General features: G+C 47.5%; 1 protein-coding gene across 1 annotated transcript; it reads left to right on the top strand.

Moving 5' to 3' along the window:
- Positions 1 to 81459: 81459 nt before the first annotated feature.
- On the top strand, positions 81460 to 179901 carry Ir67c (Ionotropic receptor 67c). Its single transcript, XM_077691448.1, has 5 exons — positions 81460 to 81571; positions 101295 to 101524; positions 138333 to 138469; positions 167180 to 167323; positions 178954 to 179901. The coding sequence occupies exons 1-5, from the start codon at positions 81460 to 81462 to the stop codon at positions 179324 to 179326; spliced, it is 996 nt and encodes a 331-aa protein (XP_077547574.1). The 3' UTR covers positions 179327 to 179901.
- The last annotated feature ends 108457 nt before the right edge of the window (positions 179902 to 288358 follow it).

Genomic DNA, 288358 nt, shown 5'->3' with positions numbered 1-288358 from the left:
AGGCTGAGACGTCGTGACAAGGTCCATAAGAAGATGCATAACTGAAGAATCCGCACCCGTTGGCTCGTACGATGACAAGCTTAAGACCATAGCCTTGGCGTCCGTCTTCTTCTTTGTCCCTAAATATTCAAGTTTCTTACTGAGAGAAATTTTGCACGGCTGTTTCCTGTTGCTTGCGATGAAATTGGCTTGAAGCGGAATATCCGGGAAGTCATCTGGAACCAGGTGTTCGAGTTGGCACAGAGCAATAAATGCTTCGGTTTTGAGGCTTTTTATGTTCTTTCCACTTTCCTGAAAACGGGCTGTAAGCAGCTACTTCTCCGCCTGTCGAACGATCTGATGACGCCATGGCGTTTTTACCAGCGCCTTTATTCGAACCAATTAAGGTATCAGGTTCTCATTTTTGCAAGCAATGTTCACGCTTGACGCATCTTAGCGTTACCGCACACTGTCAACTGGGCTGACGGCCCCTTGCCTGCAGTCTACTCCTGGTCATTGCGCCGCATCTTGCATGCAAATCATTGTGAAAAAGAAACCCGTATGAACTCTCAAACGTCGACCATTTCTTTTTTACTTGAACATTTCTTTTTGCTGGGATTTTTACTCCCAATTATGAACCCTGAGGAGACAAAGTTTCCTCAAACTTGACTGTTTTCTTCATATTACCATGAAATTACTGCTTTTGAAAAACCCGTGTTAGGACAAAACTTGATAGGCTTCCGCTATCGGGGACCCTCATTTTGCACCAAATTCTTCCTCACTTCAGTCTGCTCAGCCTCTCCTTTCGTCACTCGCAATGGCTGCAACAGCCAGCGTATCATCGGTGATGCAAAGAACTAGCAGGAAAATGGCAGGTTAAGCTTTTTTAACAAAAGAAACTGCACTAATTCCGGCAATATATCTCACGTTTTTGACACCCGTTTACCATTCCCCTTGCTTAGACCAGAAATTAAAAGTTACATTCCCCAATAGGCCGTGCAATGTATCTTTCGATTCATTTCTGCCGAAGACAGCCTCAGGCTCGAACATCCTCCCCGCTTTCATTCCCACCACTTCTGATATTATTTCAATTGAAACGACCATAGCTTGCATGGCTAGACGTCCGATAAAAACCCCTCAGCCTTGTTACAGACCCATTGTAACCTACCCGTATCGGCACTAGTGTAAGTGGAGGCCCGACGCCTGACCTATGCTTCACTAAAAACATGCTGACCGAGGCCACGTGACTTAACACGCAAGAAAAGAAAATCTTGGTAGCGATCATTACATCGTATCCATCGCACGCGTTTCCTGCGGCGTGACGTGTACATACGGAAAAACGCTTCCACTGGTCTACTGCGACGCGTTCGAAAAAATTCACGCAGCAGAACGCGCTTTTCACTCTGACTCAGAAATCGACGCGGGAGCGCAGAGATAGTGGATATTGAGGCATGGGCGGACCAAATGTGTCGAGATGCCGACACAGCTACCAAATTTATACCCGCGGAAGCAGAGCTGTTTCAAGTACACGCACGGCTTCTTCACATGTGGCAGGCCAAGAACAGCCTAAGACAGCGACTCCGCAAATATAAACAAAATCGAAAGTTGTGTCGTCGGTTGATTGATTGATTGTGGGGTTTAACGCGCCGACGCAACGCAGGCGATGAGGCGCGCCGTAGTGGAGGGCTCCGGATTAATTTTGACCACCTGGGGATCTTTATCGTGCGCCGAAATCTCGTACACACGGGCGTTTTTGCTTTTCGCCTCCATCAGAAAAGCGGCCGCCGCGGCCGGGAATCGAACCCGCGACCTCGTGCTCAGCAGCGCAACGCCTTAGCCACTGAGCCACCGCGGCGGGTAGTTGTGTCGTCGGCTTGCTTGGCTTGACAAGGAAATCGAACACTGTACTCATCAAGTCGCTACAAAATTGGCACGCGGCTTGTGATCGCATGGAGAGAGGGATCGGGATTGCTAAGACATGGCGGATCAGGCGTTGTCAAATGGACTCGGACAAAAGTAAGACCACGCAACGACACCATCTAAACCTTGTCCTCCACATATTTAACTGAACCAACAAACAACTTCTCCAGGCCCTTCAGGATCGCCATATTGCCCCTTCGCGTTCCGAAACTCTCCCCCGTTACTGGGGCAGTGACAACACCTCCTCGAAGGCCCCATCACCTTAAGCGAAGTACGGCACGCCATTGTGGCCCTCCGGATCGGCTCAGCACGGGGCCGGACGGCATAACAATCAAGATACTCTGCAAGCTACATGATGACCCCATCAAGACTCTCACGCGCTCGTTTGGCGAGTGTTAGGACTCGGGCCACATCCCCGCTTAATGAAAAACGGCCAACATCACCATTATCCCTGAACCCGGCAAAAAGCTCCAAATTACCTTTGGTCCCATTTCCCTCACCTCCTGTGTAGGAAAACTGGAACATGGCATCCTAAACAGGATCCACGCCTACATGGAAACAATTTTTTTATAAACGCACACTATAATTGGCTCGCGCCCCAAACCCTCCAAACAGGATGTCATGCTTCGACTGAAACAAGACGTTATTGACGAAGCGCGCTCCTCGTCAACAGATACCCATACCGTCCTCGTGCTCGACCTCGTTAAAGGCTTCGATAACGTTAAAAAGTCGGCACTCCTAGGGAGTCTCAACAGCCTGGGGGTCCAGAATTGGGTGTACAACTACAATTGAGACTTTCTCACTCATCGAACTACAACTAAGACGATTGGAGGGCTTAAATAACACAAAATTCACCTAGGCAGTAGGGTAACCCAACAGGGCTCGGTTCTTCCCCCCTTCCTTTCAAACGTGGCAATGATCACTCTGCCCAATCTGCTCAATACCATAAAAGAGCTCCAGACACATTTCGTACACACGGGCGTTTTTGCTTTTCGCCTCCATCAGAAAAGCGGCCGCCGCGGCCGGGACACAGAGCCAGCTTTATTCCTTCTGTGATTGTTTGCTTGTTAATAGGCTACTGTTTTTGTTACTTCAGGAGATGTGGAGTTAAACCCTGTACCCCACTCAGACTCGGATTCTGATTCCGAAGCCACGTTAAACAGTTAACTTATTAAGAAAACACTACAGAAACAAATGAACACCAATAAAACGCTCAAAGCTCTTTCCGCAAACTTTACACAAGCAGAAACAACGTAGGCAACGTATAGAAAAGATTGACTGCCATAAAAAAAGAGTTAGCTCGCCTACAACAAGGGAAGATAAACTGGTCCAGCATGAGTTATGGCCACAGAAACAAATAAACTGGTGTGAGAGCTATCAGTTAAGTTGAAGATTTGGAAAACAGGAGCCGCTGGAATAACATCATAATTTATGGCTTGGAAGAGGACGATAACGAACAAAATGCAGATTTCAATTGCGGATAGTAAGGGAATTTTTAAGACATCTCAAGGTCACTGTTACATCTGTAGAACGTGTGCGCCAAATTGGCAGGAAAAGAAAAATCGAGAGCAGCCACTGATTCTTAAGCTGAACAAATTCTCTGAAAAAATGTTTGTTCTTCGCAATTGCGGAAAACTGAAGGGAACAGCAAAACGATATCTCAGGACTTTTCCGCACGAGTTCAGGACACGTGCAGAAAACTATCGCAATCATCAAAGAAAGATCGGGACAATTTTGGCAAGATTACTCTCGGGTTCGATAAACTGAAGATATATCGAAAAACAAACTGCGCTCCAATTAACAGGGAAAAGAACACATGAAGACGGCACAATCGCAGACACGCAACTAGTTTATTATTGCGCAATTCAAAGCTTTAAATGCCCAAAGCGCCCAATCGCCACGCCCCCAATGCGTCACAGTTATCGGCGCACTTAGCCGAAAATACAAAAAAAAACGTACAACAAAACCACAAAACGAACTTTGAGGCGCACGAATGGCAAAAGATCAGCAAAGATAACCGCATCATACATAAATTAAGACCCCCCTTCCACCCCCAACACACCAACTTGCCCAACTCTCAACCCTTTTATGTAAGATATATGCCGATTTTTACGTATGGAATGAGGCAAAAAATCCAAGTGTTCTCCTAAAAGAGCACGTCACAATGATAATCCCGGGAAAAACAGCACATGACACGAGCAAGCCAATACACCTTTTTTTTCCTTGGTATGTTTCAATTCTCGTAGCATTGATAATAAAATTGACAAGCTAGAATAATTGTCATTGTCGTACACTCCTGTAACTGAAACATGGCTACACCCAGCCACACTTGATTCTGAAATTGTTCCTACGTCATATTGCCTACTACGGTACGATTGTGACGGTCGCGGGGCGAGGTCGCCATTGCATCTTGCGGGTTGAAACGCGGCTTGCAATATCGCCCAGCAAAGGGTATCGCGAATCATGAAAGCGTTTGGTGCACAATATTTGATTGTAATGCTCCACTACTGATCGGTGGTATCTACAGAAAGGGAAATGTGTCTGATTACCTTTTACATGCATATGACTATCTGGTTGATAAGGTTACCGCCCGTACCAAATTATTACTTACTGAAGATTTTAATCTCGCTATTGAGTGGACAAACTTTACCAGTACTATACATACCGCCAACAGAGAGACCGCATAATAAAATGTTCCATTTTTTATTGTTCCAGCTGTTCCAAGAAACAACCCGCATTCAAGTAAATACTCGCTCCATACAACACCTAGCTTCTGTTCCTTATAACGTATTAGGTAGAGTCACTGTGGAAGGTTGAATATCTGACCACGAAATGTTAATCTTCACTTTTAACCTTTATTGCTTAAATCCTAAACCCGTTGGCACAAATTCACCGATAGCCGCAAAAAACTATACCATAGCTAATGATGTTCGTGTTATTGATTACCTCGAGACAACACTAGACTTTGTCTGCAAAGGAATAGGAGGGTGTAATGGTATGTGGAGGAAACTCAAAAAATAATTACGTAGTGTGAGCAAAATTTTATACCAACGAAACTAACACGTAAAAGAAGAAAAACGCCATGGAGCAATTACCGTATTATTCACCTTAAAAGAAGGGTATAGATAATGCGAAAGGACAAGAGGAACCAGTAATTTTAAAGAAATTTGCATCGCAGCTAAAGGCAGAAATTATAATCTTTGTTTTACATACATTATGTCATTTAATTATGCACCACCCAGAAAAGTTTTGGCGTTACTTCGCACGGCCTGAAAACCCAGCAACTCCAGTAGAAATTCAGGGAACTATTGTACATGATGCCCAGACTGTTCCCAATGGTTTCAATTGATCTTCTTAGTCGGTATTTACGCGCGCATGCGCGTTAAACCGCACCGTTTCGCTTGTGTATCCTTTTTCCAATGCCCGATGTAGTTGTCACTACGGAAGATATTCTGAACCTGATTGATTGATTGTAGGGTTTAACGCGCCGACGCAACGCAGGCGATGAGGCGCGCCGTAGTGGAAGGCTCCGGATTAATTTTGACCACCTGGCGATCTACAACGTGCGCCGAAATCTCGTACACACGGCCGTTTTTGCTTTTCGCCTCGATCAGAAAAGCGGCCCCCGCGACCGGGAAGCGAACCCGCCATCTCGTGCTCAGCAGCGCAACGCCTTAGCCACTGAGCCACCGCGGCGGGTGGTATTCTGAACCTGGTGTTGCAGATCGATGGGAAGAAATCAACGGGTCCTGATAATATTTCAAATGTTTTCTTTCGGCGCTAAGCAGAGCGGTTATGTCCCTTCTTGAAGCAATTTTTAAAGCATCCGTTCTAACAGCTTCTTTAACTGTTGACTGGTTGTGTGCAAAATAATTCCCGTTCGTAAAGGCGGGAGAAAGCTGTCCATTGAAACCTTCAGGCACGTCTCACTAATTAGTTTCTGCTGCAAATTACTGCAACATGTAATGAACAAGAAAATAATCACCTATTTAGAAGATAACGACCTATTGCACCCAAGCCTACAGGGATTCCGTAAAAACTTGTACACTGTTACTAAACTCTTGGAAATCACGCATGATCGCCACTACTATTAACTCACAACTGCAAACCGACACCATATTTATAGACTTCGCCAAAGCTTTTGATAACATGCCTCACAGTAAATTGACAAAGTTGTATCTATTAGTATTAGCACTAACATAATAGCATGGATAAAAACGTATGTTTCAAATCGTATCCAGTATGTACCCGTAAACAACACCGGCTCTGATTCGTTGGAAGTTTTTTTTACAGAGTCCAGCAAGATTCCGTTTTAGGACCCATCTTGTTCATAATATATATCAATGATATGTATACTACATTGAGCCTAACGTTAAAGTGAGGCCATTCGCTGATGACTGCGTGATCTATACTACTATCCGCACTACTGCTGACCAGCTTGGACCTACTGGAAATTAACGTGCCCAAAACAGCTTTACTTAGCATAACTCGCCTAAAGAGCAACTATTTTAAGTACAATTTGTTTAATACAAGCATATTAAGGAACGACGCTGTTAAAACATGGGTGTCACTTTTACAAGCAAAGTGAAGTGGGATGTGGGAAGCACATACACAAAAGCATATCGCCAGCTAGGGTTCCTGCGTCGAAACCTTGCATTGGCGCCTTCGAATGTAAAACTGACAGCTTATAAATCTCTCACAAGGCCGATCCTCGTGTACGCCAACATTCTTTGGAAAACCCATCAGTCATACCTTTGCAAGAAACTCGAAAACGTGCAACACAAGGCCCTTCGCCATATCTATTCAAATAATTCGAGGCATGACAGGGTCACCGAGCTGCGCAGGCGGGCGTTCATACTGACTCTTTCAGTTCATCGCCGCGTCTGTTCCTTGACGTTTTTTCTTTCGTATCATAATTGTTAAAACATCGATAACGGCAACTATATAAAGTGGCCAAATCACCACTTCGTTCGTATCAACCACAGTAAGTACATCACAGCATTCATTTCATTTCTTAAAATATTTTTTGATGGACGAGAAAAGCAAAAACGCCCGTGTGTACGAGATTTCGGCGCGCGTTAAAGATCCCCAGGTAGTCAAACTAATCCGGAGCCCTCCACTACGGCACGCCTCATGGCCTGCGTTTTCTCGGCGCGTTCAAAAACCCTACAGTCAATCAATGATTTTTAAATATTCATTCTTTCCATCAGCAGTGGAAGGGTGGAATAAAGTGCCACGTTAATGCGTCAATCTCTCCTCTGCAGATTCATTTATTCGATATGTAGAAAGACTGTTTTATTAAGAGTAAAAGTTTCGGTTTTTCTCTGTTTGTGAGCGCTTCCGAAAACACTGATCACTGTACCATCTGCGGATGCTATGATGATGTTTTGCGACCTCGCGATGATTATGTGGAATAGCTTTGATGTTCAGTTTCATTTTCATCAGCATCTTGTGATTCTGTGTCTTTCGGTATGCGCGATATTGCCTGATTTGTATGCGTGTTTATATATTTGCACCCCCACCCTGCCTGAGGTTGAGAAAGGCTTACAGTAATAAATAAAAAAATAAAACTAAAAATCCCGCCATCTCCACGAAGTGAATGATGATGAGAGGGGCGAAGCTAAAATGTTTCTCGGTAAAACCGTGTAACGTTCGCCCACACATCATATAAGGACTCGACACGTTGTTATAGGTCTTCTTGACGGCGCGCACCATCAGGATGAGTGAAGGACATAAGGCGCGTCGGTAGTCGTGCTGACGTCTGGGTTTGTAGCGCACTGGGAAGAGCGCCACGTACCTCCCGTCGCGGGCAGATATTCGTGGGATCGAAACCGGGCGTCGTCGCGTCAATGGCACTCGACACGTTGTTATAGGTCTTCTTGACGCCGCGAATCATCTTAATGCGTGAAGGACATAAGGCGCGTTCGTAGCCATGGTCGCGTCTCGATTTGTAGCGCAGTGGCAAGAGCGCCACGTACTTCCCGTCGCGGCCAGAGAGTAGTGTGATGGAAACCGGGCGCCACCACGTGACGACCCCCACTCCTCGCTTGCAAAGCTTGAGACTTCCCACCGCTCCGTTGACAAGCCCGTCGACGCTGTCGATGTCTGTGGTGATTATGTAGGGCTTGTTTGGGACGATGAGAATCTCCATGGGTAAGTTGCCAAATACTGTGTGTGACATCTTACCTACCTTGGCCGTCGCCTTCTGCAGAGCGTCTTGTGTCGCGTACTTCCGGTACTTGAGCTCGCAGACGACGAACGGCAACCTCCTCTTCTTCCTCTCCTCCTTTTTGGGTAGCAACGAACGCGTTGAACGTTTGACCTCTTCGTCCAAACTTTGGTTGGCCAATCTCTAGGGGCATCCTGCCAGAATCATCATCAGCGGTATGTACGCGGCAGCAACGAGCGACAGGACAGGACCCGAGCAAGAGGAGCTTCGCCCTTAATAAATCAAGGGAGGTGTCCGCAATCCTACCTTGTGGTGTCCACCTCGAAACCGGACCGGAAAGGGCAACTTAATTTGGACCCCCGCGCACTCCCGCCTTGCAGTGAACGAGTCGGCGCACGAAGTCACTCGAGGCTTTACCGACCTAGCGGACGGCACCTCCGATGCGGAACTCGTCCCCATGTCAGGCAGGGACATCAACGGTCATTATTGTTTAGGCGGGGCCCGCTTTCCACCCGCGCATCCATCCCTCAGTAATGGGCATTCCGTGGTCTGAGGACTACAACAGACCCACTATTACCAAACCCACGTGTGCAAAGCTATTGCTACTCAGGGCGCTACTCTCAGAAGCGTCATGATGTCGGCAACGAGCGGACCTAGCACACATGTTATGGCAACGTACGCAGGCGATTACAAATTCCCGCACGGTCACCAACAGTGAGCAGTGGGAGACCGTGCTGCTCAGCTCCTGCGCGGAATGTCAACTCTGGGCCGTCCGGCTGGCTGAGGACGCTGCCAGAGCCCAAGTGCTCACGGCCGACGACCAAGCAACACAGTTGGCAAATTCAATAAAGTTTATGCTCTCTCTCTCTATTTTCCTGAAGCCACTGCCCGTTTCGAGGACGCACTTCGGCAGCCGCGAGGCACGCGCTCACGAGAGATCGGCATTTTGCTAGTATTTTTCCTGCAACGGCGAGCTGACGGCTTGTACAACAGCTCCGCTGTCATAAAAATAAATAAATTATACTGGGAAGAGTACTTACCGACCGCAGACACACAGTAGACACGCCATGTATTTGGTGCGTGTCACTCCCCCCAGTGACACCGACAGGGTATGTGCGCAGAAAGGACGATTATGCGCCGCATGATGATAGCAGACGCAACGGTCTAGGCGTGACATGAAGCACGAGTAGAATTACGTGGTTTTGGACAACGGTTCGCTTTAGAGAACGCCGTGTAACATCAGTCTCTGGAGCCTTGCTCGCCTCTGGACTCCGTCTCTTCTAAACCGCCCTTCCGGCCTCCAGTTATAGGCCTCCTTATATTGGAGGGGAGGACATGGTATAGGAAAAGGAAGAAGTCAAGAGTAGGTCAGATCGCGGACTATGACGAGCACAAGTAGCACTGCTTCGCCGCTCGCGCATCAGGTTGTCGCCTCATCTACCATGGTCCATTCCACTTTCGTAGGGCTGCCGTGTGACATATGGTACTGCTATTTCCAGCACATTATAAAAAAACCTTAAGGTTGAAGTTACTTGCTTCGAACTCTGCTCTTGTTACGTTTTATCTAAGGCTGCAAAAAGAATAAATGTTACACCAAGCACGAAGCCACTGCGGAACATAAAACAAAAAATTCAGCGTACCAGGCTGTCTGACTTAGAGACAACAGGAGGCTTGGGCAATTGGAAGTTACGCGTGAAGTTAGGCAACGCTCAGTAGCAACACTCTGTCGCAGATTCTTTGCTGCGGCTCCTTCATCTGGCCGGTTGCCCGGTGAACGTTGGCGTCCCCTCGACGGCCAGTGAAGCCGATCCGGTCGTGAAGCGGATGCCGACATGGATGCACGACGATCAACTGCAGTACAAGATCCTGCTGCTGAATGCTTCCCACGAAGTCATTACAGGCCTGCTGGAGCCGCCGGTGAGCTCTTTTAGCTTCCCATACACTGGAAGGATGGCGGAGAAATTGTACTTGAAAAACTGGCGAACCTGTATACGCAATGCCTAATGACCGCAATGGTACCGGAATCTTGGAAGAACGCTAACATCATCCTAATCCATAAGAAAGGCGACATGAAGGACTTGAAAAATTACAGGCCGATCAGCTTACTGTCAGTCGTCTACAAGGTATTTACCAAGGTAATCGCTAACCGAATCTCTGCAACCTTAGATTTCAGTCAACCTAAAGAACAAGCAGGGTTCCGTAAAGTTTATTCAACAATGGACCATATTCACACGATCAATCAGGTGATAGAGAAGTGCGCTGAGTATACTGAACCCCTATATATAGCCTTCATAGATTCTGAGAAAGCATTTGACTCGGTCGAAACCCTAGCAGTAATTCAGGCATTACGGAACCAGGGGGTAGATGAGCATTATGTAAGAATACTAGAGGATATCTATAATGGGTCTACAGCTACCATCATCCTCCATAGGGAGAGCAGTAAAATATCTATAAGGAACGGTGTCAGACAAGGAGACACAATCTCTCCAATGTTATTCACAGCATGCTTACAAGAAGTATTCAGAACGTTGGATTGGGAACAGGTGGGAGTAAGGGTTAATGGAGAATACCTCAGTAACCTCAGATTTGCTGATGATGTTGCCTTGCTAAGTAACTCGGGGGACGAATTGCAACGCATGTTTTCCGCACTGGGCGAACAGAGTAGAACCGTGGGTCTGAAAATTAATGTGCAGAAAACCAAACTCATGATCAATAACCTCGGGACAGCATGGCGGTTTGAGATAGGTGGCGAGGCAGTAGAAGTGGTAAGTGAATATGTCTACTTAGGCCAAGTTGTGACCCCAGATCCCAACCATGAGGAGGAGATAATTAGAAGTATCAGAATGGGGTGGGGTGCGTATGGCAGACATTCTCAGATAATGAATAGCAGCCTACCATTGTCGCTGAAAAAGAAAGTGTATGACAGCTGCATCTTACCGGTACTCACCTACGGGGCAGAAACTTGGAGGCTCACTAAGAGGGTTCAACTTAAATTGAGAACGACTCAGCGGGCAATGGAGCGGAAAATGATAGGTGTAACATTAAGGGACAAGAAGAGAGCGGAGTGTGTCAGGGAGCAAACTGGTGTTAAAGACATATTAGTAGAAATTAAGAAGAAGAAATGGACATGGGCAGGGCATGTAATGCGAAGGCAAGATAACCGCTGGTCATTAAGGGTAACAGAGTGGATCCCTGGAGAAGGCAAGCGTTGCAGGGGGCGGCAGAAAGTTAGATGGGCAGATGAGATCAAGAAGTTTGCGGGAATAAATTGGTCACAGTTGGCACAGGACCGAGGTAATTGGAGAATAATGGGAGAGGCCATTGCCCTCCAGTGGGCGTAGATAGGCTGGTGATGATGATGATGATGATGATGATGATGATAACACGGGAAAATAACCAGCCCATGTATCCACGATACGAGCGAGAGTTAGGTTCGGGCCCTGCATTACCCTTCACAAGTTTCATTGGCCACGGGAAACCTTCGTTTAAGCCGAAGAAGATTGCCTGCCCGGTTCCGTCACCGCCCCGCCCCCCCCCCACACGCATTACTTAATGTACACATAATTTCTTTCTTCAACGTCATGAACGATAAAGAAAACGTCAGCCCAATCTGATGTGCTGGTGCCTACAGTAACGAAACGCTTACAGCTAACACGCGGTGGCCAACGTAGTTGTTCTGTGCCTGAAAAGTTGACATTATTTGTGATACCTCCAGTGCTCTAATTTAAATGCTTGACCCTCTATATATTCTATTTCTTTATGGGTGCCTAATTTCCTGCTGTGAATTATTACGGGGCTTTGTAAGGAGAAAACGAGAATCGACTGAGCGCTGAAACTGAAGTTAGATGTTACGCAGGTGCACGGAGGTGCGCTTTTCCGCAGTGGTAAATTCCAGGTCGCACCACCTGCAAAAACATTAACACATTCTTAAGCGCCGTCCTCACCGGCACTCTTGTTTTCCACCACTACAGGTAAAGGCCTCTAGATGGTACCTCCGGAAAAATCGTTCCGTTGCGGCAGGTGGGTTCCGGCAGCCGTGCCCGCACTGCAGCTTCCAGAAGAGGGTATATGCGATCTTTCCGGCACCCCGCGTACACCGGCGCTTGTTGAAATGATAATGGTTGCAACAAGCGCCGGTCCAATGATGTGCGTGCAAAGCGCTGCCACACTATGCTTTTTTTTAAACATCAAAGCTGTTTAGCCATTGGTTCATTTCAAAACACTCCGTATCATCATCATTATCATCAGCCCGCCTACGCCCACTGCAGGGCAAAGGCCTCTCCCATAGATCTCCAACTATCCCGGTCCTCTGCTAACTATGACAAATTTATTCCCGCAAACGTCTTGGTCTCATCTACCCACGTAACATTCCCCCGCCCCCTGTCGCGCTTGCCTTCTCTAGGGATACCATCTATTACCCTTTATGAGCACCAGTTATCGTGCCTTCCCAATGCACACCTTGCCCATGCCCATTTCTTCTTCTTAATTTGTACTAATTGGTCTTTACCACGCGTTTGCTCCCTCACCTATTCCGCTCTCTTTTTGTGTTTTAATCTTACTCCCATCTTCTTCCATTTTTTGCTCGCTGACTCGCCTTCAATTTAACTTGAAACCTTTTAGTGAGCCTCCAAGTAATATCCCGTAGGGACAGAAAATTGGAGGGCTCAAACGATACTGACCGTCTAGTGGCAGTTAAACGACTTTTTATTCTCATAAAACCGCGGCGGCTTATAGCCACACTCACTCCACTATTAGAATAAGTTATCTGGGTTAAAAATAAGACCCTAGCTAGATTCCACTTTAGCAGAAAATAGGTACTAGAAAAAATCCCCCACCTCCCCGAAGGGGATCGTTGCGGAAATGCGAATGCATTGAGTGCACCGAATTCTTCTTTGCGGTATGGTTGCCGCGAGGGATTCGACTTCACCGACTCCATCGCTATCAAGGCACCAGTCGGCAAGCAGTCACGGAGAGAGGCGCGCGCTCCCTGCATTTATATGCGCAGCGAGCGGAGAGGGGTACGCGGAGATGAGAGAGAGACCCGCGCCAGCCCGCGCGCGAGCTCTCTCACCGCCATGAGCTCCGCGATGCGAGCGCCCTCACACGCCGAGCGCGCTCCTCCTCTCCCCTTGCCCTCCGCTCCTCCGCAGCTGCTCCGGTTGCTAGGCGCACGCCTCTCAACGACGCAAGACAACCCGCGGCTAAGAAATGCATTCGCATTTTAAAAAATATTTCGGACAATACCAGGATGGGTACACAGGAAGGCGCGTCAGTTATTAAGCGCTAGCCAAACAGTGTTCGCTCGCTGATTTATTTATTACCTTTGCATTACTTTATGCTTGATTAGATTTTACTTATTCAAATCGAAATGATTTTGTAAGTAGCTTATTCATAAAATTTAGTAGCTTATTCATAATGGTGAGGCATTCGGTCTATATGATGTTCTTTGCCACTTGGTGTCACCTCAGCGCAAACAAACACGTGTATCGAGAGAAGAAGATTGAGTACCGCGGGGGGAAAAATGAATGGACATGTAGTCAGCACATTTACTGCTGTCTCCAGCATGCTCACAAGTTGAAATCATTTAACGCTATCCACTCATGACACAGGTCTGGCCACAGATTGATGCTTATAAAATTAATTAAACTCGAGGAAGCAGCCTGGGCCATGCTTTGAAATGTTTTTTGAATAATGCGACCCACCGATGTGGCTCAGTGGCTAAGGCGTTATTTTTCTCAGCCCAAGAACGTGGGTTCGATTCCCGGTTGCGGCGGCCGCTTTTGTGATGGATACCAAGAGGGAACAACACTCATGTGTTCGAGATTTCTACGGACGTTAAAGATCCTTAGGTGGACAAAATTCATTCGGGCAATCCCACTATGGCACGTCTCATAACCTGTGTGGTTTCCGCGCGTTAAATCCTATAATCATAATCACCATCAATTTTATGCGTCATTGCTGTTCTTTACCAATCCTTGTTTCTTACGGATATTACCCCTGGTTAACACGCTAATGCAAACGCGTATTGCCCGAAATATTCACATTACCAGGGTTTCATAGCCGCGTTCTTTAAGCGAGCCTTTATTTTCTTTAGCGCTTCAATTTTGCATAAAATTTACGCGTATCATCTCTTTGAGATGGATTTGGGAAGATTGCAATAATATTCCCGCGGTACTTTTTTCCTCCACTTGTGTACAGATAATTCTGGATGTAAGGAACCTCTATATAACGAATTCCTGGATTTAGCGAAGTTTTTCAATTCTCCATTGCCAACCCCATTGAAGTCCATGTGTTCGCGACCACTATGTCACGAAAAATGGCTTCTCTTACCTTGATGCAACGAAGTCGTCAAGCGCATCAATCATTGTTATTGACGCTGGAAGAACTGAAGTAGCCGCCCGTCCCCACCGCCATCTGTGGTGTTGGTTCGTTGGCGATGCGTTCTCATGCCAGAAAACAAAAAGTTGTGCCTTTTCAAGTCAGGCGCGCAAGTTTAAATGCTGTCTCAGCTGGCGAGAAAGCAGCATATTGCCGCCTCGTGCACTATCCCAGGTAGCATCCTCTCAACAATGTTAAGGGTGGCAAGAAACACCTAGTTCACAAAAAGGCCCTCTTTCAGAATGCGTGTGGTTGTTGAAACGGGTTAAGGAGCGAAAAAGTGTCCAAATGCATAAGTGATACTTGAGTAACGCTTGTTATGGCAAGGTAAGTTATCTTGCTTCTTTGGAGCCACTAGTAGTGCCTATACTAGTTGGAGGGCAGCAGCCGGAACTCATGCAGGTTTTAGCTGTGAAATAGGTCCATAAAGGGTAAGTTGACATCCCTGATGTCTTGCATTTTGGCTTCGTTTATGCTACATTCGCGCGAATGTTTACTTGAAACCTGCTGCTAACAAAAACCTGAATGGAACAAAAAATTGCGAAATTTTGTCAACTTCGTTGCAGCTAGGTTCAAATGTATTTTGAGGCTTCTGTTTCTGCGCTGTTTCTTTTTTAAATTCATCGCAGAATGTCCAGAAATTTTGTACCGGTATCGAAAGCCTACGTTGTGCCACTTCTCGCATTTCTTGGCGTCGCCTTAAGTAATGCAAGGAAACACCACGACCCACACTGCAAGCGCGGGGCATGGTTTACATTCTTGGCAAGCGCATAAGTGGGCAGGTTCGGGCAGAAACGCGCAGAAAGCAGTGCATTTTATTGCGCAGTGAAAGCACGGTAGCAATGTGAAGGGATGTTTACATCTGTTAGAGCTTTGTTTGGCTCTTATTTGCGCACTGCGCATGTGTCGTCGGTAACACATAACACTGTAGGCGGGGGTATAAGTGTAAGCGCATCTAGAGGGGTTGCTGCCACACCTATTGCACAATAAACTCAGTAGTCATAGTGTGTCCCAACACTCTTTTAGTGCTCCCTCAAACAATGATGTGCGGCAACCGTTATTTACATTTGCAGAGTGGGCGGCCCGTGCGTGTGCACGTGTACCGAAGTTGCTGGAGGTACTGAGAGTTCACAGGGGTGCACGAGTAGGTTTTAAGCAATTTTTTTAGTGCATTAACAAGGCGAGGTTACATGAGGACAGACAACTCTAGGCAACAAAGGGACATGAAGAAAAAAAACGTTTACGCGGACATCGGCTTTTTGCGCGCGGGCACTTAGCGGGAGATGCTGTACAATGATCGCACGTGCGCTCTGGACGGCTAACGCACAGCGTTAACTAGACCAGCAACAAACACAAAAACACGAAATACACAATGAGGGGAATACAGAGACATGCTCTTTCGAGCCGAGTCGGCATCGCCGGGCAGCCGCTTACGCTTTTTGCATTCAGTCTCGATTGGACTTTCCAACTCGGTGGATCTTTCTTCTCGTTGGACATTCGGACTCGATTGAACCTTCCGTCCCGGCGGATGTTTCTTCTCACCGATTACGTGACGAATCGGACTTCCCAAATTGGTGGATCTTTCGTCTAGTTGGACATTCAGGCCACGAGAGCCAAAAGCGTGAGCGGCTTTACCCTAGACCCCGCAAACATACGGTGAGCAGGTACTACGTTTCTTCTGGCAGTATTATTGAATGGAATTGTGTGGTAGCGCTGAAGACCAGTCTGCTATTTCACCCTCCGAAATGGGTTAACAGTTTACGACAAAAAATTCGGTTGGTTGGAATTTCTTATTACGTATATTACTTCGCTTTTAATTTGCTTTAGATTTTTTACAGGCGTACTCGTCGCACAGGCATACGCAACTTGCAACTCCGCGTCACTCTTAACTAGAATCATGCTTTTTAGTGCACCCGCCAACTCAATAGGATAGATCATGCGTTTATTGGCAAAAGCAAGAATTTTGTTTTTCTAGCCTACAAATAATTATCAAAATGTGATTTGTTGACGACAATCTTCACGTGTATTTGGTGATGCGACCATGGGAGGTTTTCGTTTCAACCCATTCCCATTTCATCCTTCCCGCTTGTTCTCTCCCGTTTCAACCCGGCACCAGAATATCTCCCCCTTTCCCCCTTTCTCATTTCGCCTGTTACAATTTGAACGTGTTCATATTTGAACCTTGAAGGATCCCCCTTCGAGCATAAAGGGTTCGCGAGCCCCAACCCGCCCGACGAAGTAAGGCCGATCCGCATGAGAACAAGTCACCGGTTTATTCCGGGAAAACCAAGGTAGGAAAAAACAAACAAAGCAAGTTGAGAGCAATATAAAAAGAGTACAGCAAGCAATCACGGAAACCGCGTAAAGAAACACTGCGGCGGTTGACGCCCTGCTTGTCCAGAAAGTTACAGCGTGGTGCCGTACACTCACGACGACGTCTCCAGTCACTTGGGCCGACGACGGGTAAAGAGCGTCCGCCGCGGACGCTGGTTGCTCCTCGTATTCCGGGCGTCATTGCTGTGGCTGGCCGCCCGTTGGTCCCGTCCGCAGCCCGCGGTAGCAGCCGCTCTCGCGTGTGCCCCGGTGCGCACTCCCCCCCGGATCTCCTGTGAGCGCCGCTTTTACGCCACTCCGTTGGTTGTGCGCATGTTCCGGGTTGTATGCGCACTACACGTATTTGTCCCGTCTCACTGTTCATCACACACGCGCGCATGGGCTCATGACGCACTGACGCCACTATCGCTGTTCGACGCGCGCACTTCACCGTAATCACCGTGCGCGGGCGCTCATAGGGGCTGCGTCCCTACAACTTTCTCGTTTGTTTCGCGCAGCTTCAACCCGGTACCAAACGCTCTTCCCGTTTCGTATTTTCCCATTTACCGCCTTTTACTCCGTGGCAGCGGTCATAGTTCCAGCCCCTACTGTTGCATATACAAAGGCACATGTACTTATACGCAACACACAAACAAAAAGAAAGGATGAGATTTAACAAAATAGAACCTTTCCGCGGTCGCAGTACCAGTTTGTAGCGTCCGGACCTCTTGCCGAAAATGAAGTTCAGTGTTTTAACAAATGCAACTATTAATTTATTAGGGGAAGTACAGGGCTACTGTTTTATTTATACGGAAGAAAAAGATCTCGCAAAATTTAATTACCAAATTTAGCAAACTACAGAAAAAACGTATTTTATGAACTTGGTAACTATTATAGAACAAGCCAGTGGTACAGTCTATTTTAATGTGTGGCCAAGGGTCACTTTATATGATGGAGGAAAGAATACTCGTAAAAGAATGACCACTGAAGTCTAAAGCTGGAACTTTTGCGTGGAGGAAATGGTTCACACAAATTTTACATCCAGGCATTAAGAACACCTGAAGCTGAATTCTTTCGCGTGTACCTTTTACGGATAATACATAGGTGGGCACGCAGTGCATGGAAAAGAAAAAGCAAACATTTAGGTAGTTATCCGTTCATAATGCAGAGCTTTAGCATATCCTTACCGTGTTTGCGTCACCATTTACCGAGGTACCGGTTAGCACACCATTTGCGGTTTGCGTATTCCGGCCGCCGGGGCGCAAGTAGCGACATCTAAGGAATTATTTTCTCTGCAAATCACGCATAATTTTGTTGCTCCATTATCGCCTGTAGAGCTATAAAAAGAAATTGCTTCAGTGACGCCATCTACAGAGTAGAGCTAGAGTCAAGGTGAAATAGAATTGGCCCGCGCGCTAAATTAGGCACGAAATGAGTAAAATATGTTGTAGTGCTTAATCAATAGCCTACACTACCTTGCCCAGCGCAATGTCGGAGGCTAAAAGCACACTGCGAGCTTAGAAAGTTATCTGAACTATTTGAGGCGGGCGTTTTGGGAGCGGGTTGAAACAGAAAGGGTGTTTTGGGAACTGGTTCAAATAGCAAGCTGTGAAACGGGAAGGGCGTTTTGAGAACGGGCGCACACGAGACGGGCCAAACAGGACGGGCGTTTCGGGAATGGGTTCAAGTGGGACGGGTTCAAATGGGAATGGGTTGTTTCGGGCTACACCGGCGACCATACTGTGTGTGAGGAACCCAACATATTAGACCATTGATGAATTGCAATACTCAAGAGGAAACTTTATTGTTTATTTTATCGACAGACCATATGGCTGAAATTGAACAGAACACCGCGGGACAATAAGCTCACGTTTGTGCTGCTGGCTTCCTGGCCCAGGCGGGCTCTTTTTATAAAAAGATGGAGGCGAAAAGCGAGAGCACTGTGTGTCCGAGCTTTCGGTGCAAGTTAAAGATCCTGAGGTGGTCAAAATTATTCCGCAGCCATCCACTACGGCGCGCCTCATCGCAGGTGTAGCGTCGGTGCATCAAACCCCACAATCAATCAATCAATCAAACATCCACTGATGAAACATCCACTGAGTCAGAAGGTCAAATCAATCCCAAATGTCCCAACAAAACATAAGATCCACATCGACGGAAGGTTCAACAGTTAGAGAAGTTTATTGCGCTCATTCTGATAAAGCGGATAGCGATAGGTTTGAAGAAGTTGTCTAAAAGTTTACACCATCTAACTTATGTGACCGTTTTGGCGATTTTCTTAGTTGTACAGTTTGGCGTCTCTGTACCCCCTGTACGTGAGTGCATTGACTGATTGATTGATTGATTGATTGATTGACACAACAACCCGAGGGTTCATTCCCAAAACATCCCGAGAGTGGAATCACCTTCCTGCCGATATTGTTTCCATACGCGATAATCACTTGTTTCATTAAGCACTAGCTAACATTGTATAATCAGGATAATCTATGTTTTTGTATTTGAACACATGCACTGTTTTTTGTGTTTGTACATCTTGTTATACCCACTCCCCTCTTCAATGTCCATGGCCTTGAGGGTATAATAAATAAATTAATAATAAAGAAATAAATAAATAAATAAACGTGAATATTGTCGTCAGGACATCGCATTTTGATAATTACTCCTAAGCTAAGAAAACCGTCTTGCAGTTGCCAATGAACGCATGATCTATCCTATTGAGTTGGCCGGCGCACTGAAAAACTTGACTCGGGAATCACATTTTGCGCAGGGTGAGCTTTTACCGAGGTTGGCAGCACGATCGTAAATTGGCGATCTCTTTTTTTCTCTGCTGAAGAACGGAGTCTCTGGTGGGACATATTCCTGGGGATTTGACAGACGCAAAAAAATTTCCTGTTACTTCAGTGCCCTATGATATATGTTATGTGATGGGGTTTTATAGCTTGTAGAATGGCCGAATGATTTACCGTCATGTGAAACCACCCTGCCCAACGAAGTCCGTTTTGTGGGAGCTGGCTGCGTTGCTGCAGATCACCTATGCTGCGGACAGTTGCACCAGAGTGGCTGCACCTGTTGGATGCATGTGTCAGCTTGCTGAAGTGTTTACGGCTGCCTTACAGTAGCTGCTGTGGTGTTATCCTTCTAGGATGACAGCTAAATTTTGCATTGAATAATAACCGCAGGTTTTTTATGCAGGAAAGAAAGTATGGCATGGACGGCTGCTCGGAAGCACTAGATGCAGTGCATCGTAGCAGGCGCTCCGAATCTCCGGTAGAAATATTTTACAGTTGCTTTTTTTCTGTATAGGTAATGTTTTTTCTACTGCTTTCACCAGTTTGCGCTGCAATGATCATTGCATTATGATCGAATTTAGAGACTGCGTGCAGACAGAAACTGACGCGCTGGCGAGTTTTCCTTGGCGTGGTCTTGACCGATCACCGGCGGCTTGCAGGCACAGTGTCGAATCCGCCGTGTGCCGGCCTCGTGCGAACGAGCCTCTTACGACGACACAGAGACGAGAAAGGCAAGCTGCGAAGTTGAGGGAGCAGCGTCTCGCAGTTGAGCGTCTCTTATAGTGCGGAGGGTGTGCCACCACTGCGAACGCCTCAGCTAGTGAACGTTACGATTTCAAGCGCGGATGGCAGCCTTATCTGACCTATCATGCAGCTTACAACGACATCCAAGCAGCGATAACGTTGGACGCCTAGCATGTTGCTGCAGGGAACCAAAACCTAAACTGGTTTGGACAACTCTCCAAACATAAACGGCAAAAACTACATTGCGATACAAGTGCTTGTTGCCAATAGTACCAAAGTTTCTTCTAAAACAATAACATTGATAAATAATCAACTGCGTGTACATAAAGTATAAAGGGACAGACAACCGATTTTTCTCTCTCTATCCCAGATGAAAGGGCATCACTTAAAGCACCTTGAGGAGAAACGGCTTTGCCGATAACGCTCTAAAACTTTTTAAATCGAATTTTTTTATCTACGAGCCGTATGTGTCCCTCCTAAAACTAATGCTGGCAACCATGACATAGCGTATCTCGGCAACATACTTCTGTCTGTATGCGAAATAAAAAACGATATTTAAAAACTTGTTCTCAGCTAAAAAAGTTTGAATCGCAGGCTTTCCTGTTCCGTTACGTGTTTTTATGCAGGAAAGAAAGTATGGCATGGACGGCTGCTCGGAAGCACTAGATGCAGTGCATCGTAGCAGGCGCTCCGAATCTCCGGTAGAAATATTTTACAGTTGCTTTCTTTCTGTATAGGTAATGTTTTTTCTACTGCTTTCACCAGTTTGCGCTGCAATGATCATTGCATTATGATCGAATTTAGAGACTGTGTGCAGACAGAAACTGACGCGCTGGCGAGTTTTCCTTGGCGTGGTCTTGACCGATCACCGGCGGCTTGCAGGCACAGTGTCGAATGCGCCGTGTGCCGGCCTCGTGCGAACGAGCCTCTTACGACGACACAGAGACGAGAAAGGCAAGCTGCGAAGTTGAGGGAGCAGCGTCTCGCAGTTGAGCGTCTCTTATAGTGCGGAGGGTGTGCCACCACTGCGAACGCCTCAGCTAGTGAACGTTACGATTTCAAGCGCGGATGGCAGCCTTATCTGACCTATCATGCAGCTTACAACGACATCCAAGCAGCGATAACGTTGGACGCCTAGCATGTTGCTGCAGGGAACCAAAACCTAAACTGGTTTGGACAACTCTCCAAACATAAACGGCAAAAACTACATTGCGATACAAGTGCTTGTTGCCAATAGTACCAAAGTTTCTTCTAAAACAATAACATTGATAAATAATCAACTGCGTGTACATAAAGTATAAAGGGACAGACAACCGATTTTTCTCTCTCTATCCCAGATGAAAGGGCATCACTTAAAGCACCTTGACGAGAAACGGCTTTGCCGATAACGCTCTAAAACTTTTTAAATCGAATTTTTTGATCTACGAGCCGTATGTGTCCCTCCTAAAACTAATGCTGGCAACCATGACATAGCGTATCTCGGCAACATACTGCTGTCTGTATGCGAAATAAAAAACGATATTTAAAAACTTGTTCTCAGCTAAAAAAGTTTGAATCGCAGGCTTTCCTGTTCCGTTACGTGTTTTTTTAATGAAAGGGTCTATTTTGCCCGATTGCGCCATCTGTTGGTATAGACGATAGGTAGAATCTGGCTTCACGTTGTGCAGGCGGGAAGTACGATTCTCCCCGGGCGCGACGTTTTTATTTTTTTAAGCTGCCGTTGGCGTATTTGGAGATTGAAATAAAATATTTTGGCAGAACAAACGCCCCTGACTCAGACAGAATCGTCAAAGCTCCTCCGCTGGGTCTGTTTGCTGAACGCTGCCGTTGAGTCTGGGCATGGTGACTCAGTTAGCCACACTGAGAGCAACCCAGCGGCGGCCGGCGGCTTGTCTTTAGAATTTTCAAAGTAATGTTTAGAAATACATATACTATTTAAGCTTGTACAAATACTTGTGTTAAAAGGTTTTCAATACGTAAATAAACGTTTCAGCAGTTACAGTAACTGGTAGGTTTGCAGGTCACGTGACAGAGACACATATTGTAGTGTCAAGTTTCGACACTACGAACCGCCACCCTTCCAATTTCAGGAAGTCTGCTGCCAAATTAAAATTATTCCCGCCAGTTTGTTTACAAATTGCTTGTGGTTATCGGGCTATATAAAACGCTGGCTTTCAGATGAGCTAGAGAACATATACGCCAAAAGAGTCGGTTGTCTGTCCCTTTAAACTCTTCGGCATTGCCCAAGCACGTCACATGGCGTTTCCTATGAGGATGCCTTTTCTTGAAATACGATTGGACGTAGGGAGGGCGAAGGCCTCTCACATTGACCTCCAGCCGCTCCTGTGCTGCGCTGCTCGAGTGCAAAGTTCAAAACGAATTTTTTTATTTCATCCGGTTTATCCTGTCCGTCTCTGAAGTGAAAAACGTATGACCAGGGGGTCATGGTCACTCCTCAAGTATGGCTATACGTGATCACATATATTGTTTGAAACTATTGGCGTGTTGAACGGCGAAACCAAAACCTAAACTAGTTTGCACTCTACGAAAATAAACCACAATAACTTTATTCCGACACATACTTGTTGTGAATTGCACTAAGGTATATTCTAAAAAAACCTTTACCCAAACTCAGGTGCGCATGCATGAACTCTAAAATCGTGGTCGCCATTCATTACATCGCAAGATGAGTTTGCGTCATTTCGTGTTTCTGCTCCAGTTGTTGCGGACTACGCAGATCTGGCGCGGCATTTTTCATTCTTTCGGGCTTTAAAACTTAAGTAGGGTATTAGCGACTGCATAAGCGAAGAAAACCGTGTTCATTTGCGCCCGTCTGTTCCATGCAACCACAAACAAAAGTAAACAAACAAAAAAGTTAAAAAGTACACAAAACTGGTTGGTTGTGACTTAGAAACCGCCAGACTGTGACTTAGAACACGCCAGACTGGGGCGTGTAATATTCTTAAAATTCCGAGTCGTTTTTTTTTTTCTTGGCGTGTGCAATTTTCAAAGTACTCTTCATGGGATCCACTTTCACCAAGCAGCTCAATGATTAGCGGAAAATGGAGAAAGTCACACATTGGTGAGACGATTGGGCGCGGAGCTCCGAAAAGTCTAACGGTATTGCTGCATTTGCAAACATTTATAGTAGAAATGCATTTATATAGTAATCTCATTTTAAACCATTTTATCCCGAGAATATGGTAGCTCAGTGGATGAATAAGGTACTCCGCTAGTGAACACGAAGTTTCGGCTTCTTTCCTAGCAACGATAGTCGCTTTTTCCATCAAGTAGCAACAACGCAGCGGAACTATAAAGTAGCATAAGCAAAACCGTATCTGTACCTCGGGTGTTGTTGCGCACGTTTAAAAATTAGGGAACAGAAATTGCTCCCACAGCTGTTCGCAAAGCCTCACAGTATCTTGTGCTCAGACATTTCCAATTTCAACTGAATTTAAACACCTCGAAAATGTTTGTTATATTTGGATCATTCGATTACTTTTCGCTTTCCTCCCATGTATTTCATTACAACTGCAGAATAATGAAGGCCTTTAGTTCAAGCAACATAGCGAAAGAATGTCGGCTGGTTGCCGATGCTGAACAGATTTAATTATGCATTCCGCTGTCCCTCGAGATGTTTATGTCTTATTCCCGCCGAGCCTAACTTGAATCAAGTTTTTTAGTGCGCTGGCCAACTCAATAGAATGCATCATGCGTTGATTTCAAGGAAAGTGGCAAGTGCAAGAAGTTTGTTTTTCTAGCCTGCGGGTAATCATCGAAATTTGATTTTCCGTCGACAATCTTCACCTGTATCTAGTGACGCTACAACACTGTGTGCGAGGGACCCAACGGGTTGTATCCTGACTAATTCCAGTGTGCAAAACGAAAACTTATTGTTTGTTTTATTGACAAACGATATTGCTTAAATTGACGAGAATATCGCGGGACAATACGCTCACGTTTGTGCTGCTGAGCACGAGGTCGCGAGTTGGACTCCCGGCTGCGGTGGCCGCTTTTCAGGTGAAGGCGAAATGCGGAAACACCCGTGGGTTCGAGATTTTGGCACGCCTAAAGATCCCCAGCTGGTCAAAATAAATCCGGAGCACTCCACTACGGCGCGCCTCATCGCCTGTGTAGCGTCGGCGCATTGAACTCCACATTCACAAATAAATAAATAAATAAATAAATAAATAAATAAATAAATAAATAAATAAATAAATAAATAAATAAATAAATAAATAAATAAATAAATTGTGGGCGTGGGTGAGTGCATTCAACGTTAATGAGCACTTGCTTCGCTGTAGGACCCTTGTATATGCTGTGGCCAATCGCCGTGAGTTGGTAGGGCCAATCTCTCATCTGTGCATACCCATTATAATCATCATCTGTAGATAATCATCGTCACGAGTGGCCTGTGACTCGACAGAACAGGCCACTCGTGACGATGATTATCTACAGATGATGATTATAATGGGTATGCACAGATGAGAGATTGGCCCTACCAACTCACGGCGATTGGCCACAGCATATACAAGGGTCCTACAGCGAAGCAAGTGCTCATTAACGTTGAATGCACTCACCCACGCCCACAAAATAAATAAATAATAAACACAGAATAAAAATAAAATTGAAAAATAAATAAACATAAACAAAGATAAATCAGTAATAAAAATAAAAAATGAAAACAATAAATAAACATAAATAAATAAGTGAATAAATTCACTCACGTGCAAGAGGTTACATGGACGAAATAGTGAGTCCTACATACCTTAGGCTAACAAAATTGTCAAAACCGTCATTGAAGTTTGGTGGGGTAATCATTTACACAACTGATTCAAACCCATCCGAAAGAGCGCAGAAAGCTTATCTTATTGCTACACCTTTCGTCTCGTTGGACATTCAGGCTCGATTAGTCCTCCCACCTCGGTGTATCTTTCGTCTCGCCGATCAAGTGACGGATTGGACCTTCCTACTCGGCGGATCTTTCGTCTCGTTGGACATTCAGTTCACAAGCGGACGAAGTGGGCAGGAGGGGGGAAAGAAAAAGCCCTATAAATTACAGTTCAGAAGAAAGAGGAAAAATGCGAATAAAAAAACCGGGCAGCACAGGACTGTTCGGCCTAAAACAGGCCGGTGTACTTTGGCCGGTGATTTTCTGTCCGGCCGTTTTCCGGCAGCCATGTTCGGCCCATGTCCAAATGTGGGCCTTTTGGCCGTATACGGCCGTACTCCCATGGCTGTCCAACGGCCAGTGTCCGTCGGCCAGTCGACCGGCTTACGTTCATACGGCCAGATTCCAGCCGTAGGGCTCCGGCCATTCCAAAGCCACCCGTGTAGGGCCGAAGTACGTCCGCCGGAGGACAGCCGAGATGCGGTCGTCGGACTCCAGCCGGACTACAGCTACCGGAAATACGGCCGTGCTACGGGCATTGGAGTTCAGCCACAGTACGTTAGCTGTACTGAGGCCGGTCACTGCATGTCGCGCAAGCAGATGACTCATTCGTGCAGTACAGAAGCAGCACAAACCCAGCATTTTGGGTCCAATGCAGCCACATCAAAGTGAGCTCGCGCGCAACCACCAGCCGTCAAGCTTTCAGCGCAGCCTTGCTTAATTACCAGCCTCAGTAGACAGCAAAATTCATTTATTAAACAGTGCTCACAAATTGTCGTTCCTTTAATTGCTGTGCCTCTTTTACTGCCGAACACAGAAAATATTCAGTTCTTTGTAGAGCTTGAATAGATGTATTGTCCAGGTCCTGATATCCTCTGTGGGGCGGCTTACCTGTAATAAACGGGGAAAGAGGTGGGGGGGGGGGCGGAAGGCGCATACTTTAGTGGGTTGAATTTCAGAGAGATAAATTGCGCCGCTTTTAGCCAATTCCTTTTAGGGCAATATTCCGGAACACTTTCATGATATGACTACATAAACTATTTTTATAACAGTTGCTTGACCAATTTTGATGTATATAAAACCGGCGGGAATGCCTTTACGAAGCGTTTTGGTTCTCAACAAAACACTCAGGAGCATTTAATATAACTCCTTCACAAAAAAGTATGTCCAGTTTTTGCCCATTTTTCTTGCAAAGACATTTTCTACTCGATCAACTTTTCTGATGATCTTGCGCAGGGCTGATCCTAAGAAGGAGCGAACAGGTACTTTCATTTTCAATCTATTTTAATGTTGTTTTCATGAGTATACGTCCACACCACTTAATAGTCCAAAAGAGCTTAATTTTCTTCTAATGTCATACTACGTTCAAAAAATTCTAGACGCGTCGCGAATGACGCCCTGCTTCAGGTGGCTGCAGTTGTATCCCTTTGTGTTCACGCAAGGAAAGGCGTAAAATTAGAGTTACATAATTTGTTTCAAACCAATAACATAGCAATGGTAGCATGTATACAGGAAACCTTGCATACTGCAACGAATAGGGCAATAAATATTTTATTGGTCAAGGTTGAATGCGTAGGGTTCTCAACCCGTCGGAGGCAAACTTGCCCCTCTGGAATGTTATGTATTTATTTATTTATTTATTTATTTATTTTTATTGGTTTATTTATTGATTGTTTTATTTATTTATTTATTTGTTTGTTTGTTTTTTATTTATTTTTATTAATTTATTTATTCATTGTTTTATTTATTTATTTATTTATTTATTTATTTATTTGATGCCTGCTTGCCTTTGCATGTATTACAGAAGGGAGATACATAACACTAAGCATTAAATATGAGACAAAATAACAAAATAATTCTACACAGCGCGCTGAAAATCGTCAATATAAACAGTTAATGCAATCATACGTCGAAGATAATTACCCTGAAGTATTATTGTAAAATAAAATGAATCGCGCAAGACGTCACATTTAAAGGAAAGTTAATAATTTGCTTTAAGCTAGCGGTCCCACTTTGCGATATGTAGAATGGCGCTTGGACATACTTCTCCCCTTCTACAACAGTTTTCGAATGATAGATATTACGAAAAAAGTTAAACCTGTGGTTTCGTCTGTGATCTTTCACGTCCTGCCATTTCAGTTTATTTTTACTTTCTCTCATGCTAAGGTGAGCGTGCCAATTACCTAATACGAATCGCACTGACATATTCGGTATGTTTTCGAGCGTATCAACGAGCTCTTTGGTGTAGGGATCCACGAAAACACATGCGTACTCCAAGATTGAGCGCACATGAGTTAAATACGGTTGTTCTTTTTAGTTAGATAGAGGTTCACTGAAATTTCGTCTCAGAAAGCCAAAAACATATGCAGCTGTAACTTTTACGGTGTGCACCTGCCTATTTAACCTCTAAACACTCCCTAAATAAACTCCTAGGCATTTATATTCCTCGGCCGTTGTCACAGCAGCATAATTTACGGTATACGTATCCAATGGGAATGAAGGTTTTCTTGTAAAGGTGCCGTTAACAGACTGTTTAACATCCAAAAACTTTTCTGAATCAGCACACCAGGATGTTATTAAATGCGAATAAAGCTGCAGGTATACGGAATCACGTTCATTCGCTATAGCCCGGTTAACTACAGAGTAATTTTGAACAAAGCTATAGGACCAATAGTAATAACAATGCAAAAATTGATTCATTCAGTTCATAGGATGAAATGTACTACGCAGAGGGTGATATGCAACACCATCATTTGCTTTTCTGCAGTCCAAGAATATACAGTCAACCACTTTAAGCTTATCTATTTCAAGAGCCAAATTGTCCGTGAACTCAACAATCTGCGTTGAGCAAGAAAATCCTGACAAAATCCGTGTTTGCTAGGATGCTGGCGAATATGTTTTCCAAATGAGTCATATCCCAAGAGTAGCTAAGCTCACCTTCAAACATCGGAACTAAATTAACAGCTAGGCTTCGTCAGTGACAACGCTCTGTTGTTATCGCAAATTTAAAATCATTTTTTTTTTCTAAATAGGCAGTCATAAAATCCCCTGAAGTAACATAGTGCAGGGCATGAAGTTCATCCTACCAAAGCACAAGCGAGTCTCTAATACGTTTATCACCAACAACATAGTGCAATATTGCTTGTCGCAGTTTAATTGTAAGCAGAATAACTTGCGCTTTTGCTCCCACTTGCCTTTCTTTGGTGGGGAGTCCTTGACATGGTGGCGGTTTAGCTCCTGCGTGGTTGCCGCTTGCTCGACGCCCTTGAAGGCCAGTTATTTTGGTGAACCATCTCCATCTCGGATCGGACATCTCTGGCGGATCGATGTCTCCAATGCTCTCCATTTCTTGAGCGGGCGAATAGCCTCGAGATGATGCGTCGACGAAGCCGGCGGCAGAAGCGTGGTAGCGGCGATGACTGGCGAGGCTTAGCTCACCCGTCGGTGTGGCACAGTCTTCTTGTGGCAATAAATGACATTTCGATGGCCTAAAAGGTTCCCTGCTAATGTCCAGTGAGTCCAGGCACCTTGCCCGTTCACCGAGAACACTCATTACTGTTTGACAAACGATGTTCGTTCATTTAAAACGTAGAAACACGGAGCGGAAGAAAAACGCGTCCCCGTCGTTCGGCTCCGTAACGGCTTTTTGTCCCCCCAGGAAAAAACCGGTCGGTCTCCTTCCAAACACGTCTGTGCATGAATTCTCGGCGCCCAGGCGCGAGCCGTTGTTCGGCTGTATGCCGTTTGCCGAAAAAAGGACGTATAACCAGATACCTTACGTAGGCCGGTCTCCTCTTGAACACCGGTTGCCAAATATTCTGTTGCCATTCGCTTGCCGTAATTCGGCCGAGGACAGCTAACCGAATGCAAAACGTATATTCTGGGGCCGTACGTCCGCCAGACGCGCGGTTCACCGTTGAAACAACGAATGCACGGCAGCCGCGCTCCGGCCGGTCTCCTTTCGAACACCAACTGCCGCAAGAATACGCATATTCTGTGGCCGGTCGCCTGCCGTGCTTCGGCCGATTACCGCCTCCCGAAGAAAAAACGGATGCCCTAAGGCCGTACTTCGGCCGTTCTCTTTCTCAACATCGGCAGCCGTAAGAGAACTGAATATCTGGCAGCCGGTTAGCTGCCGTTGTGCGTCCGGACACGGGCGGACGGAAAAATGGCGAAGCGCTGGTTGCCGAATGTTGGCCGTTCAATGCATGATCAGTGGCTGCCAGAACCTGGATGCTGGCCGGACATGCCAGAAAGCGGCCATAGACGGGCCGGTCTTGGGGCACACTTTCTGTGCCGCCTGGGAATGGCGCTCAGTTTCTGATTAGTGGGATAAAAAAGTACCTTCAAGGTCATTGGTCCTGAGCTTAGGCGCACTAGTTTCTGCACCAGACTGCCCCTTGCGTGTATATACGAGGAGAATTTCGCAGCAAATGCTCCACGGTTTCCAGCTACACGCAGTTGTCGCAGTAAGGGTTTGTGGTGACACCAAGTCGAAAAAGGTATGAATGCGTAAGCGCTGCGTTGAGACGAAGTCGGTAATATACCGTCTCTAATTGGCGCGGAAGTACCTCTGGCAGCCTCATCCTGAGCTCAGGGTCTATTTAGCGTAAGAAGTCATGGTGGTGCTCTGGAAGGGACCAGAGACGGTTTCGTTCTGTTAAAATGGGCACCTTCATCATAGTTGTGGCATCACACTTAGTGAAGAAAACCTTGTTTATATCGCAAATTTTCAGGCCCCTGCGATCAGCCTTCGCATTTCCTAGAACACCACAGTGACCGGAAAGCCACTGAAACGTTATACTGTGTCCAGTGTAGTTGGCAAGGTGGTGCAGGTATGTGATGCCACGAGAGACATGTTCATGAATGGTGAAGCGGTCGCTGTGTTGCAGACTTTGGAGAGTCGCCTTTGAGTCCGGGTAAATAGTCTATTGCTTCGCCCACTAGCGTAAAATGTAGCGTGTATCTTATTTGATGACGTGAAGCTCGGTGGTCGTACATGATGTCGCACGATCGAGCCGATAGAACGTCTGGCCAGTAGAGGGAATAAATATTCCGGAGGAGCTGCGTTTAGGCGTCGAGGAGCCGTCTGAGAAGATGTGGCTTGCATCAGAGTACAGCCGGCTGATATGGGAAAGTGTTAATTGCAGGAGTCCACTTTGAGGCGTGCTCTTTTTGGAGTCCATTTTGGGGATGCTGTATCTGAGAAACAGCTAAAATTACTGCAATTCAATAAGTAAACAGCAATGTCCGATGCAACGCTGGAAGCGCCTGTATTGTCCCCTTTTTGTGTTCATGTATTTTTTACCGCTAAAACCATGTCGCATATGTACGATATGACGGGGTGGGCCTCAACATATGTACGTGTTATTTGTAAGCCTAGTTGCATGTTACCGAAGCCAAATTTGATGGAGCACGTAGCGTTATCATCCACTGTGTGGGTTCAGATCTAGATGTAGAAGTCTTTTTTTATTGGCCGAATGTGTTTACTTGGCCGATTCGGCGACGACGCGGCGGATACTACAGACAAACAAAATGTAGGTGAGATCCGTAGGTTCAGGAGAGACGTTCAGCGGCTCACCATCGCCGGTGGGGTTTAGCAGCAGACTTGAGCGGCCACCTCGGCTCGGCCTTCTTTACTGCATGAAACGATACTTGTTAGCTTGAGCAGCGCAAGGAGGTTTATGCGGCCCATTTCTACAGTCCGCAAGTGAATAGCGGATCCTGACGATTTCTGAAGTATGACCAATGCGCGATTACAGATAACGCCAGAAACCACGGACGTATTGCACGGTGCCACCGAAACCGAAACTGCCTGGAACTCCCCAAAAATATACCACAAAACTACATTCTCAGAATTTGCCTCCATGCCAATATCACTAAAGCTTATTCCCAAAGAAAGAAATAGCAATGACAAAAGCGCAATGGCGTATGCATAAAATTTCAAACGCTAAATAGCGTCCAATCGTAATTCTAAACAAGTTAGCATTGTAGAAAATGTCCCGCGATGTGCTTGGAGTGAGCGAAGTAATTACCGCGACCCGCAGGCGCCCAGCATAGGGTCAGCGAGCCCCAGTAGGCGCATTCAAGCTGATCCTACAAGAGTAAGCGTCATACGTAAAGCCATAGAAAATTGCCAAGGAGGATGCAACAATAGACCTTGTGAGAAAACCGCGCTTCGGCTTTTAGTGGCGCCGAAGAAAAGAGACGCAAAACCCGGCATCCATCGCAGCAAGCGTCGTCTTGTTCTTTTTTCGAAGACAAAGCAAAAAACAGCTACCGCTGCGTGCTGCACGTACGGCCTCTTCATCGTCGTGTTCCTTGCGTGGCTCATTCCAACGACGTGACGGTTCAGTGCGATATTCAAATACAATTTACAACATCCTCCGCGCCCGACAAAGTTCACTCCCCCAACTCCAGCGGGCACAATAGCTGTACTGGTCTAGTCACTTCTCTACCTCCTGGTAAAGCAACCCTACATGCCCTAACATGATTGTCCCTCGATGCGTACACTGTGGTTATCCTACCGAGTTTCCAGAATGTTATGGGCACCTTGTCTTCCTTGATGACAACTACCTCGCCAACCTTAAACTGGTTATCAGGCTGCACTCCCCTGATATGCGCGCTTCTAAGGGACACAAGGTATTCTTTATACCAACGCTTCCAAAAGTCGTTTACTTTTTTCTGCCTGCACTTCCACAGCTTGAGGGTATCAGCGCGATTCGAAGATGGTTCGCCACTATTGGAGCTAGGCAATGCGATGGCGTATATACCACTGCCCCAGTAGCGTCAGAGGAGATGTAGGTTAGTGGCCTAGAATTTATCACATTCTCAACTTCTGCGATTAGGGTACCGAGCTGCTCAAAATTGAAGCAGTCCTTCCCTAGTGTTTTCCGGAGGCAGCCTTTGACTGATAGAATCATCCTTTCCCAAAAGCCTCCCCAGCACGGACCGCGTTCGGCAATGAATTTCCAGCTAATATGGTTAGTAGAACAGTAGTCCTGGACCTGGCAATGGCGCAGAAGTCGGTACGCCGCTTTCAACTCACGACTGGCTGCCTGAAATGCCAGGGCATTGTCGGAGTAAACAACAGTGGGCAAACCGCGCCGCGAAACAAACCGACGAAAAGCCATCAGAAATTATCCTGCAGTCATATCGGAGCATAGCTCTAAGCGGATAGCCCTAACTACGGCACATGTAAGAGCACTATGTACGCCTTAGCAGCACTGTTTCCCTAAACAAAAACAGGTCCGGCGAAGTCAACACCCACAACTTGGAACGGATGAGACCTGTCTACCCTGTCGGTCGGGAGGGGTGCGATCGGTGCTGATGCAGGTTGTAGCTTGAAACGGGCACACACTTTACACCTTGATATGACTTTTTTCACGCACTGTCTGCCCCTGATAATCCAGAACTGCTCGCGAAGCTCCGCAAGGGTGTCATTGACCCCGCTATGCAGCAGTCGCCGATGCACGCTGTCGGTGATGAGGTACGTGAGGCGGTGGTCGGCAGGTAGCAAGATGGGGCACAACACGTCTGAAGCCTTTACATTTTCAAGAAGTGTCTTGATCCTGAGGATTGCATGGTGGTCCAAGAATGGGTGTAAGTCACGAATGCGGGACGCCGTGTGCAGTGGTTTGTTCTCTGATAGCGTGGTCATCTCAGGACCAAACGCGTCCGCTTGAGCGCTCCTGATCCATATAAATTCGGCCTCTTTTATCACTGGAGCTGTTAGTGGGCCTATCACTCGCTGACTTGAGTGGCCTCGACAATTGTGTACCATTCTTGTAATCCAAGCTGTGATTCTTGTCATTCGGATCCATCTGCTGTGTTTGTGAATGTCAAAAAGAGGCTCTTTGGGCGAGCAGTGGCAAGCCAATACTGTTGCCTTCTCATGGCTCCTTGCCTGAAATAACACATCTGGTGACTCGTCGGAAATCACGTCACTTTGCGGCCAGGCTTCTTGGGGACCAGCTAGCCATTCAGGTCCATGCCACCATAAGTTGTTTGTGCAGAGGTTTTGTGCAGATATGCCTCTGGTGACTAGGTCGGCCGGATTTGCCTTCCCAGAGCAATGTTTCCAACAGCTCGGTTCTGTGAGGCCTTGAATTTCAATGACTCGGGTGCATACGAAAGGCTTCCATTTGGTCGGTGTGAACTGTAACCAACTCAAGCAAATTCGAGAGTCTGTCCAGCAGAAGTATTCTAGGTTTTCGTAGGGCACTATGTCTCGGAGCAGCTTGAGTAACCTAGCTCCGAGGAGTGTACCCACAAGTTCCAGACGTGGCAACGTCAGTCTCTTAATCGGAGCAACCCGCGCTCCTGAGAGGAGTTGTTGAATTACAATCTTCCCCGAATTGTCAATGACTCTGAGGTAAGCTACTGCTCCGTAAGCGCAGGGGCTGGCATCCGTGAAGACGTGAAGTTGCGGAACATGTGGGCCGATGGTTGCTAGCTGATTCCTTGATATGCGGAAGTCCTTGATGTCTTGAAGTTCGGCAATCCACTTATCCCACTCGATCTTTAAGGTTTCGGGAAGGACACTCTCGCAGTCGAGTTCGTGCATCCAAATCTTCTGGATAGTACCTTGACTCTGATGGTAAACGGTGCCAGCCATCCTAAGGGGTCGAAAATTCGTGATGAAGCCTGGCGCACGGTTCTTTTAGTGCTGTCTCCTTCGTTTTCGAATTCCCTTACGGAATCAAATTTTACTGAAGCTGTGTCTTCATTGTAGTTCCAAAATATTCCAAGAACCTTCGTTGTAGACGTCTCAGTTGAAACTGTGTCACCCGCATGTTGGAATTTATATCTCAACAGGTCGCAGTTAGTAGCCCACTTCTGCATCTTCATTCCGGCCAGCTGCATAATGACTTTTGTCTCTTCGTAAAGTCGCTGAGCTTCCTTTGCAGTTGAAGCACCGAATACCAAATCATCGACGTAGAAGCTTGCTTTAGCTTCGTCGCGGTATCTCGATAGTTTGGTTCGACGTGATCAAAGTGGGGCTTCAACGTAGCCGATAAAAGGAACGGGCTTGCAGAAGTGCCGAACAGAACACGTGTCATTCTCATTTCTTGTATTTTTGGCAATGGTTTTCCCGCTGATGGTAATTCGTCAAACCACAAGAAACGAAGAGCATCTCGGTCTTCTTCGCGAATGCCAATTTGCAAAAAAGCTTTCTGCACGTCTGCCGTAATTCCGATAACAAAAAGGCGAAACTTGATAAGCATCTTAAGGAGGTCAGCATTTAGAATCGGTCCTTTTTCTAGCTGCTCGTTCAGAGAGCAGGCTCCTGCTGCATGTGATGACGCGTCCAAAACCACGCGAAGTCTTGTCGTCGTCGACGTTTCTCGAATTACTTCGCGGTGCGGCATGTAGTAGAGATGCTCTGGATGAGGAACAACATCTGCAACTCTTTCAGCGTGCCCATCCACCTCATACTGCCTGATAGCTTTATCGTAGGCTCTCATTGATTCGTCACTAGATGAGAGACGTCTGACGAGTCCGCGAAGCCTTGCCAGGGCTACTTTCCGATTGTCAGCCATGTCGACTAGAGGCAGCTTCCAAGGCAACGCTACCTCATAGCGCCCGTCTCTGATAGTGGCTGGGCTGTTAAATATGGCCAAGACATCTGCCTCATGTTGGGAAGAGGGCGTATCCAAAATTCCGATGGAATCGAGTTCCCAAAATCTTTGCAAAGGGAAAGTGGTCTCGTCGAATTCATGGGAAGTTGTTCGAAGAACGCATACTTGGCTGCTTGCTTTGCTGCATGCGGCGCTCCCACCGGTAGGTAAAGGACCCTGCAGCGTCCAGCCCATTTTTGTGCTGAAGGCGGCTAAGGCAGGATTTTCTGTGTCCCACTTCACTTCGCTTGTAGTCGGCGTCAACTTCCACAGCTGGTCAGAGCCAATGGAAACACTTACGCCTGGCTCACAATCCAGCCTGGGATAAACAATGGCATCTGCTAATTGTATCCCTTCTGCAAGTATGGCTTGAAGAAAGCGGCTCTCACTGGGAACTTCAGCCATCTCTTCACATATGAAGGACACGACGCTAGCTTCAATGTCGACAGTCAGGCTGGCGTGCTGACTGCGGAGCACAAGCTTTACTATTTTGTACCGACGGTTCGGGCCGCTGGTTCTACCAAAGGCACTGATGGCAAGTTCGGTTTCGGCGACAGCAGGAAGCTTCAGCTTAGAAACAACACTCTCTCTCACTAACGTTCTTTGGCTCGCATTATCGAGTACTCCACGTATGTAACAACAACGTTCCGGCGTCGTCATCCATGCTCGAAACGTCTGGAGTAGCACGTCATTTATTAGACGAGGAGCTGAAGAGCCTTGGGTGGCGACCCGCATCGTAGCATTGGACCTTTGAGCATTGTTGGATGACGGTGTCTTCGCATAACGAGTGTTGCACATAGTTGAGGCGTGTCGCCGTTTGCATGTCTGACATTGCACTCTTCGTCGGCAATCACGGACTAGATGACCTCTAGCCGTGCACCGGAAGCAACGACCGTCGGACGCCAGTTGGTTGCGCTTCTCTGCCAGGGTCATGTCGCTCGTGCAGTCCTCAGTCTTGTGCTGCATGGCGGAGCAGAAAAAGCAAGACGAAGGAAGAGAGTTCGTCTTGTTCTGACGAGAAGCCGCGGGAGGAGTCGGAAACTGCTTCTTTTGGGACCGGTTAAAGACTGGAGCATCGCGTTCAGATGACTTCGGCCAATTGTTGAGGAGGGACGTCTTTTCTCGGCACTCGACCTCGATTTGGAGAAACTTGAGTAACTTGTAGAGTTCATCAGACGAAGCCTGGCTAGTTCCTGTGGCATTCTCCGTGCTTTCTTTTTTGTAGTAGTCTACCACAATGTCGCTTGGGATTACTTTGAGCAGCACCTCGTTCAGCATAGCTGCGTACGATGCCTGTGTGATTCCCAGGCTATGCGACCCCTCCGGTTCAGTTCCACCGTGTCCAAAAGCTTCCGCAAAGCAGGCACGTTGCTGGCTGAGCTAACAGGTTTGAGCATTCGCAAATTCTTCAGGTATTTGTGCTCGATTATTTTGACGTTCCCAAACCGGCGCTTGAGAATTTCGAGCGCATCATTATAGCAGGAGTCGGTCACCTGAATGCCAGCAACGGCTTGCGCAGCACATCCATCCAGTAGGGAGATCAAGTAATGGAAGCGATCAGCGTTGGACAGCTTCGTGTTCTCGTGTACTGAATGCCGAAACATGTCCCAAAAGGGCTGGCATTTGGTCACCGCGCCGTCAAATCGAAGAAGCTCCAACTTCGGAAGCCTCGCTCCGAATTCACGCGTTGGGAGTTGGTGTCCCCTAAGTGCTGTCTCTGAAGACGCAGTGGCCCCCGCTGAAGGTGGAAGCGAAGGCGGAGGCGTTGTAGCGGTCTGCAGTACTTCAATGTGCTGCTCGAGCAACGCCAACGTGCTGTTCGTGGCGTCGTCCTACTGCATGACCACGTCGTAGTCGTCCGCCGCTGGGTCGTCGGTCAGGTTTTTTTCAACTTCGTTGTTAAGGTCTCGAAGATATAAGTTGCTGGCACGCAGGCGTCCGTGCAGGATTCGAAGTCCCAAAAGGTCGAACTGATTCGACTGCAGGACCTGGTTGACTTCATTGATGACACTTGAGTTCACGGCTCGTCGTGAGGCCCGCTTGTGCTTCGCTCGTTCCATGCCGGCCCAGCTCGAAGTGCAGCTCACCCAAGTCGGGAATAAAAGGCTCGTGCCGCTGGCTTGATTCCCGGGTCGTAGGCACCAAAAATCTATGTGGGAAAACCGCGCTTCGGCTTTTAGTGGCGCCGAAGAAAAGATACGCAAAAACGGCATCCATCGCGGCAAGCGTCGTCGTGTTCTTTTTTCGAAGACAAAGCAAAAAACCAGCTCGCGCTGCTTGCTGCACGTACAGCCTCTTCATCGTCGTCTTCCTCGCGTGGCTCATTCGAACGACGTGACGGTTCCGCGCGATATTCAAATACAATTTGCAACAGACCTTATGCGAAATTGCTTGGTGATCTAGCAACACTGATGTAAACAAAACCGTCGGCCATATTGGTACGGGCGCCGATCGGGAAGTCTCGTATAGTTTACCGTGGACGACTAGGTGACGGTAACGCGGTATGGCTCAAACTGGATGGCGTTTTCCGGCTCCCGACCGCGGATTGTAGACGAAGGACTTGTCTGCGCTGCCGACTGTGCCTGAAGACTCATACCACTCGGGGTGCCGCGCCAAAGACCCATACGAGCGGCAGCGGAGCACGGCATGGCGCCTAGCCACCGAGGCGCATTGCTCGCCTTCATAAGTGCGGACAAACACGTGCGACTCGCAGTAAGTAAATCCTTCTTTGTTTTAAATGCAGAGCATTTGTATAACTCACGATGTCACCCGTGCGTCGGCGTCCGCAGCAGCCAGCCTCCCCCTACACTATAAAAAGAAAACTAAATAACAGTTACAGGCGCCTGGTTTCGATCCCACGACCCTGCGGGCGGAACTCAAGGTACATGGTGCTCTACCCACTGCGCCACAAAACGACACAGAATCAAAGGCAACGAACGTGCCTTATATCCTTGACTCATTCAAACTACGTCGCCAGCGGCGTGCGTTGGCGACTCAGCGGCGTGCTAGCGGCGTGATAGCTGCGTGGTGTACACGTGATAGCACCAACCCCCCAAACACTAAACGTTACCGCAATACAACCACCCCCTATAAAGCGGGTTGGCGCGGGTTCCACTCCAGTCAACTCCTGCGCTGTCTTTTGCGTTCGTCGGCGGTCGCAGTTGATAAGCGACGGAAGCAAGACCTTGAACTAGTACCGCGACGCAATCGAAAATCAGCGTCGCGGAACCAGTACAAGGCATCGTACCATCGTCTTCGTCGACGTCGGCAGAAGACAAGCCGGCGAGGCGTGCGCTACCGGCGCCAAACGCAAGCGTCGTAAGCGTGCCACCGACGCCGACGGTCGTGAACGAGAAGCCGTGGCCAAGCGTCAACGTCGAGCAGCGGATCCAGGCCTTCGTCAGTTCGTCAGGGAGAAGCAGCGTCTGCTCGTCAGCGTCGCCCCACGGACCCTTCGATTCGTGCGCGACACGCGGCTGCGACACGTCAGCGTCTGGCCGCAGATCCCGCTGTACGCGCACGAGAAGCGGCCGCCGAGCGTCGTCGTCGAGACGCCGCCCCTCGAGACGCCGTTGCAGAGTTCCTGGCCCGGGCCATGAGCGACCACCACAAACAACAACAACAACTGCAACCGCAACCACAACAGCGACGACCCATAGTCCTCGTCAGGGGGCGCCACCAGGTGGCCTACAGCGAACGGACGTGTTCTGCATGGGCTCCAGAGTTTTACTCAGAAGGGCTGTAATTCCGTTCCTTGGGCCAAAGCGGATATCACATTCATCGACAGCTAGGCTTCGTGCACCGGAGGACACTATTTCACTTCCCCGTGAATGCGAATTCAGCCAACGTACGGTATCTTTGAACCACGGCAAGCTAGGCCTCGTCCCAGCGGGACTAGGCTTAACAACGGGTACGACCAATGCCGGGTACGACCGCCAATGCAGGGGACCGCCCCGCCGTGCTCCCGAGCACAGACGCAAGTGAGACAGAGGACAACTTAATGCATCAAGATCCAACTGAAGGCGAATGTGATGAAACTGCGACAGATTCAAGCTCAAACACCGATTGGATCGAAGTCGTCACCCGAGCCCAGCGGCGACGCGAGCGGAAGCCCAACCCAGCGGTAGGCCTAACGGCCGAGCCAACAACAACGACACCCTTGCTTACACGCAAATTTGCTCCAAGGCCAGCTCCCCTTCCCAGGGACGATTACAAGCTCGTGTTGCGACCACAGGGTGGCCTCAAGATGGCGGAATTAGAACTAGCCGAGGTCTCGCTCGCCTTGCTGAGCGCAATTCACTCAACCTGGCGCCAAACCAACCTGCGAGTCCGCTATGACATGGTGCAGAACACCGCTACAATCAGCACCCCGTCGGCAGAAGCAGCAAAAGCCTTGAGTCAGGTGAAGCAGATCCGAATCAGTAACATGACCTACCCAGTGCAGCTCTACGGACTCGCCCCAGATCACTCCGTCAAGGGCATCATAAGAAGGGCACCCCTCCGTTTCTCGGAGCGGGAATTGTTAGACAATATGTACGCAACCAACCACGAGATCTATGCATACAGAAGACTAGGAAATTCAAATATCGTCGTAGTCACGTTTGCTGGTAACAAGGTCCCCTATTACGTTACCCTCTTCAGCTCGGAGTACCCGTGCTCCTTGTACAAGAAGACTGTGCCTGTGTGCGATGCATGCCATGAACTCGGACATAGAGTGACGGCATGTCCTCAAAACACGTTTGTACCACCAGTGTGGGGTCAAAGACCCAAAACCCGGACATGGCTGCAAGGCCCTCTGCTCGCTATGCGGGTGGGCCCACCTTACGGCTACCAAGGGCTGCCCGAAACGCTTCCGGCAGCCTTTCGTCCTTCGTCAACGGCAGTTTGAGCGGAAGAGGACGGAGGAGCGCGCCTCTCGGGTTGACCAACTAGCCCTCCATGTGGACCAGCAAGCATCACAGCCGGGCCATCCAGCCTCACAACCAGACCAGCGGGGGCAGCCCCATGACCGATCCAGAACCCCATCCGCGAGAAGGAGAGGAAATTCAAGCACCAGGTCAAAATCCGGGTCCCGCAACCTTGCACCGAAGACCGGGAACGACGAGAAACAGGTGAGCTGGGCATGCGTTGTGTCTCGCAATGCTCGACGCAACCCCACACCAACAAAAAACACAGATTCCCACCCATGTCCAGAATGTTCAACCTTTAAGGCACAGTTGGCGCAACAACAGATCATAATTGCGTTATTAGAAAAAAGGCTAGCAGAAGTAGAAAGCTCCCATGACGATTCGCACCCAGACAAACGCAAACGCCCTTCACGCATCGCCGGAACAAATTCGAATGCCATGGACACAGCTCCCTCTGTCCCACCCGCTCAGGGGCAGTGCGCAAGTTTCTCTCCACAAGCTGAAGTCGAAGCGATAGGTCAAAACAAGACTCCGTCGGAGCACACCACAGACCCCTTATCGCAACAAACCCAGTCTCAAGGATGCACAACCTCCCTCGAAGACCTTCTCAAGGCGCTCCAGACCCAGATACAGACCCAAACTGACCAAATTAACCGACAAATACAGGCGCTATCCGCTCAGGTAGCCCAGAACGGCGTCCAAATCAATCAAGTCGCAGGTCGGGTCGACCAACTCGGAACTCGCATCGACCGGATAGAAGGCAGAATGGAGACGGTTGAAAGCAACAGTCTCCGCAGAAGGTAAGCTCCGTATTCCCGCCCTCCAGTATCCGGAAGCAAGGATTTGGTTTCATTCCCCGATGAGTATGCTACCAAATAGGCAGGACTCCACCACATTGCTCCAATGGAATTTCCGCGGAATCAAAGACAAGTCAGCAGCTCTACAACAGTATCTCGGCACACTCTCTCCACCACCTGATATCATTGCAGTCCAAGAGACGAATGGTCCAACCAAGCTCCCAGGATACGTTACTTACACGGATCCTTCTGGGCGATCTACGGCAACCTTGATCAAGAGCAACATAGCAGCAATGCAGCACCTTACCCCCCAAAGGGAATGTGAGCACACTCTAGTGGAACGCATTCCTCGGAGAGCAAAATGCAAAGAGAGCATCTTTATCCTCAACGTCTACAGCCGACCCTCGAAAAAACGACCAGGTATAGAAGATACTGTGTGCGACGCCCTCCAACTCGCTGGTAGCTCTCCTCTCCTCATTTTGGGGGACCTTAATGCAGCGCATAACCTTTGGGGATACACATACTACAGTAAGAGGGGGAAAGATCTGCTCAGTGTTATAGAATCGCACAACCTCACGCTCCTAAACGATCCGCACACCGCAACTCGCACAGCGAACAGCGTTTCTCGAGACACAAGCCCTGACTTATCCCTACTCCGAGGCTCACTCGACATCACGTGGACCAACACCATGGAGAATTTGGGATCCGATCATGATATCATACAAGTCCTCATCAAAGGCTTGAGCTACAGGTCATACATTGGTACAGCCAAATTAACTGATTGGGACAAATTCAGAAAAGAAAGGCAAGATCGTGATCATTCGAAGGGACAATCTTACGACCAGTGGGCGGAGAGTGTTATACGAGATGTAAAGGCCAACACAAAAACAATAGCCACAACATACCAAACACCGCATGTCGATTCCAAACTCCTGCACATCTGGGAAGCCAGACACAGCCTGACCAGACGCTGGAAGAAGCAGAGGCACAACCGCCGACTTAAGAAACGTATAGCACAACTAAGTATCCAGGCGGCGGAGTACGCGGCCCACCTGTGCAAGGAGAAATGGCTTACGTTATGCGATGGCCTCCAGGGAACACTATCTACTCGCAAAACGTGGCACCTGCTTCGATACCTTATGGACCCCCTCAAGAACAAGAGAGAGACCAGTAGAAGCCTAGCCCGCACTATGCACTTGTACCAGGGAACCACGGATGACCTCATTCAAGACTTGAAGAACAAATACCTACGTCCGGGAAAAAGAGGTGCTCCTCCCCTTTATGAAGGTCCACCCAATCTCGGGCTAGACAGAGACATTGAAGTCTACGAGATCCGAGCCGCCATTGCAGCCTGCAAGCGCTCCAGCTCACCTGGGCAAGACCAAATCACCAACAAAGCCTTGGCTAACTTGGATGACAGGGCTGGAGAAGACCTCACAGAGCATTTCAACGTCTTCTGGCGCACAGGCAAGCTTCCCATCTCCTGGAAGACAGCCGAGGTGCGACTGATCCCGAAACCAGGCAAATCACCATATATAGATAATCTTCGTCCGATTTCGTTAACATCCTGCGTGGGGAAAATCATGGAGAGGGTACTTTTTCTACGACTTCAGCAATACCTCGATGAATCCTAGCAAATTCCCAACTCGATGTTTGGATTCAGAAAGCACCTGAGCACCCAAGACATCCTGATTCAAATCAAGGAGGACATACTCGTTCCGGCCACGAGACACTGCCCCCGGGCCATACTGACCCTTGACCTAAAGGCAGCGTTTGATAACGTGGCGCACAATGCAATCCTCAATAACCTGGCAAGAACAGGCTGCGGAGAGAGGACGTACAACTACATTGCCGATTTCCACTCCAACCGCCAAGCTGTCATAAAGATAGGGGATGTCTCCTCTGATCCAATTACTCTTGCGGACACAGGAACTCTTCAGGGGTCTGTTCTATCCCCCATGCTTTTCAATATAGCACTGATAGAGCTGCCGAAACGACTAGAGAAGATCCCCAACATAAAGGATGGCCTTTACGCCGACGATATTACTATCTGGACGGGCACAGATTCGATAGGCGGCCTCCAAGACACACTCCAACAGGCAACTGATACCGTAAATCAGTATGCCAAAAAGTGCGGACTAATATGCGCTCCGCCAAAATCTGAACTTCTGGTCGTACGCAGACGACGCACAAAAAAAGACCAAGAAGATATCCAAGTGACACTGGAAGGCCATCCCATCAGGCCTACAAAGTCGTTACGAATACTTTGACTTGATATCCAGGCGGACACAAGGAACAACGGACTGATTCAGAAACTAAAGACTACCGCCGAACAGGTCACCCAGATGTTATGCAGGGTGCAGAACAGACAAAGAGGGATGAAAGAGGAGGACACTGCCAGATTGGTCAAGGCCTTCATTCTATCGCGCATTATCTACGTGGCCCCGTATGTAACTCTGACCAAAACTGAGGAGGAGCAGCTCAGCGTCATTATACGGAAAGCCTACAAACAAGCACTGGGTATCCCCACGAGCGCTTCGACTGCTCGACTACTCACATTAGGAGTTCCCAACACCGCATCAGAATTAATCGAAGGACACCTCTCCAGCCAAAAATTAAGACTCGAACTCACACTTACAGCCAGAAAGCTCTGGACGAAACTTCAATGGACGCCTCAAGGGCAGCTACAACCCCGAACTCTTGAGCCAGGTGTGAGGAAGCACATACACATTAAACCAATTCCCCGCAATATTCACCCGGAACATCATGCAGGCAGGAGACAGGCCAGGGCCGAAGCTCTAGAGAAAATTTACGGTAAAGACGTAGGGACGGTTTACACCGACGCAGCAAGCAGTAACCATAAGGGAGCAATGGTGGCAGTAGTAACACCGAGAGACAAATGCCTCACCAGCGATACCATCCCCAAAACTACCCCTCAAGAAGCAGAAGTGGCCATAGCGCTTGCCATAACCCAGACCAAGGCAACGAAGATAATTTCTGACTCGCAGCAGGCCTGCAAAAGATTTACTTTTCGATCGGTGAGCCCCGCAGCATACCGCATCCTGAGCACAAACCCGCCGAAACGGCACGTCATGATAGTCTGGGCGACGGCACACTCCTCCCTCGCGGGCAACGAATTCGCCCACGCGACGGCCTGCGCATTCGCCCACCAGGCCCTGAAAGGAGAACCTGACCCCACCCCTGTTGTGACTTACCGTAACATTACCCAGCATTACCGGCTAGAACGTAGAGTCTATCCACCACCTCACCCACAATTAAGTAAAAAACAAGGCTCGACACTTCGCTTACTTCAAACAAACACGTACCCTCACCCAGTCCGGCTCCATATGCAATTCCCCAATCAGCATCCACCTCAATGGAAGTTCTGTTGAAAATCAGGCTCCCTATATCACGTAGTCTGCGAATGTAGCCAAAACCCGGACTTGCCACCCCCTTTGGAGCACCGTTCACGCACCGCTCACTAAATTTCTCTAAAGGCGTGGTCTCCGAGTCCGAGCTGTTTCACTGCTCCGACGCGGAGATAGAAAACTAACTTGCAGAACAAGGGGTGGTTGCAGCACGCAGAATACTGATCACGAAAAATGGAGAAGAAATTAAGACCAAACATGTTGTCTTAACCTTCAACTGTACTACGCCACTAGACTCGGTAAATGCAGCGTATCTGCGTTGCAAAGTGCGGCCCTACATTCCAAACCCAAGGCGCTGCTTTCAGTGCCAACGGTTTGGGCACGGGTCTGGATCCTGTCGCGGCAACCCCACATGCGCTAGGTGTGGAGGAAAAGCGCACGAGAACGAAAGATGCGAAAAAGAACCCCACTGTGTTAACTGTTCTGGCAACCATGGTGCATACTCCAGATCCTGTCTGGTCTGGAAGAATGAGAAAGAAGTAATGACCATCAAGACAACACAGAATCTATCTTACCTTGAGGCTAAGAGAAGGCTAAGTTTCCAGCAAAAAGGAACTTTTGCGGAGGTGGTGTGGCGGGGACCGGCGCCATCTCTGGTGTCTGTAGGCACGCAGGTCGAGCTGAGGGACCTGGTGTCAGCGGTACGGCCTCCTCCTGTCCCAGAGGCTTGGCTGCCCCAACGCCCGGCACTGACTCAGTCCACGCAGGTGGACCGAGTGGACCGCTCAGCAAACTGCTCAGTCCCGCAGCCCTCTACACATGTCGGGCCAGCAGCCGGTGTACCGGCTACCGATGGGGTGGAGCAGGCTTCGGGGCTAACACGCAGCTCAGCGGGTTCTGCCCCGGCTGCACGGTCGGCTCCCCTTTCGCGGGGGACGGTCGACACGCCCCAGAAGAAGGCGCCGCCGGGAAGTGGCACTGATGCAGGTGCGGCTCCTGCAGGGCAACGGCCTGGGGAACCCCCCGACCCTCGAAGGGTACCGAAGGGCCGCGGGAAGCCTGGGCGTCCTGCAGGCGACAGTAGGAAAGACGGAGAGGAGGAGATGGACGTGACCTCGCCCACACCTCCTTGAATACGAAAGAGCAAACCCAAAAAGACTGGTATGGTGCGAATAATACAGTGGAACTGTCGTGAGCTATTGCGTAATATAGATGACATTCACGAATTGTTGGCGAAGTCCCAACCATCTATTATCTGTCTTCAGGAAACTCATTTATCCTCTGAGCACAATAATCCATTCAGAAAATACAATCTTCACCGCAAAGACAGGACAAATTCACTTGTATCTTCCTGAGGAGTGGCAATCGTCACTCCCCAGTCGATCCCAATCAACGAACTGAAGCTTCATACCACTTTGGAGGCAGTAGCCAGAAGAACGCACATTAAAAAGCCCTCACGATTTGCTGCCTGTGACCCAGAAGTGCTCCAGAACCGCTCCAGTGACCCAGAACGATCTGTCCAGACTCATAGATGAGTTGCCTGAGCCTCTCCTGTTGCTGGGGGTCTCAATGCACACAATGTACTGTGGGGAAGTGCAAGAAGTGACACACGAGGCCGACTTATCGAGGCTGTAGTGTCCGCAACTCCTTTGCAATTATTCAATAATGGGAGTCCCACTTACATATGCTCATCAACCCGCACCGAATCATGTATTGACATCTCTCTTGCAACGCCATCCCTAAGTGCCTTTTTCACTTGGTCAACAATTCAAAATCCTCTCGGCAGTGACCACTACCCAGTTTTTCTGGACTCCACACCGGCAGTACCCATGCTACCAGAGCGCACCAAAAGGTTGGAGGAAGCCAACTGGTCTCTGTATGAACAAGCATGTAAAATCGAATTGCACGAAATACAGGACATTAGTGCAGATGAAGCTTGCAGCCTAATAACTTCACGGCTCTTGGTAGCTGCAAAAGTGTCTATTCCCGAGTCCTCCTGGACACTCCCCAGGAGGTCAAAGCCGTGGTGGAACTCTGATTGCAGGGACGCCCTGAGGAAGCAAAACTGTGCATGGTCCCGTTTCAGACGCTACCCTACTGCCGAATGTCTAATCAACTTCAAACGACTCAGAGCAGAGGCGCGCAAGATAAGACGTCAGTCGAAAAAGGCTTCATGGCAGGACTTTGTAAGTTCCATAAGTAGTAACGTAAGCACAAAAATAGTCTGGGATGGGGTCAGGAAATTGAATGGAACATACAGTGCATTTACCATGCCACTTTTTGATGGTAACAAAGGCCTTGCTGAGCAGGCCAACATTCTAGCTGAATATTTTGCCAAAGTGTCCAGTTCAGCCCAGTACTCTGAATCATTCCTCAGGTATAAAGAACGGGCTGAAAAAAGTATAATTAAGATAAACTTGAGTAATGAAGAAGCATATAATGCACCTTTCTACATGGCTGAACTACTTCTGGTGATTGCTCAGGGAAGCAGTCGGGCAGCAGGACCAGACAGAATACATTATGAAATGTTAAGACATCTAACCCCAAGAACCTTAAAAGTCATACTGCATTTCTTCAATAAAATATGGTTTGAAGCCTACTTTCCAGTAGCGTGGCAGGAAACCATTATGCTCCCACTACTGAAGCCAGGTAAAGACCGTAGTGAACCAGCAAGCGACAGGCCAATTGCCCTGACATGCTGCCTTGGGAAATGTTTTGAACGGATGATCAACAAGCGGCTCACTCACTTTCTTGAAGAAAATCACGTTATTGATGCCCTTCAGTTTGGTTTCCGTGCAAGGAACTCAACAACTGACCACCTTCTCCGTCTAGAAACGAAAATTAGGGAGTCCTTTGTTCAACGACAACACTGTGTCTCCGTATTTTTCGACTTGTCGAAGGCTTATGACACCACATGGAAACATGGTATAATGCTAGATCTGCAGGGTTATGGTGTAAAAGGCAGAATGCTTGGAATGCTGAAAAGTTACCCTTCCAATCGCTCCTTTCGAGTGAAATTTGGAACAGTATTATCGGATGTGTACACTCAAGAAAATGGCGTACCTCAGGGAGGTGTTCTTAGTGTTACCTTGTTCCTAATCAAGCTAAGCTCAGTCGCACGTGTAATACCGAAATCTTTGATGTATTCGCTTTATGCGGACGATATTCAGATCAGCTTTTCCTCGTGCAACTTAGCATCCTGCGAAAGGCAACTGCAAATTGGCATCAACCGTCTAGTGCAGTGGGCCGAGGAAAATGGATACAACTTTTGTGCAGAAAAAACAGTCTGTGTGCCTTTCAGTCTGTACCGAGGAATTGGGTTAGATCCTCAGCTGCACATAAAATCGGCCCAAATTTCTGTTCGAACTGAGCACAAACTTTTTGGTTTAATATTTGACGAAAAGTTAACATTTAAAAGCCATGTTAATTATCTAAAACACAAATGTCTGAAATCAATGAATGTTTTAAAACATTTATCCTACAGAACGTGGGGCTCAGATCGCACCTGCCTTTTGCGGCTGTACAACAGTGTAATTCGGTCCAAGTTGGATTATGGCTGCTTTATCTATGGATCTTGTAGCGAATCCGTACTCAAAGCGCTCGACACCGTTCACCACTGTGGTTTGAGAATAAGCACCGGAGCCTTCCGGACATCTCCGGTGCAAAGCCTGTAAGCAGAAACCAATCAATGGTCACCTAACAAACGGAGAGTACTCCTCGGAAACATGTGCATAATGAGAATTCTTTCCTGCACAACTCACCCTTGTCGACAGCTGTTTCTGAAACCTCACTTTGAAACTCTCTTTACCAACAGGCCTCGGACTATTCCAATCATGTTTTTCAGGTACCGCATTCTTAATGAAGCCCTTGACTTTTATGTAGATGATAGCATGCTGGTCACCCACAGTACCGGTTATGCTCCAAGGGAATACAGCAAGCCACAATGTGACTTTTCCCTGCTGAAGTACAATAAGCACAACACTCCCAAGGAACTACTGCAGCAAGAGTTCTTAGATATCCAGTTCAGATATGCCGGATGTGCTACTTACTTCACGGATGGTTCCAAAGGAGAAAGACATGTGGGAGCAGCAGCAATCGGACATTATTATGAAGAATGCCAACGGCTCAGACCTGACGCTAGTATCTTCACTGCCGAACTGCACGCCATACAGCTCGCTTTAAACAAAGTATGCACTGAAAGGACACCGCAGTCAACCATCTTCTCTGACTCTCTCAGCGCGCTAGCAGCCCTGTGTTCAGGAAACAAAACCAAAAATCCGCTTGTCCAACAAGTGCTTAACCATATAATGAACTGTAGCAAAAATGACTTACGTGAGTTTCTGTTGGGTACCGAGTCATGTAGGAATTGTGGGCAATGAAATGGCAGATGCCCTCGCAGCCCAGACAAAAGAGCTCGAGGTGGCGGAAACTCGTTTACCCTACCAGGATTACAGACGGAGACTAAAATTATCAATAACGAAGAAGTGGCAGTCTGAATGGACAGAACTCAATGAAAACAAGCTCCACCTTGTGAAGCCGCACCTGAGAGAGTGGCAGAGCTGCAGACACAAAGAAAGATTTGTAGAGGTGGTGTTATGTCGCCTAAAAATTGGGCACACGCGCTTGACCCACAACTTCCTATTGCTGGGAGAAGACCCTCCAGAATGTGAGCAATGTGGGAAGCGCCTTACAGTAATACACATACTTATCGAGTGTCCTAGTTATGAAAACAAGCGTCGTGAATTTTTTTCTCACCTTTATAAATTGCATATTCTATTGCACCCTGTTTTACTGCTAGCCGATGAACCCCTGCTTTCCTTGGAAAAGGTGTTTAAATTTTTGAGTGCCATCAAGCTTTTAGAGAAACTTTGATTTTACCATGTTGCGTCATTTTTACATAAGTGGTTTTGAAATTTTTGAGTGCATTCAAGCCTTAACAGAAACTTTGAGTTTACCACTTTACATGATTTTTACATGAGACTTTTGCCGTAGTGTGTTCAAAATATATTACCTTGAGTCTGGCGCATTATAGCCAAATTTGGCTGCTGCGCCAATAAAATTCAAATTCATTCATTTCCGTTGACGTTCAGCTTAGCGAGCCTTCGTTGTATCAGTAGCTTCTTGACGTAGTTTGAATGAGTCAAGGACATAAGGTGCGTTCGTAGCACTTGCTCCTGTCCCGGATTTGTAGCGTGGTGGGAAGAGCACCGCGTACCTCCCGTTGCGGCCAGAGAGTCGTGTGATCGAAACCGGGCGCCGCTAACTATTTCTTTTTTTGATAGTGTAGTATCGCGGAGCTGTGGGTGTAAGGAGGAGAGTTGCGCATGCGCACTGAGCATGTGGATGGCGCCGCCATCAACGACGGAGGGCCAGGCGAGCTAAGAAAGGCTCCGCTTTTACAAAATGGCCTTCACCTGGCCAGGAAGCCGCGATATCGGTCGCCTAAATGAAGAAATTGAGAGCCTGGCCGGACGTATTGAAATCTAAGCTTCGACGAAATCTTGTGTCGTCGGACGTTTGTGACATAATGGATAGTGTGGGAACTACACACACGTCATTGGCGCACTACATGGCAGTGAGAGATAATTGCTTTATTGAGGTAAGGAGGCCAGATGCCCTGGGGGAGAGAGAGGTAAAAAGGTAGGGGAAAGAGCAGTTCAGTGGTGCTCCCTGTTAACACAGTTCTCTTTCTCTGCATATCAATACAAATTATCGCTGTTCAGATGCGGTTCACAGTTCACTAGCTTGGTTTCTTCTCACGTTTCGCACATAAACCGGGCAGATGGAGCGTGCTTCGTGCACTCTAGGGGAGTCGGACCAGCTTCTACACCATTTCAAAGAGACCATTCTCAAGAGCGCATTCAGTAATCATTTCAAGGGTTGGTGGATCTTCTCGCACCTGGCGTATGTGTTCGGATGAGAATGTAGGCACCATGCCAATGGGTAAAAGCTGCGAAAGTCATTTCGAAGACGGGAGAGAGCCAGATTAGATGAAATAAATTTGGGGTGCCATCACAACCACAGTGTGGGAAGTGGTGGAGCTCGGACCCTGCAAGGGCTGTCCATTTGTAAATTACGTGAGGGGTGTAGGCCGCATTGGCGGCGTAGTCTTTGTTTGCGAATATTTACCCCGAGGGTGAAAGAGGCTTGAGAAGGTCGAGGACTCCGCCCGGTGTCGCATCTTCAAGCGTTGTCTGCTTAGTTTCTTTAGATACCGAAGCCGACGTTACCAATCCGACTGGGAACCACGGGAGGTGCTTGAAATCGCTCCCTTGCAGCAGCGTGTGCCAAAAAGGTTGCCATGAGCACTAATGGTGTGTCCCGGCGTCAAGCCGATGCGAATCGTGAAACCATCTTCTTGTAGGTCGCGTACCGAAGTCAGAATTCGGGTCGCCCTGCTATCAGGCGCGAACGCATGGTTCAGTTCCCGAAGTGCAACATGGGAGTCCGTGATTATTCTGATGTTCTTAATGGAGACGGCGGAGGAATGTTCGCCACTGGGCCGGATTGTTCCGAAAATTCCCAGGAGTTCCACTTCTTCCGCAAGGCCGCATGTATTGGAGACGTGATGGGATCCATTTATTTGGGGGATATCTGTAGAGGTACAGGCTATGGCCGCCGTTCTTCCGTCAACCGCAGCGGCGGTGTAAATGTCTGCCTCATCTTCGGCCATGTCGTTGGCGATTGTTCGAACATACTGCTCTCGGGCAGTTTGGTGAGTTCTCGTAATTGGTCTGCGACACGGGATTGCGATCGAAGGTCGCTCCGACGAAGGAATGTGCGGGGGAAAGTTCGTTTGGTAAAAATCACTTTTAGTTGATCCCATTCGGTAAGCGCTCGTCCCCGACGAGAATGTTCCAGATGATGCTGGAATCGCAGCTTTGTTTCCTCAATAAGGGTATGAAGGGCCGGAAGGGGGACCACTTGATGCAGAATACCGACTCGCGTGAAGTTAGGAAGGCCACTTACCGCACGGAGAAGATGGCGATTTAGCTTGTGAAAGTCAATAACATGAGACGGCCGTAGATCATACACTGTGAAGACGTAGAATAATCGTTCATGTGCAACTGCGCGAGCGAGCATGGTACAAGCGTGTTGGTGTGGCCCACCATAATTACTGGACAACCGGGTGACCCTGTGTAAAGTAGGGCGCAAGGTCTTCCTAAGTTTTGCTGCCCATTGTTTTGGGCTGTTGCAACTGCTAACGCAAAAACTATTTTTAGGGGCATAGCCCCTTAGGGGCTGCTGCTGTTGGTGTCTGCTGTCGTTGTCATCGTCCTAATCATCGTCTTGTGTAGTGCGGTACTAAAACACTGAGAAACTCGTTTACCCCTCGCACTGAAGTGCTTCGGAACGCCTACTACCAAAACCACCGGGACAGTCCTTTCCGACGCCTCGCACTAGAGAGATTCGTGTTTCAAGGGCAATAGACTTTGACTGCAAAGCTGTGTACCTCTACCCCACAACGGTTCATCTCCGTTGGCAATAACGCCAAGGCGCCAAGAATGCACTTATAGACTGCATCGTTCACCCCTCTCCAGTTTTCACGTTAGTTGACATGGCCCGGGATCTGTTTTTCCGCAGCGTGTTCCTCCAACAAGTAGATCGGATGCTCAAGGGCAGCGCAGGCTCCGATTGCAGGCGTTTTAGCTCTGAGGCATGCTCCCTAATTACAAGACCACAAATAAGTTGCTAATGCCACTGCCGTTATAATGGTTTTAATTTTTTTCCGGCACAAAGACCTCATTACCTACCGACAACCGAAAAGGGCCGATGCCCGGGGTTTCTGTTTTTATTATCGTCAGGTCTTGGAGGTGGCGGTTTTTAACACCGCTAAAATCCAATTCCTTGGCCCTCAGTATGAATACCTCTGTGCATTGTAATAAATACAGTACGCTTGGGCGTGTCTAACTTTGAAAAAGATATAGAAGCACTCAACTGACAGTTTACTAAACGTACTAAAGGGTAGTGCCGTCTATTTGGATCCACATGCTTCATATTCGGAATTCGCGACATGAGAAACACAGGATAAAAAAGAAGCATGAAACAGAAACAACACACTTGAAGGGTTGACGTCACTTGTTCATAGGGTAAAAAACGGGGTATTCTCAAAAATAAATATCCGCGATCAGGGAACCCCCGTCATCGTTGCAGTTTCACTGTGGCTCCTATATACTGTTAGGGACCTTATACGTTACGGCATGATTCTTCTATGAAAAATACAGGCACGGTACTGCCGAGATGTTCTCTATTCCCGGCCGTATAGCTATTTGAAGATTGTTGATTGGATTAACTGACCTTGACCTTTAACGCCTTGGGCACAGTTCACTGAAAATAGTTTGCCTTACCAGCATGACGGCGTGGGTAATTCAGCATTCTGAAAAGTAACCCTGTTCTAATTAATAACACCTTAAAATATAGCAGCAGGTTTATTTGGAATAACCTCTAAAGATTGGTTTACATGCTGTGCTTGTATTAAGCGACAAAAGAGTGTGCATATCTAGTGTGCAAGTGTGCACCTAGGTGGACAATACTCCTCCAACAAGAAACAAAAAAGAATGAAGGCTGAACTCTTTTAAATATCAGAATAAAATAGAATGTCCAATTTTTGTGTGGTTTTACAACGGAGAACGAATCAAAGTGCTCGCGGCTGAAATCACTAGTTGAGATTGGTGCTCGGGCGAAGTGGGGTTTAAAAAAACAAACTACGTGAGGCACTTCTTCCGACAAATGAAGGACTCATAGGTTTGGTATTTGTCGCACGCCAGAGCTACAAGGCGAATAATTCCTTTCTGATCGGACTATCAAGTGTTTTGCTCGCTGCAGAAATTAAAACGTATGTACGAGTACTGGTCTCCTCGTCCCTCTGAATATTTTTCTCTTGTCGTTAACCCTGCTCCTCGGATTTTCCTAGAGCCCACTCAAAGCTCAAGTGGCGGCCGTCTGTCACCTTGCCCTTTCTGAGCCGTGGACGCTGAAAATGCACGAGCGAATGACGACCTCCAGATCTCTGCAGTGTTGCAACGCGCTCAACATAGCCTTCGGCCCACCGGATGTTCCCAGGGAGCTCATAGTAAGCATTCACTTGGTTGTAATTAGCCAAATACTCGCAATAGCAGCACCCTGACATACCGTTGTTTCCTGTTCTCCCTTTCAAGTTTCTACTAGTGCTTCTCTAACTTGCTGAATTACGTCGCAAACATTCCAAAATTGCCTTACTACATTAAAGACAGGAATGCGTCTTCAACCGATTTGCACGTACCGCGAAAGCACATCTCGTAGCGATGTTTTTTGGGCAAAGCATCGCTTCCGATTTGCGGCTACGATTACCCGCTGCGAATTTCGCGGAGCAGAATGTCAGATTGTTATCGCGCTTAAAACGTGCAGCGTGTGTTTGACGAAACAAAAGTGCCGGTGCTGAGACTGGGCACGGAAAACACTGCGAACACTCTAGCGACGCCTTGGCGATGTCTCAGTGGCACCCGTGAACGACACGTCGTGTGTCTCCTCTTCGGTCATCCACTGTTGGCAAGCTGATCTTGCAGCCGCCCGCTAGAAAGCTGAATGATGCACTATTTTGGCTTAACTGCTCAGTGCAGCTACAATTACCACTTTGACAAATTCCCTGTACTGTCTTCTTTTAGCCTTTCCTGAAGAAATTCACAGGAGGCCTGAAAACCAGCGATCATAGAATACAAGATCAGCCTCGAAAATTCGTATTTTTGGTCATAAGACATCTCCCTTCAAGAAGCGAATTCCCACTCTATCTATATCAATGTATGCCTAATTGCAATAGCATTCAGGGGCCAAATCCTAGCGGTACAAGCAAGCAAAAATTTACAGGTTACAGCACCACCTGTGTGTTCTGAGAGAAAAGTAGATTTTAAGAGTTTGCAGTTACGATGAGGGCACCTAAACCTTATCTAGTACTGTGCGAGCATACGCGCATTTTTTGTCGCTTAATCGTAGAAGCATATCTGTCAGTTCCTAGGTCGGAGCAACACGCCACGAGGATGGGTGTGTTACCCGTGAGTCACTGACGCTTGTCCTCACCGAAACTGACCACAACAAAGAGAGCGGCTATCTGAAAATTGTGGGTTGTTACGGTGGCTTCGCAGGCAAGTGCAAAGTTGATTTCCCACCAGGTTCTCACAGAACATCTCATCCGCATTTGCTAATTCCATGAAATTCGTATATTAGAATTGTGGTCTCTGTCGAATTGACCAATCAAATATGACTTTTGGCTTGCAGTTATCATGGTCTTTGTGAAACTTCCCTTGGGCTGTACTACCGTGCTGAGTAGGACCTGCAACGCTCATTAGTATTCAGTTGATTATATGGTCAAAAACAACGACTGTTGGCATAGAAGTTAGTATAAGGCTTTGCACATTAGAACGTCGGGCTCTTAATGCGAAGCGGACCTTCATCTCCGCATACCGAAGGCCTGTCTTATAAAGCGGTGAATATAATGAGCCTTTCAGGTCATAATGAGCGCGGTATGACGCGAACTGTTACGCCTGTATTCAGCGCTAATTTCAGGTGACCAAAATGTTGAACCTTCAAAGTCCTACACTTTATCGCAAGCTGCGTGTGCCTGTTTGCGGCGTTTGGCACCAAAGCGTTATTTTAAGGCCAACGTGACAACGTCGCACATCAAAGAGGGCCGTCAGGCCATAGCTTAGTTCCGGTCGCACCAACATGACGCGTTGCAGCCGTTCTGTAAGAACACACTGAAGCAAACGCCAGACTCTGAGATGTGAGGCAGGCGGCAGGCCCTGATCCAGGCCAATGGTAGGTGGCCGCATACTCGGGTTCGCAGCCGGCAGCAGTTTTTACGAGAAATTTCTTTTACTCGCAACGAATGGGCATTGTAAGACACGTTCTTGCCACGGGAATATAGGGACGAGCCATTTTGTTGCTACTGGACCGTGTAATTCCCAATTATTGCCCAGGTTTTTACCACCACAAAAGCGTTCAAACTGTCCCATGTGTATTTTGCTATGTTGTCCTTTTCGTCCCAAAGATATATATTTCGCCATTCTCCATTGAATGATGTCGCTTATTCGGCGCCTAAAAAGAAGTTCGCTGCCAGGTCAGGGCTGACGCATACCGCGCCGGGGTTACTTGCGAGCACTCATGCACAGGCGACGCCTGCGAGTGTTTTTATGAGTGGCCGCGTACCTGTACTACAATGCCAATTATATTTCTACACTTGCATACCTAGGCTTATATACTGCCACCTATTTAGTTTGGCAACACACAACCACAAGACAAGTGAAAAAAGTATTGGGCAGCTACTCAAGTGGCTCCTTACATAAAGCACAACCTAAGAAATAAAACGCAATGCGAAAGTTTGTACGTCCCATCCGATATGATTTCGAGAAGAGACAAACTTTAATGTGTATTGTGCTCTGCGTGCAGTAGTTAATTCTGACAGCACTATAAACCGAATCACAGCCTTTTCACGAACAAAGCATTCCCTCTGTGTTGGCGCTTCCCTGATTCAGGCATTGGAAGAGCCCCTGAACGGGAGCGCAGCTTGGATTCTGTACGCGGCAGGCGATGTTCTGAAGGCCTGCACCCAATGTGGATTTTTGGAACAAGGCGAACACCAGTACAAATATCACCCCGCCGTCAGCGGCTTCCACCTCTTTATCAGCTCGACAAACGTGAGTGTCTCGCTCGCGATCATCTCACAGCAAAGATGCAGGTTCAGTGGTTCTGAGATAGTGTAGCACCTTCTGCCTTGTTCAACGCGGAACTCAACGTAACGTCTTAAAGGTCAATGAAACTAACCCTTTGAGTGCTTAACTTAGTAGGACGTTATAAATACTATTGTTTATTTCTCTAAGAATTTATTACTCTAACGAGACCCCCAGGAATGAATAAATACCCCCGCCATTATATACAGGGTGCCCAGCTACTTTGCACCAACATTTAAAAAAGCGTAATGACGTAACTCGAAGAAAACCTAGTGCATAAAGTTTGCAGTACTGTGGAGAAGTGGGCAGTATGTTTTCGTTAATGACACGTAACTAATTATTTCCAAATACTATATAACCCGAGTGTCCTAATCACTAAAGTGTCAATGAGGCACTTGTAGGTGCCCACGAGGGGCATGTAACTGTGGAATGTTCAGTGATAACTATTTGCATACACATTTACTCTGACTAATAAACAATGAAATAACCACAAGAAAGGAAGAAGAAATCGTGAACGAGTTTTTGCCTTATCTGCACACACCCCGCGAATATTGCTGCTTATGCTGCTTCCATGCGTGTCATTATCAAGGTGATGCGCTCTCTCTTAAGGCGGGTAACGGGCGAAGCAGTTGCTTTCAATCAGATTTTTTGGGGACGCTGCTTTACAATTCGCACGGAAGCACCGTCACGTGGGACTTTTCATATTTCGTGGGTTTCTTTATCAGTCAGAATAAATGAGTATAAAATTAGTTCGTCGCTGAAAATACCGCAGTTAGATGCCCTTCGTGGGTACCTACAAGTGCCTCATTGAGCCACGTTTGGCACAGGAATTGGCAGAGGAATTGGCACAGGAATTACTGAGTTAGATAAAAAATTACAAATAATTAGTTAAGTCACATTAACAAGAAATGCTCTCGCATTTCTTGTCACGCGAATCATCCCCGTCGAGGGAGATACAGTTATCGCTTAGCTAAAAGCCTTTCGGCTTCTGACGCTCCGGTTTTGTGCTAAGCGCGCCGTCGGGAGCATAGCGGAGCGTCAAAAACGATTAGCTAAAACTCTCTATTACGTCAGTTAGCGGCAGTGTAACCGAAGTTAAAGCAGCCATGTCAACCACAAATGCGGAACTGAGCGACGTAGTAGACGATCTTGCCAATGGCATCAGGCGGGTCAACCTGATTGTAAAAGGATTGGGGGAGGCTGAAAGGGACGATGGCGCCTCAACCATGAACGTTGTACGAACCATCAATTCAGGTCATTTGGGGCTAACACTCGAGGAGGATGACATCCCACAAGCTTATCGCACCAGTCGACCCCGACCCAATATTGCGCGGCCAATAATGATTACGTTTTAAAAGTTTAGGCTAAGTCACAAAGTCCTGCGAAGTAGGTCCAAGCTAAAAAACGATGAACCCAAAATATGGTTGAAAGAACAGTTCCCGCCAAAAACTCATGTTGTAACATTACCAGACAGACAAAATGAAAAGAAAAGAACAAGAAGAAAAGACAAAAGAGAGAAGAATGGAACGAAGAAACATGAAAAAACAAAGAAAAAAAGAAAAGAAGATAGAAAGGAAAATAAGAAAAAGTGGACACACTACACTGTATTGTATGACAAATCACAATTTTAAGCAAAACAACAATTCAGATTGTGCAGAAAAAACATAAAGACGAAGCAGTGAATTTAAGCGAAATCTCTAAAGAATTTATGCCAAGAGCGGAAAAAACCAAAGCAGTTCAAGGGGCGAGTGCGGACGTTGAAAAAAAAAGTGCAAAATAAAATTAGCAAAGTGAATTGTAATGTAGATGACACTGAATAACAAAAATTGTATCCCACTACCAGTACAAAACCACAAACACACACATTCAATAAAACCTAGAACCAACAACCATGCAACACCACCACCATCAAAAACAAACAAACGCTAAAATACACATTCATACAACTTCTGTGAATGAATCAAAGCTGCAAAAGAAACTCTTTAAGATGCTTTTTAAATGGTGATAAAGAAGAAAGTGACTTAATTGCAACCGGCAGACAATTTCAGCTTGAAATAGCGAAAAAATGCCAAGTCATTTTGCCATAAATTGTTCAAACTGAATGAAACAGGTAATTTTAGTTTGCAGCGAATCTGGTTGGGTTGGTATTCGTGAGAGAACTCAATAAAGTGGAAAAGAAGTTGATTAGTCAGCAGTTTGAACAATAAATTAATAACGTTATATTGGAATAGTTTGCGAAGTGACAAAACGTTATTTTGAACAAGAAGTGTGCTAGCGCTGGAACACAAGGAGGAGCTACTCGTGATTATGCGGATGGCTTGGTTCTGGACGTGTTGGACGTATGAAATGTGAGAATTATATGTATTACCTCATGCAACAATTCCATATATCAAATGAGTGTGAATAAAGGTAAATACAAAGAAGCGTGTGACGAGGAAAAAACTGACGAGCCTTAATGAGGGCTCTAATGCCATATGCAGTTTTTCGTCTTAAGTAATTGAAGTGATTGCGAAATTTGAGATGAGAATCAAGGTGAACGCAAGAAAAATGACATGGTCAGGGATATGAATAGTGTCGGTACCCACAATTATCGCTGGTTTAAAGGCGACGCACTTCTTTTCCGATCTAAATAACATAAATTTAGTTTTTGAGGGATTTATAATTAGGTGATTCTTGTGGCACCAATCTATGGCTTTTGTTAAAACACCATTTAGCAATAAAACAAGCGGCGGTAGCGATTTGTGGGCAAGAGATAATGTGGTGTCGTCGGCGTGAAGAACACAATGATCTGATTGAAGATGATCCGCGATATCATTAATATAAATTATAAATAATAAGGGGCCAATTATTGACGTTTGAGGAACCCCCTGATTTTTAATTTTGGTATTAGAAGAATGTTCGCCATTGTAAACCTTGCCTTCCCTATTAAATAAATAGCTCCTCAAAAAAGAAAATGCAGGGCCCCTCCCTTATGCCGTACATATCAAGTTTATGGAATAAAATATTATTATTAATTGTGTCGAAAGCCTTTGTGAAATCTATAAACACTGTGCCCACAAGCACGCCGGAGTTTATTGATTTTTAATATAATCTGTTAGGGATAGGAGTGCGACATTAGTCGAGCTACCAGCGCGAAAACCAAATTGATTGGGCTTAAGGAGGTCAAATTTTGCGAGGAAATCATTCAAACACTGTACAAATAACCGCTCAATATTCTTACTGATACTTGATAGAATAGAAATCAGCCTGTAGTTGGAAATTAGTAACCTATCTCCCTTTTTGAACACAGGAATAATTTTTGCACTTTTTAAAATTTGCGGCAAAATTCCACCTTCAAAAATGCGATTGCTTATTATACATAGCGTACTAGAAATAAGATGAGAAACAACTTTTAAATGACTTGCACGGATATTGTGCTGTCCTGCACGCAGTATCTTTCAATCCCAAAATTGTAAAATATACCTCTTCAGATGACACAGGAAAAAGTAAAATGTATGACTAGAACGGAATCTATCAAAAAATTACGAAGAAAGTCGTGGTTTCGGAAGCGAGAAAAAGCATTCACCACATGCATTAGCAACGTCGCTAGATTTGTGAATGACGCCGCTGTAGTTTACTTCTGATACAGGCACATTGCATGCGGACCTGTTTAGAAAATTATTGAATAACGTCCACTGTTTCTTAGGATTATTTTTCTTTTTATCAAATTCACCTACGTAGTAACGTTCTTTAGCTGCCCTCAACAAATTATTCAAAACTTTGGAATAATTCTGGGAGCGCCTAGCAAGTAATAAATTAAAAGGTTTCTTTTTAGTTTTGCGGTATAACTTTTCTTTCTTGCGCATGCTTCGTAGTAGCCCCTGTGTAACCCAAGGGTTGCCAGGGTACTTGTACCTTCTTTTCACTGTAGAGGTGCTAGCGGATATAGCATTATGGATAATGTTAAAAAATTCTTTTATAGCTTTATCTTCGTCCTTTAGGTTGTCGACACGGGACCAGTCAGTGGAGGTAACGATTTCTACAAATTTATCTCTGTTGAACACAGAAGTTGAAAAACACGGGATGCTTTTATCCGCTGCAGCGCTAAACGTAAGAAATATAGAATAATGGTTGGTAATGTCTACACTTACCACTCCAGATGGCGGTGCAGGTGCTATATTTGATATGGCATGATCCAGTAGAGTTTCAGGGCCAAGGAACGTACATCTAGTCGAATGTTGAATTAACGATTGATAGCCGAACCCACTGATACAGGAAATATAGTGCGCGGGTGTTTTAGAATAAATATCCAACAGGTTGATGTTATTATCTCCTACAAGAACAATGTTCTTGTTTTCCGACGACAGTTTTTCAAATACTGCGTCAAGGCTAGCCAAAAATTCCGAAACGGATGACGACAGCGAACGATAGATGCATCCCAGAATAAAGTTTCGTAGCATACTGCCGATAGTTGACACCGTCAAGGCCCTGACTGACACGTGCTCAGCTCACGTCATTTTAGGCTCGGAAACCTGGCTGCATGACGACGTCCCGAACTATGAATTGTCGCTTCCAGGCAACGTATTCGGTTTTCCATAAAGATAGGACAAAATACAGAGGGGGGGGATGGGGGCTCTTAAAAGTGATAAACAACCCGTGATTCTTCGTACCGCAACGTCGTTAGAGCTTCTTTGGGTTATGGCTCGTTTAAAAGGCGTTACTCATGTCATAGCCGCCTGCTATCACCCTCCTAGCAATCAGCCTTAGTTTATTGACAACCTTAATGACTCATTAGAATATATTATTAGCCCGTATCCATGGTGTATAAATATCCTGGTTGAAGATTTTTATTTTCCCGTCATTGACTGAACAAAAAGTCAGCGGTTCATCAAACCGGCACGAGTGGTCACGTTCCCTTCATACTCTGAACATTTTTCATTTAACCGAACTTGTTCCATAGCCAACCCGAGGTGAACACATTCTGGATTAAGTGCTTACGAACCATACTAATGGTTGTAAAGATACGTCCTAGATAAAATAAGTGATCACAGGCTTGTTCATTGTTTATTCTCCGTGTCTGTGCAAAGTAGAACCACGAACATGAAACATATTCCTAATTATTCCAACGCAGACCAAGCAAAAATGAACAGTATGCTCGAAACCTTTTCGGTCGCATTTCAAAGTAGTTTCCATTCCCGGTTCCCAATAGAAAATTGGAAGCTTTTTGTGACAAACTGAAGGTCGTTGAGCTGGTCTGTATTCCAAAAATATCAATTACAGCCACAGTACATGCACCTTGGTTCACAAAAAAAGCAAGGATACGTTTAAATAAGAAGAAACGGGCATACCGAAAGGGTAATCAAAGAAACACGCCGGAAAATTTGCAAATTTTTACAGAGATGGCCGCGAAAGCTGAAATTTCAATAGGAAAAACTAATCACTTCAATCACACATTACTTACTCTATTATAAACTAATCCTAAAAAAATTGGGAGATCGTTAGTCCTAAAAATCACCGAGACGTTTCCCCATAACAGATAACAGCGGGCGCATCGCCTCACCCGTTAAAACAGCCGATATAGTTATTGATCACTTCAGAAATGTCTATAGTCAAAAAGAGCGTATAAACAATTTTCCTGAGATTAATGGTCTAAACAATATTTTCCCATCCGACAATATTTTTATAATCATACAAGGCGTGGTTAAAGCTATTGAGAGGCTTCCAATAAATTCTAGTCCAGAGCCTGATTGTATTGACACAAAATTGGGGCAAAGGACTTCACAAATATTGGCACTTCTATTGTCATTTATATTTAAACAATCGCTTAACACTGGATGCGTCCTTGATGACTGGAAGATCGCAAACGTAGTGACTATATTTAAATTAGGTGAACCCAGAAACACCAGTAATTATCGTCCCATTTCTTTAATGCTTGTATGCTGGAAATTATTGGAACACATATTCTTCAGTAAAATAATGTCCCAAATAAATATAAATGAGTTATTCTTCGAAAATCAACACGGATTGAGAAATAATGTCCTGTCAAACGCAGCTTTTTTAATATCTGACATCCATTCTTCCATTCATGCCCTTCAATACACCGATGCCATTGTTAAAGATTTTGCCAAGGCCTTTGACAGGGCCCCACATAAACGTTTACTTTCAAAAATTTGCAAACTGCAGTCAGACAATAGAATTACGTAATGGATTCAGAATTTCTTATCAAATCGGTGCCAACGTGTTCTCATGAATGAATTTAGCTGAAGTACCACGCGAGTCCATTCTGGCGTACCGCAGGGATCTGTATTTGGGCCTCTTCTTATTTTAGTTTATATAAATGATATCGCGGAACAAATTGGCTTAACAATTAGCTTAACATAACAAAGTTATGCATTAGAGTATGCATTACCGGAATACAGACCATTGCGTCATTTACAGGCAAACAACTTCCCATGACGATTTAAATGCTCTTCAAGCCGACTTAATCAAGCGGACCCAGTGGTGCCATCGATGCCAGGTGGAAATTATGTACAAAAAAATAAGCATATGTCCTTTTCTACGCTCGCCAACACGCCCCGGAATTCTTATACGATTGACAACCTTCATATCGAACAAGTTGACTCTTTACAATATCTTGGTGTATTTCACCTTTGACTCGCCTTGGAATAGGCACGTAGATTATATCACAAAAAAGCCTTCAAAAATTTAGGCCTTCTTAAACACCGACTATCACTCGCAAACGCTTAAACGAAAATGCATGCTTATACTTCCCTGATTAGGACATCATTAGAGTATGCATAATGATATCGCATTCAAATAGCTTTACTCTGACCAAACGCCTGGAATCAGTTCAGAATAAAGCTGCCAGGTTTATTTTATCGTCTTACTCATCATTCAACAGTGTTTTCCTTTAAAATTCACACTCAATCTTTTACACCTTGACCATAGACGCAAGTTTTCACGTTTGTCCTTTTTCACTCTATATTTTGGTGATTCTTTATTCATGGCTACACACGATCTTCCTGCTCATTACACTTCCATGCGTGTTGACCACCTTCACAAGCTATCGCCCATCTTGCAAGAACAGTGAAATATCAAACTTCCTCCCTTTTATTGTCGATCAAAGAATGGAATGCCTTACCGGAAGGCAGTGTGGCAATAAGGGAATCTGCCTCATTTCAGAAAGCTCTTCTGGCCTATCTCGAGCCTAGAACTGTACATTGATTGTAATCGATTGATCATGGTTGAAAGTGACTGTACAATATACGCAACTTTGACCCGATTTTAAACCCGCCATGTGATGGTTCAAGTTCACCCCGATGTGCCTCGCGCTGCGCGTGCCTTTTATCCCTTCTGTTGAATGTGTTTTAAATACTGATTGTTTAAATAACCCTCTATGTAATGCCTGTCGGGGCCGTAAGATTATGTAAAAAGATAAATAAAAAATAAATAATAAATAAATAAATAAATAAATAAATGAACAAATAAATAAATAAATAAATAAATAAATAGAACAGAACGTTTATTAATCAACATTTAGGACAGGAAAGGGGGGCAGAGGATGAGAGAACAAACTCAGGAAGTAATTGGAAATGATAAGGACACGCCTGCGCCCTTCAGTTGACGTAACTTTGATTATGATGGTGCGGACGCTGGTGATAATGATGATTATAATGAAGGTAAACATTATAGCAGTTGCGCTCTACACTCGCTAATAGTAATAGACACCTTTCTTGCAGAACACGCCGTATGTTGTGGTGGCCAAGCAGGGACGTGACGGTCAGTACCAAATGCAGCAAGGCGTCGAAATTGACATTCTCAAGGCCATCAGCCACAGTATCAACATCACGTGAGTTCTCGTGTCTTTTAACAGCGAAGCTTCTAGCAAATCGTAGTTGTTCTTGTCATCAGTTGAAAATACCAACAAAGTGCCGAGCCCGCTCTCGGGAGCTCGGGTCTCGGGGCGATCGCTCGGCAGTTAACAAAACCAAAAAAATGTGGATTGCTCGTGTGTGCGCTCAAAAATATATACACGAACTAATGTAAAAAATTCATAGTCCTTGTCAGCAACATAATCAATTCATGTTAAAACCAAACGTAGTAGCGCAAGGCAACAAGAGGCTTCTATAGAACCAATAAGGTGAACCATAATATTGCGGAAAAAATAAAAAAAAAACAAAATATTGTTTATTGCTTAAGTGAGTTTAACAGACATGGCACAATAATTGTTTTCCGTAACTGGTGCGTGGATAGGGCGCAGACCATGCTTCTGGATGGCGTGTGTTATAAATGTTACGACGGGGATTCACGCTCGAAACTTTTCAAATAAAATTACAATTTGTTTTTGTTTCAGTGTTGGTGCTCATTTTTTTATCATGCGCTGCTTGAACGGAACGAACGCCGAGGCTTTCAAAAATTTGTTGTGTGTGATTATCATACGGCGAATTATCATACGGCGAAATGATATTGGTTGCTGTCACACGTCCGCAAAGAAGAGGCAGTAATTAAGGTGTGAAAACAAAAGAGAATAAAAAATTACCAATTTTATGCCGTAGAACGGACCGTAAACTTGTGAGGACGCCAACAACGCGTGCAACGTTGCTTGAGATATTATCGGCGTGTTTTTTGTTCCATGTTAAGTGCTTCTCGGGAAAATCGGCAATGATTTGCACATGAGGGAGAATTTCGAGGCTGAAATCACCAATGCATAGGCTCTTGCTAATACCTGCTTTTGAGTTGATTGGTTTGAAGAGCACTGCTTTCGCGTTATATGTGGCTATATTTAACGAAGGAATCTTGCTCAAGTTATTCAGTTTGTTTAACACAATGTCAACAGGATGCAAATATTTCGTAGTATCTTTACCAGAAAGAAGTATGGTGATGTCATCTGCAGAGAAAACAAATCTGTAAAAGTTGTCGACATTAGCTACGTCGTTTATAAAAATTAATAATATAAATATAAATGTACGTTGTTATTTTAATGCCTTAGAATCAGATATTTAATTGTCTTCAATCAGAATTTAAGGTATCTTTCAATCAAAGTAAGATGTTCTCCACTAAAACCGTAACGCTCGAGCCTTTCTAGCAAGATAGCATGTTTCTTTCGATGGAACTCCTCCGAAAAATCTACAAAGACTCCTAATGTTACCAGTTTACTTTCAATGGCCCGCAGTAGTAGTACTAGTATAAACGTTTATTTGCCATAAATGGTAAAGGAGCAGAGGATGATCTCCTGCTTTGGTCTTGAGGTGATCGCCCCCTTTGGTTGGCGTCCCTAGTTCGGGATGCCATGGCCTGCCGCAGCACGAAGAGCCCGGTTCACCAGACCACGCTGGTTCTCCAGGACCGCGCTGGTCAGCACGGCCTCCCACTGCTCCAGTGATGGCACGAGGACCTCCGGTAGTTCCTTGACGCCCTTACACTCCCACACCATGTGGTATAGGGTGTTGGGCGTTCCGCTGCAGAACTGGCATTCGAAGCTGTATAATGTGGGGTACATCATATGCAATTGAGTGGCATGTGGGAAGGAATTTGTCTGAAGTCTTCGTAGTTGTGTTGATTCTTCTCTGGTGAGCTTTGGATGTGGAGGTGGGTATTTCCTTCTTGTAAGCCTGAGGTGTTCCAAGATGTCTTTGCTTCGTTTGGCGATGGGATGGCGGTGTGGCATCCCGGGCAAAAAGTGTGTTCCTGTCAAGGCAACTGCCCGGAGTGAGAGGTCTCGGGCTACGGCGTCGGCCGCTGCGTTACCTTCTAGGAACTCGTGCCCCGGTGTCCACACGATGTATATGTCTATTGGGTTTCGGCGTGCTTGAAAAGTCTTGGATAATATTCCAAGCGCCGTTTTAGAAATTCGTCCTTTTTGGTAATTCCTGCAGGCTGCTTGCGAGTCCGTGAGCACTGTGATTCGCTCTTTGGTTTCCGGCGCTGTGGTGACGCCAAGCGCAACCGCTGCCTCCTCCACCGAGTCCGTGTCTCCCGTCTTGACTGTTGCCGATGATAACCAGATAAATCAACAAACACCAGATATATCACCACCAGATAAACACCAGATAAATCACCAGATAAATCAACATAATGGCAACACAATGAAACTACACAGAACCCCCATGATTCTTCGCATCCTCATCAGGGTTCCCCACGGGCAGATGGTGTGAGTTTTTTCCAGGATGTGTTCGGGCGTCATCAGAACCCACATTGTGACCGAGAAATTTCAGTTCTCGCAACTCGATGTGACATTACTCTGTCCTGATAGTCAACTGTACCGTATGAATGGCGTCTCTAACGCTGTTTAAACGTGACAAATGATGTTCAAATGAACGGAAAACCAACCCGGTCATATAAATGTACCAAGCATGCATGTCTGTCATTTAAAACCAGCAAGCGCACTGCCCGCCACTCGATTTATCGTTGCCGGCGACGATCATAGGGGAAACGGAGGAGTTTAACTTGTTAAACTCACGAATACGGTTTTCTTACGATGTAGTTCGTCAACCTCAATTTCCAAAACACCAGACATGAGGTTTTAGTCTCACGCAAATGCTAAAATGTGTGATCGATTCTTTGGAACGCGTAAACATCTTGCTGTGTCACGCTGTTCAATTTGAGGTAATTCACACAGAAGCCAAGGGTGTTGTCTTTTTGTCTCACGAGTACCTGGGTGAGGCCCACGCACCTGTCGATGGCTGGGTAACGTCGTCGTATAGCCTTCAGCATTTCCATCACTTGCTTCTTGTGGACACTCTTTTGTTGATCCGTTTTTTTGTGTACACCCTGTTCGGGTGCTGAAGGACAGGCCTAGCGCATTGCTGCGTTATGATCCTGTGCTTCGCTTCAGGCGCACCGCGCACTTCAGATGTCGTGACGAAATAGTCCGAGAATTCTCGCGCAAGGCTTGTCAAGGCATTCTGCGGAGTGTTGGAGAGATTCAGTATGATTTACACAGGTGTGCTGTAGAAAACTCATTTGCTGTAAGTCTGCTGTCAGCGGGTCATCAAGCGTCGCCCCCAATAAGCCTGTGTGCATGACCTCGACAATCTCGTCAATAAATGCTACTGTGGTGCTTTTCGTGAGGTGGTGGCGCTCTTTGGTGGGGCTGGTAAGGAACACGGGTGCACGCCCTTTCTGTAGTTGCAGGACTTTTAGTGCCCCACAACCACCCTCGTCTAGCAGAAAGTGGATATAGCCTTCGGCTATGTCTCTGTAATCTACGAAGGCGTCACTCGCGACGCATGTGCGAGCGCGAAGTTTGACGCTCTCGTCAATAATGCGAATGGCCGTGTGATGTACGTGTTTAACGCTTCCTGCTTTAGGTTTTTTGTAGAAATTGAGATGGTACACTTCGATAAGACGATCCGGGCACAGCTCGTGTTTATAAACTCCGTGCCATGTAGTAAGTGTCAACTGAGTGTCATGAGGACTCGGTAAGTAACATGACGGTACCTAGGTATGTAAACCCTCGGATCTTGACCCGTGGAATGCACATACCAACATGTGAGGTCACATGACCCGAAGCGGTGCAAACTTTACGGCTGGTCCAGGGAATGATCACTTCTTTCAGTGCAGTATCTAGAGGAATATTCTTCACTGAGTGATGGGCACCTGTGTCAGCCAAAGCAGTTGTCAAATAGTAATTGAATCAGAGAAGTAGCTCGCGAGAAACGGGTTGGATGGAGCAACTTTCGCTGTCCGCCTCGTCGATGGTATCAGGTCGCTGCCGCCGTTTTCGCATTGAAGGATTGTCTGAGGATTGGTTCTCACCAGCCTCACCTCCAGGGTCAAAGTCTTCAGTTTCCTCGTACTTCAGGGCTGGGCCAAGCGTGGTTGTGGAGCTTAGCGCAAAGCAAGGACTCGAATTTTGGCGTCGGTTGGGAGACGGTGAAGGAGAGCTTGATATGGGAAGGTGGGAACACGTCGTGGGGGTCAGCGAAGAAACTATCAATCTCATGCGGTGCTTACTTCCGTGTCGTGAACGTTGTGCTTTCCGCGCAAATCCGTGCAAACCGGCAAGGCGGTATTCGCACGCGTGATAGATATGCCTTGCCTCCCTGTAGTGAAAACAGCGGGGTCTGTGGTCAGTGTTGTACCAGTGGTACATCTATGTGAGGTTGGTTTCAACTGATCACGGCACTGTACGGGACGTCAGGGTTACAATCGTCGGGTGCGGTGCAACCGCAGCGATAGCCAACAAATAACTGTGGTGGGACTACCACAATACCTCTTTGTACGAGGATCTTGACTCTTCCGGCCGTGCGCACGGATCGTCTGGCTGTGAAATCCTCACAACCCACTTGATTTTTTCCCTGAATATCTAGGCGACGGTGACAGTGGGTGGTTACTTCTCACTTCGACGCCTTGCTTGCATCTCTTCCTGAACAATCTTCCAAACGGGTTTGCGGAGGCCGCTGACGTTGCTTCCCAGCGCCGTCAGACTGTGCGCTTCGGGAACGCCGGCTTCCGGACGACAGTATTGTCATTTTTTGTGCTGGAGCGTTCTCTCTAATATAGCGGGGCTGTGCCTGGAAGGTTTCTTACCAGTCCGGCAAAGATGTCTTGCTGACACCTCGTATTGGATGCCGTAATTTCTTGTCAGTCGGCCAGATCGGCACACTACAATAAGCAGGTCGTGTTATTCATGTACAAGGCTAAACACTCGTTTGGACGTTGGTTCCTTGCCTGCAGCGCAAGCTCAGCCCTTTCCTTACGGCCGATGCTCACATGGGTTACGAGTAGCTGGTAGCAAAATCTCCCCAGGAATACATTGTAGCTCCGTTGTTTTCCAACAACGTACGTGCGGAGTACTCGAGTTGTAAAGCTTAATCTGCTCATTCCAACCGTTCACTTTGGCGACGCGCTCAAAATGATCCAGCTAGTCGTCTTCCTTCTGAAAGAATAGCCCTGGAAGCACTTTAGTACTCGCGGGAGCTTAATGACGTGCTCAAAGGGCGGTGTGGGAGCTGCAGGCTGGACCAGTGTGCTGTTCCCTCATTCAGTCATTTTGGTTCTCCCACAGGGCAATGGTCCGTTTTTCCGTAACGTAAGAGGCGGCTGGTGTGCTACGGCGGGCGTGGCCTGAGTGCGCTGAATTGGTGCGAAGCAGTTTTCGAAGGAGCGGATATCATATACCCCGCTCGTCCACCCCTTTGTACACAAAGAAAGGATAGTGCTTGTGTATAAATTCATTTAAAAGGACTAAATTGTTCAAAGCAGGCCACACGCCAGTAGCCGTGGCCTGCTTTGAACGATCTCTCCGCTTTAATTCTCCTCCGCGTTTTTCCTACGCTCCTTCATAATCTTCAGTAAGTTATTAGGCGGGCCAATGACTCTGCGCTGAGCGCCCTAGACCCATGGAGCTCTCATGAGCCATCTTGTGCGCCGTATAAAAGAGAAACCCGTATCGAACACAAGCCGAAATCCACAGGCGCAATTCTTGCTTGCGAGGTTTTGGAATTCATTGTGCGCCTTTTCGTTTCCTGGCAAGGATGAGTGGGTTCCGTCGAGCGCATGTAAGACGTACATGTCAGAGTTGAGCGCCAATATGCGGGCAGTATCTATTTGGCTTGCTTGAGAGGAGATACCACCCTACTTGGTTGAGGAGAGTGCGAGTGCAATAGCTACTTCCTAACCGGATTCCTTGGGGACCGAACCAAGGAAATTCTATGGGTGTCTATACACGTTTTCCGGGGCACGCAGAGAGTATCCGTCGTATCCTCATAGGCTACGTGGTGTTACTTGACTAGGCATCGGCGTTTTGGTGCGGTTAGCATCGGAGTCTATACCCGCACCCTTCGGTGTTCGCATGCCTCGGCCACTGCAGTTTAGCTGCATTGGCCGCGGCATGCTTTGGCTGCATGCCGCGGCCACTGCAGCCAAAGCATGCTGGGGTCCCTGGACATTACAAGATCACGCATTGGCTTCGCAACAACAGAAAAAGTGACTCTCGTGGGTGTGCCGTCCTCCCTAGACGGAAGGCCCGCCTCCCAAGGAGTGTCCATTACTGCTTCAAGAAGACCACTTGCTTTTACTGAGAAGAGAACTGTTTGTTATTCACGTACTTATCGCCTAAAAAAAGCCCCTCTTTACTGAGCTGTAAATTCGGCGATCAGTTGCAGAAAACAAGGCTTGCTATTCTACTATTTCACAGGTATACGCTGCTAATCGACCCTGAAGTTACATACGGAACCCTGGAAAATGAAACTTGGACTGGCCTTGTCGGGGATGTCTTGTACAGGGTGAGTGTGAAGCAAAATGGTCGATCCGGTGGATGTGAAAGAAGTTCGCTACGTAACAGCCCCGATAAAATATCAGAAACGCGTCTGTTTATTTTGAAATATTTGCAGCTGGCGTTGGAAACATCTTGGCTCGCAATATACGTGGCCGCGAAAAACGAAGCCAGCGTCGTTTATGCCCATTATTTGAACGCCCCTTTCGCTCGTTCTACGCTGATAAAAGGAAACCAGTGACTATGCTACCACCAATGAAGGTATCTGCATCCGCCGGTGTCCTTTGCCATTAGCTGCTGAAACAAATTAACCATTCACGGGCCCCTTTGTAGAAATATTCCAATTTCACAAGAGAAAATGAGGCTGCATTAAAAAATTCGGTCATTTGCTAAATTTGTTCAAATAATAAGAGGTTCGAAATTGTCCTTGGCGACGGGAGGGGGGGGGGGGTCAGAAAAGGAACACGGAAAGATGAGAAAAAACATGTGCTCATTCCGCAAGTAAATTAGATGTCAGATGGTATAAAAATGTTTCCAGTCGGCATGACGTTGGCGGGACATCCATGGGCCCAAAAAACGTGAAAACGTTATGAAGCAAAATAGACAGAATGTTATCTGGTAGGCGAAACATCTAATAAAACACGGGTGCCAAAGAAAAAGTACCTGGCCCTTAGTTTGCTGTGCAACTTGTGATGTTTATTTGATTCTGTTGTCGTGTGGCAACACATAGGCCAAACGGGGTGATGCCTAAGGATACATTTGCAGGACCATGAAAACTGAAGAATCAAAGAAGAGCTCAGAGTTACAGGAACGTTGTACCGCACATGGTTGTTCACCCAACATTTTTTTAGCATAACCGTTCTCTGAATACATCTTGGCAAAACTACTAGAGCGTTTGACATTGAAGCGTTTGACATAAAAAGAAGCGGCGCTTGATGCATTAGGAGCCCTTCCATTTTATGACTGACAAAGAATATTCTTATCCGTACCACTCGTTGCGGGTTTAGCAAATTCTGACATATTTTGGTTTTTCAACGCACTCACCCTTTGCCTGCCTACTGTGCTTGTGCTTGCATATATGCCATTTAGACTTTGCTTTAATGGTTTTTATTATGACCGAGATGAGCGTATCACGGGAGATAGTACATATGCACGTGTCTTTTTTTATTAAATGAGTAGTAGCGATTTAGTGCCGTGCCGTCTCTTTTTTCCTTCTTCCGTCTGTTGGGAGCGCTTTGAACACCACCATCAACAGCTACCCCTAGCCCAATTTTCGGTTCTACGAGAGCTCATCTCTTGACAGAACTTGCAGAATGCGCGGTGTGCTCACTGAAGTGCTTTTCGAGTGCAAGCTACGGTCAATGGCAACTTTTCCGATTTCTTTTTTCGGGCAGAGAAGCCATATGGCGATGGGTGAGTTGAGCTACGCCATGAATCGCACGGCTGTCCTCGCCTACTCGTACCCGGTCTTGTACGACGTGCTGACATATGTCACCAAAGCGCCCAAAGTGATTACATTTGCCTTGGCAATTGTGAAGCCCTTCGACGATGACGTGAGTATGTCAATAGTTCCTATTAACCCTACACTATGACTGAGTAAAGCCTGGTTATGAAGGTGCGGCAGCGATGGGCCCACATTTATCGATTTCCGGGTCGCACATGGCCGCTTTGATAAGTGGAGAGGGCCTTTTGCACAGAAATGAGGCGCCACTGACGAAGGTGACACAAAATTGTAGGCATTACGATGGTGCCTGTTCAGAGACCCCCTGTGCCCCGAGAGGGAAAAAAGTCCAAGGGGCCGTTCATCTTGCTAACACATCTCAACAGCGCTCGTGTGATGTGCTGGGCTCGCTTTGTAGCGCTGGTACCTCCTCACTTCGCCTTTCGCTGCCCTGTGCGCTGCTAGGCGGAAAGGGCTCCCGTGACTCGCTTTAACGACGCGTGTATATATGTGCATTTGCGAAGCGAAGCTCCAGTGCAAATGAAACAAAATAACGTGTAGAGCCCAGTGAAGCTACATAATAGCCTCAATGCTTCTCCCATAGGCACCACCAGTCGACATACCAATCGGTACTCTATCACTACCGACTCTCTCGAGCTCGCTTGTCTCTTACCTCTCCGCTGGCAATAAGGGTGACGTGTCCGGTGGGAAAAGCGGCCAAGACAGTAGACTGACGAAGACACCCCTGTGCACGCACGTGGCGCACATCTGGCATCACACAGCTTAGAAACAGGTTCATGGTGACGTTATATACACATAAGATGGTACAGTACTTCGGTTGTGCCGGTGCCAGGAAAGGGAGTGAACCTAAAGGAGCCACACAGGGAGTTTCGAGAGTACTAAATGGTCGTACCTTCATACACAAACGATACAAGAAAAAAATTATTTTGTACTCTTTGTATGTGCAGGCACGCTATGCATATAAATGTATGCAATGCTACCCTTTATGTACGAATGTATATATCATCATCATCGTCGACAGCGCACTAAGGTGCACTGCAGGGTGAAGGCCCCTCCCATTGACTTCCAACCACTGCTGTTCTCCGCCGGTCGCGTCCACTGTGCGCCACTCAATTCATCTATTTCACCCTCAAACACTTCATACCCTCCTTAATCTGCTCCTCCATTTCCATTTACCCTCCTCTATGACAATGGTTTACAACAGCTCTTCTGGACGTCCACTTACGAAGGGGGGATGGCGACTAACTCTTACAGAATAAGCACAAGCGCGCACTTCTGCATAGTGACGTCAGATATGTTAGACGTGAGTTATTTAGGAATTCTGCATGTGGTAGCTGTTAGCTGATAGGTAGAAAAAAACGCATGGAGCAAGAAATAGATTTTTGTGCCGTGAAAATGCGCGTTGTTATTTTGAATCATTCCGTGCTGATGACTAAGAATTTCCGTACATGAATGTCATATCGGCGCTGCAAAGCCAAGTTATGAATATGCAAATGGTTTGAAAAGCAACAGTTTCATCGAAGACGGTGCGGGATGAAAATTCTTCTGATTTTCCTGAACCTGCGATTGGTTTTGTTGGTGATGTTTCTTTGCGAAGATTCCAAGATAGGGCAGTAGTGATGTGACTTTGAAGCAAAAGATTTAGGAATGTTTCATTCAAGAAAATACGAGTGCACGGTAGCAGTGACACAAGAAATTCGCATTGATTCGCATTTTGTAGTATTTAGAACCATCTTCCATGCACTCTGCCATTTCGGATATGGCGCAGATGTCGCATTTGAATGCGTGTATGTCAGTATTGGTATTTATTTCACTAAAAATGACACAATCGTGTGCGGGTCAAATAATTGATGATGAGACACATTCAGGCAAATCATTGATGAAGGCAAGAAAAAGTAGCGACCCAAGGATAGTTGCCTGGGGTTCACCCGAAATAACCCGCGGTAGATGAGGATTGTTGCCATTAGCTGTGAAAAAAATTCGGGTGATTCATAATAAAACATGTAATCGGGTCTAGAATGGAGGTGTCGAGACAAATATTTTTTCTTCAGTAAGATATAACGCTTGCGGAACTTTGTCGAATACTTTAGCAAAAAAGAAAAAAAATACTTCGGAAAACCATGCTGTGCAGGGTCAAAATGAACCAGGTTCGAGAAAGCTGAAATCATTGGAGCAAATGATATATTCAAAAATTTTACATGAAATGCAAGAGATAGAATTTGCCTTGTATTTGATGTGGGGCCATTTATCTCATGATTTAAAGACGGGTACCACTTTTTATATTGCCCTTCCACCAGGAACGTCACTCTGTTGTAGTGATTGCTGAAAACGTTTAGCTGGGATAATAGAGGAGTTGTGTTTAGTACTTTCAAGGAATTTGGAATTGATATCATCTATGACAGGTGGGGGGAAATGTTTGAGTGAGTCGATTATCTCAATTCTTCGCTAAGGAAGAATCTGACGGGGGTTCATCTGTAAATAGTGCTATTCTTCAGAAGTGGGTATACAAATACTGGGATTTTTACAGCAATCACGAGTAAACACTTTGTTTTGCACCTTAGCTCAACTATCATCAGGTATGTATTTCCGGTTTTCGTCAGCTAGCGTAATGCGAGATCTGTCAGCGGAATTGACGATGCGGCAAAATTTTTTTGAATATTTTCCAGAAAACCAGGCATCATGTTTTTAAAAGTTTATCTTTGCAGTTTTGACAGCAGTAACATAATTATTGACTGCCCAGCTGCTAAGGATCACCTATAAATACTATGAGATGTTTTGGCGAGAAGGTAGAGTCGTACTTTTTTTCTGCTAGGTAGGCGCCTAAGTTATGGTCATACCAGGTAGCGTGTGGATTGCAGGATATTTGCCGAATTGGTAAGAAGCGCTCTTTTAAGCCTTGTTCTCAAGTAGCGTCCTGTTTTATTCCAGGAATCGTTCATCAAATCTTAGATCGTTGATCTAAGTAATCAATTCGAAATTAATGCAGCTCACTTATAATTTTTGCGAAGCTAGATTTTAGAATATTTCGAATGATTTTTTGTTTTTTTTTTACATTTTTGTTCTGGTATTGTTTCTGTTAGGACTAAAACGGTGCGGTTACTGAGTTTGGACATGTATGTTATTTGCGAGCCTAGCCCTGGCCGCTTTGTGAGAACTAAATGATATAGTTAGAGGTAGCTTGCATAACCCTTGTAGGTTCTCAAACTACTTGGGTTATGTTGAAGACTGTGCACAAGTCTATAAAGTGTTAGGTCCTACAAGAAAACAGTTTTATAAATGGTACTGCGGTCGACAATTTATTGTATAGGTAATAAAAATCACCAAATAAGAAAATAAGTCATGTCGGGTACCAAGATACCACTATGCTCATTGCATTGTGAAGGTCGCTAATGAAAGTGAATGAAGAAATTGGTACGAAGCGGCAAAAATTCAGTCACCGCGCACCCTAATTTCAATTCAATTGAATTACCTTCTTTTTTTCCAGGTCTGGGCCTGCGTGTTGTGCACTTTAGTAGTATCCACGCTGTTGTTGTTCTGCCTTCGATGGAGTCCACTGCACAAGGAGGGCGACACCATTCCAGACTTCTGGTTTCTCCTGTCGACACTGAGCCGCCAGAGTAGGTCACCAACCGTGTCATTATTATTACTCGGGGACGGCCCAGTGGGTCGAAAACGTTTACACCCGTTTTCTAATGGCCATCATTACTTAGTGGAGAACTTGTGCGTCGTTCGGCTCTAACGCCACGCTCCAAGCTGCGGCATTGTGCGTGATTAGCTGGCACATGCAGGTTTCCTTTATATTATGCGTTATTTCGTTCACGGATAATACTACGAGAATCCTTTCAGTTTTTAGCCTTTTCCTATATATGGGGTCAGCTTTTCCTCTATTTCAGTAAGCGCCATCTCATTGATGACAGCACACGCTGGAGGCCAGTGGTAACCAGCGCAATAAAAGTATTATCCACGAAATTAACCGAGGACTTCGGCAACATCTTTTTAAAACACGAAATGCTAATGCCTTTCTTTACTAGGTGGGGAGAGTGTAGGGGTAAGGAAGAAACAGTTTTGTGGTTCTAAGCTCATCCAACAGAAAACATGTCCGCAATAAAATTCAGGTTGATAAGACTTTCGAGCGAGTTAATAAGCGCAACTTCATGTTTCTATATTTTTACCCTTTTTGTGTGTGTCTGGGGTGCGCTACTTTAAAGATGTCAATGATCCAGTACCAACTAGTCTAGTAGAGCTTCTTATACAGTGCATTTTACGATTAATTCCAGCGGAATCGGGCAGTCAGTACGAATGGCCAGAGCGCAAAAAGCGTATGCTGCAAAGTTGATAGCTTGACAATTTAAAACTATGAAGTAGGCATCTTCATACAAAGAACGCATTTCACATTAAACCCCGCCAAGTGCCAACTTAAAATACGATCATGAAATGCCAAAGGGCAATATACATAAACTGATACCAATGCTTTGTCTTCGATTGAACGTACGTTTTGCAGGTGGTGAAATTCGCCTTGAGATAAAAATTTAAACGCTCTCAAAAAACTGCCAGCCCGTTTATCGGGAGAGTTCTGCAAGTACACCGGGCCGGAGTTGTCAAAGGCGCAAATCTGGCATGCTGCTGTCGCGTAAAATTAAGGGTGAAGTACAACTACATGTGTTGGAGGCCAATAACCTCGCTGTAACCTTCGAATCGAAGTTTAGCTTCTCCTACCATTTCATGTAAATTACTCCTGGGGTTCTTCAATCCCTTGGTGTTGTGTGCCGGCGCAATTAGGAGGAGTCGAAGGAGCCGCGCTCTTTCCTCAAGTCAAGTTGTATACACATGTTTTCGCCCGAAGTTCGAGTGTGCTAATATTTTGTGTACCCTGCCAAACTTCATGCTTATTGAAGGTGTCCTAACAAATTACCTTTGTTTAACCATCACGTCGCTAGAAACCAGGGTAATACTTCTCAATCATCGTCTCTTGTGAAGCTTCCACGCTTAAACTTCAGGTGTAGGTAAGGCAGATAATTTTTTCTCTTTTCAAAATCATTTACGACAAATCTTCATGTGGCGAGCTGATGCAAGTTCCACTACAGGCGCCTCAACATTAAGCCAGAAAAAGTGATACTTGTCTGTCCTCAATCTCGGCGTGATTTGCGGCCTTTGCTTCGATTGCAGTGCATGCAATCAGTATACAGAATATCCAGACATATTGCTTAATTCTCCGACTTTTTTTCGCATACCCGTCTGAAGTTCGTCTTGCTGTGTTTTACTTTATGTCCTTGCATTCATATTCTCTAACTAGGTACCCTTCCTTTGTCATTTGAGCATGAAATTCTTGCAAAGCTATACATCCTTTTTGTTTCAAGCTAAGTTTGTATTGACTAACTCCTGTTGCCATTGGTGTTGCTCTGGGCGTCAGACGCCAAAACTTCTTCGGCATCCCCGTCAGTTACCGCCTCCAGCTGACGGCAAAGGCGCCGCTCTCACAAGTGGCGCGCGCCGCACCACGCCATACTCCCAGCCAATCACAGGCGCTCCCGGAATCCTTAAAAGGGAAAGCAAAGTTAGCTCGTTCGAAGAGCACCGTTTAAGAGCACGCAGAAAATGCTGCATAACCGCGATTTGCGGTTTCCTGTTTTTTGTAGTTGTGTAAACGACAGGTCACACGACACAGGGCGAAATTGCCAGGCGGCTATAAAGCCAATGGTAGATGTTGTGAACCTGTCCAAAAAGGGGATCGACAGTTCAGAAGCTTTCCCTCTCACCCTGAGTGAGAAAGTCACATTAGGAGATGGGTGATTTAAAAACAGCTGTGATGTGGATGTATCCATACAAACAGCGCTAAAAGGATGGTTGTCGATTGATGATTATTTACAAGCGTATAAAAACCGACATAAGTTCGCTGGTTCTCCAAGTACCATCTGTCGCCTTCCACATACATACTCTGGACAGGGCTTGTACTGAAAGCACCACATGAGAGGCGACGCCACAAGTGCAGCATTGGGTAGACATTTTTAGCGCTGTTTTTGTGGCCGACCTGTAGACAACACTTCCTTAATTCAAGCGAGACCCTGCCAAAGCAATGTAAAGGCGCAGCTGGAATTGTTTATCTGCACCGTATGACCGGTGAGATAGGACTTTCAGAATATTCATGGTTTTTAGATATTTTGTTTAAGTTCTTTGATGGGTGCGATGAATGGGCGTTTTTCGTCCATCCCTACACCCAAAAAAGTATGTTCCTTTTTAAGGGAAATTGGGTCACCATTGAGACCAATGTCAGCCTCTGGCCTTACTCCGCGTCTCCTTGAGAATAAGACTTGAACTTTTCGCTGGATTAGGTTTTAAACCATTTTCGTACTCAAAGCGAGAAAGTTTCTTTACCCCAAGATGGACTTAATCTTCATATATGGATATGTTAAAAGATTTAAAAGATATTTTTACATGATTCACATTCACTAAAAAAGAGATCGATGGAGGCAATGCTTTCTGAAGCGAATTCGTGTCGATGATAAACAGCGTGCAGGTCACAACTTGCCTTAAGGCACACCAATTTCTGAAATGTGAACTTTTGACAGTGCCAACATGGCTGTTACACAAAATTTTTGTTTGGATAAGTAACTATCAAGAGTGTTCAACCTGTTTCCTGTTCTACCATAGGATTTTAAGTCTGCAAGATTGCCGTAACGCCATGCCGTATCATATGCTCTTTCGATATCAAAAAATACGGTCATGCAGTAGTGTTTGTGTATAAAGGCAAGTATAATGTATGATTTTAATGCAACAAGCTGATCATTTGTGGGTCGCCCTGCCGGGAAATCTGCCTGGCAGCTCTCGAGAAGACAATTGTACTCAAGAAAGTAAATCAGCCTCCGGTTACTCATCTTCTCAAAAAGCTTGCACATGCAGCTTGTTAGAGCAGTGGGTCTCTAGCTTGCGGGAGAAGAAAGGTCGTTCTCTTTCTTCAAAAAAGCCAAAAATACGGCCTCCCTCTAATACGCTTGAATGTGCCCCGAAAGCCATATTTGGTTGTATAGTTGTAAGAGTGTTTCAAGAGGGTCTGTGTATAGGTTTTGAATCCTAGTGTATGTAATGTTGTCTGCACCTGGAGCTGAAGGGTTACTAGTGGCAAGAGCAGTCTTCGGCTCATGAAGTGTAAATTCAGAGTTGTATGCAGGCTTGGACTTTTTCTTGTCACGTACGCGCTTTCTCTGTGCAGATATATTATGTTGCATGAAACTGTTTGTGTAGTGGGCAGAACTAGACACGTGTTGGAAAGGTTGTGCGGGTGTGTTAGCCTGGAATTCCAGTGGGTCCCCTGTAGTGGTAACCAGCGGCAGCCTATGTGTGGGCTGTCTCTTTAGTTTAAGTATTCGTTTTCATACGTCATGGGTGTCCGTGTATGAATTTATGGATGTGAGAAATGCGCCCCATCTTAGCAATTTAGCCTCACGGTGCACACGCTTACCTAATCCCTTTGCCCTTTTGAAAGAAATGAGGTTAAATTTGTGGGTAAGCTACGGAGGATACCCGCCGCCTGGTTCCGGGCCTCACGCACACGGTTGCAGACGTCATTCAACCAGGGCCTCCTTGGGTTACGAGGGGTATAGGAGGCCTAGGGAATTTACTTTTCGGCGGCAGCGAGAATGAGCGCCGTGACAAGCGGGGTCGCCTTCTCTACAGGTAAGTGTGCTATGTATGCATAGTGTAGTTGAGATGTCTGTGTGAGTGTGTTCCAGTTTGCACTATGGCCACTCTATGGCCACTCTTTGGAAAGGCAACTCAATAGTGGGCATATTTCCTAGTGGAGCCTTGCCAACACGTCCTTTAGGCATTGTTCTCTGGCATACATCGCAGGATTTAACATAGCGCCGAACTTCACTGTGTATGCAGGGCCAAAAGAACTCTTCCGTGATTGTGGACAAGGTACTCTTAACTCCTTGGTGCCCAGCCGTGATGGCATCATGGCCCAAGCTCAACACCACACTTCGGAGATCCATCGAAACCACTAACTGTAGGGTATCTCGACCAGAGCTGAACACACATCTTCTATAAAGGATACCTCCAAGCACCTCGAATACGAACGATGTCCGGCCTTGCGTATGTTTTGAGGCTTCTCCCAACTTCTCGTATAACTTCTTTAGGCACGGGTCTTTCCTCTGACTATCCGCGACCTCAGCAGGCTCTATGTCTAGCTTCTGCACTGCCGGAACTTTGAGTGAAGTCACGTGCTTCTTCGCTGCTGTCTGTGTTCTCGTAATTACAGCTGATGAAATTCTCTTAACCTGAACAACTCCATCTTAAACCTGGGACGCATGTAGACTTCGCATCTTTTCGGGAAACGCTGTCTGTGAGGTGTTCTGGCACATCTGGTGATGTTAATGAGCCCTGCCAGGTGAGGTCTGGGTGGTCGAGCTTCCGCAGTCCCGAGACGTTTCCTAGAATCAGGTCATACAAAGGCTCATCCAGGCATAATGCTAGGATCATCCCGGAGAAATATGGAGTGGAGACTTTGACTCTTGCTTCTGGTAGCTCTCGCACAGTGCTGTCAACCAGGACAACCGAAGAAGACATGCCCGTGAGGTATTCGGGCTTCACTAAACTACTCTTGATGATAGCAGTGTTCGTGCCGCTATCTCGTAAAACGCTAATGAGCTGGCCGTCAATTTCTCCGTAGACGACTGGCATACTAGGTTCTCCACCCAGCTGCGTTTTTATTCGCTGCGTACCGGGGATCACTTGTGTCTCAGAGAAGGCTGGTCTTGGCTTGACCACACATGTCGCCTTGCCTCGAGGCTGGAAGCCGCACTCGTCCGCCCGATGTCCCCGCCTATGACATATCTGACACACCATAGGCGTCGACTGGTTACGGTTCTGACCAGTTCGGCAATCCGCAGCACGATGTCCTACTCGACCACATCTCAGTTCTAGGCCCTGCGGCTTGATTTTTACGTTGTGAGTCGGTCTCTTGTCCTGACCCGTTTTCCTTGTCTTTGCTTAGGTTCCTGAGACCCTGCGCTTCTAACAATTGGTCAGCATGATCCGCAAGCTCGTCCAGAGAATTCAGTTTCCTCTGCTTCAAGAAGATTGCTAGCTCGGTATTGCAGCAGGACAAAAACTGTTCGGCGACAATTCGTTGTCTGACCCCTTCATAGCTCTTATTTCTATCCACCGCTCAAAGTAATTGGTCTGTCTCGTAATAAATTGTTTTCCTGTTTCTGAGTCTTCTGGTCTGCAGGCTCTAAACCTTTTTCTAAACCCTTCAGCCGTCAGTCTAAATCTCTGCAGGAGCGTCTTCTTCACCTTCTCATAGTCCATTGAGTCGGAAGCTCGCATCCGTCCGAAAACACGCATCCGTCCGAAAGACCCACTCACTCCTGTCCCAACCTTGATCCGTCGCTATCGGTTCAAAGCGCTGTAAGTATGCGTCTAAATCATCCCTTTTTTCATCAAATGGCGCCATTAGTTTGCGAGGACAGATTTTTGGTGACCGTGACGGTTCCTGTCCGCTAGACCGACCAATCGTGTTCTACCACACTGTTTCGCTCAGTCTCTGCTAGGCGTATCTTAAGTTCCAAAATCTCCTTATCCCGCGCGGCTTTCCTCTCATGTTCTTGTGCTATCTCTCGTAACCTCGTATTTTCCCGCTCGTACAAGCTGAGTGCCTCCTCCTTGATCATACCTAATGTACCTGCCAAGCTCCAAATCTTCTCGAGATCCATCTCTCCACCGGGTGAGACATGTGGTTGGGCCAACGGTAGATCCTGGCAGGCTCGCCAAACGTTTTCACGCGTCTCACGGGGCAGAGAAATGAGGCTCGGCTTAATTCATTCGATACCAACACAATATAGTTATAAAACAAAACCACAAACAAGCGGCATCATAGAAAATTAACAAGCATGTATCAGTACACCCAAAAAAACAAGCACAACTCACACTATCAAAAACCTACCCAACAAGTAACTATAATACATGGACTGTCTATGGCAAAATAAAGCAAGTCCCACCCTGTAGCACGTCCAAGCCGCTGCTATTCCGATGACGTGTCCCGGTGGGTAGGCTTCCGCGTTGCCGGGCGTCGCAGCACGTCGCGATGGCCCGTGCTGGTCGTCAATGGTCCGGATGACCGTGGTGCGATGCCACGGCTTCGCTGAGCAGCACGGCTCAGCAGGAGGCCAGCAGAGCGAAGCTGCTGGTAAAAGGTGGTCCCCAGCTGCCCGCTGCCAGACGGTGCGATGCCGCTGGTGCGTCTTGGGGCATGGCCCATGGGTCGCCGGCGGCACGATGCCTTCGGTCTGCACGAGGACAGCAGAGCGAAGCCGCTGGTGGTTCCGAGCGATGCCGCTGGTACGTCTTGGGGCATGGCCCATGGGTCGCCGGCGGCACGATGCCTTCGGTCTGCACGAGGACAGCAGAGCGAAGCCGCTGGTGGTTTCGAGCTGCCCGCTGCCAAACGGTGCGATGCCGCTGGTGCGTCGTGGGGCACTGCCCGAACTTGCCACCGTTCCTCCCAAGACCTCATTCACTCTGCCCACTCCAAATCCGTCGTCCTTCTCTTCACCTCGCATTCTGTCGTGTGATGCTCCCATTTGCTGATCCAGCCAACCTCCTCCTCCTCTTAATTACTGTGTGTTAGTTCTTATTTGGACACTTCCAAATCCTTCACGCCATCTTGTACTCTGATTCTTCTTTCTCTTCGTCTTTTCTCCCATAATCTTCTCGGGACAATCCCCCTTCGGGTATGAGCTCTTCTTACCACATGACAGTTAACCTGATACCAAGAGATGTCCCGGAGCTCCCTGCCCGGTGAACCGACCGGGAGCCCATCCGCCGGAGCTTTTCCTGGGCGCCGACGGCCACCCTTTGAGGTTTCTACCCTTCGCCTTAAAACTTATCACCACGGTAGATTACAACTTATGTTGTGGGCTCGGGGTCCACGGTGTCTCCAGTACCGTCACCAAGATTTCGCAACCGTTATACAGAGGTTACCAATTAAATACATACATACCCCACACATAAAAAATACAACCTATCAGGTTTAGCGTGCTATTACCCCACGTGTCATCCCAGAAACGCAAATTCTCCGTCTTGTGGCTAAGCAAAGGATGACTCACGCAAATCGACCCTCCTGGCTTATTTTCCAAGCTTCCATAATCTCTCTTTGCGTCCTGGCCCTGTGCCCAAACAACACGGTCCTTTTTTTTGAAAATGGGTTTACCCCCGTGTGCCTGCACTCTTGACAGCGCGAAGCCAGGGGCGTGTGGGCCGGGGAAGAGCGAAGAAAAAGGCTCTCACGTGAAACAGGGAAACCAATTCATTGCTTCCACCCAGCCACTGGTGTACCGCCTGCCAATAGCTTGTGGCAAGGTCTAAATCGGGCAAGGAGCAAGATGCAGGAAGATACGTTATTGCATGAAGATGCATGAACACCACAGTTCGGTGCTGGGTAGGCCCACACGCACCTGGCTTCGGACTGGAAAGAGGGCCAGGTACAAGGGCACAAACTGATTTTTTGAAAAAATTATGTTATTTATGCACAGGGGTACTCGCCGCGGTGTTTCAGTGGCTAAGGCGTTGCGCTGCTGAACACGAGGTAGCGGGTTCGATTCCCGGCCGAGGCGGCCACTTTTCTGATGGAGGCGAAAAGCAAAAACGCCCGTGTGTACGAGATTTTGGCGCACGATAAAGATCCCCAGGTGGTCAAAATTAATCCGGAGCCCTCCACTACGGCGCGCCTCATCGCCTGCGTTGCGTCGGCGCGTTAAACCCTACAATCAATCATGCACAGGGGTAGGACGCAAAAGGAGATTATGGAAGCTTGGGAAATCAGCCGGGAGGGGTCGATGTCTGTGAGTCATCCTTTGCTTAGTCTACAAGGCGCCGAGTTGGAATTTCTGGGACGACACATGCGATGATCGCACACTAAACCTGTTACATTGTATGTTTCATGTCTGGGGTATATTTTTTATTGATAATCTCTGTATAAGTGTTAATCTCTGTATAAGTGTTAATCAGTTGTGTTATGTCGCTTGGTTGCGCTATATTTTTGCGTCTCTCAATAAATGTCGCCAGTTGCTTGTAGCGCGTCGTCCTGTGTTTTTCTTCTCTTCGTCAACGTCTTTTCTGCGCCTCTTTTCAAGATGAATGAACACAAACTAGCCCTACATTCCATCCTGTAACATTGCCCTGTGTGGCGGTAGCAGCAAGGTCAAACGCTTCACATTCTGTCGACACGGGGCCATTCTCCGTCAAAATGGGTCGCGAGATGAGGTCAAGTAATTAGGCAAAAACTGGCCATAATAATACTGGTTACCTGTTTGAATAACATTTTTCAATTTTAGGGAAAGGGCAGCGCTATCTTCTCAAAGCGTTGCGTTGTTTTCTAACGCTTTATTTGCCTCGTTAACCTCAGTTTTGCTCGAAAAATCCAGGAATTTGTTGTTTGGAATTTATACTTACGAGAGGCCTTAATTATTCTATTCTTTCCTTCAAAATTTCCTGAAACTATCACAGTCTTTTCGCTTTACATGAAAGCTGAGGGCAGCAACAAAAAAGCAATTTTGCCACTGTTTGAATAGCGTCGAAACCCTACATGCTGGAAACGGTGACGCAACCTAATTGGCCTAAATACAACCTAATGTAATTGATTGGAAGTGATGGCACAAACGATTTTTACAGTACACAAACCGTTATAGAAATCACGGCATAAACGTGCGTAAGACCGCAGTTTTAAGAAAAAAATGCCGTCTAGAATTTAAAATTTAAGCAAAGGATAGAGGAATAGCGGAAAAAGTCACGATATTGATGTTATTGAAGGACATTGTATTAAAAACTTGGTAATGATGTACCTAAGCATAGAAAAGCCACAATTTGTCCGGCATAGGTTAACAAAAAAGTATTGGCTCGCCGCATAAGGTACGAGTTTTATTGCTTGTAAGAATTACAAAACTTCAGGAAAATGGGACCTTTGTGCCGATCAGTTGTTTTATAAAAACATGCAACTCTGCAGAAAAAATTTTGGCCGAAATTACACCTAACTCAGCACAAATAGTTCTTCGGCATTCGTAGGGTGGCTTTATAAATAAATGAACCTTTTCCTTTTACAAAGCTCTTAACTTTTGAATATTTGATACTGCGCTATTTCCACAGACAAGGGCCCCCAAACGGGGCACCTTGTCTATTTATGGTGGCGGTATTCGGGATACTGCGAACCCCGAGTCCCCCAACATAAGCTGTGACCAATCATGGCGAAGTGTTAATAGGGCAAGGGCAAGAAACCACGCGCGGTGGTTGTCAGAGCCCTGGGCAAACTCCAGCCGTTAGGCTCCCTTGCCTACCAGGCAGAGAGCTGCAGGACCCCTCTAGTGATCAAGATAAGGGTAGAGAAGAACCCCAGTTCCCTTCTTTATACAACAGAATATGGTAGTTCCAAAACCCTTCTCCGAACATGATCGGACTTTGAAAAAGGTGCACACCGGAGGCTCGTTTCCTCCCCTCGCGGTAGTTTTTTTGGTTCGGGGTTTTTGGTAACTTAATCATTTGATTAGGCAAATTCTATTGCTACTTAGTCTGTTTTGCAATATCAAAATGTCTCGAACGCATTATAGGATAATCCTGTAAGTCGACCAAACAAAACTGGAGAACCGCTTCTGGAAGTAAACAAATAGCAGCAAGCCACGATACTCGTATCTATAAACCGTATTTCAAATTAGGAGAACGCCCCACCAAAGCCAAAACAGCTCGCAGGATGTTATTGCTGACCGCTACCTAATCAAAGAAACAAAAGCCTATCTGCTTGAATGTCTAAAAAGGTCAGGGAGGGACAGCAGTGAGGCGTATCACAATGCGGTCCCAAAAGATCTCCTCAAGGTTATATTCTAGCGTCTAACCCACCCCCACTACCACAATATATCAATGCAGGCTGGATCCGATGCGCTATCCGGCCACCCATACCGAACCCATGCCTCTGCTTCAAGTGTCCGTGGTTCGGGCGCGGAACGAACAAGTGTCGCGGAAGAATATCCTGCCCAAAACGCGCCGAACATCATTATTGCTTTGAGAACTGTCAGTCGCAGACTTTCACTTGTATAAACTGTCGAGCACGTCAACCCTACGTACACTATAATCCAGGTAACCCATAATGTAACTTTTAAACGGAAGTAACTATAGCATAAAGGTTACAATGGAGCTAAGTTCATATTTTCTTTATCCCAGTTCATTTTAAGGGTTACAGGTGTGAAGTAAAAGTGGTGTAAGGGTTACGTCAGCGATTTATAGGTTACTTCAACAAAATCTGAGATGTAACCGTTACATCGTAACCTATAAAACGCGCTATAACCTATAAGAGATGATCGTCGCGCCTTCTCTCCAGGTGGCCGTTGATTTCTCTGTTGCATGACGGCATATAGAGAAATGGCGGCGCCCTCATGCCCGGTGGCCGCATTTTCGCGCCACTCGAGCCTTTTTACCGCTGCGATACCCCTACGATGAAGCGAGAATCGCTTTTACAAGGCTTTTTTGTCGGGTTGAGTCGCGGAGGCTGCGGCGAGCTCATTTTTGACTGGCACTGCTGCACCGGCCGTTCTTCTACGACCAGCGAAAAGTTCGCATGTTGGACCATTGCCCCGGCGCCAGTGAAAGCGAACTCGGTGAGCATATTCCCGTAACGGTATTTGTGTTTTGAGTGGATATATCTTTTTGCTGGGTGCTTTTCAATTTGAAATTGCAGCACTCGAGGGGGATTTTTGTTACCTGACTGGTTTCTTCGCTGGACGTTTTCTGTTGTCCGCGACGGCAATTGAATGAACTCAGGGGCTTGCGTTTGTTGCGTCAAATTAGAGTGGACGATTGGGAAAGCCCGTACATTGTAGCAGATAACCGCGCTCGTGACCTGCTTTCTGCTCTGTTTGCGCGCCTTCGTCATCTGTTGAGCGTTTTCATTACGCTGTTGGCTGCGCAGGGCGCACTTGCAGAGTTATTGGCCTATGTTATTGTCAGGTAGCTGTGTTCGAATAATTGATTTTTTTTCCGTTAAACTCTTATATTATCGTGCTATTCTCTAGGTATTATCATTTTGTTTCAACCATCGGGAAATGTTCATTTTTCTCGCTGCATATATTCGTAATTGTGTCTAGTTTATTGGTCTTTTATGAATATATCCGGTTAAACACAACGTGTGTGCTGCAGAAAAGTAGTCCACTAAATGCTGTCCGAAACTTCTAAACTCACTTTTGTCCCGCACAAGCCTCTTTTTTTGTGAAATATTGTCCTACCGCAGAATAAAAAGTGTTCATATGTACTACACTCTTCATTTTTGTTATTCTTTTTCTTGAGTGGGTAAATTTGGTGTTAGTCATTTTGAGACAGCGGGCCATTTTCACCATGTTAAGTGGGTTCATTATTCTCATTTGCACAAATCAGTCGTTTTTATATTCGCTTGACTTTGCAGGGCAAATGGTTGTTTCGCGTGATACTAGTGTAGTGCAGTAAAGCGACTTTAAAGAACGGTGGTATGTATGAGCCAGCATACAGGCTGCTTGATTGTTGCGGTCTTTTGATGATACAGAAATTGTGATAAATTTGTTTGCAGGATGGGCTGGCCAAGTTACACAGAGACAGGTGCAGGTGTAAAACTAGGTGTTGCACCCTCATCGGTTTCTGGCTGTTCGAAATGTGTGGTTGCATCTGGCTACCGATGCTATGACGTATCAGCACTACTGCTTTTCTTGGAGGCAGCGTTCGTTGATCTGACAACCAGGACTCCCCTGCGTATGATATAAGTTGAAATGAAGTCTGATTTCAGTGGAAACAACGGTATGAAAATGCAATAACTAAAACAGATTCACTCAAATATTCTTTGCAAAGATTGCAACCAGGCTTGCACAGAGAAAAGTGTGATTCACTTGTAAAAATGCGAGGCCTTCCTTCAAGTGGTATGACATAATATTTCGTATTTCTTTTGCCTATTTTTGAGTGAGTCTTTCTATCTGTTCGTTACTACACGTACGTTATGAATTTACATAACGATGTCCTTAGCATGGAGCTTTGTAGTTTTTCAGCAACTCTAGCTATTCTATAAGATGAGTAGTTTTGTAGAGCCAACAAAAAAAAGAGCACTTTTTCAAAAAGAGCTCTTATAACAAAAAAGAGCTCTTTAAGAAAGCTCGAGTTGTTAGTCAGTGATTGTGTTGGGTTCTTTTTTTCGTATTGTGAAGTTCGCGGTGTTCTTTCATTATCAATGTATACCAACTGCCGAGTTGTAAAGCCTATTGCATTTTACCCTAAATTCCCCTTCGAGTCATTACAGGTACAGACCTTCAGGAAATTCCACTTGAAGATCGGTTCATGCTCTAGATGGATCCACTCCGACAACACAGCTGGACGAAGAAAAAATGTAAATTGGCGGTTTATTTTTACCTATAGCGAGGAAGAAACCACCGATAACATTTTCCTGAAATAAAAACATTTCGACTTCCACACGGGGTCCTTCTTCAAAATGAAACTACGAGGACGAGGGGATAGGTAGATGTTTAGGTACAGCCAAAAAATGTGACGCAGACGGCGTCAGCATCGCGAAAGGACGTTTCCTAGGTTTAGTGCGAGGTTAGCTGTGTTGCGTGTTTTAGTGATTCCACATGAAGGCGCAGAAATGTCTGTGTTTTCTCTTTTGCAAATGTATGTGCGGCACCCCAGTTTATCTGGCAGCCCAAAGTTTCTGCTTGTCCTGGGTGAGCATGCAGAAACATTGCGCGAGATAAACTGGAAACGGCGCGATTAAAATTCGGGAGCGTTGGCCGGTATGACTACAGTAGCTTCGCCTGTACTGCGGCCAAATTACTCTGTGTAACGAAACTGGAATGATGTGAAATTTTTGAAAAGCCGTACATAACTCCATCTCTGGTGTGGCCTTTCATTTTATTCTCTGGGCTCCGTCTTCATTTACGTGCAATATATTTTTTGTACTTCACATGCACTTATGTACAAACATGTTTTGTACATGTTATGTACATGTTATGTATGTTATGTTTTTATGTTATGTATGTTATGTTATGTATGCATGTTACATATTATGTATGTATGTTATGTACAAACATGTTTTGTACAAACATGTGGTTTGGTGCGAGGGACTTGTGGTTGCACGAGATTTTGTTCTTTTTCTAAAATTTTTCGTAGATGGCATTTTTTGTAGATGGCTCTTCAAGGAAGGTAAATCCCAGTGACGGCCCCTCCCATGTATACCTCCATCTACGGCAGCAGGGAACAAGTTATTCAGATGACCTCGGAAATCTTCAGTGTGCCGTGATTTTGCGCCTTGTGTATACAAATTGCGAGGCTGATCTCTGAATTTTTCGAAGTGCCTTTTTTCATGCAGTAAACTATAGATACCATTGAAAGTTTGTCCAAAAGAGAGATTGCAATCGGCCTAGAAACTTGTTAGTGCTGCATAAAAAAAGATAACTTGGCTTGGAAATCACAACTCAGGTGTAACTGTAAAGAGGAACCTGTAACCCTGTAATTGAAGTGTAAAGATAGATTCGTAAAGACGAGTGAATTCCAAATGTAATATTAGACTCTGAGTGACCCGGAGGAATGTAGCGAACATAGCCATAAACACTGCTTTGTATAAAACAGTGAAATTGTAATAAAGTTTCTTTATACTTTCCCACATTCTGCGTTTTTTTCTGTGCAGAACCATGACAATAACGCTGGACTGGGAAACTGCACCCCTGAGAACGATCTCATGAATTTAGCCAAAATTGGAATTCGTCTGAAATTGTTCAATGGCAGTATCCAAACACTTCGAAATACTTTATATACATCCGTGCGAACATTGAGGTAAATAATCTGTGTATTTGGCCAATGTTTGTGAAGCTGTTCACGCAAGGTTTAATAAATATGTTTGGTGAGAATATATGAATAAATCGAATTTTACCTGGACGTGTAAAGCAATATAAGAAACACCAATTCGCCTAGAAATCCGCACTCGTCTAATACTCATTAAAGAACGATAACAACTTTGGGGTATAAATAGCCCACAGGTGTTTCTAATAATAATTGTGAATGTTCAAATCTACTGATGCCAAACTTCTGGAAATGTGCTCCGGTTAAATGTGCACACAGGTGTGCATGTACTGGAGTTCTATTTTGATAATCATGGCCTTAGTTGCCAGACAAAAATTTTGGGCTTCAGACTATGTTATCACAACATTGGAGTCCTTTTGAAGTATGTAATAAGTGCATGTTTCCACAAAAGCTTGGTTTCACTAAACTTAATGTTGTTTAACTAACGCTCAAATTCGTGCCCACAATTTACCAGAAGAGCTATCATGCACGTTTGATGCTTGTTTCTTAAACGGCACAAAGCTGGTGCAAACATCAAATTTAGTTATGCTTGTTCATAAGACTTAAGCGTTGCCAATAGTCGCGAAGATATTTTTGTGTGACAATCTGGGTAACGATTATCAAACAGGTAATGCAATGCATATAATAAGAGAACATTTTCAAGCTTTCTGGCACCGCAATTTTAGGAATTATAAAGTAACTTCTTTTTTAGCCATAGCCGTGTGTCCGGCCGTTTAAGGTACAAACAAAAGACACCCCAGGCTTTCCGAGTTTAGATAACCCAATGGACAGCATTGTCGCACCTATCGTCTTCCACTAACGCGATGTTTGTTTACCTCGTGGGAAAGGCGCCTTCGGGGTCTCGCTATAGCGGCGCCGGCGAAAGCGCGCGTGGCACGGAACATGTACTTTCCAAGTGTGTGGCCTTGGACGGCAATATACGTCATTATAAAGAAGTATACATGCTGAAAGCTCCACAGTAACCTATAACTAAGTAATCCTTACGTGTATACGTATATAAAGGTTACTAAGATATAGGTTACTTTTGTACTTTATAAATTATAGGTTACAAAAATTCGAAAATGTGCACCTCTATTAAGGGTTACCCAGCTTAGAGTGTATTCACGAACCCGTGAGAAGTTGAGACTGGAAAGAAGATCATAAACATTAAGGTCATGAAAACATAGCCTTTCCAGGGGTATAAAATAGATTCGCCTCTTTCTTTCAGGAGAGGTGCGCCGACGCAGTTTGCGGAGGGGCGTAGTGGTGTCTGGTTTCGGCGGCGATCTAGGTCACCAAGACCGATCTGTTCCCAGACCCGCCTCCCACTGAGTTGCCTCTGACGGCCCATCCCGTCACCACACCGCTTGCTGAGCCAGCGGCGGTTGCGGTGGGTCCAAGGAGTTCCTTCAGTGGGGTTGTTCTAGGACATCCAACGATGACATGAATACCCCACTTTCGCTTTTGGAGAGCAGCGCAAGAAACGAGTTTCGACGCTCGAGCCTACACATATTTACAAAAAAGAAAATCACTAACCCTAAAGACCTCATATAAACACACATACCAATCTTTCGTGACTATGTATAATGTTAAAACAAACACATATACAGCGAAACTGCGAAGGCCTAATTCTAAGTCTTGATTATGTATACGAGGCAGTGCATGCAACCAAACAAGTGTCATCTGCTTATACGAAACACATTTAAACCGAAAACACACCAGCTTTCTCAACAATTATCCGGTTTTCAAAAAAGAACAAAGATAGCTGTACGACTTCTGGTTGTGAAGCAATAGTCGTCCAACAATCCTTAGCATGCCGTCCCATCACTCTAAGCCCTGTCTTTGAGGCTATGTCTATTGGAACATTAATATATATTAGGCAAATAACCATATGCTCCATGTACATTCTTGCTGATTATCGGCTAACAACGTCTGATTTTAAACACTGATGGATCAATTACTTCAGCCGTATATAATATTAGGCGACCTCAATGCTCCCAACACACTCCAAGGCTCTTCTTGCACGGATTCTCGGGGTCGCCTCATAGAACGGTACTTGCCATCATCAGGCAATGCCTATTTAACTATAAACAGCCTGCCTACCATACCATAGCGCACAACACTTCATCACACTTCAACTTATCAATTGGCTCAGCAGTTCTCTTCCCATCTTTATAATGGGAGGTGAACACGAACACGTAAGGTAGCGACTACTTCCTCCCAAACTAAAATAACAAAAGGCCCCAGTAGTTCACCTTCCCACAAAACGCTCAAGGAAGCGAGAGCGAATTGGGATAAATGCAGAGTGGCAAATAAATTACACCACCCATTGATAATATACCTACACGTAAAGCAGCCAAACTTATTTTGTCACGGCGCACATGCTTGACGGCGCCTAAAAGTGCCTTGCCCTGGTCTTTGGTGCCCCGTGCAATCCAAGGTGGAACGAGGACTGTAGTTGGGCGCAAGAGGCCAAAACCAGGCTTGGGGTACCCTCCGTCGATTCCCCGTTTCATTTAGCATCATACATTTTAAACGAGCAAAGTCTCTTGGGAAGCGCTTGCGCCGTGAGGTAAAGAGGGATGGATGACGCGCCGTTTGGTCACGAATGCGGCTTCTTAAATAACAACAGACGCACAGCCTTCCCTTGGTCATTACGAAATGAGACACACTCTAAGACCAGGCTAATACACGGCACAACACTTCCATCACGTGAGCAGTTCCACATGCTGCACATACACTTTCCTAAAACATATAATGACCATAGTAAAGAAGACCCTGCGTGATAAAAACCGGTCAGCCCCTTCTACTAACTCGGAGTTCCCGCTTCATGAGATAAGGGCCGCACTGAGCGCCTGTAAGCCTTCAACTTCCGTCCGAGATATCACATACGCCTTGATACAACACCTACACTCATATGCTATCCGAGTTCTGACTGAATTCGGATTTCGATGCACGCAATTCGAGCTTGTCGGTTAGTTCTGGTGTTTGTTATTATAGTTTCCACCGTCACTAATGTAGGTATTACCGTTCCTCCAAATTCAAAGGCATCAAACATCTCCGATTCGAGTTTTTTTAAGGCCCAGGATATTTTCTATTTCTCGGTTAATCTTGTTCAGACAATCGTTTTAGTCAGTCAAAATTCTTAACAGATGAGTTGACTAACGTCCACGTGGTAGCCAAATGCTTAAAAATTCTTCAACCTTGCCGAACGCATCTGTAAGTCGCTCCCGCGCAATCCGCCATCTTTCAATGAGGGCCTCTACGGTCCAGTCTAGCGTCCAAAACGTCGTTGATCATGGGACCGGACTGACAGGGCAAAGGTCGGCGTGCTGATTGCAGGAGGTACGCAGCCGCAAAGGCGCATCTCATATGCGTCGGCAAAGGTCAGCATGGACGAGCCCGGCTCGCTTCATCTTTAGCTAACGCTCAGCTTTATCAACGGGTTCATGGAAACGGCGGCTTTATTTTTCCCCAGGGGTGAGAAGGCGGTCGAAGACAATATAACAATTTCGCTCGTAGTGGATCACCTCCGCAGGTTCCGGGTTTCGGCACCAAAAATGTGGAGAAAAGTCGAGCCGTCGATACCCGTTCACACCAGTGGTTTAATGGAACATGGGCATGATGATGCTGCTGGGCACGAGGGAGGCAAGGCGTCATCTTTTTGAACATCATCAATCGCCGCTATTACGAAACGTGCTGAAGTCCGCTTTTGCGCATCAAGTTCAAAAAGCGGAGCGTGGTGTGCGTGCGCAGCATGCCTCTTGCTTTCAACATGGTCGAGTGCCGTGATAGAAAGCCACCCATTATGCTTTCCGTACAGGCTGCTACGAGCGCTTTTTTAGCATGCTTTCGTAATCCAAAACAACTTGATGCATGTGGTGAGTGTACCATCACTTGCGCAGCTGATGGTGAGGTCATTTTCTGTACACAACATGATAATTCCTACTTGCCTCTTCTTTCCTTCGTTTTAACGCGGTAGCGTTATAGGCTCATTTTACTGCAAAGCAATATATCTCTCCCCTTCCCAGTTTTTATTCCGTTGAAGCAGATTTACTTAGCGCCGCTGCGGTGCTTCTCCTCGCCACCGGCGACCCCTTTTTCACAACTGTTATTCTCCTCACCACCATCAATGCCTCTTTCACAAGTGGCCAAGTAGGCTGACAGCGGTGGTACTGCCGCCACTGGTCGGCGACTCTGGCTAGTTTCGGTTTCAAAATTGGGGCGATCCTAGCGGCAGGGTGCTGCGGCGTGGCCCTTCCCTTTCCCTCATCGTTTCTTTCTTTCCACACCACGCATGCTTCCGCGCCTCCTCACGCATGCGCAACAGCTCACCGGCACCAATATTTTTTTTTTTGTTTCTCTGGGCGCGCACGGCGGGCCAGTTCGGTGCGTGCGTAAGCAAGCCGGCGTGCGAAGAGCTGCGCGGGTTGCCTAAACGCCTGCACGGGCTGAAAGTTTCGATGCATTATCAAATATATACGAATGTATTCTAAATATGGGGCCGCGGGGGAAGGAGCGTCACCAGTCCTGCGCAGCTCTGTGGTGCAGCAACACAGGGCGAAACAGTTCGGCCAAGTTTCTCGTCTTCTCCAAAAATGACAGGTAAGCAAATTAGCTTTGTACAAGTTATAGTGATTAGAAGCCGACCGATTGCAGTCTTCTATTTTCACTTCGCACATGTAACGTGAAGTTAATGAGACATGTCAGTCGTCTCGGAGTGGAAACTAATGTGCAAATATATCCAAGCCTTGCAGGTACAGTCGGGGACTTAATTTTGCAGACCACGCGAGCGCGTGGCAAAAGCCACCGATGCGCGCTCTGGAGGCCCGGCGCCTGTTGTCGAGACCGGCGCGGCGCGCATGCGCGTCCTGTTTTACTCACAGGCAGGCCGATTTTCTCGCTTCCTGCTGCGGTGCTGCAATAGTCACTCAGGCACCACAGAGCGACGCCTTTGTAGCATTCCTTTCTTCCCGGTGGCACATTTGGGGCCTAACGTGGCGATTGCGAGGGCTTTGGCGCAAGTGCTCCTCGCGTCCTGATAAACACTTGCGCGTAATGTTTTATTTGTTTGTTTTGTGCCTTATCGTTTATAGACGATGAGACCAGTGGCTTGCGAACGGCGTCCCCGAATGAAGCGCGTACGAAGCACAGTCTCGCGGTACGCGCTACCGACGACGAAATGTCAGCTATATGAATAGCGAACCTTTATTCACCTTGTTTATTGCGTAATTTGGCCACTGAACATATATTCCAACTTGCTCTCCGCTGCCCATAAAGTAGGCAATTTGCAAGTTATATAAAAGAAATTATTTCGGCGTTTTTGCTGCCTACTTCATTAGTTAAAAATGATAGAAATACGTACTCACATAAATTGTCTGTTCGCTCTGCCCGTCGCATTCGTAAAAATGGCACCTCGGTCTCCCATTGAATGCCGTAAAATTATTCGCTACTTTTCTGAAGCTGTTTTTCAAAGGGACATTTGCCGGCTTACTAATAGCCCAAGAGACGCTGTTAGCTGAGGAATTCATGCCTACGGGAATGAATTGCTCCAAGGCCGGAGCAATTCTTCAAGGTCGGCTTGCATTGATTGATTATGAGGTTTTAACGCGCCGATGCTACACAGCCGATAAGGCGCACCGTAGTTGAAAGCTCCGGATTAATTTTGATTACCTGGGAATGTGTAACATGCACCAAAATTCCGAACACACTTGAGCATTTTCGCTTTTCGCCTTCATCAGAAAAGGGCCACCTTGCAGATGCCCAGCGGAGCGGAAGGACAAGGTCAACAACGAAACAAGAGGACAAGCTTATTGTTTTTCAGTGGTTAAAAAAGGAGCCATGAAGACAAAATACAAGTTGGGTTTATTAGAAAGACTGCTTAGTCCCGATAACAATGATACCAATATCATCGCAATCTTCGAACAAATAACGGAGATATTAAAGAAAACGTGTGAAGCAGTCGCGACCCCCTAGCCAATTTCCCGCAACTTTTCTATGACGCGACGGAACCTTGTTTGTGTGATTGGCGGCCGCCTGACTGACCTGTCGCGACGACACATGACTGGACGTCTGTAATGGGGCCTCTAGTTCCATTTGACCGCATCACTTGAATGCTAACGTGCAGTTAACGCACTGAAAATTATATTTTATTGTTGGCCCGTATGACGTCATTCTTGCTCATAACACGTCACTGTGGCGCAAAATTTGAACGTTTTTAAATACTTCTTGCTTTTTTTCGTTAAAAAACGTCTTTTGTGGCTTTAATGGAGCTGAGTGAGATACTGAATCCTAGTTCTTTCAAATTAAACGAAGTTGTATTTTCTCTTCATGGCTTCTTTAAACACCCGTTCAATAGTGACAAAAACATTCGGAGGGCCCTAAGTAGCGATTAATATTACGGAGAAAAGTAGCAAATAATTTTACGGCATTCAATGGGAGACCGAGGTGCCATTTTTACGAATGCGACGGGCAGAGCGAACAGACAATTTATGTGAGTACGTATTTCTATCATTTTTAAGCAATGAAGTAGGCAGCAAAAACGCCGAAATAATTTCTTTTATATAACTTGCAAATTGCCTACTTTATGGGCAGCGGACAGCGAGTTGGAATATATGTTCAGTGGCCAAATTACACAATAAACAAGGGGAATAAAGGTTCGCTACTCATATAGCTGGCATTTCGTCGTCGGTAGCGCGTACCGCGAGACTGTGCTTCGTACGCGCTTCATTCGGGGACGCCGTTCGCAAGCCGCTGGTCTCATCGTCTGTAAACGATAAGGCACAAAACAAACAAATAAAACATTACGCGCAGGTGTTTATCAGGACGCAAGGAGCACTTGCGCCAAAGCCCTCGCAATCGTCACGTTAGGCCCCAAATGTGCCACCGGGAAGAAAGGAATGCTACAAAGGCGTCGCTCTGTGGTTCCTGAGTGACTATTGCAGCACCGCAGCAGGAAGCGAGAAAATCGGCCTGCCTGCGAGTAAAACAGAACGCGCATGCGCGCCGCGCCGGTCTCGACAGCAGGCGCCGGGCCTCCAGAGCGCGCATCGGTGGCTTTTGCCACGCGCTCGCGTGGTCTGCAAAATTAAGTCCCCGACTGTACACAAAGTTTTAATAGAAGTAAACGCGCATTCGGCGCGCAAAGTCTTGCTCGTAAGGTGAATTTGAGGTGGCATTGCCGTTTTGCGATTGCCTTAGTAGCTGCTTGAACGTCAATTCAGGATTTTTATCGATGTATTTTTTGTTGTTGTTTCGTGCAGTGGGTTTGAGTCTTGAGTGGGGCCCCAAGTCGAGGATGGTTCGAGACTTCATTGGACGTTTCCTGTGGTGAATCACCTCAACCCCTCAAATGTTATCACGACGTACCTGCTCACAAAGAAGGCAAGCTCAACTGTACGCGCTTCTTGTCATTGACTGCGTACCTATTACCACGGCGATTGTTGGCGCGGGGTGGCGTGCCCTAACCAATTTTTCCGGTGCCATCTTGCTCCAAAACGGATATTTGCGGCAAAACTGCTGCCAAACGTTGCTTCAGTGCTCCGAAAAATCTGACGTAAAACCGCGGTGTTCAATGCCAGTCAATTTGCACAGGGAGCAGTGGAATGCCAAGCCGAAATACATGCGTTGTCTGCAGGTGCCATTACAAGCGTTTCGCTCACAAAAAAAAAAGGGTAGCATTGCCGGCTTTGCTGTTCAATCTAACCTGCGCGCACGCGCCATGTCATCTTATCGCGAGTGGCTTTGCTGTTCATAGTTCTAAAGTTAGAATCGATATCGGACAGGATGAGATAAGAGGCGCTGCCCAGGCACGAGCAAGGGAGTAGCGTGTGACAACCTAGCCGATATCTGCAAGTAATGAGCTCGGTACATGCGGCTTACAATACAGGAAAACTTTTTTTCTGCGCGTCCCCCCCCCCTCACAATCAGACTGTTCACACGCGCCATTAAAAGAAAAGACGGGTGCGCTCGATTTGTGTTGCGATTGCGTTCTGTATTATACGACGTGGTTGCGCATTATTTTTGTACGCAGATATAATCTAGCAATGAGTGGTCAATAGTGCGGTTATTGTGTTGCAACATTTTTTTCTCGCTGCATTTTGTTGGTGTGAACAAGATTTCTGGGAAGTGTATGGTCGGGTCAGCGCTTCCTTTCAGAGTTTGCGTTAACTGGCCCAAAAGGCAGGCGTTGAAGCATACCTGTGCGTGCTTTCTTTTAAATTATAGGTTCCCGTTTACTGTGTCTCTGAACTGAAACGAATTTTTTGAATGTCTAAACATTCCCGTCTCGAGGAGAGCCCAAGAAATAAGTATAAATTGAATGGAACTTTCAAGTTCTTTCCTTCCCCCTTCGAGGTGTGCGCGAAAAAAATATGTATAGTGAATATAACTGTCGAAGTTATTCTTGCGTAATCAATTATTGTGTATTTAAATGTGCATCTTGCACGTTTTTTTCCTATTCTGCAATGTTGCATATATAAATTTGCATGTCATATTTTTGCTTAAAGTCCAACAGAGTGTACATAAAATGTATGTGCATTATATTTTGTGTAGTGCATGTGTTTTCATGACTTCGAATCAAAGATGTCTTCATATGAATTTTGAATAAAAGAAAAGCGAAAAGAATGTTTGTGTAACGCTCCAATTATTATCGCCACAAAGACAACAATTCGACACCAGAAAACATACTATTAGCAACATGTTTTCTTTGTTCAATTATTAAAATACGTTACAGCACACACATACCAAACGACGGGCGGCGGCCATTCCGAGGCATCGCCGCCGCTCGTCCAACTTTCGCGCCTGGTGCCATTGCCGAGCGGCCCATGAGTAGCGACCGGCGGTAGGCGAGGAAGTTCGGCGAGCGTCGGCACGGCCGGACTTGAGGAGCGGCGAACGCGCACTTTCATGAAAGTGCGCGCCCGCCGCTCCTCCAGCCCGGCCGTGGCGTCGGTTGCTGCGGCCGGCGCGCGGCGGCCCGGACCGGCTGCCGCGGAAAAAATGACGTCATCAGCGTCCGCGACGTCACCAACCTCCTTTCCCCCTCGCCACTCGTTGCCATGACGATAAATGCAACGTTTTTCAGACGCCACGTACCACTAGGGGAGGATTTGGCGCTGTTGGCGTGAATTACGCGGGACCACGGTGGATGCGAGAGAGGCCGCCCCGTGCTGCCGCTATCAGATGATTGCCGAGAATCAATAGCAGCGCGAATGCGGGTAAAAACACGCGAAAGCCTCAGCCACCGCCGACGCCGAGAATGTGGCCGCGGCTGTGGCCGCCTAAATTCCACTTCACCCACTAGCTGCGGGACTCTGCCGATTCAAACCAACTTCCCGCATTGGAACGCTGGCATGAGCGCGTATTTCTTGATTAGTTTGAAAGCCATTCCGAGCGGTGTTATAGCATGGCGGCCCTCGTTGACTTGATGGTTATAGTGTTTCTGGAGGAAGAGTAATAATAAGTCGTAGTCTGGCGGCATATAATCTTTCTTCCTTTGCGGTGTACTCCCCGCCTAATTATGCGCCCATTCCCGGTTGAGGAGTTAGGCGTACACGAGTTATGTTAGAGGGCGGGGGCATGCACACACATAAAGGCTTAATGCTACTACCGATGATGTGCCGTTGGTGTGGTGGGAGAGTCAAATAATTAGTCTCATGTCTCGATGCGCCCTATCAGCTGTTATCCGTAATAAACCAGTTTTGGTGTGGGTTGGTGTGTTGCCCATACAATAAGATGCCCACTACTCGACAGTGAAAAGGACACCCACGTGTGTCTCCACTCGAATAAATGTCGACTCCTTCGCTGTGTTTAACTCGCTTGTGGACGGACACATGGCATTTTCTTGGAGAAAGATGAGCGGAAACTGAAGAAGTTCAGCCCGAACAGAAGGTTAAATTCAGCCGAAAACAACGGAAGGCCACTGCAACCGCCGTTGCACCATCAAGTTTCAGCTGGTAGAGTAGCTGCGAATCCCTTCGGGATAAACAACAACTGGCCCGCTGGGACGCCGGCGTGGACCAGTATCACTTGTTCAGAGTAAATGGAGTGATAGCGACATGTTCGACAGTGTCTTTCACTTCGAAGCACCCATGAGCGGTGACCAGTTTATGCGTCAAGTGGTTGGTAGGGCAGGAAAGGGGGGGGGGGTGCATGCGCTGCTAAAGATTTCATGCGATTACTGGTGACTTGTCCATTGTGTTGGCGTGACGTGTAAACGTTGCTGTCAAACAGCCCAATACGACCGGTCCGATGTCCTCAGTGGTTGCGGGGCTTGGCGTGTTACACAAACAGTAAGATGCTTCCGACGCTGGAGGGAAAGTGACAGCTCTGCTTTTGTCCACTATCACTAAGCTGGGGTCTTTCCAAATTTCCTTAAGGTGATCGATTGTCTACAAAGAATCCTCAGTCGTAAATTCCAACAAAACCTGTTTTGTTTCGTGCACTCCTTAAGGGGCGTGCAGCTTTGCAGGTGATCCGTTTTCACAGAGTGGAAGGACACTAATTCTTTCGATTTCTCCGAGGCAGCTAGCTGTGTGCAATCACCCGCGCCATGTAGCATTCGCGGAAATACGTCATCGCTTGCACCCGGAAGCTACGACGGAGGCGGCAAGATTCGAGGGCCTCGCCGCGGCAACTGAAGTGCGGAACGTAGGGCAATGAGGCTACGGCGCAGACGAAAGAAAGAACGCGCATTTTCAGCAGAGGACGTGCCTGCGCAGCGCACTTCGCTCAACACCTAGTCGGTGGCAGAATATTAGACAGACACGGTCGGAAGACCCGCAAATGACGTAGTGACACCAGAGCGCCTTCCCGCCGGCAGATCAAAAATATCAATTTTTGCTAATTAACGTGCCGAAGTTGCAGCTAGGGTATAGGCGCACCATTATTTCATGAAAGGCCCCAGAATTTTTTCGACCACGTTGGGATCTCTAACGTCCGCCAAAATCTCTGCATACGGGAATTTTAGTTTTCTTCTTCTATGAGCCGGCAATCGAACCAGCTCCGCATCACCTTAGCTGCGTACCACCTTACCAACTGAGCCACTGTATTTAGGACTGTCGCAGGTGTGCGCCACAAGCAAGAGGCAGGGCCAGAAGCTCAGCGACCCCAGAACTGTTCTAGAAATCTCCTAACGCTTGCCTTTCACGCGGCTTCTCAGCAATGTTGCTGCGGATGCCACGCGACCTTGGAGGTTGCACATACAACATCTCCATTCGAAATAAACGAGCGAGGGAGGTTCAGGCAAAATAACTCCTTCGGTCGAATTACACCGCGTCCACAGCGGCTATGGCTAAGTGATGAATCTTGGCATATCGTTACCACTACCTCCCCAATGGTTCCATCTTGCAGTGAAGCTGCTTGTGGTTCATGGGTGGACCCAAGCTCAGCTTGAGGGAGAGCAACAAGGTGTGTTCGATTTAAGCACAGCTCCATCTTTTGTGTCGATGACGTATGATCGGGGCTCGCTTGTAGCCTGCATCACACTTGCCGCTTTCTAAAAATCTACGATCCAGACGTCTTATCCGTCTAAACTGCCGGGCAGGTTTTGCGTGCGGTGGCGTCTGCGTTTTGCTTGTGGCGCCCACATGCGACCGTCTTTAAAACATGGTGTCAGAAGTGGGACTGTTTCCGCGAGTGGCGATATTGAGTCGCTTAACTAAACCAGGAGCACAGGATTAACGGCATTCTTTTACAAATAAGGGAAAGCATTGAGTATAAGAAGAAATTAACTAAAATAACACTTGTATATAGTGTCTAATCACATTATATTTCATATTACTTTTCAGAATACTCGTTCTTGTCTCCTCAGCTACCTCCGCTTGGGAAGTGATGGAGGGCGTCCCCTCTGCCAAATTAAAAAACACCCTCAACTAGGTGCGGTTCCAAAGCCAGAAAACCGTAAAATTTGCCCTCTTTAGCTCCCCATCGGAACTGGTGGCATGAAGACTTTTAGCATCATTTTGAAAAAAATGCAGTACGCGTGCGCCTCCTTTTAGCTTGCCCCTTCGGTACAAACGCTCAGCTTAACATTGAAAAACTACACACGGGGTTACTCACTTTATGCCCTCGCACCCTACGACAGATGTGGGCACCCTAACGACACCTCGGAGAACGGGCGTAGTATTTGCGCACACTTTACCTTCATTAAGGCCACGACAACTTGTGGCTGCAGATGCGCAGAAGTGAGTAAGGGTTCACCATGACGCAACTTTCTTCCTCTGTGCAGACCCGTGGGAGAAGGAGCCCGACAGCGGCGCGTACCGCACCTTCGTCGGTCCGTGGTGGCTTTTCGTGTTCGTCCTTACTACCGTGTACAGCGCCCGCCTCGTGTCCATGACCAGCGTGGCGGTGTACGGGCCCTGGCTGGCCGACCCGGAGAGCCTCGAACGGGCGCTCGCCAGCCGGGAAGCACTGGTCTGCGTTGAGCGGGCCACCATTTTCATCGAGTACATCAAGGTGCGTTTGGTTAATGTTCACGGTCGCACGACCACTAATGCTGGTTCTCTCTCTTGCCACTGCTTCGTTAAAGAACAAGCACAAGCGGTACCAACATGACATTCTAGGTAACGTGGCTTGTCGGGCGAGTTAGTACGCGTTCATGGTTTAGGTTCAGCGCCAAGTGCACTCTCAACTGAAAATTTCTTCGACAATTTGTTCTATTTTTCGTATCGGCAAGCATGACTCTCCGCAGGTGCAGGGCAAAGCCAGAAATACATCAAGAAAGAGAAAAATATATATATAAATAAAAATACTAAAAAAAGGCATCACCTAAAGGGCACGACAATTTTTACCATCGTAATAACTTTTCCAATAAAGCAATTGCTGCTTGTCGCAGGGCAATAAAGGGATTACTGATACAGGCATCCTTCTTTCGGTGAATGTTTTAAAATTTTTTAATTAAGGTACCTCAAAAGGGCCATTCGAGAGTTATATAGGGGTGGGGGGGTGTTGTAGAAAAGATACTTCAAGCTTTTCAGCACAATTACACAGCAAACGCAATGTTGGACGTGGTAGAGATTTTACCAAAAAAGGAATACAGGAATTAAAAATACGCGCAGCTTGCACTCGTTAGGGAAGGCAGGAGAAAAAGCACAGCTGGCGGCCCTTCCTCCTTCGTCGGAGATACGGTTGTTGCACATCACGTGGATTTGCAGATATACACCTAATTTTTCTGCCCCTGACATTTTATTTAGGCGGTGTGACCCAATTCCCCGCGAAATCATTGAAGCGTTACACACAACACATTCAAGAGGCAGGTGTGCCAGCCTGCAAGAGTGTCAGCCAGGATAAATAAAATCTCTTCATTGCAAAGGTATTGTATATATGGGTGGGCCTGACTGTAGCTGGCGTCTATCTAGTTGCCTTATCACCGTCGCTTTTAAACTTGTTTTGCTTATGCGCACTGTTTTTTATTGTTTTGTGTTATGTGTTTATATCCGCCCTGCTTTGCATTAAACTTTCTTTTTTTACACTAGTGGCTGTCGCTGTGTTCCACTTCCTCGATCTTTGTTTAAATTCGCGCTGGTTTCATCCAGTAATAAGCGTATCTCTTCTCTGCCGCCCTCTCCTTTCATAGGGCCGCTGCGCCGTGCCGGGTGCTTGCGGTAGGCGGTGTGGCTTGACCTCAGCTCTCAGATCAAAACTGGTCACCCCGGGATGACTGCCCGAGGTAGGGCAGTGTAGCTTTCGCTACAAAACAGCGGGCAAGAGACGGGACCAAAGGAAGGTGCACAAGACAAGCGCTGTTGTATTGTGCACCTTTCTTTCGTACATTCCGTTTGCGCGCTGTTTTTTTCGTGAAACATGCCAAGAGAGTAGTTATACAACAGTGATTAGAATGTAAATACTACAACGCTGAGCACGAGCAGAAGAAAAATCAGAGACAATCAGGATCGCTGGTATAGAAGGCCAGGTTGGGATTATAGATGGTATGAAATGAGGTGGAGAAATTTAACTAGTCAGAAATACTTAAAACTCGTTCGACAGAAAATAAGGGTTCGTGGGACGAAAAGTGCCATGGGTGGAGACGGAAATGTCTGTTGAGCTGGCAGAAGTTTCCATGCTGTGTTATGCCTAGGGGTTACAGTGAATTTGGATGTGGATCATGGATAGGTGTGTTCCACGCCTGCTGCACTATGGTCTTAGGGCCAGTGAGCAGGAGGGAGCGTGTTGCATAAGTGTGGCAAAAAGTAACCTAGCGTCAGTAACTTTAGTGAGTCTGTTGTGTGCGTCGGTAGTCTGTCGTCCCTGTTTGTTGTCTCTTTGTTAACTCCAACTGTTTGCCCTGTTTTGCAATGTCGTTTTCTGACTTTTGGTTTAAATTCAGTGCAGGGTACCGTTGTTGTGTCTGCTGTATTCCTTACCCCAGCAGCAGCCATTTCATCTGCCCCCTTATTTCCGGAAATCCCACTGTGACCTGCAACCCACCACAGAGTCACCGTCACATTTGAGGAATATGCTGACATAAAAAACTCCCACCTCCCCTCGCGGGAACCCCTGTATAGATGCGACGCATAGGCGGAGCGGCGAAGGGACCGCGTTTTATAGCACGTATAACGTTGAGGGGACTGCGTAAGCCGGTCCCAGTCGATGACGACGTTGGCGTACTTGTATAGCGGCGTGGACTCTAGGTGTTAGAGCCAAGCGTGGATGTTGCTTCGCCGGAGAACGGCACACCGGTTATATGCGCAGCGCGCCCGAAGGAGACGAAACCGCGGAAGAGAGAGTACTGCACATGCGCCGGCCCCAGCGCGTCTGCCGCGGCTATGACGCAACGTGCCGCGGCTATGACGCAACACAATCCACTTTAATCCAATCCAATCCAAATCCAAGCCAAGCCAAGCCAAGCCAAGCCAAGCCAACTAATCCAATCCAATCCAATCCAATTCAATCCAATCCAAGCCAATCCAATCGAATCCAATCCAATGCACCTCGCGAGAGAATGTTCGCTATCGGAGAGGAGATGGGGTGAGCGGCGGAGAGCGCAGCTGGCGCGGCGAGGAGAATGGGGGAGGGGTGGACAACACCGACGACGACAACGACGACGACACCGGAGGGACAAGGCGAGTGAATCAGATGCTCTGCGTCTAAAAACCAAAAAAAAAACAAATTTACGACATAATTCTTTGAATACATTTGGGATGATAACGCGAGCACGACATTCACTGAATCTGGGAAAATTATGGACTTGCGAGTATAATGTTCGACAATACGATTTAAAACAGGAAAAGTGCCACATGCTTCCGCCTGGAAAATGATAGTATTTAACATGGTTTTACATGCAATAAAGCTTGGTCCGCGTCCACCGCAGCGCAGCGTGGTAAAGTTTGAACGCACCCCTTAAAAATTCTGCAGTCTGGTATTTCTCGTTCAGACAACTGAATGCTGCGATATAACAGTTTTTGTTGCCCTGATTTTCTGAAATATGAGACAAACATTTTGGAAGCTTCCTCTCTCACCTTGATTGAGGTGGCCACATAATTGGATGGACGATTTATACATTTAAAATAATGGTGAGGTACTGATGCAATTATCAAAATTGTATTGTAAGACGCGTACTTCCGCTGGTACTCTTGGTACCACGGGTTACGGTTGAGCTAGAAGCTTTGCACAAATCCAGGCGCAAACAAGCACACTCAAGCCGAAGCCCCCAGGCTGCACTCACTCGAGCATTTTTATTGATGTTTTCATTCTTGGTCCTTTAGAATACTCCCTTAGTGTAACCGCGAGCCTACAAAGCAGGTAAAAACCCGCAGCAAAAGTTGTTTGTCAGCATCATCGGAGTGACATTACAGGGCTTTGGGAATGTTGACAGTTTGCACGTTTTTATTTACGTGGTTTATTTAAGGACTATGCCGAAGAAATTGTGTCGGTATTTTGACCGGAATAGAGACGCCATTCGAAATTGTGTCTGAATTTGGCCGAATTCCACGTCCTTTGGAGAATACAACACAAGTGGTTTTAACCAGGTTCATATTAAAATTGTTTTCATCCGCAAGGTCAGCAAGTTTGTTGACACCAACTTCGAATCTGGATTCGCCTATTGACCGATTACATGGTTTTAAAAACATTTGCATGTCGTCTACGTACATTGTTGTGTGGTTGGTAGCATAAGGTTGGTAGCATACACTGGTTGGTAGCAATGCCGTTTCGAGCCAGTCTATCTTGACTATACCTAATGTGCAGCTTTAAACTACACCCTGTGGGACGCCACTTGCAGGTGAACCTTTGGAAGTGCTTACGTAATTCGGAAAGGAAATGTTGGGACATACAACTAGAACCCAAAAGAGAGGAAATTCCGAAAGAATATGTGTGACTCGCACATGCATCGTTGGAGCGTACGAGCATACGACTCTTCTTGTAGAACTATGGTTGCAGTTGTGCAGAAGCTAGCAGATCACTATTTTATTGTGAGTCAGCTGATTAAGGCCAACTCTTTATCATCGGCTTGTGTTCATACTAGCAATGTGTTACACAAATAATGTTTTATAAACAAATTCCTCGCTTTTGCTGTAATTCGTTCACCCAAGACAGCAACGCCACTGCCCATAACAATTTCGTTCGCATTTTAGGCCAGATGAAGAAAGCGTGCTTAAAAATGGTCGTAATAAAAAGCGTACGACTGAGCATAATAGCTTACCTATTATAATTTGTCACTTATGGAAAAAATATGCTTTGGGCGAGGTTTCGGCGAGCCCGTGATAACACAGCGCTACGCTCCAAGCTCCGCATCACAAGAAATAGAACCACCGCTCTGATTCCATTGTCAATAAAGACAATTATACGCCTAATCATTCAAAGCGGCTAGTTGCAATATGACAAACACTTTGAAATGTTTAAAATGTTTAAAATGTTACCCGGCAGATCGAAAGGGTGCGGGTTAATGAGGTTGCCGCTATGCCCAGCGCTGTCCTTTCAGGAACACAGGTTAGGGTTCTTAAAGCTTTTCAGCGTCTCTTCAGATCCCTTTCACGAGGCACAAATTCTTCGAACCGCTCGAGCGTGCTTTGCACGAGCGTCATCCGTACCCATCCGAAGCCAGGCAATGTGATCCGGACCCACGCCGTGTCCTAGAGCTACTTTTAGTAAAAAAAAAATTTCGCCTTGGAGGATTTTGATTCCTTTAACAAGGCTTTCCACCCATTGTGTTCGACATCGTGCACTGCTTTGCAGATCAATATACGGAGCCTTCGGAAACAGTGAGATGAGTTGCTTCATTGCGAACACTCGGTTTTGCACTTTCTGCGATTCATTTCGCTGATGACCTGCCCAGCCCATTTCGTGTTCGTGAGTACACCCAACACTTCTTCAAAAATAGCAGGGGCGGTGATATTGTGGTGTTCTTTATAGGCAAAGTTTGTTTGTTTCAAACAATCACGTATATCCATCGGTAGAAGCTCTGGCTTTAGGGCTAAGCAAAAAGGATCTCCTAAATTGTTCGTTAGCTGTTTATCGTCGCCCTTCCGAGAACGGGTTTTGTGTTATTGAAGAACTGCGTGAGGAGTGCAAAAGAACTTCAACTCAGGAAAATTGTGCATATTTGGGGGCTTCGTCATCGACTTCCTACGAAGCGAGCGGTTGGCTGTTGAATATTCGTTCAGTGCATTTTCCGAATTTGGTGTTGAGCCTCTGATCTCAGTACCCAAAAGAGAGGAAATTCCGAAAGAATATGTGTGACTCGCACATGCATCGTTTCAGCGTACGAGCATACGACTCTTCTTGTAGAACTATGGTTGCAGTTGTGCAGAAGCTAGCAGATCACTATTTTATTGTGAGTCAGCTGATTAAGGCCAACTCTTTATCATCGGCTTGTGTTCATACTAGCAATGTGTTACACAAATAATGTTTTATAAACAAATTCCTCGCTTTGGCTGTAATTCGTTCACCCAAGACAGCAACGCCACTGCCCATAACAATTTCGTTCGCATTTTAGGCCAGATGAAGAAAGCGTGCTTAAAAATGGTCGTAATAAAAAGCGTACGACTGAGCATAATAGCTTACCTATTATAATTTGTCACTTATGGAAAAAATATGCTTTGGGCGAGGTTTCGGCGAGCCCGTGATAACACAGCGCTACGCTCCAAGCTCCGCATCACAAGAAATAGAACCACCGCTCTGATTCCATTGTCAATAAAGACAATTATACGCCTAATCATTCAAAGCGGCTAGTTGCAATATGACAAACACTTTGAAATGTTTAAAATGTTTAAAATGTTACCCGGCAGATCGAAAGGGTGCGGGTTAATGAGGTTGCCGCTATGCCCAGCGCTGTCCTTTCAGGAACACAGGTTAGGGTTCTTAAAGCTTTTCAGCGTCTCTTCAGATCCCTTTCACGAGGCACAAATTCTTCGAACCGCTCGAGCGTGCTTTGCACGAGCGTCATCCGTACCCATCCGAAGCCAGGCAATGTGATCCGGACCCACGCCGTGTCCTAGAGCTACTTTTAGTAAAAAAAAAATTTCGCCTTGGAGGATTTTGATTCCTTTAACAAGGCTTTCCACCCATTGTGTTCGACATCGTGCACTGCTTTGCAGATCAATATACGGAGCCTTCGGAAACAGTGAGATGAGTTGCTTCATTGCGAACACTCGGTTTTGCACTTTCTGCGATTCATTTCGCTGATGACCTGCCCAGCCCATTTCGTGTTCGTGAGTACACCCAACACTTCTTCAAAAATAGCAGGGGCGGTGATATTGTGGTGTTCTTTATAGGCAAAGTTTGTTTGTTTCAAACAATCACGTATATCCATCGGTAGAAGCTCTGGCTTTAGGGCTAAGCAAAAAGGATCTCCTAAATTGTTCGTTAGCTGTTTATCGTCGCCCTTCCGAGAACGGGTTTTGTGTTATTGAAGAACTGCGTGAGGAGTGCAAAAGAACTTCAACTCAGGAAAATTGTGCATATTTGGGGGCTTCGTCATCGACTTCCTACGAAGCGAGCGGTTGGCTGTTGAATATTCGTTCAGTGCATTTTCCGAATTTGGTGTTGAGCCTCTGATCTCAGTACCCAAAAGAGAGGAAATTCCGAAAGAATATGTGTGACTCGCACATGCATCGTTTCAGCGTACGAGCATACGACTCTTCTTGTAGAACTATGGTTGCAGTTGTGCAGAAGCTAGCAGATCACTATTTTATTGTGAGTCAGCTGATTAAGGCCAACTCTTTATCATCGGCTTGTGTTCATACTAGCAATGTGTTACACAAATAATGTTTTATAAACAAATTCCTCGCTTTGGCTGTAATTCGTTCACCCAAGACAGCAACGCCACTGCCCATAACAATTTCGTTCGCATTTTAGGCCAGATGAAGAAAGCGTGCTTAAAAATGGTCGTAATAAAAAGCGTACGACTGAGCATAATAGCTTACCTATTATAATTTGTCACTTATGGAAAAAATATGCTTTGGGCGAGGTTTCGGCGAGCCCGTGATAACACAGCGCTACGCTCCAAGCTCCGCATCACAAGAAATAGAACCACCGCTCTGATTCCATTGTCAATAAAGACAATTGTACGCCTAATCATTCAAAGCGGCTAGTTGCAATATGACAAACACTTTGTACTTAATGAATCAGATACCACGTAACAAACAGGTTTATCAAAAACATGATAGAACGAAACTTTGGTTCACTTTTTTCGACCTAGACAACAACTTTAATAAAAGTTGAAGAGACATCTACGTTTCTATCATAAGAGGTAAGGTGGGACAGCAATACTTCGACTTCCATGGGGCGTGTTCGTACGCAGCTGCTGCATTTCCGATCTGTGCTTCACAAGCACAAAAAAATATCGAAAGGAGAAAGACTAGAAACCAAGTTTTTTAATCGTAGTGTCCCAGGAGGGACAAAGGCTCTATGCGATTCTTTGGCTTAGAATGTGAGCGTGGAAGGTTGCAAATGCGAAGCGTTGGTCAGTTTGAGGTAAGATAGATTAGTCTGAGTGAATCAAAATGTTTATCCTGTGATGTCTAGGCCGGGCTAAAATTTTGCGTTTTTCAAAGGGAGATGAAGAAACAGTTGTGGCTTAGGAAAATGGGGTAAGAAGATGGCAGGGCGCTCAAAGGTGGAACCTGAGCCAACGGCACCGGATACAGCAGCTCCTTCCCTTGCCCCCTTTATCACCTCGAGCTCATCCTGAGGTAACGAGTTGGTGAAATCTGACTCCCTTGCCTCGAAGAACTTGAGTATGTTATGTTTGGGTTACTCTCCCGTGTCCACCATCTTGGACATAACTTGGTTGCGCGAAAGAGGGTGGATGTTCCCCTATTCCCACAGCCTATTCTCCTATTTTGATGTCCCCACCGAACATCTTAACGCACATAAATTTCCAGATAACTGTCTTGGTTTTTCGTCCACACAGTTTCTGATTCTTCAGAATTGAGATCTCTTTGTAGCAAGGGGAAAGTTTGTGTTCCGAGGCATAGGATGTGGATTCGTTACTAACGTTTTTCGAAGAGCACAGTGTGGTAGTAGTGGTCACAAGGATCGCTGTAGGTCAGTTCATGTGCCTCTCGCATAGTGCGTTGTTCGCTTCCAGACCACAAGATCCGGATGTCCAGGTGTCGTTAACTTTCTGCAATATGGCTGGGAATATCTTACCGAAGCGCTTGGTATTCTGGCTCTATAAAATTGTGTAATGTCCTTTGCGAGTCTTTAATGGTGTTACGAATTTATTTGATGCTTCCGCAATTCGGATGGTGACGAGGATGGCTTCATCTTCGTCTTCTTTGTTCCTGTATGTTTGAGGGTCATGCCGTCAAAATGATTGCTTGAGTAGAAAACTAGGACAATTTGGGCCTCGAGCTTTCGTACATCCCCGAGTCAGTATATAGTGTAGTGTCATGATATTGAAGCTTTTCCCAAACGAACTTTAGTCTGCCATGCCGCCCTTTCTTGTGTAGAATTGTAACCATATTTTTAGTAGAGGGCAGTTTTAATGCGGGGTCGCTTGATCGGTGCCATGTCTATCGCGGCGTACCAAACAGGCACCCTCGCTTTGAGTGTTTGGGGGTGCCCGTTTCTTTTCTATATGATGGCCCCTCCCGATTTTGTTTTTACGTCCGCTCTGTTGAAGCTAGGACAGTGGTTTCTCTGATTTCTCAAACTGCGTTAGGAAGACAGGTTGAGGACGTATACATCGTCATTATCATCAACATCCTATTTTGAACGGCTGCAGCGTGAAGACCTCTACTAGTGACCTTCACCGGCAGTTGTCCTGCGCTTCCAGAGTTCATTCTTTGCTCCGAGTATTGGTTGACGTTCCGTTATTCTGGACCCATCTATGCTTGTTCATTCGGTTGCCCTAATGGTCCGTTCTTTTTTAGTTAGTCTCACGTTCAAGATTGCGAGGTTGAGAACTGCCTCATATGCTGCCGTACTGATGGTGTTTCTGTTTTTGTGGTACGGCAGGCGCTGACATTTTGTGGTCATGATCGGTGTTTGCATGAGTCTTATCATTCTTTTCTTTTTTTTGCTCTCGTACTGGTTCGACGTTTTGCTTGTGGGCAATAACTGTGTAAAGATGTTCTGCTTTTGGTGATTGTGAGTTGGGAACTTCCCGCTCGTCTAGGGCCCCGCTGAGAATTCTTACGTAGCTGTTTCCTGGACGATATTCGCAGCGATTCTTATGGTGATTTTTTTAACTTGGCCGCATGGCGCCACGTGTCGTTTACCAAACCTAGCTTGCGGGGGAGACATAACCTTGGGAACATAAAAAACTACAGGATTTCCCGCTCAATATAATCCGAACGCCAGACAATATAATTCCAGTGCCAGTGAATATATTGCAGGTGCCAACCAATATAATCCAGGCGCCAACCAATATAATCCAGGACCCACGCAGTGCCCAACACATGACAGCGCTTTGTAATTTAGTTGGCAACTACTACAAAACCGGGCGCAGTGCATTCTCATCCAAGTTACATGAACTAGGTTACGTGACCAGTTTAACCACGCGCCCTAAGAACTGCGAAATAAATCAGTCACGTGACTATCCAGCACTCTTGCCTAATTACTTTACTGAATGCGAGGATGGTTTCATGAGTATGAATTATCGCATTTAAATTGCTCGCTTAATAGAAATTTTAGGGAAACTATCGAAACCCAATACGGGCACGAACGTGGGACAGACAGGTGGCGCTGCTGGCGCCGTTCAACAGCGCCACCCGCGGAACAAAATCGCAAAAATGGTCGGGACTTGCCCTGGCGTGTGGGTGTGGAGAACGCGCGGTTCCATGTTGTTTAAAGGGTCAACCTCTCGTTACCCTGATGAGGTTAGTCATACAAAACTCACATTTTTTCTCAGAAATTAGGCACGAGCGACACGCGTTCTGTGTATTTAATTACCTCATATAGGTACTTAATTGATTATTTGTTAGCCCTTGATTTGGACAAAAGTCAAATTCATGTAACGAGGACTTATGAGGTACCAAATTAAACGTCTCGATAAGGGGAACCACTTAGGGAGAAATTAAAAATTGCTTCCTGCTTGTAGTCATGAGACCGTTACGTAAGTCATAGATTGGGTGAAATGCCAGAAGGGCTTGTAAGGTATCAAATTAAAGGTCTCCAAAAGTGGTATCACGTGGGACAAATAAAAAATAGCTTCCCGGTTGCAGTCATGAGAGAGTCACGTGAGCCCTAGATTGGGTTAAAAGTCAAAGTGATGGGACTAGGGCTTCTGAGGTATCAAATTAAACGTCGATGAGAGGAATCCCGTGCAAACATTAAGAATTGCTTCCTGATTAAAGTGATGAGACAGTCACGTGAGTCATATATTGGGATAAAAGTAATGTGACGTCACTAGGGCTTGTGAGGTACCAAATTAAATATCTCGATGAGGGGAATCACGTGGGACAATTTCAAAATTTCTTTTTACTTACAGTAATGAATAATATTCCAGTGATTCACAAAATGGGTTAAACGTCAAATTTGCGCCACGAGGGCTTGTGTGGTATCAAATTAAAGGTCTCGATGAGGGGAATCGCGTGGGACAAATGAAAAATCGTGTCCTGGTAATAGTCATGAGATAGTCACGTTAGTCATAGATTATATTCACAGTCAATTTGATTCCACTGGGGCTTGTGTGGTATTAAAATACAGGTCTCGATGAGGGGAACCACGTGGGACAAATTCAAAATTGCTTCCTGGTTATAGTCACGAGATAGTCACGTGAGTCATAGAATGAGTTAAAAGTCAACTTGATGCCACTAAGGCTTGTGAGGTATCAAATTAAAGGTCTCGGTGAGGAGAATCGCGTGGGACCTTTTAAAAATTGCTTCCTGGTTATAGTCAAGAGATAGTCACGTGAGTCATACATTACATTAAAGGCAATGGGAGGCCACAAGGGCTTGTGGGGTACCAAATTAAAGATATCGATGAGGGGAGTCGCGTGGGACAAATAAGAAATCGCGTCGTGGTTATAGTCATGAGATAGTCACGTGAGTCATAGATTAACTTAAATGTCAATTTGATTCCACTGGGGCTTGTGGGGTATCAAAATTAAGGTCTCGATGTGGGGGTGTGACGTGGGACAAATTAAAAATTGCTTCCTGGTTATAGTCACGTGATAGTCACGTGAGTCATAGATTTGGTTAAAAGTCAACTTGATGCCGCTAAGGCTTATGAGGTATCAAATTAAAGGTCTCGATGAGGAAAATCGCGTGGGAATATTTAAAAATTGATTCCTTGTTATAGTCATGAGAGGGTCACGTGAGTCATAGATTACTTTAAAAGTCAATGTGAAGCCACAAGGGCTTGTGGGGTATCAAAATAAAGGTCTCGATGAGGGGAGTCGCGTGGGACAAATTCAAAATTGCTTCCTGGTTATAGTTATGAGATCGTCGCGTGAGTCATCGATTACGTTAAAAGTCAGTATCATGCCACTAAGGCTTGTGAGGTATCGAAATAAATCTCGATTAGGGGAGTCGCGTGGGACAAAATAAAATCTGCTTCCACCCAACAGTTCACAGCGATTTTTTTCAGCCTCCATCAGCGATTCTTCCACGCAGGGATCATCCCAACAAAGTTAAGCGCCCACTGCGTCACTCGTCCTTGTATGCACACTCATTCCTGCCCCGCACCATATCTGACTGGAACAATTTACCCTCACATATAGCAACTCAAACTGACATTACTAAATTTCAAGAACGGCTTCGCCAACCGTGATGATTTGAATTGTACTATTTTTTGATATGCAATATTGTGCACCCACCGCTGTTCTCTTTTTTGCCCTTCATCGTTTTTCTGTATTCAACTGTACTTAACTAATTCCGTAGAGAAATTTCCTTGTCACCGTCTTGCGCAAGCGCAATCCGTTTATTCGTTCAAATTATTTTTAACACATTGCATTCCTGCCATATTTTGTAGAATTAAATTTGCTTTTTCTTTTCTTTTTTTCTTTTTTTTTTCTTCTAGTTCATTTCTATCTCATTTTTTGAACCCAGGCTTTCTTGTTCTTTTCTACTTTTTTCTATTTTGTCTAATACTGCTTGAACATGTGGTTTCAGTGCGTGTATGCCCCCCCCCCCCCCCATGTAATACCCTCATTGAGGGCCTTTAGGGGTAATATGAAATAAAAAATTAATAAAAATTGAATATTGCTTCCTGTGTAGAGGCATGAGATACTGTCGTGAGTCATAGATTGGGTTAAAAGTCAAAGTGATGCCTTAGAGCTTGGTAATAGCCCGAGCGAATGTAAAAAGAAAGGTACATTGCGAGAAAGAGGCTTATGGTGTGTTGAAAAATTGTTAATTGGACTTCTTATGATGTCGCGTGACTCCTACGGATGAGTACTCAGTCACGTGACTTACCATACGTTTATTTTCACAAGTAAACGCATCATAAATATCAAATGATTGCCATTCATTTGCTTGTTCGCGGTATGTGCGGAAAAATTTGTCTTCGCAAATATTATTCCCAAAGATGTTGCATAATTTCCATGCGTCATGATTTAGTCACGTGACTCACCATGAGGGTAATTGAATCACGAGCATTGGCATCAAGGGTATTTTTTTATTGCGATAGTATGCCCGTTGGCATAAATACTATGCTACAAGTATAGGTTAACTCCCGTTTCGCGAAGAAACGCAAGGACGGAGCTGTGGTGGGGTCCCCATATCCACCGATGGAGGTCAGGTGGTCTGCCAGGGTGGAGGCCTGTGCCTCGAAGGTGTCGTGTTCTGGCCGCTTGCAATGAAGGGCACGTCCACAGCAAATGTTCTGTTTCGGCATCTTCGGCAGGAGCTGTGCAAAAGGGGCAGTTCTGGTCGAACGGGGCATGGTAGCGTGGTGGCCACTCCCGGGTAACAGCGGGAGAGAGGGCTACACCAACACGAAGACTTCGCAGCAAGACCTCGCTCCCCAGCATCAAGGGTATGAAAAGAACACTGTTAAATTGCTTTTTACGTGATGCCCAAAAACGTCTTGTCATAGTCCCCTTTTGATAGTGCATGACTCCTACGGATCATAGATTGGTCACGTGACTTACTATGCGGTTTTTACAGACGAGTTTGTAATTACAGACGAGTTTTTTACAGGCGAGTTTTTAATTACTTGCATTCGAGATGTGTACGACCACTAAGGCGGTAAGTTGGGGGAGTTGGTTACTAAGTAAGGAAATCATCCTGCTAGCGAACACTAAACAGAGACAAAGGTAAACGAGGCGACGAAACACACGCTAGATGTGTACGAGAAACTTGTCATAGTGAATAAGATTCATTATGATGACGCATGACTCCATTGAATCATGCATTAGTCACTTGAGTTACCATGAGGTGTATTACATCACGAGTACTGGCATAATGGGTGTCAAATGAACGCTGTTGATTTGCTTGTTGTCGTGATGTGCGGAAAAAGTTTGTTTTGTGAACATGTTACCCTAGGACTCGCATCAAATCTATGGATCAGCAGCATCGACCGACTTCTCGATGCACATAACTACACCATCAAAATGGTGACGCCGCAACCTATGGACCGCAACCGCACAGACGTCAAGGAGAACCGGAAAAAAATATGCCCAGTGGCTGCGAACCGATGGGCAGCAAGTAAGACGGTATTACCTGGACGAGACGAACTACAACATATGGCGCTGTCGCAACTTTGGACGCGCGAGAAAGGGAGCCCCAGCAGTTCACACTACGACTGCAAATAAAGGGGCAAATCTGAACATTATGGCATGCATGTCGGATCGGGGTGTCCTCCACTGGAACACGGCGGACAAAGTGCACTGGATTGTGTTCAACGACTTCCTCTCCGAAGTCTCGACCCGTGTTTAGGATACGGAGCCAGACCGCGAGGCTGTCTTCGTGTTTGACAACGCCCCAGCCCACAGCCAAGCTGAGCAGGCGACACTCGCTAGCTCCAGGCATTCTCTGAAGCGCCCGCCCCCTTACAGTCCCTTTTTAAATCTAATCGAGGAACTATTTTCGAAGTTCAAACTGGGCGTCAAATCACTTCTCAGCGAGCAGTGGGACGCCATGTTGTCAACGCCCCATGGACAAACCAAACAACAGCACAGGCGCTCACTTCTGCTCTGCGCCGCAGAGCGTTCAGTGGCGCGGATCCAGCCGGCCGATGGCGAAGCTCACAATCAGCACAGCTTTACCTTCATCCGGGAAGCCCTGTGCAAGGAGAACATGTGAGTGGCGAGTTTGTCACCGCTGGATTGTGTGTGTCCAAGGCGCCAGATTAACATGAGGGGCGCAGAAAGGAAAAAGTAATTTCAAGAAGGAATTTTGTGTTTTTGCCAACCATTAAGTTTCCTACCACGCAAGAATGACCCGCGAAGCTGGACGCACTCCAAGGAGTGCACGAAAGAAACCACGCTTGTTTGTCATTTCTGAAGAAGCACACTGCCTAGCCAATTAGCTGAAGAAACCTTCGAAGGACCCAAGTTTTCTTCTCGTGGACTAACATGCATCTGTCTGTGTCGTTCCCGCGTCGTAAACATGTTACTGTTAGCGCAACACACCATCCCAATACTCTCAGCCACCAAGGTCACTAGAAAAGTCTCGTTGGGCCATTTCACGTCCGCGTTTATACCTCCTGGCTGCACAACGGACAGATCATCCATTACTACGGGCGTGAAACCAATAGCTGCGCATGCACGCCCCCTCCCCCGCCCCTATTTTTCACTAAAAACCGCGTATACCGCGTATGCACGCCTATACCGGCAACCGGCCTTGTGCGCGTGCTTAGAAGTGACAAAAGCGGTGGAAAATACCCTTCTGAAGGCCCTTAATTTGAACATGTGATATTGGATTACACCGTTGTTTTTTGAACTGACAAGTTGGTGTTCATCCGGAACGGATTCTCCGCTACTTGGCGAGCTGGCACTTAAAGCGGTAATGGCGGTGGCAGCAGCTTTCCGTTGTTCTTGCGCCCATTCGCGCTTCCCTTCGGGCCGACCCTTCTTGAATTGCCGGTGTACTTCCTCCAAGCGAACGAAATGCGTCCGTTCCATAACAATTTCAACACTGGAAACCTTTGAGCTATTTTCTCGCGTACAGCCATGCGGCTGTTCGTTTCCCTGCCATTCGCAGGCATCCTAACTGCATGTGTAACACATAAACCCAGACCCGTTCCACTCGATTAACAAGGACAGCGGACACGTCCCATTCAACCGTGAGACGTACACATTTACATCACCCACGACCCCAACCGGCATTCCATCGGTAGCGGCTTGATAGCTGTGCGTGCGCGCTCCCTTCTATCACTCCCGAACCGTGAAACCGTAAACTGTATCCAGTGGTGTTGCATACTCAGGCGAAAAAGACACCGTCGGAAATGTCGATCCGAAGGCCTTCACAACTAAAGAGGAGTTATGGGCTCACGCCGGTATTCCAACTGGGGAAGTCGCTCTTCGATCGTAAAAGTTTTGCAGCTGCTGGACGAGGTAGAATTTGAGCTGAAACTGCTGTGGCTACAGGTTCAGGGACGGCTGCGGGTGTAAGACCTTCTCAGGAATATCCGCGCATCTGTTTATTCTTAATAATCAAATGATATTGTCACCACCGCCGTTATCAAACGACTATGCAACGTGTCAAAAAGGCATCCGTGGAAACGACGGGACAATAGTTGTTAAAGAGCGGTCACGCTGGCGAGGAGGAGCCCTAGACGGCAGTGAGTAAATCAGCTTTACCGGAATGAAAACTAGGGGGACGTGGGGTTAGATATATACTGCTTTGTAGTAAACATAATGGTAATTACACCTCAGTACCGTCCACCGTTGTCAATATTTCTTAGAAATGTCCGTGCTGTCAACAACAGAAATGTGCCCTGAACAGCAAACCGTTTGACTAAAGAATATTTTTGTCCAAGCACCTTACATGTCTCCTTGTTTTGAGCCACGCCATTTTATATAGTGTCAGAGAAGAATGCCACTTTCCACTACTTAACCAAAGTCAGCTTCTTGGATACGTTACACAAACTCAGGAGAACTCGGCATTGCTGTAAACCAAGATATCCATTCTTTATCATTGTACATAGAGGTAGCCAGACATAAACAGATGTACATAGCGGTGTTGCAGTTAAAAGCACACCACGTTTGGCAAGAAAACTACAGAAATCCTACTCATCCCCACCAACCATCGGGAGGGTCGGGCCACGATCCCTTCCAGGGAAGCAGAGCCACCGCGGCGAAGCTCGTTCCTGCCGTCCTCCCCCTAACTCCAAACTGCCATATCTCGATTCTGTTACCTAAAAAATTGAAGCAGCATCGGAGTTGCCTCTACTTTTTTACTTGAAATTTTATTGTAACCAAAAGCTTATCGAAGTAATCTTAGTGCGAATGTCAACGGCTTTTATTCACGTATTCCATTTACATGTGACCCCAGCAAACCGGAGCAGTATTTTCGACATTAGTGCTTGCGTAAACCGTAATTCTCAACTCAATCCGTATTTTCTCAACATTTGACTGAGACCGCTCTGCACTCACAAAATACATATAAAGACACATACAGGAATAACCATTTCTTAATTATAGAGAAGAAGGCAGGCCTTTTTTTTAAATTTTGCGAATAGCCTACGCGCGGCGAATAAATCTATTGGTGTATGTTCTCCTTCATTTTAGATTTTTTGCGGGTTTTGTTCAGCCAGAAGAACAGCAGCAGTCTTCGGTGAAACCCTTGGCGTGGTTTTATCTCAGGCTTTTCAAATGCTAGTGTTCTGCGTAGCGTCGCTTGCATCGAGATGGCATCAATAAAAATATCCCGCTGTAAACAAAATCTCTTGCAACAAATGGTCAACCATGGCAAAGGGGAAATGTGGTACGTGATTTATTAGCTTCACAAAGATGCAATTTTCGTGCTCAAAGAAAGTAGAAAAATACATGCCAGCCGGGCGGTACGCGAATACAGGGCCTACACAATATGCGTCTTGTGCGATGAACGGTACGCTACCGTCGGGGCGGTTCTCCCCTCCACTTTCTCGGGTATTTTTGCTAATGGATTAGTTTCCTGTGGTTGGAGGTGGTAGCCAGCGCCATACAGACTACTCGGGGTGAAAGGCCCCATCCTTGTAATTCTCCGGGCCGAGGCTCGAGCGTCTACGACAGGTCATCTACGCGTTGAAGACCAGCGTTGAACCCTGTTAAGCTACCATTGTGTGCGTATATATATATTTATATATATATATATATATATATATATATATATATATATATATATATATATATACATAGATATATATATATATATATATATATATATATATATATATATATATATATATATATATATATATATATATATATATATATATATATATATGCCTAATGACCGCAATGGTACCGGAATCTTGGAAGAACGCGAACATCATCCTAATCCATAAGAAAGGCGACATGAAGGACTTGAAAAATTACAGGCCGATCAGCTTACTGTCAGTCGTCTACAAGGTATTTACCAAGGTAATCGCTAACCGAATCTCTGCAACCTTAGATTTCAGTCAACCTAAAGAACAAGCAGGGTTCCGTAAAGGTTATTCAACAATGGACCATATTCACACGATCAATCAGGTGATAGAAAAGTGCGCTGAGTATAATGAACCCCTATATATAGCCTTCATAGATTATGAGAAAGCATTTGACTCGGTCGAAACCCTAGCAGTCATTCAGGCATTACGGAACCAGGGGGTAGATGAGCATTATGTAAGAATACTAGAGGATATCTACAATGGGTCTACAGCTACCATCATACTCCATAGGCAGAGCAGTAAAATACCTATAAGGAAGGGTGTCAGACAAGGAGACACAATCTCTCCAATGTTATTCACAGCATGCTTACAAGAAGTATTCAGAACGTTCGATTGGGATCAGGTGGGAGTAAGGGTTAATGGAGAATACCTCAGTAACCTCAGATTTGCTGATGACGTTGCCTTGCTAAGTAACTCGGGGGACGAATTGCAAAGCATGCTTTCCGAACTGAGCGAACAGAGTAGAACCATGGGCCTGAAAATTAATATGCAGAAAACTAAGGTAATGATCAATAACCTCGGGACAGCACAGCAGTTTGAGATAGGTGGCGAGTCAGTGGAAGTGGTAAGCGAATATATCTACTTAGGCCAAGTTGTGACCCCAGATCCCAACCATGAGGCAGAGATAATTAGAAGGATCAGAATGGGGTGGGGTGCATATGGCAGACATTCTCAGATAATGAATAGCAGCCTACCATTGTCGCTGAAGAAGAAAGTGTATGACAGCTGCATCTTACCGGTACTCACCTACGGGGCAGAAACTTGGAGGCTCACTAAGAGGGTTCAACTTAAATTGAGAACGACTCAGCGGGCAATGGAGCGGAAAATGATAGGTGTAACATTAAGGGACAAGAAGAGAGCGGAGTGGGTCAGGGAGCAAACTGGTGTTAAAGACATATTAGTAGAAATTAAGGAGAAGAAATGGACGTGGTCAGGGCATGTAATGCGAAGGCACGATAACCGCTGGTCATTAAGGGTAACAGATTGGATCCCTAGAGAAGGCAAGCGTTGCAGGGGGCGGCAGAAAGTTAGATGGGCAGATGAGATCAAGAAGTTTGCGGGGATAAATTGGTCACAGTTGGCACAGGACCGAGATAATTGGAGAATAATGGGAGAGGCCTTTGCCCTGCAGTGGGCGTAGATAGGCTGGTGATGATGATGATGATATATATATATATATACAGAAAGATAGGGTCGCAGTCTACAACGCCAAAGGAGGCATAGGGGTGTGGTTAGGCTCTTTTCTTTTTCACTACGGTTAATGAAGTAAACATTTTTTTTAATATACAGAAGAAAGAAAGAAAAACACGCGCCCAGAGTGGGGACCGAACCCACGCCTTTCGATGACATGTCGAATGCTTTACCAATTCGGCTATGTGGGCGACTGTGTTCTCCTTCGCTTTCAGGGCTATTTATATTTACTAGAAGTGTATCTGACGCTTGAGGGTGGTAGCCAGCGCCACTCTGACTACACGGGGAGAAGGGGACCTTCTTTTCAACCCCCGGGTCATGACTCGAGCGTCTACAGCCTGTCATGAGCGGGTAACTGGCGGGAGGCCCTCTTATGCTACCTAGGCATCAAGGCTGCCAGAACCGAGACCCTCGCTAGGCTTTCGCAGAATAATATAGTAAGGAAATGAGGGGCTCGTTGAGGAAATACAGAAAGATAGGGCAGCAGTTTACAATGCCAAAGGAGGCATAGGGGTGTGGTTAGGCTCTTTTCTTTTTCACTACGGTTAATGAAGTAAACATTTTTTTTAATATACAGAAGAAAGAAAGAAAGAAAAACACGCGCCCAGAGTGGAGACCGAACCCACGCCTTTCGATTACATGTCGAATGCCTTACCAATTCGGCTACCTGGGCGACTGTGTTCTCCTTCACTTTCTGGGCTATTTATATTTACTAGAAGTGTATCTGACGCTTGAGGGTGGTAGCCAGCGCCACTCTGACTACACGAGGAGAAGGGGACCTTCTTTTCAACCCCCGGGGCGTGACTCGAGCGTCTACAGCCTGTCATGAGCGGGTAACTGGCGGGAAGCCCTCTTATGCTACCTAGGCATCAAGGCTGCCAGAACCGAGACCCTCGCTAGGCTTTCGCAGAATGATATAGTAAGGAAATGAGGGGCTCGTTGAGGAAATACTTGAAAAGAAGGTCCCCTTCTCCCCGTGTAGTCAGAGTGGCGCTGGCTACCACCCCTCAAGCGTCAGATACACTTCTAGTAAATATAAATAGCCCAGAAAGTGAAGGAGAACACAGTCGCCCAGATAGCCGAATTGGTAAGGCATTCGACATGTAATCGAAAGGCGTGGGTTCGGTCCCCACTCTGGGCGCGTGTTTTTCTTTCTTTCTTTCTTTCTTCTGTATATTTAAAAAAATGTTTACTTCATTAACCGTAGTGAAAAAGAAAAGAGCCTAACCCCACCCCTATGCCTCCTTTGGCATTGCAGACTGCTGCCCTATGTTTCTGTATTTCCTCAACGAGCCCCTCATCTCCTTACTATAAATATATATAGCCTAGTAGTCATGACGGAACTGTGATGAAGAGTACTACATTTATGTGTTTTCATCGTTTGCAAAACCAGGCCCTTTTTGCGCTTTCAAACAGATGTGCCTGAAATCACGCACTACAGCAAAAAAGCTTGTATTCACAAATCACGTGAAGAAACGATTCAATAGCGTTAAATTGGATATATAGGGTGTATAGGGTGACAGTACGCGTGCCGTCATAAGACTTATGGCATGTCACATTACATGTTTATGATAATTAGGAACCATGCCATATCATCCGTAATCACGTACACAACAAGAAAAAAAATTGACATCACGTAAGCAGCAATTGAACAGCATCTATTTCATACCTTCTGTGATTACTCGTGGCATAATGAACCTTAACTCCCATAAATAATTAATGATCCATAGATTTGATGCGAGTCCTAGGGTAACATGTTCACATTAACAAACTTTTTCCGCACATCACGAAAACAAGCAATTCAACAGCGTTTATTTGACACCCATTATGCCAGTACTCGTGATGTATTACACCTCATAGCAAGTCACGTGACTAATTCATGATCCACTGGAGTCATGCGTTATCATAATGAATGATATCTACTATGACAAGATTGTCGTACATATCTCGAATGCAAGTAATTAAACAGCGTTTAATTGACACCCAACTCATGATCCATAGGATTCATGCACCATCAAAAGGGGACATGTTCACTATGACAAGAAGTTTTTGGGCATCACGTGAACAAGCCATTCAATAGTGTTATTTTCATACCCTTGATGCCAATGCTCGTGATGCAAATGACCTCATGGTGAGTCACGTGACTAAATCACGACGCATGGAAATCATGCGACATCACTGGGAATAATGTTTGCAAAGACAAATTTTTCTGCTCATACCGCAAACACGCAAACGAATGGCAATCATTTGATATCTATGATGCTTTTACTCGTGAAAATAAACGTCATGGTAAGTCACGTGACTGATTAATCATCCGTATCAGTCGCGCGACATCATAAGAAGTCGAATTAACAATTTTTCAACACACCATAAGCCTTTTTCTCGCATATCTAACTTTATATTTACATTCGCGGGGGCATCACTTTGACTTTCAACATAATCTATGACTCACGACACTATATCCTGCCAATAAACAGGAAGCAATATTCCATTTGTCACACGTGATGCTCTCATCGAGACCTCCAATTTCATACCTCACAATGCTTAGCGGCATCAACTTGACTTTTAACCCAAGTTAAGACTCCCGTGACCATCTCATGACTATAACCAGGAAGCAATTTTTAATTTGTCCAACGCGACTCCCCTAATCGAGACATTTATTTTTATACCCCACAACTCCCAGTGGAATCAAATTGACTTTTAACGTGACCTATGACTCACGCTACTATCTCATGAATATAACCAGGAAGCAATTTTGAATTTGCCCCACGCGACTCCCCTCATCGAGATCTTTATTTTGATACCACCCAAGCCCTTGTCACCTCTCACCTCACATTGACTTTTAACGTAATCTATGACTCACGAGACGATCTCATGACTATAACAAGGAATCAATTTTTAAATTGTCCCGCGCGATTCTCCTCATCGAGACCTTTAATTTGATACCTCACAAGCTATATCGGCGTCAAGTTGATTTTTAACCCAATCTATGACTCATGTGACTATCTCGTGACTATAACCAGGAAGCAATTCTTGATTTGTCCCACATCACCCCCCTCATCGAAACGTTTATTTTGATACCCACAAGCCCCAGTGGAATTAAATTGACTTTTCACGTAATCTATGACTCACGCGACTATCTCATGAATATAACCAGGAAGCAATTTCGAATTTGTCCCACGCGACTCCCCTTATCGAGATCATTAATTTGATACCTCACAAGCCCTTGTGGCCTCACATTGACTATTAACGTATTCTATGACTCACGTAACCATCTCATGACTATAACAAGGAAGCAATTTTTAAATTGCCCCACGGTATTCTACTCATCGAGACTTTTAATTTGATACCTCACAAGCCTTAGCGGCAACAAGTTGACTTTTAACCCAATCTATGACTTACGTGACTCTCTCACGGCTATAACCAGGAAGCAATTTTTAAATTTTGCCACGCTATTCCCCTCATTAAGACCTTTATTTTGATACCTCACAAGCCCTAGTGGCATCATACCGACTGTTAACGTTATCTATGACTCACGCGACTATCTCATGACTATAACTAGGAAGCAATTTTGAATTTGTCCGACGCGACTCCCCTAATCGAGACCTTTATTTTGATACTCCACAAGCCCTTGTGGCCTCACATTGACATTTAACGTAATCTATGACTCACTGACCATCTCATGACTATAACCAGGAAGCCAATTTTTAAATTGTCCCACGCGATTATCCTCATCGAGACCATTAATATGATACCTCACAAGCTTTAGCGGCATCAAGTTGACTTTTAACACAATCTGTGACTCACGTGACTGTCTCGTGATTATAACCAAGAAGCAATTTTATATTTGTCCGGCGTGGTTTCCCTTATCGAGACCTTTAATTTGATACCCCACAAGCCCCAGTGGAATCAAATTGACTTTTCATGTAATCTATGACTAACATGACTATCTCGTGACTATGACCAGTACGCTATTTTTCCTTTGTCCCACGCGATTCCTCTCATCGAGACCTTTCATTTGATACCACACAAGCCCTAGTGGCGCAACTTTGACTTTTAACCCATTTTCTGAATCACGGGACTATTATCATGACTAAGTAAAAACAAATTTTTAAATTGTCCCACGTGATTCCCCTCATAGAGACATTTAATTTGGTACCTCACAAGCCCTAGTGACGTCACATTGACTTTTAACCCAATTTGTGTCACGTGACTATCTCATGACTAAAACCCGGAAGCAATTTTTAATTTGTGCTACATGATTCCGATCATAGAGCACTTTAATTTGGTACCTTACAAGCCATAGTGACATATCTCTGACTTTTAATCCAATATATGACTCGCGTGACTGTCACATGACTTTAATCAGGAAGCAATTTTTAATTTTTGCACGGGATTCCTCTCATCGAGACCTTTAATTTGATACCTCACAAGCCCTAGTCCCATCACTTTGACTTTTAACCCAATCTAGGGCTCACGTGACTCTCTTATGACTGCAACCGGGAAGCTATTTTTTTTTTGTCCCACGTGGTACCACTTTTGGAGACCTTTAATTTGATACCTCACAAGCCCTTGTGGCATTTCACCCAATCTGACTGACGTGACGGTCTCATGACTACAAGCAGGAAGCAATTTTTAATTTCTCCCTACGTGATTCCCCTTATCGAGACGTTTCATTTGGTACCTCACAAGTCCTCGTTACATCAATTTGACTTTTGTCCAAATCAATGGCTAACAAATAATGAATTAAGTACCTATATGAGGTAATTTATTGCACAGAACGGGTGTCGCTCGTGCCTTATTTCTGAGAAAAAATGTGAGTTTTGTATGACTAACATCATCAGGGTAACGAGAGGTTGACCCTTTAAACAACATGGAACCACGCGTTGTCCACACCCACACGCCAGGGCAAGTCCCGACCATTTTTGCGATTTTCTTCCGCGGGTGGCGCTGTTGAACGGCGGCAGCAGCGCCACCTGTCTGTCCCACGTTCGTGCCCGTATTGGGTTTCGATAGTTTCCCTAAAATTTCTATTAAGCGAGCAATTTAAAGGAGCCATGGAGAGAAAATGCAAGTTGGTTTCATTCGAAAGATTTCGTGTTTTATATTGCCCCCAGCGCTTGTCCGTATACAAACGGTGCTTTATTCACTAAGAAATTAAACAATTTAGGTGAAAATTTTGATTTTTCCGCTCAATCGTGCGTTTTCGTGGTCCCAAATGACATCACAGGAACCGACCGCTCTGCAGCCAAGATTACCTTCATTCACGCATCCGCTGTACAGGGTAGAGACACGTATACGCTGGCGCCGCCATTTTCGGTTGCTCGCTCGCCGCCGAAGCAAGTCGTTGTGTCAAAACCGCGCTAAAATTATCGCCGCAACGCGGTTTACTGAAGAAGTTTGAATCATATTTTCTGTTTCGCGTTACTACGTCTCGTGGGAAACGAAAAGAAGAACGCGTTGAGCACGTTGGCCCAATTGCGGCGGCACGAGACCGTTCAAAGATTGTCTCCACCCTGTACAGCGGTGTTGGTTTGTTCCCGCGTTTCTTTACGTTCCGTAACCTAGATGGCGCCACCATACCGTGGCAAGCATTTGGTTTTTTTGCTCGCATTTAAACCTGGCTTGTTTTTGTTCTGGGAGAAAAAATTCGTTCCCTGAAACAGTGCTCGCTCGACAAATGGGGTCACGTAAAACACCGTTGCTTGCGTCAATCGGCCAGTGTCGTCTGAGACAACCCCAAGCACCGTAGTGCTGTGCAGCTAAACCAAGCATGCTGTGCGCAGTACGAACAGCAGAACGCATCAGTACTTCTATGTTTACATGTGCTTTCGTAACTTCCACTGTTTGTCCCATCATTTTCATTGCTTTGTAAAGAATGTGCCCTAAATTTAAGCGCAAATCGCTCATTCGTCTAGTTTGTAAGCTCTACCTAATTTGCGTCTGCTTCTGCCAGCCTCCGCCAATCGCAGAGCTTAGCTCATGTGACATCATAGGTTCTGTTGCGGGAAATGAGCTGGTGGGTCGCATGACCATTCCCGTTTTTCCTAATTATGTAGCTTATTTGAGCGAAATTTATGTTAAAAGTGCTGTCAGTATGATTCTAACGAGACAATCTTTTGAATGAACCAAACTTGTGTTTTCTCTTCATGGCTCCTTTAATTGCGATAATTCATACCCATGACACAATCCTCGTATTCAGTATAGTAATTAGGCGAGAGTGGTGGATAGTCACGTGACTGATTTATTTCGCAGTTCTTAGGTCGTCTGGTTAAACTGGTTGCGTAACCTAGCTCATGTAACTTGGATGAGAATGCACTGCGCCCGGGTTTGTAGTAGTTGCCAACTAAATTACAAAGCGCTGTCATGTGTTGTGCACTGCGTGAGTTCTGGATTATATTGGTGGGCTCCTGGATTTTATTGGTTGGCGCCTGGATTATATTCACTGGTGCTGGGATTACATTCACTCGCGTTTGGATTATATTGAATGGGAAAGCCTGTAGTTTGAAAACGTGTGTGATTACACACTGTATAGTTGGCTTTATTTTGGATGTTTTCGGCTTATAACCTATGCTTTTCAGGTGTTCTGAGATACCGGCGTTAATCCTTTCTCCCCTGTTTTAGTTAGGTGACCCACTTTTGGTGCCCGCATAAGTCCCGAAGGAAAAATGGCGTGGTGGCAGTGTGTATGTCATTGCGCTGCTGAGCCCAAGGACGCTGGTTCAATGCCCCGCCGCCCTGGCCGTTTTTATGATGGAAGCAGAAAACAAAAACGCCAGTGTATCGAGATTTAGCGCACGTTAAAGATCCTAAAGTGGTCGAAATGCTTCCCGAAACTTACACAACGACAAGCTTTGCAGCCCTCGCGTAGCTCGAGGTATGAATTATTGTATATTTGTGTTTTTGATCTTCTGGTGGAAACAATCTTTCGCTTGCTAGCGCAAGTTGCGGCCACGGCTGGAGATCATGTCTGCGGAGCATGCCACCACCGACTGGGCAGAGAACAAACTTCACCGCGCAGGCACGGCGCCAGGTGAAACGCGTGGCCTTTCTTTTGCATCCGACGCTGTAGTATTGTGCTCCATTCTAAACTATATTTGCCGCGGCGCTGCATTACAGGTTCTGCTGAGCCTTCGAATCTCGCTACCTCAGTCGAAGCTTTTGGGTGACAGTGGTGACGTATTTCCATGGAGGCCTGATGAGCACGGCTGATAGTAGACTGCAAGGAGCCACGGGGTAATCGAGAAATGAGCCTCATAACACTATCACGTTAAAAACGTTCTAATTAGAACCAAACTATCCATTTCAGTCGGCCAGTCATGCTACACAGTCGTGTTCCATCCTCCGCATGATTTCGTTTTGATGCGGACGAATCAGCTTTGTATATTTAGTAGTCTAACCCGCAAGAAATCATCATTGCTTGATAACACACCGATAGGTGATATCTGCAGAAACATTACGTATTTAAAAGGCATCATCTTGCTTATATTGAACAAAAACTGAAGGAAGTTCGCACTAACGCGTAAGACGTTGAGGTAGCGAAACTACGCGCCCTTCTTGGCCATCACGATGGTTTAAGTACATGATTTCAGACGATTTCCTCCTTCGCGGCCGCAACGCTGCTGCATTCCTGTTTGTATGAGTGTGAGCTTCATTCTCTTTTTTTGAAGTGAAAATCATTGGACATCACCTTAGATGAACATACATTGTGACGTGTGTTTCTTGTAAACTTCCTTTGGAGCGCCGCCACGAATTCGCTTTCAATATCAGTCATTTCTCAGCCAAGATGCTCCTCGCAAAAGTCAGAGGCGTCAGGGTTTTCCTCTTCTTCGTCACGAAGCGCCTTAAATATTAAGTTTTTGCATCGCATGCGATTGTGTATGTCGTCTAACACATCCAGTAGGCCGGCTTGGCTTTCCCGCCAACATAAAAGGGCTGAAATATCAGTATTTATTTTATTATCCGTGCCTGGGACGGTCGTTATGGTGTCGCCAATTTTACTCAGTGTGTTCAAACTGCCTTCAACTTTTGAAAGGCGCTTTTTAGATATAAGATTTCTGTATAAATGTCTCTTGTATTATAATTATATTCCCCTTGAAAGGCATCACGCTACGTTGCCGCGTCCTTAAGGCCAATAATGATCATGTCCAGTTTGTCAGGGCCTGGGTTAGTTTCTACATCAGAGAAAAAAACCGACAGCTGTCTAAGACAAAAGAACACGACTACTAATCTCCCTCGAAAGCACACCCTAGACAGGAGACAAGCGACGTCAACGGGCGGCCTCCCTTCACGGTTAAACAATGTCCCACGGCCGAGGCACCCGACACATGCCTGGTAGGCTTCATTATCAACCCCCCTAGGGGGTAAGCAAAAAACAGTTCGTCATACAGTGTAATGGTGGGATTTGCAGCAGAAGACGAATATTTTATCGGTCTTATGGCGCAACTTCCACGTGTACTAACAAGTACTTACGGCTCAGACTCATTTACAAAACGCAAATGCAGTGTACAGTGCAGTGTTCTGCGGCCGGAAATCCTTGCGAAGCATTCGGTGGCGGGCAGGACACATGGATTTGACTATTGCCTCCGCTTTTGTGTGTTGTTAACCGATGGCAACCACACCCGGGCAAGCGCAGCGCTAGTCCCTATAGCAGCGTTGCCTTAGCTTTTGTCTTCTGCACAGAGGGACTTGTCACTCGATGGAAGCGTCCACTAGAAAAGGCAAAGGCAGTGGTTAATGCAACGATATGCGGCTTCATGTTTTGTACTTCATGAATGTCTCTGTAATGTGCAGAACTGGACATGTGTTGACAGAGTAGTGCAAGTGCACCGGGTCTCCGAGTGTGTCTCCTATTGTGTTAACCAGCGGCGAGATACGTGTCTGATGTCCTTTTAAGCTACGTAGGCATGTCCAGACTGCGTACGTGCATGCGTCTGCGTGTTTGCGAGTGTGTGTGTGTTTGTGTGTTTGTATGTGCGTGTGTGCGTGTGTGTGCGTGTATGCACGCGTGGGCGTGTAGGCGTACGTGTGCGTGTGCTCGTGTGAGAGAGGAAAGTGCGACAACTCTCCGTATTTGCTTCACGCTGCACACCTCTTCCAAGTGCCTTCGTCCATTTAAAGGAGATGACATCATCAGGTGTAGGGCACCACCAGGAATAAATCCCACGCCTTATTCTGGGCCTCTCGCACCCGCCTCCACTGCTCGTTCCACCACAGCCTGCTTTGGCTGCGGATGGTACCAGCTGTCTGGGAACAGATTTTGTGCGCTGTCATGGATGTCCGCCGTGATGGGTTTGGGATGCTCACGTCCACGGGTAGGCGTGTTATGAGTGTGCTGTGTAGTTGAGCTGTTCTGTCAGAGTCTTTCAGTCAGCTCATGCTTCATGAAACTTTCTATGGGAAGGTGAACTGTTCGGTCTTTGTCTACGGATGCTGTTGTGGTTTAAGAGTGGTCACTGCCTTATGTGTTTCTGCCCACGTCCCAATCGAGATGAAAACAGAACTGCAGAAGCACAAGCCACGGCAAGGCGTGAACAAGTGTTCTGTCCTATAACATGCTATGGAACGCTCTAAATTATGTTCGAAAATTTTCAATCAGACAACATCGCACATCCGTGCTGGAAGAGCCTCAAAACAATTGTGAGAATTTGGTCGCCTATATGTATTCAGAGCCGTGACAGCTGATTTACTAGCGCCTTCGAATAATAAACTCGAAGTTTGAAATCAGGAGGTATGTAAGGGAAGGGTACCATTAATAGCCTATGAAATATTTTTAATGAACTAAATGCAACAGCCATGAGGGCAGTCTTCAGATTTATTGGGTGGCACACTAAAGATTTTACGATCAAGGCTCGAATGGTGTGCGCATGCATGCCTGTCCTTTCTGAAAACCACGCAAGTGCTCAAGAAATTGGCGTGTTTGCTATTTCAATGTGTTTCATCGAGACACATCACGCTTGGGTGAAGTGAATAAAACATCTCATATGAGTTTCTAACATCGCTAGCACCTCTTTTACAACTATTTTCAACATCGCCTCCACCCATGTCCCTTCGGCAACTTGCGCAGTCGGCAACTAACGGCGGTTGTGCAGTTATCAGATGATTGCGAAAACTAAACAGATGCACTTATAGGCGTAAAAAACGCACTGACAATTACCACACTCCCTAATTTGAAATTTCTGCGCAGCGGGAACTGTAGTCTGCTCGGTCACGGAGCATTTCTTTTTGCACCTCAGAAAGTGTTCATGTGATCAGGGAACCTACGGCGGCATGCGCTACTCTGCTGCTACCTCGCAATGCACCGCCGCAGCCGGCCAGCATGTTGCAAATCATGTTTAAACACCCCGCGCAAATGCCGCATGGTTCGGATTAGCTGAGCACAAGAGAGCAGCGCACATGTGGTTGCATATCGTGTTTTACCCTCCGGCGCGAAGGTGATGTGGTTTGGATAAGCGAAGAATGGATCAGCATGTGTTGAAAATGTCAGGTGGAGAGCGCTCGTTGGTGGCAATGCATAAGACGTCTGAGGGAAAGGCAGTGAGAGAGATGACGCTGTAGCCGCTCGTGTCGCACTCCACTACACCCCTCACTAGATTATCCTCTTCATTTTCTTTCTTTCGTCGCTGCTGCGATAACTTTCTGGGTTACGTGGCCATAAACAGACGCCGCTCCCGCGAAGCCAAAGTAACGGCTGCCAAACGGCTGCCCTCTAAAACGACTGAAACCTGCCGTCACCGTTTTCACTCAAATTTACTTCGCCAAGTAGCTGCGAATCCCTCCCGGTAGAAGAAAAACTTCCCCAGTTGGAACGCCAGCTTAAGCCCATATTTTTTTCCCAGCTTGGAAGGCCTACCAAACGACATTTTCGCCGGTGTCTTTCACGCGTGAGTATGCGCCTTCACCCGTTGCCAGTTTGTGCGTGCATGGTTTTCGGGTAGAAAAGGGGGCCGTGCACGTACAGCTAGGGTTCATGCCGGTACGCATAAACAGCCGGTTGTGCAGGTGGGAGATTTAGATGACGAAATTACATGGCTCAATGCAGTTAGTCTGCTGTCCTCCTTAATTGAGTGGTTCGGGTGTGGGTCGAAGTGTTGCACGGACATCTTACACACAAAGTAAGATGCATACGAAGGGAAAAGAACACGCACAGCTACATGTTTGTACTTGAGAATAAAAATCCACGGCTTCCATGTCTTAAGTCGTTATGGGACGGATACATGCCGTTCGTTTGGAGGAAGTAGAGCAAGAATTGAACCGAAAGCTGCTGGCGCCTCCGCTACCACCGGAAGTTCTGCTCGTCGAGTAGCGGCAACTCGTTCCCGGATGAACAGCAACTTCCCCGCTAGGAATGCCATCGTGAGCCAATATGACTTCTTCAGAGGGCTTTCACTTCTTCAGAGAACTTCCGGTGGTAGCGGAGGCGCCAGCAGCTTTCGGTTCAATTTTCGATGGCGTCTGTCACTTCAAAGCAGATCATGGTTAGATGTTTATGGCGCAAGGCCAACTGGGGCAAAGAGCGCCAAAACAATAGTCATATATGAGCAGTGAAGCCTTGAGCACTAAGAAAAGTAAGCAAAATCAAAAGTAAACTCAGAAAACGACAACGAGCATGGATGGTGTATATGGCCAGGGAGTGCTCACGCGTGGTATGAAATGAGGTCTAAAAATTGAACTTCTAAATATTTAAAAACGCACTTGATAGAAAACATGGGATCGTCAGGGAGGAAAAACGCTGGGTGTAGTGGGACGTGTAGTCTGTATAGCTGTGGGAAGTGTTTGCGTCGTGTTGTGTGGAGTGCTTTGCATTGAATGAGTATGTGAACTACGGATAGGGCCTCTCCACACCTTCCACACTGGGGTCTTGAAGACCCCGTGAGGAGATACGAGTGTGTGACGTGTGTGTGTCCTATCCGTAGCCTAGCAAGGGCAACTTCTGTGTATCTGTTGCGTGTGTCAGTGGTGTGTAGTCCCAAGCGTGGTTTTATAACGTGTAACTTGATATCTGTTTGTTCACTCCAGTATGTTTGCCATCTGTTGCGAAGTTGGTGTCTGATGTGTGGCTTCATGTCTGTGTATGCCACTGTTGCTATGTCCATTGTATTCAAGAGTGTAGCTGCAGTCGCCATTCGATCTGCAGTTTCGTTCCCGGCAATTCCAGAGTGCCCTGGAACCCAACAGAAAGTTATTTGAAGGTTTGATGCATATGCAGACATGATAGCCTTCAAAACATGATTGATGACAAAGTTTTTAGAATGCTTTCCGGATGCAAGTGCTTGTACAACGCTAAGAGAGTCCGTGTACACGATGGATTTTAGGATTTAATGTTGGACTATGTGATTTATTACCATTGAAATACCGTATGCTTCCGCTGTGAATATACTGCTACAAAGGTTTTACTGATGTGAAAGTTTGGGCCATGCGCAGCACAAGCTACAGCAGTTGCGGTCTTGGACGCATCACTGTAAAACTCTTCACAGCGGTACTTTTGCTGCACAAACAAGAAATGCTGCAGAATCGCAATCCTTGGTGACCTGTTCTTGCTAAACTGCCTAAAAGACAGGTAACGTGACACAGAGCGGAGATGCCATGGTGGAATTGAATCAATGATGGGCGTCTTGTGAATGCCTGAAAATAGACTTGTAGCTCAGAGGCTTCTCGCACTCTTAGAGGAAACGGCATGGAGATTGATGGAATATTTAAAAAGAGCTGCTGTGAGGATGCATCATTAATGGTCGGAGCAGAAGGATGATTTCTCGTAGACATATTTTTTTAGGTATATAAAACGTCCATGTACACCCTCTGGTGATCTAGGGACCATTTATTGCATTCTACATACATACTTTGGACAGGGCTAGTGCGAAAAGCACCACATGCGAGGCGTAGCCCTAAATGCCGCACCGGGTCCAGCATTTTTAGTGCCGTTTTTCTTGCGCACCCATATACAACACTGCCGTAGTCCAAGCGGGATCCCACTAGGGCGTTGTAAACCCGCAGAAGGAGTTGCCTGTCTGCACCATATGACTGGTGGGAGAGAACTTTGAGAATATTCATAGGTTTTAGGCATTTTTGCTTAAGATATTTCAAGTGTGGAACAAATGTTAGCTTGTTATCGAATATTATGCTTAAAAACTTGTGCTCCTTTTTAACGGTAATTGAAACGCCATTCGGAGTAATATCTGGGTCCGTGTGGATCCCGCGCTTTTTGGAGAACACAACACAAGAACTTTTTCCTTGATTGAGTTTAAGACCATTCTTGTCTGCCCAGCTGGCAAATGTTTTAACACCAAGCTGGACCTGACGTTCACAGATTGACATATTACAAGATTTAAAAGATATATGTACGTCGTCTACATACATAGAGTAAAAAATGGTAGGTGGCAATGCCTTACCAAGAGAGTTCATTTTAATTATAAAGAGAGTACAGCTTAGAACACCACCTTGCGGCACGCCGTTTTCTTGCACATGAATCCTTGACAGTGCGTTACCAACTCTCACGCGAAACGTTCTTTGGGACAAATAAGCAGCCAGAGTGTTTAGCATATGGCCCGAAACACCGAAAGACTTCAGGTCACTGAGGATCCCGTAGCGCCAAGCGGTGTCGTAGGCCTTCTCGAGGTCGAAAAACACGGTTACGCAATACTGTTTATGCAGGGAGGCGCCCTTAATATACGATTCAAGAGCTACGAGTTGATCATTCGTGTATCGCTCCGCCCTGAAGCCTGCCTGGCAGCTCTCGAGAAGACCGTTGTACTCAAGGAAGTACACGAGACTGCGATTTATCATCTTCTCGAAGAGCTTGCACAGGCAGCTCCTCAGGGCAATAGGACGGTAACTTGAGGGAGACGACGGGTCCTTTCCCTCCTTCAGGGAAGCTACAACTATAGCCTCCTTCCAAGAGTTTGGAATGTGCCCCGAAAGCCATATCTTGTTATATAGGTGTAAGGGTGTTAGAAGAGTGTCTGCGTGAACGTGTTGTATCATTGTGTATGTGATGTTGTCTGGGCCTGGAGCTGAGGGTTTACAAGTGCTCAAAGCAGCCCTCAGCTCATGCAGTGAAAACTCTGAGTTATAAGAAGCTGTTGACCTATTTATATCTAGTATAGGCTTCTCTTCGGCCATTTGTGTTTCATGAAAGTGTTTGTGTAGTGTGCTGAACTAGAAACGTGCTGGAAGTGTTGTGCGAGTGTGTCAACCTGGTTTTCGAGTGTGTCCCCTGTATTGCTGACCAGGGGCAGGCTGTGTGTTTGTTGTCCCTTGAGTTTGCGTATTCGTGTCCATACTTTCCGTATGTCTGTGTAGGAGTTTATTGATGTTATGAATGTACGCCAACTTTCTCGTTTTGCCTCCCGGCGCACACGTTTTCCTAACGCCTTGGCCCGTTTGAACAAGAGGAGGTTTCCCGACGCGGGGTACCGACGAAGGATACCCCACGCCTTGTTCTGGGCCTCTCGAGCCTGCCTACAGTCCTTATTCCACCACGGCCTCCGCTGGTTGCGCGGGGCACCAGAGGCGTGGGGAATGGACTTTTCGGCGGCGTCGAGGATGTGCGCCGTGAGGAGTTGGGTAGCTTCTTCAACGTGTAGGTGTCCTATGGATGTGTGGTGTAGTTTGGATGTCTCTGTAAATGTATTCCAGTTAGCTCGTGCTTCATTGAACCTATTATGGGAAGATGGACTGCATGGGCCTTTACCTATGTATGTTAGTGAGGTGGGGAAGTGGTCATTACCGTACAGGTCAGTGCCCACACCCCACTCGAAAAGAGGAAAGAGAACTGCTGCGCCAATCGCCAAGTCAAGATATGAGTATATGTTGTGTCCTATGTTATGGTATGTAGGCTGTTTATTGTTGAAAAGGCATGCTCCTGAAGATGTAAGAAATTTGTCTATCAGGCGACCTCGGGCATCCGTGCGAGAAGAGCCCCAAAGAGAGTTCTGAGCATTAAGGTCGCCTGTCAGGATGTATGGTTCGGGCAGCTGGTCAACCAGCGCCTCGAAGTCAGAGCTCGAAAGTGAAACATCAGGAGGAATGTATATGGAGCATACCGTTATCAACCTATTAAATATTATTGTTGGAATTGCCACAGCCTCAAGGACAGTGTTCATAGTGACAGGGTGGCGTGCTAAGGATATCCGGGCTATTATGGCCACACCCCCAGATGAGTGCGTGCAGCCATCCCTGTCCTTTCTGTATACCAGGTAACTTTTCAAGAAATTTGTTTGTTTAGAATTCAAATGTGTTTCCCTAACACAAATTGCACTTGGCTGATAAGCATGCAGTATTTCGTATACATCGTCAGGATTATTCAGAAGGCCTCTGCAGTTTCATTGTATTATGTTTTCTCTTCCCAGTATGATGTGTTCGGAGCTACTGGAGTGTGACTATTTATGTAGGGTCTTTCGGGGCTTGGACTCTTGGAAGGGGTTTTGTGGCCTTCTCTACTGACCTGGACGTCGCAGCCCGTTCCTACCTTTGCGATGAAAGCCGGAAGGGCTCGACGTCCATGTCGTCATCTGATGGCAAGGGGGTGCCCAGCTAACTCGGCCCCCTTGACGTGGTACCCTTTCGGGCGTTCTTTGCCTGCGCTGCCAGTGCCGAAGGCATGGGGAACACGGCAGATGGCACATGCAGCGAGGCGCAGGAGGGGGTCGCTGCGACTGCCTCCGTCTCCATCTCCGTCATCTCCGTGCCCTCGCGTGTGGTTTGAGACGGTGGAGCGGAAGTGGAGGATGCAGCATCACTCCCACCGGACGTGGATGCCACCACAGCCGCTGCTGGCCCAGCGAGCGGTGCGGAGGCGGGTTGGGCTGCAAGAGGCAACCCAGGGGGGGGGGGGGGGGGCTGGACCAAGTCCGACTTTCGGTACTGGGTCCCCGCCGAAACAAGACGCTGCTCCGCCCCCCGGCGAGCTGCGTCGGCGTACCTGCCCAGAGGGAAAAAGGCGAACGTCTTCCGCGCCTCTGAGAAGGTGATGTTTTCGGTTACCATGATGTTTATGATTTTCTTTTCAAGTTGAAATTTTTCACATTTCCTGGAGTAGGCCGCGTGTTGACCCTGGCAGTCCATGCAAAGATACTGTTGCACGTTACAATTTTTGGACGCGTGGTCGTGCTGGGCGTATTTCGCGCAGGTAAGTCGGCCGCGACAGGAGTTCGTGCCGTGCCCGAACCGGCACTTGAAACAGCGCCGTGGGTTCGGGATTTAAGGCCGGACTGGACATCGCACGAAACCTGCATTGATGGATTCCGGAAAGCTCGACCTGTCAAAGGTTAGGATGAGGTGCTTTGTTGGTATGTGTTTATCATCTCTTCGTATAGTTATTCGCCTGACCGCTGTTACGCTCTGGCCACGAAGTCCCTCCAGCAAGTCGGCTTCAGTTTTATTCAGTAGGTCATAGTCGGAAATCACGCCCTGGGAGCCGTTTAGGCTGCGGCGGGGCGTGACTCGGGTTGGCAGATCGGCGATGCTGGTTTTAGCAAGAAGTTTTTTGGCCTGATCCTGGCTACTGACCTCGACAAGAATTTCACCGGTTCGATGTTTTTTGGCCTTATACGACCCTCCAACAATACCGTCAAGAAACTTTGAAATGAGAAATACCGACTGTGAAGCAAGAGGTTCTGCTTGGTCCACACATTTCATCACGATGAAGCGAGGATAGTTGTTCGGTTTCGGAGGACTCAAGTCAGGAAGTGGTGGAAAGGAAACTTCGGTGCGGCCCCTTTTCCGGGGTCGATCACGTTTAGGGGGGGGGTGGAAAATGCCATATGATACATTGGAAAGCAGGGAGACGGGGTTACTTTCTTCTTTGACCTTACCCTGGTAGTCAAAGAGGTCCCGGAGCTCCCGGTCCCAAAGCCTGGTAGACAGGCAGGGAGCCCGTCGGCCGTAGCTTGACCAAGGCTCCGACGGCCACCGTTCACGGCTTCTAACCCTTCACCTTTCAACTTCTAGCCACGGTAGGTGACAGCTTAAGTATGGGGGGCTCGTGGTACGCGGTGTCGCCACTCACCGTCACCAAGATTACTCAAGGTGCCCCTTGCGGGGGCACTTCTAAGCACATGAACATGACCGGTTGCCGGTTTATGCCTGCTCAGGTTTGTACAGGAGAATTGTGTGAGGCAGGTGGGAGGGGTGCACGCGCAGCTATAGGTTTCATCCCCGCACTGATGGATGGCATGTCCGTTGCGTTTATCTTAGCTTGAAACGCGGTGGTTAAACGGCCCAATGGTACCTTTTTAGGAGGCCTTGGTGGTAGAGCAGATGGGAATTGTTTGTTAGGCCATCTTCAGACCTCCGACGGAAAAGCCGTATCGTGATCTATGGATGTTTTTGACCAATTAAAGGGCACTGTTAGTACCAAACGCACGTGGCATATATTGCGCCACCTCATCGCTAACGCCAAATTCCGATTCATCACGAACACCTTGATCCATAAGCTAATCAGAAAGAGGGATGTTATAACCTGTGACCCCCTTCCAAGCTATCAAAATCCACCTCTTCCGTGACCCTACGGCTCATCCGGCCCCTATCTCAACTGATTAGACGGGGCAGCTTAATAGCGAACAGGATGCTTTTTTCAGGAATAAGAATTCCAGAAACCACTAAAAAGTCTCACCAGAAATACAACGCCGGGTAGAGACGGGATCACCAACCGACTGCTCAGAAACTCGGACCAAGACGCTCAAGATTCGCTTATAGAACTGTTTAAACATTGTTGGGGCCACGGCACCAAGCCAGCCGAGTGGAAAAGTTCTGACAACCCTACTCCTAATCCCAACAAGCCCATTTCCCCAACGTCGCTTCTACCCATCTCACGGACATGGTGCAATAAAAAGTTTTCGAGCACCTAGTGCACCAACGCTTGACAGCCTATCTAGAAGAACGTGAACTTTTTCCCCTCACCATGCTTGGCTTTCGTCAAAACCTGTCAACGCAGGACGTTCTCATACGGCAGCCCCCTTGCTTCTCCAGGGCAGGGAATTCCAGCACACCACAGGCAGATAGAAGGGACGCGAGCTCCTTGCGGTTTTAGCGCATTTTTTGTCTTTGTGGGACGCCATATATCGGGAAGCGCACGCGAAGCCAACCACGCATCTCCTCCCCCAAAAACTTCCGGCAGGCATCGAATGTGGGTGCCCTGAACCAAGTGCGGCTGCAGCAGCTCGAGGGAGGCCGAGAAAACACGGCCCTCGTCTCCGACCGCAGGACTGGACTGGAGAGGACGCTGCACGACAGATACGTCTACATGGACTCGAGGTAAGCCTGGCCCTTGAGACAAAAACAGCGGAGTTATATGCGTGCGGATGACAGGCGAGCATGCTGTGTCTATAAAATCGGGATATGTAAAGCGTGGACGAACGCGTATACGCTGCTCTCTTGCACTCTGCAGCTGATTAACTTGAATTTGTCGACATTTTGTGGCGCGATTTCCACTTACCAAACATTAATTGGTGGATTAAATATTCTGACTCGTATCAGCATTTATTCCAGTGTATCAAAATTTCACAGACGCCATTTAAAAAGCTCCAAACAGGGGCATTAGGAGCCGCCCTCTGCCTACTAACGAACTTCCGCAAGTGCGGTACACTTGATTTTAACGTGATTTTAGGCGTTCAACTGGTAGCGCTTTTTCCGGCTTTATTTGAGTTCACATGTAATGCACGGGGTAGTACGGACTATGTAGGTACTAGGCGGGATTACAACTGCGTCTCCAGTGAACTGTGCGATAAAGTGCATAGACTGACGGCACACCGTGTGATCAGGTAGCATAACTGAGCAAGGAAAACGTTTGCAAGACAATGACCAGAAATGCACAAGGACATGGATTCAACCCCGGTCTCGCCGGCTGTATTCCCGATGGAAGCGGAACAGCTGCGTCTTTTACTTCTGCCGACATCCGCAGGTAGGGTCCGGTAGCCCTCTAATAAAGCGCGCTTCATTCTTTTTGCCAAACCAAAATAATTATTTAAGACCTCTGTGGCTTCTTTGATCGCCATTAAGAAATCCCTGTCTAAATACCATTAAGAGACGCCTATTGAAAAAGCGTTCAGCCTGCAGCCGCCAGTCCTGGTAGTCGTGTGGGGTATTGGCGTCCGCGCCTATTTGAGTTTCGTTCCAATATAGCCCAGGTTCTTCTGTGGGCGAAAACGACTGTGATGGATAGTACTCCCCGTGTACCTGGACGTCAGAAAACACGCCCATGCAAGATCGCAGAATGCGTTTTTAGGCAGCCTTGCATCCGTACTTTCTTTTTCGGTGGTCCGTATCATGCTCGGCAAAGAACTTAAAGAGGCAGGTGCCACGTCAGAGCAGAATCTAGTAAACCTGAAGCGGTATTCTAGGGAAAAAATGTACAATTCGAATGCATACCCGCTTCTGAAGATGAGGATCTTCCTGGTATCGTCAAGAAGCTTGGCGACAGGATTAGTGAGCTCATTACTGAAAGTGATGTCGCCACTGGAAACCGCGTGCCTAAAAAAGACGGCCGATGCCCGAACACGGCGATTCAATTTCACTCGTGAGGCAAACGCGCTGCGGTTGTTGAGAAGGCGCGCAGTAAGCCTGTACGAACGGCTGAACTTGATGCTTCCGGGCCTGTCTCTTGCCTATGTCAATGATCACCCCTGCCCACACCTAAAGATTTGGCTCGGACAGGCTATTGCCAGGAAAAACAAAAAACACTGGGAACACGTTTGGACCAAGAAAGGAAAAATTAGCAGTGGCTTAGCTCGGCTATGCGAGGATATACGTAGCGTGAGCGAAGGTTCAGCTGGTTATTCTTAGGTTTTCTGGTTGTCTTTTAATAGCTGATTACCATGCTTACTGCTGCTAAACGATTTCTGATCCTATCCAATCCAACTCAATCCAATCCAGTCCAGACCAGTCCAGTCCAGTCCACTCCAATGTAGTCCAGTCCAGTCCAGTCACCGCTCCTAACGCATGCGGAGCACGGCTCTTCAGGAGCCACGAGAAACTGCTATCAGGCGGCCCCGGCGCACTGTCAGACTTGGCAACTGTGGAACGGAGACGCACAGCTAGTCACGCGCCTTCGGCTGTGCGTCCGACACGGCTATGACGTCCTCCTGTGGAGTGCGCAGACCGGAGAATGTGCAGTCCCAATTCTCTACACACCCGCACTTCAATTGCATTGGATTTCAATCCAAAACAATTTCTTTTAATCCAATCCAATCCAAGCCAAACCAAGCCAATCTAATCTAATCCAGCCCACTCCAATCCCATCCCATCCGATCCGATCCCATTTGATTCAAACCAATCCAATGCTCCTCGCGCTTCCGCAGAAGGGCCGTTCAACGTCCACGTGAAACTGCTCAGTCTCGGCCAGTGTAGCTTGCGCTTCAAAAATACCTGCAGGGAAAACGGACACTTCTCGAGTGCTCCGCATCACTAGCGTAAGGACTTCGAAAAGATGCAAAAGTCGCATTCGCCTTCTCAGTCTCGCATAATTGTTTTCGCACCTTGACAAACATGCTGCTAAATATACTGAGCCCTAATTATGCAGGTGCGCTATACCGATCTAGGAAAAAAAGCCCGTGTCCTGCATTTGTGTCAACGCTCGCTCATCCTGTAGCAAAAACCATGATCCCCTTGTCTTCATGTTTTACATTTTCTTTTTACCTCATATTCCTATGCGAGACTTGGTACCGACGAGATGATGAAGTGCTGAGAACAGCAGATTACCAAACACTATAACCTGAAATGCCTACAAAGGAGAGGGAATGATGTGCTACTGATGACAACGAACACCTTCCAATCTGAGATATTCCAAGAGTTCACAAAAATAACTCAAGATTACAAAGTTCTGACCACAGTTTCAAAACAAAAACGTCTATGCTGCAGTGTACCGCTCCCATTGTGGTTCTACAAATATATTCCTTAAATTTTTATATATGTTTCTCAGGTAAGCACACACCAGCAATTTCAACTTGGTCCTCCCCTCCGAGGGGAAATGCGTGTGAACATGTTACACACCGCGAGTGATATTTGCCGTCTTGTAACTATGCTAGAGTCCAATGCCTGAATCAGCACCATAAAAGCCCCTACTCGCATTCGAGCTATTTCTGCTACTTTAATCGGTGTCTTTATCACTAATATGAACCCCACCACTTAAGTTTCCGAAGTATTTGGCTGCCGCATTACCCATCACTGGCCAGCCTTTTTAGTGTTTGCCGAACCCACTGCATTGAAACCGAAAGGTGAAGTGCGAGTATCGGCTTTTCAAGGTATAAATGCCGTCACGCTTACGAATTTCGGCAGCGCTTTATCACAAGTCCCATGGCACGATGTTTATAGTCCAACTGACCCTAACAAGGCTTACTAAATCTTTAACAATATTTTTAAATCGGTTAATGCTGAACATTTTATTGGCAAAAGAGAACGTCTTTTTGGACGGGCTTTTTTACGAATAATCATTGCTTATCTAAGGCCCGAAAGCCTTCGATAAGTAATGTAATACTAAAACAAGAAGTTCTTTATAGGTGCTTTTTGTGTTTAGGAATTTAAACGATTGTGCGCAGAAGAGAGCTCTAGGTCAAGGGATTCAAGCTCAGGTAGAAACCGAAGCTGGACCCGGACAATCTCTGTGCATCAATCGTACGGCATGCCCAGCGCGATCACTTCTGGCTGCCAGGATTCTTCGGATTATGTTACGCCATCAAAGACGACGAAGACGGCAGCGGCGTGTAGCGTCGCGCACGAGCATCTGCGACGACGACGAAGCAGAGTGGGCACGACGCCTGAGTTGGCCTTACCCATGGCTGCGTTGTACAATTCCTCGGTAAATTGAACACAAACACGAAAATAGGAATCAGAACAAGCAAATAGCGCGATTTCTTTCCATACAAGTCAGTATGACGCGTGGCTTGGTTACAAAAACGAACTCGGGAAATGTGGCCTTTCGAATATGCCAATAGTGCGCCTTTATTTGACCCCAACGAACAGTATTTTTGAATTTTGCGTGTACCGATTCATATTTTCGTGTTCGTGTTTCATTTGCCGCTGATTGTACATAGCTCGTGTGTTAATAGATGATTCATCATCCTTAGTCTTGGCTTGCGTCGTCAATTTTACTACTACGTAATACGATATACATACTTTCAAGGCCTTCCGTAATAGCTTCCGTAAAAGCTTGAAACAAGCGAAAGAGAATTACTGTCATAACTTTTAACCTGAAACAATAAAACGGGGCAATAAAGTGTGGCATAATTCAAATTTTGTGTTCGGACGTACGCGTAAGCAAAGCGAACCGGACGTGATAGCAATGCTTGACGAGGCCACTTTGACCGCAGTAGAACTAGCTTTCAATTGCTTTTCAATTGCTTCTTCAATTGCTTTTTCGTATCTCTAACAAAGAGCACGTACTGTTCCCGCAGCTTAGATTGCATGCATCCATGGAACAGCAGAAGGGCACTTTTAAGGGCAACAGACGCTAAGGAAATTCACTCAGTTTTCGTTTCTCTGAGCAAACGCAAATGTGCCGACGCTGATAACTTGCAAATTTTACCGGTAAAACATGTTGTCGATATCGTCTCTCCCGTTCCGGCACAAGTGTACAGCTAAATTTCACACAGGCCGTATTGCCATGGCGCATGCAAGATAAGGACTGTGCCGTTTCCGAATGCGCAGATTGAAATAACTTTTTAAACTCCGCACCCATCAATTATTCCAGTCTTCCCAAAATTAAAAGAGAAGTGTATGACCAAAGGATGACAAGTTTCTGTGACAAGCATGAAGTAATAACAAAAAGCCAGTTTGGTTTCAGACAAGGTCTGTCGGCGGAATTGGCATCGTTAACCCAGAAATAATACTTCCCGGAGGAATTACAAAGCAAATTACTTGCACTTGGCATCTTTAGAGATTTTTACAAGGCTTTTGATCGCAATAATCATAACACCCTAATAATAACACCTTACTAACGCCTTCATCATGACACCGTAAGCTTGAAATTTATGGTTTCTGGGAAATATTTTTAGACTAATCACAAGCTACTTACCGCCCCGAAAACAGCATGTCACTTATAATAATAACACATCGTGCACACAACATAGAAAATGTGGTGTACCTCAATGTAGTATTTTTGGACCCCTGCTCTTTAACCTCCACATAAATGACGTAGTGAATATTAACGATTCAGCCCAATTTATAATTTGCGCAGGAATTTATAATTTGCGCAGGTGATACCAGTTTATTTTTAAGCAAGGAAATGTTTCAATTTATTATCAAAGCCAATGATGCTCTTAATTGACACTTAATTGCCGCATCGCTAGTTTTTTAAAGCTGTCCTTTTAAGAGTGAGGAACAAGGTAATTGTTATCTATAACAGATGAATAATTGCAAGCTCTTCCATTGATATAGTCCTTCTGGCAAAAAACTGTGGGTTCCTTTTGAAGGAACTTAACTATGGGATAACCATGTTAACTCAATTGCACCCACATTTCTTGCGCTGATGGCACTCTTACAAAACTACGTGTCGTTTTGCCTATGAGCATCAAGTTGCTGATCTATAACTGCACGTTTTTGTCGAATTTACTGTAGTGCCACCTAGGTTGGGGACGTCCACTGCATCAAACTTGAGCAAGTTATTCTTTCAGAAAAAGGCCGTACACGATTACGAATTCTATATATGACGCTCACAGGAATTCTCTTTTTAAGCAGCTAAAAATTGCAGAAATGCAATGTATCTACAACATATCATTATTACGATACTGGACAACAAAGAGACATCATAGAAATGAGTACCAAAGGCTCTCCGACTTTTCTTCAAAAACGCCTTGCAAACAAAACCGGTTTGTTTTATTCTAAAGGTTTCGTGTTCTGTAGTGCCCCAGCGCTCCTCCAAAAGCAAACGATGCTTTAGTCACCTAGACATTATTCAAGTTTAGTTAAAATATTGATTCTCTTGCCGAATTGTGTGTTTTCACGACGTCTGCACTTACATCACAATAACCGGTCTTCAAGCTAAACTTGCTGTGCTTCGGAGCCTGGTTTACCGTTAGTCAGCCTACACGGCGCCACCATACCGCGGCTGGCAGTTTTCGACGTTTGCTTTGTTTTTTGACCGTATTTGTACCTATTTTCTAGCAGCAAAAAATCGTTTCATGAAACATGGTGTTCGCTCGACAACTATAGCCTCGTAAGACACCGTCACTTACGCCAGTCGGCCGGTGTCGTCTGCGACATCCCCAAAGCGCCGAAGTGCTGTGCAGCTACAGCAAGCATAGTGCGCGCAGTACCAACAGTAGTACGCATTGGTACTGCTACGCTTACGTGTAGTTTCGCAACTTCCACTGTTTATCCCAGCATTCATATTACTATGAAAATAATTTCCCCTAAATTTAGGCGCAAATAGCCTGTTCAGCAAGCTTATCAGCTCTACGTAATGGCGTTTGCTTTTGCGGCCTCAGCCAATCGCAGAGCTGCCACGTATGACATCTTCGGTTCTGTTGGCGGGTATAAGCTAATGGGTCGCATTGCGATTCCCTTGTTTCCTAATTACATAGCTTATTTGAGCGATGTTATGTTAATAGGGGTGTCAGTATCATTCTAACGAGCCAACCATTCGAATAAACCAAACTTGTGTTTTGTCTTCAAATACGAACTACAACACCCGACGTGCTACACAATAGAAAACTCCACCCGAACCCACTAACTATGGTTTTCAAATATTGCGGTATACGCTACCAACTCTCTCAAGTACAGTTGCATTAAAAAATCGTACAAATGGGAAATTGCGCCATCCCGTTTCTGATTCCTTTTTTTTCTTGCTGTTACCCGGTTTCTTTGTTGCATTTTTTTCTGTACTTTGTACGTAATGTAATGCAACGTGTATATTGACTTCCGAATGCGACTGTTTCGCACAATTCCTTGCTCTATCTTTGTGGCACGCACACCACGCATTCTTAACATAATTACATAATTTCAGATATAATTTGCGAAGAAATATTTGCGTTGTTTGCTCAAATCCCTTGGGATGTGTACCTTGCTCTCATATATTCTTTTCTTTATATTGCCGCGAACCATACATTGGGTTTGTTTATTTGTGTTTTGCTTTTACCGCCCGGCTGCGCCGGTCTGCGTTATCTCTGCGCCAAGGGAAGCGCGTGTTCCATTCTTTCTTTCTGTGCCGCATGTGTTATCTGTTGTGATAGGAAGAGCATTCCGATCTAACGTGAACAGCCCAGAATAATCTTTTTGGATCTACTATGTTCTCGATGCGAATCGACGTTTCGAGAACCACGCGCGCCGAAAGATAAAAAGCCTGCAGTGCGGACGCCGGGGCATTCGATTCGACGACACTCGCCTGTGCAAGTCACTTTGTTGACCGCTGCTTCGCCGCCTCTGTATTCTTTTGAGTTGTTAGGGGAGCACAAGTTCGCTCCAATAAACGTATTTCTCATTCAAGACAACTGCTTCGTCCTTGTCTTCGTGACATCTGGTGGAGGTGCTGGGTACGCACCCTTCATGCCCGCTACAACCTCCGGAAGCCGCCAAGCCAGTCCAACAAGAGCCAGCCTCCGCGTGCAAGATTTACCACCCGAGTTCGGTCTACTACAGGAGAAGACGAAGAAGAAAGACGTCGCAACCAGCACCATGCTCAACCAAGCCAATCCTCCTGTCGTTCTGCAGCAGCCACGGGAACCGCCATCATTCCGAGGAGCCCCCGCAGAAGACCCAGAAGAATGGTTGGAAAAACTGGAGCGCGTCCGGAAATTCAACAGGTGGGACGACGCAGAAACGTTCCGGCACGTTTTCTTTTACTTGGAAGATTCGGCTCGCACTTGGTTCGAGAACCACGAGAGCTCCTTGACAAACTGGGCTCAGTTCAAAAGCGAGTTCACTAAGACCTTCACTACCGTGGTCAGAAAAGAACGCGCAGCGCTTTTACTCGAAACTCGAACGCAGCACCCCAACGAAGGGGTAGTGATCTTTGTTGAGGAGATGAAGAGGTTGTTTCGACGTGCGGATCCGGAGATGACAGGAGAAAAGAAACTAAGGTTTCTCATGCGAGGGGTAAAGCAGGAGCTTTTTGCTTGCCTTGTCCGCAATCCTCCCAAGACGGTGGCAGAATTCGCGTCTGAGGCGGCCGCGATGGAGAAGACGCTGGAAGCTTGAACGAGGCAGTACGATCGCCCGGTCAACGTGATGGTTTCCGAGACGATCGGTGCCGGGGCTACAAGCTCCGACACACTGCGTGAGACCATCCGAGCAGTGGTCAGGGAGGAGCTTCGGAAGCTTTTTCCGACGACGCCGCAACCTCAAGTGGCTTCCCTGACTGACGTCATCCGCGAAGAGGTTCAACACGCTTTGGGCACTTCTATGCCATCCGAGGCACCCCGCGAGCCACAGGCGATGACCTATTCTGCGGCTGTTCGTCGACCCCGCCCTGCTCCAACCCGTCTACAAGAAGCTCCACCGTACCGCCGTCCACTCTCGCCGCCGTCCCCACTCTCGCCGCCGTCGACCGTACCGCCGTACACAGCCCAAACCCAGACGCCGAGGAAGACTGACGTTTGGCGAACGCCAGATCATCGTCCGCTGTGCTACCATTGCGGGGAGGCCGATCACATCTATCGTCGCTGCCCGTACAGGAGACTCGGACTGCGTGGTTTCTCCGTCGACGCCCCACGCCCCCGACCCGGCCAGCGCCCTACTGAGATCGACGAATACCTGTCCAACACCAACCGAGGACCAGCCCGCTCACACCGATCGCCATCGCCCTACCCATACCAGTCGCCTAACCGCCATAGCAATGCTGATTTCGCACGTGGAAGGTCTCCCAGCCCACGCGGGGGAAACTAAAAGCAGCAACTTCTGGAGGTGAAGTTGCTCTACGGCGAAATACTGGAAACCCTCCAACGACGCAAGGACGCACCGAAGACAGTGATTCACGACATGCCCTCATCCCGACGACCCGACCCAGCCCTGACGAGACTCCTGAACACGACGACAGCTACACGGCGCGACGCGTACCCGACCTGACCGAGACGTCCGTTGAGAAGACGACGACAGCGACGATGCACAGTGCCCGACCGTCAACACGTACAAGCAGAGATACGACGCCCCGGCGAACCCGGAACTCGAGGAAGACTGCTTCTGACGTCAAGGTGTCCATCGACGGCTTTGACGTAGTCGCCTTCGTAGACACGGGAGCTGACTATTCGGTAATGAGCGGACCATTTGCGTCTAAACTGAAGAAAGTTATGACCAGATGGGACGGTCCGCACATCCGCACAGCAGGAGGCCACCTCGTGACGCCAAGTGGAACGTGCACATCGCGCGTCACCATAGACGGCACAACGTACCCTGCGGCGTTTGTCGTTCTGCCTAGCTGCTCCCGCGACGTGATTCTCGGAATGGACTTTTTGACGGACAACGGCGCAATAATTGATCTGCAGACCAAGTCGATAACATTTTCCTCCGATCACTCCACGACGCCGCAGCCGAACCCCGATCACCGTGCTGCTGTCAGGATCGCCGACGATCACATCACCCTGCCACCCCGCGCAAGCTTGATGATCGCCGTTTACTGTGAGGATGCTGCTTCTGACATCGACGCTATCGTAGAGAGTGATCGAAGGTTGCTTCTCAACCGCGGTGTCTCCGTCGCAAGAGGCATTGCGCACTTTAAGCAACGCCAATCTCACGTTTTGGTCACTAATTTCACCGAAGAGTACCAGCATTTAAACAAGGGAGCTGCAATTGCGTTCCTCGAAGAAACGCAAGAAGCAAGTGATGTGATCGCGGTCGCCGACTTTGAACACACCCCCGTAGAAACCTTCAAGCTCCCGCAGCCCTTCGACGTGAATCCGGCGCTACCGCAAGAACAACGGAACAAATTATTGGCTTTGCTGCGTCGCTATAGCGAATGTTTTTCGTCGAGCGCAAAACTACGTCAGACCCCTCTAGCGAAGCACCGAATAATAACCGAAGATGGAGCCCGACCTACCCAACAGTCACCGTACCGCGTCTCTTCACACGAACGGGAAGCCATCCGGACTCAAGTCGACGACATGCTCAGCGACGACATTATACAGCCATCGAAAAGCCCCTGGGCTGCGCCCGTGGTACTCGTAAAGAAAAAGGACGGCACATTAAGGTTTTGTGTTGACTACCGGTGACTGAACAAAATCACGAAAAAGGACGTGTACCCCCTCCCCCGAATCGACGACGCCCTCGACCACCTCTGCCACGCCAAGTACTTCTCATCGATGGACCTGAAGACCGGCTACTGGCAAATTGAAGTGGACGAGAGAGACCGAGAGAAGACTGCATTTATAACCCCAGACGGCCTATACGAGTTCAAGGTGATGCCGTTTGGGCTGTGCACAGCACCAGCGACATTTCAAAGAGTCATGGACACTGTGCTAGCTGGCCTTAAGTGGCACACCTGCCTCGTATACCTCGACGACGTAGTGGTATTCGCCCGGACTTTCTACGAACACCTTGCAAGGTTGTAGTCTGTACTCGAGGCCATTCGTACGTCGGGGTTGACGCTGAAGCCTGAAAAGTGCCGTTTCGCATACGAGGAACTCAAGTTCTTGGGCCACGTCGTCAACGCCGCGGGAGTCCTACCTGACCCGGCAAAAACTTCAGCTAACGCGAACTTCCCTAGGCCGAAAGACAAGAAGGGCGTGCGAAGGTTTCTCGGGCTGTGCGCATACTACCGGCGCTTCGTCGCAAACTTCGCACGCATTGCAGAGCCACTCACGCGGTTGACGAAAGACAGCACCCCTTTCAGCTGGGAAAACGACCAAGAAAAAGCATTCTGCGAGCTGCAAAAACGCCTGCAAATCCCGCCCGTGATCGCTCATTTCGACGAAAATGCCGAAACGGAAATGCACACGGACGCCAGTGATATAGGCTTGGGTGCCGTCCTTGTCCAAAAGCAAAGCGGCTGCGAAAGGGTAATCGCCTATGCCAGCCGTGGTCTGTCGAAGGAGGAGAAAAACTATTCTGCCTCTGAGAAAGAGTGCCTGGCTATTATATGGGCGATTTCAAAATTTCGCCCATACGTGTATGGAAGGCCATTCAAGGTTGTAACAGACCACCATGCGCTGTGTTGGCTCGCCAATTTGAAGGACCCCTCTGGCCGTCTTGGGCGGTGGAGCTTGCGCCTGCAGGAGTTCGACGTTACAGTCGTTTATAAATCAGGCAGCAAACACTCCGACGCCGACTGCCTGTCCCGCGCCCCCGTCGAGCCACCACCACAAGACTCTGATGAAGACAGCGCGTCCTTCGGGATCGTGACGGAGAGCGACCTAGCCGCCCAGCAGCGTGCCGACCCCGACTTACGCGTCATAATCGAGTATCTCGAGGGATGCAACGTTGCCGTTCCTAGGACCTTCAAACGCAGCTTACCAGCATTCAGCCTGAGAAACTCCGTCCTCGTGAAGAAGAATTTCAGCCCCGGAACAAGAGCGAATTACCTCCTCGTCATCCCCGCGGACCTTCGTGACGAAATTTTGGAAGCGTGCCACGACGACCCGTCTTCCGGACATCTCGGCACAGCCCGCACTATTGGAAAAATCAAGGCGAGGTACTACTGGCCCGGCCTTACCTCTGACGTCGCCCACTACGTCCGGAGCTGCCGTGACTGCCAGCGACGAATAACGCCGCCGACAAGACCCGCCGGACTTCTACAACCGATCGCCGTCCCATCGAGACCATTTCAACAGCTTGGAATGGACCTTTTAGGCCCGTTCCCTACGTCACGATCACAGAACAAGTGAATTGTCGTAGCGACAGTCTACATGACGCGCTATGCAGAGACCGCCGCTCTTCCGAGGGGGACTGCACAAGAAGTGGCAAAGTTCTTTATAAGCCAAGTTGTGCTGCGACATGGAGCCCCGGAAGTCCTAATCACAGACCGCGGAACGGCATTTACTGCGGAGCTGATGCAAGGAGTATTACGCTACAGCAACACGGATCACCGAAGAACGACGGCGTACCACCCCCAAACGAACGGACTAACAGAACGTCTGAACAAGACAATCGCAGATATGCTGTCAATGTACGTTGACGTTGAACATAAGACTTGGGACGAAGTGCTCCCGTATGTCACGTTTGCGTACAACACGGCTATCCAGGAGACGACGCAGCTGACGCCGTTCGAGCTTGTCTACAGTAGAAGGCCGACTACGATGCTCGACGCCATGCTTCCGCATGTAGAAGACGACGACCTCAACGCCGACGTCCAAGGATACCTTCAACGTGCGGAGGAGGCCCGCCAGCTCGCTCGAGTTCGTATAACGGACCAACAGCTGGTGGACGCCGGCCGCTACAACCTCCGACGCCGAGACGCCGAGTACCAACCAGGGGATCGTGTGTGGGTTTGGACTCCCATCCGACGACGCGGACTCAGTGAGAAGCTCCTGCGACGCTATTTCGGACCCTACCAGATTCTACGACGTGTTGGCCAACTTACCTACGAAGTGATCCCTGATGGTGACTCCGGCACATCACGAAAACGCAGGCGGCCTGAAGTCGTCCACGTGGTTCGCCTAAAACCTTTCTACGGACGATGATGACGAACTTTTATTTTCATTTGTTCGGACTATCTCTTATGTTAGCATCGGGTCGATGCACTCTTAGAGGGGGGGTAATGCCGCGAACCATACATTGGGTTTGTTTATTTGTGTTTTCCTTTTACCGCCCGGCTGCGCCGGTCTGCGTTATCTCTGCGCCAAGGGAAGCGCGTGTTCCATTCTTTCTATCTGTGCCGCATGTGTTATCTGTTGTGATAGGGAGAGCATTCCGATCTAACGTGAACAGCCCAGAATAATCTTTTTGTATCTACTATGTTCTCGATGCGAATCGACGTTTCGAGAACCACGCGCGCCGAAAGATAAAAAGCCTGCAGTGCGGACGCCGGGGCATTCGATTCGACGACACTCGCCTGTGCAAGTCACTTTGTTGACCGCTGCTTCGCCGCCTGTGTATTCTTTTGAGTTGTTAGGGGAGCACAAGTTCGCTCCAATAAATGTATTTCTCATTCAAGACAACTGCTTCGTCCTTGTCTTCGTGACAATATTAAGTGCGAATGCACTTTATAAGCGACCCCAAACCTTCCACCGCCGGTGGCGCCGTCCGTCCGCAGTCCTCCTCTCCCTAGCAACGGCGCGGAGCGGAGGGAAAGCGTCCGTAGCAACGGCGCGGTGACGTCACTTCACCACGTGACCGCGCTCGCTCCGCCTCCTCGCCGTGGCTGCGCGGGTGCGCGCCGTTCCCCGCACCGCTCCTCGCGCCGTGACGTCATGGTATGACGTCACAGCGCGCCTCCTCTCCCCAGCAGCTGCCGCGCGCCTCTCTCTCCACCGTGACGTCACACTCTCTCCTCTCCCCCTCGCTCGGCTGCAGCTGCCGTGCACCGCTGTCCCTCTCCCCTTGCGCTCGCCTCCTCTCTCAGCCACCTGGCTCGGCGCGCTGGGCGCGGCGTACCCCCCTATATATGCAGCGATAAACTGCCAGACCTCTGTGGGTCGGCTCGCGCGCGCTCACGGGCGAATGCCAACGGATTTTAACTTTACTCCCCCTCATAGCATCACCCCGTGCATTCGCACTTAACCATGTTCACCCTCGGGGAAATGCTTGGGAGTTTTTTAGTTATTGCCTCCGTGCTACCCTTTATGCTAATTAACCATTTGTTCGACTGTAAACAAAGACCCAAAGTAGAGGCACAGGCCCTCGTCAAACCAAATACTTTGAGACTTTTTGTGTGTGCCGCAGACATCTGTAACACGCCTGATGTCGAATTAGGATTATGTTTATTTAGTTTTTTATGTATCTATTTTTGCTCATTTATTTATTTCCCAAGCCGGCCTGACGGCGCAGCTACACCACACGCCAGGATGCTCGCTTTACTGCCGGACTTGGGCCCTAGCGCACCACATGCACCGAAAACATCTCTTTCTGACTCGTGGTACCTAAATATCATCTTCGTGGGGTGTGCACGCACGGTTTGCGGCAAAGCTAACTTTGTCACGAATTGTCAGCAGAAACTGGTTGTAGCTCATCGTCTATGAAAGCTTTCCCCAAACGTTAACATCAAAACTGGAGACTGTATCGTAAGAGCGATTTTTTTTTTCACAGGTAGTGCTCAGTGATCTCGCACATGCTGTAAAACATGCACGAGATTCTGCGGGAAGGGAACGGACATCCGCATGTCTGCTAGAATGAAACTGTCTCCCTTGCCAATGATGATGAAGTATTCACACTGGCCCAACGGTGCAAAATAAATGCGTGTACATTCTTCACTCATGACAAGGATGTGCCGTTTATACGCCTTCACAGAATTTAATATTATATTCGATTTCTAGATTAGCAGGTAGGTGTCGTCGTCTTACCCTGTGTGAAACAACATAGACCCAAAAATGCAACTACCATGTAACGCTTTAGCATCAACGGAAAAGAGAAAAAAAGTATTACGCACACACTTCTGTAGCAAGAATGGTCGGGTAGATGCGAGCTTTGCTGTACGTTTTTATTTATATTGTCACGGTGCAACAATTGATGAGGGCCAGCAGGAGAGAGAAAAGAGGGTGTATTTTGGGAAACTTGTGCCTGATGCCTGGTAGCAATCGCACCAAAAACACGCGCTCACGAAGGGGCACGTTCTCGTCGTCTTCGCGGCTTAGGCGGTGATGATCATGCTTGTGATTTCCATGATGAGGATGAGCATGATGGAGACACGCCAGAACGGCGCACACCGGCCAGTACAGCGAGTGATGGTCGCTTACAACTTTGAACGCACGGCCATACAGGTACGGTCGAAATTTTAACCCTTTCGGCCCTGGCGTCGTCATTTGACGACACAACACATAATATCCTCTAGCGCCTTAACAACAAAACCAAAACTGCTAGTTTTCAGGCTGAGGGTTGTTCAAGGATGCCTCTTGCGATAGACACCAGCATTGTTGAGATTTCGCGAGGCTGGACGATATGAAAAAGACGAAGCTTCAGTGGACATAGGATATGACGACCGCGCGGGTAAGGAAACGTAAATTCCGGTTCGTCAATATGTCTATAAATCTGTAAATACTTGGATTACCAGCTTTATATTTTTTCTGTAAGATCAGGGTATCATAGGCTTTCCGAAAAAATTAAAAAAAAACTTTTTTACAAAAAAGAAAAATTTTCATTGCCTAATGACCTAATTAATTAACGTGCCTGTAAATTAATAAATACTTGCACTATTAGCGTATTTTTTCATTTCTGTGCTTCTGATGTCCAAAGCTGCACGAAAAAATGCATAAAAACAATTAGCGCTTGAAATAAAAAATCCAGGGCTGAAAGGGTTAAGACGGCCCACACAACCGCTAAGCACTACTTTTCGGTGGCCGAGTAATTTCTTTCGGCCCGTGACAGCGTTCGGCTTGCGTAGGCAATGGCTCGTCCGGCACCATCTTGCCATTGGACGAGGACAGCGCCTAGCCCCACATTGCTGGCATCAGTGTGTACCATAGTGGCGGCCTCCTCGTCGAAGTGGCCTAAAACAGGTGGGGTCTGCAGGCAACGCCGTAGCTGCTCGAAAGCTTCTTGCTGTTCAGCGGACGAGACAAAAGTGACGTCATTGCGAGTAAGGCGCGTGACAGGGGCTGCAATGTGGGCGAAATTGGCAATGAATCGCCGATAGTATGAGCAGAGGCCCAGGAAACGCCGGACGGACTTTTTGTCAGTAGGTGTTTCGAAACGAGAAAAGCTGAAAGCTTGTCAGGTTCGGCGCCAAGTACAGCGCTGCTAACGACGTGGCCGAGAAAGAGCAGCTTCTCATAGCCGAAATGACACTTTTCCGGGTTCCGGCTTGAGTGTGAGCGAAGCGGATCGTATGGCCTGGAGGACGGATGACAGTCGCTCTAGGTGTTCCTCGAATCTATTTGAGAATACCACGACATCATCTAAGTAAACGAGGCACGTTTGCCACTTCAGGCCAGATAGAACAGTGTCCATCATACGCTGAAAAGTTGCGGGTGCGGAGCACAAGCCAAAAGGAAGAACCTTAAACTCGTACAGCCCAACGGGAGTTACGAAGGCGGTCTTCTCACGATCACGCTCGTCGACCTCTATCTGCCAATAACCGCTCTTCAAATCCATGGACGAAAAGTAATGAGCGTGCCGCAGGCGGTCAAGGGAGTCATCTATCCGAGGCAACGGATATACGTCCTTTTTGGTCACCTGATTGAGTTTGCGATAGTCGACGCAGAGTCGCATGGTGCCATCCTTTTTTTTTCACCAGAACGACTGGCGACGCCGAGGGGTTTTTCGAAGGCTGAATGACGTCATCAGCGAGCATCTCTTGTACCTCCGCCGTATCGCGTCGCGCTCCTTTGATGACACGCGATAGGGATGTTGGTAAACGGGGCGCTCAGATTCGTCCATGATGATGCGGTGTTTTGTGAGCGGAGTTTGTCGGACGCGTGACGTTGACGAGAAACAGTCGGTGAAGCTGTGCAACAGTTTCAAGAGCTTTTCTCGCTTTGTTTGCGGTAAGCGCGGGTTAACGTCAAGTGAAAGCTTGCTCGTCGCCTTGGGAGTCGGGTCGGTCTGAAGCACCAAGCAATCTGTCGTGTCGGGGACGTCCTCAAATACTGCCACGGTAGTTCCTTCGGCGATTTCCCGACGCTCGTTTGAGAAATTCGTGAGCAGAACCTCTGTAACACCGCGGGTAATGGTGACCAATCCCCGAGCGATAGCGATTCGATGCTGAAGTAGAAGCGGGCCGATAGCTTCCGCGATTCCATCGCCACTGGAGAGGTCGTCGCGCTTAACGCGAACAAGCACGCATGACCGTGGGGGCACGCTAGTGTCGCCGATGGTGCGCAGAGGTATGCGTTGTTCATGACCTTCCGGGGTGGTCTCCTTCCTTGAAAAGCTGACGAACTGTTCGCGGATGTTTATCACAGAATCGTGCTCCTGAAGGACGTCCATCCCCAGGATCACGTCCTTACAGCACTGAGGAAGGATTACGAAGGTCGCGACGCAACCACTGTCCCCTATTCTAACTATGACGGTGCATGTACCCACGGGTGTCATCAAGTGGCCGCCGGCAGTTCGAATTTGGGGTCCGTCCCATGGTGTCTTCACTTTTCTTAGTCGGTCCACGAGCTGCCGGCTCACTATTGAATAACTTGCTCCAGTGGCCACAAGTGCCGTTACCTCGCGTCCGTCGATGGCGACTAAAAGATCGGCACTCGTGGTAGCGTCGACGTCCTTGTTTGCCGCCGTAACATCGTCAGCCGTCGATGGTACTGGGAGGTCTTCAGTGCTTCCGCCGCTAGCAACCTTGCCTCCCATGGTTGCTCCCTTTAGTTTCCCCGCCGCGGACTTGGAGACCGCCTTGTCGGGGAGCCTCTGTAATCGCGACGGGTGGGCGAAGCATAGCGGGCTGGCGACGGCGAACGTGACGGACTACTCTCATCGGAAGACTGACGCGTGGCGAGGTACTCAGAAATGGCTACGGGCCGTTCGCCAAAACGAGGACGGTGGGCGGTCGGCGGGAATCTTGGTAGCCCGATCTCGCGGTAGGGGCAGCGTCGATAAACATGCCCTGGCTCGCCAAAGTGATAGCACAATGGCTGGTGGTCCTCGGTGCGCCACACGTCGGTCTTGCGGATTTGCGGACGAGGCGGGAATTCCCTTTGTACCCAAGAGCCAGGAGGTTGCGGTCAGGAGTACGTCGGGGGTGGCATAGTCCCCGCGGTCGGCGCCGTTGCCATGTGACAGCGGAGAGCAGTCGCGTAATCCATTTGGGGCATAAGCTGGGTTCGGGGCGGCTCAGGAGCGGAAATTGCTTGACGAAGGGGCTCAGGAGTTGACATTGCTTGGCGAATTTCTTGGCGCACAAGATCCGCAACCGAGATGACAGCTGGCTGCGACGACGCTATTCCTATTCCGCACTTTGCCAACTCCTCACAAACAACCGAGCGGACAAGTTCGCGCAGGTTGTTGTCGCCCATAGTGGTGGACAGTGATGCCGCGGACGGGCTCGGAGTTTTGATCGACGTTCAGGCATACTGGCGGCACCGCTCCTGCACAGCTCGCTCAATGGCAGTTGCCTCCTTAATAAATACTTGAACAGTACGCGGTGGGTTGCGCACAAGGCCTGCGAAGAGCTGTTCTTTGACGCCGTGCATCCGACACCAAAGCTTTTTGGGTTCGGACATATCGAGATCCGCGCACCTGAACAGACGGGCCATGTCCTCGACAAACATCTCGACGCTTTCATTTGGCTTTTGTATCCGTACTTCCAGAAGGCTTTGCGCACGGACTCGACGGTCGCTGCTGGCGAAGCTGTCGCGCACTTCCCGGCGGAAGTCGTCCCATGTCTCTAACCTTCGTTCGCGATTTTCAAACCATATCCGCGCCTCGTCTTCTAGCGATTAGTAGATATTCTCAAGCTTTTGTGCTGGTGTCCACTTGTTGAAACTGGCGACGTGATCAAGCCAGTCATCCACGTCCTCGGAATCTGTTGCGTAAAAGCTGCTGGGAGTACGAGGCTCTGAAGCATCAGCTGAGGCGGCAGCGATGCTTGAGCCATTACCTCTGGTTCAAAACCGGGCGCCTTGGTGCAGTGTCAAGCAGGAGGCCGTGTTCTGGAGGTAGGCCTAGCTTGCCGCGGCTGCAGCGATGTACGGGTGTGCAAACGCTGGGAGGTCGCTCAGGGCTTTCAGGGGGTGACCTGGGCATCAGCTTCTCCGGTACCCAGCACCTCTACCCGTGTCACGGTGCAACAATTGATGAGGGCCAGCAGGAGAGAGAAAAGAGGGTGTATTTTGTGAAACTTGTGCCTGATGCCTGGTAGCAGTCGCACCAAGAACACGCGCTCACGAAGGGGCACGTTCGCGTCTTCTTCGCGGCTTAAGCGGTGATGATCATGCTTGTGATTTCCATGATGAGGATGAGGATGATGGAGACACGCCAGAACGGCGCACACCGGCTCTGGACGATTGGCGTCTGCGCTCTGTAGCTGGTTACACACGTAACAATATTTTTCAGAATTCTGCGGCTCGGAATGGCCGTTGCAGAAGCGGCAAAGTACAACACTCATTTGAACACTGGTCGGCATCTCGAACAAAAAAAAAATATTGACAACAGAAATACCCAGCAAGACAGCTCGTGAAGAATGCAAATGGAGAAGTCGAACAGAATGTAAACACCAATCGCACCAACAGTGGCCTAGCTGTCTTCGGGTGAGCTGGCTAAGCATTTTCAGTGCTTTCTAGCACGCAATTGGCCACTCGCCCGAACTTCCATAGTCAGAACCTCAGGAGTCTCGAAGATGAGATCCAGTGGATCGGTATGGCTAGATCGCGCAATACACACTACCGGGCGGTGAAAGCAGGCCTCATGAGGGCTCCTTTCCTCCTCCACACACACACACACACGCATCGTGCATAATCAAGTCTTGGAGCGCATTTAGGCTACGCGCCATCCTCAACCAGCAAGTATTATATCGGCTGGACGAAACGGTTAACGTGTGTTATTCTAGGAAAGTGAAGAGTTCCAGGCTGCCTGTCATGCAACATCCGTATCGGCTTAAGCTCGCACCGAATCAGAACCTGGCTGTGAAATTCCGCCTCAGCTCTCGCGACATGCCATGCATGAAGTGGAGGGCGTGTCAGGATGTTGTGAAAAGGAGGTCAATATTCTGTATAGGACGCCTTTGGGTGGTGTTATGCACCTTTGGGATGGCGTGCGCGTGCTGTGTGTGCCTAGAGTTAATAGAGAGTCTTAGAATAGGGGAAGCCGGCGTTGGGGGCCCCGAAGAAGTTAGGGGAACCCTAACGCAAGGCGCTCGCGCGCGGAGAGTTTTAGAAGAGGGCGCCCTCAGCAGCCCGCGACCAGCTTACGTTGCTCGGGTCGGCTCCGGTGATGGGAACTTTAGGCTTAGCATCGTGGCGAATATTTGATCGCCGCTATATGTGCAACTGCGAATGACAATCCGTAACACAACTTTTCGCCACACTATCATCCCCTTTCTCGCATGTGGAAGTTTAGCGATCGGTGACCAATACATCTCCATTGCCTGTTTCGATGCTTCCGCGCAGGTAGCGCCATCTCTCGGCCACTCGGAGCACTGCGCGCCGCGGCGATCGGTCGGATCGCCGACCGCCCGCGGCCGGACAGCGTAGGCTTAGCATCGCGGCAGATATCTGATGGCCACTTTTAAAATTAGCCCTGATAACAATCCCTAGCGCAATTTTTCATCACACTAACACCTACCTTCTCGCATGTGGAACTTTATTTTAGCGATCACATTGATTCGGAAGACCAGCGACAAGTGGTTGCTACCGTGGTCTGCGCCGGTTCGAGCCGCTGAGTGTGCCGAGCTGGCATGCGCGGCCGGCGTGTGCGCGGACTGTTTCCGAAGGAAGAAAACGCTTCACGATTGCCTGCTTTATCCATTTCTTGCGAACTACGCGCGGAATCTACTAATTCAGCTCAGCGATCGTCAGAGTTGATCGGGTGAGTCGACGAACAAGCCGCAGGTTTCGCTTCGGCCATTGGCGCGCGCAGTCTCGCTGGCTGCGAGAGCGACGCTAGAACGCAAACTCCAGCTTTGGGGCGATTGCTATTGCGGCAAAATAGCGTGCGCGCTAGACGCAAACCCAAAATCCCAAAGACGGCTTGGGTTATGCGCATGCGCAGTACGACGCCCTAAGACGCTTGGGGGCCCCAGAGCGTTGGGGCCCCCTACTCTAAAACTCCCTAATGCCTCGTGAACTAGCGCCTACCTACTTATAAGTGAACGCAGCAAACACCTCATACATGCGATTGAAGCTCTTAAGCCCGGGACACATGACCATAAACCACACGAGATTGGCATGCCACTTGTCGTGACGATGGTCGCACAGGGCCGGATTTCGCTTCGTGAGCCAGTGGTACGAGCATCACGACGTAGGTGCCGTTCCAGTGTTGTTCCTTTAGACGTCTAGTTAAACTGATTCGTAGGCTGTCTACCAAGCTGTCCGCGAATTGGAACGCAGCCATAGCGGTCGCAAACGCAACACCAGCCCAGACAACAGCCTCGTTAGGGTGGCTAGAATGGGCCTCGTAGCAGACATGTTGATATTCGCAAGCCGCAAGTTTCGTAACTCATATTACCATTTCTATTACAAACGTTACGTAAATTAAAAATTCAACAAATTCATCTTTTTCACTAGTAAACTATGTTAAATATTTCAATAAAATAACAAATGCTTTTCCTTTAACGTTATTTCGCCAAAAGGTGGCGCTGGCGTCACTTATTAGTTCACACGGGAAGGTAGCCTGCATCGTTGCTGACTTCGATGCTGTCTTGTCGAAGCAGTCTTCGTTGACTGCTTCGTTCGAATTGGAACGGGGCTTAAAGGGGCACTGACACAAAATTTTGAAGGCGAGATAACTTCGGAGATAGATTGGTGGGAACACATATACATCATCTGCAAAATATCAGCGGCGAATACAGCCTAGAACATATTTAAAATCAATTTTAAAGTGTGCGAAACGCAACCGAGCAGCCAGCAGAGGACCACGCGCAATCGACATCCCTAGAATATTGTGTAAATAAACAACATCCAAACACGTCACGAATTTTTGTTTGCCGCTTCCGCAATGCTGGCGTTTTTCGCCGGCTCGCCCGGCTCGCCGCTCCAATCGGAGGGCGGGAGGACGGAGCTTCTGCTCTCGAGAACGAACGACCCGATCGTTGGCGGCGGAGGCGCCGTGATTTCGTCAGCTCATGGGGCAGCTGGTCTACAGCGATTCCAGGCACTCTGTTTCTATTACTGTTTATTACCATGGGATGCGAAAACGCGCCGGAGGCACCAAAAGCCCACTGAGCTAGCCGCACGGTCGCTGTGCAGGCGGCGGCCACGGCCGCGAAGTGGCCCAGGCCGGCGCAGGTAGCTCGAGTGATAGCTTGTTACCGCTGCACGAAATTGTCCCCAAGTCCCGACCATGGTGGCTTGCATGAGAAAGGAGTTAATGATGCGTTGGCGGGTTGCATTAAAAATTGTCATCTGCACCGCTTGCGAGAGCAGCACTCGAATATCCGCCGCAGTGCTAAGCCGAACACATCGGTAGGTGGACCTGTAGGCAGACCGGCCGGCTGCTCCCAGCGCGCGTCTTTCCACCCACTGTCTCGAGCGTCGCGCGTCGTTCTTTAGCCGCGGTAGCATTTGCACTCGCAGCGCCTGCGTCACATCAACGGTCGCTTGATAATTAAGCTCCTCACGTGATCAGTACGTGGGGGGCATTCGCAGAAACTGCCATCGATGCGGATTCGACAGTGCTACGGCGGCTCTGCTCTCTGATATCCTTCCGACGGTAACGTGGTCAGCTTTGTTCACACAAAATCCACAAAGTCCATCGTTTCGCGGCACTTGCTGAAACCGAAACTGCGACTGGCCGCATTTAAAATGCCTCTAATTAAACAACCGTCGCACGCTGAAGCAAATGAGGTTTCTACAGGTTATAAGTAGGTCACTAGCTACTTATCGCAACAAAAAAAAAACAAGATGCAAAATGTTTGTGTCAGTGCCCCTTTAAAATGGCGGATAGTCCGCGAAGAGGGCAACGGAGCTGTCTAAACGGTAAATTGAAATGCACCCTTAGAATGTAAGTTCGTTATGTTCGGTCCCTTCAGAAGACCGTCGTGTGTCCGCAGCCCATAAGAGCACTGTCGGAGGCCCCGCGTCACAACAACGTCACGGCGTAAGCTTCGTACATGGCCCAGAGGAGGCCCTGGTGGTAGAAGTTGCAGTTCTGTCTATTTCCAGGGGCGCAGCGTGGGGCGCGCTCTCCACCACCAACCCGTTCCTGCGAAGGAAAAAGGGGCTCCCACCCGAAGCCCCTGTAACACATTGTTTTCCGCCTGCCCTATTTTTAAGTGAAGCTTTACTTGTATCGTCGAGTGGTTTCGCCGTAGCGGTAAATTTTTCACTAATGCCTACTTACATCGCATAGGCCAAAGTACAAGCCCACATTGCGACAACTGTGGCGCCCCCGAAACCGTCGAGCATGTCCTGCTAGAGTGCTCCGCCTACATTGACGCAAGGAGTCGGTTAGAGCAAATGATCACATGTCTTCACCCTGGACCAATTACGCTGAGCCTGCTACTTGGACCATGGCATTCTCCGTCATCTCAACGGAAAGTCCTGGATGCTTTATTTGGGTATCTTGAAGATATTGACGCCACCGAGACTTTATAGCCCCCCTTAAGCGGTCAGTCTATGCTACGCCGCATGTCCCTTTATATGACCCTCTCTTTTTTTTCCCTCTTTCACCTACTACTCTTCTTTTTACTACTCATCTGTCCGTTCCCCGTTCCCCTTCCTGCAGAGTAGCATGTCGACGTACCCATGTTGGCAAACCTCTCTGCCTTTCCTCCTTTAATAAGGAGCTTCTCTCTCTCTCTCTCTAAATTTGTCTTTCATTTAACCGCAGCTCCACCGTAACCTTTACACTGCATCACGTGTCTCGCCGGGCCGATCACCGCCGCTGCCGCCGGCTTGGCGGAAAAGCTTTTAACTGGGTCGCCGCCTTACTGCAAAAGGGAAGGCCGCATTGACCAATAATGAGAGCGAGCCCAGGCAATCCTGTGAGCGTCGCAATTTGAACCGTTCTCGGCAACAGGGGTCTGGCAACACCACGGATATCGCCCGACGATCTGCTTTACTTGAGGGGGACCGAAATGCCGAGCGGGCGAAGAGTGGGGAATAACGAGCCGGTCGGGGCCGAAAACGGCGCAAGTGGGACCAGAACGGTAGACAAAGGCAGGCTTTCGAAGAATAGCAAATAATAGCAGTAAATCAAGGGTTATGCAAGTACTTCCGCAGCGGAACAGGGAGTGATAACTCCTAAACGCCTGCAATTTAGCGGCGTCCCCTTCACAGCTATCCGCTTGAAATACCACGATTTTGCGTTACCTCATAATATTAAACCTCCCTACAAATCGCAAAGCACTGTTTTACACTTTAATGCACGTTCTGCAGAAAGCAAATACGATGACATCAGCTATTTTCTGAAGCAATTTTCATTCCATTTTAATGTAATAATGATTACTGAAACTTGGTACAGTAAAGCCAGTAATATTATGCGTCTTGATGGCTACAGACATTTCTTTCTTCATAGGCCATATCGGCGTGGTGGTGGTGTGTCTGTGCTTGTAGAACAAAGTAGTAATTATGAATTAGTATCAGAGTTTTCCATAATCGAAGATGATTATGAAATATTAACAATACGCCACAATGCAGACGTTCTTTCGGTCGTATAGCGGCCTCCAAATGGAAATATTTTGTGGTTTCTCGATTTCTTCGAAGGTTTTCTGGAATACGTCTCCTCAAATAAATATCGGTTAGTTTGCGGAGGTAATTTTAATATAAATATTCTTGACAGTAACCCTAATGTACGTGACTTCACAAACAGGTTATGATCTGCCGGTTTTGTTAACGTAATTAATACGCCTACCCGCGTAACACAAACCACCTGCAGTTGTCTTGATCTTTTAATCGCAAATATCGATACTCTCGTTCTTGAAGCCGGTACAATTTCATCAGACGTCAGTGACCATTGTCCTATTTTTATGTCTTACACTGAAGGCAAAACTAGGCATCATCGAGATGAGCCGTTGACCATACAACACTGAACGGATTGCTCACTGGAATCCTTCAAACAAGACATAAGTGCATACGACTGGTCTTACTTGTTTGAAATAACAGATGCAACTACGGCCTACTCGAAGTTTATCACTGCGTTCGTAGAAATATACACAGCAAATTTTCCCTTAAGATAGATAAAGCAGTCAAAAAGAATAAAAAAACCATGGGTTACGCTTTCAATGCTAGCATTGATACGGAACAAAAACAAGCTTTTTCATACCTTCTTGCGCACTCGATTGGCGGAAGATCTTTCAAAGTTTAAAAAAACTAGAAACAAATTAAATGCTGAACTTAAAGCCGCAAAGACTGCCTACTACCAACAACTTTTTTTTGATATCAAGCAAAAACACGCTGACGCTGTTTGGAAGCTGATAAATGACGTCTTAGGACGCCAACGGAAAAGCCTTTCCCCCACAAAGATAATTCACAATAACTGCGAGTTTTCGGGCGTAGCACTTGCCGAGCATTTTATTAGTCATTTCACGAATGTTGGTGTGCCCGTCTCTGCCGGGCCACCTCTAGAAACACTGCCAAATACCCCTGCTGATAGCATTTTTCTGGATCCAACGAATGAAATAGAAATATACAGAACATTTATGGCTTTGAACAATAGTAAAGCGTTAGACGCAGACGGGATACAAATAAAACCAGTAAAATACGTTTTGCCACTTATTAGTGCTGTTTTGACTCATATTTTAAATCGATTATTCAGTCAGGTGTATTTCCAGATGATATGACAAAATCGAGGGTGACTATACTTTTCAAGAGCGGTGATCTAAATAACCCCTCCAATTATCGACCAATATCAGTCCTCCCTGTATTTTCTAAGGGTCTAGAAAAAATACTGTTTACTCGCACATCAAAATTCTTTGAGGTTAAAAATATGTTATCAGATGCACAATTTGGTTTCACAAAAGGAAAATCAACGGAAACAGCTTTACTTACACCTAAAGAACACGTATTAGAAAACATTGAAAACAATCTTTTTACTCTTGGTGTCTTTATAGACTTCAGTAAAGCATTTGACCATCTGAGCCATTGCATTTTATTGGATAAGCTATTATTAAGTGGAATTCGTGGTATACCTCTCGCGTTGATGAAATCCTATCTAAACAACAGAAAACAATTTGTTCAGTTGAACAGTTACAAATCTTCTTATTTACCGGTCATCCATGGCGTACCCAAAGGAAGCGTATTGGGCCCGCTTCTATTTAATGTGTACAATAATGACATCGTGAATATTGATGCGACCGTAAAATTTGTAATTTATGCAGACGATAGTATATAATTCTCTGGGCCTGATGTTAATACCTTAGCAACGAAGGTAATGAAATATTACGCAAGCTTTCTATTTGGTCAGAAATAAATCGCATAAAAATTAATTCCAATAAAACAAAAGTTATGATATTTCGGGCAAAGAATAAACCAGTACAACTTAATCATGTCCTTGAATACGATGGAAATGAAATTTGCATTACCCATGAACACAAAATTCTAGGAATTAATTTTACTTCTCATCTGAACTGGGATTCACATGTAGTAACTATCTGTAAAAAGCTCGCTCAAGTTATCGGAGTGTTATCTCGCTGTAGACGGCTTTTGCCTGTGAAGGCGAAGATTCAAATTTACCATGCTGTGTTTATGTCGCATATTAACTATTGCAGTGTGGTATGGGCAACGACAAGCAAAACGAATATTAACAAAATTTTTATGTTTCAAAAGAAAATTGTCCGCCACATTGCTAACCTGCAATATCTCGCTTCAACCGACACAGCCTTCAAAGACCTTACTTTAGTCAAAGTAGAACACATGTACCGGTTTCGAATTTTACGCGCATTTTATTTTAGTTCCGATTCTCTTAAACATTTTTTGACGACCATAGCCCCCTTTAAGCATAGAACACGCACGTTGTGTACGACGCGGTATAGTGATATCTGGTCTATACCTAAATTTCGTAAAAACTATAAATTGCAGTCGCTGCAGCACAACTTGCCACACATTCTTAATGAATATAAACATATAACAAAATACAACCTTAAAGAATTGAGGAATTATTTTTGTAACCTATAACCATTTTTTCTAGAGTATTTGGCTAACGATACTCTAATATATTGCACATTGCGTTCTCCGTGATGTTAAAGCGTTAATTTTGTTTGTCGCCAGTCTTTAGAGTTTGTGTAATTTCTATTTGAGGAAATTGATGTGAAATTCCTTTTGTACTTTTATATCCTGGTATCCTTGTTTACGTAGAACCATGTATTACTGTATATTTAGTTGCTAGTTGTCTATTTAGAAATTTTTGGTTTCATTTCTTGTGTGTTCATTGCTCGTTGCCAATGTGCCTATTGCCAAACTCAGGGGCAAGGACCTTTGTCAAGCTGCTGTATGGCGGCTCTTTGTTCTTGCCCTAGCATTCTTGTTGTTCTCTGTTGAGAATGCTGAATAAATTGAATTGAATTGAAAGCAAGACTTGACAAAGCTAAGCCAAGCTTTAGCTTTACACATCCATAGTTAGCTGAGCTATACCGGAACTTTATTTTTAGAAGTGTTTTTTTTGGTGGGTTACATGGCTCATGTCTGCGCGAAGTTGGCGGCGACAAAAAGCTTCAGCGAATACCTCAAAGTAACCAAGAAGGTAGAGGTTACACGGCCCCTGCCATGCATGAGCAACGACAAAACAGATACCCGGTAGACACATGTTACCACAGGAAACAACAGCATGGACGAGCGGAATCGTCCGTCCTGAACGGCACAGGCAACGCTTTCTCACCATATAAAATGCAGCGTATAGCATAACAACCTTATTCGTATATAATTCCAGTGGATGAAAATTTTCTTTTTCTCCTTTGATTTCTCTTGCATATATTTAAATCGGCGGGAGGGCACCGACATAGGCAGGCCAGAGGAAACAACAGCATGTTACCTGGCATGATCAGGCAATCATGGAGCGAAAATGGTGGGCGGAGCGATGTTGACAACGCATCGCACGCCTGCATGGGAGCATGTGCCTCAAATTAAGCCGTGCGGCTAGTCGTTGCAACCATATTTCTAACCAATTGTGCACGTGTCTTGCGTTCTAGTGGCAACGAGCTAAGGAAACACGAACGACCCAATGTGCTGAGGTCGGTCTCTAGCGTCGAAATTTCCCGCTTTGTGCGAAGCCGCGATCGCTAAGAGATCTTTAGAACACTGGCCTCACACGGCCGTGAAACACCCGCAGAGCTGTTGGATAAGTAAATAAATACCTAGAGCTGGAGATTTGCCTGTACCACCATGCAGTGATATTGGATGTACGACGTACGAGGTCCATGCATTTTCGAGGGGTGCACTGCCGCAAATTTGTTGCTTCGAAAAACATGATCAATATTTGTCTGTCGGGGATGGGATAATGATCTCGCACAGAGACCAGAAAAACGCCACCACGTGAGAGAACACTGCTCTGAGCAGGGGCGTGAATACCTATAAAAAGGAGGCAACAAAACACGGAATGGCATGATGGGAATGTGGTGAGGGCCGCAACGAGAAAAGTGCGTGGTCCGAACCAGCATGTTTCAACACAATGCAAAGCAAGCAGACTGACATTCGTGTACTAAGTTGGCAATCCTTTGGTACTTTATTACTATTAGGGGGACTCAAAAACCCAGGAGAGAGACTACAGGGATGCATGCGTGCACTGCCGAGTTCAAACTATCCCAATGAGTCTCCTGGGAACCTGGGGTGCCGAAGAGTGCATGAAAGGAACTGTGGCTGATTCCTCTGTCATAGGAATTTGTAAAACACGAAAGTGAAATGTGCAGGTAAATCTGAAGCTGAACATGATTCGCAGGTTGGCGGCTGTCTTGTGGGTGTGCTTGGCGAGCGACGTCCTGCTAGGGCAAACAATAAGCTGGCGTCATTTCCTTGAGAGATATCATATCGGGGCAATCGTAATATAACCCGGAATAAAACAATTTCGGTTTAAAATATAAAAACCCGAAACCGAACAACCAATAATGTTTAATAATAAAGGTTTCGTCCTCGCAAAAAGACGCTTTGTGCAGGGGTGCATTCTTTACAAGCTGCTTGCTTCGTCGTGCCTGCGTAACTTCAATGACGAAGATGACGTTGGTGAAATTTTCGTGGCTCCCATAATAAAGCACTTTCGAGTTAAAAAGGCGATATAATATAATTAATTTGGTGATAAATACAGGCTTTGACTGCAAATGCGTGAGAGCAAACGAAAAGCTCGTGTTAGGCTCGCCCTTCTGCTTTCCGGATTGTTTGCCGGGAACGTTGTCTCGAAAACTGTCGTGGGTTTTCTTTTTCACGTGTGCAGAGTGTCGCTGCTGAGCAGCCTGCAGCGGCTACTGTCAGAGGAAGAGCGGCGTGCACTGCGCGTCGTGGCTGAGCACCTGGGCATCGAGTACTGCGGCTTCGCCTTCCAGAAGGCCTGCCCGCTCAGGGACCTGTTCGACCGAAGGTATGCGCTTCGCCCTGCTGAAGCCCAGCCGAGTTGTCGTGCCTTGTGTCTCTTCGCTTCAGTTAAAAGGAAATCCAGTTAATATAGCATGCGTGGCTAGAGGTCCCTGACATTCATCGGGTGCGGCCTTTGTCCTACCAGAAAAGCAAATGTGCTGTTGGTTGCGTATTTACGCCACGTGGTGTCTCCGAGCCAATTTTATTCTGCCCGACATACAGGGACGGTAAGGCACCTCCTCTAAGGCAAAAAAATACCTTCAGATGACACCACTCTTGTGCGCTACTTCTTTGGAATCCCGTGTATGCTATTATTTCGTGCGTGGGTGTGAGTCACGTAGCAGGCTTCGTGAGGAGGGTAATCGAATCTTGGCGTATGCCCGACTGCAGATACAAATTATCCGCACGCGTGGTTACCACGATAAATCTCAAAAGGCATCATTGAGCTTAGCATAGTGAACCCTTGCACAGCCCGAAGAGGTGGAGGACACATTACGCTCACTCAAATTATACGGGGAAGCCATAGCATGAAAGACGGGGATGAAGTGAAAGAAAAACATCCCATGAGTTTTGACAAAACCTGTTGCTCAGAGAGTTGATTCGATCTGTCGTATCTCGTCTTCTTCGTTCGCGCCTTTTTAACGCCGGACTTTTTATGAAGTGAAGACGGCACCATCTTCACGTCAAAAACAAAGACGCATTTTGTAGCGAAAGCTCCACTACGGTTAATCGGGCGCTCTTCGCGGGGTGGCCAGTTTTGACTTTGAAAGCTAGAGGTCAAACCACGCAAACCTTTCGCAAGCGCCGGGCGCAAGCAGCGGCTCGATGGCCGGTAGAGAGAGGCGGCGAGGGCGAGATATGCTTATTGTCTGCTAAAACCAGTGCAAACAACAAAATACAGGAAGAGGAGCACAAGGACAGCCGCTGGTCTAAAATAAGAAGATTAGAAAAACATCAGCACTAAACAATAAAAGATACACCGCATAAGCCAAACAAAGTTTACAAAAACCACAGTGATAAGACAAGCGATACGCAAGGGCTTCTGTGAAGGCCCACGCGGTTATGCAATCTCTTCGAGATGAAGACACATGCTCGCTTGGCTGACACACTTGTCTCCTCTTTCTGCAATGTGGAACGCTTTCATGATTTCTCGGGGCGTCGGCTCAGTGCGCATACAAAAAGTCAATGGCAGGAAACATCCGCTGCACTTAGCCCAATGTGAACACGGATGGCATGAGGGGGTGCGCTTTAATGACAATTGTTGGTCTCTCCAACGCAGGTTGACACAACTTGTGTTCCACTTTGTCTTTGTTTAGGTTCGCGCTGGTTTGAACCAAGAAAATGTCTTTCCAAATAGCTCAGCTTGCAACCCTTCTGCCGAGTGACAGAGAAAGAGAGAACGGAGACGTGCGTGGGACCCGTGTCATCATGTGTCGGGGAACGCGGCACGGAGCTGAGGCCCCATGGCGGGGAAAGATAGGCGGTAGGGTAGAGATGGGCGAGGTGGGAACGGAGGCGTGCGCGGAACCTGCATCTCCACCTGTTGGAGGGAGGTGAGGAGGCCGCCGAATCAAGCGCCCGCCACCAAGGAAGGCCAGAAGGCCCCGTGCGGTGCAGAGCCGTGTGCGATGGAGGAATTCGAAGACCAAGCTGTGGGCGCGCGTACAGTGGCAAGGCTTAAACAACGCCGTAAGGCGAAAAATGGTCATGAAGAAGAAGTGTAGTTATTGCAAACGTGTACGTACATCACTGCGAAACCACGCCTCGAAAATAGGCCCAGCCATGGCACTGAAGCTTCTAGGGGTAATCAAAGCTAAATTTGGGTTAGCGAACTTCGCGAATCGGTTAGGGTTACCCAAAGCTAAACCACAGCAAGTTTTTATCTTTTCGGTGCCTGTTGCAAGCTTAAACGCAATTGTCATATTATGCTATATTAACTAGCCGGAAGAGAAGGCTCCACTGAAAATTCCCTCCTCGTATTTTTTGAGTTGTTGATGTAATGTCAACGCTTACCAACTCCCCAACTCGCCATCTTGATGACACTGGAAGCAGTGGTGCTCATTCTGGTCCTCGCTAAATGCGAGGGTGTAAACACAACCTCTCTTCACAAGTGACGATTTATCAGGTAGAATAGGATTGTGACTACGCTGCCAAAGCGTTGCAAGGCCGTGTTCCTTTGCGCTGTGACTCTGGGGAGAGGGACAACGTCACGCGCCTCTGTCAAACGCCTAGACAGAATGAAGAAGCGCCTGTTTCTGAGTGTTTGCGAATGCAGTGTAGCACGCATTTTGCCTCCCCACCACCCAGTTCATTTGGAACAAGCACGCACACCGAGACCTCATCTTTGCTGCCCAAGTCAATGGCTTTCTCTAAACCACATGCCTATGCGGTCCGCTAGAAAAACCTTGAGCCATTGTCGATGTCGATTATTTAGAGGTGACGCTTCAGTGCTGACATGGTACTCGGTCTATTTAGTGATTTAACCAAACCATTCGACCATATAAACTACAATTTGCTAGTACAGAAGCTAGAGCAGTACGGTATACGAGGTGTGGGAGCTTCCTTCATTAAAACTTACCTCAAAGACTGCAATTAAATCGTAGCCTTGAATGGCTTTTCGTCAGAGCCTTGTCGGTAAAAAGTTGGGTAGCACAGGGCAGCATTCTGGGACCCTTTCTTTTTAATATCTACGTAAACGATAATATTGGCGGATCATCATGCGCTAAGTATATCATCTTTGCCGATTACACGAGTATATTCTTCCATGGTAAATCGGCGCACGAATTAATTGTAAATGCAAATTCAACTTTGCCGAATCTAGAATTACAGACTGAGCGAAATGGTTTACAGATTACCGGTCCAAGGACGAAAGCAGTATTGTTCCGCGCCAGAAATAAGCCGGTAATAATTGACAATGTTATTTTCTCAACTCTGCCAAAGTGGAGATCGTACAATCAGTAAACACACTCGGACTCATATTTCATGAACGTTTATCCTGGGATGAGCAGGTAACATTACTGGCAAAAACATCGTTTCAAGTAGTTGGCCGTCTATAAACATACTCTACCGCTTAAATTTATATTTGTCATGTGTAACAGATTGTTTTCTTCCAGGTTAAACTATTGCCATTTACTCTGAGGAACAACTACTCAGGAAAACATGCCAAAAATTCGCCGGCTACAGAAAAAGGTCGTTAGAATGCTCGAAAAAATGTCTTTCCAACACCGCATACAACCTTTATTCGACCAATACAATATATTTCCGGTAACCATAATATTCGACTATCGTCTGTGTAAGGTTTAAAAACAAGAAGAAAATGGGCAGATCTTTCCTTAAAGAGCTGGTAAAATGAAAACCAAACGATTTTGTGTACAACACGCGACACATAGAACATTGGAGCGTTTTGACACACAGGACATCTTACGGGCAACAAATGCTCGAAAACCGACTACCAAGAATGCTCAACACATTTATTTATAAAAACATAGCCTTAGAAGGTGTGACCTTTAGGAATCTGTGCAATTTCTTCACCTCCTCCTGAAATTGTTGTTTTTTAGGTGTGGTTTTGATGTGTGCTTGATTGTTTTTTTTTGTAGTGCTTCCCTGCACTTTTACGTGCATAGGCTTGAACTGACGAGAGCGGAAAATGTGTCTTGCCGTTGTGTTTAATGCTCTTTTATACCAATCATCAAGCCCAAACCTTCTACTGTTGTTTTCCCTGTGTCACTGTTTTTTAGTAATTTTCTACGCTATTTAAATGACATTTATGCTGTATTTTATGATGTTCCTGTGTCACTCTATTTTAATGATTTCTTATGTTTTAATAATTTCCCACAAACTCGATTGCTGGAACAAACCGTGTTGTTAGATCTTCGGTCGACGTTTGTAAATGCTGTTCAAGCGGCCCGTGGGGGAAAGGGGCGGTTCTCCGGCTCCGTCAAGCTGACATCTTGTAAGCTTTTTCTGCGGCCCTCCAGCGTCCTGTATTTTTACTTGATGCGAAATAAGTGAAACGGAATGGAAAAAAGTGCGAAATCAACCGCGGTCTCCTTTTGTAACTGGCAGCAACAAAAACTCCAAGGAACGTGTAATAGGCTGTAGCTTATGCTCCTGATCGATTTCGAAGCAAGCACACGACAGCTTCTATGCTGCCCTGTTTGCAACATTGCAAACATTGCAAACATTGCAACATTGCAAATTTGCAACATTGCTCGCTGCTGTAAGAATTTGCTGAACGCAGAGCATTGTGGGCCTATTAATAAATTTGACAATGTACTGCGCTGTCATGCTTGCCAGAGTGCCCTTGCCTAATCGCATGCGCAGTAAACCTTCATTAAACGAACATCTTGGTGCTTTGAAATGACTTCTTTATATTCGGCACCTCGCCCTGTCTCTGGGGAGCGAGAAACTTCATATTTGAAGTTTTTCACTGCCGCCAAAAAAGAAATTCATGGAGAATTTGCGCAAAACTATGTCGGTATAAGGGGGTTTTTCTGCAGGTTCACTGTCATATTCAGAAGTGCGGATTGTGCATTTCGAAGGGAAGTTTAAAGTTTCTAACGTTACTAAATTTAGGCTAGAATAGTAGGTCTGCATTGCTGTGAAGAATATCTGTTTTTGTGACATGTAAAATCTTGCCAAGAAACCTCAGAAGTAACCTTTCAAAATTGATTCCGTCAAGAAAATGTCCTCTGACACCCATAAACGCTGATGTTAACCATATAAATAATCAAACAGTTACTGGGCCTACCCACGTACTTTTTGCGAACGCATTACCATCGCGAAGTTTGGTAAACCAGCCGTCCGCTTCACCTCCCTTGTCCTCAATGGGTATGAAAGCAGTGAGCATGCGTGTGCACACAACTGGTATTACATGATTCGGCCGTGAACATCTGACAGCAGAAGCCCTCTGTGTTTGCAAATTCCCGACTCTGTTTGGGCATGGTACCACTGCAGAGACCATTCGTAAGACCGATAGAGGAACCTCTGTACGTTAGCTACATGACACGCACGATGTAGCAGTAAATTGCTGCTAGGGACAGCCGTAATACCATCTCATTCAAAGCACATAAGGAGGTGTCAGTGCACCGCGAAGGCATTCGTTCGTGCTGTCTGGGCCAGTGGTCTTTCAGCGCACATGTAGCTGGGTTTTTTAACGGTTAGCGCCACGAATTTCTTTCTTTTTTTAGTTGAAGGCCCATGAACTTCCTGGGCCACCGACCGGTGACAACGTCTGGTTTTTCGTCTCAATGTGCCGATAATGATTTCGCATCAATAAAGCAAAGAGCAATAGCGGACATGACGAGGGTGTGTGCAACGTAAGAACGACAGCCGCCGCTTAGTGCCTGGATGCATGTGTTTTTCGTTCAAGCTGAAGTTTGAAAACGACATGAACCAACTGGCCCAATCCCAAGCAATTCTAGTGCATGGAAGATTCGTGGCTGCGCTTTGTTTTCTTTTTCTTTTTTGCTCGCTGCCCCCGAAGCCTAGCTTTACAGAACATCTTCGTCTGCTCTTGCTGGCCGGGCAGTCTGCTATTTTGAACCAGGGAGATTAAACGCATGTCCGCCCCGTGCTCGGCGCGTCGGCTTTCAACAGGTGCAACCGCTTAAGCCGAACTGGATTTCCTGGCCACCTCCAAGCCGCAGGCGGAAAATCCTGCTTGTTCTGTTTCTCACTGGCATTTCCTCAATTATGGGACTGACATTCAGCATAATGACAGCTATATTGTCGTCCTGCACGATAGCAACGCAAACCAACTCAGAGCCTGGACGGAAATGCTGGTAAATCGTCACTTGCGGAGCGAAGAAGCAAGTACCCTCCTCTCCATCGTTTCCATTATGGCGGACGAATTCAACTGGATACTTGACGCGTCGTGGGATATCGTGGGCCGTGATGCTCTGCATAAGTTCATCCGTTGTTGATGTCCGTCATCCGAGACGTTTCCAGACGAAGAAATGTAAGGGAGTGAATGCTTCTCAGGCATTCATTGAGAAAACGCGGGCAGCCTGGTACCGGGATATCTGAGGCATGTCTCCTAGCTGCCTGCCCCCCAAGGAAAAACGCGCGAACACAGAGAAGAATGGGGACTGGACAGACACTAGATATCCAATAAAAGTTCAAAAACATAAAAGACTCTCCAAAACCATGTCGCATAGTAATAATCCACGCGGGTTAGGGGACGGCAGTTGACGCTCCCTTCAACCTTGAGCAACAGGGTCATGTTAGGCAGCTGCGCCGCAACAGCGTCTGAGTGCGCCCATAATCGTCCGGATGACTCGATCCCAAAACCCTCCCCACCAGGGAGCGTGTTTCCCGATGAGTTTCCAATATATGCACTGGGAGCTTGCGTAATTGAGGACGTCCTCAGAGGAGAGAAGACGCCTAACCCACCTCTGGACGCCCGGTGCGTTGTCTGAATACGCTGTCGCGGGAATCGCGTGCCGAGCACTGTAGAGCCGGAAGGCAAGAAGGAACTTTTCAGCGGTAAGATATAACGTTAACGCTACGTGAACCGTCCGGGTGACTGCGCACATAACAATTGACTGTGTACACCCTAGAGTCATTATGCAGCCTTGTCCTGCAATCAAGAGGTCCACAGATGACCCCCCCTTCAACCTCAAGCGGAGTTGTCTGCTTTGCGCAGTCGTCTGGCAAAGGGAGAGCAGGAGCTGACTCCGCGCGTAGACGCCTCAGCCGGCCCGGCAAACAGCTGTACAGCCCACGCCTCACAGTGGGTCACTCCTGAAAATAAAAAACCTTGAACGAACATTGACAAGGCTAGACTGAACATCCCCATGCAACAGTAGTAGATGTGTTGCCTCTACCAACAAGTCGGTAAACTTGTGGTCACTGGTATCCAACTCACGTGCCTAATTTATTTGGACACTTCAAGGTGATGCATCCAGCCGCCGAAGCGAAGCACTCCTTGGTCGTCAAGGTCTAGATATAACGTCCGGATGGTGTAAAGTGAGGGAAGGGCTTTCGGTCACGGGAGACAGCAATTTCAGAGAGACAAGCGCTGCGCTGTACAAGCAGCTGAGAGTACAGCTCGGATTTTTGTATTTTAGATGTCCTCAAGTGCCAGAAGGTTTCTTCAGTGAAGCAATTCTGCGAAACCTCGGTATTCCCACAGTGACAGCGGAGACCATTTGAAGACAACTGTACTTCTAAGCGTCAAGTAGTGGGGAGATAACAATTTCGGTGCGACTATAGCCGTGCACTCTGACTCTAGATCACTGCTTACAGTGTGCTGAGTCACAACAGATACTTTTAGGCCACCTTTCTTGTGCTTTGGATAGCCAGGGTTTTCCGTTTTTCCACGCGGTCTGCTGCATCGACATAGTCGCAGACACTCTACGCGTGGGCTGGTCGAACGTCGCACCGAATGTCTCCCCTAGCCCTGTGCCGCCGACACGAGAATCCTGCTCTTGACTGGTATATCTCAAAGGAACAATTTCTTACAAAGCTCTCTCAGCCGAAAGCATCACTTGAAACCCACTGCAGTTCTATCGCACCACACTGCACTTCAGCTCATAACGACGCTTTCTATAGTTCGAAAACTCTCGCATTTGGCGCATGGATATCCCAAATCTAGCCGCTAAACGGCAGACTACAAGCTCCTCTCGTGGGAACGAGTGATTCGGGAGTTTCTCATCAGAAGGTGTACGGAAGAGTTGCCTTTATCGGTTGGACTGCGCCAAGGTAGGGCTGTTTCGAAAGCCAAGAAACTGGCGTCGGCGAAGCAGTGAACTTCTATCCTAGCGTTTTTATTTGGAACGCGAGACAGGAATACTCGTTGTTTACGCACACACTACAGACTAGGAAGTTCAGAAACCCCGTCCTTCTACTCTTTCCCGACGTCCATTCGCAGCGGCGCATCCCAATCATCTCCAGAGCGTGGAATGGGGCAGCTTGGTTTTTTATTCGAAAATTCTGGCACTAAGATGTACGAGGAACCAAGGTTTACACAAACGAGTGAAGCGCACTCCCTTGCTTCTCATTAAGCCGCTATAGCTGTTCAAATATCACCCGAGCTGGGATGTGGAAAGGCGGTAGCGAGCACAGCGCGTCGAAAAGACGCGCAAAAGCGTGCAGCACCATTCCCTTTGTGAAGGGCTGTGTCGAGATGAAGGTTGAGGCTCTTTGTGGGGACACGATAATGTCTTCTGTTGAGCATTTCCTCAACAAGCCGAGTACTTTCGAAGTGCCTTTTACCAGCGACGTTTTCCACTGTCAGACCGTCAATAGCAAACTATCGCCAACAAAATTTAGAGTTTGAGCTCCAATTTCTTGATTCCATTCCTTCGCCACTTAACCTCATGGTGAGGAATATCGAAGAAATTATTGATTTCTTGAAGCTGAATAGTGACAAGAGTTTTCTGGCCTGCTCCATAGACATCGAAGATATATATCATTCGCTGCCACATAATGAGCTACTAACACGCGTAAGAAACCATTGATCGGTTTGGCTCGGTACGTTTCCAAAATGCGTCTTTGGTCACAGTTGACGAGTTCCTTGAGTTTCAAAATTTTTATTTGAAGTCAACTGCTCCTGAATGGGATGGGAAAACCTACATTCGAAAGCAGGGAGTGTGCATTAGTTCTTGTTTAGCTCCTTTTTAAGCAACCTGTTTTAGCCCACTTGGAAAGGTGTCTTGCAGACCACTTAAATGATGTTCATGTTGTAAAAATTTGTAGATACGGCAATGACTTGTTAGTACTCTTTGACCACTGGGTTGCTAATTTTCAGATGGCTCTTTTTAAGCTTTTAGCCCTATTTAAAGAGAGCTTTAGTCCTTTGGTGTTAACTAATGAGCTTCCGGACAACAAGGTGCTACAGGTCCTTGATATTAAACTCGCGCTCTCTGAGCAACATCTATGTTGGGCATATCCCCCGGGAGCAGACCAGGGCCTGTTACCTTATCATTCGGCTCACTCCAAGCTCACAAAAAAGGCATAGTTAACCTGTTTTTTAAGAATTCCCTTGAAACATCATGCCGCTATTCCGTGGAGAGTAGCTTCAAAGAGCAAACGGAGCGCTCACTCGCTGCTGGGAATCCGGCGGCAACTCTAGTATTGGTAGCGGAGAGTAACCTCAAGAATTTAGAACAGGGGAAGCGTCGGGAACATGATCGTGAAAGGGAAAAATAGCAATAATTTCTTTATTTGCACAATACGTCTCACCGTCTAAAAAATATGGCCAATCGGATGAACTTAAAGGTTGTCTACTCGGCACCTAGGAAATTGAACAGAAATTGCACGTCGACCAACCCCTTCCGTAAAGCACCGGTTGGGTGTCTAAAAAGACATAGGAAGCCATGGGGAGAATGCGCTGTCGGTGTGGTGTACTATGTTCCCCTTTCGTGCGGGAAGCGGTATATAGGCTAAACCGGCCGATGTCTTAACGACCGGTTAGGTGAGCCCAGACGGAATGTCAGCAACTACAGGGATGGCCATTTGTCTGCTCAATGCCATGACTGCGGCTGCGTGCCATGGTTTAAACAATGTGTGATACGTTCGAAACTTAAGGAACAAAATGTAAGAGACATAGTAGAGGCAGATTTTATTAGTAAAGCGGGGTTGTCTTGTGTGAGCATGCCGTCACTAAGTTTGTCAGATAAGGAGGCAACTTTTCTGCGCATGGCTGCAACACGTCAGCATTGGCGGTGAGAGTGGGAAGTGGATGAGAGTAGGCTGTGGACGCTTATATGTGCGTGTATGTGAAATAAAACTAGTTGGAAGTTAGCGATGGGTTTTGTGTCCTCTTTCTTGTCCTCGTCCTTTGCGTTATGAATTCGTCAAAATGCTACTTGCAAGTCAGAAGTGGTCGGTTCGATGGCCTTCAAAAGCTCGTTGGCAGAGGCCAAAAGACCAATCGTGGCACCGCGAAGAACACCTAGATGTCCGCGCAGCTTCCTAAGGTCTGTGTGGGCAAATGTCGCCCTGTTTCCGGTTTCTTGGCACCATAAAATCCTATAGAACGCGCGATAAAATCTGCGAGAGTTTTCATTATTGTTTTTCCGCGCGTGCTCGCTGCACCCGCATTGTAGCGCCAAACAACCTCTTCTTCCTCTTTTCCTCTGCCCGGGCGGTCTGCTATGGCGATTGATTGTGGCGTTTAACGCACCGACGCTACTGAGGCGATAAGGTGCTCCGTAGTGGAGGACTCTCGATTGATTTCTATGGGGATATTTGGCGTGCGCCTTACGGTCCGCTATATTGGGCCAGCGAGATTGAACAGTTGTGCAAGGGTAAGACAGCACAACATCCCGTTTCTGGACCCCTTCCGTCTTCGCTCTGCTCCATAGTATCCGCAGTGAAAGCCCACACCTTTCGAAGCGACAAAGCGACGCCCAACAGTCCAAAAACTGCTGGAGGTTCGGCTTCCCGTACAGAAGCCTTGTGCGCTGCCAATTCACCGACAGACATGCGTAGTGTAAGTGGGCATGACTAATCGCTGCAACTAATTTGCGTGGATCGGGTTTATATTCTGTTCGTTAGTATTAACCGGGTTAGATGTGGTCTGTATGATTACGAGTCCACGTGTAGCTCCGACCCTGTAGAGTTTTCTGTTGCCGGGATTCTTCCATTGCCCTATCAACCTTTATTGTCATTATGACGGCGTGTTCTGCTGAAGCATTGTTTCGAACGTAATTATTTTCACATCACGAGTACCCTTAGACTCCCAAGCTTTCCACATCTGTGATAGTGGCATTACGCATCCGAAATGGTCGATGGTCGCAAAGCCTTACTCATGTTTTGGGTATGACCGTTTTAAATGCGATGTTATGATGCTCTAAGCAGGAAATAACCAGAGCGTAGTGAGGACGCCTTAATCAACCAGATCCAGGGAAAATCCCAAAGCTGGAGATATTAAGTTTCTGATAGAAAAAGAGAGAGAGCAGAGAGAGAATGAAACTTTATTTAGATGCCAACTGGGGTTCCTTGGCGTCGGCCACGAGCCCCTGGGCTCTGGCAGCGTTTTCGGCCAGTTGGACAACCCAGAGTTGGTCTTTCGGGTTGAAGCTACACAGTACTGCTTACAGCGGAATACAGATCACGCAAGCCCTGACAACCGCCAATGACCCTTGCTGCTGCCAGCCAGTGTGAGTATGGCTTACGCCACGTGGCCTCTAGCGAGGCGTTTGCTGTGGGTTTCGCCGCCGCGTCTTCCAAGTGGGCCACTATTGCGGCCGAGCCACTGTGTCACTCCATCGTTGTCGTTTCGGTGCCTACGCGCAGTCATTGCAGAATTGTTTTCATGGCAGAAGAGAAAGATGAAGCCCTTTTTGTTGGACGAAGCTCGACTAATGAAATCGAACCTCTCCACGTTTATTTATGCATACCAACAAGAAGCTTCCACTTCACTTCACTTAGGAATGGTCGCGCATACAAAGTATCACGTGCCATTGTTGCGTTCGGCTATCGCGTCTCTACGTCCGTACTTGTTCCAACGTCCAGTAGAAGTGCAGCGCGGAGCAATGAAAACTTATTTTTCTGGGTGTGGTGTTTTGGGACATAACCAAATTGGTGGACGACGGAAGGTACGCCGGTGGAACCACAGTAGCCCTGCTTCCGATGCCAGCAAAATTAGAGGCGTGCTGCATGCACTGAGAATACGCACCTCCGCAGGATCCGCTCTCTGTTCGAGACGGGCCATACCCTGCGCTGGATGGAGCAGGCGATGCGCCTCGGCGCGGACCCCCGCCTGGACCCCCAGGAGCTCGTGTACAGCGCGGCCAACCAGAAGAAGACGCGGGCAGCCACCAATTTCGACATGCAGGACTTCGTGGGGCCAGCCTGGCTGCTGGGCATAGGCTACGCACTGGCATTCGCCGCCTTGGCGCTGGAACGTGTGGCTGCTGCCAGTCGGTCGAAACGCGCCACCGGCTTGCGCCGACGGACGCTCCCGCTTCCGGCAGATTCCCGCAAGGGGCGCCGAGTTCCTCTGCTTCGCGTTTTCACGCCCAGCTTGCAGGCTCCTTCCCAATCGTGGCTGCATTGAAGACAGCACTCTGCACGACAATTTCCTGCTCAAGGGATGGGCACCGGAAAAGGGTTTTTCTGCTTGCCTTCCCTATTCGGTGAAAGCTGCAGCCGATAGGCTCGGGAGGGCGCACCCAGTTTATGCGTTCCCAAACAGAGTAACCATTTTCGCAAAATAGTCTGTAACAAGAAAGCCACTTTTCAAAAGGCACCACTGTTATTTCCAAACAACACCGCGGCAAAGTTGGAAGTACTCCACTCATGTCGCAAAAAAATTATTTTTTACAAGGCTCCCACTCGCAGTAGTAGTTACCATTCGCCTCAACTCTCACGGTCGCTCCAACTCATATTCCCTACCCTTATTATTCACACTAACCACCTGCATCCTCTCATCCCTTGCACATGCCGCTCAGCCTCAGTGGTCGTCCTCGTCCTCTCTCTATCGCGTTCCGCTCACTTCTCACCCTAGCATGCGCACTGGGCGCCGGTACCGCCCTCGGTGAGCGGGGCCCGCACTCCCTCGTTTCCCATACGGTAGCGCGAAGGCATGAGCAGCAACGTAAAATCACACACACACGCACGCACGCACGCACGCACGCACACGCACGCGCGCACACACACACACACACACACACACACACACACGCACACGCACACGTACAAGCACACACAGAGAGAGAGAGAGAGAGATTAAGAGAGTGAAATAACTCATGCGAAAATATGGTAATGGGTATTGCGACGTTGTTGGTGCCGCTAGTCCGGTGCTCCAGCCTCCAGGGAGCCGATGCCTGCTTTGGCCAGTGTTTGGCCCTGCCCGTCATAGTCGGCGCTAGACAGTGCCTCCCTCCGATGCAGCTCTGTTAGGGGGTGTTTGTGAATTTTATGGAACACTGCTGCCGTATGATAGTTGGTTGCACTTGGGGCACAGCTTTAAGTACTGGGTTGGATAAAGGTGTGTAGTGGGGATAGGAGGGAGAAGGTGTTCGTTTGGATTGAGAGGAGTGTTGTTTGATCAAGTCTTTGCAACTTGCCATTTGATACAAAACTTTAGTTACACTTCGTAACAGCGGCCACATTCTGTACCAGTCCAGAACCACACTAACATCCACCGCCCGCTGTTCAAACTAGGGGGATTTGGCCCTGATACGTTTATTTATGTATTTATGAAATAAAGAAGTTTTCAGATGAAGGACGCCGTGGTGTTGTCTCTTAGTTACACGCCTTCCTCACTTTACGTTGCTTCAGCGAACATTGAGGCAGCCACTAAGGGCGGCGGGGGACGTGAAATTAACACTGAAGAAGCTCAGCAGCCTCTTCAAAAAGCGGAGGCGGAAGGATTCTCCTTGGCCGCATTCATTTTCGCCGTCCTCAAAATGGAGCGACATGATGGCGATCGTGTACCTGGTCGATGTGAAGTTGGCCTTGGTTTTGCAAAGCTGCAAAAAATGAAATCGCTGTAAGCTTCGCGTGAACGGCGACGTTTCCAATGACACCAAGAAATTCTTCTCAAACTGTCTTAAGAACAACGCCAACGTTACCCTCATGGATCCTCCAAAGCATCCATGCTCGTCTGATCACAAGTTCGTTTTAAAACGAGTAATGCAAATACTTGCAGCCCCTAAGTTTCTGCACCCAATTGAAGTGACAAGCGACTGCGTCTAAATGTTTCGCCCTCGTGGGGACAGAAAAAAATCCCACATTTCCACGCCGTGAACGATGGCAAGCGTGCGAAGCACTGGGACGAAGTTGTGTATCGCCTGTGTGATGAGCGTCATTGTCCGTGCGTGCTGTTGCACTCTGAGTTTTAAATGATTTTTAAGTGCAGTAAATGCACTGTAAATGCGAAGCGCCACACGAAAGACAATTCGCGTCCAAGTACTTCGCACCCTCGGCATCTCTCACGGTGTCTTTTTCCGAGAATCATCTGCAGATAGTTTAGGGTTTTTGCTTTATTTTTGCGTTTTGTACCCTTTGAAATTTGCGCCCTTTGCTACTGCAGTTACCGTCGTTCTCCCCAGATGGCACTCGGATGGTACTACAGTGTGCGCCGCTCTCGATAGATGGCGAAATATGCTGTGCGCACTTAAAGCCCCTTGCCCACGGACAACTCCAGACATCGGCATGGACATTGCGCGGTCCTAAAGGGCTTTGCTCTTAATAGCAAGGCAATCGGAGCATTGAGAGCATTGTGGTCGAAGAAGAATCATCTTTAATATAAGTTGAGAGTACCCTTTGCACTCACGAGTTCCTCATCGGTGACATAAGAACCAAGTAACTCAAGATATCAGACGTGCAGCCTTCATTGATTGCATTTTATTCACTGATTTCAGTGATGAATAAGCCCATCCAGCTTTCTGCTGTGCACTAGTTGTGTCACTCTGCGCGTCTTTGTATACAAAAAATATCTACGATTCTGCTGCTGAGGCTGAACTGGTCGCGAACGCCAGCGGGTGAAAACTGTTGCCGAGATTGAGCGAAAACTCCACAGTGTCACTGTTTTGATGTGCATATTTTTAGATCGATCTAACAGTGCACCCACCAGGCCGCATTAGGTGGTCGCCGGCTTGAAACAATAATCTCCACATTCGAGTCGCCACGCGTTTTGTCTGACCTCCAATAAGGTCACCCGTATTTTGTCTCTCTCAAATGTAGGCACTTAAGTTGTCTTCGTTACCTGGCCGTAACTTTTGGTAACTTTATGTTGTTAGGTGAAGAAATGCTGGAGCCACTGCCAGTTCGAGAGGGCGGGACGCTTGGGCGATGTGGTTTTTGTTAGGGACACGGAGGGCAAACTTGCCTGAACAGGGGCAGAACAATGAAGTTTCATACTAATACACACTAGAGGGAAATCTGGTGCCACTGTCTAGGGCAGCCGCACTTCAGCGAGCATTCCGTCATGTACTGGGCACGCACGTTCCACTTGCCCTCGGCATGGCTAACGAATAGGCTGGAAAGTTGCCTCGGGCTGAAAAAAAGCAACAATATGAATGCAGAAGATTAACCAAATTTGTTTTGTTAGTAGAAAATTAAAGCTCCAGAAAGATTAATTTTTCAGGGATTATTTAAAAGCTTCATGCGAGATGAACATAAAAACAATGTTACCCATTTTTGTTGGTTTTGTCTTCGAGACAAAAGAGAAGCCATGCGCCTAATCAAGCCAAGTAGGCGAGGAACGTCGATAGCTGCAATGGTGCCGCCCATGGCGGACCGCGAATGCAGAGCCAGATTTCCCTCTAGTATATAATAGTTTGAAGCTGTATGGGTAGAACAAGCTTTACTGCGCAGGCGTGGAACTTGCTGAAATGATGCATTATTTGCACTCCTCCGGCCTGCTATCATCGAAATTGAGCACACAGGCACGCTTCCTGTTTTCGACACTGCTGTTCTGCTGCCTCCGATTAACGCTTGCATCGTGTGCTCGCTCGTAGCTGCCCCGTCATATTTTCCGATTCTGAGAAACGTTGGCTACCTGCGAATGGTAGCTGTTTATGGTTGATAACCGTGCATCGGGTTAATTAACCGGGAAGGTAGGGTACACGGAAAAATACCCCATTCACACTGGCGATATTTGACTACGTGACACCATACTTAGATTAACTCTACACGGTGATAAAGCGGCCGAAGTGTTTGAATTCGCTAATACAGTTCTGGGGTTCAATTGTGTGACCCCGTTTGCAGTCATAGTGCGCGTTCAGGTTGGGCCAGTTGGGAATCAGATGTCAGTCATGGGCACAGCTTGCTTGGTGGTGTCGACCTCAGCCCTGAGACTCATAAGTTGAAAGTGCAGTGCCCCGGGTGCAGTCTGCAACCACAGTCAGCCCGTGGCCCTAACGGCCCAGCGCAGCAGCTTGTTCGGTAATTTTCGCGTCCTTTCGAGCGCTGTCTGGGACCGACGTCGATGCGTGGCGGCTGTCAGCGGCGTAAGGGTGCGGTCTACCACTCGATCTTCAGCCTCAGGCCTGCAATGAGCCCACATCCCTGCGAGTGAGCTGGACCGCCTTCAATGAGCGTGGCCGGGTCCTTCATCTACTCCTCGAAATCAGCCTTCGCTATACGGTTGTCCATCGTTGCTGCCGTTCTTTTTCTGATTTCAAATTCGAGCGTTTTGGGCTTAGAAAACACCTGAGGAAGGCACAAGCGAATAGCTCAATGAACCCTGTATTACGGTCGCTTGAAGAACAGTTTTTGCTAAATCTTCCTAGGCACCGGTAAAGCCGGGTTCAGACTGTTGCCCCAAATGTCGTAATATCTCTAAAGAATGACGTCATTTCACGTCTCAGTAAACCGAACTGCTTGACATGCCGTTTTTTTACATGCATAGATCATGACATGGCTTTCGCATCAACTGTCTGAACATTTATTATCTGAGCTGGACGCAGTACACGAAATGCACAAAAACAAACACGTTTGTTTGTACTTTGCAATCGAGGAATTAGCACTTAGCCCAGTCAAACTTTGAAGGACCCGAGATTTAATCTGGGGGACATAAGTGGAGCTCTGTCTTTGCTTCCCGCGTCGTACGTACTGACTGCAACACACCAACGAAATCCCTTGGACCACTAAGAACACCCAACCGTTTGCATTAGGGCGCTGGAAGTAAACGTTTAATCCTCCCGCCACAGAACGTACACAGCATCACTGAGGGCACGGAATGTATCTGCGCAATCACGCCCTCAACTCATCCCGCCACTCCTAACACGCGCCTGATAAATCGTGAACCAGTTATGTGCGCGTGCTTAGTGGTGAAAGGCACCGCCAAAATTGTCGCTCTGAGAGCCCTTCAAGTTGAACAAGAAATATTGGCTTACGTCGGCGTTGCTGTTCATGTGGGTGAGATTCCCAACAACTCGGGAGCTGGAACGTGCGGTAAAAACGTCGGCGGCAGGGGGTTTCTGTTGTTTTCGCACCCATTAGCGCTTCTGTTCCGGCAGATGCTCCATCTATTCCCACTGTTCTTCTTCTGAGCGAACGACACGCGTCTGCTCATAGGGAGTAAAACCTGAAACCACTCCAGCTTTATTCTAGTTCAGAAACGTGTGGCTGTCCGTTTCCGTCCCGCGTCGTCGGCATCTCACTGTTTCTAACCCACCAACCCAAACGCAAACCGTTCGGCCATTAAATATATCTGAAAAGTCGCATTGAGCCGCAAGATTTGCACGCCAAAATTGCCCGCCAGCACAACGATCAGGCCATCGGTAGCGTCATGCAGTCTAGCTTTGCATGCACGCCCCTCTGCTTCACCTTCAAAAGAGTGCCCACCTAAATCGCAAACCACGGATGGACGCGTGCTTAAGCGTGAAATACACGAGCGAAATGTGTCCTTCGGAAAGCCTTTCAACCTCAATAAAAATTATGGAGTAACACTGGCGCTCACAGCTGGCAAGTTGTTCTTGAAAGCCTCATAAGGGCGCCACGGCTGCTTTCAGCCGATTTCGCAGTTTGTGAAAGAGCCATCGTTGGTGGTGACGGAAATAACCGCTGCGAAAGCGCTGTTGGCGGTGGCGAAGAGAAGGGCTGCTGCAGCACCGAGTAAATCTGCTTCACCGGAATGAAAAAGGCGGGTGGGGGTTAGACATATGCTGCTTCAGAGTAAAATATGGAACTGTCTTTGTTAGGTTATTTGTTGGGTTGAGTTGGGTTGGGTTATACGCAAGGAAGTGGGAACGTATCGGCAGAACATTTGGAACCCATTGAAACAATATGGTGTCTGGGTTATCGAAGTTCCATCTGCGCTGTCGCTGCTGCTGACGCGCCCTTAAGAGCCGAGCTCTTACCATTCACTTACAAGTACGCCCCTCCGCTTCTTCAGACTGGTTGCCGCCCTTGTAGCGACGACATCGGGGCGCTCATTGACGCCCCACACCCCGGAGTGGCCGGGGACGTAGAAGAGGGAGACGGGAACGAAAGAAGCCAGTGATTGATACCTGACTTGAATTTCATGAACAGTTCATGATGTTATGTTATGTCGTGATACCCCACATAGAATTTCTACTCGAACAAACATCAGCCTAACCCTATGAATGTCGTATTTCGTGCGCCACTTGCCTGCACATGCTTGGGAGAGAGAGAGAGAGAATAAACTTAATGTTAACAATAGGGTTGCAATGGAGGTATTTTAGATCAGTCGGAGTGGTTGCTTATTCACAGGTTCCCATATGCTTTCCGAGCCTCCTGGCCCCTGTGGATCAGCCGAAGTTGGTCTTTCAAGGCAGGGCTAGTCAGCAAGGTATCCCATCGCTCATCCTCGGTGCTGACGGAGTCAACAAGAATTGGGGGGACTTGAGTTTTGTGCATTCTCCGAAGGTGTGTTTTAGGGTGCCTGGTTTTCAGCATAGGGGGCATTCTTATGCATATCTATTTCGGCACATGCGGTTGAGGAGTAAAGGGTGTGGGAAAGAGGCTGACTATCTGTCGATATGTTGATTGTTCTTCCCTCGATAGTTGAGGATGAGGGCGCGAACGGCTTCTCCTGTTCTCCCTGTAATGTGTGAGGATTTCTGAGTACTTCGTTATTGGGTGCATCCCTTCTTCCGTTTCCTCTGTGGCCCGGAGGTTTAAGTCTCGGGCCTGTCGATCGGCGAATTCATTGCCCTCGATCGAGGAATGCGGAGGGACCCAAATAAGTTCAATTTTTGTTTTCGGGGGATTCCCACTTGTGAGCTTTTTGGCGGCACTTTCTGACATCCAGCCTGTTCTGTATCTGTTGTAGGCTTTCTTCGAGTCCGTGAGAATTGTCGCTGTACCAGGTTGCGTTAGCGCCAGGGCTATGAACGGCCTCTTCCGCTTCCTCTGGCTCCGTGGTGTACAATGATGCACAGTTCGCTATTTCTTTCCTTGTGGTCACTACTATTTAGCCGGGAAGGATTGTGTTTTGGTCAGTGAACCACGCTCAGCTGCCAGTCCTGGGTAACTAAAAAATCTTGTGTGATGCCTAATAAGTGCCAGAGCAACAGCTGCTGTAGTTTTCAATAACAAGCTCAGCTTGGTAATTTCGCAGTGATATGTGTTAGGTGGTATTCTGTGGCGTGGCGTGCCTGCCGGGCACAATTGTTCGGGGGCCGCAATGCCTGTGGCTGCGCGTCCCGGTTGTGAATGCAACGTCGTATCCAAGGCCTACTCGCAGCAGAAGCGGCTGCGACATCCGGTTACGCGGAGAGAGTGACTGTTCCATTCATCGGTGCGACAGCATTGCGCTGCAATTCAACCCCAACTTCTTTACGAGCGAGCAGAAGTTGGTCGTGGCCAGAAGGCTGCAATGTGAGAAGCAGCAGTATTGTGGTACATGTACGAAGCGCAAAAAAGCGTTTATTTCGACGTCAAGTGCTCCGTGGCTCAGCTTGCTACAGCCTACCCGTCGCAATGCACTTGTGAATCTGCCAGCACAGACCATCTGATCGCTAGATGGCGTGTTTCGGTATCGGACAGATTTCTCAGCTGCCACTTGCCGACTGATGTCGCTTGTCTCCCAGCTTATACGGAACTCACTGCTAACTTACGCTTTTATCGCAATCAGTGTTGGCGTTGACAATCCCACTTTCTACAGAAGTATTACTATTCGGATTTTATACTCAACGAATCTGCCCCGGGCAAGGTACGGCCGCACTTTGTCGTTATCACTGTTCGCCGGTGACTGCTCTGCAGCGTATACGGATTTCGTGCGCCCTGCGCGCTTTTGTCCGCGACCGCGGCATCAATCTGCGGTGGGGATGCGGACTTCCCAAGGCGAGTAGAACACCACCACGCAATGTCACTGGGAATATTCACATCTGGGCCCGCTTGCTTGAAGCGAAATAAAACAGTGATATTCGCAGTCTAATCTTATTGGCAGTCTTGTTCGGGGTCTTATGTTCCCTAAGCTATAGGGCGCTTTCTTGAAACCTATAAGACAGTGAATAAGACTTTAAATACCAACGCAATAAGACTGTGAATAAGCCTGCTCAGAGCAGTCTTATTCACAGTCTTATGCTGACGTGGTCGGTCATTTCATTATAAAGATCGACCTCCATACCGTGAAAAACGAGTGCAGTAGCCGTAAAAGTGGCGAACGATACCGAGCGGCAGCCGTGCGACCGTCTGCTTGGAACAAATAAATGCCTGTTGAGTGGAGATCAACTCCGTTGTAAACGTCGTCGGGAGAGAGGGTGGAAAGGGACAGACAAAGCCGGCGCCGGAACCCACAAGGCGTACCTACTTTGATGTGGCACCGATGTCTGCTGCCAACCACCGTTTTCAACTTTCGCTGTGCGCTATGGGCGTGTGCTTGTTTGTACCGGGTAGCCCGGCTTTTTTTTTCTCCCTCACCTCATACAAACGTGGAAAGGAATGATATCCTGCGGTCGGACATTTGTCCCGAGCAGACATCGGGCGGCCGGCCACGCGGTGTGAATTTGTGATCGTCTGCTATGTCGGCTGTGCCACCACGGTAGCTACGAAAAGGCGGAACGGAAAGGGTGGAACAAATGTATTGTTTTAAAAAGTCATGCCGATTAGCTCAGGGCCAACAAATAGGCATTCACAATAGAACTGCAATGTGACAACAAAATTACACGCAACAGCGAAACGCTAACAGCCTTAACTACTTCTTAAGCGCCAAAAACTACAGGGACATAGAATGAGACAGGGACACGAGCACTTGACGTCGAAATAAACGCTTTTTTGCGCTTCGTACATGTACCACAATACTGCTGCTTCTCACATTGCAGCCTTCTGGCCACGACCAACTTCTGCTCGCTCGTAAGGAAGTTGGGGTTGAATTGCAGCGCAATGCTGTCGCACCGATGAATGGAACAGTCACTCTCTCCGCGTAACCGGATGTCGCGGCCGCTTCTGCTGCGAGTAGGCCTTGGATACGACGTCGCATTCACAACCGGGACGCGCAGCCACAGGCATTGCGGCCCCCGAACACAGGGAAGCGCGTGTCCCTGTCTCATTCTATGTCCCTGTAGTTTTTGGCGCTTAAGAAGTAGTTATGGAACACCAACTAGCCCGAACGCAAGCCCTTCTTCAGCTAACAGCCTGTAGTACCTCTTCCCGTGAGCGTGAAATAAAATTGAGTTTTCAACGAGAAGCTGCGCAGACTTCGCGTCTTTCCATCCGTCTCTTCCAAAGTGGCGGTTACGAAGCTTGATTGTTTGGGTTTGTACTTTGATTACGCATTCTGCTTGAGCAATCGGGATCCGGAGGAGGCACGTAAAAGCAGCAGGCATAATATCAACATTCGGCTATATTCTACAGCGCGATTGTTTACAGCTGCAGCCCTCGCTAAGCGTGCTGCCGGCTAGGCAGCGGGTTGCGATCGTGTCGCTGCTCCAGGCGGCGTGAGGCGCTGGAGTCCTCGTTCTCGTTGCATTCGAGTCTACGACGATGAACCCGAAGCCAATTCGCAACTTTCTAATTCCCGACGTGATGAAAAGCACGACTCGTGTTGCGACAACGCGACACAACGTCGCTGCTTTTTGCGTCAGCCCAGTGGGTTTCTCGGGTCCACGCTTCGAGTAGACGATCTTTGTGTATGAATTCGTTCATGCGGACGAGGCCCGGCCGCGTGAGTGGCCTAACAAGGATGGCGGATCATTGTAACGTATTTGAGAGAAGGCCGAAATACGCCGTCTGATGGTAAGTATTTTTTCAATTTATCCAATCATGGTTCAAAATAAACTCTTGCCCAATAGCGGTGACGGCAACAAGCAGTTTTACGGTGTATTCCCCGCTTTTCCCTAGGGGCCTCTCTCGTGCTCATCTAGGTACCCGCTGTACCTATAGTCTTCAATAAGACCGCTCTGTAGCCTGGCCCAAGTGCTTTCGAGCAAGCGTACTAGTCTGAATCTTATTGCCGCTCTTATTGAAGTCCGTGAATAAGACTAGACTGTGAATAAGACTGCCAATAAGAACGTATCATCGTGCAAACGGGCCCTGTTCAAGCCACGGCGGAGAATCTTGTGGTAACAGCGCAGACGACGGACGCCGTTGACTGTTTTTTTCCTTGGAGATGCGGACGCGTGCGCAGACACGGCGGACAGTGTCATGGAGGTTTTTAGTGTTGCTCAAAAATTAAACCGTACCTGAAAGTTCTGTGTAAATTCCATCAAATGTCGCATATAGAAATTCCGCATTTAGTATCGCTTAAGAACACAAAAACGGAAAAAACACATGACCACCCATCGGAATAAAGAATTTCAACTCTATGTATAAACACCCAGGCAATCGTGTTAGAAATATTAAAAAAAGGCGTCAGGTAGGACATATGAGTGAACAATGGCACCAACAAGATATTTTTACTAGAGATTTTAAACACTGTTATGCCGATCGCATCCGAACACATACCGGTGGCTTGGAATAAAGAACAGGAATGGAGTAAAATATTTCCAAGTGTGATGATTTTTGTAAAGCTTACCAAATTTCTTCTTGTTTTCTTTTGCGAGGATCAAAAGTAACAATGTCGGCTTACCTTATTTCGCAGGGCCTCAATGCTGTCGTACGTCCAAAATTTCTGTGCTTTTTTATCATACGAAAAGTCAGCGTCCAGACTCGAATCGTACATTGTTGTTTTTAGAGCAGCGTCTTTGCAACCCTATTGAACAGATAGAATAGTTTGACAGGTTTATTACAATGGGAAACCTGGTGTATTTCTAACTGGGTAATTACGGGGAGAAAATGTTTACCGAACAAAAAATAGAACAAAAGACAAAAAGTGGTGACGTGGGCAAGCTCTACTTTCCCACGACGCGGTGGCTTAGTGGCTAAGGCGTTGCGCTGCTGAGCATGAAGTCGCACGTTCGATTCCCGGCAGCGGCGGCCGCTTTTCTGGTGGAGGCGAAAAGCAAAAACGCCCGTGTGTACGAGATCTCGCCGCACGTTCGAGGTGCCCAGTTGCTCAAAGTTAATCCGGAACCCTCCACTCATTGCCTGCGTTGCGTCGGGAAATTAAACCACGCAATAAAAAGCTCAACTTTCGACTAAAATTTATCTATATTCCTATCTGCGCGAACAAGCATGGAAAAGCGGAGGCACTGCTGCTGTGGCAAAAACGGGAACACACATCTGAGGATACGCGACCCGCATTTACAGAACATTTCTGGCCGTCGTAGGCTCCTTCACCAGTTACAGGTGCCCCCTTCTACTCTGCACGTGAATCCATATCACCCGTTCCTGCTTATAAAGTTTCCTACTATAGACACTAGAGAGGAATCTGGCGCTAGCGTATATGCGGCTTACATAAAGGCGTTCTGTGACATGGGGCGCCAGTATACCGTGCGCTTCAGCCTTAGTTTCATCATTTGGTTGGATTGAAACGTTTTAGTGGGCGAAGATGCCATTACAATGCCACAAAAACACAAAGAAGAGAGTTTTCTACAATTGTAAGATAAAACGCCCTGTTTAAAAGATGACAAAAAAACGAATAAGGCATGTTCTTCTCACTCGCACTCTGCCAGAACTGTTATGCCTAATATTTTGCAGACTAAGCTGGTAGTTAGCAATATTGTAAATAAAATTCGGGCAGAAACTCAATGAAGACACGTAAGATGAAAAACTTAAAAAAGATTATTTTAAACACTCAGAATGGTTTTACACGCGTACCTTCGAAAACGAGTACAGTATAGCCCACTTATAGCGAACCCGGCTTTAACAATATAGCGGCTATAACGAACAAATCTTGGTTTCCCGTTACCATTGGTATACATAGATTTTCTGTCCAGATATAGCGAAAAGCGGATATAACGAAGTGATTTCGGTTTCCCGTTGTGTTCGTTATAAGCGGGCTCACCTGTACCTTGCACAGAGGTCGGCGGAATCACTCATGGGTCCACTCACTCAGACTCGTTTGGACACAAACTTCCACATGAGTTTGAGTGAACGCGAGGCTAGTCTGGCATGATGAGTTTGAGCTTGAGTGAGTTTAAGCCCGACTGTGTTGTAGTACGCCTAAGAAGGAGTAAGTTCTGAGGCCATTTTGAGTTTTAAGTACGTTTTGAGTTTGAGTACTTTTGAGTTTTGAGTACTTTTGAGTTTGAGCACGTTTTGAGTTTTGAGTAAATTTTGAGATTTGAGTACATTTTGAGATTGAGTACATTTTGAGTACTGAGTACATTTATTTTCAGTTTGAGTACATTTTCAGTTAGAGTACATTTTCAGTTTTGTGTACATTTTGACTTTTGAGTACAATTCGAGTTCTGAGTACATTTTGAGTACTGAATACATTTTGAGTTCGAGTACATTTTGAGTTATGAGTAAATTTCATTGAGTTTTGAGTAAAACTTGAGTTTGAATATATACATTTTGAGTTTTGAGTACATGTGAGTTTTGAGTCTATTTTGGGTTTTGAGTACATTTGAGTAGCCTAGGAGGCAGCTAAGGTTCGTGGTTAACTTTCACGTGTCCTTTGGGCTCTCAATTCAAGTTAGCTGCGGGTACGGCAGCATTCGCGACCAGCGTGATTGATCGGTGGTGAGGTGGGGTGGTGGTAGGGGGTCTGCCTGATTTAGCGACTGGGCCTTTGAAGAATAATCGACTGGTGAGGTCATAAAAAAGGGTTATCGCACCTTTTCCTCTTGAAGGATCCTCTAGGAAGGTGGAGGAGGGTGGTGGGAAAGCACACGGCGGCGACTTTTTTCTGGTTGTTCACCTGTTTCTGTTACCGGTTTGATTTGCTAGAGTCACAAAGGAAATGGTTAACGACGGGGAAAGCGGCGGCGGCTGTAACCTCCGCTGTTTCAATAGAGTTGTCAACTGAACTGACTGGGCGACGCCCGTTTAGATAGAATAATGACCGCATTATGAGATAGATTGTGTAACAATTCAATCAGGTTTCGCAAAGGCATGTAAGGTATTGAATTAAAGGTTCCGAATAACGAAATCAAACGATGTAAATTAAAAAAGTTCTTCCTGTGTATAGTCATCAGACATTCGCAATAAGTCATAGATTGGGAAAAAATTCAATATGATTCCACGAGGGCGTGTGGGAAATGATATTGAAGGTCTAGATGAGGGGAATCACGAGGGACAAAATGCGTTATGGTTGTATTATGACCTAGTCATGGCTAGGCATAAATTTGGTTGAAATTCATATTGATACCGCTAGGGCGTATGGCGTATGAAATTAAAGGTCTCAATGCGGGCAATCACGTGGGAAAACGCAGAAATGCTTTCCGAATATTATAATACGACATAGTCATTGTGGGTCATAACTTGGGGTAAAATTCTAAATAATGCCACCAGAGTGTGCTGGGCACCAAATTGAAGGTTGCGATGAGGGAAATCACATGGGACAAAAATGTGTTATGGCCATATTATGAGATAGTGATGGTTAGTCATTGTTTGGGTTAACATTCAAATTGATGCCACTAGGATGTGTTGGGTATAAAATTATTGGTCTCCATGAGGGAAATCACACAGGACAAATACAAAAATACTTCCTGGTTATAGTCATGAGATAGTCATGGCGAGTCTTAAATTGGGTTAACATTCCAAGTGACCCCGTCGGGCGTGATGGGTATTAAATTTGCGATCTCGACGAGGGGAATCACGTGGTACAAATAAAATAACACTTATTGGTTCTTATCATAAATGGTCATGTTGAGTCATGTTTTGGGTTATAATTCAAGGGGAGGCCGCTAAAGAAAATGGGGTATCAAATTCAAAGTTTCAATTAGGGGAATCACGTGGGGCATATAGATAATGCGTCCTGCATAGTTATGAGAGTCATGGTTAGTCATATTTGAATAAAATTGCAAATGATCCTGCTGGTATATGTGTGTAATCAAATTAAATGCCTAGTTGAGGAGAATCAGGTGGGAGAAATATAAAAATTCTTCCTGGTCATAGTTATATCTGGATGCACAGCGTCTTAGCGTGAGTAATGTTAGAGTTTCCAAGCGAAGCGAGTTTCGGTCATTTCCGCCGGAGCGGCTACCTCGTAGGCAAACCAAACCCATGAAGGGTCTTAAGAATCTGATAGACACGCCAGACCAGCAGCTGTGGTCTTCCCATAAAGCCATAACCCCCCACGCCGACTTTAATTCTCAGGCCCAGTTTCCTCTCTAGAACACTTACTAAGAAACTCTATGCTTGTGCTGGGAGCCACCAGGCACGAACGGATTAAACGAGACGCGGCGTCCCAGCTCCGTCGCTTGACAGTTGCGGCAGTCATAGAGCCACACTTCTGAAGCTGCTTGCCCTGCACTTCCAGGACGCAGGCAACGCCCAAGTCCTCCAAAGTCCACCCCAACTCTCTGAAGGGAACGAAAGGGTCGCGGTCTATGCCATGCGCTCGGCTCGTTGCGGAGCATGTTATGCGCAAACAGCACACTGATTTACGAACTGAGCCAGTTCGGTGGTAATGCAGGCCACAAAACCGAACCTTTAGCTACACTGCAACATCGACCAATGCCCCTATGCCCATCATGCAGTTTGCACTGCACTTCTGCTCTTAAAGGTTGCGGGACTACAAGCCTCGTTCCTTTCAACAACAGACCATCAATGATATTGACACACGCTCGATCTTGCCAGTATGGCATCACGAATAAAGGAACATTGGGTTTTCTTGGCCAACCGGCTTCGCACAGCCAGTCCAACAATTTAGAAATGTCGTAATTCATTCACACGCTTTCACTCTGGCCAAAAAATGGTACCCCGTTACCAAACCCAGCAAGACCGCCTTAGAACACGTGTGACATCTGATACACTCGACGTTTTGTCGCCATCGCTCAGGGCCACCGGGGACCGTGACAGTGTATCGGCTGGTATAAGCGATTTACCCGGAACGTACTGAACACTGAACAGATATTGCATAAGGCGCAGCCATAACCGTTGAATTCACGGTTTCGGCCGTCGTCAATGTTGTCAATGTCGTTAGTATGTCGTTAAGTGCCATCTGGCCCAATAAAGACACCAAAGACTTGTGATCTCTTTCAAACACGACATTGGGGCCACGTATGTACACGCCGAATCTTTCGGCAGCCCATGTCAGTGCCAGCGCTTGTTTTTCTATCTGTGAGTATCGTCGCTCGGTGTTTGTAAGGAACCGAGACGCGAAGGCTATTGGCCTACTGCGACCTGTTTTTTTGGTCTGAAAAAGAACCCCACGCAATCCCAAACAGAATGCGTCCGCCTACAGAACTGTTGGAAGCGTTGCATCGCACATTGCCATACACTTCCCACAACAACTTAGCTCTTTTAGGTCATTTAGGGCTTTTTTTGGTGACATCCTCATACCCATTCACTTTCTTTGCGTAACAGAGCACGCATCGGGGCTGTAGTTTGTGTCAAATGAGACAGAAAGCGTCCAGAGTGGTTGGCTATGCTGAGTGAGCTTCTTACTTCGGCGGCACTTTTCAGTGCGCTGAGATTCTTGATAGCACTGACCTTAGCCGGATCAGGCTCAATTTTATTACCCTTCAAAATACGTCCAAGAAATCGCACTCAAACACGCAATTTTATTTATTCAGGGTCACGTTGGAACTAGCTAAGCGCGACAGAACCAAAGGCTAAACATTCATCCTGCTCGGATTTCATTTCGCCAAACACTAAAACATCATCCATGATGTTGACAACACTTGGCAGGCCACACAGAATTTTGGAAATTCATTCAGAAAATACTTCTGAGCCCACGTTATTCCGATAGGAAGTCTGGAAGAACAGTGCCTCCCGAAAGGAGTCAAGGACGTAGTTAACTATTCGGAGTCCTTACTTAGACGAACTTGGTAAAACCCCGAGAAGGCATCAAGCATTGAGAACCATTCAGTGCCTGCCACAGACCCTATAAGCGTAGCCTACCGTAAGCAACGTTAAGTGCTCACGAACAACTCCCTTATTTAGCTTCGTGAGGTCTACCCACATCTTCAGTTCTCCCGTCTGCTTCGTAACCAGCACGATTATTGCGCACCAATCAGTGAGGCCGTCTACTTTTCTAATTATCCCCATGCGCACTAGTCTCTCGATCTCTTGTTTCAGCTTGCCCGTGAGGGGAATCGACACTCTACGCGGGACGGTTATTGCATGTGGGATTGCATAAGGTTGTAGCCGGATAGTGCACAGTCCTGGAATTGTCCATAGGCTACAATCCGCCGGCAGAAAAAGTACCTCATATCGCTCCTTGTGAGTAGTCAGCGAGTCGCCAAATTTCACGCCTATGGCCTCTAAGGCTTGCAGCCCCAAAAAACGCCACGTATAGGGCTTACAAAATGCCAGGTTTGACGGACAGTTTCCTCTTTCTATAAAATTTCAGCCTCAAACTTTGCTAGTACATTCAACCCATGGCCGCCCACACCCAGCAACACTTTATCCGCCTTATCAAGGTGAGTGGGAAAACCTGGCTAAGTAGATGGTAAAACAGACACTTCTGCACCTGAATCCACTTTAGCAATAATTGGCACGGCGGTTAGCGTAACTTGCACATAGTGCGCGTCCCGTCCGCGTCAGTCGCCCCAACAAATGTTTCCCCGGTGTTGGGTTGGACAGCGCAGACGTGTCCCTTTCTTTGCGAGGACAGCCTCGTCTTGAGGCAGGCCTTGGCAAAGTGGCTTTTGTTGCCGCAGTTGTGGCACTTGGAAGACTTTGACGGGCACGCCGTCTAGGGTGAGCGTTGCCGTCGCAGTAGAAGCACTGCCCCTGGTTTTGTTGCGGTCGTTTCTTGTTCGTCACGGCGTCCACACTGGTGCCCTGATCCTGAAGTTCTGACTGCCTACCGGAGTGAACACCTTCCGGCAGGAGACACTGCTGCTGCGGTCGCATGTCCCATACAAAAATATTGTATGGTCTGCTATAAAAAAATCTTTATATTATTGTCTTCAGCCATTCGGCCGAATATTCTTTAGACGTTTTTATGGCTGTCTTTGGCGGTTCGTATCACCATTCCATGGGTGTTTTTCGCTGCTTCTATAATCGGTTCTACGGCTGTCTTTAGCTATTCGTATCGACATTGCTATGGGTGTGTTTAGTTTGTTTTATTGCCGGTTATATGGCTGTATTTAGCTATTTGTATAGGCATTCCTATGGGTGTCTTTAGCTTCTTCTATAGCAGGTTTATGGCTGTCTTTAGCTATTCGTATCAACATTCCTAAGGGTGTTTTTAGAGTCTTCTATAACTAGTTATGTGGTTGTCTTTAGAGATTCGTATCGAAATTCCTATGGGTGTCTTTAGCTTCTTTTATAGCCAGTTCTATGGTTGCGTTTAGCTTTTCGTATCGACATTCCGATTGGTGTCCTTACCTCCTTCTATGGCCGGTTTTATGGCTGTCTTTAGCTATTCGTATCGACATTCCCATCGGTGTTATTAGCGTCTTCTATAGCTAATTATGTGGTTGAGTGAGTGAGTGAAATACTTTATTAAGGGCGAGAGGCCATGAGGTCCTGTGGCGAAGTGAGGATGACGGAGGGGGAGCAGAAAGGGAGAGGTCACAATTCAACACAATTCACACAGTGTACGCACTTCTAGTTTTAAGGTCCTTTTCACAAGATGCACATTTACTCTGTCAGTGGCACCAAAATGCACAGTTTGCCCTGTTGACATTGGTCGTGGATGGGAATGGCCAGTCCGGGAAAGTCTGTCAGACCGCTCTACCAGCTTGTACAGACTGTTTTCAAGCGCGTACTGGGTAATTATTTCTAGAGTAGCGGGGTCTTCACGGACATGACTAACGTGCTCCAGTTCAGTCGTGGGTGCAGTCTTTAGAGATTTGTATCGACATTCCTATGGGTACTTTAAGCTTCTTTTATAGCCGGTTCTACGCTTGTGTTAGCTATTCGTATCGACATTCCTAAGGGTGTCTTTAGCTTCTTCTATAGCAGGTTCTATGGCTGTCTTTACCTCTTCGTTCGATATCGCTATGACTATAGAAAAAGGTAGACGCCCATAGGAATGTCGATAGGAATTGCTAAAGACAGCCATAGAAACGCATAAAGATAATTGAGCCAAATAGCTAAAAACAACCATAAGAAGGGTTTTCACTAGCTCACCATTCAATTTTCTCACAAGGGCTGCAGCCAGAAGAGAATCACGACTACTTGAAACCCAGCGACAGCAGCAGCCGGTGAGAAATTATGAGCACGCTGCCATGCCGGCATATAGCTTTGCGGATATCTAGAATGTCTCCTGTGGCACTTAGGTTCTGTGCCTAGTTGCATTCTGTAATGTATCCTCCGTGAACAGTTCAGCGATATAGGGGGAGTGTAAGGTTCCGAATACAAACACTTCGCCAGTTTTTATGGCTTTCTCTCTTTAACTTCAGGACGAATTGTTTTCAATAGCTGCCAACAGAAAGCTGAAGGGCTTTGAGTGTGTAGAGATCGAGCTAAACAACGGTCCATAGCCAGTCAAAACAGCTTTTATGGGTGTCGCTCTTTACCTTTAGAACAACTTTCTTCCCATAGCTGGCAAAAGACAGTTGAATGGTTTTAAGTCTGTAGACTTAGAGCGAAACAAGGGCCTATAGCCAGCCAATTGGGCTTTTATGGTTTTCTCTCTTTAGCATTAGGACGAACTCTTTTCAATAGCAGGCAAAAGACAGCTGAATGATTTTGTGTCTGTAGAGTTTTGTAAACAACAGCCCATAGTAATGCAAAACAGCTTTTTGGCTGTCTGTCTTTAGCTTTAGGACAAGTTTTTTACAATAGCTGGCAAAAGACAGCTCAATTGTTTCATCTCTGCAGACCTAAAGCTAAACAATGGCCTATAGCCAGCCAGAAGAGCTTTGTCGCGGCTGGTCTATAGAACTGAAGCAATACATATTTCTTTAGCTAGCTACAGTAACCTGAATAGCTGAGACTTTATAGACTAAACACGCTAGGATGTTTTATATTCGTCTACAAAGAACTGTATAGTTTACATTCTTTAGTGCAGGATGCATATAACCTTTATTACCTGGCTCTAGCCTAATTTATGCCCTTTTATGGGTGACCACAGGTACCCATAGACAGCCATAGCTCAGCATAGATTTTTACATAGACGCACATAAGGCATTTTTGTATGGGAGTTTCCTTCAGATGAGCCTTCACCAGTGCCGATGCCAATGTCAGCTGCGCGTCCATCTACAGGGCCTCGAACCGTTGCGTGCCATAAAAACCGATGATGAACTTGTCCCGGATGAGTCTTTTCTTCACATCTCCGAAATCGCAATGGTCTGCAAGAACGTGAAGTGCAGTTGCGAACTGGTCCACCGATATTCGGGCTGTTGCTGACGTCTGTCAAAACAGACACTTTCGTAAACAATGTTGCGCTCGGTGACGAAGTGACTGTCGAACTTCTTCTGCTTGACTGCATCGTAATTTCATGCTTCTTCTTCAATCAGCCCAAGCGTAGAAAAGACTTTGCGGGATTGGCGGCCCATTGTATGGAGTACCGTGCGCACCTGGGCGTCTCCGGAGCGTTTGTTGAAGGCTGGGCGAAGCGTCAGTCATTGACATTGTCTTTCGATTCACACCGGCCACTCACACTGTTTGCCAAAGTCCAGCAGTGGCGGCTGCTGGAGAGCCGGGATCACCGTAGCGGGCTTGTTTTCGTTGGTTCGTTGTGTTTACCGTAGCCACGCCCATTTCTTCCTAATTTCTGCCAATATGTCTTTAACACATGCTCGTTCCTCACCCACTCCGCTCTTTTCTTGTCCTTTAAACTTACACCCGTCATCTTCCGTTTCATTTCTTCTCACACGAAGAAATTCGTCACAAACCATTGACAAAGCACACGGAAATTCATCGCAAAGAATCCACGAAGCTCAACAAAATTCTTCACACAGTAAGTCTTAAGAGGAGGAGTAAAGTAAATATTTCAATTTTTTGAATCTTAGGTCATTTCCTTGGGTTGTTTTCCAACTTATGCATTTTTGAAGCTGTTAAGAGCCACAAATTATTCCCGCGTACACCAGCTTTCGTGAAACTCACTTTTATAACTAAACTGCTTAATATTAGAGGGAGCACCTTTAAGTATATGTCGTAAAATACACAGCTTTTGAAATCCAGCTGAACGTGCGTTTTCAATATAATGATTCGATCCTAAAGTATTTATATATTTTAAATCTAAATATTTTACAGAAGCGACATCTTTTTAGGTAATGATCTAAAACTGAAGCTATATTGTAACGCGCTTTCTTGCATGTGATACGTATCAGGACACTTTTATCTGTGTTTTATCCGTGTTTACAAGCATGCCCCAGCGTGAACACCAATCAGTTATGCTCTTTAAGCTTCTAGAGAGGTTTTTCTAGCCATTTGGACTGGTGATGTTTGCATAAGAGGACACAATCGTCATGAAATACCTCATTTCAACACCGGGCAAAGCTTAATACGACATATATTTAACAAAAATAAACAAACACAAACTTCCCAAAAACACTTCCTTGGGGAACCCCAGATCGAACTCGAAGCCTGATTTCCCGTCGCTGGGCGAGACGAATTGCTTACCATTAGTTTTATATTCAGCAATCATCGGATTATCAACCTTAAAAAGCCCAATCCGTTTTTTATAATTGTAGGAATAAACTGTGATGGTGGGCCATGTCAAACATTTGGCATCTAAACATTTGGCATCTGGACTATACTTTCTTAAGTCTATGCTGGTGCCTTTTTAGTACGGTGTTACATTGGAGAAAATGGCTTCTCCGTTTAGCGATAAAGTTCTCGACTGTCTTTATTCTGATATTTCTTGTTATATACAAAAGGGCCGAGATAAGATAGCTGCCCGTTTTGAGAGTATTGCAGATGCTACACGCCCTACATCTGTTGCCAGCAGCAAATCACTTTATGTTTGTTCTTACCATGGCGATCGGGTGAAACTCGCCGCTCGGCGTAGCAATGCACTCGTTATAAAACGAGTAGTTCCCCGGTTTTGTATCGTCCTGATCCGGAAACTTTGCCTTGTAAAGTTTCCCGTGCAGAGGCAGTCCCAGTGCGTAAGTAGCTTTCGACGTCTGATTGAGCCGAGAAAGGAGGCCGACAGACACCTCCTGCAGTGCAGAAGTGAACAAATGAGAGGAAAATTGTGCGACCCCTTAGCGGGGTGTGAGCACCTACACCGCGCAAGTGCATTAATGTGCCCCATCAGTGGCGTCTTGTCCTTTGGTGGAGTTCCACTAAACCATCAACCACTGCGCACTTCGCGCCACTGTTTTTATCCCCTGGAATCGCCAAACTACATTTCATCTTTGAGTTCGTATAGGAAGACGTAACAAAGTCTGAAGTATATGTTTGCGCGTTCGAAGATATCTTGGGAGTACAACTCGCCAATAGAAAACACAAAATCTTCAGTACTTCGGCACATGAATGAGTATTTCGGAACAAGCTGCATAAATTTTTAGGCGTTTGTTCTGAGTCCAACGGTTCCAGCGAATATGGTAGTTTACGCTTTACTTGGTGATATTTCTTGATAATAGCTATAATTTTGATAATAGTGTATAAAAAAGGTAAGCCTATCTTATTGCAAGGAAAAATATAAACGTTTACCGATACATAAAGTGTACACGGGGCGCAGAGTTACAACCAAACATTTACTAAAGAAAACACTGACATATATCTAAAATGTTGAAATTCTCCAGGAAACCCCATCCCACAGGGGCGATATTCGGTACAGTCCGTGTCAATTTGAGGAGCGTCGTGGTGAAGGAAAAGGGCCGATCGCCAGGCGGCTGGGGACCACATTGTACCTGTTTTACCGGTCGTTGCACGGCTCCACCAAGGCATGCGAAGGCACACGGTGGTTTCCGCAGCTAAGGGGAACCATCAAATCTGTAACCACCTGTGGCGAGACTGCCGCCAGTTAGACCACAGTGCTACACCTCCTAGACATCGCTGCATCACTACAGCGATTGTCCAGTTTTACAGCACTTGCCTGGTATGCACAGGGCCCAAGGTTCTTATCCACGTACCGCAGGAGCACCACCCGCTGTCGTCAAAGGGTTCACGCGTGCCTCTTTTAGTGCGGGGCCTAGATTCGCGCCTGCCAAGCGCACTTTTCCTTGTGAGGGGCCAGGGATCATTCTCTGTCCGGTGTGGCCCACTCACAATCTAGAACACGGCACTGACTAGGCTCTGAAATGGTCTGGCGGCTGCCCTTCGGATCGTAGAAGTCCCCGATCGTAGAAATCCACCTAAGCTGTAGAAGTCACCTTGTGAATTCGTGTGCCTTGATGGCGCCGATCACAAACCAGTAGGGTGAATACAATGCAGTCCCAGTCTTGGAGCTCGGCCGTTGCGCGAAGGTACAGCGCTTGAGAAGTTGACCCGCCTGTACGGGAGGCATCCCTGCGGAATTGGGCGGCGGGGAAAATGCTTTTTTTCACTCACCAGGCTCTGGTATGTTCTGTAGGAGTGGAATTTTGGCCTCGCAACGTACGTCGTGGGAGCCATTCGACAGTTGTGCCAGCGATTGTCAATGTGTGGAAAATAGGCCAGAAAAACCACCACGTCCAGTTCAAAGACGTCCCTGCACCCAATATCAAAAGAGAAATGAGAGCGCTCACATTTTCATTGAACTGAGGTATTGCCTTGGCATAGTGAATTTTATAAGGGTAGTATGCATGTTTTCAACCAGAATCCGTAGTTCAAAACTTCCATATGTTGCAAGGTTAGTGCGGCCAATAGAAAGTGGGCTTTGGTCAAGTTATATATCGACCGTATTCCAATGGTACGCAAGATTTATCGATCAGATCTTGTTATTTTAGACACAATGCTCTGTCGATGATAATCAGTTATGCTCAACTACCTCTCCACCGCATAAATCTGAGCTCCCATTAGCTAGAAATATTCCCTTAGTAGTAGTTCATACCGCACGGTGAAAGTCTCGCTTCTTGCTAGTGAAATAACCCTAACATAAATTCAACGCGTTGCAAAAAGGCGGCTGACGATTACTAGACTCCCTAATGTTGAATTTGAGCGCAGCTGTTTAGCTGCTTTGACCCGCCGCGGTGACTCAGTGGCTAAGGCCTTGTGCTCCTGAGCCTGAGGTCACGGGTTCGATTCCCGGCTGCGACGGCCACTTTTCTGATGAAATCGACAAGCAAAAACGCCTGTGTAATACATTTCGTTGCAAGTTACTGATCCCCAAGTGGTCAAAATTAATCCGCAGCCCTCCACTACGCCGCGGCTCATCGCCTGCGTAGCGTCGGCGCGTTAAACCCAACAATCAATCAATCTGTTTAGCTGCTTTTAGTGTCGAAATATGTTAAGCACAGAATTCTAGACAGACCTATATGTACGGCTATAGACAAGTTTATTCGAGACCTATTACTCCTTCTCTAAGAAACCCAATTTCGCAGCCCTTGACTGTCATGAAGAATCCTCGCGGCGGGAGAAATCGATGGATATATGCTGGGCTTGCTGCACTAATGCCTGGCCTTGGCCTTGGGAGGCATTGCGAAGGAGAGGGAGAGGTTGTTCTCGCACATGTTTACTTTGAAATTACTGTTTATCTTGATATCTAGAATATTGTTCCCGCTACTAACACCGGGGTAGCACGAGAGGGGCAGAAAGTGCACGCCGTTTCTGGCGAGCGCAGTAGGCGCGAAATAGACAGCCCCCACCAGCAAGCCGTTGTGAAACATCGCCGCAAACAGTTTTCCGACTGCAGTAGCCGTACCGAATAGTTTGATGGAGATTGCGAACAGACCCAACCGCAAGTAGATAGCCTTTCCCACCTCCTCGTTGCGGTGTCTGCGAGGTGCGTATATGCTGCTTCAGCGGCGTGCACTTATGCGTACTGCCATCCGCGTGGCCCAGCCAGTGCTTGGGCGGCTGGTGTAGCTGGAGTGGCAGGCGTACCATTTCCTTCGTGTCAATAGGTGATCGCGTCATTGTTGAACCCACGACGGGACGCACTACCCTGGCGTTATCACGCAGCGCATCGCCATAGCGAGAAACGAGAAAAATACTCAGGCGGCAAAGCAGCATAGTTAACAAAGTTACGTGCGTAGACGAGTGTCGGTGAATCGAATGCCGCGGCGTCTGCTGTACGGGCATTTATCTTCCGGCGCGAGTGTTTCTAGAACTATCGGATTACATCGAGGGCACTGGAGATAACAGAACCCTACTCTAGGCTAGTGGAGTTACGGCGAAATATACTCGCTATCAAATGAGATACTCCGGGCGGCATAACAAAGAAGAAATGAAACAGGTGCGTCACTCGGGGTACCGGTAACACTGCCTCGGCGGAGCCGGTCGATAAAAGCAAAAACACCAATAAACAAATCCAATGCACCGTTTGCAGCACTACAATGTTATCCGCACTACGCAAACTGTTGCTGCACGATATTCCCTTGCTTCGTTCGCACTGTGCATGCGCAGCATGTAACACTCATTTTCCTTTTTCCGGACGTAAGAATAATGTACACTATTTGAAAAGTAGCGTCCGTACGGCTGGGCCCTCGTGAATCTTATCCCTGTGTTAAGAACATGGCGGCAAGTCAGGCGTAGCACCTTATAGGTACCGTATAAACCGGATTATAGGTCGACCCGGTATATAGGTCGACCCCCTACCTTGAGGTGGGAAAAGTTGACAAAAAAATAATTCGGCACAGAAGCGCACTCACAATGTCTATATTTATTTTCGACGCCCGTCCGTCACTGCCAGTCACTATGCCTGCCGGAGTCACTCGTCCAAGCTCTGAGAGTCGTCCGAGGATGACTACTTCGCACTGTCATCTTCCATGCCATCAGGCGCGTTGCTGATGGAGCACTTCCTGAACGCTCGTGAAACCATGTCGTCGGGCAGCGACTGCCCAGAGAAGGACACCCAGCTTGACACGGTCGCAACCGGCCCGTATAGGTCTTTTTGTTGTCGCCGGCTATCCACTCATTGTACAGTTTGCGGAGCCGGTCCACGCATGGCCTCCGGAGCAATCGTGAGCGATGTTCCCGAAGTCCGCCACTTTGTTCTCCAACTCAGGGTGCAGCGCTTGACGTCCACGGAACGATCAGTTTCGGGGGTTGCACGCGCACAGCTTAGCTTTCTGGCTCCGCCAGTACCGCACACGTTTCTCCGAAACGCCGAACTGGCGTTGCGCCGCCATACTCCCATTCTGCTCGGTGACTCGATCGCCGTCAGCTTAAACGCCGCGGTGAACTGGCGTCGACTGCCGCCACTCATCTCGGATCAGAGACGTACAGAAATGTACGCACGCAGGCACAATAGACGAGTAAAAGACGAAAAACTAGAGAAAAGCGAAATCAAATAAAGGCCTGATAGTGCGAGAGAGCAGTTTGACACGAATGGCGATGGCGACGGACTACGCTTGCATATTGTTGCCAGACAACGATTTACATTCTGCCAATGACCGCTATATAGGACGAGGGGTGACTTTTGCGGAGATTTTTTTTGAAAAAAAACTCGACCTATATTCCGGTTTATACGGTAGTACTCTTCTCTTCTGTGAGCTGCCTTTGCATGTTATGGAACGAGTTTTTCACTCCTGACTTCCTAAATCTGTGCCGTGGGGCGTCCACTGCTCTCGCGGTCTGTGAAACAGATGTGACATCGCCAATTTACCGAACGAAGCTCGTGCAGGCACGCCTCTGACTGCATGTGCGTGCGTGCGTGTGAGGGTGCGTGCGTGTGTGCGTGTCCGTGTGCGTTTGTGCGTGTTTGCATGTCTGCTTTTGTGCCTGCGCACGTGTTCGTGCGTGTGCGTGTTTGTGTGCTTGCATGCGTGCGTACGTGCGCGTGCGCGTGCATGCGTGCGGGTGTTTAAGTGTGCATTCATGTGTTGAGTGTGTGGAAAGTGTTTGAAGAAGCTGGTGAAATAATGTGTTGTTAATTACAAAGCAATCTCTCGGCCCCATTATCCCTACTGAACGCTGATCGCCACGCCTGATGAACGCTGGCTTTTTTCTAATAGCTGGTACAAATGACGGGTAAAAGGAATGCACCGAAAATATTGAGTAATATTCCCGTATCGTTTACACCAAATTGTGAATGAAAATACTACTTACCCTAATATTAGGTGCGCTGACGTACTCTTTTTTGTCTCAACATTAGTAATACTTGACGCTAAGCTACACTATCAGTTTTACTACGGGTGAATGAAGCCGAGCAATACATCACGCCATCTGATTTTAAGAAGACAATGTAAAAATAATAATGCTCTGCATTTCGTAGTTATCAGTGATGGTGCACCCTTGTTCCACATCTGTTGGACAGATAAGTTTTTTTGTTATCAAAAATCATAAAAATTCTTCAGGACATACCAAATCAAATTTTCTAGAGAACTTTCGAAACAACAAAATCTTGTGTACTCCATGGCCTGAATATCCTGGCGCGACGCACGAAAACATCACGCAAAAGTGAAACTGTATATCAGGAGCTCTACTTTTATTTTTGCATGGAAGCGTTCCGCATGCATATGGGAAGCTCCCCACAGTAAACTTTGTGCTTTACGAGCGTTTTTCGTTGCTCTTGCATATGGGTTAGTATACAGAGTAGCATTTTTCTTAGGATATCTACAGGGATACGGGAACAGTATTTTCAATATATGTTATTTAAACAAATATTTGTGGCTGGGAATGGACAACGTTGCTGGTCTTTTCTTGTGCACCAAGACGTACAGGCAGTCCCTTTTCAGAACTGCAATTTAGAATTCACTACCCAAAACTAATACAAGCCGAAGGGGCTAAAGTGTGTTAACATTGTATAGCCCAAGTGGCGGCGGTTCAATTTGAGAGAACACGATACCTACTCACCTAAACAATTGGTTGGCAAAGTCAATCCATTGCTCTAAATAAACTGCTAGTGTCAGCACTGTAAGCACGGGACGGCCTGCAAGTATTTCATCCACTCTCTGAAAGGGACCAACAAGGCAGTGCAAGTGCTAGAGCAGCAAAACAAAATAACATAATGAGCGATTTCTACAGCAGGAGAGTTTTTCAGTCGTCTAGCATGGATATCTGAGCCTGTTGACTTGTAATGTCTAGCAAATAACAACTCAGTATACGTAGCGCTGCCAGGAGAGGTAAACAAAACAGCAAAGAAGGCAATCTCTGTTTTCTCTTCCTCTCCGTGTGAGGAGTGGAGCTTCCCTGTATTGTAAATGTCTTTGATTCATGCTCAAGGCAACAAAATATACTCTAAAATTGGGGATGCATCCCGCTATTACAAAAGTGTACAATAAAGGTCGGCTTCACTTACTGCTGTACGTGATCACTGTTCCAGAACCCTGCAACAATGCGTACTGTAGGCGTACGGTTTTCAGATAAAGTTCATCGCTTTGTCATGGTTGTGCGAAGGTGTTCGAGCTTTTATGAGTACGTAGTAGGGGTTTTGGGTTTAAAGTTTATCATAGCTTCATATTGTACCTTTTCGCGTAGGAGGCAATTTCATTACAAAGGAAGGCATTGAAAAAATACAAAAATCCTTTTTTTTGTGCAATGGCAAATTTTACATGGTTAATACAAATAGCTAAGTTGCCACTAAAGCACAAAGTTTGGCGAGTTGGTTATTGAATAATCAATTCATCCTACTAGAGAACATTTAGACAGGGCCAAGCTAGAGAGGAGACGAAACACACGCTAGAACGTCTACTCCGTTTATGCCAGAGAAACAAGAACACACCAAGTAGTACATGATATTTGACGTCAGTAGCTTTGCAGTTTATTAGGCTTTTATCTGTCGTCAATTTGGTCAGGTATGTAGATAGGCTCGCGGGGCAAAAAGAATGTTTGCATAGGTTCGTGTATCGCCTTAGTCCTGAGCGACTTCTTCTGGCCAAGTGTGGCCGGCAGATTGCTTGTCCCCTTGAGGGCTGCACGATTTTGAAGATCTGCCGGTATGTGCATGATGATCATGTGGTGTTGGATGAAGTGCCCGGTGATGTTAATAGCAGTGTTGCCCATGTGCTACGCATATTCATTAAGTGTGCAGGTGGTCTGAAGTTTCCTTACGAGCTGCCTGAGATGGGCGTTTTGTTGTTTCTGGATGTGCGCCTGACTGCATCAGTGGGTGATTCGCCTTGTTAGCAGTATGCTGCGCGAAATAAGGAAGGCATACTACTTTAACAGTCAGCTCATTCAAATCTTGTGAATCAAGGCATAGCAAAGAACATTCTGCGGGCGGCGCTTAACAGATCTTGACAGCATAAAATGCAGGCTGGCTTGCTTGAGCAAGCGGAAGACTGAAGCGGCAGGTTTTCCTCCTGAATAGGTGGCCTGTGTGGCCGAGAGCCTTGTGAAGGATCTCAAAACAGACCACGTCCCCGGTTCGCTATGTCAAAGGCAGAACGTTCGTATGGTAGCTGTGCCATACGTACACCAAGTGTCCAACCATATGGAAAAAGTTGGGAGTAAGTGTGGTTTGTAGGTGGGGTTCTCGGCACCTGAGAGAGTATCACAGATGGTGCGTAGGATGAAGAACCCCTGAACCAAGCTCCCAGCTGTGACGTAGAGCACACAAGTAGGTTTGTGGATCTTACAGCAGGGGTGGTCTATTGGACTCCCATATTGTGCAAAAAGTGCTACAATGGCCAAACAGGCAACTGCTCTAATGTAAGGCTCAGTGTGCATCATGAGGCTGTGAATACGCAGACTGGGGGCTGGCCAGTTGGCTTATTGGCTTATCATTACCGTAGGTGCATGGTTTGCACTCCAGATGTCTGCTAGACAAGCTTCGCGTACGGGTCGTCCTCCCAAACTGACCGAGAAATTGTTGAAGCTTTCTTGATAAGCAGAGAAGGCTAAAGGTGCGCCAGTGCAGCATCCTTGGCGCTGTCGCACAGGAATTCAATTTTTTTATAGGTGAGGGTGCTTGCGCATGGGCTATGGATAAACTCTCTCCGCACGTGTGGGTTTACTTTGCGCCATGTTATATGGGCCGGCAATGTAATGTGGCCTGTGATATGAGGGATAATTTTTTGCTTGTTTTGATTGCATTTTTATGATAACCCACCCAATATCATACACTACTTGGGGTTTCACAAACGTAGTTGAAGTTCTAGCGTGTATTTCCTGTCATGTTTAGCTTTGATCCGCCAAGATCATGATCCACCAAGAACCACGACAGCCGTCAGAGGCTTATAGGCAAGAGAACTGCTTCAATGTATTCTTATTCTCACTCCAAAGAATAATAAACCCCAGCGAAAAGAGTCACCCTGACTTGCTAAAAGGGACCCCCATGACCCCTGGGATAGAGCATGCAGGACTCTGCAGCCCATTCACCCAGACGCACGCTCGCGCCGAAAGATAAAAGCCTGCTCAGCAGACGCCGCGCTATTCGACTCGCCGAAGTTCGCCTGCGCAAGTAACTTTCTTGACTGCTGCTTCGCCGCCTGTGTATTCCGGGGTCGGTGTTAATAAAATAAATTTATTTTCCTTTATTTCCGGGCCGCCAGCCGCCCTCTCTTTCTCCCCAACTCCCTTCTGAAAAAAGTCTTGATGCTTACATTACCCTTTTTAGCGTATCGTTTTACTTATCGTTACTATCAATCGTAGCTAAACCATTTATTAACCTTGATAATAATTGCTCATGCCCAAAACACGGCTGCCATGCTCGCTTTGCTTCCGTCCTCCTTTGGGTTTTCGTACCGGTCGTGTCGACGCCGACGTCGCTCAGTCACCTTCAAATGAGACATAGTGAAGATTCACCTGAAGAAAAAACAAAACTGTGTAACTACTTATGACAACTGAACCCATTTGAGTTCAGTATAAGGTGTTTATTTAAGCCCTACGAACTAAATCGACCTATCGCCTAACGGTGATCTCATGCGGAGGCTCCAGAGGCGGCGATGCCGGTGGGGAACCCGCTAGCCCAATTCCTCGGCGCGACACCAGCTCCATCTCCGGTCATCTATCTAGTCGTCATCCTGGCAAGCACCGTGTTCTTCTCCGAAATCAATAACGAAAGCGGTCTCGTTCTTCATTGCGCAAGTGACAACAAACACGAACGGTCGCATGTGTGCGGCGTCACAATCCTTAGTAGTTAGGAAAAATGTTCGCAAGTCAGAACAATACGTAGTGTCCATGGGTACAGTGCTTCTGCCACTATTAAATTACGTGCAATTAGGACCACAAATTGTATCTTCAGAGAGCGCTTTATCAGGCGGCCTTAATTCCCGAAAGAGGCTGATCCTGGATGCGCATTGGGTCGCTTCGAATGATTTCGTGTATATAGTAATTTAAATTTCCTCGGCTGCTTGACCTTACCGCTTCGTGGATTCTAGGAGTGACAAGTTAGATCAAAACACTTCAATCGACGTTTCAGCTAATCACTTGAAGACTTTGTAACAGCGTAATGCTGAGAAGCATGAAACGTTTTCCTTCCGTTCGATCCTTGTAAGTAGTTGGCAATTGCTGGCTCTGGATATTCTCCGTAACAGGGAGTCGATTAGTATTCTCAATAAAGCTTCTCGTCCTTTTGGGTAAGGTCAAAGTGTAGCCACCATCCTTAGCGCCGTCCGCACAGGAAGTGAAATTTTTGGAGAGGGGAAGGTGCTTGCGCATGGGCTGTGGATAAAGGCTGTTCGCACGTGAGGGTTTATTAGCGCTATTTGATGTGGGCGGGCGCTGTAATTTGGCCTGTGATATGAGATATATTGTTTTGCTTGTTTTGACTGCATTTTTAGAACCCTTCAAATATTACATACTACTTGGTGATTCCCTGTTCCTGTGGCACAAACTTATTCGACGTTCTAGCGTTTGTTTCGTCTCCACTTTAGCTTTGTCCCTCTCTTAGTGTTCGCTAGTACTTGAATTCTTCAGTTACGTTGTGACCTGAGCGTTGTTTTAATTTATAAAAATAAGTGGTTCTAGTACCTTGTTTATTAGCATGTATGGGATGTTAAATAAAGATTTTAATACAACGCGTCATACAAATTTAAAATTTTATATACAAGACATTACTCCGTGACCTGAGCCTTGTTTTATTTTATAAAAAGTAGTGATCCCTTTACTCGTTGAGTTGTGAAAGCGGATAACTTTTGTAGCGGTTCGCACTGAGACTTGGTGTATTGTCTGTAAGCCTCTGATGGCTGTCATGGTTCTTGGTGGATAATGATCATTTCTAGTGGTCATGTGAGGATTGCGTGTTCGTATATGAACGTCGCACCAAAAGGGTAGGTGGGGAGCCATTAGCTTCATCGGTAGCGGTTACTGCCATTAGCCTATCACCTTGAGTGCGCATCAAAGAACTAGGGGTGAATACATTGACGACCATTCCAAATGGCGATTGCTCATTATTTTGTGTATTGGCATTTTGACAATGTTGAGGCTGCAGTACGGCTATTTTTGCGGCGGCAAGCAGTTTTTTATTAGGCTGGTTACACCAGTGTTTCTTTTTGAAAATCCGATGTGCTTTTTTAGAGTGCTTCCAAATGGCAGCTTCAGCCCTTTTTTTCTCCGCACAAGCCCATGACCCATTCATGGTCATCATCCCAATCGCCATCGCCACCCCATTCGTCATTTGCCATTCGTCATTCGCCATCCCCGTCATTCGCCATCCCTCGCCGTCATTCGCCATCCCCATTCGTCATTCGCCATTCGTCATTCGCCATTCGTCATTCGCCATTCGCCATTCACCATCGCCATCACCATTCGCCATCCCATTCGCCATCATCCACAACACACATTCTGGTAGAGTTAGCTCCCCCCACGTCGGCCGTGTCTTAAAATAACTGATGATCTGTTCCATATTAACTTCGCATTCATATCTCTTCGTTGCGGACCCTTTCCAAGGCCCTTACTAACCTATGAATTTTTGGGCGGGTATCCAGTGTGTGCGCGTTCAAACTCCGTTTCTTCTAGACGAGGATGTTTCGCCTATCTGCCACTAACCAAGGTTCCCCTTTTTGTAATTCCCCCGACAGTACTCGGGAGATTGCTGCGCAGTGTACTCCAGGAGTACTCTCGTTATGTTCTGATGTTTTTGAGTGCACAAGTAGAAGCAATTATGCCTAAGCGTGTGTTCTTTTGCTGAGGGGCACAATTGGTCATGCAAAAAAACACCTGGAAGATATAAGCAAACACGTGTGCGCTCGTCATTGGCTAGTTTAGAAAACGTCCGGAAGTGACCAATATAAGATCGTGGCGAATATATGCAAACTCATAACTTCGAAAGTAACATGCGAAGTGCATTCAGTTCCTCTGGGCTAGGTTGTATTGAAAAAGAACAAATGGTATTGTTACTAGCGTACTCACTCGCGTTTACAGCACGGGTATTAGTCAACGTGCAGCTATTAACTTTAACTTCTGAATCTACGATATCCCGGCCGCGGCGGCTGCTTTTCTGATGGAGGCGAAAAGCAAAAACGCCCGTGTGCACGAGATTTCGGCGCACGTTAAAGATTCCCAGGTGGTCAAAATTAATCCGGAGCCCTCCACTACGGCGCGCCTCATCGCCTGCGTTGCGTCGGCGCGTTAAACCCTGCAATCAATCAATGAATCTACGATAGTTATGCTGAATTGTGTGCGGGCATGGCTGGCACTGAACACAATTTAACGAATCAACTATATTATCTGCATGAAATTCCCGAACCCAGAGATATGGTTCCCCTATGATATGGTGCGCAGATAAGGTGCGCGTATGATGCACAAGATGCGCTGAGTACATCACCAAAGCTCATTATGACGCATAAACAATATATAGTGCACCCTGATGGCGGAGTGCTCTAACACCAGTGCTCCATCCTGTGCCTGAATAAAGTGACCCATGGAATCTGATGATGTTGCTCCTCAGCAGTATGCAGGGCAGAAAAGGAAAGACGTCAGGACTCCATTGTTACAATATACAGAAGTCACCCTCTGTTGCATGAACAAGAATATCTCTCTTTTGATTTCACACAGAGACACACGCAGGCGTAGAGGTGTGCGTTGTACCATTTGACGTTACCTGGAGAGTTGCCAGCATCAAAAGAGAACAAACATTTGAGCAAAGTTGGCCATCCTACAGTGGCCGTATTCTCTGTCTCTCCTGCACTCCATGTGTTTCCTCAACTCATCTGAGTCAGGCTACCGCAGTCAGTGTATACGCCAAAACTGCTTTTAACTATTTCCTTGAGTGGAGACTCAATTCAGAAAGCCATGGTTACATTGGTTGTGCGAAAAAGGACAGGGCCGCATTCTTTTTTCGATACCGTGCATTTTTATTTAGGCAGTATAGTTGACAGACGGAAGTTGCAGATTCAGTCACGCTGCTGCCTGCAAAGGTATGGAGGGGGTTCGTGACTGCTTGGCAAAGGCCGGAGTTTGTTTCACTCTTTATGTGTTCACTACACAGTGAAAAACAGCGAGGAAGAGAGCTTTTCGACTTCCAATCCTGTATGCAGCAAGAAAAAGAAATGCGCAAGAATGGCACGCTGAATAACTTGTGTGCCAAAAGGCCACATCCTCGTAGCGTGTTAAAAAGTATGGTAATGTGCCTTGTGGAAATTTCCATAGCCTGCTTAAGAAAATTTAGTGGAGTCTGCGTCTGAGAATAAATCTGGAATATGTTCTGCAACCTCAGCACATTTATTAGTAAACATCTAGTTTTAATGCTGCTGTTTCCCCACGTAAGCGACCATCGAATGCCAAGACATATCTGCTCAGGTGTTCCCTACAAGCTAAAGCTGCATTTTTTTGCACTAATTACTCGGGGTGTGGACTGCTATGTTTCTATACGCACCAGCATTGGTGTTGTTAATAGTCAATGACAGGCACTGCCTACCCGTGAGCCTGCAAAGTAATGCGGTTAACCTTTACTACCCTACACTATATTGAAAGAACTGTAACGTGCATTTGACGCCAAATATTAAGTCATTGTAGCCTGTCAATGCACCTACACGTTCGCCCTTTTATGGTGCGCAAAATGGTATGAATATGCGCATATCGGGGCATAATGTTTGGTGAAGTGGCAGTGTGAATGTAAACAACCGAGACAGGAAACACCATTCATTAGCCGTTTTAATGGTGAGAGCTTCTAACAAAACAAAAAGTGTTTAACTATAAGAGCGGGAGCCCATTAGCTGAAGATCCCTTTGCGTGGGAAATAATCCTGGTTATTCATATCGATGCAATTTCACGCATGATGGAAAGGTCCTACCTCAGTAAACTTCCAAAGACTTTCTACAAGCCAGAGTTTGAAAATGAAGCTTGAGCAGTGCGGTACATGGAAAGGGTACACATCACAAGCAGTGGTGTGCATATTTTAATAATTAACCTGAAGACGAATCAGTAGGCTATGTGTCTCTGCAGGGTGACTTCTAAACATTTTAGGCAAGTAATTATCGAAACAATTTTTATATAACCTGAACTTGGCAACCTCGGTCTTGCGATATCCTTGGTGCTGTGGTACTGCTAATCCACAGCTAATATGCAGCGATGGCGTATGTAAATGTGGGTAAGGTTGTGATGGAGGGAGTACGCATGGCGTACAGTGAATGCTCAACAAAATTAATTGTCAACAAAAATGTCACACAAAGTATACCCATCTTGTCTTCTGTCAGGCAGGGATGCCCTGCTTCCCCTCTGTTATTTTGTATGTTTCTGGAACCATTTTGTTTAAAAATAATTCATGACTCTGAGTTGCGCGGCTTTCGTTTTCACTCGAGTGAGGTGAAACTGCTTACATATGCTGACGACGTAGCTGTTTTCTGTGAAGACAAGGAAAGTATTAGCAAAGCGATAAGGATAACCAAGGATTTTTGTCATGTGACGAATAGTTCTGTTAACTGGTCGAAATGTACCGGTTTTTTTCATGGGGAGTGGGAATCGGCACCTTGTGTGTTTGAGAACGTGGTGTGGTCGCGCACGCCGGTGCGCTATCTGGGGGTACCTTTGGACCAGTACGAACAAAACGACGAGTACTGGGAAGGGGAAACAGCAAGGTTGCGTGAAAAGACAACAAAGTGGGGTGGTCGCGCATTGTCGGTTTTTGCTCGTGCCGCAGTCTGCAATCTTTTTCTTTTAGCCAAACTGTGGTACGTGTTACAAGTCCTTCACTGTTCTAGAGTTCATGTGCAGAGAATACATCGTTCTGGGATGTCTTGCAAAGGACTTTAAAGAAAGACCTGCCCGTTTCACCAGATGGTATACGGTTTCTGTGTGTACAAAGTGATAGCAGTGTGCCGTACGATCTTATCATGGCCCTAGGCCTGCATGCCATTTGGAGGTCGAGGATGGCCGTACGCCATGCTGATCCTGAAGCGCTCACTGTGAGCAAGTACTTTGCACAAAGTATAACCATGCTGTACGAGATCCACAAGCTACAAGACCCTGACCACGAATGGCTGCCAGTTTTGGAAGAACTGTGTACTTTTGATGTTTATTTTAAGTTTTTCCGTCAGCCAAAGCATGGCAGACGGTTTTTAATCTACTCTTGACGTGATGTGTGTTTTGAAAAACGGTAATAAAAAAAATGCAGCGATGGCGTAGAGGTAGAACGCTCGCCTCGCGTGCAGAAGGACCGTGGTCCGAATCCCGGTGCCGGACAATTCCCACCGGATTTTAAAAAAAAGAAATCCGCGTATTGATGGAATTGCACAAAGGGGCTTGGGGTGCGGCCTGACCCCGGCGACCATTGCCGGTAATGCACTCACTCACCAGAGCAGGATTGGCCACCCTGGTGTAGTAACGGCCACAACCCCCCATGAATACGCCAATTAACCCTCGGCCCTCAGTCCCCAGCGGCTGTGAAGCAACTGACCACGGCGGCGGTCAGACCTGTGACGCAGCAGAGGGTGCTAAGAATCCCTGGATCCGGACAGGCCGCCAATAGAATTTGAACCTGGCAACGTTTAACGCGCGAATCTTATCTAGCGAAGCAAGTGTCGAGGTGTTGTTCGAGGAATTAGAGGGCATTAAATGGGATGTAATAGGGTTTAGCGAGGTTAGGAAGACAGGCGAAGCCTTTACGGTGCTGAAAAATGGACGCGTCCTATGTTACCATGGTCTAGAGGACAGAACAGAACTGGGAGTGGGATTTATAGTCAATAAAAGCATAGCTGGCAACATAGACGAATACTATAGCATTAACAAAAGGGCAGCAGGTCTTGTAATTAGGCTCAATAAGAGGTACAAGCTCAAGGGGGTGCAGGGTTACGCGCCCACAACCAGCCACGACGACCGAGTAGTGGAACGCTTCTATGAAGATGTGGAATCGGCAGTGGCTAAAGTAAAAACACAGTATACCGTAGTTATGGGGGACTTCAATGCTAAAGCAGGCAAGAATCAGGCTGGAGACAAGGCAGTTGGGAACTATGGTCTGGGCTGTAGAAATAGCAGAGGGGACCTACTAGTTGAGTTTGCAGAACGGAATAACCTACGCATAATGAATACCTTCCTCTGTAAACGCGGGAGTCGGAAGTGGACCTGGTGGAGCCCGAATGGGGAGCACAAAAATGAAATAGACTTCATATTATGCGATAACCCTGGCGTCGTGCAGGATGTGGAAGTGCTCGGAAGGGTAAGGTGGAGTGACCACCGTATGGTAAGATCTCTAATTAGGCTACATTTGACGAGGGACCGCAACAAGCTAGTACGAAAGAAGCCGATAAATGAGCTAACAGTAAGACGTAAAGTAGAAGAATTCAGGATCGCGCTGCAGAACAGATATTCCGCCCTTAACGAGGAAGCCGAGTTTACGACACAGGAAGCCAGCGACAACCTTACACGCATTCTCACGGAGTTCGCAGTAGAAGTCGGGAGCACTATGGCTAGACAGGATACTGGCAAACTTTCACAGGAGACGAAATATCTAATCAGGAAACGGCAAACCATGAGAATCTCTACCGCAGCTGACAGAATAGAACTAGCCGAGCTCTCGAAGTTAATCAATAAGCGTAAGACAGCTGACATACGGAAGTATAATATGGAGAGGATCGAATACGCTGTAAAGAACAGAGGTAGCCTGAAAGCAGTGAAGAGACGTCTTGGCGTGGGGAAAAATCAGATGTATGCACTTAAGGATAAGCAAGGCAATGTCATCAAAAATAGGGATGAAATAGTCACAGTGGCCGAGGAGTTCTATGGGGATCTGTACAGTAGCCGGGACATACAGGATAATGCCGAACGAGGCAGTAGTTCAGAGGAGATAGACATCCCACCAGTAACGACCAAAGAAGTAAGGAAGGCTTTGAAAGAAATGAAAGGGGGCAAAACACCTGGTGAGGATCAGATAACAGCAGACCTCTTGATGGATGGCGGAGAAATTGTACTTGAAAAACTGGCAAACCTGTATACGCAATGCCTAACGACCGCAATGGTACCGGAATCTTGGAAGAACGCGAACATCATCCTAATCCGTAAGAAAGGCGACATAAAGGACTTGAAAAACTACAGGCCGATCAGCTTACTGTCAGTCGTGTACAAGGTATTTACCAAGGTAATCGCTAACCGAATCTCTGCAACCTTAGATTTCAGTCAACCTAAAGAACAAGCAGGGTTCCGTAAAGGTTATTCAACAATGGACCATATTCACACGATCAATCAGGCGATAGAGAAGTGCGCTGAGTATACTGAACCCCTATATATAGCCTTCATAGATTATGAGAAAGCATTAGACTCAGTCGAAACCCTAGCAGTCATTCAGGCATTACGGAACCAGGGGGTAGATGAGCATTATGTAAGAATACTAGAGGATATCTACAATAAGTCTACAGTCACCATCATCCTCCATAAGGAGAGCAGTAAAATACCTATAAGGAAGGGTGTCAGACAAGGAGACACAATCTCTCCAATGTTATTCACAGCATGCTTACAAGAAGTTTTCAGAACGTTGGATTGGGAACAGGTGGGAGTAAGGGTTAATGGAGAATACCTCAGTAACCTCAGATTTGCTGATGACGTTGCCTTGCTAAGTAACTCGGGGGACGAATTGCAAAGCATGCTTTCCGCACTGGGCGAACAGCGTAGAACTGTGGGCCTAATAATTAATATGCAGAAAACTAAAGTAATGATCAATAACCTCGGGACAGCACAGCAGTTTGAGATAGGTGGCGAGGCAGTGGAAGTGGTAAGCGAATATATCTACTTAGGCGAAGTTGTGACCCCAGATCCCAACCATGAGGCAGAGGTAATTAGAAGGATCAGAATGGGGTGGGGTGCATATGGGAGACATTCTCAGATAATGAATAGCAGCCTACCATTGTCGCTGAAAACGAAAGTGTATAACAGCTGCATCTTACCGGTACTCACCTACGGGGCAGAAACTTGGAGACTCACTAAGGGGGTTCAACTTAAATTGAGAACGCCTCAGCGGGCAATGGAGCGGAAAATGATAGGTGTAACATTAAGGGACAAGAAGAGAGCGGAGTGGGTCAGGGAGCAAACTGGTGTTGAAGACATATTAGTAGAAATTAAGAAGAAGAAATGGACGTGGGCAGGGCATGTAATGCGAAGGCAAGATAACCGCTGATCATTAAGGGTAACAGAGTGGAGCCCTAGAGAAGGCAAGCGTTGCAGGGGGCGGCAGAAAGTTAGATGGGCAGATGAGATCAAGAAGTTTGCGGGGATAAATTGGTCACAGTTGGCACAGGACCGGGGTAATTGGAGAATAATGGGAGAGGCCTTTGCCCTGCAGTGAGCGTAGATAGGCTGGTGATGATGAAGATGATGACTGCTAATCCGCCATTGTAAAAGCGATATTATATAAGGGCACCTTCAGGAAAAGTAGTACCGCAAAAGGATAACTAGATTTTTTAATTTCATTTGTTTATTTTGTTTATTTATTTATTTTAATACATTCAGGGCCCATAGGGCGTTACAGAAAGGAGTATTTATTAGTTTAAAAGCAGAACAAGAAACTCTTAAATACATGAGAAATCTGACATACAATGGCAGCAATACATGCAAAAATCCAAGGAAAAAACTATAACACCTTTCACAAACTACCACAAAATGGTACTGTAATATACAGTATTCAAAATACCATCATTGAGGTCTATTATTATTCTCGACAACGGTTTTAAAATCGAGGGTATTAGCAAGGGTTGCAATATCAGATGGCAGGTGATTCAATTCTCAATACGTTTTTACAAGAAAAGAGTGATAGAACGAATTCGTGCGCGGAAAAGGGATGTTAACTTTGTTTGCGTGATCAGTACGCGCAGACAAGTGAGCGGGTGCAGAAAGGATTTCGTGTTTAAGACTCGGGTTGCGATAATATATTTTGTGAAATAAACTGAGGCGGGACGATTTCCTACGTAACAAAAGAAGAGGCAAGCTTAGACAAAGGTTCATGGAGGATACGCGGGCAGTACGGTGATAGTCGGATAGTATGAAGTGTGCGCTGCGATTCTGAATTTTCCAAGGGGTTTGAAAGATGATAGAGGCCGGGATCCCAAACCAAGGAGGCGTACAGATGTTTTGAACGCACAAGGATCTTGTATAGCAGAAGGTTTAGCGATGAATTCGCCATGTAAAAATTCCTCCGTAAATAGGCGAGCGTGCGGTTGGCGTTGTTTGATATGTACTCGATGTGCTTTTCCAAGGATAGGATAGCGGTAATGTGAACTCCTGATATTTGTATGACAATACGTTTTAGAGCATAAAACCATCGAGGAAACCACGAAGAAAAAATACGTTCACGTGAACGATTGCCATAAATATTCACACCAATTAAGAAAAAACCTAAATACACCCAGATAATAAGGGCAACCCAAAGGGGGACGATTACCTAGTACCTCCTGACATCTACCACTACGACGAGACAAAGAGCCGTTTTCGATATTGTCACTAAAGCAGTTGTCCCTAAGGCAGTTGTCTTCAAAGAAAGCGAGTTCATGTGCTCCCCTAAGAACTCAAAGAATACAGGTGGCGAGACAGCAGTCAATAAAAGTGACGTGCGTCCGCGAGCGTTAGGGTGGAATGGAATGCCGCGGCGTCTGACCTGCAGGCTTTTTGTCTTTAGGCGCAACTGTTTCTCGAACCGTCGATTTACATCGAGAACAAAGAAGGTTATTGTAGGCTGTTCATGTTAGTTCGGACTGCTCTCTCTATCAGAAGAGATAACACATGCGGCATAGAAAAAAAGAATGAAACACGCGCTTCCCTTGGCATACAGATAACACAGACCGGCGCAGCCGGGCGGTAAAAGCAAAATATAAATAAACAAACCCAATGCTTGCCTCGCGGCATTCCACCATCTAGGAGTGCATCGACGCGATGCTAACATGAGCGACATTCTTAACTAAGAAACAACCTCACCAGAATGCCGCGAACCATGTATTGGGTTTGTTTATTTATGCTTTGCTTTTACCGCCCGACTGCGGCGGTCTGTGTTATCTGTATGCCAAGGGAAGCGCGTGTTCCATTCTTTCTTTCTATGCGGCATGTGTTATCTCTTCAGATAGAGAGAGCGCTCCGAACTAACGTGAACAGGCTAGAATAATGTGCTTTTTTCTGGATGTAAACCGACGATGCCAGAAACAGTCGCGCCTAAAGATAAAAAGCCTGCAGATCAGACGCCGCGGCATTCCATGCCACTCTGTAGCTCGCCGACGCACGTCACTTCTTTTTCACTGCTGTCTCGCCGCTGTGTATTCTTTGAGTTGGTAGGGGAGCACAAGTTCGCTCTGCCAAACTCGCTTTCTTTGTAGACAACTACGTTGTCTTAGACTTAAAGACATCTGGTAGAGGTGCTGGGTACGCACCCTTCATGCTCTCTACAAACTCTGGAAGCCGCTAAGCCAGTCCAAGAAGAGCCAGCCTCCGCCTGAAAGGTTTACCACCCGAGCTCGGTCTACTACCGAAGAAAGCGAAGAAAGACGTCGCAACCAGCACCATGGTCAACCAAGCCAATCCTCCCGTCGTTCTGCAGCATCCTCGGAAGCCCCCATCATTCCGAGAATCGCCTGGTGAAGATCCGGAAGACTGGCTGGAGAAGCTGGAGCGCGTCCGAAGTTTCAACCGATGGGATGATGAAGAAACTCTCAGGCAAGTGTTTTCTACCTCGGAGACTCAGCTCAAGTCTGGTTTCAACATCACGAGAGCTCGCTAACATCATGGAGGATGTTCAAAGCGGAATTTTTGAAAACATAAATAAACAAACCCAATATACATGGTTCGCGGCAATATTGTCAGCCACCTATTGTAATTCTAGCAAAGCCATTTGAATAATTCCACCATTAGGTTAACAGAAGGATTGCTCTACAGTTTTTATGAACTACAAGACATCAGTTGAGGAGATAGTATAGACAGCAATTTGGAAGCGGGTCAATATTTTTTAGCAGTAACAATGCTTTTCTGTGCCCGAATAACGTTACTGATTTACCAGACTGCTTTCTTTTAATACAAGCCCCGACCCGCTAATTTCATAAGCCATTCAGCTTCGCCTATTTCACCGCCAAGACGGCGAGTATACTTTTATGGCTGAAAAGTGGCGTAAATACAACGATTTCAATATATTAACTGCCAGATTGTGGAGTTTGAAGTTAGGTCGCAAGAGACTGTTAGTGGTGTATGCTACAGGCGATCTGAGTAGGTTGATAATGATGATGGCCACACGATGAAACATAATTTGGGTAAGGTAAATTTTCCTTGCAGTAGGCATTTACGGTGATGTGGGGAACTTACACGTGGTGAATGGAGCAACTTGTGCCTTAACGAAAATTAAGTTTATTGTTATGTCTGTACTTTTAGGTTGCCAAGAGTGAGCATGAAATTTGCCTCCACAGTGTTGTAATCCAGTTGCTTATATATCAATGTACGCCAGTTTTTTTTGTTCGATTTTATATGTATGTAGGATCAAATTGTCTTTATGTATGGTAGCTATTTACAGGCTCTTGATCACGGAATGTACTTTTTTGTATTGTTGCAGTGCAAACCAATACGAGAACTTCATATAGCTTTCATATGGTGTTCTTTCTTCAATTGCCATGGCTCTCTGACGTCGTGAAGTTATTGTAACCAATGTCGAAATTAGGTTTGATTGAATTTGATTTTTGAGAAACTATCTGTTGATGTATTTTCAATTTTTGTGTTTAAAAATAACATTCACCCAATTACCGTTATTTACACCATTAAAAAAAGAAGGCTATTACTACTTCCAGTTCTGCATTTTTGTGAGAATGTGGGTGTTACACGGTCCGAGATGGGGGGGCGGTATTGGAACGAGAATGCTGCGCAATAATTTACGTTGCCGATACCTTCACAACTATTATGGTGACCTGTTTGGCGACATGTGCAAGATGAAAGTGGCTGAAACTTAACGAAATGCCTTAACAAAAACAAAAGCAGCGGAGTACGCAGCCGAGCTCACGCGACAAAACTGGCGAAAGTTCTGCGGCAGCTTACAGGACACGCTGGAAATGGAAAAGACATGGAAGCTCCTTCGCCGCAAGCTGGAGCACACACAAAGTAAGGTGGAAAGTCACAAAGCCACTTATCACTTCATAACCTTTCATTGTTGCAGCAACGAGATACTAGATGAGCCTATAAACAAGTACTGTGGCACAACTTTACCTGACGCACCTCCCCACACGTACGAAGGCCGTCTTCACCCTGTGCTGGTCAAACCAATAACAAACCAAGCGGTCTGGCAGGCACTTCAAACCCTGACTGGCAACACTAGTCGGGCGAAAACAAGGCGTACTTTAATGAACACGGAGAACAAGGCACAATACCGGCCAAATGAATACACGGCGAAATGTCGCTCATTTTGAACCCAGGGAAACCTACGAAGCTAAGTCACTGCGCCGCACATCGCTAACGTCGTGCGTAGGTAAGCATTTTTAGCGTGTGGTCCTCACTCACCTACAACCATACAAAGAAGCCCGAGACCTTTATCCGCACACAATCGTGGGCTTGCTGCCCCATCTGTGAACTCCTGGGTTCCTTCTTCAACTCAAGGAAGCCGTCTTGCCTCACATTGTTCCTCATTCCGCCATGGTAATCTGGCTGTCGATTTAAAAGGTGCATTTCGAAATCTGAGCCACGACGCCCTCCTCGGAACCCTGAAGGACACGAACTGTGGCAATAGAAAGTTCCAGCATATCCAAGCATTCCTCTTGTCTCGCTAGGCGAAGGTTGGCATTGGATCACTACGAAAGGCCCTTCAAACTGTGACAAACAAAGCAACGCTTGAAGGACTGGTGCTTTCCCGAACTATACTTAATATAGCTACTATAAAACTCCGGCAACAACTTAAGGGCATACCGGGGCTTAAACATGTGCTATACGCCAACAATATTGCGATTTAAATTGGGGCAGGAAGGTGACGTGCAGGGTGCCCGCCAGCAAGCGGCTGACACAGAACACCAGTATTAGCGTTCTTCAATGCTCCCTGGAGAAGTCTGAGCTAATCGATGTGAAACGTACGCCACGCAGTAGGCAAATAGAACCCTCCACAATACAAATAACGCTCCAGTGCAATGCCGTTGTGTAGTCCCTGCCATTCGGATATTGTGACTTTGCATTCAGCAAGACGGGGACAAAAGCGTAGTCCCTGCCATTCGTATATTGTGACTTCGCATTCAACAAGACGGGGAGAAACGCTAACTATTCAGCGACTCCACACCTCCTTGCAAATTACGCGTATGGTGAGTCGAGTGTCAAACCAGCACCAGGGTGTGGCAGAGGATGATTTCATCAAGGTGGTACAAGCCCTGGCTGTCAGCCTCGTCGCGTACTCTACCCCTTACGTCCCGGTGAAACCAAGGGCAATGGACAAAATGGGCATATTACTGCGGAAGGGGCACGTGCAAGCGCTAGGCCACACTGCTCACTCCACCACAAGAGAGCTGGAAGCGCTCAGTGTGCAGAACAAGGTGCAGGAGACCATTAATGCCCACCGCATAAGCCAACTCGAGCGGCTCAGTCAAACTACGACCAGCCATACGGTGTTGAGGCAACTAGGCTATCAGATAGCGGACCCCAACAATCCTCGACCGAAAACTGTTCCGCAGGATATCCTTACGCTCATCAGCATTGATCCACGCCCACCCAACAATTACCCCGAGCATCACGGACAGCACAGGAAAGCACCGGTTCAATTCCTACAAGAAAAGTACTCCGAGCACCCGTATGTACGGTTCACGGATGCGGGCTACATCGCATGCTACCCGGCCAAAGCAAAAGCGTCTTCAACGGCTCAGGCGATGTCGTTCACACCATGACCGTAAGAACTTACAAACATCATTGAAGCGGAAGAAACGGCCCTCGCTCGGGTGATGGTGTTTCGAACTAGGAAAAAACTTTCTCACAAAATCACTGACTGCCAACAGGCATGCAGAAACTGTGCCAATGGTCGCAGCTCTACATCCTCTTGCAAAGAATCTCGAGGATGCGCTAAACTCTACTGTTCTTATAACGACTCCAGGTGGCGCAGGGCTCAGCGAAACCAGAGAGCATACGGCATATGCCAAGAAGGCACGATCCGGGCACTGTACCAATCGCCCCGTGAACGACAGCGCATCCTGCACGAGCATCGTGCAGTGCTGCAACACCACCGCAGTGCCAGAAGTGCCTTCTCACCGCCGTACCACAAGCTCACCCGAGACGACGTTGTAGCCTGGCAGCAACTGCAGACTAACAGATACCCCGCCTTAGCTTTCTGCGTATCATACAACAGAATATATTCACACACATCCCACACCGCAACAAACATCTAACATGGCACCATAGCACATGGATTTGCCAGAACACATCAGCATCCTCGATTATTCGCCCTCACCCTCGAGCTATGGGATGCTGCGATGTGCAGCTCGGACGCGTAGGACCAGCGACAGTTGGTGTAGCAGGCACGCCGGAAAACAGCCGCCGCAGAGGCCTTAGACTGAGGGATTCTCTGTCTTTCAAGCCCAAAGCTCTTTTTAATTGTAATAAAATGTTTACCAACGCCATCATTGTTTTGGTGTAGCATACTCTTAGTGATCTTTGTGTCACCTGTGTGTCCCCAGATCTGTCGTATTTTTGTTAGTCTACCAGCACTGCGACATGATTGTTTTGTCTGGGCACTTGAAATAAATTGATCTGGGTTTGTACTGTACCTTGAGGTTTCGTAGCATTTCCTGCATCGTGGCCTGTTCCATCCCGAAGACAGGCGTGTTGACGTATCCGTAGTGAAATATTCGCTGTTTGTGCAGTCCCTCCAGAATGGTCGTGGCACTGGTGGTGTTGCTCAGCTCGAGCTTCATTTCATTTGTACCGCTGCACCATAAGATGCGGAGGCACACAAGCAGTATGCAAAATCATCAGAAGCTGTATACGACCATTTTTAAAGCGTGAACTATTCCCTCCTAAGGTCCCTTGTACAAGCACCAGCTTTACCCGCAAATGGCGCTGTTATTAAGAGCTTGGGCACTTATAGCTATGGCGTAGGAACGTATAAAAACGTGTATGAATTGGGTTAGGTGGTAAATTAACTGTAAAATATTTATGGTGCTTTACAGACCTTAAGCTATTGTACGGGGTGAAAATATTTATGCACACGAAAAATTGTTTCCTGTCTGTAACTTATAATCAAAATCAGAATTTATAACGGGGCTGTGCATTCGTGCAACATTCCCCACTGGCATTAACTTCTACAAGTTGAGCAGTTTAGTAGCGCTTTTGTTGGGGCCTTACTCATATCGTGCTGAATAAGCCGTTCCAACACGACCACACTAGAGTGATGAGTGCGTTTTACTGTCTCACTGAAGAACCGGCGGCCATCTGCCTGAGCACACTCGCCAAGATACGTGAAAAAGCTCTGAAGCCAGCTGCCACTCACTCAGCCATCGGGGAGTAATTTGCAGACACAATTTTTTTATACAATCAATGCTTCGGTGCGTCCATGATGACAAGTAGCAGGTGTTAACCAATGGTACCCCTGCCTTCGTCCAAAAACCAAGGACAACACCATGCCCTAGGCACTCTGATCCACGGCTAAATTCGTTCGCTAGAGAATTTCGTAGTGGTGGTGATCTCTAGTGTTGTTCGACAAATAATTCTAAAATTCGAGCTCTCTGTTAGATATTTTTCCAGTCTGGTTTTTAGACAACAGCTTTTTCACATATAAAGAACGTACTGTGGCCCAAAAAATCTTTTGTAGGAAAGTGTACTAAAAGAAAAAAATATGAACCAATGGCCCATTGAAAACTCCATTAGGTGTGACTACTTTATGATAGTTCTGTGCTTGGTAATATGAGCCCGTTTAAACATGAGCGATTTTTTTAAAACGGAGCTATAACAACATCGAGCGAGATAGAAAGATCGAGGAAAACAAACGTTTTCTTTTTCTCATCCGTTTTTTTATGAATTAGCAAGAGCTGTAAGAATCAGCCCTTGTTTGGTTTTCTCAAGACAGCGCATTTGGACCCCAGTCAACAAACACAACAGAAAATATGCCAGCATTATGCTGCAGTGGAATGGGTCCTTTTGTCGTTGATACAACAGGAACGTCTGTGTTGTGACAGACATAATGTAGTTCTACAACAGATGTTCCTGTCGCAGATCAGACCATCCTGTAGTCCTAACAAAGACCCCTGTTCTACGACAGGTATTCATGTTTGTGATGATTGGCATCGCCGGGCCACGAGAGCGCGCCAGCAGACGACGGAGGCGAGCCGGCGGTGGAAGAGAAGACGACGACGAGCGGGTCAACGCGGAGCGGGGAGCATGAGAGGGGAGTGTTCCGGCGGAGGCTAGCGACCAGACAGCGGAGGAACGGGCGCAAGGATTCCTCTAAGGAGGCGGTTGGAGGTCAAGCCAGAAGGGCGCTTGCGCCGTGCTTGGAGAATCGTCCCGAGAAGCTGGTCCGAGGGCTCCACTGCTGCAACGCGGGGTGCTTGTTCCCGCTGGCGTGATCCCGAGGCGTGTTCCGGGCCAAGGTTCGGGCCGAGGCCTAGAGGGGCCAGGCACGAGCGCGGGCATCAGCGCGGGCATCAACAGGCGCCACAGATGATGATGGTTAGTGTTTAATTGCGCAAGGCCAACGAGGGCAAAGAGCGCCAGAGAAGAGTTTATTTAATGAAGAGAAGTGATTACCACACAAGGGTAGGCAAAAAAAAGTGTCAACCGAACATAGTAAAATCAGTTAAAGATAATGGTGATGGCTGGTGTATAGTGCGGGATTTGATTATGCGTGATATGAAATGAGGTTTAAAAACTAAACGTCAGACAAATACTCAAACACACGTTTCACGGAAACCATGGCATCGTCACCTAGAAACAACGATGGATGTAGGGGAATATGTTGTCTGTAGAGTTCTCTGAAGTGTTTGTGTCGTGTTGTGTGAAGTGCCTTGCATGTAATTAGTATGTGCACTACGGATAGGGCCTCTCCGCACCTGCTGCACTGGGGTCTAGAAGATCCCGTCAGCAGATACGAGTGCATCGCATGGGTGTGCCCTATCCGCAGCCTACCCAAGGTGACTTCCGTGTGTCTGTTGTGTGAGGCAGCTGTGTACCGTCCCAAGTGTGGCTTTAATTCATGTAGTTTGTTGTCTGTCGGTTCGTCCCACTGTGTTTGCCATGTTCTGCGCAGGTGTTGTCTTACGTGTGGCTTGAGGTCTGTGTAGGGTATCGTTGTAATGTCTACAGTGTTCCTGAGTGCAGCAGCAGCGGCCCTCTCGTCTGCCAACTCGTTCCCAGCGATCCGTGTGTGTCCTGGGACCCAGCAGAGGACCAGCTCATGCTTTTGTGCATACACGGACATGATAGTGTTGAATACAAGATTAACTTGTACGATGACAGTGCACGAACAACACTCAAAGAATCTGCAGAGATTATGGAATGGGGAATTTTAGTTTCGAGAATGTGTCATACGTGTCATACAATCAGTAAACTTCCATACGCTTCTGCTGAAAAAATTGTTGTGTGCACGCTCATGGTTCTGGCTGCATTGAAATTTGGACCATGAGCAGCGCACGACACCATAGTGGAGGTTTTAGAAGCGTCACTATAAAATTCTGCACATGTGTATTTAAACTGCAAAGACAGAAAGTGCTGCGGTATTGCAGCTCGTGGTACACGATTTTTGTCAAGTCTCATAAAAGAAAGGTCGCACGACACACGGCGAACTTGCCAAGGCGCTAAACTGTTAGAAAAGGATGACCTGTACACATCTAAAAACGAAGCACTGAGATCCGAGGCTCGCTCTCTCACTCTAAGTGAAAAGGGCAGAGGAACGGATGGGCGATTTACAAAGAGCAGAGATGTTGATGTATCGTTGAAGACAGAATAAAAAGGATGATTATTCAGCGACAAAATTTTAAAAGCATAAAGCAAGTCCATGTACGTTCGTTGGTTCTCAAGGCTCCACTTATCACACTCGACATAAAGACTCTCGGCAGGGCCAGTGCGAAAAGCACCCGAAGCAAGACGAAGGTCCAAGTGTAGCACTGGGTCCAGAATTCGCAAGGCTGTCTTAGTAACCGACCCATACACCACACTGCTATAGTCTAAACGAGACCCAACCAAAGCAGTATACAAGCGAAGCAGGAGTTCTTTTTCGGAACCATAGGATTGGTGGGAGAGAACCTTAAGTATATTCATTGTTTTGAGACATTTATTTTTAAGTTCCTTGATGTGGGGAATGAATGTCAGTTTGTCGTCAAACACAACACCTAAGAATTTGTGCTCCTTGTTCACAGGAAGCGACACGCCATTGAGATGAATGTCTGGGTCCGGATGGACCCCGCGCTTCCTGGAGAACACAACGCAGGAGCCTTTTACAGGATTCAATTTAAAACCATTCTTCTCTGCCCAGCCGGCTAGTTTCTTTACACCAAGCTGGACTTGACGTTCGCAGATTGACATATTGCATGATTTATAGGATATCTGGACGTCATCTACATACATGGAATAGGAGATTGTAGGTGGCAGTGCCTTACCAAGAGAGTTCATTTTTACTATGAAGAGAGTGCAGCTCAACACGCCACCTTGTGGCACGCCATTTTCTTGCACGTGAACCTTTGAGAGTGCACCACCGACTCTTGCTCGGAACGTTCTGTCTGACAAGTAACTGAGAAGAGCGTCCAACATGTTACCCGAAACACCGAATGACTTGAGGTCACTAAGGATCCCATAACGCCAAGCGGTGTCGTATGGCTTCTCAAGGTCGAAAAACACAGTTAAACAATACTGCTTATGCGCGAAGGCATCCTTGATGTACGAGTCAAGAGCTACCAGTTGATCATTCGTCGATCGCCCCACCGTGAAGCCTGCCTGGCTGCTCTCGAGAAGATCGTTGTACTCAAGGAAGTACACGAGCCTGCGATTTATCATCTTCTCGAAGAGCTTGCACAGGCAGCTCGTCTTGAGGGGGACGACGGCTAACTTGAGGGGGATGACGGGTCCTTTCCCTCCTTCAGGAAAGCTACAACTATAGCCTCCTTCGAAGCGTTTAGAATGTGCCCCGAAAGCCATATCTTGTTATATAGGTGTAACAGTGTTAGAAGAGTGTCTGCGTGCAGGTGTTGTATCATTGTGTATGTGATGTTGTCTGGACCTGGAGCTGAGGGTTTACACGTGCTCAAAGCAGCCCTCCGCTCATGCAGTGAAAACTCTGAGTTATAAGATGTTGACCTATTGTTTTCTAGTATAGGCTTCTTTTCGGCCATTTGTTTGTGTTTCATGAAAGTGTTTGTGTAGTGTGCTGAACTAGAAATGTGTTGGAAGTGTTGTGCGAATGTGTCAGCCTGGTCTTCGAGTGTGTCCCCTGTAGTGCTGACCAGAGGCAGGCTGTGTGTTTGTTGTCCCTTAAGTTTGCGTATTCGTGTCCATACTTTCCGTGTGTGTGTGTAGGAGTTTATTGATGTTATGAATGTATGCCAACTCTCTCGTTTTGCCACACGGCGCACAAGTTTTCCTAATGCCTTGGCCCGTATGAACAATATGAGGTTTCCCGACGTGGGGTACCGACGAAGGATACCCACGCCTTGTTCTGGGCCTCTCGCGCCCGCCTACAGTCACCATTCCACCACGGCCTCCGCTGGTTGCGCGGGGCACCAGAGGCGTGGGGAATGGACTTTTCGGCGGCGTCGAGGATGTGCGCCGTGAGGAGTTGGGTAGCTTCTTGAACGTGTAGGTGTCCTATGGATGTGTGGCGTAGTTTGGATGTCTCTGTAAATGTATTCCAGTTAGCTCGTGCTACATTGAACCTATTATGGGAAGATGAACTGCTTGGGCCTTTACCTATATATCTAAGTGAGGTGGGCAAGTGGTGACTGCCATATGGGTCAGTTCCCACACCCCACTGGAGAAGAGGAAAGAGAACTGCGGAGCCAATAGCCAAGTCAAGACATGAGTATGTGTTGTGTTCTATGTTATGATATGTAGGCTGTTTATTGTTGAAGAGGCATGCCCCAGAGGATGTAAGAAACCTCCCTATCAGGCGACCCCGGGCATCCGTACGAGAAGAGCCCCTTAGAGAATTGTGAGCATTAAGGTCGCCTGTTAGGATGTATGGTTCGGGCAGCTGGTCAACCAACGCCTCAAAGTCAGAGCTCGAAAGTGCAAGATCAGGAGGAACATATATGTAGCATACCGTTATCAACGTATTAAATAATATTGTTCGAATTGCTACAGCCTCAAGGACAGTGTTCAGAGTGACAGGGTGGCAGGCTAAGGATTTCCGGGCAATTATGGCAACACCGCCAGAAGAGTCCGTGCAGCCATCCCTGTCCTTTCTGTATAGCAAGTTACTGTTCAAGAAATTTGTGTTTTTAGAATTCAAATGTGTTTTCTGAACACACATTACACTTCGCTGATAAGCATGCAGTATTTCGTATACATCGTCAAGATTATTCAGAAGGTCTCTGCAGTTTCATTGTATTATGTTTTCTCTTCCCATTATGATGTGTTCGGAGCTACTGGAGTGTGACTATTGATGTAGGGTTTTTCGGGGCTTGGACTCTCGGAAGGGGTTTTCTGGCCTTCTCTACTGACCTGGACGCCGCAGCCCGTTCCTTCCGCTGCGATGAAAGCCGGAAGGGCTCGACGTCCATGTCGTCATCTGAAGGCAAGGGGGTGCCCAGCGGACTGGGCCCCCTTGACGTGGTAACCTTTCGGGTGTTCTGTGCCTGCGCTGCCAGTGCCGAAGGCGTGGGGAGCACGACAGATGGCACAGGCAGTGAGGCGGCGGATGGGGTCGCTGCGACTGCCTCCGTCTCCATCTCCGTGCCCTTGCGGGTGCTTTGGGCCGGTGGAGAGGAAGCAGTGGATGAAGCGGCATCCCCAACAGACGTTGTTGCCACCACAGCCGCTGCTGGGTGAGCGAGTGGTGCAGAGGCTGGTTGGGCTGCAAGAGGCAGCCCAGGGGTGGGGCGGCGGCGGGACCATGTCCGACTCTCGGTACTGGGTCCCTGCCGAAACAAGACGCCTCTCCACCCCCCGGCGAGCTGCGTCGGTGTACCTCTCAAGGGGGAAAGAGGCGAACCTCTTTCGCGCCTCCGGGAAGGTGATGTTTTCGGTTACCTTAACGTTAATGATTCTCTTCTCAAGATGAAACTTTTCGCAAGCACGAGGGTATGCTGCGTGTGGACCCTGGCAATTCGGGAAGGTGAAGTTGGTTGCAGTGCAGTTGTCGGAGAGATGATCGTGCTGGGCACATTTGGCAGATGTTGTTCTGCCGCGACAGCAGTTGGTACCATGCCCGAACCACTGGCACTTGAAACAGCGCCCTGGGTTCGGGTTGTACGGCCGGACAGAAGAACGGATGAAACCTGCGTTTACATGCTCGGGCAGTGTGCAGCGGTCGAAAGTCAGAATCAGATGTTTGGTGGCTATTTCTTTGTTGTCTCTCCTTATGAGGATGCGCCTTGCTGCTGTCAGGCCTTGGTCTTTTAGGCCTTCGAGCAGATCAGTCTGTCTCGGTTAGGAGATCTGACTCAGATATCACACCCTGGGAGCTGCTGAGGTTGCGGTGGGGTGTGACTCTGCTATCAAGGTCTGCCATGCGAGTTTTGCTGATGAGAGTTGTGGCTTGCTCCTGCGTGTTCACCTCAACTAAGACCTCACCGGTTCTTAGTTTTTTAGCATTGTACCTCTTGCCAAGGTTGGCTTCAAGAAACTTCGATACAAGGAATACGAATTGTGAAGAAAGACGCTTGGATTTGTCAACAGATTCAACTATCAAAAAACGTGGGTAGTTGTCGGGTTTCTGGCAGTTTATGGCAGGAAGAGGTGGAAAAGATTCTTCGGTGCGGACCCTTTTCAGGGTCCGATCAGGTTTGGAGGGTTTTTTTCGATTTACCATATGGTATAGGAAAAAGCAGCGGACGGGGGTACTTCCTTCGCTCGGGTTACCCTGATACCGAGAGAGGTCCCGGAGCTCGCTGTCTGGTAAACAGACAGGGAGCCCATCCGCCGGAGCTTGACCTGGGTTCCGACGGCCACCGTTTGAGGTTTCTACCCTTCACCTTAAAAACACATCACCACGGTATGTCACAGCTTATGTTGGGGGGCTCGGGGTCCGCGGTATCAACAGTACCGTCACCATGAATACTCAAGGTGCCCCGTGCGGGGCGGCGCCACAGATAAAGTGTCCCGCCCCGTTTTCGGATCACCAGCACCGTACATGCGGATCTCACAACACGTTCCACCTACGTCATCCCGCCCAGCGTCGATTATACTGGAATGTGAGCGTATCGCCTCGGTTTTTGTTCCGCTCGAACTTTGGTTCGGGCTTGTGTTTTAGTTTTTCCTTCGCCTTGCGCGTGTGCTGCATTTTGTTGCCGTTCATGTTCCTAGTGCATTACTCAAGTGTTTGTATTCCCGCAGAAGAATATATGTTTTTTAATTGTTCTCAAGTAATGGCGTTACTTGTCGTCGATCCTCCTCCGCGAGCCACACGCCCGCCTGCTTAACACGCAGCCTCACAATTTCTGGCGTCCGCGACAGGGTTTCGTGCTCTAATTTCATCTTCAGACTAAGCAGGCAAGTGCGTGTGACAAGCGAGGATGGATTTAGAGAAGTGATGTTCATCGGAAACGATTTAGGACTGCCCGGTCCAGCTATAAAAAAATGGATTGATGAGCAACGCACAAAAGAAAGGAACCGGCGCCCAACTGATTGCGAAGGGTCTAAAGAAATGGGACGTCGTAAATGGCACAGTGTAAATGGCAGTGTTCGCCGCGCGCAGCTGCCTGCTCGCACCGGCAAGAGCATTTGAGGGTCGGCTTTGTCGTCTGCTTTAGGGACGGTTGTTTTTGGCCTATTCTTGTATGCTCCGCGTCCATTGTGCGCTTCATTCGCATGGCTTCATTAACTTGTCCGACAGCACCTCCTGGGCAACCCGGTCCCGAAGGAATTAAGTGGGTGTACGTCAAACATACGTTAAGGATAGGTTTTCATGGCGGGAAAACAATATGTAGAAACCACATACAGACATCTGGCAGCTAGAGAAACGATACCTTTAGTGCACTGCTTTCCACGAATAGGACTCGTTTTCTAAATTGGTCAATACAAATTCGGTTGTCTTCTAGCAAGTATTACAAAAGGCGAAAGGAGCAACTGAATCTGATAAATAGCGATTCTAAAAATTCCCTCAGCTTTCACGAAATTCTAAAACTTATAAAGTAACTAGTTTAAATCGGTGTAATTGGGAATCACTAAGCTCGCATGCAGAATTGTTTATGTGCCTGCGCTTGTGTCGCGTTTTGGTGTAGCCACAAGCTAGCACATCAGGATAACTAGGTCTCAACCTCCGAAAGACGCTCCTCTCCTTTTTTTTCCCGACGCACGCCCGGGTTACAGCGGTGGTGTCGCCCGCCGCTCAAGCCCGGCAGTGGCTGAACCTGCTACGCTTGGGACGCCACCCCCAGGAATTCCAGATAACGGATGTCAGAATCTCTGGTTTCACTTTTTGCACAGCCACGTATGTGAATTCAAGTGAAGTCGCATGGGCGATTGTTGTGGGTCTCGTTTAAAGCTTTGCTTTCCAACCACCTTCACAGCGTGTATGGAGCCAATTTTTTTGTGTTTGGAATCAACTTATATAGCTATCGTATTGGTAAGTGCCCGACTGGTACGCTCAGTGAGACTATTCTTTTGCGGATGATAAGGGGTTGAGTGCCCAAGCTGTGAGAAATAATGACGGAGCAGCTGTCCACCAACATCAGCTGTGAATTTGCGCTTACGGTCACTGAGTACGCTAGGCGGACCGTGGCGAAGCAGAATACGTTGCAAAATATAGTGCTTTGCGTACAGTTATAGCGCTCAGACCAGCTACTGCTACCTCTAGCTGATGTGAGCATACATGTCTCTGTGTAACGGAAAGGCTAGTCCACGCAGACAATTATCCAGCGGTTACCGTGCGCTGACCATGGGAATAAACCAAGCAGTTCGATACCAACTTTCTCGAATGGAGGGTGCAATGGGTTTATTGGGTGCAGCTGGCCAAGGGGCCTGGACGCAGGCGTCTTGCGCTTGATATTGGGCGACCCTCGCGACGTATCGTTCTGTCACCTGACGCATTTTGGGCCAGTAAAAGCGCTGGAGTATGCGAAAAGGCGTCGGAGCAAGTCCCATGTGATCTGCAGAGGCATTGTCGTGCATGACGTGCAGAACCGAAGTCAGTAATCTTTAGGCAACCGCAAGAAGCAACCGGGAACCCGTTGACGAGCAATTCTTTTTGTAGGGTAATGCGTCGTGCAGACAGAAGGAGGTGCGCGTTGGACTGTGACGCGCGGAATTGAACATTGATGCTAGGTGTGGATCTTGCAGTTGTGCCTTCTTTAATGTACTGAGGTTGGGGACCTCCGTGGTCACAGCTGCAAGATAGCCGTCGAGGTCATCAGAATCACCGTCTGTTGCTTCCATTGGGAGGCGGAAAGAGAGTCTTGATCAGAACGTTTGTTCCCGCTCTTGTAGGCAACCGCAAAGTTTTATTCCTGAAGACGAAAATCCCACCGTGCAAGACAGACTGAGGGGTCGCGGAGGTTCGCAAGCCAACACAGTGAGTTATGGCCTTTAACTACAATAAAGCTATGGCCGTACAGGTCAGAACGAAAGCATTGCGTCGCAAATATTAAAGCACTCTTGTTCTGTGACCGTGTAGTTACGTTGGACTTTGCTCAGCGAACGACTTGCATGAGCAGTAACGTGTTCATTGGCCATCATGACGTTGAACTAGCAAGGCACCAATGCCCACTCAGCTAGTGTCCGTGTGAATTTCCATAGGGGCCACGCGGTCGAAATGACGCAGGATTAGCCCCGATGTAAGCAGAAACTTCAACTCGCAGAAAGCTACATGCAATTCTGTACTCCAAGTAAAAGGGCTGTCTTTTTGAAACAGGCACGTTACGGGAGACCGAATGTGAGCAAATGTGGGCACGAAGCGTGTGGTTACAGAGTGTGGCTCTTTGATTGATGCGACAGCCCAAGTCTTGTGCGGGTCTGGTCGCACACCATCCTTGTCAACCAAAAGGTCTAATAGGAGGGTTTGGTGCTCGCCGAAACGACATTTTTAGTTCAATTCGAGGCCTGCCTTCTGTATGCAGTCAAGCACAAGAGATAAGCGGGCATTGTGCTCGTCAAAAGTGTGACCGAAAATACCGACATCATCCATATAGCACATGCATATATCTCCCTTCAAACCACGCACAATTGTGTCGAACCGTTCCAAGATTGGAGGCGCATTACACAAGCAAAGGGAAAAACATTCAATTCGTGTAGCCCATCTGGTGGCACCAAAGCCGTCTTTTCTTTGTCGCAGGGATGCAAACCAATCTGCCATTATTCGTATCTTATGTCCACGGAAGAGAAGTAAGGAGCTGAGTAGAGGAAATCAACAGTGTCGTCAATCCTTGGTAAAGGATACACATCGTTTTTGGTGACAGCATTCAGGCGGCGGTTGTCAACACAAAATCGGCAGAAGCCATCTTTCGTATTCACCACAATAAAGGGAGCTGCCCAAGCACTTGAAAACTCCTGATTCACGCTTTCCATCAATATTTCGCCGACTTGGCCGTTAATAAATTTGCACTCAGATGGTGACACTCGGTAATGCTTGGGCCGAACTGGTGTTGCTGAACCACTATTTATAGCGTGGTGCGCCCAGGATTTTGAAAGCGAAAGCGTGGAGCGGGTCTCGGAAACATCAAATGCAGCAGAGTACCGGGAAAGAATCCTCAACACAGACCGGCGTTCGTCAGAGCGGAGAGATGTATCAGTCATTCCAACGAACTTTGCTTCCTGGGGGGTAGTATCCAGAGAATGAACTTGAGATCAGCCAGTACAAAAACCGCGGTTGGGGCATATTCGCCATACGAGGGAATTTTCATGCCCTGGGGAAGCACGGTGGTTTCGTTCGAACAGTTCAGCACCCATAATCTGGCACGGCCATCAGCAACTGGGACGACACAGCCCGTAACCAGTAAATTCTTTTTGCACAGTTTTCATGTACTCGCTCCACCAAGGCTTCGAACGAGCCTGAACGGATGGTGGGCGAGTTACCAACAATAAATATTGCCGAAAGCGCTGGTACGGCACAGTCTTTCAACACAGCTGGAGCGGGGATATCAGTCAAATTGTCCATCAGGGTGAAGAAACACCATCTGGCGGGTGTATTTCTCGCATTAGCGCAATCCACATTAGCACCTTACTCTTTGAGGAAGTCAATACCCTATATGATATCGTGTGCGGAACGGGGAAGCACACTGAATTCTGTATTGAACACCTTTCCACCGAGCTGCACACCTGCTAAACGGGTCCCAAGCGCACACAACACTTCCCCCCCAACTCCGCGAAACTTAGCCGGTTGATCCCAGTGGAGCATCACCTTTCAGCATGAACTCCGTCTAAATGTCAAACTTATAAACGAAACTCTAGATTAAGTGCCAGCTAAACAGCTTACGGAATTTCCATCAATTGTAACGTCCACTTTGTTCTTTAACAATAAGATAGGCAGAGGAATTTCCGAAGAACAGTGTCCCTCGGCCTCAACCCCATCGGCCACGCCGGCTAGTTTCACTGCGGGGGCGAGCGACTTCATGGAGAGGAAGGCCGCCGTATGCGCTGAGTCGTGGGTTTGAGACTCCTGTCAGAGCCTGGAGAGTTGTAGCGACGAGCTTGCTGCAATGCATCCTGTCTAGGTAGAAGTGCTGACTGCGTATTACCGTCACCACCAACATCGCGAGGGTATGTAGTGTGCTATAACACGGCAGTACGAATCTCGGTGTTTCGCAACGGCGGCGGGATCCGGGCAGCTAAGTTGGACGGACGAGCGCAGCGCCAGCCGCGGCTGAACCGCGCAACTTTGGGTCGGTCCCGCCGCGCCGGCCGCCTTCAGTGCCCGTGAACGCAACTTTGCAAAAACGTGTGTCATAACATTATTTGCGTGTGTATCTACTACTTACTGTAACAAAGTCATGCAGAAATGTTGGATGGTAGGGGAACCCTTCAGATAAAACCGGGAACTGATATGCTGTCGCCTTACTGCCGAGCCGTAGGTTAATGCAACTGCGAAGGGTAGTTCAAGGCTTCGCATTCTCCTGAGGATTCTTATCTCTTTTTTTCACAAGAAGCGAAGCGTGGTTACTGAATTTTGAAAACCCCACACTAAGCGAGCGGATTACATGCGGCCCGGGAGTACGGGCAGCTTGTTAGTAGGCTGGTTAGCAGTGGAATGATCAGAGGTCCAACTAGTTTCTCGCACCAGACCTACGACTCGCTCCGTTGCACGTTGTCAGCACTTGTATTTCCGACACGAAAACAAGACCACAAAACGGACTGGCGAATCGTTCCAGGACTTAGCACACCCACCTGGGCAGTTAGGCAAAACACAAGTCTCTGGAGAATGTCCTCGCGGCGTCTCACCAAACCCCAGTCCAGGCTCGGATGTCAGCGTCGGTGACTGGCCGAGACTGCTGAGGGGGTGGAGTTCCTCGGGCCTACGCCGCGAGGCAAGCGCGCACCAGGGCTGCTTGAGCGCTCCTCCGGAACAAGGACGAGAGGTACGCCGTGTCTTCTCACCGGCCTAGAGGTTCAAGACGCAGGCACGAACCACTCATCCAGCAGCCTCGTTTTTTTACTCTCTCGTTGTCCCTTCGCATGCCGCCGTCTTCTTCCTTCTCATCGACGGTACCGCCGGTCATTTACACTTTCCCGCGCTTTCCCAACACTAAAATGCCACACTTTACCACAATCACCCCCCTTTTTAGAAAGTTGTGAACACAACTATTCCAAGTTCCGGAGATGTTCGGTTTGAAGGAATGATTTAAAAGTGCCTTACAAGGGGCCGCTTACAACTTAATTGCACCCCAAATGTACAGGAGAAACTATACAAAAGACGCACAGCACACACGGCATTCAACGGTCACGACGTAAAACGCGTATTCCTCTCATCTATGCCCTACTCATATAGTCGGCACCAACGTTTTCAGTGCCTTTGATATAATGTACGGTGAAAGCATACAAGCATACTTCTGAAGTGACAAGCTCCATCGCAAAACCCTGTTGTTGACGTGTTTTGTGGACTGCAAGTACTGTAGAGGTTGATGATCGCATTCAATAATGAACGGTTTACCATAAAGGTAAATGTGAAATATTCGGACAGCCCAGACCAGCGCTAAGCACTCGCGCTCGATAGTGGAATATCGCGCTTCTCGCGGGAGAACGTTGCGGCTTGCGTAGGCTACAGGATGCAATGTATTATCCTCTCCAGCTTGTAGAAGCACACCTCCAAGGCTTGCATTGGAGGTGTCTGTGCACAATACGAACTTTTTGGTGTTATCTTGGGCTTCAAGAATGGGAGGTGATGCTAGCTTGTTTTTCAGGTCATGGAAAGCCTTCTCCTGATCTGGTCCCCAAGTGACGGTGTTCTCGCGCTTCCGCGTAAGGTCCGTGAAGGATTTAGCTAGCTCGGCGTAGTTGGGTATGAAGTTCCGGTAGTAGCCGGTTAACCCGAGGAATGATTTGACGGCCTTCTTGGTGACTGGTGTATTGGCGTCTTTAATTTTGGCTAGGGTCTTCTAGAGGCTCTACTTTGGATTCCACTATTTCATGGCCGACGAACGAAACATGGTGCTCCCCGACTTCAAACTTGGATGGTTTGATCGTTCGAAAACTTGCTGTAGGGCTTCCAAGTGCTCGTCCCTTGTGTCCGTGGCTATAATTACATCATCAAAGTAGTGGTATACATGATTCAAGTTCCCCAGTACAGCCCTCATGAAACGTGCGAACACGGCTGGCGCAGTCTTGATACCGAAGGGCATATACTTAAAGTGGTATAAACCACATGAGCTGGAAAATGCCGTCATTTCGTGGCTTTCAGGGCCCATGGGGACTTGCCAGTACCCCTTTGTAAAATCAAACTTGCAGAAACACTCCTTCGCCACCAGGGCCAGAAGAGCGTCTATCCGTGGGATGTGATCCCGGTCGCAGGTCGCGGAAGTCAATAGAAAGCCCAGGTCACGGAAGTCAATAGAAAGCCTGATTGTGCCATCTGGTTTGCGTACAACCACAACAGGGGCATGGTAGTAAGATTTGGACTTTTCGATAATGCCAAGTCTCAACATTTGTTGTACCTCTTCCTCCACAGCCTGAACTAGTGCCAATGGAATGGGGTACTGAGGTATGTGAACGGCCTTGGTGCTCGTAGATGTCAATGTGCACTCTAGAATGTCGTTCTTCCCAGGTAGATCAGAAAAAATGCTTTGGTAGGCCTGGAGCAGGTTGCGCATTTGCTTAGCATGGTTCGGGTCGAGGTCGCGAGAAATTTTGACGTCAGCGATGGACTGCGATGAGTGGAGCGAGGGGAACAGAATGTTGGTCTCGTCCTCCCCTTCGTCAGCGCTGGACTGAAAGTTTGTGGTGTTGAGAGCAGCAGCTACTGACGCTTGCTTAGGAGGTAATGGTTGTCGTTCTTCGTGCAGTTTGAGCATGTTGACATGAAACAATTTGGTCTTCCCACCTACGTCAATTATATAGTCGATGTCATTTTTTGCTTCAACCACTTTGAATGGGCATTTCTACTGCATAAGCAGCTTGTTCGAGTCGGTGGGTAGAGGAATTAGGACTTGATCGCCAACACGAAGTTTTCGGGGGCGGAATTTCCGGTCGTAGTATTTCTTCTGTCTCAGGTGGGCGTTTTCTAGTTTGTCGTGAGCAAGTTGGCAAATTTCTTCTAGTCGCGTCCGGACATCGACTAGGTACCCATATGTCGTCCGAACTTCATCGTCAATTTTTTCGTTCGTCCATAGCTCCCTGAGCACGGACAAAGGGCCTCTAACTTGCCGGCCGTATATCATCTCAAACGGGGAAAACCCGAGTCTGGCTTGTGGGACCTCTCGGTAGGCGAAAAGAAGAGACGCAATATAGCGATCCCATGTTCGGGGCTTCTCGTGGCACATCCTCTTCAGCGTTGTTTTCTGTGTGCCGTTAAACTTTCAACGAGGCCGTTCGCCATTGCGTGGTAAGGGGTAGTACAAAACACCTTAATAGAGAGAAGGCTGCCGACCTCTTGCATTAGGTCGGACATAAAACTTGCCCCACGATCACTGAGCATTTTTTCCGGGATGCCTACCCGAGAAATTATCTCAAGTAGTGCCTCGGCGACATGCGCAGCGTCAATAGCTGTCAGAGCAATGCCATCCGGATACCTGGTGGCAAAGTCAATAAGTGTGAGCTCGTATCGGTTCCCCTTTTCTGGAGTTGGGGTGAAAGGCCCTATTAGGTCGACGGCAACACAGCGAAATGGTGTCCGAATCAGTGGCATGTTGCCAAAGGAGCGATGCCAACTTCTCCCTTTGGCGTGGTTCGCTGGCAGGCGTCGCAGGACCTGACAAACCGCCGCACGTCACCGTGTAAATCAGGCCAGTAAAACTCCTGAAGGATTCTTTCAGTTGTGGGCCGTATTCCCTGGTGGCCAGCCATGATGGTCTCGTGCGCGATTCGCCGTATGGACTCACGAAGCGGTTTCGGGACAACCACTTGACGGAACGTTCGACCTGTCGCCAGTTCGTATCGCCGGTACAGTATACCGTCTTCCTCCAGGAACCTACAGGAGCATCCTTTCACGGAAAAGAACGGTTTGCCGATCTTGCGGTAGGTGCGACATAGTGTCCCTTCTTTCTGTTGTTCCTGCGCTAGTTCGGCTCGCGATACCTGGGAACCGCTAATCGATGGAACATTCAAATGTGCAACCCTGTTTTGGTTTTCCCTGGCTACTGCAGATATCAGCGCGGGAGCGTCAAGAGGCACGGTTTGGTTACCGGGTTGGCACTTCCCTTGTTGGTGCTTGCCGAGGGTTCCCAGCATGGGTCAGGATCGTGGGGTTCTCTCACGTCAGGTAGGTTTCCAATGACGAAATCGTATAGCGGGTTTTCCATGCAGGATGCAGTGACTTCCCCAACAAAGAAGGGTGTGTCAACGTGAATGACGGATTCCGGCAGTTGTTTCGCAGACCCATCGAGAAGCAGAACTTCCTTCGTTTTTCCATTGAGTCCCTCATCTGCCACGAGTTCCCGTCTAACAATGACTGTGTTGCTTCCCGTGTCCCCGAGGACGCGGACTCGTTTCCCGAGTAAGCATCCTTCGACGACGGGTTGTCCATCCACTGAGAATCGAGGCGCCTTCCGGTCTGCTGAACTATGCAGGTCTGCAATCTCAAGGTCCATAGTAGGGACCTTGAGACTACGAACATGATTGCGGGGCCGTGTGAGGGAAGAAGCGGCTACGTGTTCTTGGTCGGATTGCTTGCACCTGCAGTCTTCAGCCCAATGCCCCGACTTGCCGCATTTCTTGCATTTGGGTGGGCCCCTTGAAGTGACGTGGCAGTCAGGTGCAGTGTGGCCGATGCGGTTGCATGGGTAGCATTTCAGCAGCTTCTTTTGGCCGTCCCTTCCGTCTCTTGCGGTCCTCTCTTCACTGTCATTCCCAAGGTTAGTGATATTTTGGACCTCCAGGAAGTGGTCGGCATGGTTCGCGAGAGAACTCAGCGTCTTGCAGTCTCGCTCCTTCAGGAATACAATGAGCTTGGCTTGGCAACATCGAAGAAACTGCTCGGAGACGATAAGGTCCCTGAGTCCTTCGAATGTTTTCGGCACACCTCACATCTCAATCCAATGGTCAAAATATCCCGAGAGCCACGCAGCCGGCTGTCGTCCAGTCTCGCCGCCCATGGCTCGCGCTCCCCTGAACTTCTCCTGGTAGCCCTGGGCAGTGAAGCGGAAGCGCTGCAGTAGAGCCTTTTCGACTGCGGGGTAATCCAGCGATTCTTATGCTGTAAGACAGCCTATGATGGTCAAAGCTTCCCAGAGAGGCACATGCTGATGGCTGTGGCCCATTTCTCTGGTGACCATTCTTGTGCAGTAGCTACCCGCTCAAAGCTCTGTAGGTATGCATTTAGGTCATCGCGGCGCTCGTCAAAGATGGGGAGAAGCTTCTGAGGATTGACCATGGACCCAGACGGTGTCGTGCCGACCGGTCCAACGCCGTTCTCGTGGCTGGCGTTCCCCTCGGTCCCTGCAGTGGCCGGCGCTTCCCGAAGTCGGAGCTCCAGCAACAGAAGCTCTCTGCGCCTTTCGTCCTCGGACTTCTGCCGTTCGTCCGCGGCCTTCTGCCGTTCGGCCTCCTCGCGATTTGCTTCCCGTTGATTGACTCGTTCAGCGCGCTGGTTGGCGCGTTCTTTCTCAACCCACTCGCGGAGCTCATGCCCACATAGGCTGTACTGGACGCCTAGCGCTGTAAGCTTCTCGAGGTCCATGGTGGTCTTTCTGTACGGTACGGAAGTCGTATCGATCAGTGTGCTAGCTGGATCCTGGGAGGCTCGCCACTTTTGTAGTGATAAGAGGTCCAACTAGTATCTCGCACCAGACCTACGACTCGCTCCGTTGCACATTGTCAGCACTTGTATTTCCGACACGAAAACAAGACCACAAAACGAAGGACTGGCAAATCGCTCCCAGGACTTAGCACACCCACCCGGGCAGTTAGGCAAAACACAAGTCTCTGGAGAATGCCCTTGCGGCGTCTCACCAAACCCCAGTCCCGGCTCGGATGTCGGCATCGGTGACTGGCCGAGACTGCTGAGGGGGTGGAGTTCCTCGGGCCTACGCCGCGAGCCAAGCGGGCACGAGGGCTGCTTGAGCGCTCCTCCGGAACAAGGACGAGAGGTACGCCGTGTCTTCTTGCCGGCCTGGAGGTCCAAGGCGCAGGCGCAAACCACTGATCGAGCAGCCTCGTTTTTTCCTCTCTCGTTCTCCCTTCGCGTGCCGCCGTCTTCTTCCTTCTCGTCGTCGGTCCCGCCCGTCCTTTACACTTTCCCGCGCTTTCCCAACACTAAAATTCCACACTTTACCACAAGCAGGCGGTAAATACACAGAAGTGCGCATTAAACTTGGCAACAAGGGAGGTCCCCAAACAAAGCTATAGCAGCGTAGTTTATCCTTCCGTGGTTCTATTCTGCTTCATTTAATACTTTACTGCTTATATCGCCATATGAAATACATAGAATGGGGCGGACACTTATAGGCGTTGACGTTCCTAAATGTTTCGCGATGTACTGGATAACATAAATTCACCGCGTCTTCTTGCAACAGAAACAATAAAATTGTTGTCTAAGCCGTAGAAACGTAGAGGTAATACGGGCCGCAATAAAAGTTGGAAATACATGAACGCAAGACGAAAGTTTCGCATTCTGGAAGGAGACTGAGGAGTACTCATGGTGGTCAGCGCGAACGGAAACAACACACGAAGAAGAGAATAGACGACTGTGACGAGATGCCAAGTCAACCCCCCGTGCGCGGGTATGTGCCACGAAGACATGCGCGCTGATGATGAGAAGGCAGCGAGAGTGCGAGAAGGGGGATGAAAAACGGCGACATCGGCTCGAGCTCGGGGTCGCGCTTGGAATCGCGAAGAAACCCATTAACGGCGCCCGTGCTACCGCGCCAGGACGTCGACAGCTCTTGCCGGGGCTACAGGGCCATATCCACAGCGCCGGATACCCGTGTCTGTCGCTGCGCTGGGCATCCGCGCCTTGCGCCGGGTCGCCTGGTCGTCGGGCCAACCAGGAGGGGGCCGCAACCTCTTCGGGCAGACCACCCGTTGGATCCACCCCACTACCTGTGCCTGCTGCCGCTTCTACCGTGCCTGGCGCTACTGGACCTCATCGGACGCTGCGCAGCAACGTGAGCACGTTCGGTTGGCCAATTCGTAACCGATAAACAAAGTGGAATGGGTGCAGTCTTACGATTCAACAAGTCTCGCTGTGGTTGCAGAGGCGAAGTGGAGACATCTGTGTTTTCACTGAGAGCTGCGGCACGATGCTTCCTCGGCCTCTTCTGGAGGGTGCGGACGTGGTGCCTGACTGTCCGGTCGACAGACGCAGGGCACCGTGGTTCTGGCCGTCCGGTCGACAGGCCGCAGAACCTTACGACTTGATCACTAACAGCGAGTGCGCTGCGCTGCCCTCCGATTCTCAACGTCTTCTTTCTCCTCTTGAAAAGGTAAAAAGCGCGACTTGGACAACGACAGTAGAGAAGGACGACGGGACAAGCGCTCACTTTCAACTAACATTTATTGAGGCATCGTCTCATATTTATACATGTACCAGGAGCATGCGCACTTTGGAACACTACGTAGAACGAATCAACCAGAGAACATAATCACAGTGACATTTTCAAAAATTCACACTCACTGGCACGCAAAAGAACCGAAGTATCACTGACGCATTTATCACCTTTCTGCTTAATATGGAACGCTTCTAACAGCTCTCTCGCCACGGAATTTTTACTCCTACCGAGAATCCTAATCTGGTCAAACAGAGGTCTGCACTCTTTCAAGGGACTGACAGGCCTACAGTCTTTGCAGTGTGCGGGTAAATGCGCACGCGTATCATTGTTAAGAGAAGAACTATGCTCGCGTGCCCGGTCATTCACACACCTGCCCGTCTGGCCGATGTAGGCCTCCCCGCATAAAAGCGCTATCTCGTAGACTACACCGACGTCACACGCCACAAAGCGCTTGGCATGCTTCTTTTCGCACTTTTTCGGTTTTGGCTTGCCGGAAATTTGCGCACACAGGTTCTTTTGCGTGCCAGTGAGTGTGAATTTTTGAAAATGTCACTGTGATTATGTTCTCTGGTTGATTCGTTCTACGTAGTGTTCCAAAGTGCGCATGCTCCTGGTACATGTATAAATATGAGACGATGCCTCAATAATTGTTAGTTGAAAGTGAGCGCTTGTCCCGTCGTCCTTCTCTACTGTCGTTGTCCAAGTCGCGCTTTTTACCTTTTCAAGCATAATGCACCAACTTGCCCAACAGATTTGTTTAATGAAGTTCTTTCTCCTCCTCTGCTTTCCTCTTCGTCATCACGATACCATTCAACCATCATTGTCTTTGTTGCACCGCACACCTCTAGTGGATTGTCCATAGTCTTTTGATTTTTACACCCTACCACATCACAATACTCCCCCCTCAAAGAAAGTTGTTGGAGCAGAGCCACACACACTTTCAAAAATAAAAATCAAAAGAACAAGATCACACTCTAAGCAGTGTCTCGGAGCCTCGACACAGTCATTTCTAACTAGTGAAACTCGCACTAAAGTTCACAGGTTCATCCTGAAGGGAAGCATCATAGAAGAGCATACAAGTCCGAAGTCAGGAAAGGGGTCGTGCCGTTGGAAGCCGATTGGTTCCGCACATCTTCCTTTCTCCTGTACTTCCAAAGGAGCTGACCAGGAAGTTTCACATGTCGGGCCCTCATCCGTGACTTGCCTGTCTTTGGGCTACCGTGTGCTCCTGGGACAGATTTGTGGCCATAATTAATTCTCTGTTCACCCGGACTGTTTGTTGGCCCTTCCGCATCCGGTTTCTTCTGAGATGAAAGCGGTTGGCGGCTGAAACTCCTGAAAGTTCTCACTTGGCTTCGTTTTGCTCTCGGCTGTCTTGTAACCGTTCGTTCTTTTACACCGACGGAGCGCATCTCACGTCGATTCAGCATGCCAGCTTTGCGCTTGAGTACCCTCCGCTTCAAGAACAAAGGTATGCTCAACTTCCTCCTGGCGCGTTTTAGGCTCTGCTGTACTTCACGGCTTTTGGGGTTGGTGGAACCCGTGGTGAAGGAAGGCCTCTTTTCTTTTTTGGGCTTGTGTTTGCCTTCCCGCATTTTCTTCACCTCTGGAGAAAGTTGGGGCTCCCTCCGGGGCTGGCTGTATTGAATGTCAGAGCACTCAGTTTTGGAAGCTTCAGGTCCTTTGTCAACTGAGAAAAACGGTGTGTCTATTTGAGTGATCGCTGCGCCTATAGCTGAAGCTTCTTTCACCATAATGTCTGATGATTTGGATTCATCAACATTCAGAGATTTTCCTTCTGGACACCTAGCATGGGCCTCTTGAGGCACCAGTTTGCTTTCGAACTTGAAAGTTGGTATCCATGTGCTAAAAGTACTCTCATTAGGCAGTATTTCGCCATCCTGTTGGAGACCTGTCCCAAAGGTTCCTTGAGCAGGCCTTTCGACATTTTCTGGCCTGGGAAGATGTACCTTGCTGCCTGCTTCGCGAACATCTCCCAACTTGTTTTGGCCTGCCATCGTGTTGGCAACCAAAGAGGCTTCTGCCACCTTTTCCTTATACAAGTTTTCGAGAATTGCTAACTCGCGGTTCAGTTCTGCAAGGTGCTTTTTGTGGGCATCCTTCAACGCCTGCCTTTCAGCTTCGCGCTGTGCTTTTAGCCTTTCCTTTTCCTCTTCCCGCTGTGCTTTCAACCTCGAACGCTCACTCTCGACCCACATGCGAAGTTCCGGCCCTTTGAGTCCCAGTCGGAGTCCATCAGCAATAAGCTTTTCCAGTTCCTCGAGCCCCATGTTAACAATCGCAACCCTGTAGATCCTTTCCACTCGTCTGAGCCTGACTCTCCAAGGTGTTATGTGAGAGTCCTGTCGCGGACGCCACTTTGTGATGTTATAAGGTTTCGAGGACTCGAGACGAGGTACTCGGAGGTACAGATCAGAGACTGCAGCACGGGGTTTCGTAACTATGCGAGGAAGAACATTTATGACTGACAATTAAGATGCCGGGAGGCGCAACACAAATGGATACAGAGTACAGTTGAAATGTTCAGGTGGCGGAAATGATGCGGACAACAGAACAGTCCAATTCGTAACCGATAAACAAAGTGGAATGGGTGCAGTCTTACGATTCAACAAGTCTCGCTGTGGTTGCAGAGGCGAAGTGGAGACATCTGTGTTTTCACCGAGAGCTGCGGCACGATGCTTCCTCGGCCTCTTCTGGAGGGTGCGGACGTGGTGCCTGACTGTCCGGTCGACAGACGCAGGGCACCGTGGTTCTGGCCGTCCGGTCGACAGGCCGCAGAACCTTACGACTTGATCACTAACAGCGAGTGCGCTGCGCTGCCCTCCGATTCTCAACGTCTTCTTTCTCCTCCTCTGCTTTCCTCTTCGTCATCACGATACCATTCAACCATCATTGTCTTTGTTGCACCGCACACCTCTAGTGGATTGTCCATAGTCTTTTGATTTTTACACCCTACCACATCACAACGACACAGGCGCTCTCTAGCAACTGAATTTGTATTAAAAGAACACGTGTTATTTAGGCAACCAAGAAGAGATTAAAAAAGTGATGAACTCATACACGAGTCACACAGACATATCACGTACGCACTTACAAACACGACTTGTCTAGGAAATCAACTTCCTCATCTATTAGTGCGATGAACGGGTGGCTCACGCACGTGTCACCGCTTTTTATAATTCTGTATGGTTCCGCAATTTTCCTCGAGCGCAATTTCCCTCAGAGTTATTATAAGCGGTGACACTTGCGTTAGCCACGCGTCTATCCTCATAATAGATGAGGAAGTAGATTTCCTACACAAGTCCTGTGTGTAAGTGCGTACGTGATATATCTGTGTGACTCGTGTATGAGTTCATCACTTTTTTCTACTCTTCTTGGTTGCTTAAATAACACTTGTTCTTCCAATGAACTTTCAGTTGCTAGACAGCGCCTGTGTTGTCTATTCTCTTTTTTGTGTGTTGTTTCCGTCCCTGCTGACCACCATGAATGCTATCCAACTCGCCCATTTTGCCACCTTAATTATTAGGGGTACGCTCGGTACGACAACTTTATTGATAGTGCCTGCAGAAGGCTTGTCGCCCTGGTCTTGTTAAGGCCCGGTCACACTAGGCCGACACGACGGTGACGATGACGCGACAGCGACGTGGGCGAGTCGCCAAACCATCGGCCAACTGCCGAGTTGCCCGACCACGTTGTCACACTACGCCGACGGCGACACAAACACATCGTCCGACGGAAGTGGCCGTAGTGTGACTGACTTGCCGACCGAAGACGCCAAGAAAAGCCGTCGCCCGACCGGTCGCCCGACGCGCCGTCGGGAATCGACTGAGAAGCGAAAACTGCGCCCCGACAACATTCGTGCCGAAAGGAATCGGGCTCTATTTTTTAGTTTCTGGAGTGTAATAAACTCAATAAGGTCCATGAAACCCATACAACTCAACAATAGCCCTAATGCGATCCGTATTTTGGCTTTCGACGCTTCGGTGGTGGTGTTAGGCGAAGCCGCTACCCCGGAGCTGCAAACTGCATAGGCGTGTGCGATCGGCTTGCCTGTAGAAAATATAAGGTCAGTTTCTGGCGGAAGAAGAGTTACTTAGGGTAATTTGGGTATTAGGAGATCAATATCGCCCAAGGCTTTTAACGTAAAACGCAGAACCAAAGTACGGCAATCACTATCCCTGCAGTGGAAAATCGCAGTCGCAGTTAGGCACAGCTATTTTTGAGAGCGTTTTTGCGAAGCAGCAGAGTTGATGGCGATTAGCTATTGCGAAGGCTTCTCGGAACCTTGTTGCGCAAACGCTATTTAAGAAATTTCAGTTTACCAGCCTGGAATTCTGTCAACCAGCTAGTACACACCGACGTAAGACTCGAAGGATGGGCTCCATCTAGTACACCGGCTATTTCGCGGCGCGACAGCATTTGTGCAGTGGCGCAGTGTTCGGTCAGCCAACGTTGCGGTTTCAATTCCAAGTGGGCACCAAGAGGAGGAGGAATAATATTTATTTTACTGAAGGAAAGGGGATGGGAAAAGGAGAGTGGGTGGTGGCGTCAGTCCAGGCCACCTTCAGTCCCCCAAGCAGCCGTCGCTCGGGAGATCAGGTACTCCTGATCCTCGAGCTGGAAGCTGGTCAGCCTGTGCTCCCACTGCTCCAATGTAGGTGATTGGGTTGGGATGTTTGACGCACTCCCATACGAGGTGATAGGTACACCATTTTTGTTGAGCGGTTTTTTAAGAGGCACAGTTTGCGTATCTGTATCCGTAATTAAAAAAAAATAAAAATAAAAAAAAATTTTTTTTGAAACAGTGAGTGGCTTCTGGAGCCACAACAATTATTTTACTTTTCTAGAGAAGTTAAATTTCCGCTGACGTACGCACTATTTGATACGCATATTCTACGTGCTACAGAGGTCTTTCGCCGGGGGTTCATCCATAACATCCGTATTATTACTGCCGCGGCCGCCGCGAACACAGGTCTTTTTTCTTCTTTGTCAGTGATCCAACAGGAATTCACAAGCAGCACACACCCGAGTACGCACGAACGGCTTCAGCCGCGGCAGCGGCGACGAGATACTCCAAGTTTGACTAGAGAAAGAGAGAGATCTCCGGCGGAAAGGCGAGGCGACGGAGTGGGTCGTGGGTCGTCGCGCGGTCGTCGGCGTGGTGTGACAAGCGCGGCGGCCGAAAGCGTGCACACACCGACGCCCCGCCGATTTCTCGCCGACGCAGACGGTTGGCCAACGGTCGGTGTAGGCGTGATCGCCGACAGCTCGCCGACATGGTGTTGGCCGACAAAATCGGCCGATGGTTGGGCTAGTGTGATTGCGCCTTTAGGGTACTTCGTGGGACGCGGTCTTGACGTCGTCTCGGTTGGTGTCGCCTCTACTTCGCCTCTACTTCGCCTCTACTGGGTCGCTGCCCTTCCAGTTCGGCCGAGACCTGCTGGACGGCGCGGATCTGTGTCTGCATGTGTGAGCTCCTTCTCGCTGCTTCTAACGGCGGCGGGATCGTCTTTCTCGTTGCCGCTTCGTGTGGATTTTTTCTGCCGTGCCATAGGATGTGAGCCATCGTGGCTCCCTAGGAGGAGTAAGTAAAGCTTTATTTATCCCATCCGTTGTGATTGCGGTCACTCCGGATCAGTGAGGGGAGTCCCCGGGGAACTATTTTTTCTCCCGTGACTTTTGCTGCAAAGGTGCTGATTGTAATGAAGGTGGATGGTAATGATGGTATTTCTTTATAACGGAGGTCTCATGCCGGACCCGTCGGCGTGGAGAGCAAAAATACCAGAATATGATTATTCCGTAATTTATTCCGATACGGCTATTAGATGGGCTGCTTACCCTTCCCCTCATCCCATCCGCGCCAAATGAAATTCCTGGATAGCCTTTTCGTGAAAAGTGGAGCGGGGACATAGTAACGTTGTCACGTTCGCTATGCACAAACAAATGTGAATTTGATACTGTTACATGTATGGAGCATCACATTCGGATCGAAGACTCGTATGTGACACCCATGTGGCCCAGTTAGTAGCTCTGCAGTCGCAAGTGCACTCACATGGATGGAATACCTCGCGCTGAAACATCCCGCAATGTCTGATGTATTTGCAGACAAAGCCTCCTCTTTTCCTCTTTGGTGGATATAAAAAAAATATAAATTACGTGTTTTTTGAAGCGAAACATGCTTATCTTGAGAGAGTTTTGCCCCAAGGCCGGCAGTTCAATCGTTTCTCTTCTGAGCATCATGCCTATGCGGCCTTTATATACCTCCCATACGCGAGTTAAACCGAATAAATCCTCCTTCGTTCACCCGAACTATGTGGCAGGGTTACTGTTCAACCTCTTACTTCGTTTTAAACCCAAAAGAGGCGACTAATATGCTTCATCCTCGCTGCAAAAAAAAGGAGCGCACGCCAGCCAGAGACGTACCGACTTGGGGGGACCGACCCAGTGTTGCTCATATCTGCCGAACGGTGTGCTGGGTGTCGCGGGGTCCGTGTCGCCCTGTGGGCGCTGGTCGGCGCGGGCAATGTCTCCAATGCATTCACAAAAAATAGCACACGGGAAGTTCTCTCGGAAACCAGGTCTGACCATCGCTGCACTCGAGGTTAGAACGTCCGACATGCGCTTGGGTACCGGAACTGGTATGGAGGGTTGAGGTGGTCATTACGGCTGCTATTCCGGTGGACGTGACCGGCCCCCAGGGATCCCCGAGCGTCATTTAATTGAAACGGGTGCTCCTCTTTAGAAAAGCGTTTAAGGGCTCTTGTACTGCGCAGCCATCGAGCACGTCGTCAGAACGCTGAGTTAACTCTGCGTGCCGTACGAGGTGTTCTCGCATGATACGGCGAACAATCTCAGTGAGGTCGGCTGATGCGGCCACATCAATTGCAGCGACAGCAGTGACATTGTCAAGACATTCAAACTTGGTCGTAACGTGCCGCATCTTCAAAGCTTCAAATGTCCTGCAGTGCTGGATCCCGTCGGCCGTAGTGTTGAGCCGTTCTTTGCTTATAAAAAGTTTTAAAAAGATTCGGCGATGCCCTTAAGAAGGTGACCCCCTTTTTCTTTCTCAGAAATTACCGAATTTACGATCCGGCAGAGCTGCAGCGCGCCTTGAATGCATGGGTGCATATTTCCCACGAGAGTTGATTTTTTCGTAGTTAGGTCTGTTCGGGTTATTTTCTCATTTGCCGTGTAGTCACCAAAACGCTGCCTGATTTCCTTTGCAAAACGGTCCCACCTGGTGAGGGCTTCTCCGTGATTGTGGAACCAAAGCAACATCGTGTGAGTTAAGGACAACGGAACTTTGCCGAGCTGCATGGTCGAGTCCCATCGGTTGTATCGGTGTACTCGTTAGTAGTGCCGTAGCCAATCGTCTAAATTCTCAACGCATTCCCCAGAGAAGTTGCGGGGCTCTCGTTGCTGTTGCAAGGTGGTCATAGGAGCCACGCGATGAGCCTCAGGTTAGTTGGGCATCTCCGGCAGCGATGGTGGCAGACCAGCTAGTCGTCGTCTACGGCCAAGAACCTGGGGTGGGGCTGGTGATTCATCGTGTTGTACCGCGCACCCTCCACCGCAATTGTTACGTGCGGGGAACGACGGTTCATTGTCAATTAAACAAGGGGTAGCTTGATATGTCTGACTGCAGCCGCGAACGCTCCTCTACTTCAAGCACCTTCCACTAAATTCGTTGCCTAATTCCTTGGGTCACTTGATCTTGCGGACCATGAGTAGACAGCGTAACAATATTTAAAGCTCTTCCCCATGTTTTCTGCAACTTACGTACTGATATATTGTTTGCAAAGACTGCTCATTCGTGATTTTCAGTGTTCTGCCGAATGTGACAGTTGCTATACTATGGTCACGGTTTATAGCAGCGCAGCTGTTTAACCAGGCCGTAAGTTGTCCTACGCGAACAGAAGACCTCCGAGAGGAAAGACAAAGGCCCTTCAGGTGGTAATTGAACATTGGTCTTTCGCGATATGAAACCAGTGTGTATTTGATTGAGCTGTTATCGCATTCCGGTCGTACAGCATTACTATAAATTTGAAGCGTCATTCCTGATGTTTCTTTTAACAGCCGCGTCTCCGACGAAGGTACAGGGTATGCCAGCACTGATCTTACTCCAGCCTCGCATTCCTACTGCAGACTGTGCCATTTTTTTTATCTTACACCAGTTTAACCTCCAGCTACCTGCCATCACCTCTTTTTGTTATTCCACAATATCACTCCTGCAAATAAAACTCGCAGAAGCAGGTGTCGCCAAGGCATTATCAGTAGCGCAAAGAAAAAAGAAAGCGGCAAGTTTCTCTGCTATGTAAAACTGGAGATGTTGCAAATTTTCCTTATAAGGAGCTGAAAATCACACTCAAACTGCAAAACGTACTAAATCACGAGCCCCTTGATAACTACTGATGCTCGGCTGCTGGAGCTCACGTTGGTTTTAGATAAAAATAAAACCCCGACCAAATTACGACAAGTGTAATTTCCAGAAGACCGGTGAAAATCACAAGTTCGGAGTGCTTGCAAAAATATTCTGTACCCGTAATGCAGAAAACAATGCAGACAGCGCTGAATGTAATACGAGGGCCTTTTTTTATTTAATTCACTGACTCAATAAAAGCACCGCAGCCTCTCCAAACCACGATGCTGGACGGAAGCTATCCGTCGGCGTGCAACCAGCAGCTTCAGTAGCGCAATGATAATGCGGATTGCGTGCATTCCGCTATCAAAAGAAAGCAACGCACACACTCTCGCGCGTGCGGGGTCGCTCAATTACACAGCCTTTATTGCGGGGTCTAGAAAGAGAAAGAAATGTATCCTACGATTGCTGATATAAAAAAACGTGATAATGAATGATTTAAAATACGACTGAAGGAAACATGGCGACCTTCTAACAGCGTTTTTGTTGTAGAAAATGCTGGTGGTTATATGTCGTTAAAAATAATAAAGGGCCAGATTACCCGAAAGCGACACATATTATGGCAATTCCGCATAATCTTTCAGTGGCCTTCACGCTTAATTACGAGCAAGAACAATTGTAATAAACTCGTATGATTCGCATGCTTGCAACTCTTACCTCAACCACACGTACGCTTGTTGCTGAGTAAAGCGCTCGGCCGAATTTGTTTCTGCACTGAATCGCCCTGCACCTACACACCCGTGTCCCCAGACATCTGTGGCCATCAAACGTGCTTTACGACAAGACCTAGACACCCTGTCCAGAGACAATAAATTTGTCTCTGTGAAGTGTCGACTGCAAAAACGGAACCGTGGTTTAAGGCTGGGTCCCCACGCATGAGGAAAATCGCCGGACCACAACGTCCCAGCCCCACACTAAATCCAGTTATTCCCTCGGGGAACCGCGTCGACATCAGTAAAGTTCAAGCATAAATGCCCTATGAACTCGTATATACATGACCCAAGTGACCGTGGTCTTTTAATCTCCGCCAGGATGCCATTGTACCTTAGCCGAACATGTGCATAGTTGGACCCACTCCTCTACGAGCACATGGACAGATGCTCCGAACTGTTATGTAGGTGCACTACCTCTGGCACAGAGCGATAGCCATGTATCGGCTTCACAGAGCCGCTACTGTCGCCTTTGTCAGTGCAATTCAACTGGTCACGTCGATTTCCAGATATTCGGAGAATTATCCGCGATTTCCTCCACGTTGGGTTCCGGAAAGGCGTCTGCCAAGGTGCTTGCCTTTGGACTATCGCTTCCGTGGAGCGACTTGCTGTGGCAGCGTCCATTTTCCACCTTTCCTGAGAGCTGCATAGACGGACCATCCGAGGCTGTTGCACTGTTCTGTGTATTGGTGTTGATCTTTGCTGTGTCCCCACGGTGGATGCCTTTCACTCTGCACGTCACACCTGACAGCCAGTCGACACCAAAAGGACCCGTCTATTTTGGCGCGCGTTTCTTGGGGAGGCCTCGGACTTGCTATTTTAGTCGCACGTACACTCTGTGCCCATGATGTAGGGCGCGTCTTAGTTGTGCCTGTCAAAATGCTCCTTTCGTCTTATGCGGCTTTATTGAACGCCTCAAGCCTGAACTCACGGGAAACCGAGCGGCGTGTAGCTGTCTGCGAGAGGTGCCTTTCGGTGTGCCTTAGTACGTATTTCTCGGGGGGCGCACCTATGAAATACGTCACTGATGTGTCGCGACCGTGAAGGAGGAAAACGTTAAAATAGTTCCACTCAATGTAAAAGCTGTCGGAAGTGCAGAGCAATAATTCGCCACAGAGGCTGTAGCGCTGTCATCCGCTTAGTGCTATCACCGATCACGCTCTTCTCCTGCCTTTCTTACTCCTCTGCTGATAAATCGATCAGGGATTTCTACAACGGAGTTCAAATGCTTCGCCTTCGAAGTGCTAGCGCACCCTCTGTCGACCGGGAGTTCCGTTCATTTTTTGGGTGCTCTCATCTCAAACCTGCCGGAGCCTCGCTGCGCGGTTTTGAACTTTTCAACTCTTTTTCTTGACTATCGTAGAAACCAAGGCGATGAGCGCTCATAACCAAACGAACGCGGGACTGCAGGTTAATTACAGATATTTTGCCTCAAATGAACCAGCAGTTTTTTTGGCGCTAAAAAATGAGGAGATGTATGACAAGTGCCAGCGGGTCAGGAGTTTTGAAAGAAACCGCTTGTTTTACGAACCTTCTATTCTACGTTATGCCGTGGGGTCTGATTGTGGCGGTAGTTAGATATTGCCGCGAAACATGCATTGTGTTTATTTTTGTTTTGCTTTTACCACCCGGTTGCGCCGGTCTGTGTTATCTCTGTGGCAAGGGAAGCTCGTGTTCTATTATTTCTTTCTGTGCCGCATGTGTTATCTGTTCTGATAGGGAGAGCATTCCGATCTAACGTGAACAGCCCAGAATAATCTTCTTGGATCTACAATGTTCTAGATGTAAATCGAAGGTTCGAGAACCACGCACACCGAAACATAAAAAGCCAGCAGAGCAGACGCCGGGGTATTCGACTCGCGGTAGCTCGCATGCGTACGTCACTTTGTTGACTGCTGCTTCGCCGCCTCTGTATTCTTTGAGTTGTTAGAGGAGCACAATTTCGCTAATATAAACGTTTTTTCCTTGAAGACAACCGCGTCGTCTTTGGCCACGTGACATCTGGTGGAAGTGCTGGGTACATGCACCCTACGCCCTCGTCAAGCCGTCAAGCAAGTCCCTCTCGTGCCAACCCTCGACAGGAAGGCCTTGAGCCGGAGTTTGGACTGCTTCAGGATAAAGTGAAGAAAGAAGACGTCGTCACCACCACCATGATCAACGCAGGCACCATGGCCAGCCCTACCAATCCTGCCCTTGTTCTTCAACAGCCCCGGGAACCACCATCGTTCCGCGGATGCCCCGGAGAAGACTCTGAGGACTTGTTGGAGAAAGTGGAGCTCGTCCGCATCTTTAACAGGTGGGATGATGAAGAGACTTTCCGCCATGTTTTCTTCTATTTAGAAGATAGAAGATCTTCTATTTAGAAGAAGATAGAAGATATTTAGAAGATAGAAGATACTTTGAAAACCACGAAAGCTCTAACTAACTGGACTTTCTTTAGAGGGAGTTCCTCAAACCATTCGCCACCGTCGTGCGGAAAGAGCGAGACGCCCTTTTGTTGGGAACCCGCACACAAAACCCCAACGAAGGGGTCTGTGATCTTCGTTGAGGAGATGAAGCAACTATTTCGCCGCGCGGACCCCGAAATGACGGAAGAAAAGAAGTTACGCTTCTTAATGCGCGGTGTGAAGGAGGAGCTATTTGCTGGACTTGTCCGCAACCCGCCCAAACCCATCGCTGAATTCGCGACCGAAGCCAGCACGATTGAGAAGCCTCTCGAAATGCGTGCAGGCAGTATGACCGCTACTTCGTTGGCGCTGCCAATGCGAACTACTTCGACAACATGCGGATTCCGGCTGATAGCCTACGTGAGACCATCCGCGCAGTAGTGAGAGAGGAGCTGCGGAAACTTTTCTCGACTACGCCGCAACCTCAAGTCGCTTGCCGGGAAGAAATTCAAAACTCTTTGGAAACTTCTGTGCCATCCGAAGTTCACGACGAGCCCCAAGCTATGACGTTCTCCGCGGTTGTTCATCGACCCCGCCCTGCTCAAACAGGTCGTCAAGAGGCCCCACCCTACCGCCGCCCACTGTCGCCCACCCGACCCCCAGTAGTACGAAACCAGACGCCGAGGAAGACTGACGTATGGCGAACACCGGATAATCGTCCTCTGTGCTACCACTGTGGAGAGGCCGACCACATCTACCGTCGCTGCCGATACAAGAGACTCGGACTTCGTAGTTTCTCCGTTGACGCACCACGCCCCCGACCTGGCCATTGCCCATCTGAGACTGAAGAATACCTGTCGAACACCAGCCGTGGACCAGCCCGTTTCAACCAATCGACGTCGCCGTACCCGTACCAGTCGCCGGACCACCGTAGTACGACTGACTTCGCCCATGGAAGGTCCCAAAGCACAAGCGGGGGAAACTAAAGGCAGCAACGTCTGGAGGTGAAGTTGCACAACGGCGGAAAAACGAAAAGCCTCCTACAGCGCAATGATTCGCTGAAGACTGTGCATCACATGTCCTCATCCCGAAGACCCGACCTAACCCTGACGTGACTCCCGAACATGACAATAGCCACAAGGCGCGACGCGTACCCGACATGACCGAGCCTGCCCGTGAGAACCACGACGACAACGATCACGCACAGTGCCCGACCGTCACCACGCACAAGCCGAGATGCGACGCCCCGACGAACCCGGAACTCGACAGAAGTGGCGTCCGACGTCCAGTTGTCCATCGACGGCTTTGACGTAGTCGCCCTCATCGACACGGGAGCCGACTACTCGGTAATGAGCGGGTCCTTCACGTGTAAGCTCAAAAAAGTTACGACAAGATGGAACGGTCCGCATATACGCACAGCCCGCAGGAGGCCACCTCGTGACGCCAAGTGGAACGTGCACATCGCGCGTCACCATAGACGGCACGACATACCCAGCGGCGTTCGTCATTTTGCCTAACTGCTCCCGCGGCGTAATTCTCGGAATGGACTTTTGACGGACAACAGCGCAATAATCGATCTGCAGACGAAGTCGATAACTTTTTCCTCCGATCACTCTATGACGCCGGAATCGAACCCCGCACACCGTGCTGCTGTAAAGATCGCCAGTGATCACTTCACCCTGTCACCCCGCGCAAGCTTGGTGGTCACCGTCTACTGTTAAGGTGCTGCTCCTGACGTCGACGCTATCGTAGAGGGTGACCAAAGGTTGCTTCTCGACCGCGGTGTGTCTGTCGCAAGAGGCATTGCGCGGTTGAAGCCGCTCAAATCCCACGTTTGGTCACCAATTTCACCGATGAGTACCAGCATTTAAACAAGGGCGCTTCAATTGCGTTCCTCCAAGGAACGCAACAAGCAAGTGACCTGATCACAGTCGCCGACTTTGAACGCGCACCTGACGGTCCATTCAAGCTTCCGCATCCCTTCGACGTGAATCCGGTGCTACCGCAAGAAAAAAGGAGCAAGATATTGGCTTTGCTGCGTCGCTACAGCAAATGTTTTTCGGCAAACTCAAAGTTTCGTCAGACACCTCTGACAAAGCACCGTTAAATAACTGAGGATGCAGCCCGACCTGCCCGACAGTCACCGGACCACGTCTCTTCACACGAGCGCGAAACCATCCGGACTCAAGTCGAAGACCTGCTCAACGACGGCATTATACAGCCATCGAAACGTCCCTGGGCTGCGCCGGTAGTACTCGTGAAGAAAAAAGACGGCACACTGAGGTTCTGTGTTGACTACCGGCGATTGAACAAGATCACCAAAAAGGACGTGTACCCCCTGCCACGAATCGACGACGCGCTCGCCCACCTCTGCCACGAGAAGTACTTTTCAGCGATGGATCTGAAGACAGGCTACTGGCAAATTGAAGTGGATGAGAGGGATCGAGAGAAGACTGCATTCCTAACGCGGAACAGCCTATACGAGTTCAAGGTGATGCCGTTTTGGCTATGCGCGGCACCATCAACATTCCAAAGAGTCATGGACACTGTGCTAGCTGTCCTGAAGTGGCACACCTGCCTCGTATACCTACACGACGTTCTGGTATTCTCCCGGACTTTCGACGAACACCTTGCAAGGTTGCAGTTTGTACTCAAGGCCATCCGTATGTCGGGGTTAACGCTGAAGCTTGAAAAGTGCTGCTTCGCGTACGAGGAACTCAAATATTTGGGCCACGTCGTCAACGCCACCGGAGTCCTGCCTGACCCGGCGAAAACTTCAGCCATAGCGAACTTCCAAAGGCCGAAAGATAAGAAAGGCGTGCGCAGATTTCTCGGACTGTGCGCATACTACCGGCGCTTCGTCGCACACTTCGGACGCAATTTAAAACTACTCACAGACTTGACAAACATAGCACCCCTTTCAGCTGTAAAAACGACTATAGAAAAAAATTGCCCCCACCTCCCCGAAGGGAATCGTGAGGAAGTGCGAATGCATTTCTTGCGCCGAGAGTACACGGCGTAGTAATTCTGCCATCGCCTTGAGAGGCGCAGTACCGGCGAGGGGGAGCTGTCAGGCGAGGGGAGAGGCGCGCGCCGAGGGTGAGTGCAAACCTAACGGGGGGAGAGGCGCGCCAGCTGCAGAGCATGTGACGTCACGGCGCGAGGAGAGGGGGAGCAGACGCAAAGGCGCCAGCGCGCGGTCACGTGGGAGTGTGACGTCACGGCGCGAGGAGCGGTGCGGGAGCCGGCGCGGGCGCGCGCAGCCACGGCGCGGGAGGCGGAGCGCGCGCGGGTCACGTGGGGTGTGACGTCGCTGCGCCGTTGCTACAGACGCTCCTCTCCGCTCCTCGCGCCGTTGCTAGGGGAGAGGAGGAGGAGCAATGCGGACGGCGGATTCAGGGTCGCTTATAAAGTGCATCGCACTTAAAAGCATTCTGCGAGCTGCGAAATCGTATGTAAAGCCCACCAGTGCTCACTCATTTCGACGAAGACGCCGAAACGGAAATGCACACGGACGCTAGTGATATAAACTTGGGTGCAGCCCTCGTCCAAAAGCAAAGCGGGTGTGAAAAAGTAATCGCCTTTGCCAGCCGTGGTCTGTCCAAGGAAGAGAAAAACTACTCAGCCCCTGAGAAAGAATGGCTCGCGATTATATGGGCCATTTCGAAATCCTGCCCGTACGTGTATGGAAGACCCTTTAAGGTTGTGACAGACCACCATGTGCTGTGTTGGCTCGCCAATTTGAAGGACCCCTGTGGCCGTCTTTGTAGGTGGAGCTTGCGCCTGCAAGAATTCGACGTTACAGTAGTCCATAAATCCGGGAGGAAACACTCCAACGCTGACTGCCTGTCCCGCGCCCCCGTCGACCCGCAACCACAAGACTCTGATGAAGACAGCGCGTTCTTCGGAATCGTGACGGAGAGCCACCAAGCCGCCCAACAGCGTGCCGACCCCGAGTTACGCGTCATTATCGACTACCTCGAGGGATGGAACGTCGCCATTCCTAGGACCTTCAAACGCAACTTACCAGCATTCAGCTTTGTCCTTGTGAAGAAACATTTCAGCCCCTCAACGAGAGTGAATTACCTTCTTGTCATGCCCACGGACCTTCGTGACGAACCTTTGGAAGCGTGCAACGACGACCCGTCTTCCGGACATCTCCCCACAGCCCGCAAAATTATAAAAATCAAGGCGTGGTACTACTGGCCCCGCCTTACCTCTGATGTCACCCACTACGTCCGGAGCTGCCGTAACTGCCAGCGACGAAAGACGCACCGACGAGACCCGCCGAACTTCTGCAGCCGATCGCCGTCCCATCAAGGCCCTTCCAACACATTGGAATGGACCTTCTGGGCCCGTTCCCTACGTCACGATCCGAGAATAAGTGGATTGTCGTAGCAACAGACAACACGACGCGCTACGCGGAGACCGCGGCTCTTTTGAGGGGGGCTGCACAAGAAATCGCCAAGTTTTTCATAACAAAAGTTGTGCTGCGACATGGAGCCCCTGAAGTCCTCATCACGGACCGTGGTACGGCCTTTACTGCGGAGCTTATGCAAGGAATCTTACACTACAGCAACACGGGTCACGGAAGAACGACGGCGTACCACCCCAAAACGAACGGACTAACGGAACGTTTGAACAAGACGATTGCGGATATGCTGTCCATGTACGTTGACGTTGAACATAAGACCTGAGACGAAGTGCTCCCGTATGTCACGTTTGCGTACAACACGGCTATCCAAGAAACCACGCAGATGACACCGTTGGAGCTCGTCTACGGAAGACGGCCGACTACAATGCTTGACGCCATGCTGCCGCACGTAGAAGACGACGACCTGAAAGCCGACGTCCAAGGATGCCTTCATCGTGCGGAGGAGGCCAGCCAGCTCACTCGAGTTTGTATAACGGACCAGCAGCTGGTGGTTGCAGGCCGCTACAACCTCCAACGCCGAGCCGCCGAGTTCCACCCAGGGGATCGTGTGTGGGTTTGGACTCCCATCCAACGACTCGGACTGAGTGAGAAACTTCTGCGATTGTATTTCGGACCCTACAAGATTCTACGACGTGTTGGCCAACTTACCTACGAAGTAATCCCTGATGGTGACTCCGGCACATCACGACGACACACGCGGCCGGACGTCGTCCACGTGACTCGGTTAACACATTTCTACGGACTATGAGGAACTTTTATTTTTATTTGTTTGGACACCCGCCGCGGTGGCTCAGTGGCTAAGGCGTTGCGCTGCTGGGCACGAGGTCGCGGGTTCGATTCCCGGCCGCGGCGGCCGCTTTTCTGATGGAGGCGAAAAGCAAAAACGCCCGTGTGTACGAGATTTCGGCGCACGTTAAAGATCCCCAGGTGGTCGAAATTAATCCGGAGCCCTCCACTACGGCGCGCCTCATCGCCTGCGTTGCGTCGGCGCGTTAAACCCTACAATCAATCAATATTTTTATTTGTTTGGACTGTCGCTTATGTTAGCATCGGGTCGATGCACTCTTAGAGGGGGGGGTAATGCCGCAAACCATGCATCGTGTTTATTTGTGTTTTGCTTTTACCGCCCTGCTGCGCCGGTCTGTGTTATCTCTGTGCCAAGGGAAGCGCGTGTTCCATTCTTTCTTTCTGTGCCGCATGTGTTATCTGTTCTGATAGGGAGGGCATTTCGATCTAACGTGAACAGCCCAGAATAATCTTCTTGGATCTACAATGTTCTAGATGTGAATCGACGGTTCGAGAATCGCGCGCGCCAAAAGATAAAAAGCCAGCACAGCAGACGCCGGGATATTCGACTCGCCGTAGCTCGCATGCTTACGTCACTTTGTTGACTGCTGCTTTGCCGCCTCTGTATTTGAGTTGAGCTGTATTTTTTTAGTGTCTCGTCGCCTTTGGCCACGTGACAATATCGCAGCAGCAAATAAGCTACGACGACAAGATGCGACCCTAAAGTGTTCTGCACTCAATAGGTATCATTAGTCTCCTCATGGAGGTTCGTAATATTATCAACCACGGCAACGGGCAGCCACTGGTCCAATGCCTTCTGATCGCGATCAACGTAATGTTTAGTCGCATGGGAACCAGTTTGGTTTAGCTTCCTTAATACACTGAATGTGTTACGCAGGGAACTGTAGCTTCTTAATAGAGAGTTTTAGATGACCGGTTTTGACGGTCCACTCTGGACGCGGCGGTCCGCTCAGCGCTGCGGGAACCAATTCATTCGCGGCTAAACCCGCCACGCATGCGCAATGGCGCTCCCGTGTGCTATCAAAGCTGAATCCACCTGAAAAAACGGTGAACAAAAACTCGCTTAGCAAATAACAAGTGGTACACTCCCTTTATGAGACGGGACAGAAAATGTGTGTTATGTGTTTGCTGTGCCCTGTTTCGCTCGGTCCGCTTTTCTGATGGAGGCGAAAAGCAAAAACGCCCGTGTGTACGAGATTTCGGCGCACGTTAAAGATCCCCAGGTGGTCAAAATTGATCTGGAGCCCTCCACTACGGCGCGCCTCATCGCCTGCGTTGCGTCGGCGCGTTAAACCCTAAAATCAGTCAATCAATCAATGTTTCGCTCGGTTACACCCTGTCCGAGAACAGCTTTCCCTATGAACACTGCAGCCACAGCGCAAACCTCACGCACATTACGTGGAAATGCCAAGGAAAAGGAAAAAACAAGACCCCTTGCCCCCCGACACATCTGAAACATCTAAAACACTGGGCAATCCTGTTGCGCAACTCCTGTCCCCGTACGCAGCTAGGCCTTTTCCAGATAGCCGCAGAATGCGCCAGTAAGCAAGATCTCCTGGCTGGCTAACGCGGCAAAGAAAACACAAGCTCTTTACCTATGGGCCAATGAAGTTCTCTCTCTTTCTCTAGAGACTCTCTAGCGACCGTTTCGAATGTTTGTCTCGGAGCGGGAAAACCTCAGCAACACGACTGATGTGGTCGACAAAAAAATTCCCCCGCATTTCCCCGAGGGGGAGAATGTGAAAGTGCGAATGCACGGTTGTCGGCCCGCTCGGCCCCCGCAGCCCACCGCCTCGCCGCCTTCTCTTCCATCGGGTTTGTAGTATCATGTGTACACCACGCAGTTATCAAGCCGCTATAACGCCGCTGAGTCGCCAACGCACGCCGCTGACGACGTAGTTCGAATGCGTTAAAGATATAAGGCGCGTCTAACACTGATATCACCGTCGCGTCTGTGGCTTGGTCGGTAGCGCGTCGCGCTGCGACCCGCAAAGTCCTCGGATCGAAACCTGGCGCTGGATGCTGTTTTTTCTTTAAAGAGCACTGCGGACGCCGCCGCCGACGCCGGCGGTGGATGGTTTGGGGTCGCTTATAAAGAGCATTCGCTCTTAAAAACCAAAATGTACTTGTTCACCGCAGAGGACATCGGCAAGGAGCCCCTTATAACTCTGGGTGGGTGCTGGAAAGGGGGTTTGTGCTCCTAAAACACCTGCAATGGCATGGCTTCTCGCTTTTTGGGTTCCTTCTGTAGCGCCCAGAAACGACACTTTTGATAGTATGCAACGACATCTTCCACATGCCTACCCACAACTAGGCGGTTCTTATCTTCTGGAGTGTTTTTTTATGCCCCGCCATGTGCCGCGTGCGGGGCGTAATAGTGCAGGTGAAGCAGTTCCCTGTTCATTGATGGGAGTACCACTGATCGCCCGTGCGCCTCGTCAGGACAGTTCATGTGTCTTAAGACTGTCCCTTTATGCAAGTACTATTGCTCTCTTTAGCAGCCTTAGAGTGACGTGATGATTGCCTCAAATTGTTGACCATCGCGTTGTTCTCGTTTCATACGAGAATGTTCCGCGATTGTATGAAGATGCCTGCAGCTCGATTTGGCGTTAGACCTAGTGCGTCCGCGTTCTGGTTGGCTGCACCGGACCTGGGACGAATCTCAAACTTGTACTCCTCCAAGAGCAGGCTCCACATTGCTAGTCTCGAGCTTGGGTAGCGGGCGTTCATCAGCCTTTTGAACATGGTTGTGAATCAGCTAACCCTGTAAGCCCAAACAATGAAAACAATAAATAGATATTATAATGCTCTATGACATTATATTTTGCGACGCAAACAATAAATAAATGCGGATAAACAATCCTTTTCTCCCACCGTTATAAAATAACAGCGAGCGATCCAGGCAGAAGGAAATCGCTGCGAGCTGTGCTCACACTGCTGCACTTTTACAGTTGGAAGACGTCGGGAATCACCGCCTGGAGATGGCAGCAACGCCAACTGCCAACAGTAACGTGCTGACACCAAGGGCCGGACACCGGGTGGTGGTGCCTGCCCATTCTGCGTGGCTACGACGACGACAACAGCGAGCGATCCAGGCAGAAGGGAATTTCTGCGAGCTGTGCTCACACTGCTGCACTTTTACAGGTTGGTGAAATACTGTTTTGAATTGCGCTAAACAAGCTCGGATCGCTAGCTGTTCTAGTGTTCTAGGGTAAGAGGCAAATCGCATTCCATGAAAGACCGCGGACATGCACTTGTCATCGACGTCGAACAAATGGGTGTGAATTCTTTAATTGTGTGTTCTTGGGGATTGTAGAGTCCAGTGTTGTGTGTGACTCGTGCCTTCTTTGTCAGCATGAGCAAAGTAATCAAAGACGTGACTAGGGTACTCGACGATGTAAAGCGCGAGCAAAGGGCGGACCTCAGAACCCTAAAAGATAGCGTGAAGTATTGCAGCAGCACGTGTGGCGGTGTAAAGGAGCTCAGAAATGAAAGCAAACAACTTCGAAATGAACAGTTCGCAGCAAAAAAAAAACGATGAGCTGGCCGCTGAAAACCGGCATCTGAGCGAAAAGGAGCAATATCAGCGATCAAACTATTTGGAAATAAAGGGTGTGCCCGAGGAAGGTGACGCGTGTGACGTGGTGAAAAGAATTGGCGCCTTCTTGGGCCAGCCGATTTCACATGGCGATATCGACGCCACCGCATGCCAACCTTCAAGCCACTCGAGAAAAACGTTGTTGTTCGCTTTGTTCGAAGGTCGAAGCGCGATAAGCTACTGGCAAAGGCCCGCAAAAACAAAATCACTACCAAGGACCTCGATTATGGTGGCAGTACTGCGCCTGTTTTTATAAACCAGCACCTGACGAGTTCGAACAAGAAGCTGATGGGTGCCGCAGTTGCAAAGAAAAAATAGGAAGGGCGGACGTTTGTGTGGAAAGCGAGGGGAAAATCTATACGAGACAGAATGTGGACACGGATGCCATCAGAATAACCGGCATATCTGATCTCAAAAAAATCACGCGGTAATGACCGTACTGCTACAATGTCAGATAAGAACGGAAGCGCAATAAGTGGAAGCATGGGAAAAAGATTGCTCCATGTTCAACTCCGAAGCTTTTAACAGAAAGTTTGGAAAGGAAGAGACTCTATTCAAACCGCTACACTTAAATATCCCAAGCATTAAAAATAACGTCGATAATCTGGAAGATTTTCTGATGAGGTCGTTCGCTCTTGTCTTCGATGTCATAGTACTAACAGAAGCTTGGCTAACGTCACACGGTATACTACGCCACTTTCCAGGATACAAAGTTAAAACCTTATGCAGGAAAAATAAAAGAGGTGACGGTATTGTCATTTACCTGCGAGATAACTTGCCGCATGAGGTCATGGCTGAACTAACAAGTATTGATACAAATGTTGAAAGTCTGCTCATTACGTCTTCAAATGTTGTCCTTGGTGCACTGTACAGGCCACCCTCTGGCATTCTACCTGAATTTATGACTCCTGGAAAATACATTCGACCGTTTTGGCCCGGTGGCTGTACCGATTGTGATTCTTGGGGATGTTAACATCGATTCAAACTCTAATAGCCCTTCTTCAAGAGAGTTCGAAGACATCATTCATGTCCATGCTTTTCAAAATACCATAAGACGGCCTACTCGCGTGACGGCTGCCACCACAACCTGCCTTTATGTATGTATAACCAATACAGAAAATGGTATTCTTAAATGTGATGTGCTATCATGTGACTTATCTGATCATATGCCAATATGCTATCTTGCGCCTTCTTGTACAAGAAAATTAAAAAAAAAGATACTGTATTATAAATTTGTAAGAAACGGGAACCTAATTTATTTTCAGAATTATTGCAATTCAGAAACAAGCCTAACACTGAGCTAAAAAAAGCGAAGTGCGAATATTATGAACAGAGATTCATGAGCACCCAGGGAGACCAAAACAAAAAATGGAACTTAATAAACGATGTAATAAACAGAAAGCCTTTAGACAGCAACCTAAAAGACGTTTTGATTAACAATCGCCTTGTCACTGGTCAGGAACTTGTAAACAAAAGGAACCGCCACTTTGTTATTATTGGTAATAGTCCAGAAGAAACTGATGGCGTAAAATCTTATACCCTGCAGTGTAGCCTGTCGCCATCCATAATGTTTGCACCTACATCACCGGGTGCAATATTTAAAATGATCCCGGATATATGTAACCAGGCGGCAGCAGGATACGGTGAAGTGGAAGCCCTACCCCTCAAGTATACTGCACACATCGCGTCGCCTTTTTAACTCATTAAGTTTGCAGCCCCTGCATGGGTCAACTAACGCTTTTAACAAATCCTTTTTACCTGTAGCCATAGAAGATTGGAATAACCTACCCGAAACGATCGTCAACAAACGTGACCCCTCAGTGTTCAAGCAATTAATCACAAATCATTTCAGTTGTTAAGTTCGGGCTCCTCTCTTCCGTTGGTATGCGGTCGTTCACCAGGGCTGACGAGCTGCCGGGAAGCGAAGGACTGCCAAAAAGGCGCGCGGCGTGGAGGCCGGCTCACCAGGGCTTACACAAGAATGCTCGCCTGGGATTACAGCAGCTCTTCCCACGAGTTCGGCGGCGGACGGCGGCGTTCCTCAGGGGATTAGCAACTACTCCCTCGTTGTGCCGGCGAGCGCGCGCGGACGACTGCGGGGCATCGAGGCGAGGACACTGGTATGTTGTCCGCGCGGCGACTGCGCTAGGCGTTCGGCTTTGGTCTTGTGTATGTGCTGCCCGCCTGGCGAAATGATTTGACCACTCCGCGCGGTCAGTGACTCTATATCTATGAGTGATATGAGTGCATGAGAGTGAGTGTTGGGTGACGTCACCGCGGGTGGGGACATCTGTGAGATTGAGTGGTTCATGTGGCCAATCAATGGCTCATATTATTTATTTTAAAACGGGTCTTCGCGCCTTACTTACATTGTTACAGCTCCTTTAGGTACATATGTATTTATATTTGCTGTGTTGCTGCCATTTATTTATGAATATGCCTCACTTCTACGCCTGTACCATCGACCATCACCTGCTGTGGAATTTCTGTACTTGCTCCCCCCTTATGTAATACACCGCAAAGGGCCCTTAAGGGTATAATAAATGATGAATGATGATGATATCTTGAGTTCAATAATAACGCACATAATAAAGAAGATGTTCGAAACAGGATACGTCCCAGACGAACTGAAAATTGCTAGATTCACCCCGGTCTACAAGGGAGGTGGTGAAAAAAAATCAATAACTATCGACATATCTCAGTTCTACATAAGCTTTCTAAAATATTTGAAAGGCTCATCAATGACCGGCTGACTAACTTCTTCGAGAAGCACCAAATTATAAACAACGCTCAATATGGGTTCCAAAAAAACAAGGGCACTGAAATGGCACTAGTTCATAATAAAGAATAAATAGTTGCAAAGATCGAAAAGAAATTGCTAACACTTGGATTATTCTTAGGCCTTAGGAAGGCTTTCGACACTGTCCAGCATAAAATTCTCTTAAAGTAACTTGAGTACTATGGTGTGCGCGGAGTAGCACTCAGCGTACTGAAAAGTTACCTCGCTGACAGAAATCACCAGTACGTATGTGTTGGTAATATATATTTTACTAAAATGAAAATAGCCAGTGGTATTCCGCAGGGCTCCATTCTGGGACCACGCCTGTTTCTTATATATACAAACGACATAACCACGATATCTGGCTCAACCGACATGATTATGTACGCTGACGACACAAATATATATTTTTAGGGACCACAAAAAAGTGTGTAGAACAAGCTGCAAATTCCTTCGTCATAAGGCTTTATACCTAGCTCCATAACAATCAATTAAGTTTAAAACAAGTAAAAAAAGTACATTATATTGAAACCAATAAATAAGAGAGATCCCTACAATATCAGTATAACATACAATGGTACCACACTAGACCGAGTGGTTGAACAGAAATTCTTAGGGGTCTGGTTTGCGGAACACCTTACATGGACTGTGCATGTCAACAGCCTTAGATCCGATTTATCATGTGTTACCGGGTAAATTTATCAAATACACACACTGATACCCAACTGGCTGAAACAGATATTATTCTCTTTTCTGTTGTATAATAAGCTACGCAATACTGGTATGCATCACCACAACCGCGTATAACTACAATAAATTAATTATTCTGAAATAGAACATTCTGCGAATTTCAAGGGGGATAGGCGTGATCTAAGAACATGACCACTCTTCATTAAATACAACATACTGAAAGCCGACGAAGTTTATTATTTTAAGCTTCTACAATGAATTTATAGGAGTGCGATATATAAATTTCCATCTGAAAGTGCAGGCGAATATAATATCCCGAATCCAAAACGAAGGCCATTGCCTATAAAGACGAATTACGGCCAGCAGGCTATTGATGTTTAGTCAACGAAAATGCTAAATATGCAAGAACTGAGCATGAATTTTGACGACGACCCATCCATTTTTAAAAAGAAGTGCAGGACGCTTTTAGTAAGCACAAATGTTTCTGTGATACCTCGGTGACCTCTATATCTATGCAATGTACTTGGGGCGTAAAAAGGGGATGAAAATAACTTTGAAATACTGTGACATCTGCGAAACTGCATCGCCCTGAATAAACCTCAGTACAAATTTTATCTTTTTGGTTGTGTGCATTTATCAATATGGTTTACATTTTTGTATTTGCTTTTGTGTTTCTTACTTGCACCCTATTGAAAATCTATTCGTGAGGGTAAGGCTGGTAACGTAAAAACTGATAAATGCTCATGTTCTGCTTATTTCTTCATTTGCAGAAATATTCTGTTACTTTGTTGAAACTGATCAGTGAACTGCTTCAATGTTTTTCTTTCTGCATTATGCTCCGAGACTCTGGTAGAACTATGTATTCAACAATGTATTGATGTGAATTAATGTAATAACGGGGAAAGGGGGCCAGGACCCCTTCAGGCGGTTTTCGCCTTTAGCCCTGGTCTCCTGTCAGACATGTACACTATTAATTAAATATATAAAGAAAAAAACATAATGAATCATAAGCGCAAACATAAGTATATATATAACTACATAAACGTTATAGGTATATAAAATAGCCTATACCCATTTACATGTAGGTATATGTATACCTACGTGTAAAGTAGGTATATAATCTATCATATACCCCGTTGCAAGTGTATCATACATCCACTGAAAGTAGGTGCAGTACCATTGGTCGCCCTTACGGTGTAAGAACCCGTCTTAAAACTGCCTATGGGGCTGCATGCGTCCAGTTATCGAGCTATAGTTTTTTAAAAACGGCATTGGAGGTATCACAAAAGATACAGTGGACATTTCTTGGCGGTCGAAAGGACGACGTGCAATTAAAAAAATCCGAAATATGGCGTATCTTATTCGATACATTGGGAATTACAGGGTTAATATGCGAAAGTGTCGCCCGTATGAAGAACACATTAGGTGGCGGCGAAGTATCACGGGTAGAGTCCCGCGGTTGTGACGTGCGCCTCCACTGGTTGCCATCTTGCCAACTAAGTACACGTACGGAACCTGAGAGCAGCCACTATATTGCTGGTCAAGATAAGCCTATTCATAAACTGACGCGCAATGGTGTGTGCATCGCACGTCTATTTTAGCGTTCCCCCCAGGACAACTTGTCAGAACTGTACCTTTCTTTCCCCTCTAAAGCGATCACACGGTGTTGCCTCTCAACATTTATGCAGAAACCATGCAATGCTACCACAACAAATCTATCATAATGAAACAAAAGACAAGGCAAATACAACGTCGTAGTGAAAAGCCTTTGATCCTACAAAGCGTGTAATTTCAGTCGGCCTAGGATTTAACTCACCCATGGGAAGCATTTTTATGTAGGCCTGCCGTTCATAATATATGGGAGTTCAGAATTGAGCTCCCGCGCTTCCATCAATGAATCTGTACACTGCTGGTGCAAACGGTGTGTGAATAACAAAAATGACTCACTTCCAGTGAAGCCCGAAACCATATTCAGTCCTCTGAGAAATCGTCGCTGCATCAATGAATTCCTGTACCACGCCGGTGTAATGAAGTGTCAGATTGTGTCCGTTGGGCATATAAATGGAATCCAGAAAAATATAGGAGCAAAGACCGTCTTCCGGAAGCAGGGGCGGTGAAGTCAAATCCCTTATCCTCGCCGTGCAAAATAGAGAAGTCAGGATTTTGGGACCACCTGGGGGGACAACGTCTATGAATATCAGTGCTCAACTGCCAAAAAGAGTGCTTTTCTAAAAGCCCCTCTATTCACGTGAAGACCCTATAATGCTGCCTCGATAATTTTCTCCCATTGTTGAGCTTGTTTCAGCGCACCCAAGCTGCTTTCTTCACTCTTTGGTTCTAATTTACGTCGAACCATTACCCTTCATCGAACTCCATGCTCAATCTACAATTATGTCTAAATGCACGAGAAATTAAGGTATCAGTTTCAGTATAGTTACTTCTTCCCAAAATGAAAATAACAAATTGCTGCGTTCCGAAACGTGAATGGCGCATGCACATTAGAAGAGAGACAACACTTAATTAAGGAACCACTGCCCCCTACTTCAACTAAGAATAACCATTTAGCACTGATATAAATGATTGCTTTACAAGAGCCGGTTTTGTAAACATGCAAAAAAGGTAGTGTCCCAGTGTAGTGGCCGTCCAAAAGGTTGCGTTATAATTACATTGCGTGAAGCGAGTACACTCGCGAGTTTTTCAGCGTTAGGTAAAGCTAGCGCTTGCAATCAACTTTGTTCGTTACGCTGAATGATTGAAGCTGTGTATCAAACTGTTACTGTATTCTTAACGAAATCCGAACAACTCTCGTCACTGCGTCCCAAGCATTTCGCTGGCACACTTATCTGCCCTTTTGAAGTAGCACGCTTTTTATATCTTTTTTTTTACTCTTTTCAGACTGATGGTAACAGTTTTAATTACCTGAAAAAATTATTCGCACCTGCAGCTATCACAGTGGCTCAGAAAGTGAACCCTGCAGCTGTTTTCAGTGACGGGGGATGTTCCCCTTTGCGGTTGTTTGTGCCCCTTGCACTATGAACAATGCGCACCGTACCCCCTTAAGCGTAATCATGAGAAACACCACTACTGAAACGGCACAGTCAGCGGCAGATCTGAGATGCTTCTTTTGACACACTCACCTTTTGTCGCCTCTAGCGCATGTTCGTGGACATTACAGCGAAGTTTGTTTGGCGCAGAGACCGTCGCACGCCTTTTCCGCATGCAGCTACTTCTTCAAATGATGAGCTACCGTTTAGGTGTATAGCCCTATGGCTGGCCTCTGTTCAACACCTGGAGCTCGCCCTCAGGCCATGTCAGCCTGTGGACAGGCGTTCACAAACAATGAGCAGCGTCATGTACTGCAATACGTAATTTTCATCCAATCGAAGAAATTTATTTTTCTAGAGCGGCTGTGCTTGGTACCTAAGGCAATCTCAAGTAGCACCGAAAATTTCTAAATAAATCAGGCAAACGTTAACAACACCGCCCCTACCCAAGAACATGCACCCGGTCTATCAGAACGGTTGGCGCAAAAGCAGAGGAACCACCCTACAAAGTAGATACGGTGGCAGATTGAACGTCCTATACCCAGACGCCGCCGAACGCCCATAAAGGAAGGGACAAAACTGTGGCTATCCTAGAATATGGAATCCCGCACTCATGCTGCGCAATCAAGGCCTCTGAATCGGAGGGAGCAGATTAAGTAGCCATCGCCCTGGCAATGACGAAACCTGGGACAAGCGAGATAATTAGCGACTTCACATCAGCCATAAACTACGACAGAGGCATTATATTCTCTGGTGCCTGTAAAACCCTCGAAAATGTAAGAGTGCCAGTAAAGAAAGTAAGTGACGCTCATGTGGTCCCCAGCTCATAGTGCCTCTTCGGGATCGAAAAGGCTCACACGACCTCCCGAAGGCTCATTTTCTGGACGAAATCCATCAGTAGAGAGTTTTAGCTGGCCCTTCCTGGTGGTACGCTCCGCAGCTGGCAGCCCCCTCAGCGCGACCGCACTGTCAGTGAGAGGACCACCTTTAGATAAGCGATAACCTTGTTTTCCTCGTCGGGGAATACTTTGCGTCACTGGTCGCGCCGTGGGCGCATGTAAATCAAAACGTCATCCACAAAATTGGTATCTTAGGCGCTTCAAAGAAGCGAAGTGCCGTGTTTACTGCCTTATTGTACTTTTTTATATATTTGAGTCACCGACTCGATATAGCTGTCCTAAATACTTATTAAAAGACGCCGGTCACATTTTCACTACCATAGACAAGTCTACCGCTTTTTGAGGTGCATAAAATTAGGCCCGCGCATGATAGACGTTTTTCGCTTGCGTTATAAACTCCGTTGAGATGTGTGGTATATTTGCCTATTCTGAAGCACTTTCGCCGTTTTCTAGCTCTTGTTTCAACTCAAGAAACTGAGTTGGCCGTAGCGTGCTCGCATTACAGGGAGCCATCGTAAAATTCCGCGCGGTAGCGTGAGATGCCACAACGCTCCACTAGACGACCCCGGCTAGCGAACCGGGGCGCCGCTCCGGTATCGCCGTTAGCGCCCAAGCTCGCCACGCATGGACAATCGCGTTCGGGCTTGCTAACGGAGCGGAGCGGACTCTCAGACACAGTCAGGTGAAACTCTCTAATGCCCCAACACTTCCCGCAGTCCTATACACTCTGGAAGACGAACTGACGACTTTCATAAAATCACCCAATGCTATAGCCTCTTTCCTCCCGATAATGGGCAAATGAAAACAAAAACCTTTTGGGACGCTGTTTTATTTGACCTCTTGCATATAAAAACAAACACCGAAAAATTACAAACACGGAAAAATAAATAAAGGTATCAAGATTTGATGGTACCCAGTCGGGTACTCTGGGTCTGGGCCTATAGAAACAAATACAAAAGAAGGGAGCAGCAACCCAGACACGTACTTATGTGTACCTTTTGTCCCCGTACACTTAGTCTTTCTTTCTGAAAATAGAGTTTTTGTAAAAAAAAAAAAAACATTAGCATCAAACTTTTATGGTGCCCATTTGGGTACTCTGGCTCTGAATTTGTGTGAAACGCAAGGATAAGTTGCTGTTCGGCAAGGGTATAAAAACACCACACTTACGGCATCGGACTCTTGACTTCCCACCACAAAACTGGAAGCGGCACTTCATTTGAGATCCTGGGTTTTTGTTAATATGTCCTCTAAAATGACGGGACATATGACACACTCTGTCAGGATTTAGTGAAAGGAGGTCTGCCCCATGCGGCACGACGAATTTGAACGCGCGAACATTAAAGCATGGCGAGCTGCCGCCTATGAAACCGTGGTACCCACATGGGTACCCTGGAGCTGAGGTGTATAGAGCATCGCGAAACTTATATCCCAATACTTGAATCCACTTAGCAGAAAGGAGGAGAATATATGAAGAAGGAACACAAACGTGGACTTTCCGAACTGTCTTATACCCTGAATAGCCCCCTGATAACTTCACCCCAGTTTTAAGAACCGCAATGGCATCGCGTACCCCGTCCACGTGGTATGGACATGTTCCTCATTCAACAAACACTTTGGAAAGCCGTGGAAGACCCTGCTGCCTAGCCTGGCTGCTATAGGAGAATTTAAAGTCATCTGTCTCGCCGTGGCTGTTGCTGAGCCCCAAGGGAGCCAAGTGGGAGCTTATTCCCTCGCCTCCTAGTGCCGTTGAAGTTGCAAATAAAGTTAATTCTCTCTCTCCCAGCATTTTTTGTGTTGAATGCCTAGGGGGTAGCAGAAGGAAAGGCTTTCAGCATGACATCACCATCTCCTTCCTAATCAGCTTATCCATAACAATCAATCAAGATATTTATTAGGACGAGGATGACACCTCGGAATGCGCCAGAAAAGGAAAGGGAGAGGGTGTGGCGATTTTCATGCGACGGTCAATGCCTGTGGAGTGGGCAAACTACAACTCCACATAGAGAGAGAGAGAGACAGCAGCGTCGTCCATGTATTGGTGATATGCATCGGGTTCGACCAGTTCCAAAGACGCCAAATACCTGGCGGAAGGTACATTAGGCTTTGCATTTGTACGGTGGACAAGGCCATACCATATCCTGTCCCGTGGGTCTTGCCCGTCTGCGCAGAAGGCGCTGGTAACGGCTGTTGCAGGTGGTTTGTCCTCGTGAGCACGCTGATGGCGCTTCGGCACTTATGCCCGCCAACTTTGCCAGAAAATCCTCGGTCAGTGGGACTCCAGCTCAGACCCTTTTCAGGAGGACTTCGGCGCCACGCGGCAGTCGTGCCGGCAACAGAGCATCATCCTGCGTTATCAGACCCCGCAGGATTGTCTGTGATGCTTCCCTGGCTGTGGCTTTTGCTTCTGCTGGGTCGGGATCAAAAAGTGCGAATTGGGCGGAGTAGCCGAATTGGGGTTCTACAGCCTCAATCGTGCACGCGTACGGGATCTCGTTAGCGATTCCGCTTGCGGGGTCAGGTATCAAGTCTACCCGCAGAAATATATCGCCAGTGTCCTTCAATCGATGGCGGGTGGTCTTGATTTGTCACATGTAGTTCCCACGTGTGGTGTCTGACCAAGTCGACCGAAGGCTTCACACTGTCCGTAAACAGTGTGAACCTTCGCATGCTGCCTGCACTGTAGGTACAATTGAGGTATTCGACAGCAATGAGGAAGGCTTGAAGAGGTTTGCGACAAAGGCTTGGCGCGTTAGTCTGAACCATGCAGACATTCTGGTAAAGGTCAGCACATATGAAGCAAATATTTGACTAACAGACGACGAACAACGCCCGGCAGCGCGCGCCGACGCCCGGCAGCGGAAAAAAATTCACGCATCTCCACCATGTGAATCATGACGAGTAGATGAAGCACTGGGGATCGCTCTTATCCTAAATCACCCGTGGCATTGCCCACTTGCGCATGTAAATGAGTGGCAACCGTTGCGTACAGTATATACAATTCCAATGCATTCCAATCCGATAAATTCAATTTTTTTCGAATCGAATTCAATCCAATCTATTTCAATCCAATCCAATTCACTTCCATCCAATTCATTAAAATCCAATCCAATCAAATGTTCCTCGCGCATGCGCAACACTGTGTACGCGAACGCCAAGCACCGAACAGAGCGAGGTCCTAAGGGGCTTGCCCCTGAAACGTCGTCCGCCGCCGATCAAGCAGAGTCAGCAAAGTTCGTCGGGGGCGAAAAAGTACATCCTGCAAACTTTAACAAAGTACCACGGACAATGAAGCATAAGCTATGTAAGTTAACAAAATGTGCAAAGATAACAGTGCATATACATTCCTCCTACAGGTACAGCATAAGAAGTAATAAATACTAGTAACACTTTATAGCAATCCCCCCCCCAAAAAAAATCTCAACATAAACCCTACGTACAAACACACAAGACATACCTCAATGGCGATGTAAACATTGCAAGTACAGGATAGCAAAAACATCAATAGCACAAAAAAACATCTATGCACTGAAACGCCAGTTCACCTGAGTGAAAAAGCTCCGTAGTTTTTTTTGTTAACTATCTTTGTATGCCGATTTTTATTGAGTAATAATAGGTCATTATGAAGTAACGACTGCCACTTATATTTTTGTATATGATGTACCGGTACACTTGTATATGATGAACCGGTACACTTATATATGATGTATGTTGGGAAGTTCATAGCCAAAACCAAACTTCGTTACGTCATAAAAGCTTCCCAGGAACATTTTCTGTCATAGTAAATGGAAAAACGAAGCTTTCTGTTAAAATTCCTCATGAAGCGAGCAGTTATTTTTTGCTATGACGTAGCGGAGAAATGTTCTATGCTCGGAAAATAAAATGCAAATTCAAGCACCAGAGATGCCAGTTACGGTCCTACATGCACTAATAACGGAAGATGATTTGACCCCGTGTTTCCGAATAAATTGTAAATTCTTTATGGCGAGTGCATGTGAAGTGCTACAATGACCTTCTAAACTGCTTACTGAACAACGATGCCATTCTAATTTTATTTACATGGTTATTCTATTTTCTTACGCAATGCCACACTTTGCGCACACAATGCCACACTGTAGTCAGGTTTTCAGAAGGAACGCTCGTTTGCAGTCTTTTTCACTTTGGCATTTTTGTCAAGAGTTCATTTTCGCTCACAGTTCTACACTGCACTTGAACAATGCGGCGCGCTAGTCTAACCTTCCGCAATTTTCTGGAGGCTGGTTTTCCGCAATAATTTTCACTTTGCCACGCTTGGCCGTTTTCTCCGCAGCAAGGTTTATGAAAAAGGGCTGCTGAACTCCTCCAGCATGAGCTCAGCCATTGCCCTTGTATGACCCTCCATTGAGCCTTCGTGGCTGACCCTTGTTTTCCAGTGCACCTGATAGCATCGTCTTCACAAATAGCGCCATCCGTTCTCTTGTACGATATCGCAAGTTCTGCGAATGCTTGGGCCGCCACTCTTTCCAATGCACAGACGAATTCCAGGCCTCGGATAAGATAGCCCACCCCGGTCCAAATTGAAGATCATGGTAGTGGCAGGCCTAGATGAGCGAGGCGCCTTGAGCCGGTTGACGCAGAGTGAGCATTTAATGTGTTCTTCGACGGTTCTCTCAACAAAGCCCGAAATGGGGCCCAATATACGGGCCTTGATGTCTGACACTAGATAACCTAAATAAAGCAGAAATAAATCGGCGTGATCGTGAGAAGTACACTGAGCTATAAAGACAACGAACCGTTGCTGTTTCACAACAATCTACCATATTAACCGTATTAAAATACGATGTGATGTTATGGCAGGTTCAGGGCCGTAGTGGGAGCGGCTCTCAAGTGACGAGGCAGGTGACCAAATTCAAACAACGGAAATATTTATCAAAAAAATAAACGGCAGAAAAACGGAGGAGGAAAAAAAGGAATAAAGATGCCGCGAGTCCGGCGTGGCACGCGATTACGCTGTCGCTGTCAGAAGGGTCCGAGTCCAAGCCGCGCGAAATCGCTCAAGGGCCTCACAGTTTTTGGCGGCGGCGGGAGCGACAGCGAGTAGGAGCTCCGGTCGAGGCGGCTACCGCTGGCGCTTGTTGTCGTTGACGCGGCGTGGCCCCGGCATCCGAGCGCAGTCACCGCGCCATGACGACGTTACCGTTGGTCTGCCCGAGAAGCTGGTCGGCGGGAACACGAGCAGTGCTTGGGGTAGCGCTCCCGCAGTCCGGTTGACTGCCGCTGGAGCGCAGGATCTTTTCAGGATCGGCGTACCCGCAGTCCGGTCGACTGCCGCTGGTCCGCCAGGCTACCACGGGGTAGACGCTCCGCTGGTTTCCCTCGATCTCTTCTCGATCCTTCTGGAACCCCCGAGCCTCGTTCCTCCTCTTTCTCCCTTGTCTCGAGCCCCTTCTCGATCTTCGCTTCTTCCTCTTCACCTTGCCACTCGCACGCTTGCTGCGCCTTTTCCCCGCCGTTGCTTCTTGTATTTCCCGCGCTCAGGCCACTTTATGACATCACCCCCCGCACAAGAAAGTTGCCGGGTGAGAAAATGTGGACTTTCACAACTTCTCGCGAAAAAAAATGGCGGAGGATGTAAAAAGGCAAAAGTGGCTCGAAAAAAAAAATGCTAGGGCCTAGACGCGGCTCATAAAATCGGCGCCTACATTCTCGCATCCCTTGATGTAGTGGACCGTGAAGGAATACTCCTGCAAATATAGGCTCCATCTAAGCACGCGGTTGTTCAAGTGCTTGGCAGTCTGAAGGTACTGCAGGGGCTGGTGGTCCGTTTGCAGTATGAATTCCTTTCCATATAGGCAAATGTTGTATTTTCGGACGGCCCACACAAGCGCTAAGCATTCGCGCTCAACCGTTGAGTAACGACTTTCTCGTGGAGAAAGCATTCGGCTGGCATAAGAAACTGGGTGCAGTTGGCCGTTGTATTCCTGTAGCAATACTGCTCAAAGGCACTTGTCTGAGGCGTCTGTCCGAAGAACAAACTGTTTGGACGTGTCTGCTGCACGCAGAATTGGGGCGGGCGACAACTTTTGCTTCAGAGTGCAGAAAGCTCTCTCGTTGTCGTCGTTCCAGTCAATCACGTTTTTAGCTCCTTTTCGCGTCAACTCTGTCAGTGGTTTCGCTATTTTAGCGTAGTCCGGGATGAAGTCTCGGTAGTAGCCTGTGAGGCCTAGGAAGGAGCGGACTTCCTTTTACGTTTGAGGTCTTTTTGAGCTTAATATTTTGTCTAACGTATTATCCATTGGTTGCACCGTTCCATCTTCTACCTTGTGACCCAGAAAGGTGACAGTCTGTGGCCCTATTTCGCACTTTTTAGGTTTCACGGTCAACCTGGCAGCCCGAATCTGCTGGAATACTTCTTTCAATGCGATGATGTGATCCGGCCACGTTTCAGTTGCGACCAGGACGTCGTCGAAGTAGTGATATACGTTTTCCACGCCTTCAAAAACTTTCCGCATCAGTCGAGCGTAGACCGATGCGCCGGTCTTGATGCCAAAAGGCATGTACTTGAACTGGTACAGCCCGGACTTGGTTGAGAACGCAGTCTTTTCTCGACTGTCAGGTGCCATGGGTACCTGCCAGTAACCTTTAGTGAAGTCGAATTTCGAGAAAAACTTCTTTGGCCCTACGCGAGCTAGGAGGAAGTCAATTCGAGGTATCGGTTAGCTGTCGGAAACCAGTAGTTTGTTCAGCTCCCTGTAATCCACGCAAGGACGGATGGTGTTGTCCGGTTTCTTTACAGGAAGGAGGGGCGCGTTGTATGGAGACTGTGATCTCTCGATCACTCCCAAGCGAAGCATGTCTTGCACCTCTGCTTCGATGACCTCCTCTAAGGCAAATGGTAGGGGGTACTCCCGTACATGAACTGGCGTGGTGCTTGTCAGTTCCAATCGGCATTCTACCAGATCGGTCTTGCCTGGGAAATCGCTGAAGATCTCTCGATAGTCTTCACATATTTGCTGCGCCTCCTGAGTTTGCGACGACGATAGGCTGATTGAAATGCACACGTCCTTGAACGATTGCTGCTGTTGAAGGGGCAGGAAGGGTATTTCTTCGCCTTCAATGCCATCCTCTATAGTGTTAATGGCCGCTACACTCGAAGACGTCGGCTGTCGTTCTTCGTATTTCTTGAGCATGTTCACGTGAAAGAGGGTGGTCTTCTTGCCCAAGTCGACTTCGTAGTAGAGGTCGTCACGCTTTCGAACAACCGTGAAGGGACCCTTCCAGTGCATCCTGAGTTTGTTAGCCTCACTTGGAAGGAGAACTAGGACGCGATCTCCCGGTTTAAGCTGTCGTGAAATGGCCTTCCGGTCATAGTATTTCTTTTGTGTTACCTTCGCTTTTTGCAGCTCTCCCTGGGCAGCTTTGCACGTCTCTTCGAGTCTGTGTCGTAGCTCGACGAGGTACGTGTAGGTGGTCCGTACGTCTTCCTCCATGGCCTCGCCAGTTCATAGTTCTCTCAGGACTGTCATAGGTCCCCGGACATGTCGGCAATATATCAGTTCCAAAGGCGAGAATCCGAGACTGGCTTGGGGTACTTCCCGGTACGCAAAAATCAACGGTGGGAAGTAACGGTCCAGCATCTTGGTTTTTCTTGGCACATCCGTCTGAGCATCGTCTTCAACGTGCCGTTATACCTTTCTACCAGTCCATCGCTCATGGCATGATAAGGTATCGTATGGAGGGACTTGATGGACAAGAGTCGGTTGACTTCTTGCATGATCCCTGAGGTGAAGCTTCGCCCTCGGTCCGTGACGATTTCTTTTGGAAGTCCCACTCTGGAAAACATTTCGAGAAGCCCTTCTGCGACGTGAACGCTGTCAACGCTCGGTAGCGCGACGGCGTCGGCGTAGCGTGTCGCGAAGTCTATCATAGTGAGGATATATTTGTTTCCTTTCTGGGAAGCGGGTCTGATCGGGCCGATTAGGTCGACTGCTACTCTCTGGAACGGAGTGTCGATGAGCGGCATACTTCCTAACGGTGCGACGCCTACTCTTCCTTTCGGTGCAGTCCTTTGGCAAATGTCACAGGACTTCACCAATCGCTTCACGTCGGCATGCATGCCCGGCCAGTAAACTTCATCAAGGATCCTGTCCGTTGTTTTGCGGATGCCTTGGTGTCCGGCCATGATGCCTTCGTGTGCCATCTGTAGCACTGCGTTCCTCAAAGGTTGGGTTACCCCCACCTGTTTGAATGAGCGTCCAGACAAAAGGTGATACTGCCAGTACAGCAATCCCCTGTCTACCTCATATTTGTAGTGGTTGCCACTCCTGGATGTGAAATGTGTTCCCCGCTTCCAAAAACAGTCTTTCAAGCTGTCATCTCGTTCTTGTTTTTCCTTGAGCTCATCTCTCGTGACCTCCGCGATGTTAAAGCTACCTGTAGGCAGCCTGTCGAGTTCTGCGACAGCCACGAGCTTCTGAGAGTCCATCGCAGTATTAGAGCTACCCGGGCTCTGAGCTGGTTCTTGATAGCTTTCTGGGGTTGTCTTGGCTTCATCAACATGGGGATGCCATTTCCAGTCAGGGTCGGTGGGTGGTCTGGCTCCTGGTATGTTCCCTAGTACTAAATCATACAAGGGATCCTGCACGCATTTCACCAGAAGCATCCCTGAAAAGTAGGGTGTGTGGACCTTGACATACGCTTCTTGAAGTTGCTGCGCAGTTCTGTCCACGAACACCACACTGGAAGCTTGGCCCGTCAGACAAGAGTCTGGCACAAGATCACGGCGCACGATTACGGTATTACTGCCGGAGTCCCGTAGCACCGATATCCGCTTCCCGTACATTTCCCCAGTCGCCACAGGTAGGTTTTCAACCAAGAACTTGTTCATCCTTGAATCGCTCTTTTCTAGCTGTTCGGGGGTCCTCTTCTGTAGACGTCGGCGCTTTGCTACGGTGCAAGCCGAAACCTGTTTTGCGTCGCCCTCTTTTCCTCGACAGTTCTCAGTTCTATGGCCAGGTCTTCCGCACTTGCTGCAGCTACCATGCCGTCCTGACATTCTACAGTCACTAGCACGGTGGCCTAGTTTGCCGCAGATGAAGCAACCTTGGGTCTTCATTAATTTTGGGGCCTGATCTGACCTCTGGTCCCGTCTCGGTTCATCTCGGGCCTTACCCACGTTTTTGATGGCCTGTGCTTCCATGCAGTGGTCGCATGCTTCTGCCATCTCCTTAGTTGTCTTGCAGTTCCTTTCCTTGATAAAGACTGCTAGTTGCGTGTGGCGGCACTTCATGAATTGTTCCCCAATCATTCTGTCTCGCAGTTCGTCGAAAGTTTTCGCGACGCCGGACGTCTCTAGCCACCTGTCAAAATAGCCAGCAAAGCGAGAAACGAACTGTACGCCGGTTTCCCCGTCTTCGGCTTTCGCATTCCTGAACTTTTCGTTGTACCCCTGCGAAGTGAAGCGGAATCGTAGAAGCAAGGCCAGCTTCACTTTTCTGTAATCTAGGGAGTCCTCTGGGGTCATTCTCTCTATCACTGTCAGCGCTTCACCCGCGAGGCACATACTCAGAGCTACTGCCCATTCACTTTCAGGCCACTTCTGCGAAAGCGCGATTCTTTGGAACCTGACAAGGTAGGCATCGATATCGTCTCTCCTGTCATCAAAAGGCGGGATAATCTTGGGAGGGCTGACCACCGTAGCGTGTCCCGAGACAACGGCTTCAGATGCTGAGCAATCAACTTGTGCGCCATTCGTCGGGAGCTTTTGAAAACGGATCTTCATCTCTAATGTCTTCTGCTCCCGCTCGGATGCTTCTTTCTCCCGTTGCGCTTCTTCCCTCGCGCGTTCCGCAGCTTCTTTCACGGCCTCACGCTCTGCCAGCCGTTCTTCCCTTAATGGAGCCTGCTCAGACTTCACCCATTCCCGAAGCTCCGCGTCCTTGTAACCCAATTTCTTTCCTAGAGCGATAGTCTTTTTGAGGTCCATGCTGCCACTTCACTCGTGAATTCCGCTCGGTTCTACGTCCTGCTCTTCAAGATGTTAACAGGAGTCCTGTCGCGGACGCCACTTGTGATGTTATGGCAGATTCAGGGCCGTAGTGGGAGCGGCTCTCAAGTGACGAGGCAGGTGACCAAATTCAAACAATGGAAATATTTATCAAAAAAATAAAAGGCAGAAAAAGGAAGGCGGAAAAAAAGGAATAAAGATGCCCCGAGTCCGGCGTGGCACGCGAATACGCTGTCGCTGTCAGAAGGGTCCGAGTCCAAGCCGCGCGAAATCGCTCAAGGGCCTCACAGTTTTTGGCGGCGGCGGGAGCGGCAGCGAGTAGAAGCTCCGGTCGAGGCGGCTACCGCTGGCTGTTGTTGTCGTTGACGCGGCGTGGCCCCGGCATCCGAGCGCAGTCACCGCGCCATAACGACGTTACCGTTGGTCTGCCCGAGAAGCTGGTCGGCGGGAACACGAGCAGTGCTTGGGGTAGCGCTCCCGCAGTCCGGTCGACTGCCGCTGGAGCGCAGGATCTTTTCAGGATCGGCGTACCCGCAGTCCGGTCGACTGCCGCTGGTCCGCCAGGCTACCACGGGGTAGACGTTCCGCTGGTTTCCCTCGACCGCTTCTCGATCCTTCTTGAACCCCCGAGCCTCGTTCCTCCTTTTTCTCCCTTGTCTCGAGCCCCTTCTCGATCTTCGCTTCTTCCTCTTCACTTTACCACTCGCACGCTTGCTGCGCCTTTTCCCCGCCGTTGCTTCTTGTATTTCCCGCGCTCAGGCCACTTCATGACAACAACAATTATGCGCAGCGAAGGAAGCTTGCTTCAATCTGTCGCGATCTTTCGAGCCATCAAAGCACACAATTACGCAACTGTGAAGCAAAAAAATCAAAATAAAATGAAGGCTGTCCTTACCTGTTGTTGCGATTGTCTTTACCCCAGTGTCTCTAACTTCAGTGACGGGGAACTCGTGAAACAAAACATTTGTCACATTACCTTCTTCAGATCGACAACAACGTACGAATCAGTATACCATCGTGCTCCTTCAACGAAAAACCTCGCTTCAGAGGACTAAGATTATTTTTCATGGCTGAAACTTCGTGCTTTGCATACGACAGACGCAACCTATTTACCACGGAGCGTCTGCAACTGCGCGTTCTGCACGGCAGTCACCCGTGCCTGCGACGGCGGCGGCGGCGAGGGACGACAGGGCGTATGTAGCGCCACTCCACTCGCAGCGGCGAAAGTTATCCCTGCGACGGTGGTGCTCGTGCCGCGCTCACTGGGGAGGTCCGAAGTGTGCGCTGATTTTCCGTCTTCTTGAGTGACATCCTGAATTTCCACGTTTGGTTTCGTTGGATACTGCTCTGCGCTTGCTATCCGGGTCTCAAGTTGTTCTACTCTGGTTTATAGTGCAGCACATTTTCCACAGAGCGCTTCGTTTTGAGCTCTACGCTTGCGAATCTTAGTTTTTGAGCACCTAGTTTTGGAAGCTTTGTAGAAAAGGCTGCGCGCGTCGGCTCCTGTTCAAGCTGTAATTCTTTGTATTGCCATTCCGCGTCTTCGCATTCCCGCGTGTAGGCCGTAAGGACAGGGGTGTTTGGTTCTATTTGATGTTTTGTGCAGACTGTTCCGGATGAGTGCCCCACTGGAATTGCGCTTAAATATGGTAGTCCGGGTGCATTTCGCCATGCTATGACAATTCACTGCACTTCGCCAGCAGTATCCGTACTTCATTGTTTGTTTCTTCTGGGTGTCGTCCTGTACTTCCCTGCATCTGTACTACATGCACCCGGTACTACCCTGCACCATCCAAAGAAGGCATAGTGCTGTTGGTGACACTCCGAAATATATAAATAAATAAATAAATAAATAAATAAATAAATAAATAAATCAACGGCTTGATGCATGGCGTGAGCTTCATTCGCTCCTGGAGGCCTCTTGTTCCTTGCCATTTTTTTGGTAAATTGCCTTCGCTGGACAGTTGCCAGAAACAGCTAGGTGCCCGATCTGCTTGCAAAGCGCGCAGTACTTCTCCCAGTGGCTGGCACCTTCATACGGAGCTTCATTGTGTCTCCCATAATGTCCAAGGGGCACCAATTCATTCAGCATTCTTCAGCTGTGGCTGCCGCGTTAGCCTTTGTGACGTTTTCAGGTACACGTTTAGCATCCGATACAGCCGCGGTGAAGCAGTCTGTAGGGCCTGCTGCGTTTAATGCCGGGCACTTAGGCATCATTTCATCCGTATAGGCCTAACACATCACTGTTCCCGCCTTCACAGACATTGATTTCGCCCTCAAGTAAGAGGAGTTACAGCGTTGAAAACTCGCTGAGTTAGGATGCAGAAGTCCACTGACCTGTTGTTTTAAGTGGCAAATAAGTAGCTGTGAATTTGAGTGATTGTGTGCTCAATTCCTTGAAATACCAACGGTCGTCGGGCTCAAATTGACCAAGAAGGGGATTTAACTCTTATTCGTAACAAAAAAAAACTCTCTTCGTGCCGTATGCTGGGGGTCTCTACTAACGGTATATAAGTTTTGCTGGGCAACTCGTGGGCAAAGGTCACTCCTCTACCCACTCGCATGAAAGCCGATGAAACGCTGCCTTAAAGGTACGCCGGTCACAATAAGACCTCGTTGTTTCAGATATTTAAAATGGTCAAGACACCTTTTTATCGACTTCTTATTTTCTGAAGGTTAAGAGATTATATTTCTGGAGCAATATACTGCAGTAGAACGCTGCAGTATCTTACTCTGGACACGTTATTTACTCTGGACATATCTTACTCTGCACACATAACTACATTATTTGATGCACTTAATAAGACAAGAATAAAGTGGGAAGACTCAATCAATGTGTGAAAGCAACAACTTATGTATGGGGGTGGGCTACTCTTGAGACGATTCTTATCTCTAGACACCAGATAAATAGTGCCATTAAAGAACAAGGACGTATGAACTTTACCATGATGTACTGTCGTGAAATTGTCATTGAGATCCACCGTCAAAAGGTTCAGTTGTGAAATCTACCCTTCATACCACAGAGAAGACCTCAATATCACATTTCCCCCTTGGAAGGACGCCACAATTCTTTGGAGTGCTCATGCAGGTTGCTCAAACCATAACTACTTCTTAAGCGCCACAAACTACAGGGACATAGAATGAGACAGGGACACGCGCTAACTTCTAACTAAATTTTATTCAGCAAGCGTGAAATATATACATGAAATATGTATATATATACATATATACCCCACCACGTTCAACTTGTGCTCAACCTCGGACCAAAGTGTGCAGTGGAACCAGTGCTGTCGGGTCCCAAGCTGCTCTCGCTTGTACGAAGAGTGGCTAGTGCGGCACCTGAAAGTGAGAAGGACAGATGTATTTCGGAAGGCGTTGACGTACTGCTGCACCGGCAACCTGTCCGTCAATGGGTACCTGTTAAAGGCGTAGGAGAGTATCTGAAACGCCACAATTTGTGCGTCGTTCCGTCTGACAAAGAAGGTGGGTTTGGGATTTTTTCACATGGTCTTTTCTTTGAGAAGGCAATCAAAGCAATTGGTGCTGTAATGATTCCAAGAGATGATGTTTCCCTGGAGGCTGTTATGGCGAAGGCTAAGAAGTTGTGTGAAGAATTGAACCTGTCGGTGTTGTCCAAACAACTTGAAAAATGCGCCAAGCTAGGGCTAGATATGTTTTTTGCGGTAAAAACACACAAGGAGGGGATGCCGTTTCGTGTTATAGTCTCAGAACGGCACACCTGGCAAAAATCTGTGGGTCTCTTTCTACAGAACCACCTTGGGCTGCTGGATGCTGGGGATCCCTTTCGTACGATAAACTCAGAAGAAGTTTGCGACTTCGCAGCAGAACACTCCCACTCTGCGTTAAATGGGTTCTCTGTAGATGTAAAGGACCTTTATTATTCCATACCGCATGACGGGGTTATAGAGTGTGTTGAGGAGCGTATTTTAGAGTTTGGTGTCATAGCCTTTGAAAATGAAAGTGGAGTATCAATGCAAGGGTTTCTTGATTTGCTGTTGATGTATCTGCAGTGCACGTACGTTTCCTGGAACGACAAAATTTTCATACAGAAAGAGGGTGTGTGTATAGGGTCGTGTGTCGCACCTGCGCTGAGTGATCTCTTTCTGGGCCATCTTGACCGCTTGTTGGCGGATAGATTGCAGTCCACAAATGTCATTAAGGTATACAGGTTTGTTGATGACTTTTTGGTTTTACTTCAGAGGGGTGCGTCTTGCTTTGAAGACGATGTAGCGTTGACGCTGGCAGTCCTCAAAGATTGCCTCAGTCCCTTTCAAATAACGCACGAAACACCGAAAAAAAACGCCCTAAAGTTCTTACACATACGCCTCACGTTTTTAAGTGACCAGGTTTGCTGGGGTTACGCCCCCCGCAGCCAGAAGCCCCTATTGCCTATTGACTCTGCGCACACCAAACTGGTGAAACGCTCAGTAGCGACGATGTGTTTCACCAGAGTCCTTCAATGCTTTTCTGGTCACGAAACTCCGCCGTAACGCTATGGGAGCAGTTTGCTATGTCGCCGAAGCCGCCGCGGGGCGGCGCTGAGTGCATAGTGGGGGACAGACGGAACCTGCGCGCTGCGTCGGCGAGGCTGCACTCCCACGGAATCCAGTAGCACCGGAGCATTGTTTTCTGAGTTTTAAGTTACCAGTTGATGTGACGCCTTTGGTGATATTGTGCGATGACACTGGGCGGAAATGCCCAAGACTTGTTGCGTACCGGGATGCCGCTCCGGCTACAGAGGTACGAGCGAAAAGGTCTCGTTGTTTTGCTTGCCAAGTGACGCCGATAAGCGTGAGCAGTGGAAACGTGCAATACCGCGACAGGAAGCCGGCGGCTTTTCTTTTGACTCGCAGCATGTCCGTGTCTGCGAAAAACATTTTGACACTGCGGACGTTGTTTGGAACGACACTTTTTTGGTGAAAGGAGACGTCGTCTCTTTGCCACGTGAGAAACCCAAGCTGCGGCCCGACGCCGTTCCAAGGCGCTTCGACGTGCAAGGCGCTTGGACGGCCCTGCTGTCTGATCTTGTGTTACGAGCTGAGCGCTAATTTACTTTTTCTGTCGTAAGCAACGCTCGGCAGTTTTGCTTATTAAGTAAAAGATGTAACCTTGTCGTCACTAACCTAGACTTCCTATCTCATTAGCAATGCTCTCGGTCTGTACAAATGTTTCTCGAAAGAAAAGCATTTCCACACAAAAGAATGCATAGCAAACTTTGAGGCATTCAATTCGCTAACACTCGTCTGTGCAAGTCACTTTGCTGACTGTTTCTTCGACGCTTATGCTCTGTAGCTTATTGCGGAACACAAGTTCGATCCTTCCTTTCAGAACTTTAAGTTGCCCTTGAGTATGTCACATCGCTGCGCTGTCTGTTTATGCTTTTATAGCTTATTGTGTGAAAATGTTTCCTGCTATAAACCGTACTGTTTTAGGAACACTCCATCATCACTGAGGACATGATATTCCCTTCGTGGCAATATTGACTCGTTAGCTTGGCAACGTGTAGTGTATTTTGACCAATGTGAAGTAGTCAGCTGAATAAATCAGTGGTGGAACAGCAGCATCATGCTCATAAACACGTGTGCTTTTTTTTAGACACTTTGAAACACTGCTTCATTTCAGTAGGTCAAGCATCCCCGGTAAAGTATCTTCATAGCTATGCCTTGTGAGTATAGTCGATCATAGCAAAACGCCCTGTTAAACTGAAGCATGGAACATCGAAGTGGTAGTTGGATTTGGCTCGGAGGGTGGGATATTTCAGGGAAAGCAACTCATTCGGAAATTGGAGCTTCCCGAATGACCTTGAGTGGCTGCACAATATTGCGGGAGACGCACTTTTCCTCGTTCTGTGCCTATGTGACGTTACTCTGTTGAATGAACCACTAGCCCAACAGCAAGTTTTATTACCCTGTTGAAGTTCCATGAAAACGAACACAAGGTAGCTGCGAGCTCGAACTTAAACATGGTTAGAATCCTAGAGATGGGCATGTATTATAGCGACGAAAGCTTCATCGCTCGCACTTTGAAGCTTTGCTGAAGCTCTGTGTAATGAGCGCACAGGAATGAGGTCAACTGTAACAAACTAAACAAACGAAATTTATAGCTTTAACTTCGGTACCGCAGCCGCGGCGATCATCGGCGGCGTAGACGGTCGGATTGCATAGCGTCATCGGCGTCGCCGCGGGGCTCACTGCCGGTATCATATTTGCGAATTTCTAAATCTGAGACTTCGCTAGAGTCGCAAGCCCAACTAGATAACCTTCTCTTAAACAAAGCACAATTTTACGCTGCCTTGCGCGAGGTGAAGGAAGTGCTCCAACAACACGTAAATTCATACCTGCTGCGGCACGACTGGCTCCATCGAAGCGTTGATATCGTGCAAAGGTAAGCGAAGAAAACTTTCACACGCGAGTGCAGCAGCCACATTGTACGTCAGGTTAAATATGAGTAATAGCAGAATATTCTATGCGCTATCATCAACCGAATAATTCTGCTTGAGCTTTAGTTTCGGTACCGCAGCCGCGGCGAACACCAGCGGCGTAGACGGTCGGATTGCATATAACTCGCGCGATCAGCGTCACCGCGGGTGCTCACTGCGCGTATAATATTTGCGAACTTCTAAATCTCAGGCTTCGCCAGAGTCGCAAAACCAACGAGATAACCTTCGCTGCAACAAAGCACAATTTTACGCTGCCCTGCACGAGATGAAAGAACTGTCGCAACAACAGGTACATTCATAACTGCTGCGGCACGACTGGCTCCATCAAAGCGTTGATATTGTCACGAAGACAAGGACGAAGCAGTTGTCTTGAATGAGAAATACGTTTATTGGAGCGAACTTGTGCTCCCCTAACAACTCAAAAGAATACAGAGGCGGCGAAGCAGCGGTCAACAAAGTGACTTGCACAGGCGAGTGTCGTCGAATCGAATGCCCCGGCGTCCGCACTGCAGG

This window comes from Haemaphysalis longicornis, unplaced genomic scaffold, assembly GCF_048455015.1.
Source record: "Haemaphysalis longicornis isolate Haplotype H1 unplaced genomic scaffold, Haemaphysalis longicornis Haplotype H1 scaffold_10, whole genome shotgun sequence".
NCBI classification, from domain to species: Eukaryota; Metazoa; Arthropoda; class Arachnida; order Ixodida; family Ixodidae; genus Haemaphysalis; species Haemaphysalis longicornis.
The sequence above is the reverse complement of the archived record's forward strand: the minus strand, read 5'-3'. Positions and strand labels throughout refer to the sequence as shown.

Excerpts from the sequence above, each read along its gene's own strand:
- Ir67c (XM_077691448.1), top strand. The coding sequence starts at position 81,460 with ATGCCGCTGGTGCGTCTTGGGGCATGGCCCATGGGTCGCCGGCGGCAC. Across the intron at positions 101,525-138,332 it reads TTTTCATCGAGTACATCAAG|GCATCGAATGTGGGTGCCCT; the intron begins GTGCGTTTGGTT and ends AACTTCCGGCAG. Across the intron at positions 167,324-178,953 it reads AGGGACCTGTTCGACCGAAG|GATCCGCTCTCTGTTCGAGA; the intron begins GTATGCGCTTCG and ends GCACCTCCGCAG.